The 288,358-nt window shown below is 43.3% G+C and overlaps 2 protein-coding genes across 4 annotated transcripts in view; both read right to left on the bottom strand.

The window, feature by feature from the left end:
• The window catches only part of MLIP (muscular LMNA interacting protein), a 290,707-nt gene extending 269,663 nt beyond the window's left edge, over positions 1 to 21,044 (bottom strand). The window contains exon 1 of the mRNA XM_029242994.1: positions 20,875 to 21,044. Coding sequence (XP_029098827.1) covers positions 20,875 to 20,937 — 63 coding nt within the window. The 5' untranslated portion in view covers positions 20,938 to 21,044. The remainder of the gene's footprint in view (positions 1 to 20,874) is intronic.
• A 60,523-nt stretch (positions 21,045 to 81,567) lies between these two features.
• Positions 81,568 to 208,205, bottom strand: LRRC1 (leucine rich repeat containing 1). Of its 3 annotated transcripts, XM_029243428.1 has the most exons (14): positions 207,779 to 208,205; positions 163,211 to 163,328; positions 135,573 to 135,651; positions 132,423 to 132,512; positions 110,227 to 110,283; positions 109,868 to 109,931; positions 109,405 to 109,479; positions 106,601 to 106,745; positions 103,942 to 104,060; positions 102,143 to 102,226; positions 92,885 to 93,000; positions 85,713 to 85,885; positions 84,404 to 84,540; positions 81,568 to 82,797 (listed from the first exon to the last, which is right to left on the bottom strand). In XM_029243428.1, the coding sequence occupies exons 1-14, from the start codon at positions 207,935 to 207,937 to the stop codon at positions 82,639 to 82,641; spliced, it is 1,575 nt and encodes a 524-aa protein (XP_029099261.1). In that variant the 5' UTR covers positions 207,938 to 208,205; the 3' UTR covers positions 81,568 to 82,638. The 3 variants fall into 3 exon arrangements, with proteins under 3 accessions (XP_029099261.1, XP_029099264.1, XP_029099262.1); XM_029243431.1 differs by lacking the exons at positions 163,211 to 163,328; positions 207,779 to 208,205 and adding an exon at positions 145,891 to 145,946 and having other exon boundaries at positions 81,582 to 82,797; XM_029243429.1 differs by lacking the exons at positions 163,211 to 163,328; positions 207,779 to 208,205 and adding an exon at positions 140,378 to 140,487 and having other exon boundaries at positions 81,582 to 82,797.
• Between the last annotated feature and the right edge of the window lie 80,153 nt (positions 208,206 to 288,358).

Genomic DNA, 288,358 nt, shown 5'->3' with positions numbered 1-288,358 from the left:
GACAGAGAAAAATCACTCGGAGATTTGAGTGGGGAGAAATCATTTCCAGATAAGAATGGGGACAGGTCAAAGGTAGCCTGGATCTTAAAGGATTGGTAGGTTTTTTTAATTTTTTTACTTTTATAATTAATAGTATTAGTACTACAGGAGTAATATATGCCCAGGTAACACATTCCAACAATACAGATGGAAAACTAATTGGCAAAAGACACACACATACACACACACACACACACAATCACTACTAATCCCACACCCCAGGGTAACCACTGTTAACTTGGACACAGCTTGGTTTATATCCTCCCAAACATTTTTCTGTGCACGCACAAATGCTAAATATATACAATATATTGACCAGACTGAACTCAGTAGAGTTTTATTTTTCTCCAACGCCTGTAACTGTGCTATCAGATTTCTCTGTATCACCCCTTAAAAACAGCTTGGGAGGACTCCACAGTTTTGTGGTGCCTTTCAGACACTAACTCTAAGTTTAGTCAGAGCAGCAGTTTTGGGGGGGAGAAGTATTAGTCTATAATGATCTCAAACAATACCTAACATGTCAAGAATTTGAATAAAATTGCCAAAATGCAAGAGGAAAAAAAAATCTGTCTAGGTTAATATTATCGTACACTTCTGATGTTGAATATGCATGTTTAGCTACATTAATAATTTATGAGTAGACTTTTGATTATTTCATCTATATCCCCAAAGATTTACATATTCAAGCTTGCCCAAAAAAACTTGAGAGCATCCCTATCAGAAAAATGGAGAATCACCTCCCATTCAAGGTCACTCTATATCAAACATATTTACAAATGGATGATTTGGTTTTCTTTTTTAATAATAATAATAATGTCTTTTTTCCTTACTTAACAATATATCACCTATGAGTCGTCAGTGTAATTATATCTATCTTTTTTTTTAATGACATAACTCAGCTAACCAGTCACACTTTGACAAGCATTTAGATTGTTTCCAGTTTTTGCCATTACAAAATATTGTCACATGAAAGGTGGATATACCTTGTGCATTCATTTCCTAGGGCTGCTGGAACAAATTACCACAAACAACAGGAATATATTCTCTCACAGTTCTGAAGGCCAGAAGCCCAGAAGCGAGTAGTTGGCAGGACCACACTCCCTTGGAAGGATACAGAAGAATCCTTGCCTCTTCCGGCTTCCAGCGGTCCAGGTATTCCTTGATTTCTAGCAGCTCACGCCAAGCTGCCCCCATGTGTCTGTCTTCTCCACTTCTCTTAGGACACTTGTCTTTGGATTAAGAGTCCATCCTGACCCAGGATGATCTCATCTTGAGGTCCTTAATTACACCCTCGAAGACTCTTTCTTCAAAGAAGGTCACATTCACAGATTCTGTCTGGTCACACCTTTTGAGAGCATGAAACTCACTACATCTTATAACATGTGAACACGGAGCCTGTAAGATTGGTTAAATGTGCCCAAACTAGACTATAAAATATTCACACCCAAATTGTGATAGACACCTCACCAACCCTGGATATTCTTGGCCTCTTTCATATTTGCTAATAGAAAAGGATAAAGTGGTGCCTTGTTTTCATTTGTAATTCTTTGGTAACTAACGAGAATAAACATCTTTTTGCATCCTCATTAGCATTTTCTATTTCTTCATCTGGTTTATGTCCTTTGTTTATTTATTTATGGTGACTTTTTAAAATTTTACTCATTGATTTGCAATTGCTCTTGATTGATAGGATTTGGGTAAAGAAGTGGATATTTTTAAACCTGGTCTCTCCTTCCTTCTGGAGGCTCTGAGTGTGAATAACTCAGGTCTGGGATTTGGGTGAGGCGTGATGGCTCCCACTGTGGAAGCCCAGGTCAGGCCTCTGGTCACCAGACCTAAGATGGGTCAGTCGGTTGGTTTGTCTGTCTGTTCTGTTGTACAGATCAAGCAGGGCTCAATCAGCAGTCCATCTCCACTAAGCAGTAGAACACAGTAGCTGAAAACATAGGCTCTGAGTCAAACATCCTTCAAGGAAAGAACACACCAGTTCCTCACTGTGCTTCTTTGGACAGTCAGCCTTGCACAGTTGCAAAATGAGAAATATGTACAAATAAGATGCTGAGAACCCTTTGCACCTGTTTTTCTGTGGGGAATGCTCCCCCCCCAACCCCATCTCCTCCTCATGGAGTGTCAGTTCCTGAGAGAGGCTTTCCTGAAGGTTCCTGAGTTGCTCCCACTCACTCTCTCGCTTCCATCTATCTCTATTCCTTCTTCCTGTTTTATTTTCTTTTTCCATTATTGTTACCTGAAATTACTTTGTTTATTCATTTGTTTGATGGACAACTGTCAGCTCTCTCACCGTCCTCCCCTATAACGCTGGTCCCATGAAGGCTGTGGTCCAGTTGGTTGTATCCACTCCTGTATCCTCAGTACCTAGAGCGATGCCTGACCCAGAGCAGATGCTCAAAGGACATTCAAGTAGTTAAAGTAGATGAATGAATGACTGAGGAATCAGAGTAAGTAGGCTTGCACACAGTAAGTGTTCAAAAATGATAATGAGAGGCAATATCTAAACCTCTACGATTCTGCTTGTTAAATCAACGAAACAAAGAGGCCATTAGACTGAGTGGCTTCAACACTTTAGCTGCCCCCATAAGCAAACCAAAACCTAAGCCTGAAACACCTCAAGGTTAAGAAATCGAAACTCAGGACAACCAGTCACGAGCAGCCAACTAGACTTTCCCAAATAAGGCGGCCACTTAAGCTACAGCCCATCAGATCATTTCCTTGCTTTGCTTCCCCTTCTTCTCTGTACAAGTCTCTCCCAGCTTCTGTCAGTGGAGTTCTCCTAATTACTTCCGGTTTGATGCTGCCCAATTCAATTGATTTTTGCTCAAATAAAACTCTTAACATTTTTAATATGCCTCAGTTTATCTTTTAACATACTATACTCAGCACAAAAATAGAACTTGCTAACAAGTGCCTGTGCTGTCAAATCCTCTTTTTGGGTCAAATGTACTGTGTTTATATTGTCATTGTCACTGTCTTATTTTTAAATGTTGTAGCATTTAAAAGGGGAGAACTCTGTAGCTATTATTTGGTTTTGCTCTAAAGATGGTTAACATTTTAGCATGGCTGACCAGTTCATCTACAACTCACTATAACACAGAACACACACTGCATTTATTACATTACCTCTATTCTTTTCACCTTCATTTTATAGTTCATTTTACAGGGTGTGGGCTGCGGGAAATGAGTAAAGGTGGTCAAAAGGTACAAACTTCCATTTATAAGATTAATAAATTCTGGGGATGTAATGCACAGCATGGTGACTATTTTTTAAAAAATCAGAAGAGACTGGGGGAGTTAAGGACAATTTAAATACAGGGCTCTTCATTGTCGTATCTTTCCTGTTTAGATCACTGCGTAAACCTGCATCACGCAGTTTCACACATGGACCCACCACCCATCTGCTTCTTTGAAATCACGGTCAACAGGTCAGTACCACGCCAAAGAGAATTTTCTTTTTTTTTAACTTTTTAAAAAAAATTTATTTTATATTGGAGTATAGTTGATTCACAGTGTTGTGTTAGTTTCGGGTGTACAGCAGAGTGATTCAATGATACATATACATATGTCCATTATTTTTCGGATTCTTTTCCCATTTAGGTTATTATAGAATATTGAGTAGAGTTCCCTGTGCTATACAGTAGGTCCTTGTTGATGATCTATTTTATATATAGTAGTGTGTGTATGTTCAATTCTCTTGTCAAAGAGAATTTTCTAATTTGTGTTTTCATCACTGACAGTCACTTCTTTAAACCTGAGAGACACAACAGTCTACACTGCAGCCAAGCCCAAGGACATTCCCTTTTGAAGGACAAGTGGACTCTGGCTTTAAGATCAGTCTCGGCCATTAACACACTTCAGTAACATTCACCCATTTAAAATCCAACCTATTTATTCCTCTTGAGTTATTTTATCTGTGCTTGTTTATTTTTAAATGGCAGCTCCCAGAATGGTTTTCAGAGGAAAATGATTTATTAAGGTTCATAAAATGTCATCACACGGTACCACTTTCTCTAACAAATTACCCAGAAAACTAAGATGAAAGCCAAACTTAAACAACTTAAACTTTTTCCAGAACATGGTCAAAAATGACAGAAACACCAACTTCCAAAGATCTCCTACAATTTTGCTCATCCCCTTTATTAGTGAAACTTTTATTGTTCAAAGACCTAAAACATGTCAATCTTTAAAAATTATTTAAATTGGTTTTATAGATTTTTATGGTTATTATGCCTCTTCTACTCCAACTAGAGATAAATTTTCCAGTAGTAACTCTATTTCTATTAAGTTCTATGATGGGATTGTGGTCTTTTTGAGATTTCTCTCTGAGTAGGGTTTTGATAAAACACCCATCTTAACTTTAATCATGGGCTTCATTAATAAAAAATTCCTCCAAAAGAACATTCTGAACACCTGATATATTACAAGTTCTCAGTTACTACCCACAACACATCCAGTTCCATAAGAGAAAAAGAAATCTCAAATTCCTAGGGAACATAAAGCAAGGCTGTGGTGATGTCAAAATGAAACAATGCATATAAAATCCCAAGGACCATGTCTATCTCATGATATGTGCTCAAAATCTTTGTGGGTTTTGATTCTAATTTCCTAACGTGAAAAGTAAATGTACCTTCTTCCATATGTGACAAGAATTATAAAAAATGAAAAAACGAGTGTTTATACATAACAAAAACTCATTGGTATGCTAAGTAAGAAAATTAGGATTCTAAAAGATACAAAAGAAAATGTGATATAGTACATGTTAAGAAGTCACAATTTGGCAATGCCAAAAACAAAAACAAAACAAAATCCAGTAGACCTTTCTAAGGACATCTGAATGCAGAGACCAAAATGTCAGAAAGAGTGGTTTTCCACTGGGACTTCATGGATCAGTCACTGACTTTTAAAGATTCATCATCACACATGTTCGTGCCCCGGTCTGGGAGGATCCCACATGCCGCGGAGCGGCTAGGCCCGTGAGCCATGGCCACTGAGCCTGCGCGTCTGGGGCCTGTTGCTCTGCAACGGGAGAGGGCACAACAGTGAGAGGCCCGCGTACCGCAAAAAAAAAAAAAAAAAAAAAAGATTCATCATCATTTTATAAGTAGAAAGAAAACTTTAAAACCAAAAAAATGAGAAAAGATGTACTCTCCCCATAAAAAGAACAATCTATTAAATAAATTGAATAAACTTAAATTGTTTTATGAAGGAGACTGCATTGTTCTTATTTTTCTCATTTACTCTGGAGTGAGTAAAACCTTGTCGCAGACAAGCAGTCATCAACAAATCAGTTTTGGCAGCCAGTCTTCTAGAAAACACCATGAATGAATGAGAGCCTTCTGAGATCTTCATTTCTATCTCAAGGAGCTTCAATTCTTCCAACCATACGTAAGAGAAAACCTCTCTATGAAACCAGTAACCTTAACTTAGACTGGAGTCAGATCAGAGAACAAGTCTACTGATGACACATCCGAGGGCGTATCCAACAGTCTAGTATGTATTTGATGGGTACTCAGGCCACATGTCAGGACCAGAGCTGACCCTCGGCAGAACTCTAAGGGACCAGGGGTGTCAGGGGAGGTGTAAACAAGAATTTTCTGAACACCATACACCTTGATCTAGGTGGTATCTTTATTTAATCTCCCATTAAATCATAAAAATATCATCAGTAGATATTAGCAACAATACTTAAAAAGAGAAAATTAAGGTTCACTGAAGAAAAGTGACCAAAGACGACACCATAGCTGGAAGGCACCAGAACTGTGATTCCATCTCTGAATCCAACGTGATATTTTAAGCCCTCAGCACTTGCAACTTGGTTGGGACCTTTACCCACAATCTTCCTTGCGATAACCATCCATCTCTTTATCAGAATGATCTTTCCCCTTTCAAAAGGCACCCCCAAGCCCGCTGACATTTTGCTTTCTCAACAAACCTGATAAACTTCTACAAATCCCCCCAAGGATGCACATATCACCCCTGCCCTTGTAATAGACATTGTCACTTCACAACAATGCTTCCTTAACCCAAAATCATGATGGGCTAAAAAGGTTATTGTTTGGAGGTATCTATCAAGACCTCTCTCACGGCACTTTAAATCTCTCTCTCTCTCTCTCTCCCCTCTTTCACTCACACACACACACACACACACCTACGTATACACAAAAGCATACACTCAATTTTAGTGACTTACAGATGTCCTTTGAGAGGAAATTCCCTATATGGATCCACTTAATTGTGTTGGGTTACGGAGCTAATCCAGGGAAGCAATGGAAGGTTGGCAAGATTCCAGATGCCAAGCATGTGGAATTCATATATGTGCAGCTGGAGCAGTACAACATGTCCTCAGGATCATAGAAACACAGTGAACTTTACTACCTGTCCTTTGCAGAGCACACACAGAATTATGATCAAGTAAGAACAAAAGCAGAACATGAAATGGGAAAAAGTAATGCAGCCTATTAGAGACCTCCTCCCAACTCCCAAACTTTGTTTTTAATTTTATTGAAGTATATTTGATTTACAAGGTTGTATTAATTTCTGATGTATACCACAGTGATCCAATTATACATATACGTAAATATTTCATATTCTTTTCCATTATGGTTTATCACAGGATATTGAATATAGTTTCCTGTGCTATACAGTAAGGCCTTGTTGTTTATCCATTCTATATATAAAAGTTTGCATCTGCTCATCCCAAACTCCCAATCCTTCCTTCCCCTCACCCCCTCCCCCGCTTGGCAACCACAAGTCTGTTCTCTATGTCTGTGAGTCTGTTTCTGTTCCATAGATAATTTCATTTGTGTCGTATTTTAGATTCCACATATAAGCGACTGCCCCAACTTTTTGATTACTCCTTGCCTTGTATGTCAACCAAGGACAAGATCAGTAAGAACAAATTTTTACTATGTCCCTGTGACTCTCAAAGGGTAACACTGAAGGAACATTTTTTCCAGCTCTACTGAGTTATAATTGACAAATAAAATTGTAGGATATTTAAAGTGTACACTGTGATGGTTTGATACACGTGTACATTGTGAAATGATTCTCCCCATTAACCTGATTAACACCTCCAGAACCTCAACTATTTATCTTTTTTTCCCTTTGGTGAGAATATTTAAGTTCTACTCTTTTAGCAAATTTTAACTATATGATACAGTGTTATCAACTATAACCACCATGTTATACACTAGATCCTCAGACCCTAGTCACCTTATAACTGAAAGTTTGTACCCCTTCACCAATATCTCCCAACTTCTCCCATGCTCCAGCCCCTAGCAACCACTTTCCTCCTCTCTAAAAACAACATTTGTAAGTCCTGGCATTATCCACACGTTCTCAAGAGGGTCTGTGTGTTTCTCCCCCATCTCTGATGCCCCGACAACAAAGTGTCTGTTTCTACTCTGTACTCACTGGGGACCATATTGGAAACCTCTCTTCCCACGTTCCTCCTTCCAGGACTGATGTGTGAGAGAAAAATTAATTTTCATAGAGTTAAGTCAATATATTTAGGTCTACTTATAACACCTATTTAGACTACCCTCCTAATACAAGTAAATTAGCCTAAGAATCTTCCCATTCAAACTTTAGCAACTGGCTGGAATTACAGGGAAATAGGTATCAAGATTTTTACATGTGTTATTTGTAACAATAACCCTTTGTTATGAGCGCTATTATTATCTTCCCTTCACAGACAAGGAGTCTGACATTTAAAGCAGTTAATAAACTTCATTACAAGTTAATACACTTGACAAGGTTAAATACCCCACATGACACAGTGAACCGTGGGAGTCAGGAATTACATCAGTGTGACTGTCAAGCCAGGGCTCTTCACCACCATGTATAGTATCCCTTTGTCCCTAAGAACACTGGGCTAAGCCAACTCAAATATTCTGAGAGAGAAACTGGCATTTTTTTTTTAAACCAATAAACTGTTCTTTTTTTGCAAATGTTTTCATCTTTGACCAATATTTCTACATTGCCCGTTCTTATTAACTGCAGCATGGGGACCTCATAACATGGCTCTCTTACTGTATACAGACCTATGCTTTTAAAAGTTCAACCTCACCAATTAAATATACTTGTACAAGTGTCATTCCCTGCGGTAAAAACCCCAGAAGGATTTGGATTTTCCCCTTTCGGTAGGTGAGGCATGAAATCTAGGCATGGTATGTCCATCAGAACTTTCAAGAATCTAAGCTCTACCCTCCCAGGAGGTCATAGAATCACATAAATTAAAACTGGGAGGAACCTCAAATGATCCAGTCTAATATTTTCTTTTTACCAATAAGGAAACTGAGACCCAGGGAAGTTAAGTGACTTGTCCCAACCATGCTTAAATTGATCGTCAAGCTTTCCTCATTCTTTCCACAATTCCACTTGGCTTCACTCAGAGAACAAGAGGCTAAGGAAAAGAGCAACATTTAATGTTCCCTAGTAACAGCATGACAAGATTTGTGATGCTGGGGGAAAAAAAGTATACCGTTTACACCTTTGAACAAAACGCTTCCACACCTTTGAATAAAGTGATATAATATTCTATCCACTGGGAAACTGATAAAACTGCAGCTATTTGTTTATGGCCCTTCTCTTCCTCTTGCTGGATTCTTCTCATTTCACAAGTGAAATTAACCAACATTTAGGAAAACTAGGCTGAGCTCTCCCTCTCTCTTCACGGTCAGGGGCAATGGCTGCACCACTAACTCTGTAGCCCTGAAGCAATGACATAAAAGACCATCTCTATCTCTGTCACACAAGATAACCTGATACACAAAAAGGAAAGCTAAGTTCAAGCTCTTAAAATGAATGTCAGTAAGTGGATTCAAATTGTCCTTTTCCTAAGAACAGAAGCAAACGACATTTATCTGTTAGAGAATGCTTTCAACTTTTCAAGAGTCTAGAAGCCATCCCTGACCCCTGGAATCATTGATTCCCTGGTCTCCATGCATGTGTAAGTTCAATATCGGCTGCCCATGTGCCCTGGCTTGTCTGGGACAGTCCTGGTTAGTGCCTGTGGTCATGAAGCAATTATTAATAGGGCCCCCTTTTACCCTCAAAAGGATCCCTGTTTGAATAGTAAATCACATGGTCACCTGATTAAATAAGAATAAAAAACTCTGTCCACCACATAAAGAACTCTGATACTTACAAATAAATACCAATAGTACCATAGAGGAAATTAAAATGGTTGGTCATAAAAATGAGAAAAGTTCCCCTGAAACTATCTTGTCATTCTTTAAAGTTATAAAGTTTCAGGTAGAAGGCTATCTCAAAGTAAGTTCTTATAAAGTTCAGACTTGCAAAATATTGCAAATGCCTCATTCAGAAAATATTTCCTATAATCTTTCTAAAACAGTAATCATGTCCGTCTGAGTCTTTAATTAAACTAATGTTTCAGTCCATCATTCTTAGTGTTCCTATAGGAGCATTATTTGTTATTTGGACCCAAACACTAATTAGAAAGCAAATAAGTTGTTACATACATTTATCCCAAAATGTATTCTTGTGCAAATTTAACCATAAAGAAAACTGAGTTTAAAGGCAACATGATATGGTGCTTAAGTGCATGGACTTGGAGATAGCCTGGGTCTGACATGAGCTCCACCATTTACTAACTGTGTAACTAATTTCTCTTACCTTGGTTTCCCCATACATAAAAGTAGAACAGAAATAATATCAACTTTGGGGGTTATTGTGTGGAGCTATACATCGTGTGTGTGTGTGTGTGTGTGTGTGCGTGTGTGTGTGTGTATAAACATATATATGCTTATAAACATATATATGTTTATAAACATATATATAATATATATTATATATATAAACATATATATAAACATAAACATATATATAGTTATATTTATAAATATATATTATATTTATAAATATAAATATAATATATATGTATATATAAACAGCGATGCCTAGGTCATAGCAAAAATATGTAAGTATTAGTAGTACGGGTGGCTGTTGTTGAGATGATGAAATGTTTCCCTGGTGATAAAGAGAATCTATAATATGTGGGATTCTTTCTATTGTGGATAATTAGAGTATATATGCCTTTCCAATAAATGGTGCTGGAACATTTGGACATCCAAAGACAAAGAAGAAGAAGGTAGAAAGGAGGAGGACGAGTAGAAGTAGGAGGACAGGATGAGGAGAACAATGACGAAGGGGAGGTGGAAGAGGGGGAGAGGCACGAAAGAAGAAGAAGGAGGAGGGGAGAAGGGAAAGGGGTAAGGGGGTGAAGGTGAGGGGTAAGTGTCATCCTAAAATTTTACCTAGGACTTTAAATACATGGGAAACCAAAAACGATCTGTTTTACATCTCAAGTATTACAAGAACAAACCAAAGCCAAATGCACAAGGATTCCAGATATCTCCAGAATAGATGCGCTATACTTCATCCAGAGTCTACAATTTATACTGCAGAGTAGGTTAGGGATAATCTACCTCGCAGCATTGGTATTTGGTAGAAAGAGAAAATGAATCTTAGCAAAATATAAACTCCTCAAAAATAAACATAGTAATCCTCAAAGGATAGCGCAGATTTTATTGACACCCTAAGCATCTCGTTAAACATAACTGCCCGTGGTAGAGGTTCCTGGTATCTGAAAATATCTAATTAATCGCCATTTTTCATAGTACTTAATTTTCACAAGGGACTTGTAAATCCAACCTGTTCTTGGAGCAAAAATGAAGTCCAATTAATTATTTTAAATGGTATTAAAAATCGTATCACTGTGGCTGTATTTCTACCCACTCTGAGAAAGTTCCATGCCTCTGTCATTCTTTCATTGCTCCAACAAACTAGTGCTTTAGCTCACATTTGGAGTCTGCCACTTTCCTCCTGTCACATGCTGGCCTATTGTCACACTCTGGCAATGCTGTCACCAGTGCCAAAATCTACAAGTCTGCCACCAATGCCATCACTGCCTGCCGACGGCCACACCAAGGTGTCCAGGGCTCTGCGTTGAGGATGCTGATGCCTTTGCCGAAGCTGCCAGCACCCAGCACACCGGCATTTAGTGCTTTCTACGCTGCTCAAAGACTTCATGGAAGACAACTCTGTCCATTTTTACTCACAAGCAAAACTGCTGAGGTCGAGTTGGAGGTCAACCAGAAGGGGAGGCTGCCTGCCATACTCAGGGTCCCTTATTTTCTATGAACGAAACCATAAGAATCTCATCTGTCTTTTCCCCGAGGACTTGGGGATAAGTCTTTCACTGGGAAGCTTTTCAGTGTCTCTTAAAAACAGTCCTTTGAAAGTGCCAAGCTACCAGCTCTCCAGACATGGCTGAATCTTAGGATGAACTCAGTGTAGGCTTCGTCTGTGATCCCTGCTACTTATGAAGTCAAAGTGCATTGCACACCCACACACAGACACACGTAAAAGTCAAACCTGGGCAGTTGAACTGAGATTTATTGTGTATACATCAGGCACAGCCCTTGGTGCCATGAAAATCAAGTTCCTGACCTTGAGGGGTTTGCAGTCTGCTGGTGGCCCAAGGCTGTTTGACCAAAAGATGAAAACTCACCAGATGTCTACAAGTCTGCTTTCAGGTGAAGAATAGTGCACCAAATATCAGTTTACCTTGCGTTCTTCTCTGATTCAATCTCATCAGTTCAGCAGGATCATTAAAATGTTGAGGTTATTATGAAAAAAATAATCACTCTGAGCTATTTGAAATTTCAGTAAAACTGAAAAATACAGTTCAATACACAGTACTGTTGTCTTTGTTTAGACTATTAAGAGATGTGCTACACAAATATATTCACTGATTGCCTGTTAATGTCCTGCCAATGTGGAGGGTCCGTAAAAGACTTGTTCATTCCACACTGTATAATATCTGAATTTTTGTAGGGAAGAGATGGAGTATATTGTCCACTATGCCACTGCCCTTAAATTTCCTCATATGATGTTATCATAGATTAGAAACTAATTTCCCTACTGCGTCCATTATTTTCACTTTTACAAAACAACATTGTAATAAACATTATTATAACTAACATTTGTATATTTCTTTGCTTCAAAGAATTCCTAGAGTAAAACTACCTGGTCAGTAGCTACATAAGCGCTTAAAGCCTTGATATGTTTTATGTTCCAGAAAAGTTGTGCCAGTACAAGTCCTACTTGTAGTATAGGAACTATATGTTTTATAGAAAAATTCTTAAATAAAAAAATAAATGAACCATTGGTTGTGTTGGTTTCCCAGGAAAATACATTATGTACAAGGAAGAAAAATGCCAGATGAAGGTGAGAGACATAAATTATGATATCCTGAACAGAATAGTTTCTGGATTTAAAACTTTTTTCAACCAAACAGCACTGCTAACCACATTTCTGTTCTTCTCTTAAACATTCTACACACACACGCACTACGATGCCTTCCTATTTACCTCTATTCTTCCCCTCCTACAAACATCCCACCTTGATAAGTCTAGCAGTCATTGGTATATTTTTTATTAATTGTATTAGGTATGTCCTAATTAGTTGTACCTCACAATTTAGCCATTTGTTCTATCCCTACATAGTACTTACATTAATGTAATGTAATTATCCTCTGCTGAGACAAAACCATAATGTCTTTCAGAATGGGCGCCAGGTTTTTTAAATGCTCTTACTTTTGAAACTTTGTCATCCTTCCAGGACAGACAAAATTAAAACTTAGAGTTTTGATGATGGCACACTTCCTCAGCATTGCCTCTGGTTTGAAATCACATTCCCTCTGCAGAGGACAAATCCCAAGTACAAATCCAGGGTTTCTTCACCAGATGCAAGAAGTAAGTTATACCCCACTGCGATTCTCATTTGTCTAACGGCTCCCGTGTATTGAAGTCTTCTTGTGTGCAAGTGCTTTTCCAAAATTTCCTTATTTCCAGTCCATATAACAGCCCTGGGAGGCAAGTCACATCCCATTTTACAGATAAGGAAGCTGAAGCTGACATAGGTTGACATAGGTTGAACACACAAGAGTCCTCACCACAGAGTCCCTGAATTTAACCATCACGATCACTATGGCACAAAGAAGAAGGGTCAAAACTATAACTTTCTTAATTTTCAATTTTCAAACTTTTAGAAACAGCATAATTCTTTTAGCTATACGCTCAGAATATTTCTTGGCATGCCATGTACCATAGCTTATACAACACTTCTACATAATGCCTCTCTCTCAGTGAAGAATCAGGATGTTTCCAACACTCCCTACCTATTGAAAAGATTTTCCAACACAAAGCATTGAGGAAGAGCTTTAAAAATAAGTCAAGGGTCTTCTGGTTCAAGATGGCTGATGGAACCCAGGAGTTTCCCTCACATCCTTCCCTGCACCTCATTAAAAGGAGAGGAAAGGAATTTAAAAGAATAAACCCACAACAATAAGAGATCTGGCATGGGAGGGGAATCAGCATGAAAAACCATATTGTAAATTTCTAGAAGATAAAAAGGAGATGGAGGTGTATTGCTCTATGAAGCAGAGCTGCAGCCGGGAAGGGACCCTTAAAAGATGCCTTTCCAAACCCTGGAGGCACAAGAGTCAAGGAAGGCAAATTCCACAGGGCATGACTGTAGTAGATTTGCAAAGGAGAGAATTCATTGGAGGTCTCTTAGACCCACCCCACCCCCTTCTCCTTCCACACCCCCTTCAAAGGAGTACGGGCAGCCACGAGGTCGGCAAGCTACATGCAGAGGACTCCCAGGCTGGACGAATGAATGAATGAATAAATAAGGAGAAGCAAATAGAACAAAAAAGCATACAGGAATTCCCAGATTGAAAGCTGAGCTCCACCGGAAAAACAAAACAGAAGTGGAAACACTTGATTTTCCATATTTCCTTCACGCTTTCTAAAGGAGTTCCCCACGCCCTGTGATAAGCTTATTAATTCATGCTGACTTTTTCTCATTCAGCTTCCCCGTGACGACGTGATATCCCAGGAAATTATACCAGGTTCAGGAAAGCAATCCTATGGGCTCTCTCATCTGCTCCAAAAATAAATGTCATCAAGTCAGTATTTAAGAGCATGAAATGGTCTCTGAATGGCTACATCCTGACATCCAGCTTGTTTCGGAGAACAATCTGGGGTGATGTCTTCCCCAGAAGCTACCCATGCAAGGTAACGCCCACTAACTGAAAAGGAAATTGATGAAAGGACCCTTGAGAAAAATAGGTTATAAATAAAAGAGAGACACCAGCAGTTAAACCACAGACATTCTCTTGCCATTTAAAAAAAAGCATCTCCTTATTTTTATGAAGATCAGATAGCAAAATAAAGCCCATGGCTCTCAAATATAATTCCATCACTAATACAGCAGCCTATTTGTCAGTTCCTGGGGGGAGCCATACTCAGAACAGAACTGGCTAGGTAAGTCACTGTAATTCCCACAGTGAGAACCTAGAAACTATCTCACCACACATACAGGGTATTATTAATGTCACTGTGAAATCACAGCTCGGTTAAAGCCTGTCATCCATCCCTCTTCTGTTACTCACCATCACACAGAGCTCTAGCAAAAGATCCATTCAAACAGTGCATCTCAGACTTACATTATCAGCAGACACTGCTTTAATTAGCAGTGGTTTTCAAAAGACTGGATGGCTTCGAGAACTTCATGTGAACCATAAGGTATAAATCTGGATCCTCATCAGTTTCACTTTACTCTTCACCTCCCCGCCCTGGGTTCTAACAGGCACAGCCCTCATTTTTTTCTTCAAGGGAAAAGAAAAATCATAAGGGTGACTAGGATTTTGCCATTCGTGTGCAATCTACTTTTTCCCCAACCTCAGTGATGCAAAAGGGACTAAAATTAGAGTTGCAAAAGAGACTAAAATTAGAGTTGCAAAGGGACCAAGTTATCTGTGTCAGGCACATTGCAGGGAGCAGCGAGAACTACAAAAGGGAATGAATACGCCCTAAACAAACCATCTTAGAAATAACATTTAAAACACAGAGCTCATATTTTCTAAACTGTTATTCCCGATGAAAATAAAGTGTCCCCTTTATTTTATGTTATATCGTAAGAAAATAGAACGCCTTATTTCGATAATATCTCAATATTAATATTGAGGCATTTACATGCTTCCTTCTCCATCTATTCCATAATTTTCCTCCATGATTGAGTCCTCAAATCTTCTCAAATCTTTGTCATTTCTCACTTCTCAGTGAAAACATCAAAAATATATGCAATTCAATGTGTGAGTACTGAACTGTGAACGTCCTACTGCAAGGAAGGCTTAATCTAATCACAAGGACTTCTATTTTACATTCGGTCAGTGATGACATAAAAATATAAATGATTTCAATGTTTGTATAAAGAGGCATTGTTTGGTATGGCAAGGATTTAATCAGCACACAGCCAAAGGGTATTTTTCTACAGACTCATAAAGTTTTAGACAGAGTAGCAATCTTGGAAAATCCAACCCAGCCTCTCATCTTGTAAATAAGGACACCAAAGGTTAAGTGATTTGTCAAAAGCCACACAAACAACTTTCCCACCAATACTGGTCCTAGACTCAAATACAACATGCTTTTCACCACACCAGATGGCACTTAGGAAGAGGGAAGAAGGCCTCTTCTTTGGAATAAGAAGTCTTCAGCACCATACAATCACACACACACACACACGAAAACACACACACACACACACACACACGAAAACACACAGAGTCATAGGTTCTCTGTTCTGATTTTCATAGATATGGTAGGATGGTCCTCAGAACACCTGCATGCCCTCTCCTACCCTAACTCATCATTTTCCCAGTCTCACCTCATTCTGCAATGATGCCCATTAAGACTCTATTCTCACTGCTTAGTGGATTTCCCATTGGTTCCTGTGATCCACCACCATCATGGCATCTCGTCTCTTCCCTCCTTTTATTGTTTCATGCTACATATTCTTCAGGAATTTTTAAACATTTGTTACTAACTCTATGGAGAGGAGGACAGAGAGAGGTTAGAGTGGGATTATTTCTTATGAAAGAGTGCTTTAAGAGCCATTATTTAGTTTTTCACTTTGATCTGCCAACTGATCAGGATTCATGGTTACTCTTTGCAACAATGCATCTTCAGCCAGGGTGAAACCAGGCTCTTCTTACTACTCATAATGCTTGAGGGCTGTTTCAGTGCTTTGGAGAGCATGTCTTAATCAATGAACTCCTGAATACCTGGTACAGACTGATCAAGCCTATATCCCCTTTACTGAGTTCTCAGAGAGTTCTTATCCCCATAAGTCATGGGAACAACGTAACTGATCTTACTAAAAATTCAGAAGTGACACTGAGCTCAGAAATTCAGAGAACGCTAGTTCTGAGTTTCCTGTTTGCCTTCCAGTCGAGGGATGCTTATTGAGGCATTTACTATAAAATCGTGTTCATTACCGCCCATCTGTTTTTTGAAAATAATTATTTCCACAGAGTATGCTGGGTGTCAACTTATTACAGAGCTCTGGCCCTCTCTGGAGAAAAGGGAATAGTGAATTCAAAATATACTGATGATAAATGGGCTACCTTGGCAGGGGTGCCAAATAGGGGTATAGAATGCATAGTAGGCACCACAGACATGCCCAAGAGACCAGCAGCATTTTTAGAGATGCCCAAATGCCTACCAAGCTCCATGATGGTGCCACCCATAAAAACAAATGAGCCAGCAGCATGGAGGAGTTAGGGTTTGGGAACAAATTAACTCACATCCTCTACCATCAAAATGATCAGACACAATGGACATCCAAGGCAACTTTCTCAGTAAAATCCAGAACATAGCAAGAGTCATTGATCCACTCTTACAAATGCAAAGAAATGGAAGAAAGTTTTCAAAATAAATAATCAAATGTCAAAGAAAAGGAGATGTCACATTGTTCATTCATTTGTTTTCATTTCCCTTCATTTTGGTCATCACCCAAATTAGTTTATTAAGGATTTAAGGCAATCAATTATGATATAAAGATAGAGAGATTCAGTACCTTACCTCCAGAGAACTACAACCCTAAATTTACCACTTATTGTATTATGTGATGCTATCTTGTCTGGAATTATGTATAGATCAGAAACAATACTCAAGCTATACTGAAAATAATCTCTAGATAACTCACCAAAAACATCAGCAGTATACACTTTTTTTTTTCAGGTATGTCAGCAACTACTGAGTACCTGTTACCAGGGACCCTAGTTAGATACAGTTAGAAAAATAGATATATAGATGTTGGTTTGAAGCCTTGAGAGCTTGCTGGGTGAAATTTGAAATTGGTCCCCATGCAGAGAGGGCAAGGAGAGACTGGAGAAGAGGCAGACACTCCAGATTGGCGGGTAGCAGGTTTAATAAGCAGGGAACTTATATACCAGGCTTGTCTCGGGCATCAGTAAGAGGAGTGGATCACCTGGATCGCTTGCCAGAACCTTAAGAGTTTATAGAGAGGTCGTAACTGCGTTCAGTCAGATGGTACCGCCCAGCTGGTCTCAGCATCACGTTCCTCTCAGGGCTGCGTCCTTGGAACAGCTCCCACGGTGGGAACTGTGGGCAGAATGCATATTCTAAGGACAGGGGAGGGGTGAGGAGACTTCCACTGCCCGGGTCCTGCTCTTGGGTCAACCAGAGGTCATGTCCTCCCCATGACCTCCTCCAACAGTAGACATTTATAATGAAATGAAATATGTTACTGCATAAAATGCTTTACAATTGTTCCCATTGCTAAGACAGTCTGATGGGTAATTATAATCTTGCTGTCCCTAGTCTATGTGAGAAAAAAATAATTTGGAATGTTTTTGTTTTGTACACTTAGAATACGTCTAAGCTACTAAAACTTACCATTATTCTTTTATAATCTACTAAAAAATAATCAAAACAATAATCTCCTTGATGGCGCAGACTTTCTTTATCATGCGTGTTCTGCGGCAGCCCTTAGTACCTGTCTTATTCCAACTAGGCATTCAGGAATGTGTATTGATCTGAAAGCCTCTTTTTTGTTTCTTTCTGAGGACAATCCTACCTAATAGACACTAGGTTGCATCTCTGAAGATGTTCCAAACAAAACTCAAACTTGTCATCAGTTAATAACAACAGGAATTGTAACCAAAACAGCAGTTCCGTGTTTTATTTGCTAACAGATTTCTTCTTAGAAAATAATTAATTTTTTTGTATTAATGAACCTATGAATTGATAACTAAAATAACCTTAAAGTGCTACCCTTCACTGAATTACCACAGAATTTTTAAATGTATACTTTGTGTTTTTATATTTTACCCATAGTTTTTTCTTCAGTGTCTTTTCTCTTTCATTGTATTTAAAAGTGGCAGGATTCTCTTTTCCTAAAATTGAGAAGAATGCTTTTTGTGAGATTCTAAGGAAATCTGCATGGCATCAGATAAGTCTTTCACCCTCAAATTTAAAATAAGTCAAAAAATTTTTAAATATTAAAGATAGAATTTTATTTAAAATACAGGTTTTTAGCTTCTTGTGTTAGATACATCCTGTTTAAAAAAACTGTCAGATGACAAATTTCTTTCTCAATCTCAGAGAGTTACTTTTACTCAAAAAAGCAATATTGATGATATTCAGCAACTGACTACTATGTTAATTTGCTTCTAACAAGCATCAATATAAAATGAGTTGGATGCAATACCCTTCTCATTATCATTATTTTTGTGATACTGAACATTTATTGCTTGGGAGATAGAATTGTCTCTTGAGATACATTATACTAATGTGATAGAAATTATTGGACTTACATGTGAGATCTATTTGTTATCATCTTTTAGAGAAAGAAACCATTATGATGTCAGAATGCCCTGAAGTGCATGACCATTTTTACTATGTTAATACATGAATTGTTCCTTTTCGTTAAGAAATTTCAGTTGAAGATCAATGTAAGTGAAATTCTTTGTTGACACATTTAATAATCTAAAAGAAAGAGTTCAGAGAGTAGTCAGAATTTCTGGCCTGAATTTTACTTATTTATCATTTACTTATTATTTATCTATTTATCTGTACAGGTAACTTCCCCAAGTACTGAACTTTATTTACTGTGTTCCCTCCCTCCCTGAGAACAGTTTCTGCTCAGTACAGATTGGATATTCTGCTGTCTTTTGATTGGCCCCAGATTTTCCTCCAGTCTTCTGGAAATTAATCAGAGGCCAGACCTAGGCTTCCCCTCCAGAGTAAAGTCCATGAACCCTGTGGCAGCTACTCCCTCTAAGGAGAGGATTTTTCTCACTTCTAGATTCATAGATGTGTTCCAGGTAGAGTCCGGCATGCAGAATGTGTGACCTCCCAGGCAGTGAAATTTTTATACACCGAGAGATCATTTTCACTTTTGTTCACGTGCCCCATATCCACTATGTTTATTTGCAAAACTTCCTGTAAGAGATTGCCAGGGAGCTCTGGGTCAAATTTCACGCTAATTCATAGCAACTCTTATTCGTGTTTTATTTACCCTCTATCTGGTTCCATCAAGGTTTTATAACCACTAAGCCATTATGGTTAACATATCTGAGTTTTCCCTTTACTTTGAAATGCATTTCAGCTTTCTCTTTCTATATAAACAAACCCTGGATATGTACTTGCTAAGTAAGTCAGGCCAGAAACAGTTTGAAAACATCAGTCTCAGCTGAGGGACTCCACATATATTATAGTTTTTAATGCTCATGACAGCCTTCAAATTAGGTATTACTGCTACCCATCAACAAGTAAGTTAACTGAGACTCAAATAGCTTAAACAAAATCCCAGTGTCCTACATTTAGAAGTTATGGAGTGAGAATTTGCACCAGATCTTTCTGACCCCAAACCCCTGGTTAGTTCTACAACAATACATGGCTTTTCAAAACAGTCAAAAAGCAAAGTAGTCTATGGCCATGACATGTTTAAACAACCACCTAGAATAGAGGTCCACAGTCGATATTCAAAATGACCCAAATCCTTTAAGAAAAGGTTGTATTTTATCCAATGTATTTCTTCAAGACCTTGAAATTCTAATACACCTTAAGAGTTTTCAACCCAGTATTGTTCTTCTTTCTATCTTTCAAGAATATCACTACTAGTGCATATATCTGAACGTCAGAAATCCAGAACGATGCAGTCTCACGAGTTTAAGAAGCCACGGTCTTAAACCCAATATGGTTTTACTTTTTGCTACTTGCACTGCTTTTAAAATTAGCTGGCCCTGTTCTAACATTAACTCTGAAGCCACAGTAACTTTACAAACATAATTAGCCTCCTATACTCATCAGGTGGACCGTGGACAATACATTCTACTCTAGGTTATAGTATATTTTATGTTTGAGCAAATAGAAGTGACCACTATGTTCATTGACACTGAATTTCTTAACATCAAGGTAAAGCTACTTTTACAACTTTTATAGCCAAAAACTAAAAACTTTTTGAAGAGTGAACTTCATCCTTACACCAGAAGATCATTAACTTATTCCATAAAACATTAAAACAGTCCATAATTCTTATATTTCCCCTGACACATATACCTGGTATCTCTGAGAGAAACTGGGCTTTGAACATTCGTTAAACCTCATATCAGTAAAAACAATAATCTCCCAGTATTGAGACAATCACAACAAGGGCTCAAAATAAGTGGATTCTGGTTTTAAAAATGGAGATAAACCACATCATTAACTAAATCAAATTTGCCCACATTCTGGTAATGACAATGCATTAATAATTTTATTACATTGTTTTCAGTAAAGCCCTTGAAATTCATTCATTTCAAGGTTGTTGACCAGAAAGACATGGAAACATAGGCTGCCTGGTACAACTTTTCCAAACTATGACAGCTGATTTTTACTCCGTCAGTCACATCATAAAGCTGTGTTTGCAAAATCTCACCAGTCTTACCGTCAGTTTCTCCTCTAAATTCTGGTTTAATAAGCTTCCTTTTTCATGCTTTTCAAATTCCATGTTGAAAGAGAATGAGAGAGAGAGACAGAAAAAGTGAGATTCCGATTCTGTCTAGAAAACGATGTGACGTGCTTACGTGTTAGATATTGCAGGACATTCCAACTTGTGAGAGCCCAGGACACTATCAGAAAGCCCTGGCGATAATTTCTGGTTAGCTAGTGTTTCCATTTATAGATGTTCAAACCCCATAAACAGAGCACTGAAGAGAAGTCAGGCAGCTGGCCTTAGATAATGATAAATGTCACTTGATGTAAAAGCAAACTCTCCAACAGGAGAATATCCCAACACGTTAGGTTACCTGAGTCAAGAAAGATGTCTGTGACAAAAAGCCACTATCAAAGAATTCATTAGTAGCCATTGCAGCACAATAAAATATACTCTAGAATATGGGCCTACAAAATCAATTTTAAAAGGGCAAATGTGACGGTCATATAGCAAATATGAATCAGCCAGTCCCATTCTTCCAAATTCCAATTTGGGTCCCGGTAGTCTAGACATTTATGCATTATTTTGTAGCTCAAAACTTTAAAAAGTCACTTAAAGGGAAGTTCAAAGGATAACTAATTAAAACTATTCAGACACAAAACACATATATTCAATGGGTGTCAGTTTTATTCCATGAAAAGTGGGCAAATGATATTAGAAACTTCAGGAAAGTGTTGTGAAAGGAAACTGATTTTTTCTTCATTATCCTGGCTTTCCTACTGGGAACAAAGTTATGACAGAGAAGATGAAATTCATTTTGCCAATGGAACAAATGTTCTCAGAATTCTTTAGAAAGTGTTACATGCTTGAAAGAAAATTAACTGTGTGGCATGATGGTAATTAGCTCTCCGGGGTTTTTTGTTCGTTTTTTTTTGTTTGTTTTTTTTTTTTTTTTGCAGCAAACTACATATGCAAATGGCAATAAAACATAAACATGGCTTTCAGAGTAAGCTAAGACTGATCTCTACAGTGGCCTAGTCTCTCAGCCTTTTCAAACATCATTTTCACAACTGTTTGTGATCGTATCTCAAATTACCTATCGGTTTTTCCTCCACTTTTAGGAAACATTTTAGGAAATGAGTTATGAGGCTCTGTCCTTTAGCGTGATTACAGCTGGTTCTCTATCGCCGGGCAGGGTTGCTCTAGTGCTTATTCTGCATCAGGATGGAAGGGCTGAGGATTCCAGAAGTGAAACATTTAGTAGAAATAAACCTAGCTAGCCCTGCTTCAGGATGAGAATTCAGAAATGGTCTATCAGACTCATGGGCCAAAGGGGCTTCCCTCTTTGACTCACCTCTGAGTTCCAGAAAGGGAATCACGCATGTTGTCCTAATACGTTTGCAATGAAGTCTTGTAGGCTGAATAGGAGGCAAGATTGGTATATGTCAAAATCAAGGCAAGAGTTGAAATTTTATGTGAAGGGAACTTCCAAAATCTCTCTAGGGAAAAAAAAGGCATGCTATGGCTGCAAAAGGAAACAGTTATTGCTAGTGTAATGCCGGAAGGTGAAATTCAGGATCCAGTTGGGAGTAGGGGGATGGTAGGATGCAGAGCCGGTTGGAGAAGGAGAAGATAACAGGTATAATGACAGGGACATGCCAGTGCCAGTGGAAGGGATGGAAAGTTTAATTCAACAAACATGTACTGAGTATACATAATGGGTGAAGATTACCCTAGATTCAGGCAGATTTTTAAAAAATAATGAATAAAAACAATAATAAAGTGAAAAGATACAATCTCTACTTTTCTTCCCCAACAAACTCACAATGTAAACGTGACTGTATATAAATAAGATATAATAGCACTCTTACATAGCACAGTCCCACAGCACTCACCATGTGCCAGGAGCGGCTTTAAGATTTTCCATATATTACCTCAATTAATTCTCCAAACCACTTCTAGAAGGTAGATACTATTCTGCCTACTTCTTTCTGGTGTTTGTTAAACACTTCTAGGTAGATACTACTATTTTCTCCGTTGTTATGAGATGAATTGTGTTCCCCCCAAAATTCATACATGGAAGTCCTAACCCCCAGTCTCTCAGAATAAGATTATATTTAGAGATAGGGTCTTTACAGAGGTAATTAATTTAAGATGAAGTCATAAGGGTGGGAGCCTAATCCAATATGACTGGTGTCCCTGTAAGAAGAGGAGATTAGGACAAACATACACACAAAGGGAAGACCATGTGAGGACACAGGGAGAAGATGGCCATCTCCAAGCCAAGGAGAGAGCCCCAGAAGAAACCAACCCTGCTGACACCTTGATCTTGGACTTCTAGCCTCCAGAACTGTGAGGAAATATATTTTTGTTCTTTAAGTCACCCAGTCTGTGACTTAACAGACTAGCAGCACTAGCAAATTAATGCACCCATTTTATAGTTGAAAAAATAAGACAGTTACACAGCCAATAGCTGGCACTCAAGCCCCCTGGCCCAAGCACCTACCCACTGGGCACTTCAGCACCTCTGAACAAGTAGTCTCATCCCAGGCACAACAGGGCAAGTGGGTCTGTAGCCCCAGCACTGTATGGTGAGGACCACTTACTCCATCCGTGTACAGAGATATGCTTAAATATATTTTACATATGTTTTAGGGACAGGGGCTTTCTTAGGTAAGATCATGCCCATGCAAAAGCCAGCCCTTGTCCACTTGCTGGTCCAACAGAAGAGATGAGCTACATGGGTCTCCTTCCTGTTCATCAATCACGACAAACACGTCTCCTTCCCCTGACCGGAGAGCCCTCTCTCCAGAGTCACGTGGCTCCATTCTCCCTTCATCCAGAGCTTCCCCAGTGACCATCTAAAATAGCAAACCCTCTGTCCACTCATTTGCTGTTTTCTCCTTCATAGCTCTTATCACCTCTGGCGGTCTATTATTTCACATGATATTCGAAGTTTATACATATCTAATATTTATTTGCAGTTCATCTCTCCTACTACTGTATAAGCACCAGAGGGTGCTTTATTCACCACTTTATCCAGGCACTTAGAACATAATAAGGACTAAATAAAGGATTTGTAAAAGAAAGAGGGCAGGAGAGAGAGGAAGGAATGGAAAAAGCTAAGAAGGAAAGAGGGAGGAAGGGAAGGAGGGGGAGACTAGGGAAATGTATCAAATGGATGTGACAAGACATTTAATGCACTATTATTTAAAAGACTTCTGGTGGGAAACACAGGAATAAAATGCATGTTTATCCAACGTAAATCACACTATAGATGAATACAATATGGATTGCTCACTTATCTTACTCAAAACACTAACCATTAGAGTAAAGGAGAAATAAGTAGACTCAGGAAGCAGGAAGAATTGAATTTATTTGCAGATTCTGCCACTTTCTATTTGGGTCACTTTGAGCAAATTAATTCTCAGAGTTTCAGTGCCCTCTCCCTTTAATAAAGGAGTGATATCAATCTCTTAATGTTATGACAAAATTAAAATATGGTAACAGGTGCAAAGAACTTCACACAGTGTCTGCCATCAAGCAGGTTCTGGGTGAAAGTGCGTGCCATTATTTCCCCGGGCTTCGTGAAGTTTATCTAGGAAAAAAAGTTCACTTCAAAGATAGTATCAAAGTCCTAACAAATGTGGCAAAAAAATTAACAGAGAGAATGGGAGAAAATATTTGCAAATCATTTATCTGATAAGAGACTTGTATCCAGAATACATAAAGAACTCTTACAACTCAACAATAAAAAAAGACAAATAAACCCAATTTTTGAAATGGGCAAAGGATTTGAATACACATTTCTCCAAAGAAGACAAACAAATGTCCAACAAGCACATGAAAAGCTGTTCAACAAAATTGTGATTAAGGAACCCAAATCAAAGCCACAATGAGACAGCATTTTGCACCCATTAGGATGGCTAAAATCAAAACAGACAGTAACAAGCATTGGCAAGGATGTGGGTAAAAGAAAGCCTTGTACATTGCTGGTGGTTACAAAGTGGAGCAATCACATTAGAAAACAGTGTGGGAGTCCCTCAAAACCTTATATACAGAGTTACAATATTATCCAGAAATTCTACGTCTAGGTATATACCTAAAAGTTTTGTATATGTTCATACAAAAACTTGTAAAAAAATGTCCATGATAGCATTATTCATAATAGTCAAAAAGTGAAAACATAAATGTCTATCAACACATGAAAGGGGATATATCATACAGAAGCATATTACTCAGCAATAAAAGGAATGAAGTATTGATACATGCAGCAATGTGGATGAACCTTGAAGTGAAAGAAGCTAGTCACAAAAAGTCACATATTACGACTCATTTATATGAAACGTCCAGAATAGGAAAATCCATAGAAATAGATAATGGTTGCCAGAGGTTGAGGGGAAAAAGCAAACTGTGGAGTGACTGCTGGTGGTTAGTGATGGGTTTTTTGAGGGTGATGAAAATATTCTGAAATTAGATAATGATGATGACTACATAACTCTGGATATGCTAAAAAGCACTTAATTGTATGTATACTTTGAAAGAATGAATGTTATGGTATGTGACTTATAGTTCAATGAAGGTATTATTTAAAAAAAAAAAAAAAGAGGAAGATCTATAATTCCTTTCTAAGATGGGAATTTATGATTTTTCCCCAGGAATATAATATGAGCAACGGGTCACTCCAAACAGGAAATTAAAATCTACTCTATGGTAGGCCAGCAAGAATTTCATTCAAAAGTGAAACAGACAACCCTCAGCAAATGATATTTGCTTCAAGGCACTGCCACCTCACTCCATTCCTTTGCATCATCACCATATGCCTTGTGGGGCTGGGGAAATCTCAGCTGCTCAGGTTTTGTGCTCATATCCAAAAACTGGGGGAAAGTAGAGTTTGCAGCCATTAAAATGACTTGTTCATCTACTGGATCCAAGAGTTAAATATAGTTTTGTTTTGTTTTGCTTAATAGTGGTAACTTCCCCCACACCTGCCACTTAATCTTTCATCTCCACAACAAAAGCACAGATAAGTGCTCTGCTGCTGAAACGTCACAAGGTAGGTAGACACCCACGAGACATGAAAAACAAATGCTGTCTTCTTTTTAAAATAATGACATGTCTGCAGAGCATGGTGTAGACAACTGAAGATCTTCCTCATTGTATGCGCCAAGGATAAATATCTTTTTATTAAGGCAGGATCCTCTTCTGAGACAAGGAACACCTTTTATATGGGTTTCTTATCATTCTACACAGCATTTCCCAGACATGGGTCCTACGTGCTCTCCACAGTCAAGTCAGAAGCCCATGTAACCCCACACCCATTTAGTAGTGATCCAGGACACTGCACTCAGCACATGCCTCCAGGTGCCATATCCTGTCCCAAGAACCACCCGCGTCCCACCCCAGGGCTGTGTTTCCTGTGGCACTCAAACACCAAATGCAATTCCAACTACACCCAGCGCTGAGAACTTATCTCACTCAAACAGCTAACTTTGGACCTGTTGGTGTTACTTTTGGTTCAAAATGTATGCCTATGTCTCTAGGAGGCTCTGTTTGATGGTCCAATGGGATGAGGGGGAGGAGTGACAGTGAAAAACAAAACACAGAGACCGGCCCCCAGAATTCCCTGGTTTTCCCAGCATCCCTGCCTGAGTCTGTTTATCAGCTTTGGCCACTGTGAACCTTCAGGCAGCAGTTGTGAACTCTTATACTAGAAAATCCTTCTGACTCTTATCTTCCGGTCTGTCTGTGCATCTGGCAAATAGGCAAAGACCCAAAGACTTTAACCTCCCACTGTCACCATTTGTAAGCCCCTTTATGGCTTCTGCAGGCCAGAGGTACATGCCCATAGCTTGTGAAAAGATAATGTCTACAGAGGAATTTCTTAAAGTTGAATTTGTCACTATGTAATAAACATTTTTTATAAGTAGAAGCTGCCAAGTGGACACAAAAGCAAACCCCAAAATATCATTATATGATAATTATGATAATGACAGCTTAACAAATTTGTACCAGTCTTCAATGAAACACAAACCTTTTCTACTGGAATATGATATTTTTGACTTCTGATACTATTTGATCCCTTATTTTGGTTCTGGGCCAATTTTTTAAATGATTCTAGGCAACACATTTTAGTCAACGGAAGGAAAAGAATATTTTCTTTACAAAATCACCTTTGATGATTTTGTAAAGAAAAATCCACCTTTGATACCACCTTTGATGGTAGAGCATTTGTTTGGAGCATTAGAAAATATTTCAATTAAGCGAGAGCTGTGAGAACTTTGAAAAGTGTTATCTTTTTTAATGTGTGCAACTGAAAAATGCAATTCTTTTATCAAAACTTATTGAAAAATAAAATGAGAGGTTTTTAAAACAAACACTAACACCAATCAACACTGACAAGAGCAATGATTCTGATATGAAACGAAATCCTTATCTCCAGAGCCTGTAACACATAAGCTGAAAAAAATCAGCCCGGGATCCAAGTCCAGCAAGTTTCGTTTTCTGAACTGTGCTATACTCAGCACCTACAATATACATTATTTATACAGTATATATATATATATACACACATATATATATATACATACACACACATATATAGTATATACACTATATTTACATATACACAAATATTTATATATACAAAAATATATACGCTATATGTGCAGGCTCTCTGAATAGTAAATACACTTCCCAGTACTCAGTGTCTCTCTTTCTCTCTCTCTCTCTCTCCCTCTCTCACACACACACACACACACACACACACACACACACACACACAGCATTGCTGTCTCAGGAGTGAAGACAACAGCCAGGTTAAATTAACAAGATTTCAGGAAAAAGGATTCAAAGATGAAAGCCTTTACTTTTTGACTATTAGAATTCCAGTGTGTGTTTCTCACGTCAGAAAGGAGTTCTGGATTTAAGTTTTCCTGTGTCTTTGCAGCTAAGCAAAGCAATGAGATTTTACACCATCACTCGCTTCTCCCCTAACCCCAGCAGCTTAGCTGTTGTTGTGTGGACATGACAAATCACTTTGCCCCCAAAGTCACGGCTCCGTGCCCTTTGACAGCGTGCATATACCCAGGATATACTTTCAGCTTTATCAGTGGAAACTGAAACACGTTCCAAGGCAGTGTGTCCTTATACAGAAAGAATGCTTACCTTTCAACTGACTTGGAAGCAGCCTGCAGGACGGCCATCCATCAGGGAGGTCACCGGTCACATTCCCCGAGCAGCTGACCCTGTCAGTCTTTGGAAAATACTGTTTACTCTGTAACTAATGCTGGATCCCAGGCACAAGATACAGAAACAAAATTTTAAAAGAGTTAGGCGTAAACCTCATCCCCACTAGAACCTCTTCATGAAAACAGGAGTTGCGAAGTTTCCCCAGATGATTTCTTAATACGAAAGTCTCAGCAGTTCTGGAGATTTGGAGTCGAGCATTGAAAAGTTTTGCAGCACAGCAAACTATCTACTTTTTAGTGTACTGATGAAAATTCTTTAAGCTTCCCTACGGACATAAGTGATAGACAAGTAAAAGGTTACTAGAAATGGAGTTTTCTCTTCTGTTTATTTTGATTAGATTTTTAGAAATAAGATTGAAAGTCCTCCTGAAATGAAATGCCAATTGTTCCAGAGAAAATAGGTCAGAATTATACAAAGCGGAGCCCGTGACAGGCTGAACAAACCCCACAGTCAGGCAGGGCACTTGCCTTGAGATCCAGCCACCAGGAAACACCCAGAGGGGCAGACTGTTGGTTTACCAACTGGCCTTGACACTCACGGCAAGGAGAAAGAGTCAGACACTCCAGACTGGCAGGTGGCAGATTCAATAAGCAAGGGAACTTCCATGTGAGGCTTGTCTTGGGTGACGACAAGACAAGCAGATCTCTATACCTGCCCACCGGAATTTTATTTTATTATTTTATGTTTATTTTTTGAACATCTTTATTAGAGTATAATTTCTTTACAACGGAGTGTCAGTTTCTGCTTTATAACAAAGTGAATCAGTTATACATATACATATGTTCCCATATCTCTTCCCTCTTGCATCTCCCTCCCTCCCACCCTCCCTATCCCACCCCTCTAGGTGGTCACAAAGCACCAAGCTGATCTCCCTGTGCTATGTGGCTACTTCCCACCAGCTATCTATTTTACGTTTGGTAGTATATATATGTCCATGCGACTCTCTCACTTTCTCCCAGCTTACAGTTCCCCCTCCCTGTATCCTCAAGCCCATTCTCTAGTAGGTCTGCATCTTTATTCCTGTCTTGTCCCTAAGGTCCTTCTCACCATTTTCTTTTTCTTTTTTTTTTTTTTTTAGATTCCATATATATGTGTTAGCATACAGTATTTGTTTTTCTCTTTCTGACTTACTTCTCTCTGTATGACAGTCTCTAGGTCCATCTACCTCACTACAAATAACTCAGTTTTGTTCCTTTTTATGGCTGAGTAATATTCCATTGTATATATGTGCCACATCTTCTTTATCCATTGATCTGTTGATGGACACTTAGGTTGCTTCCATGTCCTGGATACGGTAAATAGAGCTGCAATGAACATTGTGGTACATGACTCTTTTTGAATTATGGTTTTCTCAGGGTATATGCCCAGTAGTTGGATTGCTGGGTTGTATGGTAGTTCTATTTTTAGTTTTTTAAGGAACCTCCATACTGTTCTCCATAGTGGCTGTATCAATTTACATTCCCACCAACAGTGCTAGAGGGTTCCCTTTTCTCCACACCCTCTCCAGCATTTATTGTTTGTAGATTTTTTGATGATGGCCACTCTAACCGGTGTGAGATGATATCTCATTGTAGTTTTGATTTGCATTTCTCTAATGATTAATGATGTTGAGCATTCTTTCATGTGTCTGTTTGCAATCTGTATATCTTCTTTGGAGAAATGTCTATGTAACTATTCTGCCCATATTTGGATTGGGTTGTTTGTGTTTTTGATATTGAGCTGCATGAGTTGCTTATATATTTTGGAGATTAATCCTTTGTCAGTTGCTTCGTTTGCAAATATTTTCTCCCATTCTGAGGGTTGTCTTTTTGTCTTGTTTTATGGTTTCCTTTGCTGTGCAAAAGCTTTGAAGTTTCATTCGGTCCCATTTGTTTATCTTTGGTTTTATTTCCATTTCTCTAGGAGGTGGATAAAAAAGGACCTTGCTGATTTATGTCATAGAGTGTTCTGCCTATGTTTTCCTCTAAGAGTTTGATGGTGTCTGGCCTTACATTTAGGTCTTTAATTCATTTTGAGTTTATTTTTGTGTATGGTGTTAGGGAGTGTTCTAATTTCATTCTTTTACATGTAGCTGTCCAGTTTTCCCAGCACCACTTATTGAAGAGGCTGTCTTTTCTCCACTGTATATTCTTGCCTCCTTTATCAAAGATAAGGTGACCATATGTGCGTGGGTTTATCTCTGGGCTTTCTATCCTTTACCATTGATCTGTATTTCTGTTTTTGTGCCAGTACCATACTGTCTTGCTTACAGCAGCTTTGTAGTGCAGTCTGAAGTCAGGGAGCCTGATTCCTCCAGCTCCATTTTTCCTTCTCAAGATTGCTTTGGCTATTCGGGGTCTTTTGTGTTTCCATACAAATTGTGAAATTTTTGTTCTAGTTCTGTGAAAAATGCCAGTGGTAGTTGGGTAGGGATTGCATTGAATCTGTATATTGCTTTGGGTAGTAATTTTCACAATTTTCATTCTTCCAATCCAAGAACATGGTATATCTCTCCATCAATTTGTATCATCTTTAATTTCTTTCATCAGTGTCTTATACTTTTCTGCATATAGGTCTTTTGTATCCTTATGTAGGTTTATTCCTAGGTATTTTATTCTTTTTGTTGCAATGGTAAATGGGAGTATTTTCTTAATTGCACTTTCAGATTTTTCATCATTAGTGTATAGGAACACAAGAGATTTCTGTACATTAATTTTGTATCCTGCTACTTTACCAAATTCATTGATTAGCTCTAGTAGTTTTCTGGTAGAATCTTTAGGATTCTCTCTATATAGTATCATGTCATCTGCAAACAGTGACAGGTGTACTTCTTCTTTTCCAATTTGGATTCCTTTTATTTCCATTTCTTCTCTGATTGCTGTGGCTAAAACTTCCAAAACTATGTTGAATAGTAGTGGTGAGAGTGGGCAACCTTGCCTTGTTCCTGATCTTAGTGGAAATGGTTTCAGCTTTTCACCATTGAGGACAATGTTGGCTGTGGGTTTTTCATATATGGCCTTTATTATATTGAGGAAAGTTTCCTCTATGCCTACTTTCTGGAGGGTTTTTATCATAAATGAGTGTTGAATTTTGTTGAAAGCTTTCTCTGCATCCTTTGAGATAATCATATGGTTTTACTCCTTCAATTTGTTAATATGGTGTATCACGTTGATTGATTTGCATATATTGAAGAATTCTTCCATTCCTGGGATAAACCCCACTTGATCACAGTGTATGATTCTTTCAATGTGCTGTTGGATTCTGTTTGCTGGTATTTTGTTGAGGATTTTTGCATCTATGTTCATCAGTGATATTGGCCTGTAGTTTTCTTTCTTTGTGACACCTTTGTCTGGTTTTGATATCAGAGTGATGGTGGCCTCGTAGAATAACTTTGGGAGTGTTCCTCCCTCTGCTATATTTTGGAAGAGTTTGAGAAGGATAGGTGTTAGCTCTTCTCTAAACGTTTGATAGAATTCGCCTGTGAAGCCATCTGGTCTCTTGGGCTTTTGTTCATTGGAAGATTTTAATCAGTTTCAATTTCAGTGCTTGTGATTGGTCTGTTCATATTTTCTATTTCTTCCTGGTTCAGCCTTGGAAGTTTGTGCATTTCTAAGAATTTGTCCATTTCTTCCAGGTTGTCCATTTTATTGGCATATCTTTGCTTGTAGTAATCTCTCATGATCCTTTGTATTTCTGCAGTGTCAGTTGTTACTTCTCCTTTTTCATTACTAATTCTATTGACTTGAGTCTTCTCCCTTTTTTCTTGATAAGTCTGGCTAATGGTTTATCAATTTTGTTTATCTTCTGAAAGAACCAGCTTTTAGTTTTATTGATCTTTGCTATTGTTTCCTTCATTTCTTTTTCATTTATTTCTGATCTGATCTTTATGATTTCTTTCCTTCTGCTAACTTGGGGGTTTTTTGTTCTTCTTTCTCTAATTGCTTTAGGTGTAAGGTTAGGTTGTTTATTTGAGATGTTTCTTGTTTCTTAAGGTAGGCTTGTATAGCTATAAACTTCCCTCTTAGAACTGCTTTTGCTGCATCCCATAGGTTTTGGGGTCATTGTGTTTTCAATGCCATTTGTTTCTAGGTGTTTTTTGATTTCCTCTTTGATTTCTGCAGTGATCTCTTGGTTATTAAGTAATGTGTTGTTTAGCCTCCATGTGTTTATATTTCTCAAAGATTTTTTCCTGTAATTCATATCTAGTCTCATAGTGTTTTGGTCGGAAAAGATACTTGATACGATTTCAATTTTCTTAAATTTACCAAGGCTTGATTTGTGACCCAAGATATGATCTATCCTGGAGAATGTTCCATGAGCACTTGAGAGTAATGTGTATTCTGTTGTTTTTCAATGGAATGTCCAATAAATATCAATTAAGTCCATCTTGTTTAATGTATCATTTAAAGCTTGTGTTTCCTTATTTATTTTCATTTTGGATGATCTGTCCATTGGTGAAAGTGGGGTGTTATAGTCCCCTACTATTATTGTGTTACTGTCAATTTCCCCTTTTATGGCTGTTAGCATTTTCCTTATGTATTGAGGTGCTCCTATGTTGGGTGCATAAATATTTACAATTGTTATATCTTCTTCTTGGATTGATCCCTTGATCATTACGTGGTGTCCTTCTTTGTCTCTTGTAATAGTCTTTGTTTTAAAGTCTATTTTGTCTAATACGAAAATTGCTACTCCAGCTTTCTTTTGGTTTCCATTTGTGCTGACATCTCACACCAACTCCATAAGATAGCTGGGACCATCCTCTCCCTTTTACAAGTGAGGAAGCTGCACCCAGTAAATGTCGAATAATTTGCCCAAGGCCCCAGCTCAAAAGGGACAGAAGGAGACTCAGAATCGAGATGGGCTCTACCCTCCATCTTAGCCTCTGGTGTTAGCGTGACTGGTCAGACCAGAGGCCTCACACTCCCAAGGAGGTAGGTGTGGGGGGCAGGTAGGCCAGGGAGAAGGACTTCGGAATTCTGTACAGTGGGAGTTTTAAGAGCAAGATGATGATGGTCAAGCATTAATGGGGAAAGGAAGGGTCAGTTCAGATCATTTCCACTATAAGAATTTTGCTCTGGGAAAAGCAAGGGATGAGCCTGGGGTAGATCAGTCAAGCAAAGCCACCATGAGTGTTATGGCAACAAGGGATTTACTATAGGAATTAGAGTTTTCACAATTGTGGGAGGAGTAGAAAGGTCTAGAAGACTTAGAGGACAGAAGAGTCATTAGCCAACTTCCAGGGTACACTGACCCCACTGGACAAGACACAGAGCTTGAAGAAAGATCTGCGAAGCTGAGCACAGTTAGCCTCTGAAGTGGAGCTGTAAGAAGAGCTCGCGGTGGTTACAGGGGGGCTGTGGCCCCTAGCAGTCACTGCCTCTGTGGGTCTGAGGTCAAGCATCTGATGGTGGACCTGGGGCCATAGTTTGTTAGCAGATCCAGTGGTCTGGAAGATGAGAGGGCCACAAAGTGAAGGACAGCGAGGACAAGCTGGTACCCGTCAGGCACTTCTACATCTTTTCATCCCCAGATCTGGTGGACTTCCATTTCTATATTTCCACCCAAGTTCCTCTCTTGACCAAAACTAAGGGAAACTCACCAGGAAGGGGATTCAGGAGATATGATTCCAAGCTTAACCAGGTTATCAATAGGCACTATTCAATAGAAAGAGCTAATGCAGGAAAATCAGTTAGGAAGGTGTGTACGATATAATGTGGCTGGTGGAGAGGGGGAAATAAAAGATGGGAAAGACAAAAAACAAAATGAAAAGGACTTGGCAATCTACAAACAAATATAAATAATTCATCTTTGGGGTTAATATTAGCTAATGTTAAACATATAATCACTTAATAATATGTTGTAGTTTACAACAGTAATCTATAAAAGTATAATAATCCAGTTCTAGCATTATCAAAGGCCCTTTGCCTCTTATAGCAAAGCTTATTGTTTCTAATAAGAACGTTTTAAACTGGCAATGTCATTTCGAATTAGCATTGTTAAAATTTCAAAAATGAAAATATGCTTCAGATAAAATGCTACCAAAACTTCTTAGAAGGAGAACATTTCTTGGAGGTGATACGCAGTTTCACTCACCTCTAATAGGTTTTCTTGTCAGTGTGAAAAATCATGCCGGATTTTCAGTTGTGAAAATTCTTCTTGTATTTGGAGGATTGAAGACCTATGACTTCAACAACCAAAAGAGTAAGACATGCTTGGGAGTTCTGCTTCCCAGAATGTTTGAGGCTGTAGAGCAATCATTCTCCTGTTTCCTCCAACCACTGAAAAACCAAATCTCATCAGCAGTCCTATTGACCCCCTAACCCGTCCAAGATGATAACTTATTGAGGTTCCCCTATTTGACTTACAAGATAAATAAGCCTTAAAGGGCACAGAACCCATCCAAGATGATAACTTATTGAGGTTTCCCTGTTTGACTCACAAGGTAAATAAGCCTTAAAAGACACAGAAGAAAAGAGTCTCTACCTTCCTTTAAAAATAGCAAAATTAAACAGATTTCAGGTAAACCCATGTGGGTATCAAATACTGCCTTGTAAGTGATATCACAGGCACTGGATTGAGAGTTTAGGGGGCCAGGGGTCCAATAATTTCATCATTAAAATGAGTGAACTAGACAAGATAATCTCTATCTTTTCTTTTTGTTCTAGAAATCTAACACTGCCATAGTCATAGTTTCAATAAATTTCATCCACCATCTAAGCAAAACATAATGCAGAAAATCTTCAAACCTTAGTCAACGACCAGGTTTGAAGATTTAGAAGATAGTAGAAGACTCTGTCTACTGGTCACAGTCCCCAAAGCCTCCATACATATGGAGTCCCACTCTTTGGCATCCTTTTTTTTTATAAGATGTCACAGAGGTTTAAAGTTGGACAGTTTTTTTAGAACAATATCACTTTCTGGTAAAACTTTTTATCAAGACCCCAAGACGAGTAATGATAATAACAGCCCCTTTCATCTGAAGGGCCTCAGCAGCTACTCACAGTACTGTTGACATACACCGTCCCACTTGAATATCAGTGAAAACCTCATCATGTAGACAGAGCTGGGGACATTACAGCTATTTGCCAAAAGAAGATACTGCGGGTCAAGGAAACTAAATGGGTTAACAAAAGCCAAGTAGATATCACGTCTGAAGATTCATGATCTTATTTTGCTCTTTTTGTCATAACCTGCTGAGGGATTTTTTTAGACTGTAATGTCTACCAGATAGCAATCGTTTTGCAAGGCACAAAAATTGTATAGGATAATTAGAAGTAAGATTCATAATAAAGAGGTGCTTCCTGGTTGTTCACTCAAGCAGGCTGGTAGCCAGTGTAAACTCAATGATATGTGATAAGCTTGTGTCAGAAGAAACAAAATTATGTCACTGTACCTTGACAAGAATTGCTAGTGTGCAAGTTAACCCAGTAATGTTTCCTCAAGAAGATATATATGTATATATATATATACACACATACATATACACACACATAATATATATATACATACATTATATACACACATATATATAACACATATATGCATACCTACACACACATACATATATATTTACATATATATATACACATACATATGGAGAACACAAACCCTCTCTATATAAATAGTACATGTACTGTACTAGAGGTCGCAAATATAAATGCTTTCAGGAACAAGCCAACCTTAAATTAGTCAAGTGGGCACTTGTGAAACAACCAAAAATGAGGACCATGGTGAACTGGACACTGCCGGTCCTTATTCAGCTCCAGGCTATTGTTCCTATAGGAGAATACAGGCCTGGTATTTCCAGATCTTCGCATTTTTCTAGAGAAACTGGATTCTTCTATGAAATCTCCTGATTTTTAAATGTGGGAAACTAATTCAATTTTTTTATGCTGTACAAGAAAAGAAAAAAAAATACAAACACAGCACTAATCACATCCATAGATCCAATTAGGCCAGCAGACCACCAATATACAGCTTCTATTGAATTCTAGTGTTAATACAAGAAAGTATTTGGCTTGTTAGCCCAGGGGTCCCAGGATAGTGGAACCTGGACTAAGTTCTAAGGAATGAGAATCAGGTGAAACTAAAAGACAATAGTGTAATTACCAAGGAGAGGATGAAGACCAAAGTCCTGAAAAAAGTGAAGTGTTTGCCTAAATTTCCATCCCTCATGCCTGTGATCCAGACATGGAGAATTATTTGTGGTTCTTGAGTGAACTGTGAACCCCATCACCTCTGGGCCTTGGCACATGCTGTTCTGATGCCTGAACACCCTCTATTTCCTCCTCTCACTTTTACTGGTCACCCTATCTTCATACTCCAGATTCCGGGCCACATCTCACCTGTTCCAAGTATCACTTAGCAACTCCGCACACTAATCCTGTCCTTGGCAGTGCTACGCTGTATAGTTTATCACACAGAACTGTATTTGTCTGTTTTCTTGCACTTCTTCTGGATGACTCCAGAGGGTCCTTGAAGGCAAAATCTCTGCTTTATTAGAGTTTATAGTCTCAACTTTTAAAATACTGTCTGGCACATAGTTGGTGCACAGTATTTCTTAAATGAATATATGCTAAATAATAATGTAATAAAAATATTTTATAGCCTTTCAGATAAGTAATTTGAAAAGTAAAATATGACTCCAAGTAGAAAAGTTATGACATTTCTATTTTCAAGTTATAAATCCTCCTGTATCTATTTCTTATAAGCTAAAGGCAGGTCCTTTCCCTTTCTTTCTGCCTTGATAGTAGATAAGATGGCTAGATTGACGGCAGCCTTCTTGTGACTATAAGGAAAAGGCAAAGAGAATTGCAGAGGTGTTAGACTTGACGTCATTTATCGTTGAACCCACTCTGCCATCCAGTGCTGTCTGGGCCTTTTATTTGAGGAAAAGGCACTGTTTTCTAAAAATTCTAATTAAAGTATTATAAAGAATAGGAGCATTTACTCAAGGATAGAGCACTATTTTAGGAGGAGAGACTTGTTCTGTTGAAGGTTAATAAAAGATATGATTCCATGTATGAATTAACCTTAGAGGAAATTAACCTAAAGGAAAATGTCTTAAAAGAAAAAACTACACATAATGAATTAAATTATTATTACTTACTCTCTCCCCCCAAACAAATGCATGTTCATCCCAAGTTAATCACTAAATTGAAAAGGTATTTTATTCCAGCAGAAAATGAACAGTCTTTAGCAAGTAGGTCATTTGTACCTAAAGCAAATAATTAGTTACACAGGACACCAAAGAATAAGGTAAAAATCTATACAATTACTTTAACCACTTTTTTCCAGTAAAATATAAGGAACGAAAAATACATTCATGGTTACTTTCGAGTCACTGACTATGGAGTTTTTATAAAATACACTAAAATAAAATATACTTGAAAAGAAGGACACTTTTAATATACCAACAACTTCATTTTATGTAGACGGCTTCAAGTTATATGATTTTTAACTCAAATTCTAATATTTGCAAATGAAAGACAATCTATATGGAGTTGGATTTACTTTGTCCTGTTTAAAACAATTTCTAACAACTTGTTAAACTATGATTAAGGCAGCATGACTCAAGTACAATATTAGAAAAATATAAGTGGCAAAATATTCAATTGTTTTTCTAGGAGAGGAAGACAAGTAAAAAGCTTTATTCAAACATCTGAATAGGGGAAGACATATCCAGCGGCTCCATCCTCCATCCTGAAGTCACCTGGGTCTTGAGATCCCAGGTCAGGGTCCTCATCTGAAGTAGAAGGACACGTCAGAATAATTCCAGGTCCCTTGAGATAATTGAGATAATCAGTGGTTGCTGACAAAAGAGATGTAGGGATTTCAAAAGGAAGGAGGCTAAACAAAAAAAGATGAGCCAAATGCCAGGAATCACCATGGAAGATAGGTAATCAAATAAATGTAATTGCCGACAAAGATGTGACTAAAGCATGAATAAAACAACGAGGCAAACGTTTTAAGCAGTAGAACGGGAAAAAGGAGACAATGGATCCAATTAGGGATAGAAAAGCAAATAACAGTGTTACACACTTCAAGAATGTCAGTCTGACTTTGCTATTTTATTGACAATTTTGATGTGTGGGTTATTTCATGTTTCATATGGTAGTAAATGCTGGGATCACAAGGGTTCACCTGTACGTTGAAAGGCCACATTACAATTTGCATAGATTTTGATAAACTGAAGACAGCCTCAAAGTACTCCAATGCCAAAACATATTTTTCCTTTCAAAATATACTTTTAACTGCCACCAAAGTGAAATTACTTGCATAATGGGTGAAATTACTTGCAAAATGGTTTAATCAAAATCCAAATGCTAACTGATGAATGTATTATGTAAAAGCATCATTTACTAGGCAGATTTCACCAAAATGAATCCTTGTTAGTTTTTTGTTATGAAATACGGACAAGAAAAAGCCAGAGGGCAGATATTCAAATCCTTGTCAACAAGCCTCCCCCAGTTTAGCTATCCTATGGCTGTTATATATGCTATGACCCATCCAGAATGCCAGGTTCACATAAAAGTTTAAAACTGCAAAGAGTGGGAACCATAAAGTCACACTGGGATGAGGTCCCCCTACACTGAGATTTTACTATCTCGTAGTAAAATGTGTACATATACGCCTGTGTGCCTGGAATTTTATTCATAAAGAACATGCATAACAGAGATTAGAATCACAGTAGACCATATTCTGTGAAACAAAGGAACAGACAGATGGAAACTAATCTGGATGAGAAGATTCAGTTAATCAGTCACAGAAAATGGAAGCAAGTGTTTCTTATATACTGTGCACACTACAGACAAATACACAAAGGCAAAGCTTGGTAGAGAGATGCACCAATTATTGCTTCCACGCTCAGCCATTTAGACCCCTGGTTTTGAAAGAACATTTCAGAATTACTAATTTGCAGATGGTAGGAGGCCATGTATGAAGTAATGTTAATATTCCCAACGTAAAATACATAATATTAAACAAGTGTACTTATTTATTTAATCTCATTTCTAACCTCAGGAAATCAGAGCATCCTTCCTATCATTGTGGCCTAAATGAGGTTTTATCACAAAAATAGGTCGTTCAGAGTCCTCTCTTCCTGAACAATAATAAGACTATAAGGTCTGAGGATCTCATGTCCAAACAACTGTGAATAGCATCCAAAGGATAGAAAGATTACAAAAAGTGGATTTGCTTCCAACGAACTTGGTGGTAAACTTCTGGCTCTTTGAGTGACTCTCATGTTTTGTATGTAGTGGAAAGCCTGCGTTTCCTTTTGTCCTCATCAAAGTAATGTAACTATCACCTTGCACACGTCTCTGCCTCGAATACACATCCCATGTAGGCGTCCCATTCCTCTAAGCCTATGCTTTTCAAAAAGTGATCCCATGACCCCCTCCCCCATCCACTCCATCAAACCCACTTTTGTATGTTATGCTTGGGAATGCAATATGATACAAACCCCATGGAAGAGAATTTGGCCATAGCTAACAAAATTACATATTCATCTACCCTTGAACCCAGCAGTCCCACCTCTAGGAATTTATCTTGAAGCTAATCCTCCAAAAATATAAAAGTACATATGCACACGTTTATTCATTGCAGCATTATTTGTAACTGCAAAATATTGGAAACTGCTTAAATGTCCAAGCACGGGAAATTGTTGAATAAACTCTGGCACAGACACACAACAAACACTATCCCCTCCTAGAAACGAAAGAGGAAACTCTCTAGGAAGTGATGCGAGATGAGGTCCAAAAGCTCTGGTAAGTGAAAAATCGAAGCACAAAACATCATACCCCGTACCTTTGTTTAAGAAAGAAGAGGAGGGCTTCCCTGGTGGCGCAGTGGTTGGGAGTCCGCCTGCCGATGCAGGGGACACGGGTTCGTGCCCCGGTCCGGGAAGATCCCACAGGCCGCGGAGCGGCTGGGCCTGTGAGCCATGGCGGCTGAGCCTGCGTGTCCGGAGCCTGTGCTCTGCAACGGGAGAGGCCACAACAGTGAGAGGCCCACGTACCGCAAAAAAAAAAAGAAAGAAGAGGAAGGGAACTAAGAAAACATACATATATCTACTTCTCTTTACCAAAAAATTACAGGGGAAAAATAAAACAGAAATAATTAAGTTGGTTACCTAATCTATTAATTATTAATTACAATTGATAATATTTATAATTAATAATTATAAATAACTATAACCACAATGTAGGGGGAAACCTAATTTGAATAATTTATAACAGTTTTGACCACATGCCCTGCTTGTCCTCCATCTCGGGCAGGGCAGGGAGATGGGAGAACTGGAAAGATCCTGAACTCTTTTTAGCAGGTTTGTTTTTGTAGTACATGTGGGTGAAGGTATTCTGATACTATCTCAGATGTAACACGGGATTGAGCAGATGAGTCAGTGTGCTGATGTTTCGGGAAGCCAGGATTCTCACTGGAAAAGGAGGGACACGTAAATGTGGGATGGGAGAAGGCAAGAAAGGTAAACTGGAATTGGAGATACTGGCATAGGCCCATGATACCTAAAATACGTGTGTGTATGTATATGCATGTACATATATATGCATGTACATGTGCCCGTGTGTAGAACATATGCATGTGTGCATGCATAATTATGTGTGTGGGTGCATGTGTATACGTATGTGTCTGTGCAGGTACATGTGCCCATGTACATGTGTAGATCCCGTGCTTGTGTGCATGTGTACTTATACATGTGGGTGCACTTGTATATTTCTTGGCTCTTTCCAGGAACAACGAGGACAGGTGAGGTGCAGAACTTGATCTCTAATACCACTCCCCACAACAAGGAACCAGGGTCCTTGGAGAAGTGGCTGAAAGCCGGGCTGGGGAAGGGTGATCCTGGAGCTAAAAGATGAGCCTGGAACATTCTGTTACACCAGAAGGTAAAAATGTGCTCCAAAGAATCATGGAAATATGACCCAGGCACAAGGAGCCATCTTGAAGGGACTCTACTGGCCAAATCTGGAATAATATGAGCTTAAAACTATATGAGGGGACTTCCCTGTGGTCCAGTGGTAATGAATCCTCCTTGCAATGCAGGGGACATGGGTTTGACCCCTGGTCAGGGAACTAAGATCCCACATGCTGCAGAGAAATAGGCCCACATGCAACAACTACTGAGCTCGTGAGCCTCAACTAGGGAACCTGCGTGCCGCAAACTACAGAGCCCATGCACCACAACTAGAGAAGAGAAAAACCCGCATGCTACCACTAGACAGAAGTCCATGTGCTGCAACGAAGAGCCTGCATGCCTCAATGAAAGATCCTGTGTGTTGCAACTAAGACCCAACGCAGCCAAAAATAAATAAAATAAATAATAAAATAAATCTTAAAAAAAAAAAAAACTAAATGAGGACAATAATTAGAGGCCACTTGGGGTGGGGTGGGGAGGGGACACATGAAGCCATGTGTCCATACAGATAACACACATATGCATGCATACATACATGGGGGGGGGAAGGGAGAGTTCTTGGTTCCAGGACAATGTCACGCACTGACAGGTACCCATGGAGGGGGTGCTGAAGTGGGTCATGATGACCTTTCCAGGTGTTACATTCATACCCTGAGTTTTGTTCTTACAGTTCAAATAGTTGACAATTAATCCCAAGAGAATGTTGCTTCTTTGGGCTCTCAGGTGATATTCTCTTTCTTAACATCAATATTTTACTGCTAGGAAGAGAGTCACAACGTCTGATGAACGCTATCAAGGAGATGGCAAATACAGAGGACTGAGGTCTCTTTACAGTCTCTTTATGACTCCTCTGAACATTAGTGTGATATATCTAGAAAAATAAATTAAGAGGTTTAATTGAAGTTTTATGACAAAATGAGGACATTTTTTAATGGGAATTTAAAAGTTCTGAGCATTGCTACTCAAAGCATTAAACAAATGAAAAGCAATGAGAAGAAAAACTCCAAACTGTCCTAGACATCCCCAGGTGACCCAGCAAGAACATTTTCCTGTGATGTGATAGTTGCACAAACTTTTGTCATTTTTCTCTCTGCCCTACTATCTTTCAGAGAGCATAAAGCCGATCAATAACATTCATTTTAAGTCTAAAATACTGGCAGTTGAAATGTGGATTAAGTCCAATCAAGACCTCTGAAAAGTGCCACCAGCGCTTTTAAGTGACCATGATAAGAAGGCTTTCCAGTAGATTAAAAAAACAAAAGTAACATTCATACAGAAAGGCAAATAAAACCCCAGAAATGATGGAATGGAAGAACGCAAAGACCAGCAGAGAGGAACAGTGATGGCAGAGTAAAGAAGCCAGAAGGGTGCACCTCTGAAACACTTTAAAGGTCAGAGAGTGAAATGAGAAAGCGGTGGGAAAGTATTTGTTATAGACAGGCCAGCTGGGAGGAAATGTTTTCTGATTTCTATAGTATGGACCCAGCAAAGAAGCCAGCCAACCCATGGTGGGAGTCACTCATTTTGAAGCCAGTCTATTTTGTTTAAGAGATGCTTTAATAACCTAATGTCCAGCTAAGGAAATGTTGGCACTGCCAAGTTGAATAAACATGAAACAGCACCACTTGGGCTAAACATACCACCCCATTTGGGGTTAAACACACCAGAAATGTATCAGAATTTAAAATGTATATTTCTGAGACAATTCCATCAGTGGCTTTGTGAGAAAATATTTTTGAATATTTTAAATCGTCACTGAGAAAAAGGACATTTCCATTTTGTAGGAAGTTTGTCACTTTTTCTTCTTTTTATTTCGTTGAAATTTTTATGAGAAGCATATCAGAGCAAGTAAAATAGCTTTAACAACTTACTGAGAGAACCCTAAATCACATTTTCATGACAGAAATATATACATATATTATTAGAAAAAGTGCCTATTTCCAGAAACAAAAACTAACTCTTCCTGGTCATCTGTTTTCTTTTCTTTTCTTTTTAACTATATACTCTCACTAAATTTTCCAAGATACATATTTTGGGGTTTCATTATTCTTCAATACTGAAAATGGACTTATGTTTCAATCTTTTTTAATATAACTTGCTTTCTTCTAGGTTCTAATAAGAATGCTTCCTGAAATATAGATAAGAACACGATGGTATCTAAGTCCTAACACACAGGCACAATCCCGCCCCTGTGTGAACAAGGATATCACCCCACAGTATCATATTAAAACCAGTTCTAAATATGACTTGGGCAGAATTGTTGCTTTATAGCTCTGTACCTTTTAAATTAGAAATTTTTCAGATTTCACGTAACCCAATTTGTGATATATGCATATTACTTTTTAGACTATATCTAGCACATGATCAACTCAAAAATAAATTTCCCGATACCATGAACATGGCTCATGACCTCTACTTATAACCTGTGCAGCACCTTCAAGGTGAGGGAACTTACTCCTTCAGATTTTTTCTTTTCCTGATCAAAGCGGTTAGATTCCATACCACCCAATTAGTAATTAAAGGATCAAGTACAGATCCAGCAAACTCTGGAAACAAAGTTGCAAGGGCTGTAGAGTAGAGCCTGCTGCCTTAGAGACACCCTCCCGACCCAATTCATCCCTCCTCTCCTGCCCCCTTCCCCATCTGCCTGACCCCACCCCCAACAAGGTTGAGGCAATGCTGTGGTATTTTGAGACTAGCTCCAAAGGTGGATGAAGCCACAAAGCACAACTAGAAATATGTGAAGACATTTAGGGCAACTCATTAATCAAATTTTTAAAAACTGGGTGTGCAAACCTTCAGAGTATGTGGCATCTTATACATCAAGAATTCAGGAACCTTCTCCTCCCATGGTAAAAAGTGTTTAAGTGGGCTGTGTTGAGAGTCAATTTATAATAACTGACTATTTTTATGGTATTAGTACACAATAACTATGTTTTTTTTTCTTTCTGCGATTTTGTGCAAATAATCCTTTCCTTTCTTATGTAAATAGTATTAAAAATTAAATGATCACAAAAGACTTTTAGGCATTTACTTTATGGGGCCATAATATTTTCCAAGTCAGAGATAGGCTAACTGTTGCAGGTTGGGTTTCCCAAAAACAGACGCAAGATGGATTGGGGATCAACAGCTGCGAAGGATAAGGGACACAAAGCTGGATTGGGTGAAGGGAAAGGGGAACTTCAACTCCTAGCTAGGAGCTTCAGCGAGCGGGGCCCATTAGAGCTGGTTGGGAGGAGATGGCCAGCGAGGCTTTCATCCCTTTCGCCATGTCAGTCACTGGAAGGGGGCTGTTTGCACAGAGGGAGACAGGGCAAAGCATCTCTGCCGCCGAGGCAGACACACAAGGACACGTGACAACTGCGGACTGTCTGCTCACTGCACCCCCCACAGCTGGCCGGCAAGCTCTTCCTTGAAGAAAGATCCAGGCAGTACACTCCGTGTCCACCAAGCTGGTACTAACTGGCTAGACTAGGGCCCTACCTAGCAGCCTCTTTCAAAGTTATCTGTATCCTCTGCTCTGTAGAGCAGTTCCATTTAACAAACAAACATTTAAACAAAAAATATTTGACATTCATACATGACTTTGGAAAACACAGGGAGAGTCGCTCTTAGGGAGGCTGCCTTGAGCTGTTTCCCATGTCTGTTGAGCCAGTTACATCAGCAAGGCTGGCAAGCACTCTCCTTTGTAAAAGCCACCATTGGCGTCTGGCCCTGGGTCAGAGCTGGGCCCACAGCTCTGCGGTCCGCTCAGGTTCAGGGAACCCCCAGCAAATGGCAGAGTGTCCTTCACTTCAGACATCTTCAGAAACTAGAAGAAGTGAACCACGGTGATTTCTGGCTTGCTAGTCAGTTAAAACCACAGACCAACAAGAAGAAGTGCTTTCCAGGTGATGATGTAAACAGCAACCTCCCCAGGCCCCTCTCAAACAGCTGGGGTGCCTGAGGAGAAGCAACATTGGGAGCTGACTGCCTAATAGCCCCCCTCAAACAGGCAGGCCATCCCTAGACTTGCTTTCCTCCTCCAGCATAATCATGCTCATCCTCGTTGCTATGGGGATTACCCTGAGGGTAATCGCTTGTGAACAAGCGCAGGTTTGGGTAGCCCTCTCCAGTCTGATGTTTCTCTTGCCCCCTTGATCTGAACATGACGACACTGAGAACAGAGCCTGGAGTCCGGAGAACCCCCAAGGTCAATATCATGGTCCCGAGCTCTGGACTCCAATAATGCCTTATCATCATTCAAGCTTGTTGAAGACTCGCCTACTCTGACTCTTGATTTTCATCCTGACTGATGCTCTTCCTGTGAGTCTTTAAACAAATCTTTTCTAGATCTCTCTCTCCTCATCTGAAAATAGGGTGGGTGGGTGTGTGGTTGGCGTAGATGATGACTAACTCCAAAACTCCGGGGGCTAGGACACTGCTGTATGGAGCCAAAGGCACAGCTATGGGACCTCTCTCCTCTATCATGAATCAATCACCTGGCAAGTGAAAATAAAATGAATCACCTATTAAATGATAATCAGCATACCACTTTGGATATGTGGTGATACAGACTGGAAATGATCTCCTTTCTCTTTCAACCAACCCAGAGTTTGCTTTAAGACCAACAAGAGCCTAACTTTGGTCCTTCAAAAGTTCATTCAAAAAAAGCAAACTACCTTAAAAAAAAAACCACAAGAAAACATTCTCAGATCCTCTACTGGGTGAGCCTGACACCTGCTGGCCTCCGTCTCCCCTGCAGTCACATTTCAGAAGGAGCATGTTTTTGCAAGATTCTAATACTACCTATGCAAATGTATCTGATCTAGAATGGCAGAGTTTTCTGGAAAGGATCCCATCGCGGCACTTATGCAAGAGAGTGGCTGTGAGCAAGACTCCAGTGTATTTCAGTGATCCATTTAGGGATTAGGATTAAGAAAATAAAATGTCAATAAATAAACTAAATTTTAGTCACACATACACACACAGAGAATAATCTGAAAATTCTCAGAGAAAACTGTTCTAAATTTCCCCTCATCATTTATAAGAATCTGTAATCTGTTAGTGATACTTATGTGTTTATAGAAAATCAAAGTGACAGATAATATGAGAGAAAATGAGAAAGAAGCAAAGGGAAATATAAGGAGAGAGAAAGATAGTAAGACAGAAACCTGGGAGTAGATGGAGAAAAAGAGGCAGCTCCAGGTACAAAGAGGCAAACACCGAAGTAGCCAGAGCTGGAGGAATCTTGAGTTAGGAAGCAAGAGGGTAGACCGTTCACTTTCCCCAAACAAAAACTGAACAATAAAGTAGAGAAAAGTGATCCAAGAACTTTTAAGCTGTTTGGTGACTAACACACCTCACTTAGCTGGCTGCTGTCTTAAGCTGCCAGCTTTCTCTCTGTGACAGCCCATGGCGAGAATGTAAATTCTGGTCCCTCTACAAGGCAGTTAAATGTCCCCGGAAGTGAAGAACACATTTCCAAGGCGACACTGAATTCAAGAGTTTCATTTAAAAGGGGGCTTCTTATGCAAATCAAAACTGCAATGAGGTATCACCTCACACCAGTCAGAATGGCCATCATCAAAAAGTCTACAAAATACATTCAGTATCTTGTAATAAACTATAATGCAAAAGAATCTAGAAGAGAAAATATATATGTATAACTTAATCACGTCTCTGTATACCAAAAACTAACACAACATTGTAAATTAACTATAGTTCAATTTAAAAATGAACCATAAAATGCAAATATGATAGTATTATTTTTTTTAAGTCTACAAATAATAAATGCTGGAGAGGGTATGGAGAAAAGGAAACCCTCCGACACTGCTGGTAGGAATGTAAACTGACGCAGCCACTATGGAGAATAGTATGGAGGTTCCTTAAAAAACTAAAAACATAGTTACCATATGATCCAGCAATCCCACTCCTGAGCATATATCTGGAGAAAACTCTAATTCAAAAAGCTACATGATAAAGAAGATGTTGGTATAGAAATGAACTTATTTACAAAACAGAAGCAGACTCACAGACATAGAAAACAAACATATGGTTACCAAAAGGGAAAAGGGGGGAGGGATAAACTAGGAGCTTGGGATTAACATATACACTCTACTTTATATAAAATAAACAACAATGTCCTACTGTATAGCACAGGAAACTATACTCAATATCTTGTAATAACCTATAATGGAAATGAATCAGAAAAAGAATATATATATGTACATATATATATAAAGCTGTACACTTGAAATCAACTATACTTCAATCAATCAATGGGGCCTTCTTAAGATGTCACTGAACACTTCGTTTCCTTATAATCAATTTCTAGCACCAAGATAATTAGTTCTGCTGGGAGGAGGGAATACAGGTGCAGCCAAGGTATTTATATTGGGATATAATAAAATATACACTAGAATTCATTGGGATATGCTTAATGCAATAATAAAATACACTTCCTACGCTATAATTTTTCTTATCTTTTGTTTGGGGTAGAAGTCAGAAGACCAGCGTTCTCCTCCTAGCTCTGCCACTCACTAAAGGTCATTTAACCTCCCTGAGACTGTTTCTTTATCCATAAAATGGGGACACCAACAACCTAGTCTAGCCACCTTGGAGGATTATGAAGATCAAATGAAATGACATCTTTGAAAACACTGTGAAATTTTCTGAGCTGGACTTTAAAAATGTGGAATCAAGAAACATTCTCCCTGGATAAGTGAGACGTGAACAGCCTTGGAGAAGAGAAAGATGCCAAAGGAGGGCCATCCCAGCAGAGATGGCGTTCCAGAGGAACCCAACCCCATCCAAGCCTGGGTGAAAGCTCTCAGAAGCTATGGTAACGAGGCTTAGACGCACCACTAGCAAATGGAAATATTAGACACAGATGAGTTTCTTCTCTGGCTCTCAACATTGATTCAAATAAATGCCCTACCCTTTCTCATTTGAACAAGCTATTCTCTTCTTGGTTGCAAACTACCATGGAAGAAGAAAAATTGAATGTACCCTTCCATTCTGCAAACTACCATGGAAGAAGAAAAATTGAATGTACCTTCCATTCTGTCAGTTAGAAGTGGCCTTATAGGGGCTTCCAGAGATGAAACAAATGAAGTTACTCCCGTGAGTAGGTTCCGACCTTGGTATCACATGGGTCCTTAACCACCCCATGGTTTTGTGTGCCTGTGACTCAGGCCACAGAGCAGGGATTCTGGATGGAGATGTATTTTTCCCAGGTCCTGGGCACCACTGTCTCTCAAGTGAATTTCGATTCCATGGAGATCGAAGGACACACAGAGGAGGCATGAATCAGAGGGTGATGTCACCCACTGAGGTTTTTCCACTTATTTGGGATAACTCGACTCCTACACGACTGAGCTAGTTCCTTGAAAATTTAGAACTTTGAGAACTGTCGAATTAGTTTTCACCTTAGAAATAACCTCATAACTGTGCCTAAAAAACAAGCTGGACAAGCAGACTCTGAGAAGTTCCTTCCAGAATGATGATATCGGTTTTTTGTTTCTATTTACATAGCTATGCAAAAGGTGGATCTACTTGTAAGTCTGTGAACCTCTGCAAAGGAGTCCAAGTAGAGAGCATGTACCCCAGGATAGGCAAGAAGAAAAGATCAGAGCTTCAATTTATATTTGTTTACCTCATCCTTTTTAAAAATCATAAGTTTGATATGTTTTATGATACGCATTATCGAATAATATCACAGTGCATTTAAATAATTTACAGATGCACACAATATATAAATAAAATTGTTCATTAATATCAGTGCCTTATCCCCCAAAATTCTGCGGAACACAGAAATACAATAAAGAATATTTAAAGAATATATTCTGTTTAATTTTGTCATATAGAAGATTACATGCTGCCTAGTAGGTTGGCTGATCCTTAAAGCTCAGTTCTGTCCCCAGTTTACAAGTGTCATAGACTAACACTAAAATTCTAGAACTTTGATCCTGAGTCCAGTAAGACAGGGAAAATGCATTAATATCAATGGATCATGACTAGAAGCAGAGCTGGGTCTAGTGTCATTACAGACATCAACATGTAACGCACATGTAACCTACAAACAAAGCCATGAAAATACTAATGTCACACACATGGTGTGATGTTTATATTTTTCAATAGAAGTCGTGTCACAGCATTGGAACCCCCAAGGCTAACCTGAAATTGAATGTTTCTTTAATTCAAAGTCTGGGAAGTTCAAGAACTTGATCTTCAAAATGGCACAATCAAGGCAAAACAAGTTAACCTTGTGATCACATCCTCATCAGAAAGGCTCATTTCCCTACGCTGACCTAACTGTCATATCTGAGGAATCACAGACAGAAGGGGTGACAAAACATTGGCTTAAACACAGCACCAGGGAGCCCTCTCTCTCTGTTACATATATAACCTACCGTCATTACTTGATTCACTTTCCGGAATGAGGTGCCCTTCGGAGCTGAGTCATCAGCAGAATCAGGTCAGCCAAGATCTGAGACAGTTCCTTCCTGTGGGGCAAAAAGTAACTCATCACGTCCCTTTTATTACTTCTTGTTTTGAACTTTAAATTTTATCCACAGGACCCTCCATTCACCTCACTATGGCAGAATCTAATCCCCAGAGCCATGGAGATGGTGACTTTCTCCAGATTTAATGAAGACAACTGGCATGACCAACCCCCCCAAACCCCCACGCCACCCCCGCCCCACCAGGAATGACTCATTCGGTAAAGCACAGTGAGGAAGGTCATAAATTCAAGTCCTCTGCTACTTCCAAGGACCAAAGCAGACAGAAAATGCATTCCAAAGGTGAATTGCCAAAGGTTGTCAAAATTGTGCTTCAGTTACTAGACAAGTAATTAATACAAGGACTTTTTAAAAAGAAATTATTGTTACTTATCAACCTAACATTTTATTATTTATCCAGGTTTGTGACTGAGAGAAAATATAGACTTTGTCAGCCTTAGTAAGTCCTCAGCTTACTTTCTTCCCTAAATTCTGCTTCTTACTTTGATAAACTATGGCCACTCAAAATACCCCCACCATGACACTAGCAACTTACACAGCAATCTCACTCCTGGCCATATATCCAGAAAAGACGAAAACTCTAATTTGAAAAGATATATGCACCCCAATGTTCATAGCAGCACTATTCACAATAGCCAAGACAGGGAAGCAACCTAAATGGCCATCAACAGAGGAATGGATAAAGAAGATGTGGTACATACATACAATGGAATACTACTCAGACATAAACAAAAAGGAAATAATGCCATTTGCAGCAACATAGATGGACCTAGAGATTATCATACTAGGTGAAGTAAGTCAGACAGAGAAAGACACATATCATATGATATCACTTATATGTGGAATCTTAAAAAATGATACAAATGAACTTATTTACAAAACAGAAACAGACACACAGACATAGAAAACAAACTTACAGTTACCAAAGGGGAAAGAGGGTGGGGGAGGGATAAATTTGGGATTCACAAATACACACTACTATATATAAAGTAGATAACCAACAAGAACCTACTGTATAGCACAGGGAATTATATTCAATACCTTATAAGAACCTATAATGGAAAAGAGTCTGAAAAAGAACATATATATATATATATATATATATATATATATATATATATATATATATCTGAATCACTTTGTGGTACACCTGAAATTAACACAATATTATAAATCAACTACACTTCAATTTTTTTTAAATAATAATAAAATAAAAGGAGAAAACTATCAACTTAATCAATCCATCCATCAAAACTCTAGTGGCAGCATGGACGTTGAGGAAAGACAGGTGTCCCATGTGCTCGAGCAATCTTTTAAATTAGGGCTCTTTATATCATGTAGTCGTGGCTGATCTGCTTTAAAATATTACCACATGAAGAATTTTTTTAAAGACTCAAGGAAACAAGTGCCTTTAGGGATCCTATGGGCATCATCTTCCTCTTGTCTTGGAAGTAGAAAATATTCAAAGTTGAGTAGACTTCTCAAGAAAGCCACAAACACGCAGGGTACTGACTTCCTAGGACTTAGCAAGAGACAGTCACCTAGCTCTGTTACCTGCAGCCCAGGTCCAGCACCATATACACACCTTGGCCCTTACCCCTGCCACACACTTCTCAGAAAACTTCCTGCCCAAGATCCTGGGCTTCAAATCCAGACTGTCTTGTTCCAAATCCTAGTCTTCACACCTGCTAGCTGTGTGACCTTGACAAGGTCTTTCACCTCTTGGTGTCTCAGTTTCCTCACTTCCTAAGAAGTATCTTATTGTGTTGGTTTAAAGATTGAGTTAGTAAGTATAAAGGATGCTCTGTACTCAATGATAATGCCTGGGGGTTGGAGGGCGGGGCGGGGTGGGTGGGGTGGGTGGATGGAATTGCCCAGGATGGGAGGCCATGGCTCAGCACGCTAGGAGGAGGTGGAAGAAGGTGGCTTCTTCTCCTCTTGAATGAAAGCAAGCCAGGGAGGCTTCAAGAGAATCCTTGGATAGAAACTTGGGGCCTCAGGAAGGAGAGCTGGTGCCTCCCCCAGTTGGCTGTCTGCTTAGCTACCCTACTGCCCTAGACAGGAAAGAGTAACTTGGACAGAAATGGTAGATGGGGAGAGGCGAGTGGCCCATGTGTGGTTTGGCTAAACAGAGATGTTGGGTTTCCCGTGGGCCAAGTGCACACCATGGGAGGTAGCTGAACTTGAGCATCCTTGCTGTTTAGAGGGAGTATGCATGGAAGGCAACCTCCCTCTGTCTCTCTCTCTCTCTCTCTCTCTCTCTCTCTCTCTCTCTCTCTCACACACACACACACACACACACACACACACACACACACACACACACACACTGCTCCCAGACCCCAAAACACCAGCCTGGCCAGTGGGTGGAGGGAGGGGGATCTTTAGAATGGAAATGAGAATTTAAATTCTATTGAACTGAGGCTTTTAAACGCCCTAAAAATATCTGCAGAGTTAGGACAAGTGTCCGGAGAGTCATCACAAGGCAGCATATGAGATTTGAGAGACCGTGGTTGGAGTCCACACCAAGAGGAAAAGAACCCTGTTCCCTGTTTGAATTGCAGTGAGTTCAGACTGATGAACAAACTGGCGTCAGCTACAGATTGGCACTCGCCATTGGCACTCGCCACCCACCTCTACAAGGATGAAATCATGAGATGCTGCACCTGGTGACCCTCAACACCCCCTGAAAGGAGCTCAGGGTGGAGAGCAGAAAGGAGGCGCTCCGTGCTCCGGGAGAAACTGGCACAACAGGTCTTCAGATAGATATTTTCAGGAGCCGATTTTACGAGCCCAATTCTTGTATCTCCTCATATCTAGAAAAGCACTAAAATCCTTCATGGTGACGTCTGCTCCTCGTGACTGGCAGTAACCTGCACGAGACTAGCAGGAACCTTCTGTAAAAAAAAAGATGTGCTTGATAGCATGTACTCCTCCTTCACCAAAATCACATATACACTGACCTTCCCCCCTACCTCTTTTGGAGCATTCCTCAGAGCTATCTGAAATGCTGTCTCCCAGGCTGCAGTTCTCATTTTGCCCCAAATAAAACTTAACTCGCAACTCTCACGTTGTGCCTTTTTTTTAAGTCAACACTGGTTAGAAGAGCATCATGGTCATCATGGAGGTTACTAACTCCTAAATCCAGTTTCCGCATCAATACCACACTGCACATGTCTTACCAAAAGAAAAAATTAATCTTGTACAAATGTAATTACCTGGAATTATCCTTCTCTAAATAATACATATGGGGTTTTGCCTACTTCATAATCCTTATTCTCTGAAATCTGATGTCACCTCCAAATCACAGGAGTGGGTCTCAAGTTGATCTCTCTGCAATTCAGCCCCTGCCTCTGCCACAGCTGAATGGACCAGCAGGGATCACATGACCAGCGGGGTCACCTGACCAGTGAGGATCACATGCTCTCTGAAATCCAAAAGTCCATCATATTTTACAAAACAACGAAAACCTCCTTCTACAGAGTCAATTCTATGAAATCAGGGCAAGAATGAAATAGTATTGGTCTAAAAAGTCAGGAAAGTGTTCTAAAAATTCCATAGTACTTGGTCTGCTGTTTTAACTCATTCATGATTCTGATATGTTAGATCAAATCTGGCTTAAAATGGAAAACTATAAAGATCTCCAGGCAACCAAGTCTTGACCTTTTCTCATTTTAGTCTTTTAATTTTAGTACTTTAAGTGGATTGACATGTAACTACAATGCCTATTTTAATACCCATGTGTAGTAGAATGTTTTTTGTTTTCGATTTTTTTTTTCGGTGTTACTTTCATCTTCATAAAGATAAAAATCATGAAATAGACCTGTGTTCTTCAAAGTGGCGTGAACACACCCTGGGGAGATGCACGCAACCCAAAAACAATCCACCAGAGTGCAGGAAAGATATGTATGTCTAATGATGGACATAGTGTATTAGTGCAGTATTAGGTATATATATGTCTAAATAAATAGACACATATGTATCGGGTTCGCATGTTCAAAAATGATAGAAGTACTCTTGAAAAACTTAGGCCACTGAGACAGCCAAGAAATCTCCACTTTTCCTGACCTGCCGGCTTTTCAGTCCTAGAGCACAGTGCCATCTAGGGGTGCCTGAGGTAATACAGTCATGCTATTTGAGTGATTTTTCTAAGAAGAATAGTCCTGTCACTCAGATGGCAAGACAAACAAATAATAATGTTCTAAATAAGAGACACACAATTTTAACTATATCATGGGAAGCTTTGAAAACAGTATTTCTATAGTTTCCTGCTGCTGCCCCGAGGCTTTTTCCTCTGTCCCCCTAAAGGTAGATGCTTTCCTAAAGCTGCCACGCTTTCTTCCCTGCCTTATGCATTCTTCTCTCTCTCCCTGGCCTACGCTCCTTCCCCCCTTGAATCTGTTTCTGATCACACCAGCGAAAGGGCTGCACCTTCCTCTACGCTTCATACCTCTTTCCCTTAGCGCACTTGTCCTGGTGACTTCTAATGATTTGTTGCCTTGCCTGTCTCCCTAGTCTATTATCTTGTAAAGCAGCAGTGTCCAGCAGAAAGATAATAGAAGACACAAATGTAAGTCACACTTAATAACTGTAAATGTTCTAGGAACCACATTTTAAAAAGTAAAATGAAACAGGTAAAGTTTATCTTAATAGATTATATTTAATGTATTCAAAATATTATCATTTCAATATGTCATCAATATAAAAACTTACTAATGAGATATTTTCCACATATTAAGTCTTCAAAATCCAGGGTCTGTTTTACATTTATAGCACATGTCGATTTGAACTAGCTACATTTGAAGGACATAGTAGCTACATGTGTCTAGTGGGCTGTATTGAGCAGTGATTTCTAACGGCAGGGTCTGGTATCTCCTTACACTTCGTAAATGTTCAATAAATGCTTCGAAGATAAATAACTTTAAGCTGATAATGCTGCTAGATGTTCTCTGGGAAAATCTGTCCTTTTTGTATCATGCATTGGGTCTCTATAAATAGACACCACAAAAAATCTACAAACAAGCCTCTCTTACAGGAGAAAAGGAGTCTAGCAAATCTTATCAATCACTCATTTTGTTCTAAAAACTCCTTTTAGAGGTAAGTTATGCACATGGATTTCAATGTGTTTAATAATCGTAAAATTAGCAATTGTCAGACTCCTAATGATGCACCTAGGTTTCTCCTTATAATATGCAATATATTGTCAATCACTTTTTACAAGTCTTCTCACCCTGCCAGCACAGCACACCTTTTAAAGGCAGAGACTGCCCTGTTGTGTGCGTTGCTATACACTCAGGGCCTATTTATGGCTGGCACACGGTAAGCATTCTAAGAAGATACTTGTTGATTTGGAAAATTTGAGAGCTTGGATCCACGTGTGTTCCACTTTTCTCTGGATTTGTGAGTTTCATCTATTTTTTCCATTCATCTCGAAAACAAGGAGTTCCTCACTCTGTGCTAAGTGCTGGAGGCAGGGAGGGCTAGGAACACTGCTCCTTCCTTCAGTCTGAGCACAACCAATGCAAAATGTAACCCCTTCTCAGGACTCACCTTTGCAGACCACTCCCACATCCCTACTCACAGCGAGGACTGGGCTTTACCCGTGCATTTCTGTCTGCCACTGTCTCCCGCAGCTCTTGTGAGCTTCCTACAGCCCAGGGAAGCGGGTAAGCCCTTCTTAGAGGCTCCAAGAAGTTAAATAACACCCCCCACCAAGGGTCAACATGTTAATAAATTGAACCTGTAGTAGAAGCCAAATATTCTGACACTTAAACCATGTTTCCACTATAATGGCTCCACCTCTGAAGTGTGAGAATGCATCTTCCAAGTCATCTAATCTGTAGTTTATTGTTGTCCTGTATTTGAAATGAACTGCTTTTTCTTTTCTGTCATTTGTGTCTTACAGCATTAGTCCAGAACTCTGAGTACGAAACCAGTGATACCAACACAAAATAAATGAGATTGGCGATCTGCAAAAATCATCTAGACACAGTGTTCATGGCCATCATGTGCTGATGTGCAGGCTGGGCACTGCACAACTGTGCAAAGTGCCAGTCGGGTGCAAGGCTTGCAAAAGCACAACCGGCAGCCTTGCGGGTGGTTACCTCCCAGGTCCACGGGGAAAACAACCCCAGAAATCAAATCTAGGTCCGGCAGAGTGTAAACAAAGGTTGAATATTATCAAGGGTACTGAGACATCTGAGGAAGAGTGTGTGGCTGACAGGTGGGCCTCAGGCCTAGTCTGGCCTTCACACCCAGAGGGCAAATGCCTCCAGGGCAGGAACCAGGCCCAGGTTTGTTTAGGCCCAACTCTGTGCACAATAGGTCTAGTTCATGACCCAAAATAAACAATCATTTATTTCTTTCAAAGTGTACGTGTCTCTAAGGGCTTTGCAAAAGGCAAATTTTATGCAGGTTAATAATAATCACAAAGTAACTACAGGTCATTCTTTTCACTTATAAAGTCCTTGAAGAATACCAGAAAATGCTATTCAACACTAAGTTGGCACATAACTTGAGATCCATATCCACTTTTTAAAAGTGAATGGCTCCTACTGTACAGCACAGGGAACTATATTCAATATCCTGTGACAAGCCACAATGGAAAAGAATATGGAAAAGAATACGTATATGTATAACTGAGTCACTTTGCTGTACATAACGTAAATCAACTATACTTCAATAAAATGTTTTAAAAATTTTTTTTTAATGTTTTTAAGTGAATGGCTCTTAAGAAAGATGGTTTTGCCTAAACTTACAAATAATTTAAAGTAATCTAGGGCTTCCCTGGTGGCACAGTGGTTGAGAGCCCGCCTGCCGATGCAGGGGACACGGGTTCGTGCCCCGGTCCGGGAAGATCCCACGTGCCGCGGAGCGGCTGGGCCCGTGAGCCATGGCCGCTGAGCCTGCGCATCCAGAGCCTGTGCTCCACAACGCGAGAGGCCACAACAGTGAGAGGCCCGCGTGCCGAAAAGAAAAAAAAAAGTAATCTGAAAAGGCTTCTGAAGACGTTTCATTCTAGGAAGAGGAAACGATCAAAAACTACAATTTGTGATGCAGCTTTAAGTAAGCCTGTGACACAATTCAGTGGGTTAAGTCATATCTTCTCTATCATCCCTCCAGCTGTTTGCTTCTTCCTGGTACACCAGGCATTTTGGTGGAATTTTTATTGAGCAGTCTGTCAGCCAGGCCTCTGAGAACACAGAATTGTATCAAACCTTTCCACCCACAGCTCACACTTGGCTTCAAAAGAAGAAGAAGTAGAAAAAGAAGAAGAAGAAGAAAAAACAGTGGAAAAGAGTAATTGCATTTTCAATGATGGACATTCAGCTGCAAGTTCTAGAGTCAAGGTGAATTATTTGCTGACATGCAGGCCTTAGCCAAGTTCACTTTCCAGCCACTGCAAAGCACAGGGAGAGCTGTGCAGGCGGGTTAAGCCCTCATTACTCTTCAGACTTCAGGTGTCATTTGTGAATTGATCAGACTCCACTGAACCCAAGCCCTGAGGCCAGGACACTGGTTTACTCCTTGATTTTTTTACCTTTCCTTTGGTCATGACTTAGTCAGATCTGATTTTGAGACTACCTTTTCAATTCATGAAAACGAGCTAGATCATCTCAGGAATAAATAAAAGTCTCCACAAACCATTCAACGGAAACATTTAACGTTTATGGAAGCACACAGCTTCCTGCTGGGCCTTCTGGACCGTGCATGTGAGTTGTGGCCCCCGCCTTCAAGGGGCATACAATTTAAATGGGAAGGCAACACACATACAAATGTGCACAAACAAGCGGTGCGTAACAGCAGTGGAAGGCAGTGCATACAGGGAGGCAGTGATGGGTAGATAAGAGGGCAGATTCTAAGCCACCGTTTGGATTCAGATCCTGGTTCTACCGTCCTGTGCCCTTGGGTAAGTTACTTCACCTGTCCATGTCTGTTTCCTCACCTGTTAAATGGAGGTGGTAACTGGACTTACTCCACTCATTGTGTGATGAATAAATGAATTAAGAACAGCTTAGAACAGCGCTGGGTGCATAGTAGGGACTCAGCTCCATAGAAAGAAGCTATAATTTTATAACTGGGAACCAGATACATGGGATAGGAAGGGCTTTCAAAGTTCAAACAAGGGGAAAATTGCTGTGGGTTGGTTGGTTGATTAGAAAAGGTTTTACAAGGAAAATATTGCATCTGAAGTAAAACTGGAAGGGAAAATGTGAGCCAGAGGAAGAGGGGGATTCAGAGGAGTGGATGTAGGACATCCTAGTTAGAGGGATGCTCTTTCATTGGAAAATAGGGGAAGATGAGGTTGAAGGATGGCTGGCCCATTGTGGGAGGGCCAGGCACCAGGACGAGCATGGTGGATTTTATCCTTTGGACAATAGGAAGCCCCTGAAGTTTCCTGAACAAGAGAATGATGGATAAGAGTAATGTCTTTATGAAGGTTAATTCTGCAGCGCTTGGAAGTGAGGCTTGGAGGGGAAGCCATCCATGAGACAACTGCAATAATTTAAGCGCAAAAGGGTAAGAAACAAAAAGAGTTAAGAGTCTGCACAGGGGACTTCCCTGGCGGTTCAGTGGTTAGGACTCAGTACTTCCACTGCAGGGGGCCTGGGTTCGATCCCTGGTCAGGGAACTAAGATCCTACAAGCTGTGCAGCGCAGCCAAAAAAAAAGAGTCAGCACAGATGCTTTCATGAAAGAACTACCAACTGACGGAGGTTCCAGGACAGAGATGAGAGAAGGAGTTGATTGACAGCATTAGTGACAAAAAGAACGATGATGCCAGTGACATAAACAGGTAAATCCAGAGAGTTGACCTCATTTTTCTGTTTTTTTTTTTTTTTTTGAATTCAGAGGAGGAAACCAGAATTCCCTTCTAGACATAATGACTTGGAGGAAACAGAGCGCAAAGAAATCTCATAAAGGCAGATGGAGACGTGAAATTATTACAGAAAAGAGAGCTGAGATCAAAAAATCGGTAGGGGAGACTCAGATCATGGGAGCCAGAAGAATGGATGGATTCACAGAGCAGGATTCATGGATACTAAGAATTAATGGATAGTAAAGAAAAAGACACACTTGGAAGAAAGAGCACAGCTTCTTCAAGGAAGGAGTTTCGACCTTTTTTTCATCCGCAATGGCCATGATGGAGAAGTACTCAAAATGGTAAAGGATGACAATTGATACTGAAGCTTTGGTCTAAATCAATAAACAAGAGTGTGCAGGGCAAGACCCTGAGCTGGCAGTCAGGAGAGCAGGGGGTTCAGGGAAGTGGGGGGTGGTGCCAACCACAGGGACTCCCGGCCCTAAAACTCCACAGGATTCTGTTCACCTCAAGGTGTGGTGCTGTGGATAACTTCAGTCGTTCTTCTTTGCATTATTTTTATTTTCCAGTATTCCCTAATTAGAATGTTTAACTTTGTTAAAGTACGGGGGAAACTATTCTAGAAGCTTATAAGACATCTGTCTACATTTTAACAATTTTTAACAATTTTCAACAATTTTAACAATTTTCAAGGAAAATGTAGATGCTTTGGACTACTTCTATAGGTATTTATAGATATAGGTATATTCTATTTAAGAGGAATTTACATATCACCTTTATGGAGGAAAATCAAATGCATGCCAATTATCTTTTATTTCTATTTTTAACATAGAAGATGCCTACAGCAACAAATTACTTTAAATTTTTTTCTATCTATCCATCTACATATATATGCCTAGGTCCTTGCCATAAATTCTAAAAATACTCAGACACCTCATTTATTTAGTCAGTGGATACTGAATGCATTGGGGAACACATTGGTAAGGAAAAATAAAAAATACGTACCCTCTCTGTGGAGAAAAGGGAACCCTCCTACACTATTGGTGGGAATGTAACTTGGTGCAGCCACTATGGAAAACAGTATGGAGGTTCCTCAAAAAACTAAAAATAAACTTGCCATAAAATCCTGCAATCCCACTCCTGTGCGTATATCCAGACAAAACTACAATTCGAAAAGATACATGCACTCCTACATTCATAGCAGCACTGCTCACAGTAGCCAAGACATGGAAACAACCTAAATGTCCATCGACAGATGAACGGATAAAGAAGATGTGGCACATATATACAACGGAATATTACTCAGCCATAAAAGTGAGTGAAATAATGCCATTTGCAGCAACATGGATGGACCTAGAGACAAAACAGAAACAGACTCACAGACATAAAGAACAGACTTGTGGTTGCCAGGGGGTGGTAGAGGTAGGGGAGGGTTAGATTGGTAGTTTGGGGTTAGGAGATGCCAACTATTGTATAGAGGATGGATAAACAACAAGGTCCTACCGTATAGCACAGGGAATTATATTCAATATCCTGTGATAAATCATAATGGAAAAGAATACGAAAAAGAATGACTATATTATGTATAACTGAGTCACTTTGCTGTACACCTGAAACTAACACAACATTGCAAATCAGCTATACTTCAATAAAATAATTTTTTAATTACCCTCTTTACACAGAGTATGATGGATTTTTTTTTTCCCTTTGACGTCTTCCCCTTCCTTCCCCACTGCACCACACAAGTTGGTCATGTAAAACTGACGTCAACTTACAGCAGAGCATCACACATCACCACTCGTAAGAGTTCTTTGGCCATCCCTACCTGTTGGAAATTCTTAGCAACTCTCTTCCCCGCTCAGACCCTCACCTCTGCCACATGGCTGGGCTCCTCTCCTCTGTGCAAACACTTCCCCTCCTCCTGCCCTTCTCAGAGACCTGTTTTTTTTCCACCTTCCAGTGGAAATTTTTAAAGTCCTATTTCTTCATGATGCTGTGCCATTTAGTTCTCCGGCTGCTTCCCGGACTTGTCTTCACTTGTAAACTCTCCATCTGTGGCTCTCAGTTGGAGCGTGTGTTGGCCTCACCTGGAGGGCTTGTTAAAACAGAGGGTACAGGCCTCACCCACAGAGTTTCAGAGTCGGTAGGTCGGGGTGGTGCCTGGGAATTTGCATTTGTTAAGAGGAGCCGCTGCTGTTGCTGGTGACAGGCCACACTCTGCAAACCACTACTCTGAAGGCTTCTGAACAAGTTTTCCTAACAACAGAATCACCTCTGAGCTCCTGGCTCCCGTATCAGCCCCACAAAGGGAGAACTGGACTTTTAAATAAGTTGTTCTCTCTCTTGGGACTGAGCAGGACCATCTCCCCTAGGAACATTTTCTGTATCATCCTTAACACATTTGTTCTGCCCTCTGTTCAGAGCTGTAGGGAGGATTCTGACTCCATCATTGGACGTTAGACTGCTGGCAGCTCTCTGATGATGAAAATAATCAATAAGTAATCAATAATAAGAATAGTAAAATATATATGTATAACTGAATCACTTTTCTGTACACCTGAAACTAACACAACATTGTAAAGCAAACATACTTCAATAAAAAAAATGTTTTAAGAAAGAAAAGGATATATCCAAAGCAATCGATAGCATATCTAAAGTATCCCATCAATGCATTATCATTTTTTAATGAATGAACTTAACCTTTATTTATCAGCATATTTGAATCTTGAAAATATATTTACTGGGAAAAAACAAGTTGCAGTGAACAAGCACTATATGATGACATTAGTATGAATTTTAAACCACGATCCATACTATATACTAATGCATATTCGTTTTTGATGTCTATCAATATCAACAAAATCTCCTTTTCCTAGTAGAACTCTCTGCACCTGCAAATATGTAAAACATGCTATGAAAGAGTGGAGGTTGCTTTTTCCTGTGTTTATTTCAATAAAAGTTAATGAACTCTGAAAAAAAAGAAGAATAGAAGAGAGTTTTATTTGAGTCAAACTGAGGACTGTAGCCCGGAAGCCCGCTTCCCAGATTACTCTGAGAAACTGCTCTCGAGAAGCAGGGTTTTCAGCACAGTTTTACATCTTGTCAGATCAAAGAACATTAAACAAGTCAGGGAAACATTTCTCCAAGGTTTCAAAAAAAAACAGACCAGCACGTGGACATACAGCATGTCCAGCATGGCCTTGGTACCTGGGAAGGGAGTCTTATCATCCAAGGAGGACCAGCATTGGCGTCCCAGGAAGAGGGGCATCTAATCATTATTTTGAACATGGACTTTCTTTACTTTTCTTTAATAATTAAGGCAGATGTACAATGTATGTTTGATAGGCCACAAACAGGCTATTTTAGTTGGCATCAAATTCAAGTTAACTCATGTATAAGCCAGAATGACTTCCCTATAATCTCAATATGTGAAAATTTCTTTTATCATCTCAAACCTCACCCTTCCCTCTTCCCCTTGTGCCAGCATCTGAGGAAGCGGGTAAGAAAGCCAGGGTGCTCCCTGCTTTGGTGCGGGGGGAAGATTCAAACCACAGCATCCTCTCTGCACGTGAACCCTCACCCCAGCCCACCCCCCACCGACCACAAAAGAAAAGGTCAGGTTCCTTCGCTCCTTCCCTTCCTAGCTCAAGCCATTCTGAACCTGCATGAGAGGCCTGCCTGCTCACCCTCAGAAATCCCCATTATGTAACTGACAAACCATTTCACACCCCTTTGGTGTGTTTATGATGTCATCAGCCTCAACACCTGAACCAAACTCTGAGTGAGGGTCCCTCCTGCTTTTGTAGGATGACCATAAAAATTCCCCCAGGGCTTAGAGGCTTTTTCCTTTACTCTTTACATCTAAAGAACCCACAAAAAAATCATTCTGTGAAACCGTATAGGTAGAATTAAGCAAAAGTTAAGATGGAATTTGAGATACCTTCCTCCGCCTTCCCCACCAGCTACTGGAAACTGGGTACAGACATTTCAGGAAAAAAATTAGAGGAAACTACTCTGGTAATTCACACCAGCCCAGTAGAAAAGTTCTAAAGATACTGACATGACCAGACTGCCTTACAGGACAGACCATGGCAACCAGCCCCATTCACAGACACGGAGCTTCCAGCCAACTTAATGCCCCACTTAAGAATGAGCAGACCGAGGTTCAGTCCCTGATCAGGGAACTAAGATCCCCCAAGCCATGCAACGCGGCCAAAAAAGAAGAAAAGAAGCACCCAAATAAGGATCACCAGATATTTGAGGATAGTGTCTCATATGAAAGACAGAGACCAGAGAAAATAACAGGAAAAAAGTAACTGACAGGTACAATGCAGGAAGAAAAAATTTCTTCACAAAATATCATTAATATCCTCAAAAAGATAAGAGAACATATTGCAACCACGAAGACTAGGACACTGTTTTTTTAAGTGAGCAAAAACATACTTCAAAAAAAGGAGCTCCGAGAAATCAAAAATATAACAGCAGAAATAAAAAACTTAGAAGGAAGAAGAAATCTTCCAGAAAGTAAAACAAAAATATGGAAAATAGAAATTAAAAGATAGAGAATTAGAAAGTCCAGTCGCTCAAAGATCCAAATAATAGAAAATCCAGCGGGACTTCCCTGGTGGTCCAGTGATTAAAAATCTATCTGCCTTCCAATGCAGGGGATACAGATTCGATCCCTGGTCGGGGAACTAAGATCCCACATGCTGCGGGGCAACTAAGCCCACCCACTGCAACTACTGAGCCCTTGCGCCACAGCTACAGAGAAGCCCATGCACAGCAGCAGAGGATCCCGCATGCCACAACGAAGATCCCTCATGCCGCAACTAAGACCTGACGCAGCCAAAATTAAAATAAATAAATAAATAAATATTTAAAAAGAAAAAAGAAAATCCAGAAAGAGAGAAGAGAAAAAAAGAGAGTAAATAGTCAATTTTTTTCAATTCCCCATATTTGAAGAAAATTAATTTTCACCTTGAAAGGTACACAAAATTCTAATATAATAGATGAATATAGAACCTACATGAAGCAATAGCATTGTGACATTTCAGATCAACAGGAAGGTAGGGAAGATCCTGAAAGCTTCAATTTTTTTTTTTCTTGCAAAAGATCAAGAATCAGAACGGCATTGGAAAACCCAACAGAAACTGGAAACTAGAAGTAAAAATTACAAGGGAAAATGATTTCCAACCTAGAATTATATACCCAAACTATTGATTAAAAGTTACAGTGAAATAAAAAATATTTTCTGATAAGTCTGAAAAACCTTTTCTCAAATATACTTTTCTCAGAAAGCTACCAAAGATTATGTCACACTAAAACAAGGAAGTAAACCAAGAAACAGGAAGACAAAGAAAGCAAAAAACAGGTAATCCAACATAAGAGCAAAAAAAATCACCAGGAAGACGTGCAGGAAGCTCCCAAGTAGACGATTCTGAAGCAGGTCTTGAGAGAAACTAGGAGAGTTTAGAGCAAGTTAGGAAACACAATGGGGGATTTCTTCAAGAAGATGAATAGACAGGACTTAATGCAGCTGATAAAATCTGGACAACTGACAGAGTATGGGGTTGAATTGGTGACAAGCATATAAAATAATGAAGCAAACCATTATTAACTCCAAGGAAAATAAAGCATTTTACAAAAGAGAAAAAGTAACCATTGTACGTCACTTGCCTTATCTGTAAAATAGCATTTTTAATTTTTTTAATTTATTGTATTGAAGTATAGTTGATTTACAATGTTAATTTCTGCTGTACAGCAAAGTGACTCAGTTATACATATGTATACATTCTTTTTCATATTCTTTTCCATTATTGTTTATCACAAGATATTAAATAAAATTCCCCGTGCTATACAGTAGGACCTTGCTGTTTATCCATTCTATATATAATAGTTTGCATCTGCTAATCCCAAGCTCCCAGTACATCCCTCCCCTACTCCCAACTAGCATTTTTATAGCAAAAATAATAGCATTGAATATTCCTCTAACCAAAATTCTTGTATATCTGTATTAGGAGGGAGGGGAGAAGCAGAAAGTCGAATGTATGGTAGGTCAAAAGAGAAAGTATTAATAAGCAAGACTATCAATCAATACATGATGACTAAAACTACAAAACTTTAGTAACAATAAAGTTGCAGTAAAGAAGTAACAACAGAAATCTGCCATATAGGGATATGGAAATAAATCTCAATAAAACAGCTCACTTGGCTGGAAGCGGTTGTTGCCAAGGAGTGGAAATTTGGGAGATGCCCAGTGGCATGCTGCGTTTTTTATTGGAAGCCCTGTATACTTGTCTGACTTCTTAAGCTCTGTGCATGTGCAGTTTTAAATAGTTTAAATGTAAACTACTCCTAAGTTTACCAAATAACTTACCCTATAAAATCTTCCTAAATTAATTTTCTTTTTTAATACATATACTCTTCCCACAAAGAATCTGAGGTGGCATATCAAAATACATATGTAACTAAAAAGTCAATACGCATACAAAAGAAAATCGAGGGAAAGGAGAAAAAGGAATACGAGTTTCTTGAAGAATTACCAAATTCATAGTAACTTTTTTATTGCTTTATTTACTCAACTGAAAGAAGTGAAAATATAATGGCTACCAGCATTTTGTGTGGGGTTTCTTGTTTTATTTTGCTTTGTTTTGTGGGAAGGAGATGTCTGTCACTCTTTTTAGATGTGAAAAAGGTGTTCCCAACCCATGGTAAAACTGAGAGCCACTCAGCTAGGAAATTGTTTCTGACTCACAATTTGGAGCTGAGCTACTTTTCAAAAGTGAATCTATGCCATTAATGTTCACATATCAGCTCTGCTTCTCCCCCAAGGACAAGCACACAAAATAGGGGCAGTTATTTTTCCTGTAGGCCTCGGGGTGTTTTTAAAATATTTATATGTAAGTGGAATGTCTGAGCCAATACTTCTCATCCCAGGCAAATTTCTGCAAATGGGAATATCTGTGACTGCGTTCCTCTGCAAAATAACTGTGCTCACATCTGGGCTGCTTTCTGTTTGTCTACATTGGAGATGCAAAAGCCTAGGAAACTGTCCAGGAGTTGCTTTCGTTTCTTAAAAATAATATTCAAATTACCATTAGGGACACGATTAGCTCTTAATCAATAGTCTTCCGTGTTTTGTATTTTCTAACATTTGCATTTTAATAACTTCTAGTTTAATAACTAGAAGCTTAATAAACTCTGCAAACCACCCAGGTCGTGAGTTTAGATATAAGAAAGTTCTCGGGTTTTTTCAGTTCTAAGTTGTTATGTTTTATTTTCTAACACTTGTATTTTTCTTCACAAATAGCTATAATTTACCTAGAAGGAAATTCACCAAAATATTCAGAAAGTGTTCATTTTCTTTGTGTGGATCAGCATTTTCTAAAAGAAGAGAGGAAGGGACGGGGGTGCCAAGAGAGGAGGAAACACCCCTGATAGAAATGAATCAACCGTGTGTATCAGTCCAGGCGCGACTTTCTGAAAAGTTTTTATAAAACTCATTAAGATAGTGGCGTTCTCTGTTTCTCTATGCTACTCCTCTAAATGCCTGGCTTTTCAAGAGCTTGAAAAACCTAAGAGAAAGATCCTTGTTTCCCACAGGTTCTGTATGGGGGACTTGGACACCATACAGATTAAATCTCTTAAAGATTTAGAGACCTACTTCGGGACACACAGCCAGTCAGTAATAGATCACAGACTAAGACACAGCCACCATCTCCCGAGCCAGTTCTGCCCTTGTAACCCCACTTCAGATGTCAGAGTGCAAGGTAAACTTTTTTTATATTATACTATCAAACTAAGAAAATTTTATTTTATTTTTCAAGCCTGAAAATAACTTGTGGTTTCTAAATTTGTGGGTCCAGAGAAATCGACTGCAATGGATAAATACACTGTGTATTTCAACTCACACACCACAGCACATGCATGTGTGTGCATACACACATGTGTACACGCACACACATACACCAACACCCAACGAGGCCATCTGCCATCTAGCAGAATGCTTCCAAGTGGCAAGATGGCAACATATTCCTGCATGGATAGCTTTACCTTGAAGGATTGCCATATCTGCGTGTCATTCCTAGAATGTGAGTAACCTTGAGTGTCTCCAGAGACGTGGCTGAAAACTTGATGCAAACTGCTGAAAGCAGAATCAAAGAAATCACCCTCTTCTTCTTGGCCACAACCAAATCCTCACTGTGCATGTAGCTTCTTCGATTTCTCATGAAAACTTTCCAGGGATTTCTTTGGTCACTGCTTTTGACTCTAATAGTCAAGAGGTTGCCAAAGGACTGGCTCCTGCTTCGGATTTCAAGAAGAAAAATAAATGTTCTGCAGCCTCTAAAAAGGTGATAAAGCAGAGTGATAACATTCATCTAACAATATATTGCTCACTCTGTTGGTGAACAATATTCTAAGGCATAGAGAACATCTTTAATAGATTATTTTCACTCTTTGCCATATTTTATTCCTGCACTTTCTTCAGACATTCTAAAGATACCAGCACTTTAACCCTCCCAAATGGTCCTCCTTTCCACGTCTTCACCTTGTCTTAAGAGAGATGCCTGGGCAAAGCCACATCTTTAGTACATTCAAGTTTAAAGGCTTAACATTTTTTTAATATAAATACAGAGGCGGAAAAAAGTAAAGTGCTTAAAAATAGAATCAATTATTTCATTAAGCCATTCAAAGAGACAGTGATTTGGAGGGATTTTGCTGACTCTGTAAAATTTTTAAACCTGGAGTTACCGAAATGAGAGACAACCTACTAAAAGAACCCGTAAACAGCCTTCAAAGCTGTTTAAAAGCTTAAAAGCTGTAGGCAATGCTGCCAACAATGAATAATTATAGCAAAAAATCTTGTTTAGGATACACAGAAAAAATTTTAAATCACTATAGAGGAAGCACCTTCATTTGCAAAAGTGACGTCCTATAAGAAACAATACAATGTCAACTGACTGTTAAGATCTAATAAGAAGATAATCTTCTGACTAAGTCCTCTGAGGCAAACTCCAGTATTGGGTCAAGCATTGGAAAGTTCAAAGCAAACTAAAAAAAAAAAAAACATAATTTTTAAATGCACAATTGGAGCACACTGTGCATGAAGAGTATTTTGCTGAGGGATTATTTTTAACTCTTCTGCATACAGATACGTTCACCATTATTTCACTGACATTCATGAGATTTAGTCAATTAATTCGAGTCATTAAATGATATTCTTCTTCCTCCCCACTCCCTTCCTGATCCTGAGAATAGAAAAGTCCATTAACAGGTCATGGCAGGAAAGTGCTTCTTGATGGTACCATGGCAACATGCCACCAAACACAAAGGGGACCAGCGCTGAGAGGATGGGGAGAATCGAGGCAACCCACACTAGACAGGGGGAAAGCATCACCCAAAATGGCAATATTATCATCTCCATTCAGAGCACACTTTTTGGGGGACTATAAGTAGAAGCATATTTCTTTAGTTAATATTTCATTTTATAGCTGCAAAGAGAAAGGCCTAAAACTAATTTTTTAAAAACCTAGTATATTCTATTTCCAAGGACCTATTCTCTCACGTTCACGGGTGGAAGCTCTGTCTCCTCAGCTTCTTGCACTGGACTGACTCTTCCTTCCATTTTTCATTAGCTGAGCTGAGCATGTCCAGAAAACCACCTTTCCCTGTAATGAGCCCCAGTGGGAACCTGGCAAAGGAGCTCCTAGGAGGTTTCAGGAGCCTCTTACCACATCCTGGGAGGCAAGACGGGACCAGGTGATCGACTTCCCCACTAATTTTATCCTACATGGAGGGCATTGGCACCAGTCCAGCTAGGCTGGGGCCGGAAAGGTTTAGGATGCTTACCAAGAAGTGCCTATTAAAACAGAAATGCAGGTATCCATGCCCCTTACTCTGAGAAGGGGAAAAAGGAAAAGGACTCACTGATCACACACACACACACGCACGCACGCACGCACGCACGCACACATCATCCTGCCATTTTTCAGAAGCCATCTTTTAGAAAGTTTCCTTAGCGCATTGCTTTGCCCCTTGATTTTCTTTCCTTTAATTATGGCAGAAATCACGAGGAATAATAAACATTTCCCATCCTTTACAAGTTAAAAAATAGGCAGGAAAATTTGAATTATTAAACAAGTCTGACATGGGGAAATAGAAGCAGAAAATCATTTTCGTCCCCCAGCTTCTCCAGACCCTTTGAAAATCCGGGCTGTCTCTCTGATTTTTCTAGTCTCTTATAACTAAGGCAAACATCCTTGATCCAGAAGTGTGAAACCCAGGCCCCTGTCTGATGGGCGTGAGATGGGAACCTTCCTCGAGGGAGGCCATGCTCCGGGCAGGATGCCAGCCCCGCAGAACTGCCCCCTGTCGTGGTGAAGAAAGGTCTGTGAGAAGGAGAGGATGGGGTCAGGAGGAAGGAAAGTAATCCCCTGACCGGCACTGATGTCTGGCTTCATGCCCTCTGGGCCGGGCCATGGGGAAAGCTGACTGTCCCCCTCCCTGGTGCTTGTGTATGTGTTTTGGGAACGCCCATCGTCAATGTGGACCTTTCCCTGTAGTTCTCTCCACCCCAACACAAGTGTCTCCATCCTCAAGCTCCTAGGAGCCCTTCCCATCCTTAGCTTCTCTCTGCTGAGCCATGTCAGCCCCTCCAGGTGGCCCATTGGGTCCCTTCAGGGAACCTCAGGCTGTGTCTCACACTTGCACCCCCATCTCAGCAGGAGAAAACTAATGATAAGCTCTGGGAAGTCTGGTCCATCCCTACCCCGAAGCAGCTCTCCTTAACTCAGCTGTCCAGCTGGTTTCTGGACTGAGCTTTCTCAGGAGGGCCCCTCTTCCACCTACTTAGACTTTGAGACTAAGAGGCCCAGACCTAGATGTCTGGAGTGGGTCCCTTTGAAGACCCTCCTGCAGGCCTTGAGGAGGGGGCAGACACCTGGGTGGGGGCTACTGGGAGAGGCGAGAGCCCCAGGAAATTCCAACTCTTTCTAAGGATAACTGGGGCTCCCTGAGTCAGGGCTGTGTCTCCCCTCAGACGGCGGCTCCCTGAGGGCGGGGCTGTGTCTCCCCTCAGACTGGGGCTCCTTGAGACAATTTTTGTGTGTTTGCATAAAATGAGACAATTTTATATAGTATTTTTTGAAATGCACATAAAATATAACTGTATATTGGATAAAAATCAAAGTGGCCATTGGCCCTTTTAAATATTTTTAGCGGAGTAATAAGGAGCCTTTTGTTCTCCTGGCCAATCTCTCACTGGATGCTGACACCCACATTGACTTTGGATTTTTTCGGTTGATGATGGAGAAACGGAGACTTCAGCAAATCAAGGAAACAGGAGGTCATGGACTATTTGCCATTTTGTACAACTACTTTTTAAATATTCCCTAAAAAAAAAGTAAAAGAATCCAACCTCTCCAGCCCTTTGATTAGCTAAAACCATTACTGACAAATTGTATCCTGAGTGGTTTAGTCCTAATTCACGATGTAGAAGACAGTGAAGGCTCTCCTGGGATTAAGAACCAGAAAGAGGAGAAAAAATATAAACTATGTGCTTCAGGTTCAGAAGACAATTTTGGGCATTTGGAGTCAGGATACAGTGTTGTTTAAGAAGTCAATAATTTCCTAATCTCTTGCCACAAGATACAGTAAATACTATTTTTTTAAAAAATGAATCCCAGGAGAAAGCTTGACATTGAACAAATACCCAGACAATAACGAGATATTTAAGATTGCTGGTGTGGACACAACATCTACAGAGCGGGCAGCACAGATGCTCATTCAGAGGTGGGCTGCTGCCAGCCCAACTGTCCAGTGAGTTGGCCGCTGATGTCTGCCCGTGGGTCCCCACCCCAACCCAGGAGCCGACCTCCACTGAAGGCCACATTAATTACTGGTCATGGGTGCAAAGGCCACCTTCCTGCTTCACTTGGGCTCCCAAGCACCCATCAGACAGGCTGAAGCCTCTGCCCCAGTGGCCTTGCTGTTTGGCTTCCCCAGACGCCCAGTCCTGCTTTTCACACTCCCTTCAACGGTTGCCACAGAGAACATTTCCCAGCAAATCTCCTGCACGCAAATCTCCATCTCAGAGCCAGTGACCCGGGGAATCACAACAACAGTAAAGCAAGCCAGAAGTAAAGTGGTTTCTAGTTTGTCTTCACGCCGCCATCTAGTTTCCCTGTTTGCCATTCAAAGATGGTAAAGAAACGACTTCAGACAGTAAAAGTCAGAGTACCAGGCACCCACAGGAATAGAAACAGTGCCTCCACGCTGTGCAACTCTCAAAAGATGCGCTGTGTCTAGAAAGTGAACGGGGGAGTTTATCTCAGCCGTAGCTCTGGGAAATCCTCAATTTCTTAGGCTGAAGTACTGTCAGACTGAGAGGCAGGCAGAGGTTAACTCGATACGATGCATAAATTAACGGGGAAGCCTGGCCCAACAGAGCGTCCAGTGGTGGGGAAAATGGGGGTCGCCACTGAAAATGCCCATTTCGGGTAGGCTTTTTTTCCCTGGCATCTTTAATATGTGGGGAACACCCACCTGCGATTCTTATTCCATGATAACATTGTATCTCTCGTCCAAAAGTTCACTAGATACCATGAAACTACATTTCTGCTTCAGAAGTTTTCACAACAGGCCTGTCAAGTAGGCAAATGCCTTTCCTCTTCTTCTGGAACCAATCTCTTTACCTGCCCCATGTGTTCTGTTTCCAAGCCCAATCTCCTCTCATCACCGCCCCTTCCTCACCACACCCATGTCACAAACACCCACTACACCTCACCTTCCCCTTCTTTCCTCCCCCCGCTCCCTCCCACACAACTTCCTACCAGTTGAACCACAGATGCCATTTAAGTGTAAGAAGCTTCCTGGGGGTTCATCACCCTCCGCCATTTTTATTCAACTGGACTCCCCCCACACCCGCCCCCACACCCACCCCCACCCCCGCTGCAGTTGATTGGCCAGGAGCCTGACCTGGGGGACCAATCAAGAGGCCGTGCTGGAGTAGCTTGTATTTCTGTGTCTCTCTCTGACTTTCTGTCAGCACCAACCCCAATTTGGCTTTTGAGCTGAAGAGTTTTGCAAGCACTGGGGCTGGGACTGCCTTTGCAAGTGACCATTGGAGGAATCGAACAGGCCTGGTTCAGGCACAAGAGCTGCCACCGTGAGCAAGTCAGTTACCTGTTTATGCCTCAATGTCTTAGTCATTCAAATGTGGATAAGACCACCAAGCTCCGAGTGTTGTGGGAATTAAAACTGAATTGAACTAGTGTGTGTTCTGCAGCCTGGATAGTGCCTGAAACATAATGGCAGTCACTCAGTAAAGGAGAGCTATTATCTCTTCTTCTACTGATGATAAAGCCAGACGAGTCCCCTAGAGTGTGGGCTGGGCTTAGCGGCTTACTTCTAACAAAAGAGCAGGGAATGAGAAACATAGGGAAGAGAAACTGGGGAACTCTACAATGGAGAACGCTGGCTCTGTCTAAGGTCCACGCAGAAAAACCCAGATGGCTTTTTATTTTGGTTTTGCTGGTGGCTTTGTCCTAGATCAGCCCCAGGTTGTTTCAACCCGATGACCAGTCTCCCTTGACCTGACCCAGGGCAGGTCTCTGGGAATCGAATCTGGGGCCGACATCATTTCCTGCAGGAGTACAGTGTGCAGGTCTGGAGTGGAGATGGATTTTGCAGTCTGCAGCATGAAGAGGAAAGATGGGACCACCTAGGGAAAACGCATACGTAAGGAACAGAAAGCTGAAGGCAGAATGCTGAGACTATCAGAAAACACCAAGGAGGGACCAAGGGACCCCTCCAAGGGACCAAGGAGGATGGTGAGAGATGTGTGAGGAGAAGCAGAGAAAAGAGAGTCAGGGGAGGCAAAGGCATGGGCTTCAAGCTACAGAATTGGACCCATTACTGGGTTATGAAATCAATTACTTGGTTGTGACCAGCACTGAAGAAGAAGGAAACTGGAATTATTAGAGTTCTTGCATATAGTCAAGGATAAGGACTGTGTTGGGAAAGGTTAGTTTCAGCTGAGTAACCCATACTGGGTCACTACGTAGAAGTTTCCTTCATAAATTGATTTGCAATAAAAATAATTGGAAAAAGCATGGATGGGAGTTCCGAGGAGGCAGGGGCTGTCCGCAGAGCCAAAGCCAGCAGAGCCGACGGGTCTAGAAACACAAGAGATGAATCAAAATGTCCACCGGCGTGGGAGCTAATGCTACGGTGGTCACTATTTTGCAAATATAAATGTATCACGTCAACACATGCTACACCTTAAACTTACACAATATGTCAGTTATATCTCAATAAAGCTGGGGAAAATGTCCATTGAATATGGCAACACGGAGGTCTGGTGAGCTGATCAGAGCACTTTCCACAGCGTGTTGGAGGAAGTGCCCACGCAACTGGGTGGAAAGGGTGGGGGGGTTAGAAGGAGGGAGAGCAAGACTAGACCTCTTTTTCAAGAAACTTGGCAGAGAAAAGAGGAAACAGGTAGTTATGGAGGGGACTTAAGATAAAGGTTTATTGCTTACTTAGGATACGATTTAAATAAGTTTATAGAAGCAGCTGAAGTTAAGGGGCAAAGTGGGTCATTGATGGAGCAAAGTGAGGAGAGAGGCTAAGGAGAGCAGATTGTGACCAGGGAGTGGGGTCTGGGGAAAGGAGAGCCCAGCATGGATGCCCAGTGGGCACCCCTAGTGGGGAATGGGAAAGCCTGCCTTTTCCCCCATAAAATAAGGCAGGCATTCAGGTATCTAAATATGCTGCCTTTCCAATTTTTAAAATATTGTAACTCTTCCTGCAGGATGCTAAATAATTTCAATTATGGAGACAACAAGTCACAAAAAACGATATTGTTCAGCCAGGCCTAGGATGGTCATGGGGCCCAGGAAGGGCACCGAGGGTTTGTCCTAGCCCCTGAGCATTCTGAGAAGGGGTGGCCCTGGGACTCATGTCCCAGAGCATCCCACGTTGGCAGAGCAAGTGGCAGGAAGGCTGTACTGTCAGAGGCGGGGACCAAGGTGCAGGCTTTCTGAGTTCAGCCCCTGCAGGAAGCCAGTGTGTCCAGATGGGCCTCTGGCTGTGATAAGCAAACAGGACACTTAGCGCCCTCTGGTGGCAAAAGTACCATATGGGACCTATGACTAGAAGCAGAAACTCCTGTAAACTTTATCTGTAAAGGGCCAAATAATATTTTAAAAGGCTTTGAGGGCCAATCTCTGTACATAAACAAATACACACACAGCTGTGTGACAAAATTTTATTTATAAAAACAGGCAGTGAGCCATAGTTTAAGGACCCCCCACACTTAAATGTTTTGATAGGAATATTGTCCAAAAAAAGTTTGTTATTGTTCCCAAAGCAAATCATGGCTCAGAGAAACACATCACTCAGTGACCACTACATTAAACAAGTCTTAAAAATGCACAACTTATTTGGAAATTATATGATAAATGATTAGCACCACCAGTCAGATCTCTATGAAAGTATTGGCTTGGCCAGAAAGTTCGTTTGGGTTTTTCCACCAATAGTTTTAATGATATATATAATTTTGTTTTAGATAATAACGAGGCATATAATTTAACATTTATGTATTGATTTTTTTTTCCATACCAGATACTCATTTTGAAGATCATCTTTGCAATAACAAGGAGGAGGATAATGGATTGGGGGAGAAAAATGAAACCTTGGGACAGTTGACTTAAAGCAACGTGACTTTAGTTTCTTAAGACACTAAAATGAGCGCATGAAGAACACAGGTGAGGTTTAGGACCCTGAAATGTTTAGAGACATCGTGGTTGGGAGATTTCCTCCAACAGCCCAGGTGTAAGAGAGGTTATGGGTTTGGAGATTCGGGGCTGCAGTGTCAGGCACAGACACACAAATGAATAGGACACAGCTCCTGCCATCGGGCAAGTCAGGAAGTGTTGATCCCATCTGGCCATGAGCATTCCCAGGCTTCCTCTGGGGAGCTGCCCCACAGGGAAGCAGAGTGTCTAATTCTGGTGGCACCTCCTTGACTCCCATTAGCTTGGTTATGTTCACAGAAGCCTCAAGCCCAGCCCTTGGCTAAAGAGACCAGATGCCCTTCCGCCCACCTGTGGGACCACTGCACGCACACTTCAGGTCAGTCGAGGAGCAGGCAATTCCTGAAAGCCTACTCTGTGCCAGCTTTGTCCCCTAATTCTCTAAAAATATCTTCCACTAGGTATCATTCCCATCTTAAAACTGAGTCAACTAAGACTTGGGGAAATTAAGAGAAACCTCTCAAGGTCTCAAAATTAAGTAAGTGCTATAGCCTTTTTTTTTTTTTTTTTTTTTTTTTTTGCTGTACGCGGGCCTCTCACTGCTATGGCCCCTCCCGCTGCGGAGCACAGGCTCCGGACGCGAAAGCTCAGCGGCCATGGCTCACGGGCCCAGCCGCTTCGCGGCGTGTGGGATCTTCCCGGACCGGGGCATGAACCCGTGTCCCCTGCATCGGCAGGCGGGCTGTCAACCACTGCGTCACCAGGGAAGCCCCAGTGCTTGTAGCTTTTAAACCCAGCTCTGCTCAAATCTAAGGCTTCTGCTCCTCCCCATACACAGAGCAGTGATTCTCTTAGTGTGGGCGCTGGGCCAGCCATTACACTGGGAACTTGGGAATTTGGGAACTTGTCAGAAATGCAGATTTTTGGGCCCCAACCTAGCCCTCCCGAATCAGACTCTGGGAGTGGGACCCAGCAATCCAATTTAACATGGCCACCAAGTGGCTCTGGTGCACGTTGCCTCCAAGAAAGAATGTTGTAGTGGTCCCAGCAGGAATGGGCTCGGCCCTGCCCCCCGAGCACCGAGGGGGGAGACAGGGCAGCAGGCACTGATTTTTCTGGCCGCCCCATGCCAGCTCCTTAAAGAGTGATGCGATCCTATCACCAGCAGCTGTGATTAGAGGGAAAGAACCAGGCCAGAGCTTCAGCGTATTTTGTTGACATGTTTCTTCTAACAACCTATGTGCTACAGGGAATTGTACACCAAGATGCGGTAAAGGAGGTTGGGTGGCTAGCTTAGAGTCAATCACCACAGGTGACAAACGCTGGGTTTCCAAAGGTCTGCTTCCATCCAGGCCCTGGGCACACCACCTTCATCCGATGGCAACATCAACACGGGGTGACGGCTGGGGAGGGACGAAGATGCGGAGACAGGCAGCCGCTGATGGGAGGCAGTCACCATCAAGCAGGGACCCCATCCAACCGGTGATTTTTCAGGTGTCCAGGTGAGAATACAACCCAGATGAGGGTTCCCTCCCATCCTGCAGGGTTAGGGCTAGGCTTAGGGTAAATGCTTATACCAGCTGTGTCCACCCTCATGGGAGAAAGTGGCAGGGCCAGAACCTAACAACCCCGCAGTCATCTAAGGGGGATGCTCTCTGACCCTCAGACGTTCCAGAATGACGACACCAAGAGCAACCCCCACCTGACAGACCCAGCCCAGAGCCCATTCCTGAAACTCCCCAAACCAACCCCGAAACTCGCCCCACCCAGAGTGCCTCTGGGCCAGTGGGCAGGACAAGAATTCAGGAAGAATATTCTGTGCCCAGACAAGTGAGTGTGTTGTTTTGTTTTTCCAAGCAGTGCTCATCAAGGTTTAAACAAACAAGCCCTCACACCTACGGCAGGTAAGGACGGGAGGCCGCAGCCAGGTGTGTTAACACAGGATGCTGGGGTCCAGACAGCAGCAAACCTGTCTGCAAACAGCCAGACCTTAGCTCTAGAAAGCCCCTCTAGAGAAGCTTCTGTGGATTCTATTTACATGGTATCAGGTGTGCATCAGGCCCCGATGCTCCCGGTTTCCTGCCACGTGAAGACTGCCCAAGGCTGTCTCTTCCTACAACCAGGGTGATCGAGCCAGTTTCCAACAAAATTAAATGCTGCTCAGTCACACAAGGTTTCTATTCTTCTGCTTTGCTGCGTCTATGATTAAACGAAAATTCCTAAAGGGGAGTAATCACTATTTGTCAAATCTTTCACAACACTTTTTAAAGGGAGGATCTGAAATAATAAATCACGAGTCACCTTTCCTATTTCCCCTCAAACTGCATCGAGATCAAGCTGCAGCACTCTAGATCTCCAAGTCTTCCTTATCTGTCTTTTCTCCAAGGGGAGGCTGTGAAAGGCAGTGAGGATGAAGATCGTTCCTGATTAACTAGCTCACGCCAGGGCTAACTGCCAATTTTTGAAACATGTTAGAGCTCTCTCAAGAGCCAGTTCCCCAACTGTCACTTCAGTCAATATTAAAAATATATATATCAATTTTTTTCTGGTCACCCACTAACCAAATAGTTTTTCTCCCAAGCTTCTCGAGGATTGCACACAGTCTGAGATGGTAGAACAGAGATCCCATGAACATTTTCATAGCCCTGGCCATAGGACATGATGTGGGGTGGGCAGGGGGAGGGGTGGAGGGGAGTGGGGGGCATAGCATTTGCTACCCAAACTGGGCACAGAGGAAGATCCAGGTCTGCAGAGATGGTGCTAAATTTCACTGAGTTCTATGCCAGTCTTTGTCCATAACCCAGGCCTAAATGATCCCAAAAAATTAAAACAGAGCCATCGCGTCTACAATAAATACAACTCTGAATATAGTTGCAGCTTCACAGTGTTTTAGCTGAGGGAGGGATGGGGGGCAAAGGAAAATAAGGGAGTAATGGAGATCAGAGTCTAGTCAATGGAGATGTGAATCAAATTTCAACTTTGTCATTTACTGTTGGATCTTGGAAAAGTCGTGAAAACTATCTGAATCTTGCGGGGAGAGATTAAGATGATGGAATAGAAGGACATGGAGCTTCCCTCCTCCCACAAATACATCAAAACTAGCTGAATCCTAATTCTCTCCTTTGCAAAATGGAAATGCCACAACCTACCTCATGGGCTGTTCTGGAAAACTGAGACTGTGTTCAGTCAGCCTGGGGTGTGGCACATAGTAAGTGCTCAGTAAACAGCAGCCATCATAACTGCCATTTCACCAATACCAAGGGGCAGCTCATCATTTGCTTAGAAATTAAACTCCTGATGCCTTGCAAGTCCCTTGGAGGATCAACCCAATTAGATTCTCACCCCGTCAGAGCTCAGGGGTCTGTCACAGGGAGGGACTGCCCACTCGCACAGTTTACACTGTCCATCTGCCAGTTGTGAGACACAAAAGCTCGTCTCAAACCTTCCCCACAGCCTACTGAATGAAGGTAACCAGATCAGGTTCTTCTGGTCGGTCTCCCCTTCCCGCCAGCTGTCACCTTTTCAAAAAGAAAACAGTCCAGCAAGATGGGAGTGGACCGCACATGCACCAGCTCAGGCTGCATTGATTTCTTTTATCCAGTAGGTTTTTTTTCCCACTGATGCTCCATGTCTTAAGTCTACTTGCCCGTCCTGGTACAGAAAAGCCTCAGAGGTCTCCCTTGGAGAGAGAAGAGACAGAACACAGCAAGAGGGGAAAAAGGAGGGAGTTATGAAAATCAAAGGTGAAATAGAGTTAAGATACTAAATGGGCACAACAGACCAAAGCCTAGAACACTGAGGACTTGGCAGAGAGGGGACGTGGCCTGGAAACCCAGAGACCCTTTTCTCAATTAGGCGTTTAATGGCTTCTTGGTAGAAACTAGATTTCCCTTAAGGTCAGCTAGCTTAGTAAAGTCCAGTTACAATGAAGGGGTTACCAGGGGACCATTGCTAACCTTACCATTAAGTGAGCTGACCAGACAAAACTTCCCTCACCCATTACATAACTCACGGGTCTCTAGAGAATATCGTAGAAGAGAGAGTTTTCAGATGAAGTTTTCTTCACCAGAGAACTAGCATGTGTCCTCATTTCCGGGGAACAAGACACTGGTGATCACACACTGCTGAGTCCGTGGTAGGAAGTGCAGAGCCGCTAATAACACCATTGTAATAACGACAACAGCAAAGACCTGTAATAGTTGCAGCCACACACTCCCTGAGAGCTTGTGTCCTATGCAACCCATTTCATTCTCACTCTGAGCCTGTAAGAGGTATCACTGCCCCATTTTAGAGATGAAGGACCGGGGAGGTTAAGTCGCTTAGCCAAAGTCACATGGCAGGGCTGGGATTCAAACCCACGTCCATATGATTGCAACGGCTGCGCTGTGCTGACTCTCAAAATTTTAAACTCCAAAGTGCTACTTTAAAAGGTACACTTGCTCTCTGCTCCCCCCGAGTTTTTTAATTATTTCATTGTACAGTCTTCTCCTTATGGATGTATTTTAAAACATAATTTGGTTCCTTTAAAACCGCTTAGCATTTGCAGCAACATGGATGGACCTGGACATTATCATACTAAGTGAAGTAAGTCAGACAGAGAAAGACAAATACCATATGATATCGCTTGTATGTGGAATCCAAAATAAATAAATAAATAAATAATAAAGAACTTATTTACAAGGCAGAAATACACTCACAGACATAGAAAACAAACTTACGGTTACCAAAGGGGAAGGTGGGGGAGGGATAAATTGGGAGGTTGGGATTGATGCTACTGTATATAAAATAAACAAGGACCTACAATATAGCACAGGGAACTCAATTATCTTGTAAAATGGCTTAGCATTGGTCTCGTGTTGGTAACTGCTGACACTGGGGGACAGGTATATGGGGGTCCACTACATAATTCTACTTTTGTATGTTTTTGATTACCCATATTTTAAAGTTTTTTTAATTGGCTCTTTGGAAAGTTGGGTTAAGTCAACACTAAAGGCTGATGTGAGATTTTAACTCTCACCCAGCTGCAAGGTCCCTGCTTGCCTCCCATTAACAAGCAGCGCCAAGGCCGTCCCTGGTCAGACTGCGTGTGTCTGTGCAGCCTCGCCGCCCGCCAGCCAGCATGCCCGTAGCAGGGGTGTCAGTCATCTTATACGGTTAGAACTGGTTGCTCCGAGTAACTTTCCGACAAAGAAGGAATTTTCCCAGCCTCCACCCCATCCATTATGCGTGCCTTCTTGGGTGTGGTCCATTTCACAAGAGATGGCAGGATGGCTGTCAAAGGCTGGTGCAAATGACTTACCTGTGCTTCTTTACCCCAGGAAGTTTTTAGGTAGAAAGATTGGGTTGGTCAGGACCATTGCTCCAAACTTTCCAGAAAAAAACAGAAGATCCAGGCAAACTGTTCTATCAATAGTTTTCTCACCTGCTCCTCTTTTCATCATCAATGATTTCATGATTTTATCCCCTCTACATTTTGAAGGTTTTATCCACTTAGGTGTAATTTCCTTGCTAAAGAAGAGGAACTAGGGGCTACACAAACAAGTGGATGAACAGGTCATACTCGTCTTCCCTGCTTTTACCTGTCACTCCCCCCAAGACAAACAGTCAGGCCTTGCAGCTACTCCTCCCTTTCCTAAAGGAAGGGCCAGAGAGGGGCTGGAGGCTGACCGGGCTGTGGAGAAGGATTCCTCAGGAAAAGGTCAGAAACCTCTGGCACTGGCCTCACAAGGCAATCCTTTCACGTTTAAATTTTCCTTATAACGACAAGAAACTTTGCTCCCTCATCTGCGAGCACCCCTTTCCTTTTCTCCATTTTAAGATTCTGGCATACTCGGTTTTATTTTATAAATATGATGCTTATGCCTGTTGCCTGACACACCTGATGTCTTTAACACTTTGATGGCACTTGAAATTGCTTCGTAGAATCACTCTGTTCTTTACCAATAAAGGAAGAATTTTTTTAAATGAAAAAAAAAACAAAAACATGATGCTTAAGGCTCATGGGCTGACAGAGAAGCAGATTGGCTTTATTTAAGGAGAAATCTTCACCCTGAAGAACAGAGAGAACTTCCATGGTGGTTTTTGTTTGTTCTCATATAAAGCCTACCCTTTACTATTCAGTTCACCATGGCTTTGGTGGAACAGAGGTGGACAGAACAGTGTGTGTGTTTAAATTTTTCTAGGAATTTCTATGTACCTAATTATTTGTTTCCTTTTCCTTGGAAAAGGCCGGCATGTTCTTGGGTTGGGTCTGACTGGTGGGTGCTGTTTCCATCATGACGCCTACACCTGTCCCAGCATCCGGAGGGTAAGAGCATCGTAGTGTCACCCAGAGTAAACGACTAAGGTGAAGGTGACTTTTCCTGCTCAAGGAAGGGGGAGGAAACTAATCCCAAGACTGAAAACAAAAAGCAAAACAAAGCAAAAAACCCCAAGTGAATGTGAAGTAGAAGAGACAGGCCAAAGGAAACAAGTAATTAGGTACGTAGAATTTTCTAGAAAAATTCAAACACACACACTATTCTGTCCACCTCTATTCCACCAAAGCCATGGTGAACTGAGTAGTAAAGGGTGGGCTTTATATGAAGACAAACAAACAAAATACCAGGGAAGTTGTATCTGTTCTTCAGGGTCAAGAAAACTCTCCTTAAATAAAGCCGATCTGCTGCTCTTATCAGCCCATGAGTCTGTGGCATCATCTTTTGCAAAACAAAACCGAGTATGCCGGAATCTTAAAACGGAGAAAAGGAAAGGGGTGCCCACAGATGAGGGAACGAGAGATAAAACTGAGCAGCCGAAAACCACTTATGTGCCATGTGCTTTCAAGTCAGCAGTCTTAGAAACGTACACGCACATACAAACCACCGAAAAAGCAAAGTGAAACTCCTGGTAGTAAAAGAAGGTATCGCAGTTGGTTGGTTGAAAGCAGGTTTCTAAGGAGTCTGATTGGCCAGACAGCCCCAACCCAAGGTGAGGCGCCAGACTTGAAGGCGATGCTGGGCTCCGCCTCGGGTGGGAGGAAGGGGTACTCAGACCCACAGGACGTTAGCATAAAACCACCGGCGGCTCAGGTATTTGAGGAAAGGGAGGGCATTCTGAAAGAACTCGGCTGCCTTCTATCATTTGAACATACGAGGAGAAATCAACTTTAAAAAGCTGTAACGGCTCATGTCCAGGGTGACTTTATTTCATGGAAAGAATAAAAAGACAACACCAACAGCATGATTTTCCTAAACACCACACAGGGACAGGCTGTGTCCTCTTTTCATTCCTCTTTTATCACATCATACAAAATTGTAAAAAAAGAAACCAACAGAAACACACCAAAACATACCCCCAGACCCCTTAAATTAGCAGACTTAAAATTAAAACTTGAAGCAATATTTTGTTATACTTTGATCCAAACTCTATGTACAAATTAAATTGCACTTATAAAGACAGCAACATTTCTAACGGGGTTGTAGGTTATTCTGCTTTATTGTGGTTTTATATCTCGATATAAAACTTTTAAAGCTTTCTTCAGTAAAAACCATACTTTCTTTAATAGTACATAATGCATTTCCCCACTGAATTTCTGAACCAGTTTTTTCTTTTTGTGCTTTTCTGCTCTGTTTTATTTTACAAATGGCACATACCTTCTGAGTAGGTACAAGCAGACACAACACTTATCCTAAGAGACTCATTCATGAAAAAGTCAGACTGTAAAAGAAATGAAATATTAGCAGTCTAATCCTTTGGTTCATCTTTAAAAAAAAAAATCAACTGGTATAATTTACGAATTGGCGGTAACTCTTCTTTTTGGTTAAAAACAAATCCACCTGGTAGATTACTGATTAAAATCCAACATTGCTTTCAAAGTACCACCTTTCCAGCCTCCTCTCTGCTCAAAGATGCCATTGTGACAACTGGTTTGACAGGACACAGGCTACAGTAAGGCACAAGTGGATGGTACAAATAAAAACAAATACTTTAGGACTGGTGGTTGTTTTTTTTTCCTGCACGTACCGTTTCCAAGATAAAATCACAAAAAGAAATACATATTTTTTGTTATGAAATACCTACACAAAATGTTTAAATGTACACCATCTGAGCTGCCAAAAAGGGTTTAAAAAAGTATCAATTTTTCCCCCATACATAAAACTCTCTCTCATCAGTAGGTCCAAGAGAACTTGGGTTCACAATGTCCCAGCACTTTACGGGAGGGAGGAGGGTCAAAATTCCCCTTCCTGCTCTCCCTGACCCCAACACAAGACAAAAACAAAGGTCAGATGTTGTCAGTAGTGTATTCTACTTATTACAAACAACTGAAATTTAGGGGAAAAAAAAAAAAAAAATCAGGCCGGAGACCACGGGTGGGTGCAGTGACTGGCTGCCGGATCAGAGTAAGGCACTTCCCAGGGGCGCAGCATCCCGACGCGTGGGTGGGGACCGGTGCGGGGTCCGGTGGAGGCCAAGGCCTCTGGGGGCTCCACGCGGGGACAGGCTGGCTCCGCAGCAGGATGACTCGGGAGGTATGACGTGGACGCGCCATCTACACCGACGTGGTCACACGGTCAATGGTGTGGTTGACCTCGTTTTTGTTGGAATCCAGTCCTTTAGCAGCATTCCTGTCGTTCCGTAAATTTTCCACCGTCTTTTTCATGTTCTTGAGCTCCCCTGGGTGGGGCGTGGCTCGTCTCAGGAGTGTTCTCTGAAAAGCGAGGAGTGGGGTGAGTGTTTGGGTTTTACTCCATCACTCCTTCAAATGCGAAGCTTCCTGGGTAGCTTTCCAACACAGGTCTCCCCTTCCCAGAGGTTAAGAGGCAGAGTGGGCGAAAAGCTTGCTTTGGAGTACGTGCATATATCAACTGCTCCCTCGTGGTTAAGGGAAGATGAAAGTGCTGAGTAGAACTTACCTAGTCAAGATGGAAGGGCTCCTTTCAGAATAAAAGAATACTGTGCAAAATACGAGATGAGTGTTACGATAAGAACAAAGTTCCACGTGCAGTAAGAAAAAAATAAAAGATCTGTGAGATAGAATTGTGGGGGGAGGGGAGGAAGAAGAGAAAGGAGTCAAAAAAATTCTAAAATTAAAATCCCTAGAATGTTCTACTATTATCTGAAGCGGTTCTGGCTTTCTTCAACCCATGAGGCACAGGAGGTGAAGGAAAAGGGAAGTGAGAAAGGACTTCTTTTCTAATTTTGCTGCTGTGTTTTATTTAAGACCTACTGAAGAAAGTTCACATTTTTCTAATAAAGACCACAGGGTGGGAAGTGAAGTGACAGGGTATGGGCAATGTTTTTAAAATTATATTATTTAACATGTTATGTGCTCTTCTGCTCCTAAAACAGCATGTACATCTTATAAATGGCCAGTCCGGGAGTTTCAGGAGGAGCTACGATAGGTTAACAAAGGAGGAGCAGCACTAAGGCAACGCGTAACTGGTGAAATAATCACGCTCTAAGAAGTCATGAGATAAAGTCATTTACATTGGAGTCATTTTGTCATGCCTAATTCCTACTTTGCCCTCTGCCACTGTAAGTGAATGAAAGCCCACTTGGGGACAGCTGGAATAACAAAGACTCCAGGCAGTAATTTAAAAACTGCCGTTTGTCTTGGGGGCTGCAAGTACTCCCTCTGAGTTCTGCTTATGAAAATCTCAATTAGTGCAAGGAGTTTAAGAAGCCAAAGCCAAATTGCAGGAAGACTCCGAGAGTTGTCCCTGACTCAACTGGATGGCTGAGACACATATGGAGGATGGAGGCAAGTAGGGCTGAGTGGTCCTTTCAAACCTATTCCTGATTTCTGAATGAAAACCCATAAGGGAATCCTACTTCAGATCACAAGCTCTCTGCATGAAGGTGAAGGCTCCCGGTTATGTGAAGATAAGCAAGAAGTCCAGGAGGACAGCAGGCAAGCTAAGCCACGTGGTGAAACATGGATGAATCCCCACAGTACGGCTACAAATGGGTGTGGAGGGCAGGGAGAGACTCAGTTCACTGGGAACAAAAGAGAAGAAAAAATTCCCAACCAATTTTAAGAAAGCAGTGGGGGCAGGAGGGGTAACTATCACAAATAAAGAAAAAGAAGCACCCACAAACTATTCAAACAAACAAACAAAAAAAGTCTCATTTGGTGAATCAGAACCTTAGAAACTCCCAGTTTTGCCTTCTAAAAACAATTCTTAGATGCTGAAGGCAGAACAGAGAAAAGACTATTTGAAAATAAGAGAGATCTTTATCAGGTGTCACTTTCAATCTCGGAAGCCTTTTAAATTTTGAATGTCTGTGGAAGCCAAGAAGCTCGAATCCCATACCGTTTCATTATCGTCCTCATCCTTTTCATCTTCCAGAAATCGGATTGCGCTGACCCTGTTCACTGCACGCTCATTCCAGGCCTCATCGGACACATCGTTCACCAAGCTCTCCAGGGCACCACAGCGAGGCAGGTTCTCTGTTGGACAAAGACCACGTCAGCAGGGTTCCCGTGACTGGCAAGGTTGCCCTTTCTTTTCAAGGATGCGTAATTCTATTTAAGATCATAAGATATCTGCTAAATCAATATTTACTATTTCATTCCAGAATGTCATCATGATTCATAGAGTTCTTTTTCATGCTTCTTTTTTACACTCTCACTTCAGAAACTTCCTCTTGACCGTGATTTGGCCACACATGTTGGATCTAGTACTTTCCTTGGCAGCGCAACCTACCGCATTGTTCTCTTGGGGTCTTAAGTGCTCCTCTAACGAGGCTGGGATAGACAAGGTGGCTCCGCTCGCCCAGACCCTTCTCCCTTTTTTCTATCGAAACCAGCTCCCAGAAAAGGATTTATGACAGTCATGTGATATGAGTGTGAATGCTTTTTTTTTTTAAAGTAATCACTTTTTTTTTTTTTAGAAGATGTTGGGGGTAGGAGTTTATTAATTAATTTATTTATTTTTGCTGTGTTGGGTCTTCGTTTCTGTGCGAGGGCTTTCTCTGGTTGCGGCAAGCGGGGGCCACTCTTCATCGCGGTGCGCGGGCCTCTCATTGTCGCGGCCTCTCTTGTTGCGGAGCACAGGCTCCAGATGCGCAGGCTCAGTAATTGTGGCTCACGGGCCTAGTTGCTCCGTGGCATGTGGGATCCCCCCAGACCAGGGCTCGAACCGGTGTCCCCTGCATTAGCAGGCAGATTCTCAACCACTGCGCTCCCAGGGAAGCCCTGAATGCTTTTTTAAACCACACATAATTTACAAAACAAAGGTACAGTCACTCAAAGCAACTCCCTGTTTTAAAAAGAGTTTGCTGGAGATGTTCAATACTAATCCTCCAAACCGTCTGTTTGGATTTTAAGGGACTCTTACCTCTTTTAGGAGTCTGTATTTGCATTTTCAGCCTTAGCTAGAACTCAAAACCAGAAGGCTGTTTAAAGAATATCAAATGTGATACACGGGTATGAGCAGCACGTTTTTTCTGCAGAGATACAGGGGAAGCTTCCCAGAAAAGACCCACAATGACCTCACACCTAGGCTGGCTCTGCAGGCAGATAAGACACAACGCAGTCCCGCGTGCGAGTGAGAGGCCTTAAGGACAGGCATAAACTGCTGCTAATTCTCGGGGCCAAGTGAACCTGGTCCTTCCATTTACCTTGGCAGGCAGGTTCAGAAGGCAGCTGAGGAAGTAAGACACAGGTGAGAATCTTCTCCCCGGTGGTGTGGTCAGTGTCCGTCTGGAACGTGAGCAGGGGCTGGGACTGGTTGTCTGATAACCACAGAGCCTTCAACTTTAAAGCGGTCAGGGATAAAGGCAGGTGCGACAGCCTCGATGAAAACAAAAGGAGACATGGGGAGCTTACAATCTGTGATTAAATCAAGTCTTGTCCAAAACAAAACAGGAAAAAAAAATAAAAACCGTTTCCTGGGATTGGGTTCAATATGTGAAAAGGTATTATGTTTATAATAAGATACTCGATTTACCCTTTGCCAGTGGACGCTTCAGTGGGTGACTGTGCTTCCCTTTTCTGTCATCACCTCTCTCATTAGCACCTCCAGGCCATGGGGCAAAAAATGAGGAAATTACAGCGCGCGCTGTTTACTCTTGGGAAGTTTCCATTTAAAGGCCGGGGTGGGGCGGGGGAGTGGGGAAGCCAGTGTTAATTGTGGAAGAACCCGGAAGCCGAGTTCTTCCTAAGTCAATGGGGACAGCCTCACCCGCAGGGCTGGAATAAGACCATGGCGTTACCTGCCCCCGGTAGCACCTGGCAAATCGGGACGTGAGGAAGGTGAGGCCTTGGGCGCTGCAAAGTTTAAACTGCAGTTAAAATAAAGATTAAAAGTGTTTCTTTATGGACTCCACTTGCTCTCTCTGGGGAGATTATTTTAGGTATTCCATTTTAGACTTTTAAGTCTCTGAAAGCTCCCACTTCTCAGACACCTACGTGATAATTAATTTCCACCTCAGATTGCTTCAGTTTCGAAGGAGATAAAGCACTTTAAAAACTGTAATGTGATACCTAAAGATTAGTCTTCTATCTATGTTTGTACAAGTATTTGACCAGTTAAATCTATTTAGTGATGACCGTCACCAGAAATCATATGCACTTGGTACTTGGCGACGATTACTTGGAGCAGAGGATCTCAACTAGGGGCAATTTTGCCCCCGGGGACACCTGGCAATGTCTATAGACATTTTTGGGGGTGCTACTGACGTCTAGTGGGTCAAGGCCCGGATGTTGCTAAATTCCCTACAACGCATAGGACAGCCGCGCAGCAAACAACTATCCAGTCCCAAATGGAACACTGCCAAGGGTGAAATGCTGCTCTGGTAAAAACCAAGGCTTTACACAAGTTTAATTCACTCTGAAAACACCCGAACCTCTGCAGATACCAGGAATTTAAGGTTTAAAGGCTTAAGGTTATATTTGATCAAGTATTTTCACTCTAAGGACGGCTCCGTAGATTAAAGGAGAGCTCCATCTTAGAAATGACTTCATACGTTAGCTAAAAATAAGCTAATCACAGTCTGTTACCTACAATAGGAGGCAGGTTTTCTTAAAAGAAATCTCTGGCCCATTAATTCTATAAGAAATTATGTGACAGCGTGTATTCCTGGGGTTCTTTCTTCTATGAAATGGTACCTCTATCTCCATTTAACATATATGGGAGAGATGCCTAAATGTCTCACCAACAGACTAATGCAGACTTGTCAGACGTATTTTGAATTGACAGACTTACGGGAAATAAACTAGAAATAAACTAGAAAAAGCAGTTATACTCCAATATTATAAAACGAATCCAAGTAAAACGTAAGCACAGACCAACTAAGTTAATTTAACAGCTGAAGTTAGAAATGATCAAAGAATGCAGACAGCGTATTAACAAACTTTCTATAAGAATAATGAATACATTTCACAAAAGCCTTCCCATGTCCTAGTTATGGAGGTGAGAAAATATTTTCTTTTCCTAAAAGTTAGTCCAGTCAAGGCTGACCCATCCCATACACACTCAGTGGGTGCAGTATTGGTTAAATACAGGGAACTGTGCCCACGTGGGAGTGAGGTTCTCAAGTCGATGCCATGAGAATTGCCTATGTGAAAGGACCCTTGAAAAGACTCCGTGTGTTGTACACGCCACTATTTCACCAATGACGGCCAAATTGGGTGGGAAATATGTGTTTTTAAATCCCAGAATCCACCCAGTGCAGTGACATGCACATACCAGGAGGATGCCTGGAGGGGTCTGAGGGCACAGCAACTCACAGCCCCACTTCCCCTGATTCTGAGGTATTGGTTCTTTGAGGGGGCTAGAAAGTGAAATCTCTGTGCTTATTTGTATAAGCGTACAAATGATCTCTCCCTCTGCCCAAAGGCTGTCACACACATACTCAAATGCAAGGAAGTTAAAGACGCAAGGCAGGTATCTGCCAGACACTGTGACAGGACTTTTTAAAAAGAATATCCTAATACACTGGGGGGGTGCTTAAAAGACATCAAACCCTTTTTCATTTTATTGAACCAAAGGGTAATTTCTTTTGAAAGTTTGTCCCTATTTCTTTTTTAAAAAGGAATTAAGCTAATATCCTCCAGAATGTTTCAAGGTTCAACGTCTTGGGCAAGAAATCTATAGTCGGCGTCTCTACCTTCGAGAGAGTAAAGAAAAAAATAAATCAAGATTTGAAAGCTGGCATGACACACAGATACTAAAAACACGGTCGTCGTGCCTTCTCAGACTAATAACTGGCTTCCCAGATAAATGCTAAAGCAAAGGTATAAACAAAAGGCTAAACAGAGCATCAATAATAAATAACAGCTGCTAAGGATGCAAATCATGTCATAAAAGCTAAAATAAATTACTAGACTCCACAACAACAGGTCTTAAAATCACATGCCACCAGGCCAGGTAAGACAGATGCGTGGTCTAGAACACTGGTTTTCCCGCAAAGAATCAACGTGCCAGCTTGGATTCGGCTGCTGCCGGCCAAGCACACACCACACATGAGCTCGTTCACACGTGTCTTATGGACAGAGGTGTTCCCAGTGTCACAGAGGAAAAAAGCCCTGCTCCCTGCCCAGTCTGCAAACAGAGACTCTGCAGACTGGGCCGACCCTGTCGCTGACTCACTGCGGCCTTGGGGAGAAAGACACACACTCCTCTGTTTCTCTTGGGTGAGCATCCCAGATACAAGCCAGAAAACAGATTTTTTTAAAAATCTGCTTTCCAGGGGAGTTAGTAATACATTTTTGGTTTATTCTGGTACCTTCTGTCCACTACAGGATCAACACAAGAAGCCGCAGCCCCATTTGTACACACCTCTGTGCTACATTTAGGACCACAGAAATAAAAAGCCCGTGGTTACTACTTACATCAACAGTACAAGGAATAAAGCAAATGAACAACCAAACCGTGAGCTTCTCGTTTCCAGATACATCGGTGACCAGCCCACCGAAGTGACCTTCCCCACCTCTGGCTACGATGGCGGTTGCTTTATCAAATTTATTTAGCACCTAAACATGGCCTACTGATTAATGTAATACTAACTAGACCTATGGCTGAATGCTTCTTACAACCGAATATTTCATCTGTTTGTTACCTCCTAGTAGAATTGCTAGTTTTAAGCAACGTTTTCAAAAATGTTTAAAGAGATACACAGAGAGAACATAATCAGTGAAAAAATGTAAACAATCCCAAAATATCTAAAGTGTAAACAATCCCAAAATATCTAAAGTGAAAGCCCCCTGTAACCTCAAGTTTCCAGCCCTCCTCTAGGGGAACCACTTAATATTTTGGTGTTCTCTATAGGTAAGACTTTTTAAAAACAAAAACAAAAATGAGAGCACCAGGCACTGTCCACACTTGCTCTTTGCCCTGAGCATCGTGGGTCACAACGCAGAGAAACAGATCATTCTCTAGCTGCTCAGTATTCCACAGTCCGGCTACACTTGTGTTGTGTTTTGTCTTTTAATATTTTTTCCAGCTTTATTGAGATCTAATTGACATACACCACTGTGTAAATCTGAGGTGGACAATGTGATGATTTGATATATAACGTTGGTGTTCAGTGTCCGAGGATGCAGGACCTGCGGATGCGGAGGGCCAACTCTGCCGCGGCATCTTATATAAGGGGCTGGGGCGTCTGCCCATGTTGGTACCCTCGGGGGTGCTGGAACCAATCCCCCCAGGGATACAGAGGGATGACTGTTTCGGGAAATGATTACCTCAGTAGGCTTAGTATCTCCATCTCCTCACATAATCACCACAGTGTGTGTGTGTGTGTGTGTCTGTGTGTCTGTGTGTTGGAAACATTTAAGATCTACTCTCCTAGCACCTTTAGAGGATATAATACAGTGTTGTTAACTACAGTCATCATGCTGTATGTTAGATCCCCAGAACTTATTCGTCTGCTAACCGGAAATCTGTACCCTTTAACTGGCATCTCCTAATTTCCCCCACCCGCTGGCCCCTGGCAACCACCAGTCCACTCTCTGTTTCTATGAGTGCAGCTTGTTTAGACTTCCCATAAAAATGAGATCACACAGTATTTGTCTTTCTCTGTCTAACTTATTTCACTTAGCAAAATGCCCTCAAGCTCCATCCTTGTTGTCGTAAATGACAGGATTTCCGACTTTCTCATGGCTGAATAATATTCCATTTCATATATACGTATATATGTGTGTACACACTCACTCACTCTCTCTCTCTCTCACACACACACACACACACACACACACACATCTTTATTCATTCACCTGTTGGATGCTTAGGCTATTTCCATATCTCAGCTACTGTGAATAAAGCTGCAATGAACATGAGAGTACAGATACCGCTTGGATATCCTGTTTTCTTTTCCTTGGGGTATATACCCAGAAGCTGAACTGCTGGATCATATGGTGGTTCTATTTATAATTTCTTGAGGACACCCCATACTGTTTTCCACTGTGGATGCACCAACTTACATTCCCGCCAACACTGCACAAGGGTTCCCTTTTTGCTGTGTCATCATCAACACGTGTTACCCCTTGTCTTTCTGATAAAAAGCCATCCTAATAGGTATAAGGTGATACCTTTTAGGCTTTTTAGTTTATTTTTTGGATCATGAAATTCAAAGTTACAAACGATTTCTCCGTCGACAGCCATGGTTTGCAGTATTTGGTACTAGTAATATTGCGAGGAAGATGCTCCAATACCCGATTTTGTGTACTTGGTGGATAGTCATATGGGAAAGAACCTAAGAGTTAAGGACATCTGTATTCTGGGCCCAGAGGTGGTTGCTGATACAAGGCACCTCCTCTATTACTGTACCAGAAGGCTTGGTGCTTTAGTCTCCAAGTGGCATTTTAGCGTTATCCTTGCTATAATTTTCCTATCAAACGTGTCAAAAAACAATTTCTGGGAACCGACATGCAGCCTCCCTGTGCCGTTTGCTACTTTTATATGCTTGGGGAGAGAGGCAGAAACTTCTGTTGTATTTGGTAGGACTTCCCATGGTGTGACATTTCTGCAAGCTGAAAAGCTAACACGGTAGCCTCTTTTCACCTGGAGGGTATCAGTTTCTCTACTGATACTTTAAATAAGTAGTAATTAAATATTTTAATAAGCTTAAAATCTGGTTATGCATCTATATATACAATGGACTAAAGGACACACCTAACTGACTCAGATGACAGCTATGGCACTCGACTTTTTAATTGGTGTTGGTCCACCCTGGCCCAGGCATAATAAATATCGTTTCCCTTCTCCTGAGAACTTGAGAATGGGGTCTTCACTCGTGTGAAAAACAGTTTTTAGAGGTCAGAGCTATCTTTCTGCTCAAGAATTAGTGATGCAAATCCGTGCTCCCCAAAGTGGCAAGAACTGGGGCGGGTCTGGAATCACTGAGCTTCTACTGCTGTAGGGAGAGGTTAGGAGGGAAGGGCCCTTCTCAAGCTGCATGCCTCCTGTTGGGCTTAATCCAAGCAGAAATTCAACATCTAGCTCAAATTAATTCTGAGTTTCCAGTCACCAGTGAATGGCCTTAAGAATCTATCAAGATGTCCTGAAAGCATCAACTTTAAAACGGTGAGGGTTTCCTGAGGCCATAGCTCATCACCAGGTTCCCCCGTGTCCTGCTGTTTGTTTAGCACTGCTGTCCACGATCCATTAGCAGGAGTGAAAAATGGTGCCTCGTGCCTGACCTGTGAGCAGCGAATCACGTAGGCCACAATCCCCCAGACACTCTTTGGATCGCTGGCCTTTACCATTTTGAAGCATTGATCATCTTCCCCTGGTCCAGCACGTTCTCTCCCATCTAACTATATAACACCCAAAAGCATTTTTTAAATTCCTTTTGGCAACATAGCCTGTGATATCAGGCCCTTTGCAGTGGCCTGCCAGCCATTCTGCAAAATGAACGTTTTTAACATTTCCATTCAGTCGACAGATATCCACCAGGCATCTACTGAAGGGACAAATCACAATGACACACAAACCATCACATCTAACTTTAGGTAACTTTAATTTCAGGAGGGTCGCATGCAGGTAAACAAGCAATTATCATCAGGGTAATTCAGAAATGCAGACCCAGAGAGGAGGCTTCCTGGAGAAAAGAGGAACATGAGTGCCAAAGGATAAAAGTGGGGAAACAGAGAAGGTGTCAGAGGTGGAAAGAAGAGCCTGGGTAGGAGGGCTCAGGGGAAGGAAAGTGCGGTGACATCCGCAGTGATGAAATTGGTTCAGAATGGCTGAAATGACTCTAGTCCACATTCCAGAGTCTGGCAAGCAGCCCGCAGGCCTCTGACCCAGAACTCGAGAGATGGCGATGCTGTGACCTTGGGGACACCGACTGGTGGCCCATCAGGTTTTTTAGACTGTGAAACACCTGGCAATTCTGACATTAGCTGTGGATCTTCTCACCAGCAAAGTGTCCCTGAATACAATTTTGTTCACAATGTCAGGGGGTTGAGTCACGGGCAAGACACATCAAGACCCCTGGCTAAAATCTAGCTCAGACTCATGGGAGCTCTTTTTTCAGATGAGGAAACCAAGGTCCACAATGACATACGGAAGCCAGTTATAAAAGCCAAGACCTAGGTCTCCCTCCCCCTTCCATCGCGGTACCGTCATCTGGAAAGCATGTGTCCGGCCGTGCCCACCGTAACCTTAAAGGACTCCACGCTCTGGCTGCCCTTGACCTTGTCCACTCCATCGGGCTCCATCACTCCAGCTCCCACACTGGGAGCTTCCAGGCCTGGCTAATGTGACCAATCAGTATATATTTTACAAGGTGGAGCAAAGGCAAGACAGCCAAGGCTGGGGTGGATGACCGTTTGCTTGTCTCAGGCTTACCTGTTCCCTGCCACGTCCAGGACGTGCAGCTCAGCGGCCCGTGACACCTCCGCAGGGATCCGAGTCAGCCTGTTGTCGCGCACGCAGAACACGGTGAGGCTGCTGCACCCGCCGATCTATGATGGGAAAGAAAACATGACTGTTTTCCAGGTTTTTCTGGGAGATGGGGGTGGGACTGGAGGGTCTTGTTCATCAAATGGCATGAAAAGGATGCACAAAATAACATCACACGATTTTAAGTCTCACTGATGACCAGCTATGATTGATTTAAATCATATAAAACACTGAGTCGTCCAGTAAGCTTAAAAATCTCTGCAAAACATTAAACACGTATGTTCTAAATTAAGTCAAGAAAATAAACAATACAGTTCAAAAACTGCATTCTGAACAGAAAGTCATTTTCTACTGCTACCTAATGCAACTGCATCTTTTAAATATGTTAACCAGACAACACAGGTCCAGACATATAGTTTTTGGTAATATGGGAGTTTAAGAATTCTAGGTTGGAAAAAAATATGAAAAAGGATATATATATATCTGAATCACTTTGCTGCACTCCAGAAACTAACACAACATTGTAAATCAACTATACTTTAATAAAAAATTAAATTAAAAAAAAAAGAATTCTAGGTTTCAAAAGTCAGGCCAACGGTGATACACACACACGCACACACACACACACACCCCTTTGAAGACCTGCCCATTATGTTAACTTCAGTGTTCCAGCTTCTTTAAAAATAAAAGAAAACGAGGAACATCTGAGAGATGATACATTGATTTCTACCATACATCTTTTAATAGCCTTTGGTCATTCACAACTTAATTTGATAAATTCAGTGCCCTTTGACAAATGCAAAATGAACCATCTTTTAGCAAAAAGTGAATTTGGTCGGCTATGACCTACTGCTGAAAGCACACGTCAATATCTGTGTCCACACCAAATTTGATTCCCTTTTTATTTTAAGTAACCGATTCAAAGGTAACTGAGCTTAGTAAGAGTCTAGTCTTCGCAAAAGAATTCAAGGACTCTCTTGAATAAGCTGTCTGTGGTTTCTACAGTCAGGAAAGCTGAACGAAGGGGTTGCAAAACCTGCTGGGTCCCAGACACAACATCCCGCAGGCCCACGTCCACGCTACACTCTCCACACATGCGCTGTTCTGACTCAGGGCGGCTGGGGAAAAGGGCTGATGAAGGGACCTATTGATTCTGATACATGGAAAAATACCCCAGAGCCTCCACCAGAGGAGGAGCAAGACACCCAGCTCTTCGTCAGTATCTGAATATGCCTTCTGCCCTTTTCTATTTACTTCTGTGTTAAATATACGTGTGTATCTTAAAAAGCGGAATGCACATTTATGAAACTGCTACATAATTACCTTTGTGCACAATCTTTTTATGTCTTCCCTTAGGAGTTAATATAAGGATTTTGAAATAATATATTTAACCACAGCATGTAACCATAATGAATGTAAAAGAAAACTAAACACACAAGAAAACACAGACTAACATTCCTCTCTGGTCACCTGGAAACACCCAGAGACGTACTGTTCCCCTCGTTTCTCAGTATTCACATTTCCCACCCCAGAAAAACTGGTTTGCTCACTGTCCTCTAAAAGACATCTTGTATTTTTGGTCACACTGTTTCTTATAGATACACCCTTCTTCTTTCTGTCTTTTTTAAATCTTACCATCACCCCCAATTAGCTAAACATCCTCTACCCCGAAAAGCCTTCCCAGAACCCCTGGTCCACGTCAATCCGTTTCCTTTCTAATTATGGTCCATACAAACCCTCTGACAGATCGTTTGATGGGGCTGTTTAATTTGCACGCTTACATGTCATCAGGGTGTTTGGCATCCTCTCTGCCCAAAGGTGAAGCCCAGCTACCTACCAACATTCCTCATGAAGGTATGTCTACACACTTGTATTTGTTTACTTACTACTGAAAGGCTGCTACTTAAAGTTGTCATCTGCTTCTATGTGTAACAATGGAGACCGCAAAACTCTTTTCCCTGATAAGAACTACTAGGGCGGCCTCTCACGTTTTGTAAATATCATGTCCTAAAAGAGGCACATCTTCTGTGGGGCCTGGCATTCTTCCCTCCCTTGAGGAAGGGGCTCAGTCTAACCCAGGTGCCCAGGCACCTCCCAGAAGGAAAGGAATCAAAACCCTGGACACCCTGGATCGTGTAAGGACGGACACGATTAGATTCGCTCTGATGAATTTAGGTGACCCATGCGGAGGTCCCCGTGGGGACCGGCCCCGATCCATGTGGTCGGGGATCCGCACCGGGTCTGCGAGCCAGGAAGGGGCGCCTACTGGGTCAGCACGTGGCTGAGGCCGGTCACGCCTCATGCCGGCCTGGCTTTGAGGAGACAGGGCTTATCTGGACTCCGGGGAGGCAAAGCAGGTATCGGTTATTTACACACAGAGCCGAGGCTGCATCGCGACTTGGGGCTTCGCTTTGTCAGGAAGCCGCCCACTGCCCCCGCCACCGGTGGGGTCTTTGTTTGGGGGGCCTACAGTTGCATACACCATGTGAACATTTTCAGTTTGTACCGTGTGCCTATACCATCTACTCCTAAACATTAATTAACTAATGAAAGTGGGTCAGAGAGGTCTCTGAAAGTCGCCCGTGCAATAAAAGTTCCGGACAAGTTCACACCGCTTACGTACTTTGGGGGAAAGAACGGGAACTCCCGGTGGAGGGTGTGCACTGCCTATGTGCTTACAGCCTGTGATTTATTTTTTTCTCTTTCCTTCCCCGCTCTACTCTCACGCCATTTGAGAGGTCAAGAGGAGGAAGGCAGTGTATCCAAGAGCCTCAGGCGCTCTGGGTGGACAAGGCAGGTGAGTGGCCTCTGAGTGCCACTGGCCATGTTTTCAGGAAACGATGAGGACAGAGAGTCCATCTGGGCTGAATGTGTGAGGGCTGCCTAACAGGGCAAAAAGCAAAGGACACGCTCACACCAAGCCAGCTGGGAGGGCATGGCGCAAAGCTTTGGCTTTTGGAAAAGATGATAGAGCAGTCAAAGCCATGATTCAAAAGACAGAGTTCTTCACAGACGTCAGAGGGGGATGCGGGGTGACGTAGAGGGGGGGCTCTGGGGTCTCACAGACCAGGGGTGGAACTTAGGCTCCGTCCTAGGTCCTGTGGATTTGGATATGTTACTTTAGCAAAAGTAACAATAAGCATTAGATTGAACGAAACCACCTATCACAGCCCCTATCCTAGGACCTGGCCTATTGCTGCTGCCAAATAAACGTAGCTGTTGTTTTTCCAAGAAGTGCAAGTCCCAGGTCCCAGTGACAGGCTGTCCACACCTGAGCCCCTGCCATGCCGCTGGAACTGTGCTGAGGCTGCCCACCTCTGCCCTGGATGCCCCAGAACCTCCTAAAATACTGTCTCCCTGACGGTGCATCACAGTGACATTTTGTGTTCATAGGAGTGAAGAACTGGCCTGAGCTCAGTATTGCATTCTGCATCATTCGCATGTACTTGCGCTTTCTCTTCTGGGTTCAGGAGGCAGAGTTTACAGGCTCCTTAGGGGTCAACAGGATAAAATGTCTCCAGCACTTAGAAATTCCGGGAAGCAGAGTCACTGTTTAAATAACTTACTACCAGTTACGTAGGAAGCGGATATTTTCAAACTCCCTTTAACCACAAAATAGCACACAAGGATAGCAGCACCAGAGAAAAGAATACGAGGGCTTGGACTTGGATTCTCCGAGAATTACAGAACGTAGCTAAGGATCCTTGTTGAGCTGTTCTGTGTTCTCCTAATTCAAGACAATACTGTCCTTAACTCTTTGGCACTGATCTGATCCGTCTCAAGGATATGGGACCTGCAGATCACTGAGCAAACCTTCAGTAAGGTCAACTTTCCCTGAGTAGTAACAGCCTGCAGGTGACAGCTTAAAGGAGATAATCAGATTGTGCGACTCAAAGAGAAAGCCTGTACTGGTCACCTTTGCCTATAGCCTGCCTTGTGAATACCTGCCCCGAGTGGAAAGGAACTTTCATTTTCCTTCGGCATCTTCCTTTCAATATTATTTGTAACAGAACTGAACCCACATTTCACTGGCAAGAGGGAAAATGTACAATAAGCAAAATCTGGTCAAAATCCTATTTGAACAGAAATAACATGAGGTATAATTTTAGAAACCAAAGACTATTTTTTGCCTTTCCCATGATCATCTGTGGCATATTATTCAAATGTTCCCTGCTCCAGAAATATTTTGGAAACCATGTGGTTTTGGGACTCCCTGAATTGTTGGGCCACTGACATCAAAATATCCACTAACAGCGACAGCATTCTTCTAATTATAAGAAAGTAACTTAGTTGACTGGAAAATAAAAACCACATATACACACGCACGAAAGCACAATGAGAAAATAACTCAAACCAAATCCGGCCACGAAGGGATAATCAGTCTTAACATTCTGAGGTTCAAATGCCATGCATTTGTGATTATAAATATGCACTTCAACAGAATTAGAACCAGCCCTATGATCTTTAGCACCTTTGTTTGCATACAGAATCAAGAATGTCTTCCCAGGTCATTTTGCTTCCAACAGAATTTTTACTCACCACATAGTTATTTCCTTCTACATATGTATCACAGATTACTTAGCAGATCACCACTGTAGACACTGCTAATTAGTTCTACCATTTCTTTGCTGTGTGACCCTGGGCAAGTTACTTAACCTCTCTGAGTCTTAGTTTAGAAATCAATATCTGTTGGATGCTGATGATGATTTACCTATATCTCATTGAATTGTTGTGAAAATCAGACAAGAATTAGCCTGAAGGCACTTGGCACAGGGCCTGGCACATGTCAGCTGCCTCCGGACATGTTTGGCATGGTGCCTGGAACACGCTAGACGCTCCTGCATACACTGGGAGAAATAATCTCATGCATGATTCTCAGTGTATATCCATAATTGTTCTCCTAGGGTAAATTCCTAGAAGTGGAATGACAGAATCAAAGGGTATGCCTATTTTTCAAATTTTTAATACTACTACCAAATTCCCTTCCAGAGAAGCCATAATAATCTATATTTCCATGATAACAGGCACTTTCCTGTACTCTAACCAACATTTGGTATATTATTATATTTTTTAAATCTTGAAAATCTGATAGGTGAAAATGCTTCAATTAACATTTTGTGAATAATGATTTCGCATTAAAAGTCATTTCTATTTTTTTCTCCTGTGAATCACTGGTGTTTGTGGGGGGGTTCTTTGCTTTTCTTTCTGTCCACTTTTCTAGAGTGGGTACATCTCTTTTCTCAATGATGTGAAAGAATTTCTAACAGAGTAAGGAAAGACAGCCTTCACGTGTGATGCTGTAAACATCACCCTTCCCCCAGCCTGTCTTTATTTTCTTGAAGGTCACAAATCTCATTTTCACGTAGACAAATCCATCAACTGTTTCTTTTATGAGTTATTTCCTCTTTCAAGTTTAGGAATGCCTTCTCTATCCTGAAACCCAACGGTCAGCCTTTTTTTTTTTTTTTTTTTAATTCTAGCATTTTTAGGTTTGGTCATATCTCTTTTATCTATCAATAATTCACTTTAGAACATCATGGGAACTTACTCTAGAAGAATTTTAAATTGTACTAATAGGAAGGCAGAAAGCTGTCTACAAAATGAATACTCTATCACCATGGACATTTCTGAATAGCACAATATCTGTGGGTGATTCGTGTTTACAGATTGCCTGCTAAAGGAAAGCTCTGACGAATGATCTGCAAATCCTCCCTTGTCTCATCTGACTGGACAGGTATGATGTAGGTAGAGTCACTTCCATTTTGACCTAATGGAGACAAGAGACTAAGCCCTGAACTTGGATATATACTCCATTTCTTCCAGCCAGAAACTCTCTGTGGTCTAGGTCATTTAACGATAAGATGTGGCTGGAAATACTATAAAGTTTGTGTCTATCTTCATACCCATGATCACACATACACCGACGTCCTGTCTATCCACGAAGCAGAGCCTCTTCCCCTTAATTCTTCCCTCCACCAAAAACAGGGTTTTTTAGGGAACTTCCTTATCACAGAAACATACACACTTGAGCAACGGGATGAGAAATAAAAGACGCAAGTAAGTGGATTGAAAAATCAGAAGCATGCCACATGTAGCAAATAAAGCGAATCTAGCCTGTCCCTCAGAGACAGAATCGTGCCAACAAAGTAGAATTTGGTGAAGGCAGATGAGCCCCCAACGTATGCCTTTCAGAATTTCTGAATAACTTAAGATGTAATTCACAGAAAAGCATTCTTTTGAGAGAGAGTAATCGGAACAAATCTGACAAACACATAGCAAAACCAGGTTCCAGGCCATGCAGTCATTTAAAGAAACAAAAAAAAAAACTGAGTTTCGAGGAAAATGTCCAATGTTTTACAATGAAGAGCACACAAAGCTGTCAGCCGATCTGAATCTTCATGCATTTGAGAAGCAGAATGGAAGTCAGAGATGCAACTGTGGTCTGAACAATACTTACAAGATTGCAAGTTTACCTGACTTTTCTAAATTTCCAAGCAGCTAACAATTAAGAAAACAAGAGACATTCATTGATTTGCAAATGTTTACTACACATAACACCACACAACACAAACAGAATCTATTATTGTGACCCACACAGTGCAAACATTTTCCCCTCAACCATTTGGGGAAAAAATGCAAATAAATGCTGCTATAGACGAAGGAACTGTGCTGTAAAACTGACAATATGTGATACTATCAAATGGGGGGGAAAAAAGACAAAAAAGAGGAAGAACTACACAGCACACCAGACCAAAGGCCATTAATACAACTATGGATTTGGGGCATATAAATGGAATTGGTCAGCATTTCAGTTTAGATGTGTCATGCGTGAGACTTAATTGTTCAAGAGGAAGTAATCACGTTTGGAAAGAAAAGAATCCAATCAGGAGAGTGCAGGATTTGATGGGACGGTATCAAGCTTGGAGGCAGAGTGTATGCACACACGTGGCATTCCCCCTGCACACACACTCACACTCACACCAGACCAACAAACAAGACCCCGTTCAAGGTGAGGGGCCCATCGATGATTTGGCAGCTCAGCCCGAGGGTCAGAGGCCAGCACTGCCCGTTTCTGCAGGGTCACCAAGCTGGGACCCACAGCAGAATTGGGACACGTCGTAGCCTGGGAGCTCAGAGTATGTGAGTCGGAGTGAAATGGGCTAGAAAAGAGCCAGTCCCTGGGGTCCTAAACAGCTCTGCTTTCTTGGGCAGCTGAAGGAAAAGGCACAAACTTCATTCCTTGATGAAACTCCAAATGCCAGGGAAGCGATCATATCAATAATGTCATTCTCTCAGAGTGCCAACAGGGCTGATGCTAATATGATGGGGACAGTTTACAAGAAGAAACTCCTCACATTCTTGTCTAAAATGTGTTCCTTTGAAAGAGCAGATCCAAAGAGAGGGATGGGGACATGGCAGGTGGGTGGTGACCTTGCTGGGGATTAACATCATACTCAGAAGCCCTCTCTTTGGCATTTACTGAAACTATTCCTCAAATGTATTAATTTTCTAAAGTGTCCAAACTAAAGATGATTTGACCTTCCTTTACCCAATCAAGGTCCTGCCTTACGTCAAGGTCACAGCAACGAAAAGGTAGGTTCAATCTGCTTTTATGGGCTTGGCCATCTGGGGACACGTCTGGAACCCATTCTCCCAACTCCCAGCTGTGTGAGCCCCGGTGGGGAAAGCTTCTCACCAGCCTCAGTTTCCTCATCTGTAAAGTGAGGAAATCCTCATGGCCTCAAAAAGCTGCTGTGACGATTCAATGAACATACACAACAGCACCTAGTGTAGTGCAGGACATTGAGAAAGGAAGTCATGAATCTTTTCTACTTCTCTCTGCATGCGTTTATGCGTCCGATCTACACCCACCCACACGTGTTCTCCAGCAGGAGTACAATTAAATGCTCAGAGCACCAGCTCTGTGTTTCGGTTTATTGCTTTGAGACTGGAACCAAAACATTTTGATGAGCAGACTCTCTGGTGTCCCAGTTTAGCTGAGATGAAGAATTAGGTCTTTCTGCTGGGAACAGAACGTAGTCACATTTATAGCAAACATCCTTATGCTTCCACTCAGGAAGGCTGGCCGTTCTCACCCAGGGACAAGCCTGGGCTGCCGAGAGTAGAACACCCAGATGGGGAAGGGAAAGAAGAGACCAAGCCAAGTCGGACACCCAGAGAAGCGGCCCTGGGAGCATAAGAACCCCTCGAGCTCTGGCTGGTTGGAGGGCAGCTTTGAAACTATTCCAAAACAGATGTTAGAAAGGGTCAAACAGAGAAATAAGGAGGAAACGGTGCCTGGCCAGTGGTCATCACATCAGAGGACACAGCACCTTTTCATATGAGGCCTTGGCCAGGGCGAGGGGCTCACCAACGGCTCACTTGATGGGTGGAGGCAGGGTGTGGGGAGAGTGGAGAAATGGCATCTTAAACTTTATTTTAGGCTCTATTGCTAATAAAAAATCAAGCTCAGTACGACCCATTTCCAATCAGGTTCTTCTGGTTCCAAACAGAAAGTGAGTCTTCCTTTTAAACAATGGCCCAGATGCCTCCCTGTGTGATCTGTCTCAGGTTTCCTCCCCATTCTCAGTATTGGCACCTCCTTTGCCAGAACTGAAATGCCACTAAGCTGCACAGCTATGCCTGCAAACGATGGTGACTGTCTCTTTTCTCCTGCTTGGAGCACTGACCAAAAAATCCTAAGAACCTGGCCAGACCTTCCCGGGCATCCTCCTCTACTTAGAGGGCTCACTCCCTCTCTCCCGGAGGCAAGCCTCTGCCCAGGAAGACGCTCCATCAAGATCCATTTTTATGACTCCAACGGTTATGGGGCAGTTTAACTCCTCATTAAACCCAGTCAAACCCAAAGTCATCCCCTTCCTCTGCCCAACTCCCAGATCACCCCTTCCTGTCCGTGGTGTCACTGTTCTCCCAGGTCAACCCCAAAATGTCGTTCTCTCTGTCCCCCAACGAATTCACCTTTCCCAACTCTGCTCACAACCATCTGGACCCACCTACTCTCCTTAGTGTTACTGATGGTCATTCTTTCATACAATTCCTCCAACCATCCCTGAATCCACAGATGAGAGTTTACACCTTTAAAAAGCATCACATAAGTCTTTTAAAGTAGTTGACATCTTTGACCCCTTATGTGTTATTATTTCTTTATAATTATCATTATATTATTTTCTTAAAAGCACGTACCTCTTTTGGTAAAGACACTAATTTATTTCTGTCTGCATTCAAGTTGCTCAACTTCTTAAGTTTTCCAATGCTCTTAGGTAAAGTCTGTTAAAGTAACATTTTTGTTATTAACTTACTGCATACTTTTCACACAGCTCAGAGTAAAACAGATCTTTTCAAGAGCTGAGAGAATTTAATCTCATCCAGTAAGAGAAGTGACGGTTCTTCCTGAATATCAGGTGTTTGTAACACTCATTTGGGGGATGTGGCATCTAATATTTTGTATTTTTGTAGAAATGACAGTATGTTTCAATGAAATGAGGTCAAAGGCACAGGCCTGGGAACAGAGAAACACCAAGTAAAAGAGGTAATGAAGGCTCTTTAAGTCAACGAAGTGAAATCTGCAACCTCGAGATTCATCCCTCCCCCGCCTGCACCTCTGAGAACTCCAAGAGATGGTGGCTTAGATGCCTGTGGAGGCCAGAGAGCTCAGCAGGCAGTGAGAACCCGAGCGGGGGGGCCATGAGGCTGGGGGAAGGAGGGGGGCCACCCGGGCTGGTGTGGGAGCCCATGGGGATGCGGGGGTCTTCAACCCTGATGGAATCAGGGATGAATATTATTTTTCTGACTGTTATGACTACCATCTGTAATTCCTTTTTTCTTTTTTTTTTTTTTTGACGTGGACCATTTTTAAAGTCTTTATTGAATTTGTTACAATATTGCTTCTGTTCTATGTTTCGGTCTTTTGGCCGTGAGGCATGTGGGAAATCAGCTCCCCGACCAGGGATGGAACCCACACCCCCTGCATTGGGAGGCGAAGTCTTAACCACTGGATCGCCAGGGAAGTCTCTACCATCTGTAATTCTAAACCCAGAAACAAGGAAGGAGAGCCTAGTCCCTCCCACCCAACCTGCCCGAGGAGGCCGCTGTCCTGTCTGAGGGGAGATGCTCCCGGCACACCCCGCACTACCAACTCTACATCCTTCACTCACTCTTGCTGTCTTCTTCTGATCTTTTCACCTAAAGAGCATTACTTACTCTGTTTATAAAGAGAGGAGAAAAGGGAAGAAAAGAGGAAAAAGGAAAGTAGAGTAAAAACTAAAGTGACAAAATATAGAGAAAAGAGAATGGCAGGAAAATAAACTAAAGAAAACAGCGGCTACAAGACAACGACAAGAGGAGAAAGGGGAACAGATGGGGTGGGAGGTGAAGGACGATGGACGGAGAGGAAGCAGCAAGAGGCGAGAAGCAGCTGAGGTTTGCCGTCGCCCTGGGAACCCGCCCCAGCAGGTGCTGCCCCGGGAAGATGCGGAGGCCTCTCTCTGGTCCAAGCCCGGGGAACCTGAACTGCCTCACCCAGCTTCTCAGATGGGGCGAGATCAAGGTCAAGGCCGTGCTCTGGCTCCTCCAAAAGAGCATCCCCCCACCCCCAGTGCTCCCAAGGCTTCCCGAGACAACAACCATTCCCTCCCCCTCTGGCCCGTCCTCGGACTCCCCGATGGAGGCATCAGCACTTCCACTGACAGGGCCGGTCCCCACCGCCCCCCGCCCCCGCCTCCCTGGGCCCCCTAGTGTCCAGCTCAGTCCCTGTACCCTAAGCATCACAATGGGGACACACTCTCTGATGGGGGACCTGGACACGTCAAAACGGATCACCTTTATGTCACATGCTTGCTTCTCAGGTCCCTTTGTTAGTTACAATGTAAGGCAATTTCCATCTGGTCTACCCAAATTACAAATAAGTAGAATCGAACCTAAGGAGCCTTTGTGATACAGAACCCACAACATAAGTCTCCCTCTGACCCTGGAACCACACTCACCAGGAGCCGGTTTTCCGTAAGAACCAATTCCGTGAGGCTTTCACAGTCCCCAACCGCCTCGGGCAACTGGGTGAGTCTGTTCTGATCCACCTTCAAGATTGACAGTTTCTTTAGTTTTCCTGTAAAAGCGTTATTCAAACTCGTTAGTTATCACTGTCTTCCTGATCACCGCTTGGTATTTCCTATCGGCTGTCCTTGCTCATTTGATTTCCTCACCCAGCTTTTCAGATTATGAAACTGTACCATTCTCATTCCGAGCACGAACAGTTGAGAGTTAAAGTCATCTGTTCAGAATGTCAGAAACAGTCAGCAATTAGCGGCAAATCCTTTGGAAAGTCACTACCTAAAAATATGTCAAAGCCCAGAGATTTCAGGAAAAAAAAAAACAGCTGGCTCTTGATGGATCTTTAAGAACAAGAAATGTCTCGTGTACAGAGGAGAGCCTTTAATGTTACTCTAACAATCATCCTCACTAAAAACAAAAGACAGCACAGTGCAGTTTATTCTATCACCTGTGGACAATGACTCCGTGAAGATCCGTACAATGAAGTATTTCTGTCAATGCAGAGTCAGATGGTAATCTCTGGGCTTCCCTGGTGGCGCAGTGATTAAGAATCCGCCTGCCAATGCAGGGGACACGGGTTTGAGCCCTGGTCGGGGAAGATCCCACATGCCACAGAGCAACTAAGCCCGTGAGCCACAACTACTGAGCCTGTGCTCTAGAGCTCGCGTGCCACGACTACTGAGCCCGCACTCTACAGCCTGCGAGCCACAACTACTGAGCCCGCGCTCTACAGCCCGCGAGCCACAACTACTGAGCCCATGCACCACAACTACTGAAGCCCTCGCGCCTAGAGCCTGTGCTCTGCAGCAAGAGAAGCCACCGCAATGAGAAGCCCATGCACCGCAACGAAGAGAAATCCCCACTCGCCACAACTAGAGAAAGCCCGCGCACAGCAACGAAGACCCAACGCAGCCAGAAAGAAATAAATTTTTGAAAAAAAGATGGTAATCTTTGAAAAGCCACATTAAGGCTGATCTATTTCACTCTGGGTGGGGAAAACGGACTCACGGGCAATGCCCTCAGGCCACGGCAAAGGAACTGGTGTTTACTGCAGCCTCCTCAGCCCCCGCGGGATGGAGGAGATCCTGCATCACCAGATTCTCACTTTCAACTACTACTTCGTCAGGGGCTGAGCTTACAGAGCAGAGGTCCTTGTTATCCACAGAGAGTGGCCGGCATGATGACACTGTCCCCAGGAAAATCGGAGAACAGCCTCTATCATAAAAGAGACATAAAGCTGGAGATGTGGAGACGCTGAAGGGATGAACTCGCTTTGCGTGTGGTCCCGGGGCAAGGCAGAGGAACTCACCGATTGCTAGGCTCCTTGTTTAGCATCATCAGTACCAACTAACACTGTCCGCAGAGAGTCCCCCCCAGTCCTCAGGCCAGGAGACCCATATCCTTCTGCGAGGCATGGAACCCTACAGCTGACAGAGCTCACTCCAAGAATCTCCTCAACAACGTCACTGACAAGTGGTCCGACAGCCTCTCCTCGAATACTTCTAGTGATGGGAGGCTCATTTCTTCACTAAGCAGCCCAAACTGATTCATAACAGATGCATTTTAAGCTCTTTCTTAAATCAAACTGAGATTAGCAACCCTTTCCTTTCACCCACTTGAGCTAGAAGACGGAATAAATCTCCTTCTACCTGACAGCCTTTCAAAGGCTTGAAACCGTCTCATGACTCCTATTTCTCCCTTTTCCCAACGACAAAACATCCCCAGTCCCTACAACTGCTTTCCGATGCCATATATGATTCTCAGCAAATGTTTCTACCTGGAGTCAAAGTCCCCATCAATTTCCCAACCAGCCTCAACCAAAATGCAGAGCCTGTATTTCTGCCAGGTTGCTATTATCATCTGGACCAAATACCAGAAAGGAAGGGGTCCTCTGTCACACAGCTTCTCCAACTACTGAAAACCTTCCCCAAACTCCCTTTGATGTTCTGAATACAAGTTAAGTGAAGGTCAAAGACAGCTATCCTATGTCAACCACACAGTTAAATATAATTTCTTACAATTTCTAGGCAGCTTGGCTACAGTGGAGCTGACAGCGTATGTCTGTTTATATCTTCTCTGTTTGCATTTATTTTCTCACCCTGGGCTGTGTTCCTTTACGGTAAAGGAAATGTCTGGACGGTTTTTTAAAGGAAATGGCAAAGAATGGTTCAAGGAAAAGATGATTCTCGATAGGCCAGAAAAGGTTCCATACAACACCCACTCTCCCTGTAACAGCCCTTACCTGGGTCACACCATAAGGTCAAAGGTCGTTTCCCATAAACTATTTACGATGCTCAATTAGAAATGTCTTAGTGGTTGTTCATATGTCTGAAACACATTCTGTGATTTGGGCTGATCCCTACCGAAATCATGGAAATAAGATGCGGAGGAAGTAGACAGGGGCCAACACTTAAAAGTAACAACACGTATAACTGCTACCAGACCAGGGCGACAGAAACGCTTGCATATGGAGAAACTTTAATTGTATTAAATATTCCTTGCTTTCCTTCTTTAAAAACAAATGACTGAAGGAATCACGTCCCCAGCACCTGAGAAGAGCCAGCACCTTGGTAGTTAGTTATTTTCAATACTCACCAATGCCATCTGGGAGTGTTTCTAACAAGTTCTGGGAAATGACTAAATCCGTTAATGAAGTCAGGCCACTGATTTCTTCGGGAAGTCTTTCCAACCTGTTTTCAGAGACATCTAAGCAGAGCAGGTTCTTCAGATTTCCTATTTCCTACATCAACGACACAGGAAAAGAAAGTCATGCCTGAACCTGCCAATTTGTTGGAATTTGTTACAGCGATTTTTCAAAATCGAACCCCAGAGTGGTCCTAAGGATGTCTCCTTAGCGCCGGTGTGAGTGTGAAGGCAGGGGTAAGTTTCCAGACCCCCTTCCAATGAAAACCGAAAGCGGTGTGAATCACACACACGGAGCTGGGAGGGACGCCAAGCCCTCCGACGTCACGCAGGTGAGGAATCACTCCCTTAATAAGATGAGGAGGTTGGCACCAAGAGAAGATGAGTCTTTTTAAGGTCCCACAGATTAGGGGAGAAAAAAAAAAAGGAGGCTAGAATCCAGTTCTCCAAGTTTGGATTCAATCACTCAGAAGGCAGCTCGCACTTGAGAGTGAGCCTGAGATGTCCTGGAAGGAAACCATCTACCTTCTATCTCCCATGACAGACAGTGCTTGTTACGACATCGGTGCGTCTGCTCCCCAGCCAAACTGGAGCACACAGGCCCGCCGACACCGTTAACACCCGAGACAAGAAAGGCAGACTGCTTTGAAGCAGAAGAGCCAACCCATGAGTGAGGGAGGTGCCTCTATGAGTCTCACATTCCATTCAAGAGAGGTCGTGCCCTTCCGCTCTCCAAGGGCACAGTTTCTCTCTGATAACCGCCTCCACTGTTCCGTGCCATTGCCAGTCTGTTACGTTCCCACTCTCAGTACCCTCCCACCCGGACTTGTCTGGGCATCCTCTGCCCACGTCTGTTCACAAACCACGCCTCCACCTTTCCCTCCAGGAAACATCGCTCCAGTCACGGAATCAGACCCGTCCTCGAACTCTAGTGGCTCCCTGATGGCTACATAAGCACAAACTCCTCAACCGGCATTGAACTGGGCCTGGTCGATTCTTCCAAGTTTATCTCCCACCTAACATACATCCTGTGAGCCTCACCCCTGCATTTTCTGCCTGTAGGAAATCAGACTACACTTCTACTAATTTCATGCCAGGCCCCTGAGGTTCTTCCACTTTTTCATTCATTCCTTTTAACAATGGCTTTGTCTCCTTTACTTTCTGTCATCTGTGAAGACAGGAAAATAATTCTGATTATCTGGGACTGTCTGATATGTTTAGTCCTGGCTTAATAGAAGGTTATACAAGCGGGCAAATGAGATGTTGAAATAACCATTAATAACATGACCAGTGGCGTGTTCATTTCTTTGTGTTTGGGACATGGCATTTTGCACATAATTGTTTATGTACATCTGTCTACACATATACTCTCCCCCTGCGTGTCTAATAGCTGATATTTTCAAGTTTATTGAAGTATAGTTGATTTACAATGTTGTGTTTATTTCTGCTGTACAGCAAAGTGACGCAGTTATACATATATATATATATATATATATATATATTCTTTTTCATAGTCTTTTCCATTCTGGTTTATCACAGGGTATTGAATACAGTTCCCTGTGCTCTACAGTAGGACCTTGTTTATCCATCCTATACAGCTGATGTTTTATTACTTTCTTAATAACTTCCTGGCATCTTCCCCCCATCCTTCGACTCTTAAGTAACTAGAATCCTCTCAATCAAGATTTCTCATAATTTCCTAGAGAAATCTGAGTGTTAATCAAACCCTTGCCCACACCAGTTACTGTTCTGTCCTATCCTTTTCCCAAATGCAGCCAAGAGCTCAGAAATACACTCAAATTAGCTCCTTAGTTGCATTAGTCGTGGGTGATGTCAATGGTAATTCCAGCTATAACTACAACAATTAGAATTTTACTTAAGTGCTTTTTTCTAGTGTTAGGCTTCCCTGCACCGAAACACATTTCCCACCCGAAGTGCACGGTCCCATCACGACAGGTTCACACAGCCCAGCAGACAGCTTCTGAATTACTGTAAAATACACACACCTAGACCATCATGAAATATATTCTGACTTCAAACCCTGGCTGTAAGAGACAGCAAAGAGTAAAATTCAGTAATAGCTGGAGAAAAACAAAGTAAGGGGGAAAATGCCCTTGTGTTGTTGTTAGTTCAAGTTTCTCTTTCAACTGACCAGAAAGTGGGTCCTGCTTGCTGGGACCCACAGGTGACCACGACGTACTCAGAAGCCCACACGAGACTCCATTTCATTCCGAACATGGTTCTCACACTTGGTAACAGCAGGAAAAACATGAAGAGCGTGTGACATTCCAGCTAAACCATAGCAACACTTGGAAAAAATATGAAATAAAAGCTTTTTGCATTGCTTTTACATCAACTATTACGGGGCAAACTGGGGCCAACTTATCCCAAAGCACTTGGCACATCACAAACAGTGGCAGAAACTTCTACCATCTCAATCTGGCATCCTGGTAACTTCCAAATTTGCTGGGCTTCAAGCAGGCAAGCCAAGCATAAAGCAAGGATGAAATAAAATGTAGACTTCACACACTAAAGGATATATTTATTATCTTTAGAAACGGTGGGTTGAGGCTTTCAGTTTTTCTACAGCAATGCAGCACGATGAATGCTCAATATATTTTTCCAAATCTGCTTTTTCAACCAATGTTTTGGTTTTCAAGATCCCTCCTACAGAAAATCTTATGTAGAGGCAGGAGACACATGAAGGTGGTGGTGGTTTTACATTTTGGGGGAGACAGTGTGAAATTACCACTCACCTGAGGTAATTCTGACAGTTGATTTCCATCCAACCAGAGATCCTTTAGATGTAAGAGAGCGCCAATCGATTCTGGCTAAAACAAAAAGCAATGTTATGGTAACAAAGCTCCAATTTCAAGCCTTCCGTTAAGAAAGAACCCTAATTCAACAGTTAGTAATGGGGTACTGTAGAGGTCGTTTGTTGGTACTTCTCCAATATCAGCCCCCCTTCCTAAAAGTAGCCCCAATGCTCCCCAAGAATGCCAGCTGTTTCCACTGATACCCATCATCTCTAGCCGTGACCCTCCACCCCTGAATCATAATTCTTAACCTGTGTGAACTGAAGCACATTCTCTAATGCTGCCAAGCTGTATCCGTGGAAACACTGGCTTACAAGCATCCCTACAGATCTCCCCCAAAATACAGATCTCCCCCAAAATAAGGACAAGGTGAAATTCAAATCTCTCTTCAGTACAGACTTACCAAATTATATATTTCATTGTTTCCTAAATCAAGTTCTTCTAGTCTCCGTAGCTGGGTTAGAGAGCTATTAAAAAAAAAAACAAAAAAACAAAGGGAGGGAGCTCTTAGGACTTAGAAATGCTGAGCAGTATGGCATTCCTCACTTGGACTAGTTTCCCAAAATAAGATTCATCTGGATTTTATGGTCATAATTATTGCACAGGAAGGACTATTGAGAGAAGGCTGGCATCTCTCAAATTTTCCAAAAGACACAGAATTTCTTTTTGACAAGATACTGTAGTACTTTTTTTTTTTTTTTTTTAATGCTTCAAGAAGTTCATTCAGTACATAACCCCCTCTCCTTTTCCCCAGAGACTCACTCAGGGAGATACGTAAGAAGATTCTCTCTCAGTTCCAGTGAAGCCAGGTTATAAAGACTAGAAATGAACAGAAGGAAAAAGTATAAGGAAAGTTCCTGAGATTCTTCCTACTCCACCCCCCACAAAGTACACACTCCACAAGGAGCAACTCTTAATAAGACCCTGTACGTCACTTCCCAGGGGAAAACATCTCTGACCACCCCCACCCCCACTGAAAACAGCATCATCTCCACTTCCCAAGTTTTAATATTAAAATAAAAAGAGCAGGGTCATCACAGTAAGGCACCCTCATGCCTATACTTTGTACAGTTGATATGTGAAAATAACTCTCTGGCCCTTGAAAGACAACCACTCCCAGGACCGAGATAGCAGCCGAATATGTGCTTCTAGGCTTTAGAATGTCGAAAATGTGCTGTTGCCATAAAAACAGGAAAGCCTTTAATCTCACGGAGCTCTTCTTACAAAAATCAGTGAGAAACCATGCCCGTTTGAAAGCAGTGGGCATACCGGTCCAGAAAGTCCACATGCTTTACTTAAGACCACAAGTTTACAGGGCAAGGGAGCACTGAGATGCAGGAGGACTCAAGTAATAACATACTCCACGTTGTGCCCACGATGCGAGACCGTGGTCAATAAGCAGTGGCTGTGGTAATGTTGCTTTTATTCTTTTCTTTTTTTTTTTGCGGTACGCGGGCCTCTCACTCTTGTGGCCTGTCCCGTTGCGGAGCACAGGCTTCGGACACGCAGGCTCAGCGGCCATGGCTCACGGGCCCAGCCGCTCCACGGCATGTGGGATCCTCCAGGACCGGGGCACGAACCCGCGTCCCCTGCATCGGCAGGCGGACTCTCAACCACTGCGCCACCAGGGAAGCCCGCTTTTATTCTTAATAAACCCCGAATGGCACTCTTTTCAGCAGATTCTCCTGCCTCTCAGCTGTAATCCATGTCTACTAGGAACACGGTGCAAGGAGACAGATGTTCTCCCCAGATGCCGACGATCTGGGTGGCAGTGGCAATTCTGAATCAGCAGACACCACACGTCCAAGTACGTCAGCACTGGCACAACGTACTGATTCAGTAGATCATCGGTTGCTCTATTTCTCCAGCAGGCACTGTGCTAAGCTCTAACCAACAGAGAACTCCAGCTTTTGCTAATGTCACCAGAGTAACGACAAGATTTGGAAGGCATTTACGTGTGAGCGCACAGAACACGGGGAGTCAGACATCATCCCAACACTCTCATCTGTCTTAATCCTCTGTACTCCTTCCAACATCAAAGCCAGAATCGCGGGCACTGACAAAGCCGGTTTCATAATATCAGAAAATGTCAATTTGATTTTCAGGAACAATACATATACACACGTAAAGCCCAGGGGCTTGAAAGCGTATTTGAACTATACTAGGAAATGCACAGATACTGTATCTCCTCCTCTAATTTTAGAGAACTAAAACTAATTTTAGAAATTTAGAAACTGAGTAACGGTTTTCACAATTAAAGCAAGAGCAAACAAATACAACTCTTTATAACATACTTTTTTTAAAAGAAAAAGTCAATATCCCTGCTAATAAGTAATTGTGGATTTAATATCAATTTGTCTCTCCCCAAAATGCACCCAGGTGGGAGTCGCAGCTACCCAGTTCTACTGCCTCGGGGCCAAGCCTTTACGTAGAAGAAATAGAACATGGGAGGGAGAGGGTGCAGTGTCTGCCCCCAAAAGCAACCTGTAGATAAGGGGGAGACAGGGCGTTAACTCACTGTAAAAGTAAAAACTTAAAAACAAAGGGCTTTGTTTCCAATGTTAAATGCTCCTGGAACCGCTATAGCCAGTTTTATGGGGAAGGTGATCATCATTTGGCTGTTTTCACATTTCTATTTTCAAAACCACTGATAGAATTGTCATTTTATCTGTTTAATGGTCATTACTTTCATGCCTCTTTTGACCCGCTAAAGACATCCACTAATGAAAGGAGGGGAAACGTCCTTCTTTGCTTCAAAATCTTTACTCCCTGGGCAGCATCAAAAGCATCTTGCAAAGGAGCAGTGTCACCCAGGCCCTGCTACTGAGTGTTGCACCAAGGTCTGCAGCCCTGGTCTGAGGCCTCCTGCCAGAAACAGAACAGAGCTGGGACCCGCCCGCCACCTGGGACGCCACCTGGGGCAGGAGACGCTGGGTGAGGCGCCTTACCTGGGTCATCTCTGGACCAGGAACAACCAGCACATTGTCAATACCACTGGGATGACACCATTAGGAAAGTGAGGTCCATCAGACAGCGGCAAAGCCACAATTCAAATCTGGTGAAAGCCAAGACTCTGCCCTCGCCCTGGGGAACACCATTCTCTGGAACTCTCTCTTTATACTTTACATTTTAAAAACACCTGTCAGGGACTTCCCTGGTGGTCCAGTGGCTAAGACTCCACGCTCCCAATGCAGGGGGCCCGGGTTCGATCCCTGGTCAGGAAACTAGATCCCACATGCCGCAACTAAGAGTTCACATGCCGTAACTAAAGATCCCGCACACCACAACGAAGATCCTGCATGCTGATCACACGTGCCACAACTAGGACCTGGTGCAGCCGAATAAATAAATAAATAAATATTAAAAATAAAATAAAATAAAATAAAAACACTTGTCAATTTGGGGCAAATACAGAAATCTTACCTCCTCAACCACACCAAGGACATTGGGGTTTTTGTTGATTTATGTCACTTTAAAAATATGATAACACATTTTGAAATTATCTCTAAATTTTGTCTTAAGGGGAAAAGGCACAGGCCACAGTTACTGAAAGCAAATCATTCTTGAGTGAAAATGCTGCAAAAACACCAACAGGCTTGTGAATATACAGAACTTATAATAACAACATCACCTATCGTGCTAACACCCAAATATAACACCCTGTTACGTAAGAAGGTTCTGACTATAAAACCTCTTAGTTTCTATCATTTGGGGATAGTAGGGAAATGTGGATGCATGGGTGTTAGTTACAGTGACAACAAAAAATATCCTATTTTTGTAACCTTTCAAAACTCAAAAATTAATTTAAAATAAAGTGTATAAAATAATATCCTTTCTGGGGTGATGCTTCCCCGTTATCTTAAACTATTTAAACTGAAGAAACTGGGATATTATAATCAGACTCAAGGGACCCACTGATGAAAGGTCATCTAAAAAGAGTCTGAGAGGAACGAGGGCCATCCCTCACAACTACTTGGATTTGCTTGGCTGAAGTGCTTCACCACAGCACCTCAATTCCCCTAAAATGAATACAATCATATCTATTGCAGTAAATAGGGCATGATATATATTCCCTTCAAGTTAACAGAGCCAGTTTGGTACCTTGCTTCCTTGAGATAGCCCAGTGCCCAAGCTCAATCAGGGGCCTCACAAATACGTGTGCCCCAAGTCAGGGTATCTGAAAAGATTGCTACAAGATGCTATCAACCACAGGAGTCATCCTCTCTGCCCAAAACCTCCTCCAAGGACAGGCCTACAGATGGGGAGCGGCTGGCACTGGCCAATTTTTAAGGATACATCACCCATAATTGGTGACTCGAGGAACAACAATGAATAAAAAGCAAAGACAGTGGTTTGACTACAGACGCCCACCTCCCACGTAACCCCAAACCTCAGAGTGTAAGCTGGACTGTTCGTTCTCAGTTCGATCATTAACTGATTCTCGAATGAAACCATGGGTTTGGTTCTCATCAGTAACTTGCCCTGGACAGTCCCAGACCAAACACAGAATCCTACCAGCCCCTCCAGAGCGTGGTTCTCCAGGCCGTTCTAGGAAGAACCGACATAAAACATGGTCTGCTTGAACGCACGTTTAGACCAGAGACATTAAGACTAAAATGAATGGACGAATGATCTCCCCTCCTGGCTTTTCCAAACACGGCATCTTCAATCAAGACTTCAGGATGGGAAGACGCTGGGGAGGTCGTGAAGGAAGAGCTGGCTGCTGCCAAGAAGGTCCTGCTACAGCTACTGAGTTTACCGCTACCTAACCTGAAGTTGGGACTGGTCTGAAGGTGGCAGGTGCCATCTGTGCCTTTTCAGCGGTTCCCTTATGAGACTGGAGACCTCAGCCGGCCCTGAACACGGGTCCACAGCTTCCACTACTCAGGCCTCCGATAGTGTATGGAATATAAAGATGGAACTCCCATTGTAATCTGTAGCACTTAAAAAATGGATACTGGCCTATTCTACTAAGAAGATGTCTTATGGAATTTAAAAAAGTGATTTAAGTGCATGACTAGAAGACTTTCTCCTGAAGATCTTCTTCCAGAAGATATTTTTTGAGACAGGCAATATACCTGCAACTTCCATGTGGAAGACAGGCTCTTGGTGCTCCAGCCAGGCGTCAGGGCTGAGCCTCTGTAGTGGGAGAGCCAAGTTCAGGACACTGGCCCACAAGAGACCTCCCAGCTCCACGTAATATCAAACAGCAAAAATCTCCCAGAGATCTCCATCTCAACGCCAAGACCCAGCTCCAATCAAAGACCAGCAAGCTCCAGTGCTGGACACCCTATGCCAAACAACTAGCAACACAGGAACACAACCCCACCCATTAGCAGAGAGGCTGCCTAAAATCATAATAAGGCCACAGACACCCCAAAACACACCACCAGACGTGGACCTGCCCACCAGAAAGACAAGATCCAGCCTCATCCACCAGAACACAGGCACTAGTCCCCTCCACCAGGAAGCCTACACAATCCACTGCACCAGCCTTAGCCACTGGGGGCAGACACCAAAAACAACGGGAACTACGAACCTGCAGCCGGCGAAAAGGAGACCCCAAAAACAGTAGGTTAAGCAAAATGAGAAGACAGAGAAACACACAGCAGATGAAGGAGCAAGGTAAAAACTGACCAGACCAAACAAATGAAGAGGAAATAGGCAGTCTACCTGAAAAAGAATTCAGAATAATGATAGGAGAGAAGATCCAAAATCTTGGAAATAGAATGGAGAAAATATAAGAAACTTTAACAAGGACCTAGAAGAACTAAAGAGCAAACAAACAGTGAGGAACAACACAATAAATGAAATTAAAAATTCTCTAGAAGGGATCAATAGCAGAATAACTGAGGAAGAATAACAGATAAGTGACCTGGAAGATAAAATAGTGGAAATAACTACTGCAGAGCCGAATAAAGAAAAAAAAAAAAATGAAAAGAATTGAGGACAGTCTCAGAGACCTCTGAGACAACATTAAACACACCAATATTCGAATTATAGGTGTCCCAGAAGAAGAACAGAAAAAGAAAGGAACTGAGAAAATACCTGAAGAGATTATAGTTGCAAACTTCCCTAATACGGGAAAGGAAATAGTTAATCAAGTCCAGGAAGCACAGAGAGTCCCATACAGGATAAATCCAAGGAGAAACACATATTCATCAAGACACATATTAATCAAACTATCAAAAATTAAATACAAAGACCAAATATTAAAAGCAGCAAGGGAAAAACAACAAATAACATACAAGGGAATCCCCATAAGGTTAACAGCTGCTCTTTCAGCAGACATTCTCCAAGCCAGAAGGGACTGGCAGGACATATTTAAAGTGATGAAGGGGAAAAACCTACAACCAAGATTACTCTACCCAGCAGGATCTCATTCAGATTTGACAGAGAAATTAAAACCTTTACAGACACGCAAGAGCTAAGACAACTCAGCACTACCACACCAGCTTTACAACAAATGTTAAAGGAACTTCTCTAGGCAGGAAACACAAGAGAAGGAAAAGACCTACAATAACAAACCCAAAACAATTAAGAAAATGGTAATAGGAACATACATATCGATAATTACCTTAAATGTAAATGGACTAAATGCTCCAACCAAAAGACATAGGCTGAATGGATACAAAAAAAAAGACTGGGGGCTTCCCTGGTGGCACAGTGGTTGAGAGTCTGCCTGCCGATGCAGGGGACACGGGTTCGAGCCCTGGTCCAGGAAGATCCCACATGCCGCAGAGCGGCTGGGTCCGTGAGCCATGGCCGCTGAGCCTGTGTGTCCGGAGCCTGTGCTCCGCGACGGGAGAGGCCACAACAGCAAGAGGCCCGCGTATCGCAAAAAAAAAAAAAAAAAAAAGACCAGTATATATGCTGTCTACAAGAGACCCACTTCAGACCAAGGGACACATACACACTGAAAGTGAGGGGATGGAAAAAGATATTCCATACAAATGGAAATCAAAAGAAAGCTGGAGTAGCAATTTTCGTATCAGAAAAAATAGACTTTAAAACAAAGACTATTACAAGAGACAAAGAAGGACACCACGTAATGATCAAGGGATCAATCCAAGAAGAAGATATAACAATTGTAAATATTTATGCACCCCACATAGGAGCACCTCAATACATAAGGAAAATACTAACAGCCATAAAAGGGGAAATGGACAGTAACACAATCATAGTAGGGGACTTTAACACCCCACTTTCACCAATGGACAGATCATCCAAAATGAAAATAAATAAGGAAACACAAGCTTTAAATGATACATTAAACAAGATGGACTTAATTGATATTTATTGGACATTCCATTGAAAAACAACAGAATACACATTACTCTCAAGGGCTCATGGAACATTCTCCAGGATAGACCATGATGTGGTCTTGATGTGGGTCACACATCAAGCCTTTGTAAATTTAAGAAAATTGAAATCGTATCAAGTATCTTTCCCGACCACAACGCTATGAGACTAGATATCAATAATAGGAAAAAACCTGTAAAAAATACAAACACATGGAGGCTAAACAATACGCTACTCAATAACCAAGAGATCACTGAAGAAATCAAAGTGGAAATCAAAAAATACCTACAAACAAATGACAATGAAAACATGACGACCCAAAACCTATGGGATGCAGCAAAAGCAGTTCTAAGAGGGAAGTTTATAGCAATACAATCCTACCTTAAGAAACAAGAAACATCTCAAATAAACAACCTATCCTTACACCTAAAGCAATTACAGAAAGTAGAACAAAAAAATCCCAAAGTCAGCAGAAGGAAAGAAATCATAAAGATCAGATCCGAAATAAATGAAAAAGAAATGAAGGAAACTACAGCAAAGATCAATAAAAGTAAAAGCTGGTTCTTTGAGAAGATAAACAAAATTGATAAACCATTAGCCAGACTCATCAAGAAAAAAAGGGAGAAGACTCAAGTCAATCGAATTAGAAATGAAAAAGGAGAAGTAACAACTGACACTGCAGAAATACAAAGGATCATGAGAGATTACTACAAGCAACTCTATGCCAATAAAATGGACAACCTGGAAGAAATGGAAAACTTCTTAGAAATGCACAACCTCCCAAGACTGAACCAGAAAGAAACAGAAAATATGAACAGACAAATCACAAGCACTGATTGAAACTGTGATTAAAGATCTTCCAACAAACAAAAGCCCAGGACCAGACGGCTTCACAGGCAAATTCTATCAAACATTTAGAGAAGAGCTAACACCCATCCTTCTCAAACTCTTCCAAAACATGGCAGAGGGAGGAACACTCCCAAACTCATTCTATGAGGCCACCATCACCCTGATACCAAAACCAGACAAAGATGTCACTAAGAAAGAAAACTACAGGCCAATACCACTGATGAATATATGAATATAGACGCAAAAATTCTCAACAAAATACTGGCAAACAGAATCCAACAGCACATTAAAAGGATCATACACAATGATCAAGTGGGGTTTATCCCAGGAATGCAAGGATTCTTCAATATATGCATATCAATCAATGTGATATACCATATTAACAAACTGAAGGAGAAAAACCATAGGATCATCTCAATAGATGCAGAAAAAGCTATCGACAAAATTCAACACCCATTTATGATAAAAAAGACTCTCCAGAATGTAGGCATAGAGGGAACTTACCTCAATATAATAAAGGCCATATATGACAAATCCACAGCCAACATCATCATCAATGGTGAAAAGCTGAAACCATTTCCACTAAGATCAGGAACAACATAAGGGTGCCCACTTTCACCACTATTATTCAACATAGTTCTGGAATTTTTAGCCACAGCAATCAGAGAAGAAAAAGAAATAAAAGGAATTCAAATTGGAAAAGAAGAAGTAAAGCTGTCCCTGTTTGCAGATGACATGATACTGTACATAGAGAATCCTAAAGATGATACCAGGAAACTACTAGAGCTAATCAATGAATTTGGTAAAGTAGCAGGATACAAAATTAAGGCACAGAAATCTCTTGCATTCCTATACATTAATGATGAAAAATCTGAAAGTGAAATTAAGAAAACACTCCCATTTACCACTGCTACAAAAAGAATAAAATATCTAGGAATAAACCTACCTAAGGAGACAAAAGGCCTGTATGCAGAAAATTATAAGACACTGATGAAAGAAATTAAAGATGATACAAACAGATGGAGAGATATACCATGTTCTTGGATTGAAAGAATCAACATTGTGAAAATGACTCTACTACCCAAAGCAATCTACAGATTCAATGCAATCCCTACCCAACTACCACTGGCATTTTTCACAGAACTAGGACAAAAAAATCTCACAATTTGTATGGAAACACAAAAGACCCCGAATAGCAAAAGCAATCTGGAGAAGGAAAATCAGAGCTGGAGGAATAAAGCTCCCTGACTTCAGACTATACAACAAAGCTGCCGTAATCAAGACAGTACGGTACTGGCACAAAGAAAACGAAATATAGATCAATGGAACAGGATAGAAAGCCCAGAGATAAACCCACGCACATATGGTCACCTTATCTTTGATAAAGGAGGCAAGAATATACAATGGAGAAAAGACAGCCTCTTCAATAAGTGGTGCTGGGAAAACTGGACAGCTACACGTAAAAGAATGAAATTAGAACACTCCCTAACAACATACACAAAAATAAACTCAAAATGGATTAAAGACCTAAATGTAAGGCCAGACACTATCAAACTCTTAGAGGAAAACATAGGCAGAACATTCTATGACATAAATCACAGCAAGATCCTTTTTTTTTTTTTTTTTTTTTGCAGTACGCGGGCCTCTCACTGCTGTGGCCTCTCCCGTTGCAGAGCACAGCTCCGGACGCGCAGGCTCAGCGGCCATGGCTCATGGGCCCAGCTGCTCCGCGGCACATGGGATCATCCCGGACCGGGGCACGAACCCGCGTCCCCTGCATTGGCAGGCGGACTCCCAACCACTGCACCTCCAGGGAAGCCCCAGCAAGATCCTTTTTGACCCACCTCCTAGAAAAATCGAAATAAAAACAAAAATAAACAAGTGGGACCTAATGAAACTTAAAAGCTTTTGCACAGCAAAGGAAACCATAAACAAGACCAAAAGACAACCCTCAGAATGGGATAAAATATTTGCAAATGAAGCAACTGACAAAGGATTAATCTCCAAAATTTACAAGCAGCTCATGCAGCTCAATATCAAAAAAACAAACAACCCAATCCAAAAAATGGGCTGAAGACCTAAATAGACATTTCTCCAAAGAAGAGATTGCCAACAGACACATGAAAGAATGTTCAACATCATTAATCATTAGAGAAATGCAAATCAAAACTACAATGAGATATCATCTCACACCAGTCAGAATGGCCATCATCAAAAAATCTACAAACAATAAATGCTGGAGAGGGTGTGGAGAAAAGGGAACCCTCTTGCACTGTTGGTGGGAATGTAAATTGATACAGCCACTATGGAGAACAGTATGGAGGTTCCTTAGTAAACTAAAAATAGAACTACCATACGACCCAGCAATCCCACTACTGGGCATATACCCCTGAGAAAACCATAATTCAAAAAGAGTCATGCACCACAATGTTCATTGCAGCTCTGTTTACAATAGCCGGGACATGGAAGCAATCTAAGTGTCCATCAACAGATGAATGTATAAAGAAGATGTGGCACATATATACAATGGAATATTACTCAGCCATAAAAGGAAACGAAATTGAGTTATTTGTAGTGAGGTGGATGGACCTAGAGTCTGTCATACAGAGTGAAGTCAGTCAGAAAGAGAAAAACAAATACTGTATGCTAACACATATATACGGAATCTAAGAAAAAAAAATGGTCATGAAGAACCTAGGGGCAAGACAGGAATAAAGATGCAGAACTACTAAAGAATGGACTTGAGTATATGGGGAAGGGGAAGGGGAAGCTGGGACAAAGTGAGAGAGTGGCATGGACATATATACACTACCAAATGTAAAATAGATAGCTAGTGGGAAGCAGCCACATAGCACAGGGAGATGAGCTCGGTGCTTTGTGACCTCCTGGAGGGGTGGGATAGGGAGGGTGGGAGGGAGGGAGACGCAAGAGGGACGAGATATGGGGATATATGTATATGTATAACTGATTCACTTCCTTATATAGCAGAAAGTAACACACCATTGTAAAGCAATTATACTCCAATAAAGATGTTAGGAAAAAAAGATTTCAGGATGGAGCCGTCCCCATCAAGGCAACCTGGTCAATTCCACTCCAGCATCTCTGCATATCTTTCAGCAGTACCGAGTAAAGGACACGCCGCTGAGAAGTGATGCATTTGGGGGACCTGAATGCAATTCTGTCTACTTCAGAGGCCAGGCTCTTAACCACAGGCCAAGAGAAACTCCGCGTGCATTTACCAGCTGCCTCAGTCAACACGTGGTGTTACAGAGATGAAAGAAAGCGTCCGGTACTTCTAATACTTTTACATATGTGACCAAAGATTAGACACTGAGATGCAAATTGAGAATGACTGGTCTTTAATCCTCCGACTTCTAATAATGATATCAGCAGATTACTATACAACAGATACTGGTGCAAGCGCTTTCCAAGAATTAACTTTTATGGATGAGAAAATGGAGGCACAGAGAGGGGACCCGAACAAGGTCTTCCACAGCTGGGAAGGGGCAGAGCCAAGATTCACCAGGGAATCTGCGTTTTTAATCACCATCTTAACCCTTGAGTTTGTGAAGTCAACTTTGTGAATAGGTAATACATGAGCCTACATGTATGTAAAATAAAGTACTCAGTAATAAGTTTCCCCCTACTTCTGTCTTTCACCTATCTGGTTTCCTACCACCTAGACCCTCTCACTAGAGATAACCCTTTTTGTTAGATATTTATGTGTTCACCCAGAGTTGCCTTTTATGCAGAGACAAACAGGTATGAATATACAGGCTTAACTCCTTTCTTTCACACGAAAGGTAGCATCCTATACAGAGCAGATATTTGTCTCCTTTCTTATCTGTACACCCCAGTATTTTTTTAATTGCATAGTATCTCTCTATCTATGTAGACCTTAATTTTTTTAACCACTCCCCCAGTAACAGATATTTTACCCTTCAATTTTAATTTCTGGCAAATTAAATTTCTACGTGATACCATCAGGAGGACCTCATCCTCCTCCTACAGAAACCACTATCTTCTATCCTCCCTTCACTCCCGCCGTTTTTACCACCAAATGGGGCTTAAAAAAAGAAAAGAAAGACAAACACCTAACCTAAGCTCCTGCAGAAAGAGTGTGCACAGAAGGCTTTCTTTCCAGAACACTGATCTTAATGTTCTACACGGTCCCTGAGAGCAGGCACAAGAGTTATACTCTTCTGTAAGCCAGAATGTAGGCCAACTATATTTTTAGGATTCTATTTCAGGGACTGGATGAGGGGTTACTTTAAAAAAATTTACATCTGTTCTCCACTATATTTCAAAAATTCCTTTCTAAACCACTTGGATTTTTTTTTCCATTTCGGTGGCCAACATCATTAAGAAAGTAAAGAATAAAATAAATTAAGGTGCCCCGAGCAAACAAATGGCAGTACAGTATTAAACCATTAAAATATAAAATCTGTAAACATTTACGGCAATAACATTTGACTGGAATGGGGGAGAAGCACACATTCACAGTGTTTCTGCTTTTTTAATACCAGATTCGTATTTAAGAAATCTCTAGTTACAAACTTCCTTATGGTGGCTTTGCTCTAGAAATTTTTCTAAAAATTGTTCATTTTGTCTTTGGAACAACAAATATTTTACAGAAATTTCTGGGCCTCAAAAAAAAAAAAAAAAAACAAGACCATTAAATACAGTAACAGTTTTCAAAAAGATTGGTTCCTCTCAGGCAGCACGTGCTAACAGGTCACCATTCCCAAGGGCAGCAGACACAAAATCACAACCACACACTTGACTTCAATCTGCCAGAGAACCCAGGGCTTATCTGCTTCTTCCACTTCTATTAGCATATGGTGACAATCAAATCTTTATTGATAATAACCATTTAGTGACTGACCACTGGGTTTTGGGCACCATGCCAGTCCATTGCTTATATTTCTTCTTCTTAAAGAATGCTCTTTTTCCAGGAGAAAATTTAATTAAACAGAGTAGAGATGTCTAGACATATTGAGGTTAACTTAACTTTTTTTGTTTTTTCCTGATGGCACCAGTTTCTTTAATGGCAAAGGATATGGAATCTCATGGAGCCAGATACACAAAGTCAAGACACAGCAGCTCCCGATGGAGGCAGAGCCTCCCCAGATTCTCAAAATCCTCCACAAGTTCCCGATGGGGCTTCTATATCCTCCCTACCCCGCCCCCACCCCTCCACAACACCTGGACCTTTTGGAGGCTCTGGCTGTGCAGACCTGCTGATCAACAGGTGCCAGTAACTGAGACAAAACGACTTCAGCACATTGCCTGTAAGCCTACCTCAGGGAGGAGTGTCTGTAAGAATAAACCTAGGTCCATTTCCCAGGTATAGCATCATCCCTCGGCAGCACCAGGCTCAAGTTTGCCTAACATCCATTCTTTTTATTTTTTTCACTGAGATACATTTCACATACTACAATATCCACCTTTACAATGTGTATTATTCAGTGGTTTTCAGTATATTCATAAGGCTGTACAAACATCACCACTACCTAATTCCAGAAAATTTCCATCATCCAAAAAGAAACTTCAGACCCATCAGAAGCCATTCCTTATCCGCACCCTGTTCCCCTCACCCTGGCCCACCCCACCCCTGCCCCTGGCAACCACTAATTTAATTTCTGTCTCTACGGATTTACCTATACTGGACATTTCATATAAATGGAATCGTACAACGTGTGGCCTTTTCTGTCTGACTTCCTTACTTAACGTGTTTTCTAGGTTTATCCACATTGTAGCATGTGTCAGTACCTCACTACTTTTTTTTTTGTTTTTTTTTTGCGGTATGCGGGCCTCTCACTGCTGTGGCCTCTCCTGCTGCGGAGCACAGGCTCCGGACATGCAGGCCCAGTGGCCATGGCTCACGGGCCCAGCCACTCGGCGGCATGTGGGATCTTCCCAGACCAGGGCACGAACCCGTGTTCCCCGCATTGGCAGGCAGACTCTCAACCACTGCGCCACCAGGGAAGCCCCCTCACTACTTTTTATGGCTGAATAATATTTCATTACATAGACAGAAGAACATTTTGTTTATCAGTTCATCACTGATGAAAATTTGAGTTGTTTCTGCCTTTTGGCTATTATGAATGATGCTGCTATGAACATCTACGCACACGTTTTTTATAGACATATGTTTTCTTTTTTTTTAATATAAATTAATTTATTTATTTTTGGCTGCACTGGGTCTTTGTTGCTGCACTCGGGCTTTCTTTAGTTGCGTCGAGTGGGGTCTACTCTTTGTTGCGGTGTGCGGGCTTCTCAATGCAGTAGCTTCTCTTGCTGTGGAGCACGGGCTCTAGGCGTGCGGGTTTCAGTAGTTGTGGCACATGGGCTCCAGTAGTTGTGGCACACAGGCTCAGTAGTTGTGGCACACGGGCTTAGTTGCTCTGCGGCATGTGGGATCTTCCCGGACCAGGGCTCGAACCCGTGTCCACTGCGTTGGGGACATATGTTTTCCCCATATGAAAACATATGTTTCATATGTTTTCAATTATCTTGGGTAAACATAACAAGGAGTGGAACTGCTGGGTCATATAGTAACTATGTTGAACTTTCTGAGGAAGGACCTGCTCCCTCAGATGAGGGGCTGCATCTTTTTTATTGAAGTATAGTTGATTTATAAGATTGTGTTAGTTTCAGGTGTACAGCAAAATGATTCAGTTATATATATATATACACTTTTTTCAGATTCTTTTCTATTATAAGTTATTACAAGATACTGAATATAGTTCCCTGGGCTATACAGTAGGTCCTTGTTGTTTATCTATTTTATATATAGTAGTGCGTGTCTGTTAATCCCAATCCCCTAATTTATCCCTCACCACCTTTCCCCTTTGGTAACCATAAGTTTGTTTTCTATGCCTGCAAGAGTGTTTCTGTTTTCTAAATAAGTTCATTCGTATTATTTTTTAGATTCCACATATAAGTGATATCATATATTTGTCTTTCTCTGTCTAGCTTACTTCACTTAGTATGATAATCTCTAGGTCCATCCATGTTGCTATAAATGGCATTATTTCATTCTTTTTTATGGCTGAGTAATATCCCATTGTATATATATACCCCATCTTCTTTATCCATTTATGTGTCGATGGACATTTAGGTTACTTCCATGTCTTGGCTATTGTATTAAATAGTGCTGCTATGAACACTGGGGTGCATGTATCTTTTCGAATTAAGAGTTTTCTCCAGATTCATACCCAGGAGTGGGACAGCTGGATCATACAGTAAACCTTTTTTTAGTTTTTTAAGGAGCCTCCATACTGTTTTCCATAGTAGTGGCTCCACCAATTTACATTCCCTAAGCTGCATCATTTAAAATTCCCACCAATAATGTATGAGGGTTTCAATTTTTCCACCAACATTCATTCATCTTTTTGATGACAGTCATCTAATGGGTGTGAAGTGGTGTATCATTGTGGTTTTGATTTGCATCTATCTGATGACTAATGATGTTGACCATCTTTACATGTGCTTATTGGCCATCTGTATATCTTCTTTGGACAAATTATTCAAATTCTTTGCCTCTTTTTAACTGGGTTATTTATCTTTTTAGTGTTGAGTGGTAAGAGTTCTTTATGTATTCTAGATATATGATTTGCAAATATTTTCTCCCACTTGTAAGTTGTCTTTTCACTTTGTTGATAGTATTCTTTGATGCAAGAAAGCCTTTGATTTTGATGAAATCCAATTTACCCATGTTTTCTTTTGTTGTTCAGACTTTTCATGTCATATCTAAGAAGCCACTGACTAATCCAATGTCACAAAGATTTACCCCTATGTTTTCCTCTCAAAGATTTAACTCTTACATTTAGGTCTCTGCTCTATTTAGAGTTAATTTTTGTATGTGGTGTGAGGTAGGGGTGTGACTTCATTCTTTTGCATGCTGATGGATATTTAGTTGTCCCAACAGCATGTGTTGAAAAGACTATTTGTCCTCAGGCTTCCCTGGTGGCGCAAGTGGTTGAGAGTCCACCTGCCGATGCAGGGGACACAGGTTCGTGCCCCGGCCCGGGAAGATCCCACATGCCGTGGAGTGGCTGGGCGCGTAAGCCATGGCCGCTGAGCCTGCGCGTCCGGAGCCTGTGCTCTGCGACGGGTGAGGCCACAACAGTGAGAGGCCCGCGTACCACACACACACACACAAAAAAACTATTTGTCCTCATTGAATTGTTTTGGCACTCTTGTCAAAATTGGTTAACCATAAATGCAAGGGTTTATTTCTGAATTTCCAATTCTATTCCATTGATCTGTATGTCTGTTCTTATGCCAGTACCACATAGTCTTGATTGCTGTAGCTTTGCAGTTAAGTTTTGAAATCTGGAAGCATGACTCCTCCAACTTTGCTCTTCTTCTTTAAGGCTGCTTTGGCTATCCTGAGTCTCTCATATTTCCATATGAATTTTAGGATCAACTCATCAATTCCTACAGAAAAGCCAGCTAGGATTTTGATGGGGATTGAGTTGATCTGTAGATTAATTTGGGGAGTACTGTTATCTTAACAATATTAAGTCTTCTAATCCATAAACACAGGATGTCTTCCCATTTATTTAGGTCATTTTTAACTTCTTTGAACAATGTTTTGTAGTTTGCAGTGCACATGTCTTACATTTCTTCTGTTAAATTTATTCCTAAGTATTCTATTCATTTTGGTGCTTTATAAGTGGAATTGTTTTCTTAATTTCATCCTGGATTGTTCAGTGCTATTATATAGAAATACAACTGATTTTTGTACATTCATCTTGTATCCTATAACCTTGCTGAACTCATTTATTAGCTCTAATAGTTTCCTGTGGATTCCTTAGGATTCTCTATATACAGTATCATGTCTGTCTGCAGGCTACCTCACTTTTGATAAGCAAAAAAATGCAGTTTGTGATTTACTTGAGTAGAAATTGATACAACTGGTCTCAAGAAAACTATTTTCACTATCAACAAGCTCTTTTGAGAGAAAAATTCATTCACACTTCGTACCAACGTTTGAAAACTCTTTAAAGCAAAATTATCCTTTCGGGCTTGACCGGTAGAATCTTCCAGGTGTGTTTAGCGATAGTAAAAAGTCATTGTCACTTGGCACTGTTTTCAAGGGCCTATCTGAAAAATCCGTTCTATTCGGACAGTTTTCTTAAAGCCCATCCCGGACTTGGAACTCTACTCTCGAAGGTCCTATGAAGGTCTCCCTCCTCCTCCACCGCTGCCCTTCTGTGCTAAGTGTCACCTTCGATGATAAAGTCCTTTACTTAACTTTACCCCAACTTTTTCTAAGAGGGATTTAAAGAGGTCTTTAAAAAGTGCAAATATGTAAAAAGTTTCATGAATGAGAAAATGAGGGCCGGGCAAGGGAGGAGGAAACTAGTGTGCTCAGTGGGCACCTGCAGCAAAGGAAATGCAGCTTTTTCCAGGGAGAAACCAAGTTCAAACCCCCGCTCTACCACCCACCAGCGACACACACACACACACACACACACCCACACACACACACGGGCAGATTACTTACCCCCATTTTACAGACAAAGCTAATGAAACTAGGGATGGTTCATGCTAACCTGTGAGTAGGGTGCTGTAACAGGACAGGTGTGCCCATCAGAGCACCGCCCCGCCTCCCCCCACCCACTGTGCATGCCACGCAGCACCTCTGCTCCCAGGTCTCCAGGTCCTTTCATCCCATGGAAACTAACACAGCTGCTCTCGCTGATCGTGGGAACCAGCTCTGAGCTTTCTGGCAACAAAAGCAGAAAGGGAAATGTGATAAATGTCAGAACTGTTATTAAAAGGAAGACGCTTACAGTTCTCCCGGTGAGGCATTTTTCCCCCTAAAAATAAATATTTTAAAAATCTCTCCCTAGTGGCTCCTTATATGGGGGAAATTAAGCAATATTAATGGATAATAATTATTCTTCAGTAGAAGATTTCAGGGCAATGGAAGCAGGTTCTTTTCATAGTTGTTTCTTTATGTCAATCTTTTATAGAACCTATGTAGCACTTAGCCCAAAAAGTGACCGTGGAGGAACAGGTTAACGAGGTCCCAACACAAAGCGTCTGGAACCTAACTGGATCATCTACGATGTCAGCTTGGAAACCAGCAGCATGCAGGAGGTAACACTGTGCACCTCGTCCCACGAACTTGTTCAGTGTGTCAGAGCCATGGCAGGGTCAGTAGAGACACAAAGAGCGTCTCAGACCCAGAGCCCCATGGCTACAGGAGACAAGGTGGCCTGGGTGCACACGCTAACAGACACACACACACACACACACACACACACACACAATCAAACACTGAACTAGCCTTCTGTGCGCAGACAAAGCACTCAAGGGCTGATTGTGTGCGTGATGTGGGGGGAGGGGAGGGGCGGTCGGGGAATCTGAGTCTGGGATCTATTTCACCTCTTCCAATCACTGGAGAAGGTTTCATGAAAGAGGCAGAATTTCAACCATTAGGTGGGGAAAAACCTCAGCCAGTTTGTAAAGAGAGGAGGCAGGTAAAGAATTTTGAAGTTCACTTTCATAAAAGGCTTTGAAGCTCTCTGCTTGGTTTGAGCAGAGCTCAGCGGGATCTATAACCCAGTGAAAACTCCCCAATGCAGGCTGCTACAATAAACAAGCACCACCAAGCATCTGAAACAGGGGTCTCCAAACTTCAAGTGAAACACATATACAGCAGACTTTTTAAATGAAAATATTATATGTAACACCGATACAAAAAAAACAAAAAAAAACTTTAAAGCTAATAGCAGAGCTGTGCTGGTGCAAACAGGGACCAGCAGAGACCACGAACCAGGGCACTGGTCCACACTCTCCACAACTCCCGGCAGACGCTTCCCAGGAACACCTAGGGGCCCAACAAGGCAGAGTTTGAGAACCACTGGTCTCTGGCTTAAGGGACTCCCAAACAGTCTGCTCTAGAGTGGTGGTCCCCACACGTTTAAGAGTAAACCTTCATAATCCTTCTATTTATTTAAAAAAATATATATAGACGCACTATGTGCCATTATATTGTACACATTATAAAATATCTAAAATCAAAAAAATTTAAGTAGAAGATAAAACAAAAGAAAAAATATTTTTAAATATTTTACTAAAGATACAAAAATCTTTCTGGCTCTCATTAGTGAAAGCAATGAGACTGAAAATACTGTATTATGTAGTAAATCTTTTGTTTTACATTTGGGAACAAAACTGATTCTAAGTGATTTGTTTTGATACTTGTTTAATGGCTGTAACAGGTGAAAAAGACACCTCGCAAAGTTACACTGATCCAAGAACTGCGTTATCAGCTGCTCTTATTAAACCACCCTAGGAGCAATTTTTTCAAATTTCTTCTGATTATGGAAAGGTCTTTGCTGAAATTCAGCTGATAAATTCCCATCTTCCCCAGCATCAAACACTTGCTCACAAAGACTAAATCAGAAGGTGTATTTTTCTATTGTTAACAAAGGGGTTTTAAAACACCCATTGAAGGTGAGTTCGTTTCCCGCTCTTTGTTAGGTATCACCTTTCCTTTGAAGGACCAAGGAATGTACTCACGGGCCATCACAGAAAAGAGTCAGCAAATTTGAGACACTTTTATTCTAGTGAAAGAAAAATGTGTGCTTTTGCACGAAGTAGCCCGTATAACTCTCTGTGGTTCAAAAGATTTTCCTGATCATTTCTCATCTTGCCACAAGTATTATAAAGATTCTACTACCTGAGAGACTTGCTTTATCGAGGTAACTGCACTGACGGTTACCTGGCACGTAGCCGCGCCCTGTAGGACATGAACCACCTGGGCGATGCTGGCTGCTGCTCATCACCAACAGCTGATGCTGCAGACTCCCAAGCACCCAAACATTGCACTCAGCAATTCCGACGGCAGCAAGCTACTGCTCACTGAGGCAAACTCACGGGACCTCTGCACGCCCGTCGAGGACAGTGCATCTTTGCAAAGCGGTGACAAATGCCCAGGACGTTGAAAAGGAAATGCCGTGGTATTTTGAGAAGCTGGGCAGGTGCCCATCGGGTAACCCACCTCCCAGAGCACAGATCTGGGGATGTTTAAGAAGGAAATACAAATATTCAGTCTTTCAATGTGTACTATTACTTTTTCGAACAGCTGCTAGGTTGTTAGGACAAAAATGCTTATCAAGTTGTTTGGACCTGACTACTTAAAAAATGGACTGTTAGGTGTCACTAGGGGAATGAGGAGAAAGTCGCTGAGCCCCTCAGGGCCGCGGGAGGTGGCTGTCCTACGGTGATGGGGGTGGAGTGGGGGAAAAGCAGGCCTGGGGCCAGGAGCGCCGGACTCCAGCTCCAACTCTGCCATCAACGCCCGAATGCTCTTCAAACTGCCGTCAGCGAATCACACGGGATGGAAGAGGGTACCCTCAGCTCCGAGGCCCTGCAAGGCTGCCTGTCCTAAAGGCTGGGCTCTCTCCTCCAGGCGGGACACGCCCACCCGATCCTGGAGAAACCCACAGTTCTCCCAGTTAAGGCCACGTGCCGTGCCAGGTGCCGAAAGGAGACACCGAGATCCCATCGTCAACTGAGGCTCAAAAGGCCAATGCTGAGGTAGCTGCCCCATCTGACCAAACAGGCAGGGTTAATTTATGCCCAAACCTCCACTTCAGAATCCACAGAGACAGCAGTGAGTATCCGTCATGCAAGTGGCCATTCGATGTCATTTTCGTATTTTTTGTAATACCCGATCTTTGTGCCTTGTTTACGATACCATACTGTCTCTGAGAAGTATTCTGGTTACTAAATATTTGGTTAAATGCTCCAGAGCAACCATGTGGGAATCTTCGGGAAACTGAAGAGTCCCTCCCAAGAGGAAAGTTGGTAAGTGTCAAATAACGATTTGTTTAAAGTACAGTATGCTTATGCAAACAGGAGATCTCCTGGACAGTCACCAACTCAGCCGTTTCAAGTGCCTTTTCAGCACCGTCCAGGGCACAAGAGGGGTCCAGTCTTCCCCAGGGAGGAGTCTGCTCTCCGTTTCTTTCTACTAAGTGAGAACGGACACATAAACCCTAAGTCCAACAGGAAGAAACCATGGAGTCTCTTGCTACGGTAACAAAACCAGGAATAGGAAACTTCCCGTTTCCCATTAATTTTCACCAGCTGACCTAATAAAAATCAGTTGATTCACTCCTCTAACCAATATTCTTACTTTCTGGGTGATTATTCACCACACGGTTCAAGTTCAAAGTGGCATTTTATTTTGGAAACAAGCGGTATATATGAGGCTGTAATAATAACACAAGCTGATTAAATCTAAACTTGAAACAAAACAAAAAACTGCCCTTATTACTGATCAAAAAAGCAGATACACAAGAAACGCTGAACGTTGACAAAAACAAACATAGATATTAACAGAAAAGTGGCATAAAGGCTATCGTAAATTATCCTGAAAGGATTGTTAAGTAACATTTTCCATAAAAACAATGCAGTAGGGAGTGAGAGGGAACTCTGGTTTAATAAGAACATATTTTCTCTCAGCATGAAACCTGTTTAAAAAGACATGAATGAGGGGATGGAAGGGGCAGCCATCAGGCCAGTGGGAGGCCGGGGAGAGTGGAGGAGGGTCTCAAGGGAATTAGATTCCAGAGACCCCCCCGAGGGGCAGGAGGAGGGCAGCAGCAGTATTTCAGTGGCTATTATATTAATTAGAAACGTATGAAACTTGACACAGCAAGAGTGCAGTGCATGAAATCCATGGCAAAACACTGTTAATTTCCTCCACAACGGGTACCATGAACTCAGGGACCCTCTTGTCTCTGTCCCTTCCTGAGAGCTAAGGGGCACAGTTCTTAATCAGCACATGTGCTGGCCCAGTGTCCAAGCATCAGCGTGAACCTCAGAGGAACAGAGACCTGCAGACGGAAACAGGGCAGCCAGCCGTCCTCCTCCTGCAAGGAGGGGACGCAGGGGGCTTCAGACGTCTGGCAAGAGAACCTTTGCAGAACAGACCCAGATACACTGCAGTTCCCCAAAAGGCGAGCTTCTGTTTTATCTTAGAACTTAGGCAGGACGGGTAAGGACGAGAGAAATCCTTTATTGACGGCAGGACACACCGGTCCACCAGTGTCGGCTGGCCACGGTGGGCTTTTAAGTGGTCAAGCATGAGCCACCAGACTGCTTTAAGCCAATGTCTGTCCTGAAGGGATGGAGAAGACGAGCAGACCTACTAAGATAATTCCATCAATCAGTTCATCTGTGGGAATGTGCAAAAGAACACTGATTCACCAGCATACAGTTTCTCCACAGGATTTTATTTCTCGACATGGCTGTCCTCCCCGACCTCCGAGCCAGCATCGTGGACACGTGCCCGTCCCAGCCCACCTCCCCCCACCACGCACACACACACACCACGCCTGCTCTCCAGACACACCACCCTAACTCCCCGTTCCCAGGTCCACGGCACACAAACGCTGTCAGAGCTGCTGTTTAGGGCACACGCCCTATGTTTTCAATGAAATTACTAGGAGTAGTCGTTTCTGACAGTATTTAATAACCACCTATATAACACATGCTACTTCGCTTCAATTAACTACTCTGGAATCCATCGGTTTAGAGAAAACTTCAAAACAGATTAGGTTTTTCACTAGTAACAAGTAGCAGCATCCTTTTTAACCATTAAAATTTAGGGGCAACTGGATGCAAAAACGCAGAGGCTTTCTTGAGGGAGATATTGAAGACTGGCTAAACGGCTTTCTGAGGAGAAAAACAAGACCTGTAAAAGCGAAGGAAGTGGAGTTGATGATATAAACGCCCTTTCACCCTGTATACGCAAACTTCACGTAAAAACTTACTTGCCAATATTTTCAGGCAGAGACTGCAGTGAGATGTCATTTACAGAAAGACATGTCAAATTCTGCAATTCGGGAAAGCTTTCTGGCAATCTAAAACAAAAAAAAAATGTTGTTATAGTTGAAAAAGAGAAGTGCATATATGGTGCATACTAAAATAAATATAAAGACTTCTTCTGTATGCTGACTGAAATAACCTCCTAAAATTACTTTATGTATGGCACATTTGTCTTGTCTTTCTATTTATAAGGAAAAAAGTAAGGACTTGGTCTACCTAGCAGTACAGGGGTATGATAAATACTTGCTGACAGGGTGATCCAGAAATAATTAGAGACGAAAGATATTCAAGCTGTAAGAATAAAGGAGAAACAATGTTGTGAGCCTACCGAGTGTATGGCTATGAAAGAAAATGATACATAGTTCCTGAAGCTGAAAGTGCCTAAGAGTGAAAATACTTTATTGATTAACAGAAAATAGAAATTTTAGTCCACAATATTATAATAAAACACAAGGCAGTTGCTTGATTTTTTTTTCTTCCTGTAGCTTATAATACCCAGAGCAAAGCTATGGATTACTTACAATTGATCAGCTGACAGCCAATTGCTACTTTCTTAATATTTTTCTTCTGATTTGATTTAATATGCCAATCATGTGAGATGATTATATGTTTCACAACGTTCTACACAAAGAGAAATTCTGTATACTTCCCTTAGACTACTGAAGAGCAAGGATTCAAAATAAAAGTATTATTTAAATACCTGCAAAGAAAGTTTACTTTCAATATTTCTATGGTTACTAGTATTTGGAGAGGAAAAATCACAAACTGCAAAAAAAATCTCATTGCATCTAAAATGCTTATACATAAATCTGCTAAGATGGAGAAAAGAACACATAACTATTTTTTTGCAGGGGGTGGTGAGGACTTCTTGCCTTAGTGATAGTCTCTAGATTAGAATCTTTCATTTCTTTCCTCTTTCTAGGTTCCTTTTTTTTTTTTTTTTTTTTTTTTTTTTGCGGTACGCGGGCCTCTCACTGTTGTGGCCTCTCCCGTTGCGGAGCACAGGCTCCGGACGCGCAGGCTCAGCGGCCATGGCTCACGGCCCAGCCGCTCCGCGGCATGTGGGATCTTCCCGGACCGGGGCACGAACCCGTGTCCCCTGCATCGGCAGGTGGACTCCCAACCACTGCACCACCAGGGAAGCCCCTCTAGGTTCCTTTTTTAAAAAACAATTCCTATGCTGTTTGACATCTAATACAGGTAATTCCAAACTTCAAAACCAAATGCAGGCCCCGAAAGATGAGAGTATTAACTAGGATTTTCATAATCGCTGAAATACATTCTCAGGAATGGTTTGTACGAAGTTGCAACCTCTTCCATAGTGTAATAGGGCTAAGATTTTTTAAATTTATATTTCAAAAGATGCAACTTAACGGTTCTGAGTTTTTACCAGAAACTATATATAATTTTAAAGCTAGCTAAAATGATTGTAAATATAAGGAAATTGTATCTTTAAATGGCTGATTTGCTTTTTTCACTGGCTCTTAACATTAAGAGCCAAACCAGTGATGTGACCAGAAGAGGAAGGCCAGACTTAAGGTCGGGAGAGAGGAAAGCAAGTCTGAGCTGCTGCTCAGAGGCTGCATGATCTTAAAAGGTCATTTCACCTCTTGGAGCCTCAGTTTCTTCAGCCATAAAATCACTAGGCCACGCTGAATAATTTTTAAGGTCCCTTCAACTCACAGACATCGTCTTAATTCTTAAAAGAGCACACCTCCCAAATTAAAACGGCTTTCCTTTAAGAAACCTGCCAAAAACAAGTCCAGGGTGAAAACTGAGTAAGGCCTCACACGATGCAGTGTGTTCTGGTCAAGAGAGTTTTGAAATGATGATAAAGTCACATATCAGCAAGACATTAGGGGAAAAACACTAAAGAAGTAGACAAGGGGATTAAGCAACTGAAGAGTTAACAAAAAAACTCCAGAGAAGCATAATATTTCCCAGCTGCCCAACCCTACGAGCTGCCTTGAGCACAAATAGCTCAGTTCAGTTCAACAAACACTGAGGGCTCACTCCATTCCAGAAAGTACAGTAGGGCTGCAGATAGAACCGTAAATGACAGAGGAATACATCTTGTTGGGGGGCCTTGGTCAAAGTGATCATTTACATGTAGGTTTCGAGTGTTATGAGAAAAGTATGCAGAGAGGGGTTACAGGGCCCAGAGGAGGGGCCTCGGTGAGTCGTCAGGAAAGGCCTCCTGAAGAAATGTGATGCTCAGGCTGCATCTTAAAGGAGAGCGAAAGAGTTGGCACAGTCAAAACGAGGGGGAGTGAAATCAGACACCTGGAGCCCTTTATTACAGAGGCCACAACATCAGACAAGGCAATTGAGGGCCACGCAGGTGGAAAGGCCGGCCAAGGTCAGACAGAGGGCGGGGGGGAGGCTGCACAGCACACCGGGAGCTCCCACTTGATCTTACAGGGACGGGGAGCTACAGAAAGGTTTGAGAAAGAGGGACAACCGTACGGATGATGGTTAAGAAAGAGGACGAGACGTGACAACGGTGGTGAGTTAGAAAGCTATCAGGCTAGAGCCTACTACAGTACTATTTTTCATAAAAATAAACATTACTAGTAACATAATAACTAAAATTCAAAAGAGAAAAACCAGAATTGTTTTTAAGACATATTTATACTTCTTAAAAATAAGCAGATACAGGAAAAACAAAACGAAATAGGGCATTCCCCAGCACTCCATACCCAAGGAGATCCAAGCAATTTTGAGACAGATGAGATGAATCCCAAATTTTAACTCAATCTCAATTTTTCTAGACACTTTAAAAAAAAAACAAAAAAAAGGGAATGAAAAGGAAAGGAAGAGTACTTTCCTTTCTTCAAGGTTGCTTAAAGAGTCTTGAGAAATTTTATAAATGGGCCCACCTGGCCCAGAGAGACATCTAGAATGGACTCTGGAGGGCTGGTCCCTGCATTGCTGTTTGGGCATCAACCCAGTTACCCTGGCAACACAGGCGCCTGGAATCCACTGGTCAGTGGGCTCACGACTGAGCCAGGAGCCACAGGAGGGGCTCCTGACGTCCCCGTGTTCAAAAAGGGTACCCTTAGTACTATGGACAGAAAAGCAAGCAGAAAGGTTACCTAGTCAGTGGGTTTCCGCTGAAGTCAGCGATCTGTAGTGCTTTACAGAATGAGATGCTCTCTGGAATTTCAGGAATATCTGCAGAAGGAAAGAAAATGTCTATCACTGACCACCACTGTTAACAGTTTTCATCATCCTCAAGATGGACCACAGTCGCAAGGGAATATCTACAAAGTACTAACTCTGCTCAAACATGGCATGGATTCCTAAAGTACTTTTCTACATTTATTTTACATTTGCTTTCCTAATATAAGATATATTCTAAACAGAAGCACGTTCAAGAAAAACATAAAAAACAACCACCCCACCAAGTCCCATCACCTCATCAAAACTCACTGAGGGCATTCGGTTGGTAATTCCCTGTAGGCTTTATTTCCCCTATGTTTTCATATGGTTATATCAGTACAAAGTATTCTAAAGTATGCATTTTAAAATTATGGAATTTCTTCTGATTATAGGCATATTTGGAAAATACAGAAAACTCCAGTGAAGAATAAAAAACCACCAACATTCCCATCACCCAGAGACAATATTTTATTCTGATGTATGTTTTTAATTGTCAGACACACATACAGAGTGTGTGTATAAATAGATCATATTTCAAAATACTAGGTTCATGCTTCACTTTATGTTATTTTACAAACTTTTTCCCCTGTCATTATTTTTCCAAATAGTTTCCCATTCTTAGTGGCACAAAAGCCCACTGCACACATTTTCATATTTCATGTAACCAATCCCCAGTCGTTGGACATTTAGGTTGTTTCCAAGTTCCTAACGTTATAATTATATTTATGTCCATTTCTGCTTATTTCCTTAGGCTAAGCTCCCAGAGTGTAATCACTGTGTCAGAGGCACTAACACCTCTGCAGCACTTGACAAATACTGCTAAATTGCCTTCGAGGGGGCAAGGTACACCTTTATACTTCCACCACCCAATTCAACATCTTTCCCTTCTTCCTTTCTTTCTCTTACATTTGAAAAACTGCCCACGTTATTGGTAAAATAGTCTGGCAACATTTTCTTTTATATTCCTTTGATTACTAATGAGGCTGAATATTTTTCCCCACGTTTACCTGCCACTAAACATTGCGATTCTTGAAATGACCAAAAATGCTATTTTAAATTCCTCTTTCTCTTGGTTTAAACCCTGAGGTTACAGCTTTCAGGGCTGGAAAAGGTTAGTTCATAGCATTTAATTTCAAGGATACATTTATTTTGGACGTACTAATGTTAAGAAGGGCTAAAATAGAAAAGGCTCTCTTGATCCCATGCCATTTCTTCCACCAGCTCGACAAAGGCAAGCAGAGCCAAAACATACCAAATATTTCTAAATTGGGGGTGAAAAGGAGACGGGAGAAATAAAGGGGAAAATGGATGCCCTGCTCCAACACCACAAAGTAATCAGAAGCTACATAAAAGCTCCAAGTACAAATTTAAAAGCTGCAAGTATTTAAATTTGTGGTAACATTTGCCTCACACAATTCTCTGCCTTGCATGGTCGTATAAGGTAGTGAAGAATACATACTATTAATGATCCTAGTTTCATAAATATGATAGCAGTATATACATATATATATATACACACACACACATATACACACAAACATACGTACATATATACATACATGTGTACACATACATGCATGCGTGTATGCATGTATACATACATGTTGCGTGCATATGTACACATACATACACACTATATATGTGTGTGTGTGTGTATATATATGGCTTATCCACATTAAGAATGAACTAGTGAATATAACAAAAAAGAGGCGGACTCACAGCTATAGAGAACAAGCTAGTGGTCACCAGTTGGGTGGGGGGCGGTATAGAGGGAGGGGAGCAGGAGGTACAAACTATTAGGTATAAAATAAGCTACAAGGATATATTGTACAACCCAGGGAATATAGCCAATATTTTATAATAAGTGGAGCATAAGCTTTAAAAACTGTGAATAACTATATTGTACACCTATAACTTATACAATATTGTACATCAACTAGACTTCAATTTTTAAAAAAAAGAAAAGACCAAAAAAAAAAAAAAAAAGAAGGAACGAACAAAGGTACATCCACCCATCATTACAGGACCAGCACAGCTATCCAGGGTGTGAGGCCTGCCCAGGTAAAAGGTGCTGGTCAGCCCTGCACTCCTGACTGTCCCTCCTCGGCCACCATTTCAGGTCCTAGTGAGCAGTTTTTATAAGGCTGAAAAAAGAGGTGCAAGGGCTGCACCCGTCACCTCACAAGTGCTAGGGAAGATCAAGCTGACACACACACACACACACACTGTACAGCAGCTTTCTGCTTGATCTGAGGAAAAGATCAAGGAAACAGAGAAAGAGGAAAAGCACATCAATTTGGTAGAAGTCTTTAATATTTCTCAGACCATCAGAAACATCCGTGAAGCTCAGGAAGATGGGCCTACCAAGGAACACATGAACTCTGGTCGGGGCTGGTCTGGAGTCAGGGTATCTGAGGGTAACAACAGCAACTTCCAGAGAACACAGCTGGACCCAGTCCAGACAGAGCTGCCTTGTAGGAAGACATTCCATTCCTAGGCAAACCTGCTTGTACACAAGATCGGCAAACAGAACATAGGTCTCAACTCCAAAGACCATTTCTTTCTACCATATGCACGTTGCTAATTTAACTGAAAAGAAGGTATTTGCCTGTAAAAATAAGAGCTTTAGACAAGGAAGGCAACAGTGTGGCTAGAAGAGTCCTGCTTACTGGTTTGCTTTAAATTACTAAAAATATCAGAGCAGAAAACTAAGGAAGGGAACGTCTGTTCCTTCTTAAATACTTAGCTAAAATATCACACCCTCAGGGACACCTCCTTTGGACCCCAAGATTCGGTTGGATCCCCCTGCTCTCAGGTTCCTGAAATCTGTTACAGTTTTAATTAAATAATTGTTTGGTGATGGTCAATCTCCCTTATTGAACTCTAGGCTCACTGGGAAGAAAGACCATGTGGGCCTTGTCTGTTGCTGTTTCCCCAAAGCTGACATAGTACAGTCGGCCTACAGGTTCCACATCTGGGAATTCAACCAACTGTGGATCAAAATATTAAAAAAATATTCCAGGGGCTTCCCTGGTGGCGCAGTGGTTGAGAGTCCACCTGCCAATGCAGGGGACACGGGTTCGTGCCCCGGTCCGGGAAGATTCCACATGCTGCGGAGCAGCTAGGCCCATGTGCCATGGCCACTGAGCCTGCACGTCTGGAGCCTGTGCTCCGCAACGCGAGAAGCCACAACAGTGAGAGGCCCGCGTACCTCAAAAAAAAAAAAAAAAAATATTCCAGAAAGGTCCAAAGAAAGCAAAACTTCAATTTGCCTCATTGGGCAACTATTTACATAGTATTTAAATTGTATTTACAACTGTTTGCATTGTAATAGGTATTATAAGTAATCCAGAGGTGATTTAAAGGATATGGGAAGATATGCAAAGTTATATGCAAATACTATGCCATTTTACATAAGGGATTTGAGCATCCTCGGATTTTGGTATTTTGTCCTCCACGGAGGCCGAGGGGGTGACCGTACTAAGCTTAAACAGCCCACGGGTACTGAATGAATAAATGAGAAACTCACATTGTTAAATCTCTGCAAAGACAGCTGCTCTCTAATCTGAGTCATGAAATATCCCCTGTAGGGTGGGTATTATCTCTGTTTTACTAGTAAGAAAACTGCTTGGTCCCAGATCTCTTACAAGAGATAGTATAAAGCTTGCAGGTTATTCCCAGCTGCGATCCCCTTTAACTGTCTTCCAAGTGTTTTGCTCTGGACAAATGTGAGGTTTAAGACTAAACATATGAAAAACTATAGACAAAAACCACTTCTCAATGAGGCCAAGGCTGACCACCAACCTCTTCTGCATTTATGAGGTCTGCACCCTCGGATAAACTATTTAACCTACCTGTGCCTAATTTCCTTACCTGTAAAATGGGTCATCAACAGATATTTTCAAATAATGCCAGTATATCATACCTTAAGTGCTGCAGAAGTTCAGAGAAGGGAGAAAATGGAACAAAGAAGGACACTTATGCTTTGAACCAAATAAATAAGAGTAGAGGAGCAGCATAGGCAGGAATGTGACACTGGATGCAAAGTGGGGAGAGGGTAGGCCCTGGGCACAGTTTGCCTGAACTTCAGGATATCAGTTTGCGGGTGTCTGGAGAGGAGGCCGGAGAAATCTCTTGACAGAAGACTACCAATGCCAGGCTGAGCTGTTTACAATTAATTTGCCAGACAAGGAGTTTCCTCTTCTCTAAAAGAGGGATAATCACAGCTCCAGCTTACGGTTGCACAAGAATAAAGGAGAGTCACACAAATAAAAGCACATGGTACACTCTACTGGACCTCTTTTTTATACTGGGTGGGGGATCAGTAGAGAGGACCACTATTTTCCATTCAAAGCCAAATAATTTTTTTATTGAAATATAACTGACTTACAATGTTGTATTAATTACTGCTGTACAGCAAAGTGATTCAGCTATACATATATATATTCTTTTTTTATATTCTTTTCCATTATGGTTTATCACAGGATATTGAATATAGTTCCCTGTGCTATACAGTAGGATCTGGTTGTTTATCCATCCTATGTATAATAGCTTACATCTGCTAACCCCAGCCTCCCTCTCCATCCCTCCCCCAACCCCATCCCCCTTGGCAACCACCAGTCTGTTCTCTATGTCCGTGATTCTGTTTCTGTTTCATAGATAGGTTCATTTGTGTCGTATTTTAGATTCCACGTATAAGTGATATCACACGGTATTTGTCTTTCTCTGTCTGACTTACTGCACTCTAGTATGATAATCTCTAGGTCCATCCATGTTGCTGCAAATGAAGGCCGAATAATTTGAAGAAGAGTGGCGTTATTAATAGAGATGAGAGGCCTGAGAGGGCTTTTGCTTCTATCTGAGAAGGAATAAAACCCTGAATGAACATCTATTTACATACAAATATTAGCAATAACTCATGAGGTTTTTCCTCTCATTAAAGAAGGCACCCCCAAACTTATAGCTGCCAACATTCAGCTTAGTTCAAGCTTCTATATAAGGTGAAACAAAAAAAAATCTTTACTCATATTTTTCATGTACTTAAACTGGCTTTGTCTTATATACGTCCAAGAATAAAAGCATAAAATTTGATATTTACGAAATGTCTGAAAATGATTGTAAAATTAAGTAATCTCTTCCCTACAATTTTCTTAAGATAACCTTCAATTCAGACCCGCTCTAAACTACCATCATTTCTGAATCAGAATTGCTTTGAGTTAGTGAGATGTGGCTGCACTTCAAAAATGAAAATACTGAATCTGTTGTTTACCAATATAACCATTACTACCACCTGTATACGGGCGACTGATAATCAGTTCTAAACTCTGCAGTGCCAAAAATCTTCACCACCACCAAGCAGACAGCCATCCTGGCACCATGAGCCCAAGGGCTTCGGAGAGAGAATACACTTTTCACCGCAGATACTGTCATTTAGAAAGTGATTTAGAAGGACAGTGCTTGCCCTTCCTGGCACTCCTGCTATCTTCTCAGCATCCATTTTTAACATATCAGGCTGGGGTTCCACCTTCCCCAGCCCCCTAACCCACAGAAGTAATACAGAGCCTTAGCCTGCAATCCTCTATAAGGAATCCGATGCCCAGAAGCCTCAAGGTGGACCACGCCCTTTCCTGAAAAGCTATCACCATCTCAGGGCCCCCCTTGGGATAGACACAGGCTGGACTGTGTGACCTTCCTTCTAACTCCTTCTAAGGAGTTTAGAACCTTCCAGGGCATTTCCTGTCACAGAGAATGGTGCACAAACAGCCTGTCCAGTCTATGATCGCAGCCCCTGTGCGCAGCAGAATAAGTTCTTTCTGAATAAGTGAGTTACTCACTGGCATTTCTTCTGGTTCTATATAAACAGCATCTCTTCTCCTGGGTTCAAGACCTGTCTGAGGTCCGCAGTTACAGTACGAGGCTCTCTCCACCAAGAGATCATGAAACGTGAAGCAGAACAAAAGTCTGCAGGCCCGCAGCAGGCGTGCAACACTACTGAATTACCTACCAACTGCCCTGGGCCTGGGATCCAGAGGCAGACTCCAGGCCCTGCGCACAGGGATGCCTTCACTGCCGGGCGCCCCTGCTCCTCACAAAGGGCTGCTGGCCTTCTCTGCCTCATCCACCATCCCGGGCCGCTGAGAGGTACGATGAGATGATGTACAGGGTAACGTGGTAAAGTACACAAATGTAAAGGACTAGGTGGGGGGAGGTGTTCTCCCCCGAGGGGCACAGGCTGGCTTTGTCACTTTTTCTATCAACGTGTGGGGTCTGGGGCACATGGTCCCCCCCTCCTCTCACCCCGACACACTCCGACCAGAGGGGAAACTGTCCTCAAGACCTCTGTCAGCACAGAGGGAACTGAGTCTTTACCTGAGCATTTTGTTATCAGTATCCCATCTCAGAGAAATGTGCAGCTGCACGAACCGTCAGGCATTGAGGGCAGTACCTCAACGCATCACTGATACTAAACCACATCAGAAACAAACAGAAAATAAGACAGCACAAGCAAACGGCGCCATGGCAACGACAGCCACCCCTGAACTGCCCTCAGGGATCCAGGGGCAGAGGTGACCCAACAGCCACCTGGCCGTCCCAGAGGCACCCGGGTACCAGACTCTAACCTCCCCTCGCCTCTGCGGTGACCTTCCACAAGCCACCTCGAGACTTGTCCTGGGAATAAATGTGCACCAGGGCCCACCAGCCAGTGCTGGTCGCCATGGAGACATGCGCACACACACCTCCCTTCAACCACATATACACCTATACTTTTTAGCACAGTACTTCTACTTTAGAGGAAGATTTGAAATTGCTCCCCACTGCCTGGAGCTCTGAGAAGCCCCCTTTGCAATCAGTCACCTGACAGTTGTCACCGCCACCTTGGACACAAGTAGCAGGTCTCAGGCACTGAGAGAACAGCAGGGGACAGACTCAAGGTCAGGAAGTGACAGGTACAGGTCTGAAAGAGGAACTCCTCCGAACCCTGTTACACCACTTGACCGTGTGGCCCCAGGTAAGAAGAGATGCCTTTCTGAGGGTCTTCATGCCTCATCTAATCCCAAAAACAAGAGTGGGAAGGATGGTGGTGGTCCCGCAGGCAGATGCAGAAGCAGGCCTGGAAACATTAACTAAACAGCCCAAGGTCACTGTGCTCACGTGTGGAGGAGCAGAGCTTTGAAATTCGGGTCCATCTGCTTCACGGCGAGGAAGAGGACAGTCAGATTCCATCGGTTCCAAACGTGCTGGAGAAAGAGATGCTGGAGGAAATGCACCTGGGGAGACAGACGAGGTGGGAATACAGGCCCGCAGTTCCGAGAGAGGCCTGGGCAGTCATCTCACCCAGAGACGGGGTGGGTGAACTCTGTTGTGAGAGCCCCCAACAGGCAGCTGGGGGCAGAGCCAAGAGGTCGAGGGAGCAAAGGGGTCCCCGAGGGGGTGGGTCTATGGTGCGGCCAGCAGGTAGGGGACACGGGCTGGGCCGCAGGGATCCGCTGCCACCGTCCACAGGTGCCAACAGAGAGAGTGGTTTGAGGGAAATCAAACCGCAAAGGTGGAGAAGCCAGGTCACCTGCCGGTTCCTGTGGACAGAGAGGGACGGAGGGCATACAGCAGCTGCCCGACTCCAGTCTCAGACACGGGGCTCCTGGCCAGCAACATGGGGAAACGGGGAGACAGTGGCACGACTTTCCGACCATGAAGCCAGATGTGTGTATTTACAAGGGCCACTGTCCTCTGGGCTCTGTTTAATCAGAGATTATAGCCTGACTGGGGCCTCGAAATCTCCTGGCTTTTTACTCAATGACAATGAGTTCTTCTTATCAAAATAAAGACTTAGCAATCCTGTGTCACAATCCCTCTAAAATAAATCCTGCTGTTCCATTAAATCTGAAAGTCTGCGAGCCTAGAGACTTTGGAGTGTGCCGTCAAAAAGCTTGGCAATTCAGGGGAAAGAGGAGGGAGGGGTTTATGGCTTGAGGAGAAAACCAAGGTCAAGGGGAAAGTTCACTGTAGCGTGCTTGGGTCTGATCTTTTTGTTTGGGACATCTGCGGGGTGGGCGGAGAGGCAGACAGAAGTAGGATGAAGGAGCGTGGATGCTCATGCCCATCTTTGCTCAGAAGGCAGCATGGAGGGGACGCAGGGTCGAGGGGAGGCTGAGGGTGGAGGCTTCAGAACCCCGTCCCTGTCCACATCCACAGGGAAAGACAGAAGGGGCACCTGGAGGCGCGGGTGCAGACGAGGGAGAAGCCCAAGGGCTGGGAGATGCCCCTTCCCACAGCAGAGGCAAGTGACAAAACCCCCAGCATGAAACATCCTCAGCAAACAGTGAACCCCGCATCCACGAGGCGATGCTGCATGCAGTGGGCAGGGAAGACGGGAGGCTCCCTCTGGCATGGAGAGGGGGATTCCCGTCACGCATAAACACCATGAATGCAGGCCTGGCCAAAGACAGGATTCAAACACAGCAAGGACTAAACAACCAGCCGTGAACAGAATGAGCGCGTGAAAAGAGATGCTGCCGGGCCGAATGCTATGACTTCAGGCTCGCTCTGTACCATCGTGCTGCTTCACTGAGGACTATTCACTGCTCAGGTAAAACAGGGCCCTGTGTGCCAAATGGGCTGGCTGACTGCTGGCTGCCTGATACCATCCTGCTTAAAAATACCTGGGATTGTCAAGAAAGGCTCAGTATGAACGCGTGATCCCAGTCTGTATTTGCTGCCCCGGCTGTTCCTCAGGGTGTGCAGGGAAAAAAATAATAATGTGAAGTGGACATTTTTTGTTTTCAAAGGCACCATCTCAGTTATCACATTATTCCAACACCCAGGGACTCGCCCAGGAGACAGCCAGCCTTTGTAGACAAAAGACGTGATTCCTGCCCCGGCAGCCTTTCCAGCATCTGGAAGGAAAAATGGGAACAGACAGTGCAGGGCAGAAAGGCTGGCATGGCCTCTGCGTGGTGCATGGGGAAGGTGGGACACGGGCCCTTTGTCAAAGTTTTATTTTGAGTCTTGGTAACTTGTGCTGGGAACAAATTTTCCCAGCCCAGACGGTTTTTACCTAATTCCAGCCACAATTACAAAAATAACCTTTACTCCTCAGCTTTTCCTCGCCAGCAGAGTTGGCTCAATAAACACAAATATGTCCCGAGATACAAGATCTCCTGTTTTGGAAAAAAAAAAAAAAAAATCACCAGAAAGAAAGAATTACAGAAAAGTAAATGTTAGGTTTCATACCGAATGAGAAGGGGGGTTGGGGGGAATGTGGACAGTTTGGCATTCTTTCTATTTGCCCTCCTCCCCAAATAAAATATATAGGATTTTGAAATAATGTCTACTTAAACCTCAAGATAACAGCAACTAAATATCGAAACCAAAAAACAATATTTGCATTCATCAGCTATTTTAACAGTCACTCAAAATTACCGCTCATTTTAATTACTCCCATTTAATGTGGACAAAATCACAACTCCTGGTATCTATGCACCAAAATTCTCTAGGGAAATGAGGTCTTCCAATGGATCCAGGATGCTATGATCCAGAAATGAAGGCTTCTGCTCTCTCCCAAGCTCCTCCATCTTCTGAGACCACACACCCTTTCCCTCCCCTGAACTGCAGATAAGCACCTGGGGTCAGGGTCCCCCCTGCACGTGGATTCTGTGGGTCTGGCCCCGTGCTGCTCGTGACACCTTTATAAGTGTGCTTCACCTTTCCAATTAGCATCTGTGACCATCAGCTGAGATAAACATCCTCTCACACCACCACACCACACACGGTGTTTGCCAACTGACAGACCACAGGCTGGGGTGAGTCATTCAGACTCCTAAAGCCACGCTCTGTGGAACACAGAGAACAGAGGACAGGGCGCAGGGCTGGGGGCGACAATGTGTTCTCCACAAGTGCAGGGAGAAGCCTCCTGGCCCAGAGGAACTCGCCAGAACGCTGAGGGTCAAGAGTTCCCACCAGCCCCTCCCAGGGCACATCCCTAACCCGGGGCCAAAAAAAAACACTGAGGATCCCAGAGGCTGGGGATTACCAAATTTCACAGAACAGAAGAATCACTCGGAGCGCTTACTAGATGAAAGGGCTGGGCCCACTCCGAGCCAACGGATTCACAGGGTCTAGGGTCTGGAGAAGGAATCTGCATTTTAATCCAGCTCTCCTGGAGATGCAGAGTAAAAGGGTCTTCAAGCCCCAGAGAAACCCTGAGGCATTTAACCTAATTGGTTCTCAGCCCTGAATGCACATCAGAATCACCTGGTGCCATCATCGCCCGAGATTCCAGTAAGTCAGCCTGCGTGGGATCCAGGAAGAAAGACAAATATCATATGATATCACTTCTATGTAGAATCTAAAAAAAATGATACAGATGAACTTATTTACAAAACAGAAGCAGACTCACAGGCATAGAAAGCAAAGTTACGGTTAGCAAAGGGGAAAGGGGGTGGAGAGGGAGAAACTAGGAGCTTGGGATTAATAGATACACACTACTATATATAAAATAAATAAACAACAAGGTCCTACTGTATAGCACAGGGAACTATATTCAATACCTTGTAATAACCTATAATGGAAAAGAATCTGAAAAAGAATATATTTTGAATATATTTATTTACATATATATTTTTATAACTGAATATATATTTATATAACTGAACCACTTTGCTGTACACCAGAAACCAACACAACATTGTAAATCAACTATATGGCAATAAAAAAAAAAAAAAAAAACCCTACCTCAGGTGAATCTAAGATGCAGCCAGGTCAGGGCCCACTGATGATGAGGCCCTGGCTGTGTTGGTGTGGTACCCAACTTACCCGACAATTACTCACAGCTCCTGTCCACCATCCACCTCCAGAGTAAAGCTATTTCTGCTCTTAGACGGAAGCCCAGTGTACAACACGTAAGGCTACATGCGCTGAGCGCCTGCTTGATCAGACTGCTTCAAAGGGAGCCAGAACCGTGATGGGAGGTAAAGTAAAGCTGTCTTGTTGTTTGGAAGAAGATGGGGACAAGAGTAGGGGGAAGAGGTGGGGTAAAGATGCAAAGGGGGTCTGTTTGAATCTAATTAACGGCCTCCTTCCCATTTTTAGAGAAAATCAAATTTTAAGAACTCCCTCTACCTGTAATACAAGCACACTTTTTCAACACTAACCCTAAAAAGAAAAGAGGTTAAACTAGAAAACGGAGTGCAAAAGTATTCTAAAAAGGGCTCAAAAACATGTTTATGCTATTCCAAAAAATACTGTAGAAAAAGAGCTTAAGGGCTTAAATATATAAGCTGTCAACTCACAGATGAAAAGGTATGATATTAGTAACAATTGCAGGTGTACAGCAAAGTGATTCAGACATATAGATATATACAGACAGATTCTTTTTCAGATTCTTTTCTCTTATAGGTTATTACAGAATATTAAGTAGAGTTCCCTGTACTATACAGTAGGTCCTTGTTTGTTATCTATTTTATATATGGTAGTGTGCACCTGTTAATCCCAAACTCCTAATTTATCCCTCCCCCCCATTTCCCTTTGGTAACCATAAGTTTGTTTTCTGTGTCCGTGGGTCTATTTCTGTTTTCTGTATAAGGTCATTTGTATCTTTTGTTTTTCAGATTCCACATATAAGTGATATCATATATTTGTCTTTCTCTGTCTAACTTACTTCACTTAGTATGATAATCTCTAAGTCCATCCATGTTGCTGCAAATGGCATTATTTCATTCTTTTTATGGCTGAGTAGTATTCCATTGTATATATGTGTACGTGTGCATGGGGGTATATATATATATACATCTGTGTATCTGTGAGATAGATAGATATATCAATCACATCTTCTTTATCCATTCGTCTGTCAATGGACATTTAAGTCACTTCCATGTCTTGGCTATTGTAAATAGTGCTGCTATGAACACTGGGGTGCATGTATCTTTTCAAATTATGGTTACGGTTAGGTTCTTAAATGAGTGGCTCCTGGCTCCAATTTAATTTACATGAGTTTCCCTGGAGATTAAAATGCAGACTCCGGGGATCCTGCTCTGGGAATTCTGAATGTGTAGTCCTTGGGGAAGGTGGGAAATATGCAATTTTAACAAAGATTCTGACGTAGGCGGTCCCAGAGCCCACCTGGAGAAACACTGCTCCAAGTGAAGGAAGGAAGACCAAAATCCAAAGTCTAACTTTCCAGGTAGAAAGAATTCTTGCTCCCATCATATCTGAAATCCCCTTTCTCTGTGGTCTGATGGTCAGCAGGACATTCTGATTTGCTGGACTTTGTCATCTTTTTCTCCATCCTCCCTTTTAAACCTACAAGCATGGTTTTGCCCACATGGTCTGTAGGCCTCTGCGGAGAGGCTGTAGCTTGTCGTTTCTTGGACAGGATTCTTCCTTCTGCTCTATCTGTGATAACATCCCAGTTCCTGACGTGCAGAGAAAGCACAATAAAATTTTCTCGAAGTTCCTATGTGCTTCTTTTCAAGAACTTAAAATCCGTTATAAAGATCACACCTTATAATGCCATGGAAGTGCTAAACCTCACATTTCATTGATTCTCTGCCAGCCATCTACCAGTTTCTGAACTAATTCACATAATTCAAGAAATCTGCACCTAAAGCTGGATAGAGGGGCTGCAGACCCTGCACCTTGTCACAAAGCACCATTCAGAGAATAAGCGCTCCTACAAATCAAAAAGTGACAAAAACAGGGGCTCTCCTCTTGTATCCAGTTTCTCTCTGAAGTTAAAACGGAAGCAAGGGCAAAGCCTAAGAGAGCACCCTATTCATTCACGTGTCCATATATCAGACTATTTACGCAGCTAATACTTGGTGAACCCTGGTGACTTATGTCAGGCTATGTGGCAGAAGCTAAGGAGGCAAAGGTGAGGCACGGCCTTTGCCCACAATGATCTTAAAATGCAGTGGGGAAGAGAGGTGTCATAAAAATAAGCCCAGTGTAGTGTGACACCCAACACGGGCAACCTCACCAGGGCGGGGAGAGTCTGTGAGCGGGAAGGGCAGGTTGATGACTTAAACTTTGCCTCCATTGACTTTTTATAATGAACCATATACTGCTTTCCTAATTATAAAAAAAAAAAAAAAAAATCCCAAGGTGAAATAAACTTGGAAATACAATGGGTAAATGCAACCATTAAAAGATCTTAGAAGGAGAAACACTGTCTGTGGTCCTCAACACTTAACATGGAATAACCGGGCTTAAAATGCCAGAGTCCACTCTCGTCCCAACCATCGCTGACGGCCAGACTCCAGAAAAAAGAATATTGGTGACTGGTTTCCCCCACCTTTTGCCTTCTGGGTGTGCCTGAGACGGCTCATTCCCATGCCAGACACCCATCAAACCCATACACATTATGATCCAACTTATGAAACTCCTCCATTAATTATATCACGGTCAGCCGTCCAAGACACACATCACGTCAGGGTCGCTCCCATGCCTTAGAACTGGCAGATCCAGCAGGAAACCGTGATGGCTGTTGTTTCCTCCCGGAAATGGGGGCTGCAGGTGTTTTTCAAGCACTTCTCTGATCTCGCAAAGAGAGTCCGGAGAAGGGCATAAAACAACAAGCAATGAATGCCATAAACCGCTCGGGCGTTGCTTCTCCGGTCACAGATGACCTCCCAGATGCCAAATCAGCCCACGTTTACTCCCATCCAGCCCCTTTTTCCAGGCAGCCTTCCCGGATGTGCTTCCCGCATCTGGCTCCCAGGCAAGGTCTTGGGATGCTCCTGTTTCTCCACCTGCTCCTTCCCAGCCTCTGTCTCAGGCTCCTTTTCATCGGTCCCTTCACGACGGTGCTCCCCAAGGTCCTGCCTTCGCGCAGCCGTGCCTGGACCGTCTCATCTGTGGCAACAACTCCATCCATTGATCTGCAAGCATTAGCTCCACCCGTGAGGTCAGTCCTCCGGGGAGTCTGACGTGGTGGCAGTCAGCCACGCTCTCGCTCGGCTTGTCTACGACACCAGCCAGCACTGCTGAGCAGACCAACCACCGCTCCTTCTTGGATCTTCCTCTGCTCTGCCTTAAACGGTGACATCCTGCACGCCCCTGCCCTTCATTCCCGCAGCCCCAAATATCCCCTGCACAAGGATGCCTCCCAAACCTTCACCTCCCCTGAGCCTCAGACCCTGATACTCAGCTGCCCACCGAACACCTCCACTGGGATCTTCCAAAGGCATCTCCCCCTCATCTTTGCTCTCAGTCCTGTCCTGTCTTGCGTCTCCCGTCTCCCCACGGTGGGAAGTGGGAGTTTATCCCAGTCGCAGACCTCTCACTCGCCCTTCCCTCCACATCCAACACATCCCCTCCCCATCTGTCACCCACACGCCTGGTCCAGTATCTCCCTTTTTCCTGCCCCCCCTCCAGTCTCTCCATTACCCACATGGATGCCTAGCCCCCTGCCTCCAGGCTGCCCCCATTCAACCCCATGCTCCCTGCTGGTGCCAGGAGACCTGGGAGTCACTCCCCGGCTGGACACCCTTGCACAGCGCCAACCCTACCCCCACCCCCCGGGTTTCAAGAAAACACTCCCTAGCCGAGCCCACAGGCCCCCGTGATCCCGCCGCCATCCACCCCTCTCCGGCCTCGCCTCTTGCCACGCGCTACAGTAATATCTTGCGTTTCCCAAATTTCAGAACTTCAGACCCACACACACATGCTATATCATCTGCCCAGGAACATCCTTCTTGTCCTTCTTGTCATTTCTTCGTCTCTACCTTCAACTTGTTCCTCAGAGCTTGAGTTAATGTCATCTTTCCCAGGAAGCCTTCTTAATACTCTTCCCTTCCCCAGGAATGATGGAGACCCCACCCCACCCTGGGCTCCTTCAGGCACACCTCTGACACCATCCTGTCATCGCAGATGGACCTGGTCCTTTCATTCCTGTCCCCTAAATCCCTTGAGAGCCATCACTAATCCACCACTAGCCAGCTACCACTGGCTCCTAGCACAGAACTCGAATACCTGGTGCTAGTTTAAAAATTCAGGAAATGAATACACCTCATTCTAAAACTCTGTTCCTGCTCCCTTGTCCCTTATCTCAGTGAAGTGTGCGTTCCAGCCGAGACTTCACCAGTGCTTTGCTGGGCCTTTGGAAATGCTCTGCCGTTATTTAGAACGCTTATCTGAGTTTCTCTCTTCCCATCTGGATCCCTGAGGAAGGTCAGAACGGTTGCCAGCACAGTCAAGAGGCATTTTAGAAATAAGAATAACTTCAGCTGGCTGCAGGGAAGGTCTCCAGAAGACCAGAGCATCTGCTTAGGAAATGCCAACGAGCTACAGGGAGGCCTCCTTGCCATGGTCCAGTGGGTCACATAGAAAGGCTGACTGGTCCAGGACAAAAGCCCAAGGCAGGGACCTTGATAAGAAGGTCTGACTTATGGATGAAAAAGATGTGGTACATACATATAATGGAATATTAGCCATTAAAAAGAATGAAAGAATGCCATTAGCAGCAACATGGATGGACCTAGAGATTATCATACTAAGTGAAGTAAGTCAGGTGGAGAAAGACTAATAACATACGATATCGCTTACATGTGGAATCTAAAAAAAAAAAAAAAGATACAAATGAACTTACAAAACAGAATCAGACTCACAGACATAGAAAACAAATGTATGGCTACCAAAGGAGAAACGTGGCAGGAGGAGGGATACATTAGGAGCTTGGGATTAACATATGCACACTACTATATATAAAAATAGACAACAAACAAGGACCTGGTGTAAAGCACAAGGAACTCTACTCAGTGTTCTGTAATAACTTATATGGGTAAAGACTCTGTAAAAGAATGGATGGATGTATACGTGTAACTGAATCACTTAACTGTACACCTAAAACGAATACAACATTGTAAATCAACTGTAGTCCAATACAAGATAAAAATTAAATTTAAAAAAAAGGTATGAAGGCCCGAGTTAGGTGAGGGAGGGAGGAACACCCGTGACCCACTCAGTTCCCGGGGTGCCTGCTGCCGCCCCGACTTAGTTGAGGCCTCTGTGGTGTTACTTGGGGCTCCCCCACCCCACTCTCCAGCTCCAGGCCGCCTTTTGCTGGGGATGCGTGTGGAGTCATTGGCACCTGGCCCTCCCATGTTTGTCTACCTTGCTCAGGCCCCCTTGTTCCTCTTGGTCTACCACTCATCCACCCCACTGAATGGAGGAAGCCTATGCTTTCACATCCTGCAACGCCATCAAACAAAGGGTGAAGAGCAAAGTTAAACACTGCAGGGCATCAACCCTTAACGTGCAATGGCACTTCCACTGAGCACCTTCACAAACAAAACATATGTTAGGTAAACATGGAGCTGATTGCTTCACAGAACCTTAAAAGCAGCGGAGCGCTAGTGCCGGGTCTGCTTCTGCCCACGTTCTTTCCCGTGTACCTCTCTCTGCAGCCGCATGGCCCTGGGGGTGGCTGTGTCTCCCTGACTGATTTCAGCACGAGAAAGTCAGGTAGAGACTTCTAAACTGCTTACTCACCTCTTACCTCATTCTGTCTGGCTGCCTTTGACTTATCACATCCTCTGGAAATGTCTCCATCTTGTTGGTTATCTACACCAATCCTATCTTTGAAACCTATAGCTTCCTGTTGGTATTAAAGTTACAGATCAGTCCGTGTTTACTCCAGAAAGACGAAAAGGCAAGAGTTACTGATGAATCTGCCTTGTTAAAACAGTTAAATATTTAACAATAAAGGTTTGGGAAATGTTCGCAAACCTATGTGAAGTGAACGAAAGCAAGACAGAAATATCTATGTGGTGCATAACCCCAATTTTTGTGAAGCAGGTTATGAAAAGGAAAAAGATAAAGAGAATACATAAAAACATTAATGATGACTATTTCTGGGTAGTAAGATAGAACATTTTTCTACTGGGGAGACAGAATTGTGATTTGGAATCTAACAAACCTGGATCCACTGCTCACTCACCCTGCCACCAAAGACAAGGTTTTTAAATCTGAGACTCGGTTTTCTCACCTGTTAAAAAGGGGGGATGCAAACTTCCTTCTTGGAGGTGGTTTGAGGATTAAAGGCGATAACACACGACGCGCTTGCTTGGCCTCACAGCTCGTACACAGTAAGCCCTCAGTAAGTATTCTGAGGATAAAGATTCACACAGTTCTCTTGGTTTTTCAACAGTGTTTCTTTACGTTTCCTTATTATTAATTCTCAACAAGCAACATGTGCTTTAAAAAACATAAGCTGGAAAAGCAATGATCCTGATAAGTCCTTGCTCTACCCTTCCCCAGTTTTCTCAAGGACAGGTCAAATGGAATTCACTTTAAGTACAGGGAGAAAAAAGAAAAAAAAAGGACACCAGCTAAACTGGGGCTACTCTATGTTGCAAAGAAGAATTTCCCAGAGGGAAACCCGCTGGCTAGCCCAGGCAGAGCCTCAGGTGTACTCCATGGGCGAGATGAATGTCCGTGGGTTAAGCAGGTGAGTCACCCAGTCGCCAGGTCAGTGACAGTGTGCTCAGAGAAGATAAGGCTATGAAAATGTGTGCCACGCTAAGTAAATTCACGTGGGACCAGTGATCAATCTGTATGCCGATGGAGCCAGGTACTGATGTCAACATGTCAGCGTTATCACCTGTCTTCAGCATCCTTTTCAAGAATTAAACGCCCCATCACAGTGCTTGCAGAATATTCACACTCTGAGAAAAGAACATGATATGATCTTAGCCACTGGCAGTTAGAGACAAAGTCCTATCCATAGGAGAGGGCCACACCTACTTCCAAGGGACCTGGGACGTTCACATTGTCTAATCTCTTTACTTTTCTTTCAAAGGTAAAGCCCCATACAGTCTTCATTTTTGGCTTTCCTTGTTCTACGCTTCTGGCAACATACCGGTCTTCTGCCAAGACAGCACAACGATGACCTTAGAAGGGTCACATCAGAGCATCCCAAGAAAGCCCTACTTTCTTTCATTAGGTGATATTTCCTTTTTGGCCATAAAAGGTGGACAAATCACCTCATAGGGTGGACCAGTTCTACTGGTGGTTGAATTCATTCACTAGGTAGAATTTCATGAGTTTAAATGTCTTAGGATGACTTTTTCCTATTTTCCTCTCCAAAAGCAAAGAGTACTTAGTCATAAATATTGCCTATATTCTTTCTCTCAGAATAGACTAGAACTATCAGCTCTATCTACCTTTATCATGCTCAATGTTCCCCAAATAATGAAAAGTGCCACCCCTCTGGGTTTCTTATTTCAGCTCCATCACTAACTAGAAATACAACTTGGAGGCATACCACAACTTCTTCAAGCCCCAGCTCCTTCATCCACATCAGTGATCCTGAGATGCTTCTACCCGGCTCCCAAGATCGGTGTGTTGATTAGATAAAATACACATGTGATGAAACAGCACGATGCCTAGCGTAAGGCACACAGTATCTAGACATCACTTCAGGTAGAAACCTCCCTGTGTCACTCTAGCCTTCAGACGTGCTCGTGTCCTCACCCCTGCCCTGCATACTTATTCTCGCAGTCCTAGTGCAGATCCTCATGACCCAAAACAAAGGACAATAATAGGGTTAATTCCAGCAGCCAACACTGAGTGTTCATTACATGCAAGGCATGTTTTTAAGCCCTTTACACACACAGCCTCTTTTAAGAGTCACAATACATTTCCCAGATGAAGAAACTGAGACACAGAGAACTGAAATAACTTATCCAAGATGGTGACCCCTGTCCTGAAAATCTTTCAGGACCCCATGTTCACCAGAGCAAGCGCCTCAAACATCCCTCATACATAAAACTCTCGTTTTCAAAATATACTTTAAACCAGTTTCTAAAAATTCAAATTAAAAAAAAAAATCATGCATACTTGCACAGGTTTTATGCAGTTAGCAAATGGGTGGCCACCCATCATGTCGATCCGTGTTTGGGTTTACACATTTCCGTGCAGATGTGGAAAGGAGGCTACCCTTCCTCTTTGGGGGCACACATCTCAATTTCCTGCACATGGGTCACTCACTGGAAGGTTGTGACAGTGCAACAGAATCGTGTGTGTGTCTGTGTCTGTGTGTGTGTGTTTACTAGGCCTGTATGTGATCAGTGACATAAAACCGTACAATTCCACGATTCAATCAAATGCCAGTTGGGGCAGCTGCTGCTCACGCCTTACCAACAGCTGGCTTTCTCTTTTTCTTGTGTAAATACCTAACTGCACTTCCCACCTCCTTTCAGTTAAGTTGGGGACATGAAACTGGCCAGCAGACCATGGATGGGGATAATGTAGGCCGCTTCTCAACACAGCCCATAAAAATCACCCAGGCACAAACCCCGTTTTCCCCTCCCACAAGGACCCTGGTGGCCGCTAGTTGAAGCAACATGTGCATCCAAGGAGGAAGATATATATATCCCTGAATATATAGAACAGAGCCTCTCACAACCGCCTCCCCATTCCACACACCCCCACCAAACACACACACACACACACACACACACACACACACACACACACACACGGGAAGGGACTGTAAATTGATCAGCAATAAAATTTCTCATTCTGTTGAGCCCTTGAGAATTCTTTAGCCGCGCAGCACGGCTTGTGGGATCTTAGTTCCCCAACCAGGGATTGAACCCAGGGCCAAGGCAGTGAAAGCGCCGAGTCCTAACCACTGGACCACAAAGGAATTCCCTCTTCTCTGATTTTGGATGAACCTTAACATTTTCAGTGAGTAACCAACAGACAAGCACTGAGATATTTGCATTTTAATGATATCATTGACTCCATAAATGTATAACAAACATTTGAAAAATTTTTCCAACAAACAAAACTCAGCTGAGGAATCCACTCTTTAACTCCCTCCAAATTTGCAACTCAAGTATAAGAATTGTTAAAGACTGCATGATTTCAACTTCAAACCAAAAATCCCCATTATTCTCTCAAGTCTCTTTCAAATCAGTTACACTGTAACTGACACCTCTCTGTGTGCCCTGAGCACTTTATTTGTATAACTGTATAAGCCATCAATGTTAAATTACTTACATATGTCTGTTGTGCCTGTAGAATTACCTCCTTAAGGGATAGAAGAATTCAGCAAAGAGCCTTACACAAACACAGTAAGTACTCAATAAATGTTGCTTGAATTTAAAAAAATAATAATTATGAGCTATAGTTGATAACCACAAACAGTAAAAAAAAAAAAAAAAAAAATGGCCTGGATCCAAGGCTTTTTCAAACTGAAAAGATGTAAGAATCAAAATTTATTATTAGCTTGGAGCAGGTGTGTTAGACTGAGGATATATTCAATACTTAGAAAGTCAATTTAAAAACCAAATCATTTCTGGGCTTCCCTGGTGGCACAGTGGTTAAGAATCCACCTGCCAATGCAGGGGACACGAGCCAGGGTTCGAGCCCTGGTCCAGGAAGATCCCACGTGCTGTGGAGCAACTAAGCCCGTGCGCCACAGCTACTGAGCCTGCACTCTAGAGCCTGCAAGCCACAACTACTGAGCCCACGTGCCACAACTACTGAAGCCCCTGCGCCTAGAGCCCGTGCTCCGCAACAAGAGAAGCCACCGCAAAGAGAAGTCCACACACTGCAAGGAAAAGTAGCCCCCGTTCGCCGCAACTAAAGAAAGCCCGCACACAGCAAAGAAGACCCAACGCAGCCAGTTAAATAATTAATTAATTTAAAAATAAATAAATAAATAATATAATAAAATAAAATAAAAACCAAATCATTTCTATATATAACCCTCTAGTTTCAGTTCTCAGTCCTGCTCCTCAGTCCCCCTTTCCTCCTCGGCTTCTTCATCCTTTTCTAAGACGTGTCTTTTCTAGCTTAATAAGCTCAGAGCATTGTTTCTGGTCATGGCAGCCTATTGCTGTCACCATTCTTACGGGGAGATGCCACCCAGCCCTCAGCTACCTGGAGGCTTAGCATCTCTTGGCTCCAGCCCAAGTCACGTGACAAAACAGGTGACCTCAAAATCAAAAATGAAGCGCCATGGCCACCCACCCTCAACCACTTTTACAGCTGGGAACTGTCAACCTGATACCAAGGAAAATTGCCTAATTAGAAAGTGAGCAGAGACTGGCATTCCACATGTTGGGTTTTTTTTTTATCACTGAAGTATAGTTGATTTACAATGTGTTAATTTCTGCTGTACAGCAACGTGATTCTGTTATGCATATCTATACATTCTTTTTCATATTCTTTGCCATTATGGTTTATCAGAGTATACTGACTATAGTTCCCTGTGCTATACAGTAGGACCTTGTTGTTTATCCATCCTATATATAATAGTTTGAATCTGCTCATCCCAAACTCCCAATCCATCCCTCCTCCACCCCTATCCCCCTTGGTAACCACAGCTCTGTTCTCTATGTCTGTGAGTCTGTTTCTATTTCATAGATAAGTTCATTTGTGTCATATTTTACATTCCACATATAAGTGATATCATACGGTATTTGTCTTTCTCTGTCTGGCTTACTTCACTTAGTATGATAATCTCTAGGTCCATTCATGTTGCTGCTAATGGCATTATTTCAATTCCTTTTATGGCTGAGTAATAATTCCCTGTGTGTGTGTGTGTGTATATATATATGTATATATATATATATATATATATATATATATATATATACACACACACATACCACATCTTCTTTATCCATTCATCCGTCGATGGACACTTATGCTGCTTCTATGTCTTGGCTATTGTGAATAGTGCTGCTATGAACATAGGGGTGCATGTATCTTTTCCAGTTAGAGTTTCCTCTGGATATATGCCCAGGGTTTTGTTTTACTTCAGGAGAAAACACTACAATTATGTGCCTTCGTCTTAGCCCATTCTGTGTAAATCCAACACTGTTTTGGAAAATTCATCACCCAGCCACAGAGCAGTGCAGGACTGAGTGAATGACTGAATGGGGGAGGGGTGGAGGAGGGATGAGGAGCTACTGACAATCTCTAAACATTTAGAGAACCCAGGACTGACTGACCTAAAAAATATATTCAGAGGTGTTGACCTCAAACTCAGGGCACCATCTCTATTACAACCTGCTAATTAAAGAGAAAACAAGAAAGAGAAAGTTATATAAACCTACAACTTATTCAGCACAGCCACAATTTTTCTGGTAAGTGGGAGAGAATCATATGAATTAATAAAGAGTAACAATAGTTTACTCTTTTATACTTTTTTGAAATTGCCATCTGAGGCAGATTTTGAGTACTATAAAATTATCAGTGTCCTGGTTTATTTACCTAAGTCGGCCTTAAGTAATGCATGGTTGTTTTTGAAAACTGATTCACTAGAAAACGTGAAACCACTGGTCTGAGGATACGCAAAATGACAAATTCTGAAAGAGTTCCAAAATCATTTTGAGCAGAGGCATTGTTGTCAAAATTTCCCTACAGATTTAACAATTTGCATCACTAATTTGTGATAGGTTTTCAGGTTTATCTGATAAAATATCATGGATGTTTCTTTATGGCACAAAAAAAAAGGAAGGAAGGATCTGTTTGCATAGTTTATTCCAACTCTTTCAGTGTTTAAAATGGAAAGGTGATTAGAAAACGTCACAGACGCCAAATTTCTTTCCACCTCCACTTTGAAAATAATTATTATTATCTGGAATTAAAATGTGAGTGGAAGGCAATTATATGTTTTCTATTATTAACCCCTCTCCCTAACAAAAGAACAGGTAAAAAGTTTAAGACAGAGAAAGGGCCTGTGATAGGAACGTGGCAGTACTTGTAAAGACAACCAAGCCAGGTCTGGGGTAGAAACTGTCAGCTCTCCACCCACAGGGCAGAGTGGCACTGTGGGGCTTCTCTTTGAGGGGTGTCTCCTGTACCATTTTCACAGTGACTGTGACAAAGAAACTCACCGACTGATAACACAGATTACGTCTGTGTTAATCCAGCATACCGGAGCGGTGTGCTAGGCAGAGCACTAAGCCTGGCCCTGAATTAGGCAGAGACAGAGAAGGGAACAATGGCCTGATTGTGGAAAGTCTTAAGTCTGCGTGGGCGAGAACTGGCCTCTGTCACACTTCTGTTGTGGGTGTATGTAGTTATTACCCCCGAAAAACACTAACTGTTCACAACCAAGAAGGAGGACTTCTAGGCACACTGGATGCCTGGCTTGCCAGAAAGAGCTTTTTTTCAGGGCACACTCAGAAGCACCAAGACTTGCTGTTATACAAGGGCATTTCAGCAGGCTTCAAAATTGATCTTAGATTTCATTAAACAAACCCACTGCCACAGAGCACAGACACTGATCCCCATCTTGCAGCTGTACAGAGGGAGACTAACCCAAACATTTAATCCAAGTCTAGCCTCTCGACTTTGTGGGACGATGATCCTGCTGACGGATTGGATAAGCTGTCCATCTGCTAACTCTGAAGCTCTGTCCCAGTGCCAGTGAGGGTTTTGTACTAAAACTGTCTTTTAGTTTCTTGTTCACTCATGTTTGCAAAGTAATTCTCCAGAATGTGCAGTCTCTGGCCATGTTTGTTCCGCATGCAGTATTATTTGCCCCATAAGAGAAATAAACTCATGACTTCTTTGGCTGTGCTAATACTAATAGCATTTCCTTAACTTCATCCACCCCTGTTCTACCTTCACAATTTTTGTCATCCTGGTAGAGCACCTGCGTTCTTTATTATTTACCTCACTCTTTTAAATCAACTTTGTTGAGTAAGATTTATTTTTAAATCACTAACACGAATAGAAAGCCATTATCATCACCAGATATAAAAGATAAATGTAACAATCAATACAATATAGTGCTATTAAGTTTTACAGAAAGCAACCTAAAGGGAGTAAAACATTTTTTAAATAAAAAGGAAAGAGGATAACTACCTCGCTCTGATTCAATATTAAAAACTGCTGTTTTGCAGTACCACTTAAAATCTTCTCTAGCAGTGCTGGTGGCGTATGCCCTACACTTTGGGGGAAAAAGTACTGAACTAAACAGATAACGATACAGTACTGTGATGTAAGTCAAATTACAGCATAGGCTATAAAATTCAAGTTACGAACCCTCTGGGCAGGACTCATGATGCACTAAGAAAGTCCACCCTACACTTGTGGACAGCGAGATAGTACTCTGGGGTAGTACCTCTTCTCACGTATCCAGAAAGCATTTGTCTCCAAGAGCTAAGAATCGGTGAGCAGAGGAAACACAAAAAGTCCGGGCATGAAAGCGGATGCGCTTCACCACAGAAAACTGCGTCAGACCTTAACTTGAAGCCTATAGTATTATCTCCCTCCCTTGAGCAGGGAACATTAGGAAACGTCTAATTTTGCTCCTGGAATCAAAGCTGACTTGAACTTCAGTCAGCTCTAGCCTCTTATCCTTTAGCCAGGAATATCCTGGAGGTTTCCCACCTTCCACATGGGCAGGTGCGGGACCAAGAGAAACAGCGAATCTGGGCTCAAAGCCACAGGAAGCTGCTGAGGGGCTGTTAGGAGCGGGCTTGGGGGTGGGGACGGCTAAGATCTCCTCATCAGTGTGTTTGGCATCCCTGGGGAGCTTCCTAGCAATGCAGCATCTCCAGACCCACCCCAGACCTACTGCATCAAAATCTACATTTTAACAAAATCCAATGGTAATTCATGGCACGGTCAAGTTTGACAAGCACTGATCCAAAAGGGCTTGAGTGGTCTGACACCAACATCTCGTTGGCCTCCCTCCTCTATGGGCAAGCGACACTTTCTGGAAAATCAGGAACTGAGGAAGGCAACAAAGGTCCTACCACGACAGTGGCCAGTGCTGGCCGTGGCCCTGCTACAACCCAGGGACTGGGCAGCAAAAGCCTCTGATCACGGAGAGGGCCTTCTCCGCTGGGGCTACAGAAGACACACGGGGCTCCAGACATGAGCCCCAAACCCTTACAAACACCTGCATCCACGCAAAGTGCGGGTCCTCCCACTGCCTCTCAGGCTGCAGACTCTGTAACCTGGATTCACCTACTCAGCTGCCTAGGAAACTCACATTAATGGGATTTTATGGGCCAGAAGAATGAGAGAGGAGACATAGGGAGATTTGCCTGACCTGGAAACAGCTCCAGACCCACGTTCCTGTTGGTTATAGCAAAACCATGACCTTGTTCTGCTCTGTCATCTGTGCAGTTTTTTCACAACCACAAAGAAAGGCCCCTCCACCACCACCAGCCCATTCCCACCACACACACGAGCCAGAGGAAGGCTTTGCCAATAGGCGAAGGGGGAGTTTAACTCCCCCAGCATTTCTACAAGAGCCTGATTAAAAGGGAGCAGATCTGCGGGATCCATCACGAAAGTCCAACACCTGCAGAAGGAGAGGCTGAAAATGAGGCGGGGAGAAAAGGAGGGTAGGCATCCCAGGGAGATAAAACACTGTGTGACCTGACACGACTACAGTGAAAGCTCACCTCCTCTTATCAACATGCTGGAAGGTATAAATGGACATGTGGAAAGAGGCATGTAGCCCTTCTTTCTTCCTCTGAATATTTGAAAAGACACAGCTGATGTGGAATCTGGTAAAACTGGCCGCTGACAATGCTGGATTCCCACAGAGCATCTCTTCCCATCAGAGTCAATAATAGGACTGCAACCTTCAAGCTTTATGCGTTCTCTGCTCCCAGATAATTAAAGCCAATACTTCTCCTCTTTCTCAAATATTTCTGGACCCCTGCTTCTCTTCCTTCCTAATGCCAATTTCAAAATGACTATTTGATTTCTTGGGACTGTGTGATTTCAGCGACCATTTTTCAAAGTCACTGCTTCCTTGCAGAGTTCACAGCCAGCCAGTCTTTACAACTGAGATCATCGCTAAGACAAGAGAGAGCAGTTTCAATCACATACGCCTTTGGTAAGGGAGACACAGGACAGCCTTAGAGGCAAGGCTGGCCTCAGAGGTCCGCCCCCTGCCAACCTGCAGTGTGAGGGGACGCTGCCCATCAACAACTTCTGCAATGAGGGCAGGGCCGCGCTCTGTACTGCTTGCCACCCCTGTACCAGGGTAGCCAATACCTAGAGTGCCCAGTGACCGGCAGCTATGGCTTACGGTTGGCTTAAAAAGATGAGTTGCGTCAACCAGGCCTCATTTAGAAATGGCAGCCAGATGCCACAGCAAGGGCAGAGGCCCAGAAGTGCATGGTGAGAAACCACAACAAACCAGGTCTGCAGAGGCCAGTTCCAAAGAACAGAGCACCCATAAACAGAAGAGAGAGGCCAAGAAACCACTAAAATGGTGTCAGATGTGGACCCCGGGGCAATGCTTTTAGCAAGTCAGCTCCACCCCACACCCCATCCTTACCATCAAATCCCTTTTACTTTAGCAGAGCTGACCCCCCCTGCAACCAAGTAAGCCATTGTAAACAAGCCTCCCAAACTAATTTTTTTCACTCTTTCTAGTACCTGCAAGGGAAGAAATAATTCTCATGACAAATAAGGGTAGACGCTATATCAAGAGCATATGGCTTGGCCTAAAGACAGTTTCCAATGGATGGGATCTGAGAGGTGGTAGCAATTTAAAAAGTGGAGGGTAAAATCATTCTTTCTTCACCATGTTTTCAATCAAGTACTGATTATTATTGCTGCCTTATAACAATGACCCACAGGAAAATACTATTATCCGGGCCTTGGGGTTTCTGCAGAGGACATCAGATTGAAAGAGCCAGACCTGAGGGTCACTGAGAAGGAACCTACAGATTTTTGTAGGAAAGCAAAACAAAACACAATGCTGGTGTGTAATACGAGAGACAGAAAAGGATTATCATTTTTATAAACAATAGATTACATATGGGCTTATCCTCAGGACATTAAACCAGAGTTCTTGCAAGGACTGAATTCCATCACTAAAGACAGGACCCCTGGGAGCTGCCACTTTAACTTGAAGTAATTAATCAAACATGCTCCAACAAGCCATGGGACCAGTCTGCCCGGGGAATGCTCTAAGGGCTATAAAACCCAAGGTAAAACCAGGGTACCCATTTAAAAGTGAAAGGTTAAACAGGATATAAACATCCTACTAGGGCGTTCACTTAAAAGGAAGCAACATTACAGTGAAATCTGAAAATCAAAATAAACTCACAAATATGCCACACAAATTAGGCAGACCTACCCGGGGCCTAATCAGAACTGAATGAAACTGACAGAAATATCTGGACGGCAAGCAGGTCTGTTCACTGCAGCAGGGAGACAGATTCTCAGGGGAGCAGCCCAGGCAACCAGGCCATAGCCAGGAGAAACCAACCCTTCCCTAGGGCGCTTTCCCCGCCACAGCAGTCCCCCGAGATCTGGACAAATGACCATACTAGTAGCCCTCAATGTCACCTCCAATCAAACGTGGGGGCAAGCTGCGGATTTGCCAGTCCGCAGCTCCACCGCTGTGAATCAGACTGAACCAACTTTGAGAAAGTTATCGCCTAAAAACTGTCATGACATTTTGGGTAAATACATATGAGGTGACTAAAGTATTCAATAACGGCATTAATTTCATCCCAAAACATATACATAGCTTTCCTCCAAGAACATTTATCCAGCCATATTTACTAAAAATTGTAAGCACAAGCATCAGAAGAGACAAATGAACAATTCAAGTGGAATCATTTTTTCTTACCATTTCGGGACACATCAAGTTCCACCAGCTGCATGAAGTTTGCTATTTCTGGAGGGAGCCGCTGAATTTCGTTATCGCTAAGTCCAAGCTTTCGTAACTTGACTAGCTGGAAAAATTGCTGAAAGACAAAATAGTTTCACGTAGGTCTCACATCTATTTGCAGTGTAAACTTTCTGCCCAATATGAAATTTAAAAACAATATGTCTTTTAAAAATTAGTGACGATTGCACCAATGTCAATTTCCTGATTTTGATATTGTACCAAAGTCATGTGGCGATGTCACCAACAGGGTAAACTGGGTACACAGGCCATCTCTGTGTACCATCTACAATTATTTCAAACTTAAAATTTTTTAACAATGAATAAGTAACTCAATGAGAATAGTAATGACTCCTTTATATTATCCAGTAGGTGGTCACATTTTCTACTTATGGAACCTGATATGAAATCTGCAATGTTAAATATATTTGAAAATTAGAGTAAAATATTTCTTAAACATTTTTAAAAGAAATTACTGTGCATTAGAAAATACATAAATATCCCACAAATGTGTGGAGGAGAAAAAAATTATTTTTGGCCAATCTAAAAAAGAGCCTGCACTGGATCCTTCCATTAACCACGGCACACAGAGGTGCCTTTTGCGCCACACCCTTTCAAAACTGTACTAAAATAGCATTAAAGGAATTTATAGGGAGATGGATATAGATATAAAAATATGAAATAAAGGCATGAAGACAATTCAAGATGAGAGGGAACGAGAAGCAAACTAGACATGCAACAAAATCCTTGAAGCTAGAAAACAGATAAATTAAAGACAGCTAACGAAAGAATTGATACAAAGCTGAAACTTAAGCCTATGGAGTGAGTAGCCAATAGCAGATTAGGTCCAGGTACCTCTGAAGGAAGGAGAACTGTCTGAAAATGGATATAAAGACAGGCCCCCATAAGCCCTCCTCTCCCCTGCACAACCAGGCAGGGGACTGGAAATTTCCCCCAGAAGAGCTGACTGTAAGCACAGCTAAGGGCAGGGGTGAGGCACCCAACTGGAAACAGGGGGAGGGGGTCAGAGCCTGCTCACTGAGATCCACCCCCTTCTCCCTGCAGCCAGGCTCCCAGCGGGGGAAACAGACAGACTTACAGACACAGATTATACAATAGGGAAGCCCCAGGTTACAAGCCCCACCCATGCACTCAGAGCTTCAGTTCTCTCCTTTTTTACTTCAAGTGCCTGGATCTCATTTAAACAGAGCCAAGGTTCTCCAGACACTTGAGGAAAGCCCTTTACATGCAAGAGAGTGGGCACCCACACACATCTCAGAAGAAACAAATGTGATGTAGGGAGCAGGAAAAAATTCACCAACCAAAAAAAATATAATTAATACCCACAGAGAAATAAGAGGAAGTGAAGCAGCATGATGCCATAAAAGGCAAGCTTCAAAGAATAAACTCTCAGAAATTAAAAACTAGTGCAGCATCAATATAAGAATCCAATAAAAGAGATGAAAAATAAAGTTAACAGAAATCCCTCAGAAAGTAGAAAAGAAAGACAATGAGGTGGAGAAACGGGACAGAAAAAAATAGGAAAATTAGAGGATCAGTCCTCAAGGTACTATATCCAATGAATGGGTATTCCAAAGAGAAAGAAAACACAGGGACTACAGAGCATGAGTTTCTAGTCTGAAAGGGCCCAACACGTGGACAATAAAATGAATGACACAAAACACATAGGGATACCAAGGAATATTATAAAAGTTCACAACTCCAGAAATAAGACGATTCTAAAAGCTTCCAGAGACCAAGGGGTTGGGGGGGTAAGGGAGGTCATAACAAAGGACTGGGAGTCAGAATGGTGCTGGACTCAACAGCAACCTTGAAAGTAAGAAGGCAATGGAGCAATGCCTTCAAAACTCCAAGAAAACATTATTCCCAGCCTGAAATCACATACCCAGCCAAACCATCAGTCAGGTATGTGACAGAACAAAGACATTCTCAGACACGCATGGTCTCAAAAAATTTATCTTCCTTGGACCTTTCTCAAGAATCCATCGAGGGACTTCCCTGGTGGCACAGTGGTTAAGAATCTGCCTGCCAGCGCAGGGGACACGGGTTCGAGCCCTGGTCCGGGAAGATCCCACATGCCGCGGGGCAACTAAGCCCGTGTGCCACAACTACTGAGCCTGCGCTCTAGAGCCCGCAAGCCACAACTACTGAGCCCACGCACCACAACTACTGAAGCCTGTGCGCCTAGAGCCCATGCCCTGCAGCAAGAGAAGCCGCCACAATGAGAAGCCCGCACACCACAGCAAAGAGTAGCCCTCACTCGCTGCAACTAGAGAAAGCCCACGCGCAGCAATGAAGACCCAATGCAGCCAAAAATAAATAAATAAAATAAACAAATTCATTAAAAAAAAAAAAAACCAGAATCCATCGAAATGTGGAAGTATTGGGTTGGCCAAAAAGTTCATTTGGTTAGTGACTATGCTGTTCAATAAAATTCTTGGTGAAAATGAAAAACGTGTCTCTTATTTTCACTTAAAACCGAATGAATTTTTTGGTCAACCCAATAAATCTAAAAGGAGGAAGATCTGAGATCCAGAAATCAGAGAATCAACAAAACAGAGACAAAGGACAAAACAGTGAAGGAATTCCAAGATGGCAACCGAGGAGCAGGTCCCAAGAGCAACCTGTCTACACTGAAGAAAATATGAGGGCTCCCATAAAAAAAATTAAAAATAAAAACACATGTGAGGAGTTATCTGACATGTTTTGGAAGTATCAGGAAGGTTTATTTGGTGAGAAATTAGAAACTGAAACAGAGAAAACAAAGCAAGCAAAAAAGGAGGGAGTTATTAATTCCAGAAAAAATACAGAGTAAAAGAAGATATAGTCATAATATAAATATAAAATTTGGTTATGAACAATACTTATACAGTCATAATATTTTAATATTTATATACTGTCAAAAACAAAATTTATATTATGTCAATACTGAGAGGATGGGAAAGAAACTGCAAGTGCTAAAGACTCATCTTCCATAGAAGGAAATCAATAAATAACTAAAAAGTGTGTGTTGGGGGGGGGGGGGGGAATCAAACAGTAAAATCAAGCCATTTAGCAACGTGGAAGCTAATGTCAATAGAAATATCCCAGAGCTGGGGGTTCGCAAAAGCCAGAAATTGGAGTGGGAGAGGGGGAGGGCAAAAGGCTTATTGGATTTTTAAAACATTATTTGCATATATTACCTTGCTAAAAATAGAAATTGAATTTACAAAGGAAAAAGTCTCTACTAAGATGACAGGGTGCTCCAAACGATAGTTGCAAAGGATGGTAACATTTAATAAGCTTCATCATTTCTTTTCCTTTGGTAAAAGGGATTGTAACTTATACAATCAAAAAGAAGGCATCATCTTTGACAACCAGTTGGGCAATACACAAAACGTAAAAAGTTTTCAAGTCCACTGACATCATAACAATACTTTTGGGCATCTATTCTCCTAACATAATTGAAAATAAGAAAAACCAGCTACGGTGCACAATATGTCTTTGCATTCTTATCACTACAAATGAAAAGCATGTCAAATAAGGGAAATGATTAGCATGTTATTAATAACTCAATACCAAGCAAACAACAAAAACGATTACTGTAAAGACCAGAGAACTTGAAAAAGACTGACGACGCCAATATAATTTTAAAAGAAGACAAAATGGCAGGTACTCTATGGAAAAAAGCACGTGTGCTTGTTGAAAAGGGAACAGGGGGAAAAAATGTTATGCTAGGCAACAAGGGAAATGCATGAACAACTTTATTTTTTTAACAAAAAAGAAAGATGTTTTAAAATAAAACGAACTATGAATCTCAGCAAATGAATGCTACCAATTAGCTATATATGACAATGAGCGTGCTCAACAAAAGGACTAATCCTCTGGAGTTCTTTAATCATAGGGCTGAAATTTAATTTCTTAAGGAAAGGTATTGAAATTTCTTTATGTGGGTTATACTAAAGCATTAGCTGACACAAAAGCCATTCAAAAGAGTCACATTTGAATAACTGAGCTTATGCCAGTTGTTCAAAGAGTCTGACAGTTTAATAATGCATCGATGTGTTTACTCAGGCATGAAAAGCTCACTTTGTTTTCCAGGAAAGGCATAACAGCAACAGCACAAAAACCATCACCAAATCCATACATTCAAGGACCGTTCAGAAATAATACAAGAAACCAAGTCAACCAAGGACTTAGATCTACAGTGAATAATAAGCTAGTTGTATGTCTGTGGAAATGACAACCCGCAAATCCCAACGTCCAACAGAAATCCTAATTTAATCCTAATCCTAATTTTAAATCCTAATTTAAAGCAAAGCAAATTTAAGTTTTGTTCTGCATAGTAAAAGCATCCTCAAAAAGAACCTATCACAAATACTACTTTATTCAACTGGGGAGGCACACACCAGATGGAAAAACAACCCTATCTGACAGCATCCCACAACGAAAACAGTGATTCCTCAATCCTTCCCTCATTATCCTGATGGGATCTTAGTTTGGTGTCCAAATGCTTTAAATTAACTACATTCTATAAGATAGACACAATGCCTCTAAGACTGATTAAATCTTCAAGTTTTCAACTTCCGCAGATCGTCATGGAAGAAAACTCCCCAAGCTTATAAACCCTTCTGCCTTCTCTCTGAGATGAGCCAGGGCACATGAGGAACAATTCCTGTAGCCCTCTTGGCAGGATGCCTCAGCAGGGTGATCATGTGACGGGGTACACAGACACCATTCTTCAACCACACCATGTTGATTACAGCGCACTGGCCCACTTAGAGCACATTTTGTACAGTGACATGGAAAGAAACCCAAATTGCCTTGGCTTGCTTTGCTACACCACAGTCTTCTTATAGCCACCATTGTTTTTAGTAGATACAGAGTCTTTAATCTGGTTGAACAGAATGTTTCTTTTTCCCATTCTCCATTTCTGGCAAGATTCTTTTTCCTTCTCTTGATAGTGTGAGTTCCTCTCCCTTCTTCTTAGGAATTCTCAGTCCTAAGAGAGCTGTGTCCTTTGCTATCACTATATGGCCAATGATCAATTGTCCCCCACTGCCCAAATGTCCCCATAAGGTGGAGAAAACATGAACCACTGTTACAGATTCACCTGGGGGATGACAATATAAAGAATGTTATTAAACTCCTGAAAAAACTGTTTGAGCTGTCATGACACCAAATTTACTCACAGACTTCCTTCTGGGGGTCTTCTAACCCTTCAACTAAATTTGACCCCTTTCCATCCTACATAACTCTCATCACATCCCTACTCCTGTCCCCAAAGACATGAACTGCCTTTGTGGTCAACCTCCTTGGTAAAGATGCTGTAAACCAATGGTTCTAATCTCCAGGTGAGAATAACACTTGTTACAGTATTTATCATTTTTATCATCTGGCAACGTTCTTTTCTACGAGACTTACAAAAAGTAACTGTGACTTTATTACCCAGAAATTCTACTCCTAGGTATATACCTTATAATTTTTTTTAAAACTCTCACATATTCTATTCCAGAATATATACAAGAACGTGGTTGACAGAATTGTTCGTAATTGCCCAAAACTGTAAATAACCCATCTGACAGAGGTATATTCTTGTAATAAAATTTTTCACAGCAATGAAAATGGAAGCTTACACTTAGTCATAGTATGGAGAAATCTAGAAATAACATTCAGCAAATGAAGCCAGACACAAAAGAGGGCATACTGTATTAATCCATTTATATAATGTTGAAAAATCACCAAAACTAAACTGCTTTGTTAGAGATGCATACAGAGGCGGTAAAAAATATTTTTTAAAAAGGCAAAGATGTGATTACTATTAAATCAAGTTAGTGGCTACCTCTAGGTGTGAGGGAAACATTATGATCAGGAAGGTCATGCAATGGGCATTAGGAGGCCTGCCAATGTTAAACCTTCTAAGCTGAGTGGCAGTTACGAGTATTCATTTTATAATTTGTTATACACTGTAAGCTGTACATTTATGCCTTATGCACTTTTCAGTATATGTGAAATATTTTTATTTCACAGCAAGAAAAGTCTTTTTAAAGCTTTAAACTACTTACTAATCAGGAAGAAAAAATACCAGACAATTAGCACCATGACATCAAAGTCTTTAACTCATCAGAGTTAATGATAATAAAAAGCAATGGCATTATGTCTGGAGGAGGAGGAGAAATAAAACGACCAATAGTAACCAAAACAACAACGTTAGAATGATCATTCTGTAGCCGTTATTATATAGCTGTCAACCTTTACTGAGGGATTCTCTGTGCTCAGCAGTGAGCTAACGACTTTACCTGGATCACATACTCTAGTCGTCTCAACGTCACCACAGTGCTAACACCTACATGTATCAGTCAGCCACTGCTGCATAACAGACCATCCCGAACTTAGTGACTCGAAAGCAACATGATTTTTTGAAATTTCTCACATTTCTGTGGATTAGCTGGGCAGTTCCTCTGCTGTTTTCACCTGAGCTCACTCATGCAATTACAAGCAGCTGGAGGGTTGGAAGGGCTGGAAGACCACCCTGGCCTCATGCTTATGGTCTGGCAACTAGTGCCAGCACCCAGCTGGAGCACCTCTGTTCTCCACAGGTCTCTTTCCTCTCCCTTACGATTGAGTGGCTTCTTACATGAAGGTCTCTGAGTAACATTCAAAAGGGACAAAGAGTCTGGGAGGACTCTTGGGGACAAGACCTTAAAATTTGCACCATGTCATTTCAGTCCATAGTCAGGGGAGTGGAGAAATAGTCTCCACTGGCAGATGGAAAGAGCAGCAAAAATCACACTGAAAAGAGGCATGGGAGGGGAGAAATCTGGTAGGTTAAATGGTCCACCGCAAAATGAGGTAGGGGCCTCAGGGGTGCCACAGAAGAACACATATAAAAACTGCACAGATTATCCTAGAAAATTCTATGGTTGATCACACAGTAATGATTTTTCCCAAGGAAATTTAAACAGAAAATATGATAATATACTGAATAAACTTTGGTTAAGACATGACTTTTGATACACGAGAAAGTTAGGGATAAAAGGAAAAGCCCAAGAAATATTCACAGAATAGCTAAAAGATCCATTGGCTAAAGCAGAGAATTCAAATAATCATATCCCATGTCCAGAATTTGAATTTGAAAGGGTTTCAGCAAACACTCAAAAATAAGAACTATTGATGAAATAAGCATCAATAAGATACTTTTTCTAATATGTTTTAGTACAGAGGGATGAAATGGTAATGTCCCCAGGTGAATCACTTGACTTCCCTGGTCCTCTGTGTCCCTGTGTAAAAAATAAGCATTAAATGATCGAAGGGCTGTTTTTAGTTCTAAAAATATTAGGACTGCATTTCAAAATACCTTCAATGTACCATAAGAAACATGAAAATCCTATTAACGTGCAATACAATAAGCATGCAGTTAAAAATGCATAAAATTACAGAAAGTAGATTAGTGGTTGCCTAGGAAACGGGAAATGACTGCTAATGGGTATGGGGTTCCTTCTGGGGCGATGAAAACATTCTAAAATTAATTGTGGTAATGGCCGCACAACCCTGCGAATATACTAAAACCATGAATCATTCACTTTAAATGGGGGAATTGTATAGCCTGTGAATTAATCTTAATAAAGATGTCAAATCACGCACAGAACTGGTAGACAATAAAGAAGGAATCCCCTTTGGTAATGAAAGACTAAGCTAGGAACACACAGACGTTTTATTTTAAATTGAATTATAGTTGATTTACAACGTTGTGTTAGTTTCAGGTGTACAGCAAGTGATTCAGTTATATTTACATATATATACACATATATACATATGTTCTTTCTCAGATTCTTTTCCATTATAGGGTATTACAAGATATTGAATATAGTTCCTTGTGCTATACGGTAGGTCCTTGTTGGTTATCTATTTTATATATAGTACTGTGCATCTATTAATCCCAAACTCCTAATTTATCCCTCCCCTCCACCCCACTTTCCCCTTTGGTAACCATAGGTTTGTTTTCTATGTCTGTGGGTCTATTTCTGTTTTGTAAATAAGTACAATTGTCTCACTTTTTTAGATTCCACATATAAGTGATATCACATGGTATTTGTCTTTCTCTGTCTGACTGACTTCACTTAGTATGATCATCTCTAGGTCCACCCACATTGCTGCAAATGGCACTATTTCATGCTTTTTTATGGCTGAGTAATATTCCATTATATATACGTACCACATCTTCTTTATCCATTCATCTGTCAGTGGACATTTATAATAGGTTGCTTCCATGTCTTGGCTATTGTGAATAGTGCTGCAATGAACATTGTGCATACATCTTTTCATATTAGAGTTTTCCTAGACACTTTTATTTAATCAAATCCCTATATGCGCCAGTGAGGTAAAGTTTTTTATGTTCAGTTCACAGATGAGGAAAGTGAGGTTTCAGCAACGTTTCACGGCTCCCTGATACCGCTGCTAGTTAATAACATTCTTCTAGGCATAACAGCATTGGAGGACCACAGAATAATAAATTTTCAAGTAACTGGCAAACAAAAAACATTTGTGAAACTATATTCTAAAGAGCTAAGTGAAACAAAGTCATGGGAAGGGGAAATTGGGGCTAGGATAGGTATTACACTAAAATGTTGCCAGCGCTGTAGGAAAGAAAAGAACATGCTAACAAGCCCTCGTGGCAGGGGCGCTGTGGCCAATTCAATCCAGGCAGAGAGAGCAGACGTGAAAGAGAAGAAATCTAGATAGATAAGAAAGTGAGTAACTTCTAGAGGATCTTGGGCCTGGAGAGGTAACTCCAGATAAAGCCTAAGGCCAGGGGAAAGGCTGAAAGAGACAGGAAACCAGGAGACAGAATGTGATACAAGTTTATAATATGACAGAGCAAAAGGGGCTCATCAAGAAGAAAGGCTTGGTCTACTTTGGGAGGCAAAGGAGGAAACATCACCCAGCAGCAGGGCAGCCCTGGTGGAATTCAAAAAAAGACTGACTACACTGTCTACTCAACTGGCAATTCGAATTTTCTGAACGATTTTCAGATAGATATAGAATGGAATTCAAAAGAGAGTCACAGATACTAAAGAATTTGAAACGCTGATTCACAAAATGGGAAGCTTATATCCACACACTACTGCGTGGGCCAGGGTACAGATAATAAACATGAAATGAGATAAAAGGTTCAATCCCCTCAGTAAAACTAATCGCTTCCTCTATAATACAAAGCAGGGAGAAATATATTTCCTTGCCTACTGATTTGCCCATAAGACAAATAAATGAGATAGACCACAGGGAAAAAATCTCCTGTTCTAAAATACAATGTTTAATCAGTTCCTGATTGAGCAGCACAGGTACCTTTTCTTTTGGCAACAAAAGGAGTGCGGATTCTTTTCCTTGCGTGGCCCTAGAAAGTCACAGGCAAATCAAAGTTCAGAGAAGCAAATGAGTTTCCCACTGAGTGCTGACATGTATACTTGAGCATTTATAATAAGGATGTTTACTTTGCTTGGAATATTTCTCTTCCCAATTTTTCTGTCTCTGGTCTCCACTAATCATTTTACCCTCTCTCATTTGCTAATATATCACACTTTCACAGTGTTTTCATTACATTATCAAGCTGGCATCATGAATGAACACTAACGAGGATATGAATGCCTCAAGGGTGCACCCCCGGTAATTAAAACAGCTCAGGTGTGAATCAATTTGAAAAATCATAAAACCAGGAATGCATCATTTATGGTGCTATGATCAGAAGCCTGGATGAGGCTGGGACTGGTATTGCAATGGCTTGGAGAAGAGAAACCTTCATTGAAAGTACGATGGATTAGGACAGCGTTCCTTTACTGAGAACCTGAATGAGGGGAAAGCCAGGGTCACTGGAGGGCAGGCTGATGGCATAGAGAGAGAAGGGACAGACTCGGACTGAGCAGGAGTGGTCCAGCATGGGAAGGGTCAAACATGTCATGGTGAGAACAAGATATCAACCTGAAACACTAACAAAAGGAAAGGATTAAACACAGGCTGGTAAAGTCAAACAATGAACTATTGTATGGCCATTAAAAATGTTTCTGGAGAGGGCTTCCCTGGTGGCGCAGTGGTTGAGAGTCCGCCTGCCGATGCAGGGCACATGGGTTCGTGCCCCGGTCCGGGAAGATCCCACATGCTGCGGAGCGGCTGGGCCCATGAGCCATGGCCGCTGAGCCTGCGCGTGCGGAGCCTGTGCTCCGCAACGGGAGAGGCCACAACAGTGAGAGGCCCGCGTACCGCAAAAAAAAAAAAATGTTTCTGGAGAATGTTTAACACTACAATAAATCCAAGTGTTCTAGGGCTAGTTAAAAACAATGTAAATGTGTATAAACTAGGGCTTCCCTGGTGGCGCAGGGGTTGAGAGTCCGCCTGCCGATGCAGGGGATACGGGTTCGTGTCCCAGTCCGGGAAGATCCCACATGCCACGGAGTGGCTGGGCCCGTGAGCCATTGTCGCTGAGCCTGCGCATCCAGAGCCTGTGCTCTGCAACGGGAGAGGCCACAACAGTGAGAGGCCCGCATACAGAAAAAAAAAAAAAAAAGAAGTGTATAAACTATACAATCCCTATTATGTTAAAAATATATATATAATATAGTTTTAGGGAAAAAACTAAGGGCTTCCCTGGTGGCTCAGTGGTTGAGAATCCACCTGCCAATGCAGGAGACATGGGTTTGATCCCTAATTTTTTTAAAAAACAACTTTAAAATGGTAAATCTGCTGAGAAAAAAAGAACTTAAATTCAATGATTAAGGATCACTCAACTTTGGGGTATTGATATTTTGTACCACAGAAAACCAAAGACTATTTATCTGAAGAAAGAGTTGTTTTTCCTTCAGACTTGAACCAACTTCAAGCAAAACTTGAAAGGAAGGAGCTAAAACCAGCTTACATACAAAAAAACAGCTCTTCCAGCAAGAAGACAAACAGGTATTCAATTCAGGTTATTAAAGTGGTTTTCTATTATATTTTGACACAGGATTTTGAATAAGATTGAATTTTTCACACATTGTACTCACCAAGGCATTACATGACTCAAATGGAATAAACTGTGTTTGGGGGATGTTTTGGCTTAGATTCAATACAATTTATGCAAGCTAACAAGCAGTAGCAAGGACTACACAGAAAATGTGCCTACCACGTGCAGGGTTTTGAAGTGGAGGAAAAGGTGATCAAACAGGTGTAGTCCTTAATCTCAAGGGACACCCAGGGGCTGATACAAACAGGTAGATCAAGTAGTTAAAATACAAGGGAGAAAGTGCAAATCATCACAAGTGAGGCTCAAAATACTAAGTAAGGATAATAAACGTCTTGTCAGAAACTACATCTATTATGCTCCTTCAGGTTTAAAAAAAAAAAAAAGGTCCATTAGGCTATTTTATGGTCAATCACACCACACCAATAAGATCAAAGACTCCTATGAGACATCACTTAAGAATGGATTATTCAGAGAAACTGTTAAGAAGGTCGTTTCTGAATTTTCTCAGGAAATTCACCAACATTTAGATCAATGCTCTGAGTTCTTCCAGGCTCAGCTAAGAAAAAAGATATGGGCAACACTAATGAACGCATATCTTGGATGAAGAGAATACGGCCAACTGCCTATTCGTTAATGTTTTCCATCTTCTATAGTAATAAATCAATAGCACCCCTAGCCAAGGATTGATCTTTCTTGAGAAAGAGCAAGAAATGGAGCAACTCAGTCACTGACACAGCATTTAAAAAAGTAATCTGAGGGGCTTCCCTGGTGGCGCAGTGGTTGAGAGTCCGCCTGCCGATGCTGGGGAAACGGGTTCGTGCCCCGGTCCGGGAAGATCCCACATGCCGTGGAGTGGCTGGGCCCGTGAGCCATGGCCGCTAAGCCTGCGCGTCCGGAGCCTGTGCTCCGCAGCGGGAGAGGCCACAACAGTGAGAGGCCCGCGTACCGCAAAAAAAAAAAAAAAAAAAGTAATCTGAGTTACCAGATCACAATCACCCAAGAAACTGGTATAACCAGAAAGCTCATCAATACCTCTTTGGCTTTACAATTTTAGAGTAATGACAGGCCTAATTTGTGAGTCTTTTTCTATATAATCTGAACAAATCACATTATACTGTGTCATTTCCCCCTGAATATTCTGCACCGTCCCCAGTCAAACCACACTACCAACTCCACGATGCCCCAAATCAGCCTGATTCCTAAGATGGAGGAAGTGTCCATTAGGGAAACGTCACAAAGACTCCAAGCCCTTCCACAAGGGAATATTTTGTTTGGAGATACCACATTGTGAAAACAGTCATTGTGTGACTTTTTGTTGTAACATACGCAGAATATCTTAGAATTGTTCATATGAATGTCAATATAAAACCATGTCAGGGTCTGCCGTGGATTTGAAGCCTGAAGAAGTGTGAAGGTCAACACAGCACATCCTGGGCTATCGTACACTACTTGCCCAGTGCCCTTCATGCCACACTTACCTTTAAGAGCGCTGGCTTTTCTCTCTGGTTGGCATGAGAGCCCGTGTTTGATCTGATGCTGACAGAGGATGTAAGGTGCTGGGGCAAGATTCAAGGCCCTTAATAGAGAAGGGGTTGGGATACCCAAAGGAGGAGATGCACTGAAAACAATGCACAGGACTTTTGATTTTAAGGGAGGAATTTTATTTTTTATCCTTTTTTTGTTTTAATCTATTTTTGGCTGCATTGGGTCTTCGTTGCTGCACACGGTCTTTCTCTAGTTGCGGCGAGCAGGGGCTACTCTTTGTTGCGGTGCACGGGCTTCTCATTGCGGTGGCTTCTCCTGCTGCAGAGCATGGGCTCTAGGCGCACGGGCTTCAGTAGTTGTGGCATGTGGGCTCAGCAGTTGTGGCTCCCAGGCTCTAGAGCAGTAGCGGCTCCCAGGCTCTAGAGCAGTAGCAAGCACTACATAGAAAATGTGCCTACCACGGCTCAGCAGTTGCGGCGCACGGGCTTAGTTGCTCCACGGCATGTGGGATCTTCCCGGACCAGGGCCCGAACCCATGTCCCCGGCATTGGCAGGCAGATTCTTAACCGCTGCACCACCAGGGAAGTCCCAGGGAGGAATTTTAAAACGCCCATCAATGTGATTTGAAATAAATTAAATCAAAACAAGACCAAAAAATGGCTCCTAATCTTCTAAGGTGACATATAATGGCACTTTTGGTGCATACTCATTATAAGTAAAGGGAAAGAAAAGGACTTTATCTCTTATCCTCAATAACACTTAAGATGACCAAACTGTCATAAACCACTATCGAGAGATTTTTGAAGGGTGGGCGAGGGACCTGAGTCACCAGTGAATCTGATGTATTTCCACCCAGCATCTGTGTCCCACAAACTGCTGCAGGGGCTGAGCCCTGCAGTGCTACTCATGTACCATATTTATTTCGGAGAGTTTGTGTCGAGGAATTGCCAAAGGACTTTTCCACAAGAGGAGGGGCGCGCATCATCGAGTACCAGAGTAAACTCAAGAGAAGAAATAACCCAAGCACGGGACGCACATCTGCTGAGGCCCCACAAGACTCCAGACAATTTAAATATTGCAGCTCGGTCTTTGCATAGATGAAGAAGTCACTGTTAGGCCCCAGCCAGATTTCAGGCATTTAGAAATATAGTGATCGCTGTCAAATTTAATAGTGCAGAAGGGCTTACCTTGCCGCCAAACATTTTCTAATATATTCTAAATATGCATGAGCTACAACATGTACTTTGGCATCTGTAATCGCAATTTAAGATTAAAATGGCATAATTCAGGAACTTTAGGACGAGCGTGTCTCTCCACCTAGATAGGCTTGGGTTCCAAAGTGTTTCTAGCTCCTATGAGAGTGGCCTTGCATCTTCAAAAGAGATCATCTCTCGTGTTCAAGCTTCTCACACACGCTCAATGCATACTTTTTCCTTCCGGCCGCCCCAAACAGCTAAGTGCAAAGCAAGATGGTAAGACCCGAGAGTAGATTCCCTGGCAACTCCCACACAGTTATGCAAAAACATAACGGAGCACCTGCCGATCCCTGCATTTTAGCTCCACGAGCTGAACGAGATATTAAATTCTAATATTAATCCAGACGAAGAAACACAAGGCCTAATTCTGAAAACTGTCTGAACTGCCTACCGTGTAAGGAACAAGAGAAACCATCAGTGTCTCCCAGAACATGCTGCACCCCCATGGTCTCCATCTGAGTAAATGCTTTGTGTGTGGAGAGGACAGGCAAAGCTCTCCCCCAGCCACTTCGTTAAGCTGCTCTTTTGGACATTCTTTAGATTTTATTGCTACTGTTTGCCAACAACCTTGGTCAGAGGCCACACACACATTCCTGGTGTTCGTTCAACATTGCAAAGTACAGCGGTGCTGGGTGGGGACCCGAGGCTGCCCCATCAGCCACTCCACTTGTTCAGCTCAGCAGCTAAGGACTCAGCTCTTCCATCGTCACCAAGCCCTACAGAGAGGTCCCCGCAGTGTGCTCGAGCCGCTGACCAGCCGCCTCCTTGGGAGAAGTGCTTACTCAGTTCATCACCTCAAGAGTTCTGGATCGGAAACCTCTCTTTTCGGCACGTGACCAAAAAGGACATTTGAGAAAAAGGGAACTCCTGGATGAATCCCAAAGCGAAGTAGAAGAGACAGCCACCTTCCTTCAGCTCCTGGACCCCAGGAAACAAGCAAGACCTACTAGGTGTCTGGACACAATGGCATGGACCATCCCCCGTAAGTTCTTGGCGTAATTTTCTGAAGTAGCTCCAGGGTCCCAGTAGCTTCCATGCTACCACTTCCCCAGCCCCCCAGCCTCCAACTCCCAGCCCTGAGTCCAGCTTTTTAGCCAGATGCGTCTAATAAAAGGACATCAGGTCATCCCTTCATCCCTGTCATGGAATCCCATCAGCACCTCCCACCCACCCCATCAGTACCAACAGGGGCTGACCCCGACCCAGCACCACTTTCTCTCTGGAAAGCATCTTCGACAGCCTGGCACTGCGGCTGACTACGCATCAAAGACTTGGGAAGAGCATCAAGTATGCATAGGTCCAAGCAATTTAAAATTAAAATGCAACATGACCAGAGTAGACTTTGAAAGTCTAATTTCAACAAGTTTCAGCACTTCACTTTTCACCAAAGAAGCTCTAAACTAAATAAGAGATGCCTCTAAGGTGCCAGGTACTAGGCTAGGGGCTCTGTAAACATCACCTCACTTAATCTTAAAAACCACCCTGAGCCTGACAGCTACCAGGATTTCACAAATAATGAAAGTGCAGCACAGGGAGGGTACACACCTGGGTCCCATTTACACAGGTGTGTCAGTGCCAGGATTCAAACTCAGGTTCAAAGTCCCTACCTGTCCACTATAAACAGCAAGGCCAAGAAGCATTGTGGAGTCCAAAGTCTGTAGACCTGGCTCCCCAAGTTACTGGCTGGCTGTGTGACCTCATGCAAGCTGCTTAACTGCTCTATGCCTCAGTTTCTCCATCTGTAAAAGGGGGTCATAATAGTACCCATCCCTCACAGAAGTGCAGTGACAATTATATGAGTGAATCGAGGTCAAATACGTAGAACACTGCCTGGCATATAAGAAATGGTTAATAAATGTTAGCTATAATTATTACTATTATCTCACCATAAAGCACTCCCTCCTATATATCCAAGCTACTTAAACTTTTCAAGTGTAAGAAATGAAGATCCAGTTATAACATCTTGCTGCCCTTGGATTATACTGTTAGGATGAAGCTAAGTGCTAAACGAGAACCATGCCCATACATTTCAAGACTTCTGTTATTTTCAAAAGCAGAGAAAGACCACAAACAAAAAGACATTATTACACATAAATCAACAGACTGCTGAGACCAAATGCTTACAGGACCTGGAGAGGTCCTTACGTGTTAGTTAACGTTACATGTTAGTTAACAAGTCCAGTCACCCCAGTCTACCCAGTACTCAAGCTACTATCCAAACACAGCAAGTAAATTCGAAAGCAGTATTTCCTACTCATCAGATCATCGAAAACAAAATAAAGCAAGAGTGAACTAAAACATACATGAAAGGGCTGGAAGGATTTCAGGGAAGCTCAGTGACCTGGCAAGGGCAAAGTCAGTCAAGACTTCAGGGTGGGCCGAGCCTGGTCCTGAGAGGCACACAAGTGGGAGGGGAGGCCAGGAGGCCCGCCCAGGAGGAGGGCTGAGCCCACGCAGGCAGAGACCGGTTCTGGGAAGCGGCCCCTCAAGGGCTGCCTGGCTCAGGCCCGCGGGTGCTGCCCTGGGGCCCGGCTCCTCCAGGCCTGGCACTGTGATGACCAGCAGCAGAGGCCTGGGCACTCCAGATGCCAAAGGGACTCAATTAGGGCTCCGGGCTCTCTTCCAGGGCCCACAGCCTGGGAGTCTAATTATGAGAAAGAAAGGCGAGCGGGTGATGCAACTGCCCACGTCTCTCCCCCTTGGCCTTGAACCGAGAGCCTCCACCTCTCAAACGGGTCAGCTTCCAAACATGTACTTGCAGGTCAGCGGTGGAAGCTCAGAGCGCATCACTGCACACACGGGGGCAACACTGCGCATGTGGCCGAGTCTCCGGGTCACCCCACGAGTCTGCTCGACCCCCAGCAGCCTGGATGTGTCTTCCTGAAGCCTCCAGCAGCTGGCCACTGCTTACAGAACGAGGCACAGGCCCCGGAGGGGCACAACTGGGGCTCTCCTAACCTGGGCATCCTCTACTAACAGCATCAACATTTTCTATAGGTTTTGGCAGCTTGCAAAGTGCTGCCTCGTATCTCACGCCACCCACAGAACCGCCCAGGGAGCAATCAGTCATTCGAGCTGAATTTGAGAAGGACAATATGGTACGTAAGGCATCCGAGCCACAGCTCACATCCAGCCTCCCTGGCTGCAAGTCTGGTGTCTGGTCTAACCTCTGCCCTCCACTGCCCAGTGGCCTTTCTGACCTCAGTCCCCACACGCACAGCCCCAGGGAACCATCTGCTCCGCACCAGGCACTGACTGTCTCCAGCACCTCTCTCCGGCTAGCAACAGCTCACTCAGCCCAAATGTCACAACCTCTCGAAAGCCTTTTTACCCAATCAATATCCTATAATGAACCTTAATGGAAAAGAATATGAAAAAGAATATGCATTTACGCATATGTACGTATAACTGAACCACTTCGCTGTACACCAGAAACTAACACAACGTTGTAAATCAATGACACTTCAATTTAAAAAGAACAAAGTGCACTCCTCTCCCACCACATATACAAGATTTGGCACTGATTGCCATTACGAAGCATCAATACATCTAAGAACCACACAGACCAAAGGTCTAAGGACAATGTCACACTCTTTCCCAGGCATGCTTGCCAGGCAAAAACGAGAACTGCACAGGATACTGGAACAAGCTCAGTACAGAGCAACCAGAGCAGCAAGGCTGGTGATGAGCCTGATCACACCCCAGGAAGAACCGAAAGGGAGTTAGATTTGCAGGGATTGTCAAACAGCTTACGAGTATCTGAAGACCTATCACGTGGTTAAAGAATCAGACTTGAAAGTCTGCTTAGTGCGGTTTCCTGACGGGAACTGATGGATTAGATGGGAAGTGGATCTAGAGAGTGCCTGTCTGACCCCGAGATTCTGCAAGTTCAATTTCCCTCGGCATGCTCTTTCTCCCACTCAAAATCTACCCAGGTTCTTAGATAACAGCCTGTGACACGCGCTTTGGCCTGTAATTAGCTAGCACCAAGTACAGTGTCTGCAAGAGGCAGCAAAGCAATGTCTCGTTATCTGGGGTCAGAATTCAGCATCCAAAATTCAAGTCAGAATGTGATGTCACAGCCCCTGGTGAATGAGAAGAAAACTAAGGAAGCACTGACCAAGTCAGGTGGCAAAAACATAGCACGACTTTTCACAGGTATCGGAAGGAAGGAGAAAAGAAAGAGTTTGGCAAGACAGAATCACCAACTTGGCTTCTTCACAAGGACGCGGGCGTCAATATACTAAGTTCTTCAAGAAAGGATCGTGTCCTCCCTCAGGAGTTACAAAGAACTTTTAAAATACGGAATTTTAATTGATTCCTATCAATACTTTCCATGCTAATAGGAGGTTTCTGTTCTGTTTTGAAATCCAAAGATCTGACCTCATAGATGAAAATAGCATTATGAGTGGGAATTGCTACTGAGTCCAAGCTCGCACTGCTTGCCACAAAACAGGCCAATAAATCGAGAGATGAGGTGTTGGGGCAAGGAATGGTGACTTTATTCGGAAAGCCAGCAGACCGAGAAGATGGTGGACTCGTGTCCCAAAGAACCATCTTGCCTGAGTCAGAATTCAGGCTTCTTTTATACTTAAAAGGGAGGGGGTCAAGTCAAGCATTTCCTGGTTCTGGTCAGTCTCCAGAGGGGATGTGTTAATTCCTCCCTTCCTGCAGTCCTTCATTCACAGGTGGGCCTGGTCAGGACGTTTCCTGTGAGCTAAACAAAGGTATTTTAGCTTGACGCTCATTACCTGGGAGGCAGGGTTCCCAGACATGGGCCATTATGTAGAATTTAAGTTTATAGGCAACATCCCTTTAGTGATTAATGTGTAATGGAATACTACGGTCCTTCCCTAGTACAGAATAGCAGGTCCAGGTGAGGTGGGCCACAGCCTTAAGGCTGGCGTGATAACCCCAAGGGTCACAGGCACGGAGAATTCGGAATCTGACCTTGGGAGATGCATCCTGGCATCCAGTCACCATCCTTATACTGGTGATGGTTGAGCTGGAGAAGCCAGAAAGTACCTCACACAACCGCACCTGCTCAAGCCCTTTCCAGTGCCCAGAGGCTCCCACCTAAACTGGGCTCAACCTTCCCCACTGCCGAGAACACACTCATGTCTCCCGAGAATACCCACATGGATTACACGTCTGCAAGGACAAGAACAAGAACAAGAAGAAGAGAGAATGAATTCCTTGTGTAGCCATTCTTCCCGCCCATTATAAAGAAGCACATTCCACTAGGACCTAGGATGCAAACAAGAAGCGAAAGGGCATTTAGTTCTAGTCAATGAGATTTTGGTACTTGGCCAGGTGGCCATTTGTCTACTAATCCTGAGTGAACCACAGAAAACTGAACCAACCGCTCCTCCGTCCACAAGCCCGGCAGGACCTGGATGCTGCCCAGCAACCACCCGAGCGCTGGCCGGCCGCTCGCCCTCCCCAGCGCCTTCAGGAGGACACGCTTTCACTGCTCCAGGTCGCTTACCTGAGAGCACAATGGAGATGCCAACAGTGTTTCTGGCTCTCAAAATGCCAAAGCCACCTTCCTGATTAGGCCACAGCAAGACACAGAACAAGCCTCGTCCTATTTCTCCCTGACCTTGTCCAGTCCGAGGGTGGACTTCATTCAAGGGTACTGGCTCTAGCTTTTTGCAGGCCTTTATTTTAGTGTCGCCCATTTGTTTGGACACTCAACAAGCAAGTTTAAACCACATTCCCTGCTCTCTCACTGGTGTCTGAGTCTTTGCTGCTGCTGTGTCTTTCCCAACTCCTCTGCAATTTTCCTCCCTCAATTGCTATGTTCTTCTTGTCAAGGAGCCGTACCCCTCACCAGCCATCTGACACTTGAACGGTGGATGCACTGTTCCTAACAGGACCTAGAAATATACAGCTGGGTTAAGAACCAAGAGCAAACGGTCTCTCAATCCATGACAAGTGCAGTGATTATATTTTCTTTCACGAGTTTTAGTTCAAAATAATTATTGACAAAAACCTAAATATGTTTGACACGCTCCACTCAAAAAGGAAAAGAACAGAATGGTCTCACAACATTGAAAAGAAATTTTTTTTAAGGTTTTAAAAGCCTAGCATTAGAAGGCAAAGCATTAACCTTAGAGTCTTCCCAAAGTCAGCCTCTCAATGGGCCAGAACAGCTACTGAAAAAAATGTCCCCTTTACAGCCGTCTTTAATAGCACAGAGGTCTGCACAAAATCTGAGAAAGGCAGCCAGGGCCCGACAACCTAGAAAAGAGCAGAGAGAGAAAATGAAGATGGGAAACGCAAGTGGTGACTTCTCAGATGGTCATCGGGACCGCCCAGTATTCTCAGAGTAAATGAGGATACGAAATGGACAGGCACAGCCACCAGAAACCGCGTGGCACTCAGGGTGGAGGGGGCACTCCTGAGCCTTTCAACCTAGGAGGCCCGGTGCCGAGGGCCCAGGATACTCTGAGGGGCTCAAAAATATATTCATTTAAGATCAAAAGAAAGAAAATGAATATAAGATTATATATCACACTCATAAAGTATAGCTGGTAATATTTTTATGAAGGAAGGGGCCCATGAAGGAAAAGTGCCTGCAGCGGGCCCCAGAACAGTCATGCCCAGCTCCTTCCGCAGAGGAAAAGCAGATGCCAGTGAGGCTGGTTACCCAGGGCCCGCGGCAGACACACGGGGACCCAGGGGACGGTGACACAAATGACCTTCTGCAGTGAGGGCTCCACTCTGCAGGTTACAACAGGCACAGAGGAAGGAAAAAAATCATTTTTCTTTCAGTTGTTCAAAGAAAGCTTGGTGCTGGTGACAGATGCCCAAGTGCTCCCTGAACAGCAGAGAGAAAACAAGTTCTGGCACCTGAAGAAAGAGCAAAGGAGCCAACAAGCCCTTTAAGGAGCTGCTCTGTGTGGCCGCCACCCTGGATATGGAAACACAGCCGACGTGCCCGTAACATCAGTGTGATGTTGAGTGTGTTGCCTCATGCTTCTCTCCCCTGGTCATACCTATTCCACTTTGAAATTTTTTGTTTCATCAAACTGTGATTTGTACACTCCAACATCTTGCCTTTTTCCTGTAATACTGCATCCTGAATCATCTCCTATGTCTCTAAATAGAGCATCTGGAATTCACCAAGGTATGTGGGAACACCTCTTAGGGTGCCCTGGACCAATGGAGGGATGAGCTGAAGAGAAAACGGGGGGGATTGGAAACTGGTGGAACAATCTAGGTCAACTCAGAGATCGCTGGCCGGTGGGCATGTCATCCAACTGCAGGAGTGACCACGGGGCACCAGTCAGGCTTCACACCGCTCAGTGCTGTAACGAATGAGTATAAGACACTGATGCTCCTCCACAGGGAGCCTACGATGTGCAAAGCTCCATTTTAGATGCTTGCCGTGCGTGGACTCACCACACCCTTATTTATAACAAGCCTGGGAGAGACAGAGGTTTCCATTTCACACCAAGGGTAGCGTACAGGATGGAAGTTCACAGGCCTGAGTAATCTGCCGAAGGTCAGACAACCAGCAAACAGCTGAAATCTAAGTTCAGCCCCCAGCTCCACCTTCTTTCCATTTGATGACACATTTTTCTTTCATTTTCAGGGTCCCTGAAACTAGCTGGTAAGTTGTTAGAAAATCCGGTGGAAAAAAGATCTCTCGAAAGGCAGCTACAGTAGAGCTAATGTGCTAATCTAATGAGATTAAATTTAGCCCCAAGAAATGTGAAGTCTTGCATTCGGATCCATAAAAACTAAAATCCTATACAGAATTATGGAGACTCAGCCTGAAAGAAGCAACATGCATGAGCAAGACTTGGGGATGGTGTTAACCAAGCATTTTATAACCCAAACTGTACATATTAACTAAGCCATAAACACAATACTAGGGACTTCCCTCGTGGTCCAGTGAGTAAGACTCCGCGCTCCCAGTGCAGGGGGCTCGGGTTCTACCCCTGGTCGGGGAACTAGATATCGCATGCATCCGCAACTAAAAAGATCCCGCATGCCGCAATGAAGATCCTGCGTGCCGCAACTAAGACCCAACGCAGCCAGAATAAATAAAATTTAAAAATAAATATTTTTTAAAAAACGTTTAAAAAAATAAACACAATACGAATTCAATAGTTAGGAATGCACTGATATGCTCTCAGACTGCATTTATGAGCATGTTATGCTCAGAACGAAGAAAGCAGCCCTTCTCTGCGCTGGCTGGTAAATCTCACTTGGGGCACCGTGTTTTAAAAAGAGTCTCTGGTGAAATGTAATATCTCCTCTAGGAGCATAACGAGGCAAAATAAAGGAACTAGAAAGTTTAAATCGAAGACCAGATTCTATAGAAGGGGGATAGGGGAGAATCACGGCAGAGAGGATGCTGGTATACATCCCTTCACACACAGGCAGAGCCCCCGCTGCCTGCATCCCTTCCATCTGACATTTACACTGCTTTGGTCCAGAGTGGAGGTTCTAGACTCCTTTACAGATGTCTGAGCAGATAAGGTACCTCCTCAACGAAAGACTCAATAATTTAGGGTCCCGCTAATAGCAATTTAGACTTTTTCCCAGGACTTAATACACAGTCATTCAGGAAGCATGTAGGCACTTCTGTGAGGGCGGGGGAGGGACACGACGTCTTCAAGCACTTTCCAAGGCTCCCCTGAACGACACCTACACCTCCCACTCTTCCCAGCTCTACCTGCCCCAAGCATAAATCCAGGCAAGGCTAACAAGATAAATGTGAAAGGCCACAAAGGGATGTGTTGAGATACAAACCCAGCGGAGACCCCCAAACCCCCTTTTTCTCCCCGACGCCTTTCCATCTGTTGCCTTCACCATCGGGTCACTATGCCACTTAACTCACCTTTCTGGCAAGACCCTCCAGTGACCATCGGACCCTCAATTATCTCTGGCTCTTCCACAGCCTCAGCAATTCTTTTTTCTGGTCCCACAGAGCTTTCATGCAGGCTCTGAGCATCTCCAGCACAGGGCAGGACCCGCCACCTGCGGTGCCAGGGCAGTTAGCACTCCATGGGTGTCCCTGGGCTCTGCTCCCTGGGCTCCCTGGTGACTCGGACCCCAAACGATAAAAGCACTCGTGAAATGAGATTACGTGAGGATTTAAGTACCCAAGGCCATTTCCTAGAAGTGAAAGGAAGGAGATTTGGCAGATCACTTCAATGACCAGGACGCCTTCTATTCCAGGAAAGATTCAGGGCATATTTTAAGAAAACGAAGAAAAAGAAATTTAATTTAGAAAGCGTTTTTTGACTTGACTCGCCCCTCCCCCATCTTTCTTCACGCTCGTAACATCACACGTAAACATACAAACACACAGCCACATGCAGAGTTTCTCATTATTTTGTAAAAAGGAGATATTGTACGATCTTCTCTGCATCTTTCTTTTCTTAGATAAAACTATATCAAGAAAGTCCCTCCATAACAACTACTTAATAAAGCGCTGCCTCATCTTTGCAAGGACGGCAGCGTAGCCATGCTGTGTGTGCATCACAATTCGTTCACAATCATTTCCTTGACAAGCATTCACTTTATTTCCTTTTCCTTTTCCCTTTTTTTGGCCACCACAGAAATGCATTAATAAAAATTCTTCAATCTCCATCTTGACACGCTGGTATTTCTATTTTTCAAACAGAATGTCAGAGCTGGAATTGTTGGGCTGGGCTTCCAATTTTCATCGATAGTGCAGGAACAGCTTCCAGAAGGGCCCTATCACTCACATGTCCACCCCTGCCCTGCATCCCAAAGGCAGGTTGCTTAGAAGGTAATTGGCATTGGCGTTTGTATATGCACAGACTACCTCTAGAAAGATACAAGGTAATAAAAGAGTGGCTTTCTCCTCTGAAGGGAAGTGCAGGCCTGGGACTCAGGAAGGGGCACTGCTTTTTGCTTTTCGCTATACACATTTTTGGTGCTGTCTTAATGTTTTACCACGTCCATACACTACATATTCAAAATGTAAAATGCTCTCTAAAATATCTCTAGACATTCCAAAAAGAGCACTGGCCGTGTGTAATTCAATGGTGTGAGCTTAAAATGCATGGAATTTCATTTCAACTTTACCATTTTTGAGTGCCTCCATTACTCTAGATTCTAGGGATACAAAAACTAAGGCATGGGCTTCCCTGGTGGCGCAGTGGTTGAGAGTCCGTCTGCCGATGCAGGGGACACGGGTTCATGCCCCGGTCCGGGAGGATCCCACAAGCCGAGGAGCGGCTGGGCCCGTGAGCCATGGCCGCTGAGCCTGCGCGTCCGGAGCCTGTGCTCCGCAAGGGGAGAGGCCACAACAGTGAGAGGCCCGCGTACCGCAAAAAAAAAAAAAAAAAAAAAAAAAAAAACTAAGGCAGCCCTTCCCTCAAGGAGCTCCGAGTCCAGTAGAGAGAAAGACATCCACAATGCCGGGTGGCAGCCAGGATGCTGGAGGGTGAAGGATGCGCCCCTGGGCTCCTTGGGGAGCTGGCTGGATGCCCTGCAGTGGAGCTCTAGACAATCACCACCTCTCACTGAAGTCAGGGACTCGAATCTTAGGTGCGATTATGGGGGACTTTCTTCCGCCTCGTTAAACATTTCTGCGTTTGTCAAGGTTCCCAAAATGGGCATTAGTATCACTTCTGCAATCAGAGGCAGGGAAGAAAATACTACCCCCCAAAATCAATTGGCAGCATCAAAACTATCAACCCAGCTGAACTTTTTTTAGCTTAAAAGTTGAAGCACTAATTAAAATTCTGGCTATCTTCTCTGTCTTACCATGAAACTAATGTGACGAAATGTTTGTAAAGAGGAAGAGAGCTGGGTTTTTCGGGAGCCCTCACACTGTTTCAGATTGTTTGGCACCTAGGAAAGCATTCACAAGATGCGTGAATCAGAAAGAACAGCAAAGAAGGGCTGGTACACATCCATCGCCCTTCCCTTTAGTCCCCATGAGCTGACTTTCAAAGAAATACTTAGTTTACAAAGAACACTAGAAAATTATTAAAATCTTGAATAAGGAGCTTTAACATACTATTTAAATATTCTGTGGAAATAAGCTATATTCAAAACCATTGACTACAAATTTAGCTCTATTTTGATTCTGGTAACTCAAAATGAACACAAAAAAAGGCTTCTGACTGACTTCTCTAGGCGCCAGGCACTTAGAATTTCCACCTCCATGATTTCTCTCTCCCCACGTGTTTCTTTTGCTTAAGATTCAAGAGCCTGTTGGGAGACAGACGAAGGGGTTCAATTCCTAAAATACATTTGGAGAGTCCATCAGGTAATGAACGCAGAAGTATTAGTATATAACAATCAGAGAGCACAGACCCAACATCTATTTTGTAGTCCAAGCCTAAATTATACCGAATATAATTAGCAAGCCAAGAATAAGGAAATATACCAAACGAGAAACCAAAATGTGCCTTTGGTGCTGTGCTCACCGTAATTTATACCTTCAAAATATCTAGTGAAGAGCCCAGTGACAAAGGCACTGAAGATTAAAGCCTCTTTTCCTTAAAAACTGCTTCTGAGACTGGAATTACATCAGACACACCTTCATGCATTTGCCAAAACTGCTCACGTTAGGAAAGCCAAACTTTCAGTTAAGATTTTAAATGATTAGCGAGAAAAGAATGCGGAGTTATTCAAAAGTCACAAAGGGGAGATGGAAACTCAACAGCAACGTGCTCGGGTCCTCGGCAAACCTGCTTCTATCCTGGATATGGGAAGGGTTTTGTTTTGACAGAACCCTGAGGCAAAACCAAGGCATTCTTTTTTGGAGCTAGCATTAAAAACCAATAAAAACAAAACATTTTGTAAAAGCTGGCCTGTCTTCCAGGAAGATCAAGGTCACGTTGGCTGAGACGAAGTTTCACGGAGACAGCTGTCTGTGCGTTGAGCCTGCTTCACTAGCCTGTGGACGCAGGGGAGGGAGAAGAGAACCCAGGTCTGTCCCTGAAAACTGGAGCCTGAGTTCCCTGCAGGCCCAGCAGGCAGAAGCCAGCTCTGACAGGCTGCAGAGTCCCCCTGGCAGGCCAGGCCCACAGACAACTGTCACCATGTTTCAGGGACCTGGGGGGGAGAGGACTGGGCCTGAGCCAGGCCTCAAATACAGCTCCTTGGGACCAGCTCAGCTGTGCGTGCATGTGTGTGTGTACACGCGTGTGTGCACATGTGCAAGCACGCGAGAGGAAGGGCCCAGTGGGAGAGCAGAATAGAAAACGAGAGAAGGGCACATCTCAAGTTGTGGCCACTAAGGGCCCCATGGCACACCTGGACCTATAGGCTGAGCCACAAACACCAGGGACAACAGGACAGGGGGCCCATCATCCATGGGCCCCACAGAGGAAGGGACTCTAGGCCAGAGGAGAAAGCAGCTAACCACTCCCGCTGACAAATACACCAGAAGTTCAGAGTATGATGAAGACCCTTGACTTCCAACCCTAGGTGATGAGCACCATAGCACATGCCAAGCAGAGCAGGTGCCCTGTGTATACGGACTGCGCTCCTCACAACGCCCTCCCCGGATGGCATCACCAGCCTCACTTAAAGGATGAGAGAGAGTGGCATGGACATATATACACTACCAAATGTAAAACATAGCTAGTGGGAAGCAGCTGCATAGCACAGGGAGATCAGCTCGGTGCTTCGTGACCACCTAGAGGGGTGGGATAGGGAGGGTGGGAGGGAGACGCAAGAGGGAGGAGATGTGGGGATGTATGTATATGTATAGCTGATTCACTTTATTATAAAGCAGAAACTAACACACCATTGTAAAGCAATTATATTCCAATAAAGATGTTTAAAAAAAGTTAAACAAAACAAAAACAAACAATAAGGACGAGAGAACGAGGCTCAAAGATGGTGAAGTAACTCGGCCAGACCACGGAATCAGTACAGAGGAGGCAGAGCAGGAACCTGACCCATTCGAACCAAAGCCCACCAAGCCCATGGTTCTCAGGGTGTGGCTGCGGGACCCCCAGCACCACTCACCTGGGGCGCACCCTCCCCGGGGCACATAATGCATCAGAATCTCTGGAAATGCAGCTCCGGAATCCATAGGTTTCCAAAGAACTCCGCAGGTGCTTCTGATAAAGAACCAAGTCTGAACCCCTGTGGTGCCTGCCCACCAGCAGCCAGAGGAGGCAGCGCAGCCGGAAACCTGCTTCGTGCGCATGCTGGTCACCAACCAGCCGCGCCGGCGTGTGGCCACATGCACGTCATTCTTTACAGTCCCCACTGAGGGAGCCCAGACCCCAGGGGCTCCCAACCTAGAGCCTAGAGCCCAAAAGGCCCACGAAGACAGTAACACAGGTCTCGGAGTCCACTGCAGTATTTCAAAGGCCAAGAGAAATCATACCTTCGTTACCTAACTCCAGGTCTAAGTGAAATGTCTTTGGAAGATGGAAAATTTAACGGTTCATCACTTCACAAATACAGTGTGTCTGGACTCAAAGCCTTTACAGCCAGGCTGAAAACGGGATAGAGAAGTGGCACAGACCCCAGGCAGGCGCCGCTGCTCCAACATCTGGGCACTTCCCCACTGGAGCCACCTTGGGGCCCCTCCCTCCACCCAGCAAGACAGAAAACCCGGGTCAGTGCTTCAGGGAACTACGGTATTTCCCGGACAGATCCATAACCTTATTCTCTAGACTTAGCCCCAGCCTGTCCCAAACATCAAATGTCCCTTCAAAGGAACAAAGACCTGCAAACTCCAGGGATGGTCAAAGGTATGTGTGGGTGGCCTGAGGATAAAGAGTGTTTTTGAAATTTGAGTAAAACCCGGCAGGGTGATTAATCTGAAGGGCAAACCATGCCTTCGGATGCACGTGTGCCTACGTTACAGCTCATTCGCCAAGTTTGAGAACTAAGAAAATAGAACATAAAAGCTTACTGAATCAACACCCCCAAAAATTGATCTACACATTGCTTTAGCCAACTAACTTGAGCCGAACTCTGTGAGAAAATGAACTGGGGAGAAAGTAAATATGGAAAGAAGAGATGGGCAAAAGGGTAAGGAAAGAAAATGCTGTAAGGAAGCAAAAGAGGAAGGACAAGTCAAGAAGCAAACTAGAAAAAAGGAAAAAGAAACAGGATTGCCAAAGAGGGACACTCTGTCCAGAGGAAAGGAGCGGGACTGCTCACACATTTTTATCAGGATCTGCGGTTCACTTGAGCCAAAGGCTTCAGATTACTATCACCCCCCTATTAGCTCCCACTGGGAAACTAATTAGCTAGTTAGGTCTTTATCTTTAAAACCTCCATCCTCCAAACAGAAGGCATGCCCAGGAAGGCGTGGAGCTACCGAGACAGTGGGCTCCAGTTCCCAGTCACCCCCCCCCGAACCCCTGCAAAGTCCTAGGGTCTGTAGAGCAGAGGGGACGACAGGAGCCCAGCCAAACCCAACCCGTGCACTTGATACATGGTGTGGTTTTTAAATTGTTTAATAAGATGTCAACAATTAGAAATCAGGGGACTTCACATAGAAAATCTTGTTTTCCAGCAAAAGAAAAACAAAGCACTGAGTTATGCAGTAGCAGGAGGCCCTCATCCCCACCTTGGGTTGGTCAGGTGGGAGCACCCCCTCCAGATGGGGCGTGGGCGCCTCCTGCCCACGGGCCTGTCTCAGGCTGGACCTCCCCATCCCACGCCCCCCACCTGTCACTGCACAGCTGATCCTGAGACAGGCGAGCCTCGCAGCCCCCGGCTTCCTTGAGGCTAGTGACCGCCACACCCTGGGCGTCACTATCCTCACCTGGTCACACCCTGGAACGCTGACCCCACTCCAGCTGCTTCCTGTCACTCACCTCGACTCCAATATTCCAGACCTGCCACGACCTCTCCCACGACCTCCACCTCTGCTTCTCCTCGACCCTCTCCCCTTGCGGGAACCTCCCCCTCTCCCCAACGAAACAGCATCCCAAACCTTACGCGTCAGAAACCTCAGGAGCCTCACACCCTCTCATCCTGCCGGCCGCCCCCGCAGGCAGACTGGGCACCTACACCCCATCCTCCTCTATCCCAGGCCAGTAGAGCTGAGCCTTCCGGAGGAAAACAGAACAACGCACGAAGGCCAAAGGCACCCCCGGGAATTCACACCCACCCAGGAATGCCCTGAGCCCCCCCCGCCCCCTCCTGCCTCACCTTGCAGGTGCCCCACCCCGTCCTCCACTGAGAATACTGAAGCCCCCAGCCCTGATCTTTTATTAACCACACGCACCCTTCCCCTCGGTCCTCCAATTCTGAGGGTGGTACCCAGTTCCTCAAGCTGAAAACTCAGCCATTATCCTTGAGCCCAGACCCTCCAAGCCAGTCAGTCACCAAACCCTGCCCCTGTCCCGCTCCCCTGAAAATCCGCGCACAAGCTGCCAACAGGCTGAGCTGTCTCCACACAAGTCTGATCAGAGCCCCGGGGCTTACTGAAATTCCACTGACGACACGCGTCCACGACAAAATAAGGACCAGCCTCCTGAACCTGGCTTTCACAGCCACTCACAACGGAGCTCCGGCTGTCCTGACCCCTCTCCTTTAAAATGTGGCTGGGCTGTACACCCCTCCCTCCACCCCTAGGAAGCCTGTGCCACCAGCTCCACGGGCTCGGCACAACGTGCCCGGGTGTCGGATGCCCCTGCTCACTTTTGCATGCCCAGTACCTAATAAATGCACTGGCCTTTCAACGCACGTGAGCTGCGTGTTGATCTCAGGGCCCCCAGCCTGGCTCTGCCAAATGAGAACATGGCATGAAAAAGCTGGGCCTCTGGAGCCCCCGGACCTGAACTTCCCACCAGGTTGTTTACCACGCGGGTGACCTCAGGCGAGGGCTCAGCTTCTGTGTTCTCATCTGTGAAATGGGGCCTTTAAAAACCCTCCCACATAAGGCTGACCTGAGGACCAGGCAAATCCTGTGTACGTGCCTAGCTGTGCGTCTGAAACCCGGTAGGCGGTCAGCAAAGAGCTCCACTGGGTGGTTTCAAAACCGTAGCTGAGGTTTCCCTCCGCTCTTGCAAGGCGAGGGCAGGCGGTCCAGTGCGTGGGCAGACCTTCTGCACCGCCTGGCCATCTCACTCCTCATGCACGCCTCTGCAAAGACACAGGCCTGAGCAGGACCAATGCTGTGTTCTCCCTGGACCCTGCGCCGGCAGGATGCACTGCCTCAGCCCCAGCCTCCCACCCGAGTGCAGAGCAAAGCCACACCACACGCCCCGCTGGCTGTCGGCGGGTCCCTCCAGGGACACCGGACGCAGGCTGAACTTGACTGAGGCTGGACTGCAGCACCACCGGCCCCTTGGAGTAACTCACCACACTGTGGCACCAAAGGGAAATGTCCGAGGGTTTATGTATCTCAGCTACCCCATAAAAAAATTTCTTTCAATGCAACAGACATTTTTTGAACATTTCCTGTGAATAAAGCACTGAGTTCCCCACTGCCTGAGACAGAGATGCATAAAACAAGTCCCTGATGACAAACCGAGAGAAACAAACAGATGTACAGCTAAGTCTAACTCTGAGGAACAGCAGGAGAGAGGTGAGTCAAGAGGGACTGTGGCGGGGGGCTGGGGCGGGGGGGGGGGGGGGGGGGAGGTTGCAGGGACATGGGGTCATGGGTATGGCTGCAGAGCTGGGAGGGCTTCTCAGAGGAGGCAATATCTGCCCTAGAGAAGAGGCTTCTGAGCAGAGCGCACAGCAACCGACAGGCACGGAGGTCTGGAAGACGCGAGACCACTGAGTCACAGAAATTTAACCATCAAAGACCACGGTCAGAAAGTACTAAAATGTACTTAGCATGTTAGAATTTAACAACTTAGAAAATAAGTATATCTGGAAATTCAATCTTTATAATATCTTCTTGACTTATTTTTTCTTCTCTCACAAATTTTCTCTCACACATAGTGAGAAGGAAACCTAGGGAAAACATCAACATGTCCAAGCTTTTCTTTTTCTTAAGAATACCTTGGAACAGAAATCAATCCTGCCAGAGACTTTCCCTCAGCAGACAGTCCCTGTGTTTCTGGCAGAAGACACAGGGTTAAACGAGAGAGACGTCACAAAAGGAGGGCATCTGCAAGGGCCAGCAGGTGGCACCGTCTCTGCGCCTCCACCTTTCAGGAGCACTGCAGCCACACCCATCCCCACCCCGTATTCCTACCCCTCACCTTCCCTGCCTCCCTGCCTCCCACTAGAGGCCAGAAAAAGAGTCCAGGGTCCACCCGTGACTCTGCATATGCCCATCCCCGGGTGCCACCATACGAGGAACTGCAGGTCACTCAGGAGTCCCCTCAGTGCCTGGCACTGCCAACCTGCTAAACCAACCCTAACTTTCCTTTGGGCCTCCTGACACGTGAGGGCCCTAAGTGCCTCTGTCACTTAAGGCATCTTAGGTTGAGATGTTTGTCACTCGCAGACACGAATATTCCAAAGGCGCTCCTGTTTCTTCAAGGCTGAAACCCTCTATGAGGGGAAATGACCAGTGAGCTGAAACCATAGAAGTTACCTTACTTTGGACCTAAACCCGAATGTCGAAATCAAACATTTTAGAATACAGAAATTTTTAAAGACTACAGGAACTACACCTCACAAGCAATTACCCCCTGCTCTACTTGCCTGACAAAGACATCTTGAGAGATATTTTCTTTTCGAACAGTAATTTCTAAAGAGGGGTGGGCATGGGTGAGGTTGAAGAGTGGGGGTAGGGCTTGCTTTCTCTTGGCCTCTGTGTAACTTCAGTGAATCACCACCATTATCAGAGAGAACGTGACACTTTCCTCTACCGCCTCTTGCCATTTTAGAACCAAGTTATCGCAAATCAAGGTAGGTGAATTACTGTCACATGCCACTAGGTAAGGTGCATCTCCTATAAGACGCATAGCTTCTATTAACCTAATCTTATTAGCGTCCATGTGTAGCAGTATTGGAATGTGTATACTTCCAGAAAGTACATTAGAACCTCTTTATGAGTCTGACCTTTACAGTCAAGACTCGTAACTGCCTCATGAGCCAATCACTTGATATCATGCTTTGACAACAGAGATCAACAGTATAATAGCTGAATTACTGGCAGCAGAATTATAATGGAGACACTCCTAGGATAAAACCAGCGCTCATTTTCTCTCCTGAAGGTAAAAAAAAATCCAGCCCCCCAAAATGGGTGCCACTAATCTTCTTTGAAAGATTAAGCGTGAATAAGCACATTAATATTTGGTGACCTAATTTTTAAAATATTTCAGCTCAGTGCTCTTTTTCTTAACGATTCAAAAATAACCCAGGGGGCACAGGTGTCTCTGTCCCCTTTCCCAGAGTGGACGCAACTCCTGGCCCATCAGGTGGCTTTTGGTGCCAAAGACGTGGTCTCTGTGCATGTGACCTTGAGGAAACACGATCCAGTGGTTAGGAATACTGGCTCTTGAACCAGACAGCCCCACTGTGACCCCCAGCTCTGCTCGTACTAGCTGTGTGACTTCAGCAAGTTAAGTCATCTCTCCGCGTCTGGTGTCCTCAAGAGGATAATAAAGCTATTTATGTTTGTTGTGAGGATTGAATGAGTTCATCATGGGAAGTGTTTAGGCAAAGCACAGCTCGGGGCACATTGCTCAAAAAATGTCTGCTGTCTTTATTATAATTACTGATACCCAGGCTTCCACCCCTAAGTTCTGGGTCTCATAAACACTTCACCACACCCCAACTCAAGGACTTACCAGGTCCTAGGCCACTATACTCCCTTTCCTGGTCCTCCCAAACCCCGTAAAGGCTCTGCCAGCACCCCAGTTGATAAACCCAAAAACGTACATCCAATACATCAGCAGGTTCTGTTGACTGTACCCCCAAGATAAATCTCATCACTCACTGCTACCACCCCGGTCCAAGAGCCCATCAGCTCTCCAGGTCTCTCTGCTCTGTGAACCCTTCCTCCCTCGAGACTAAACTCTCACCTGCCAGCAGAGTGAGCTTTCTAAAACACAAATCAGATATCTATAGGCTTATGATCTGCCATACTTCCAACTGGTGAAAAGAAATACAAACTCCTCACCGGGGTCTCTGAGCTCCGACATACATTAACCCCACCAACATCTTCACCTTGATTTTCCACCCCCCACCCTGTCATACCAGCCACACTGACCTTCGTTCTGCCCACAAACACCCCAAACTCATCCCGAGCCTTTGCAAGGAGCTCTGCACTGTTCACACAGCTGCCTCACCGCATCAGGGCAAGGGTCACCTCCTGGGAGAGGTATTCGCGGAAAACAGAAACCTCTCCATGGCTCTCAACCTCATTTCCCCATTTGGTTTGCTTTATAGCTCTGATCGCTATCTGAAATTCTTATTTGCTTACCCATTTACCAGCAGTCTCCCTTACTTGGAATGGAAGCTCCGTTAGGACAAGGCAAGATACCCACCTTGCCAGACAGAAGGATGCCTGTAGCACAGCCGGCACTCAATAAAGATGCAGGGGGCTTCCCTGGTGGCGCAGTGGTTGAGAGTCCGCCTGCCGATGCAGGGGGCACGGGTTCGTGCCCCAGTCCGGGAAGATCCCACATGCAGTGGAGCAGCTGGGCCCGTGAGCCATGGCCGCTGAGCCTGTGCTCCGCAACGGGAGAGGCCACAACAATGAGAGGCCCGCGTACCGCAATAAATAAATAAATAAATAATAAAGATGCAGGGTGCATAGGGGAAGGGGGAGGGAGGATCCGCCAGGACCCAGCAGAGATCGACCCCCCAAACCCCCACTCCTGAATCACACTGCCTGGGAAGCCTGACACCAACATCTAGTCAGGAAAGCAAATTTCAGCAGAAGAGTAGAAGGCTGTAGCTTTTGATCCTAACATACTCCTCGAAAAGCCACCTCAGTCTGATTTTAACTCATAGATATTCCTTAATCATCAGTCCCCAAATTAGGTTTCCCAAAATACAGTCTCCCGGGTGCTCAGATCCACCCAGAGTGAACCTTCAAACAAGCGCCTCTGACTCTGCTTGAGTTCATTTAAAAACGAGACCAAAAGCCCCAGCCAAGGCGCCTATTCTACCTCACTCCTAAAAGCTGGGAGAACGCAACTGACACAGGGGAAAAAATTCAGTGTTCAGAGGTTGTTGGGGTGTGTGTCTGTGTCTGTGTGTGTCTGTGTGTGTGTGTCTGTGTGTGTGCCTGTGTGTATCTGTGTGTGTGTCTGTGTCTGTGTGTGTCTGTGTCTGTGTGTGTCTGTATGTGTGTGTGTCTGTGTGTGTGCCTGTGTGTGTGTCTGTGTCTGTCTGTGTGTGTCTGTGTGTGTGTGTCTGTGTGTGTGTCTGTGTGTGTGTGTATGTGTGTTTTAACCAAAGAAAATCTGCTGATCTTTTTCCCTTAATTGGTTCTGGGAATCAACAACTGACCACAGGAGGGTAAGCGTTTGGAACAGCTTCTCCTTATTATCGAATCCTTGATTATAATGATTAAGCCTGGACTTGTGGTTCTACTAAACCTCACTGAGCAACCTCACGGGTCACGTGCACAAGTGGGGACCACTCCCCTCAGGTTAGCGCTGTGGCATCGAGTCATAAAATGTCATAAAATTAGCATCCAGGGAGGTCAGAACTCAAAGAGACCTTGAACATCACTAACACCACCTCTTCAAGACAAATAAGGAAACTGAGGCTCGAGAGATTATGTGAATTGCCCAAGGTCAGTGCTAGTGTCAGTCAGAGCACGGACACAAGCCCAGGGCTATCCAACTGCAAGACCAGTGCTACCACCACCATGACGCCATCCATACAAGCAAGGATGGCAGAGAGCCCGGCTCTTCATGGAGTAATCGGTAAGCTCAACTTACAGTCTGCCCCCAACCCATTTCTAAATCCACTTGCCAAAAGGGCTGAAAACGTCCCCAAGAATGCTGCTCGAATATGTCTTCAATGTCTGCTCTGTGACGCAGCAGGAAAGCAAAGAAGAAAAGGTGTGTTGTGGCTTCGATGGGGGACAGAGATCATTTCAAAGAGGTAACGGTAAGGACACAGGTGTCCCCAGAAACCAGAGAAGAGGGAAGGGAAGTGTTCTCAGAGGAAAGTGATCGCCTGAGCTGTGTCCCACGGGATGACCAGCAGGGAGGCAGACAAAGAAGTCAACAAAGAGGAACTCCCAGGAGACACGAGCACAAAATTGAAGACTCTGAGGCATGAAAAGACTGGTAACCAAGGGCAGCTAAGTGCTGCTGAAACGCAAGGTTCAAGCAGGGAAGAGATGCGAGATAAGGTAGAAGAGCCAGGCTGTATCCTGCAGGCCAGGAGCCACTGCAGCAGGAAGTCACCCATCACATCTGTGTTTTAGAAAGATCTCTCCCGCCAAGAATTGAGACAGGATTTGAAGAAGACAGGACGAAGGGCTTTGAAGCCTCTCTCACAAAACAGCCAAGAACGATGACAACAGCCAGCAGATTTGATTGGGTGCTGTCTATGTAACAGACACTGTTTCCAGCACACATAGTAACCCATTTACTCTTCACACACATGAGGTGGGGTCTATTAGTACCTTTGTACAGATGAGCAAACTGAGGCCCAGTGAGGCTGAGTTACTTGTCCCAGATGTCACAGCTAAGGGGTCGATCTCCTAACCAACGCTACACACTTTCCTGACAAGCAAGAGATCCAGTCCAGAAGCAACACATCAGTAGAAGGGATGGAGGGAGGGGCTGACCGGCCCCCCACAGCCTGCACGCTGCCCTGCCCTCCCGCTCCAGAAACCAAATCAACCCACATTAGGAATTCCGTGACGCCAACCTCTCTGCCCGACTAAACAGCATAAGCCACCTGAATGCAAGCATTAGATGTCAGTCTTCCAAAGACCCGGAACAAATATCGGATTGACGGAAGCCCACCCAAGGGTCTTCCCAGGTCTCTGGGAAACAGCCCCAGTCGAGGAGAGAGGGGGCAGAGATGACAGAACCCATCTCCCCACCTATTTCTCCAGCCCCCCGAAAGAGCACAGGACCTGGAGCCAGGAGTGGGAGAGGACCGCCCACATGTTCATTTTGCTCTGATCCATCACTTTACCTCACTCGTCTTGCACTTCTTTAGCTGTAAGGTGGGTAGATGTCTCCTATCACTAGGCCTCCACCCAACTCAGATTTAAAAAATAATCATCTTGGGCTTCCCTGGTGGCGCAGTGGTTGAGAGTCTGCCTGCCAATGCAGGGGACACGGGTTCGTGCCCCGGTCCGGGAGGATCCCGCATGCCGCGGAGCGGCTGTGCCCGTGAGCCGTGGCCGCTGAGCCTGCGCATCCGGAGCCTGTTGCTCGGCAACGGGACAGGCCACAACAGTGAGAGGCCCGCGTACTGCAAAAAAAAAAAATAATCATCTTTGACAAGCTAGCAACATCTACTGAAATTTGTAAAGTATGTACCCTTTCATCCTGGGATTATGCACCTTGAACCCATGCAAAGAAACGTTTGCATGTGTGTACAAAGTAATATGAACAAGAACATTTAATCTAGTGTAGTTCATCGCTGCAAAAATTTGGAACAATTTAGATGTCCAGCGATAGGAGAATGGTGAAATAAATAAATCATGGCATATCCTATATAAGGGAACCTACAGCACCAGCACTGATGTTAACATACATCTATACATACTGACACAGAAGACATCCAGGATACGGAGTTAAGTACAAAACAGCAAGTGGTGACGCGACTTATATAGTAACTTATATAGAAGTAATTTATATAGGACTCCTCTTTCCCTTTTAACAATGATAAATATATGGTGGTATGTGAAGAGGAAAAGTCTATAAGGATACGTTCTAAAACTGTTCATGTCTGATATCACTTGGAGGGAATCAAGGAAAATGTCACATTTTTTATTCTTTGAATTCTTCTATGCAACCAACACATAATAACAAGACAAAACAAGGCCACATCATAGTCAAATTCAGGCAGCTTGCACTAACAGCATGAGCCTCAGAGGCCTCAGCATCTTCCACATCAGGTCAGGCAGTCAGAGCCCAGGTCACCTCCTCAGAGGTTTGGCAGCTCCTTTCCGGGCTTCACAGCTGCTCACCTGACAAGCTCCCCACGTCCACCACAAGCCAGCTGATAGTCCCTCTGACTATCTCTCCCCCAGAAGTGGGTGTGGACTGTGGAAAGAAAGGTGACCAGAGCGGTCAGGATGGGAGGCCACGCTATCCAGGAATCAGTCTGGAACACACTGCAATTAGGTGTAACACCTTCCACCCACCACACGACAAATCCATGCCTTGCGGTTCTCGGAAACAGAAATGCCAAATGTCTCCCAACTGAGTCAAATTCTCTGGAATCTAGAAGTTACAGCCTGGATAAGGAAATTCTTCCAAACAGTGATAAGCAAAAAAAAAAAAAAAAAAAAAAGTTAGTATTCCATCTTACTTCTAGAAATTCAAAGTATTTTACACTACAGGCACATACACATACACACACACACACACACACACACACACTCGATTAGATCTTCTAAAATACCACATGCAATAGTAAATTACCATCCCTGTCCACTAAATAATACCCAAGAGAAAGTAAATGGACATCCAGCAGTTTCTCCTGTGCATTTACTAAGATCTGGCCCATGATCTCATCGCCCCTCATAACTATTCCATGAAGTGGAGGACAAACATCTAGCCCCGTGTTCCGGGGAAAATCCTAAAATAGGCAAACTTCCTTTAGACTTCTGTGAGCAGAGAGAAGCCTGCAGCCTCACTGGATCCACACCCAGAAGAGCCCAACGCTTCCGTTCATGGCTCGGCGAGACCATGGTCGGGATCTTTGTCATCACTGCTGAGAAATGTTTACGCTGCTATTTCTGACCCTCTTATGTAAATATCAGCTATGCTTTACCCCCCAGATTTCAAGCCTGCGTAAAGGGTCCTTTTTAAGGAAATCCCAAGTATCAGAGTTACAGAAGCTGCAATTTTTGGCAGAGAGGATAACGCTCCAGAAGCTGTGAGAGGGGCCGAAGCGGACCCTTCTCTCTGGAAGCCCCTGGGAAGAGGGGAGGGGGACTGGGGAAATGGGTTCATTTTGCCGTTACCAGCATGACTCAACTTTCTCAACTCTAGGAAAGGTTTATTAAGTGAATAGTTTTACTTTTTCTCAAAGAATTGAGCAATATTTTTTGCAACATTTCAGCAACGAGTTGACTTCAAGTGACTCTGGAAATCAAAAGGCTCCAAGCATCAGTGTTTTAAAGCATCAGCAGAGGACAGAGGAAACTGAGGTCCGTGGTCCAGTACACACATAGCACATACTCATGTTACTTGGGAAAAAAGAACCCACAGGATCTCCAGTGTTACTATGGCTGCAATTTTATCAACTTGATGACCCAATTCAACTGAAACCAAAAAAAAACCAAACAAACTCTTCCCACCCCCAGCACCTCTGGCTGTCCATCTCTCCCCTAAGCCAATGCCTACATACACAGCTTAGTGAGCAATTTACAAGTTCAATGCTGACACGCCCCATAATCAAGGAAAATCTGTTCACAACAAGGAGGTAAATGCTTTGTGCTTGGTGTCCCCCGAGCCCTGATGAAGGGCCTCAGGCGGTCAGCACAACACGGCAAGGGGAAGAGGAGAAACGGTGCTGGACCAGAGGGCAGGAAACCCCCGGCCTGAACGTCCTTGATGACATGATCCATCCCACCTTGCCCACCCCACAGGTGCCAGGTGGTTTCCTCCCACCCAGACCACCACAGCAGCTCTTGACAGCATCCTCTGCTCCTCCCAGGACCACCTTCCCAGAAGACAGGTCCACCTGTGCGGCGCCTCTCCTGACACACCGTCCAGATCCCGCCTGGCCCCTCTCCAGTCCCACGACCACTTGGGCAGCCTCGCTCGAGCCACCTGGGAAGGATGGGCTTTGACGACCACGACAGGTTTTTTCTTCCTTCTAACGTGAATGTCACCCCCTCTGAAGTCTTCCCTCAGCTCCCCAAAGAGGGAGATGCCTCAGAGCTGTCACAGGGCCAGGCCCCATCCCCAGGGGCAAGTGACACGGAGCTGGAGGCACGCCCTGGCTCCACAGCTGACCTTGGCCCAGTTCCTTACACGAGCCTCCGAAACAACTCCCTAAGTAAGTCTTGGTGCCCACACAGGCAAAACTGGAAATATAAGGGCTAAAGTGAGTGGTGATTCCATTTAAGGGAAATAATTTCTAGAGAGAACTTAATGCAATGTTTGGAGCTCAGTAAAATCTCAGAAAGTGGCGTCTAGTAGAATATTATTAATAAGTAGCAGATACTCAAAGTTAATCAAAGACACTCCAACGTCCACCAACCTGGGGCAAATGACATCTTCCCCAGGCCTCAGTTTCCTCACCTGTAAAGCGGGGGTGGGGGGGGAGAGGGAACAGGAGATGAGGGAGGGGCACTGGACTAACACGGAACAGAACAGGAAAACAACCAAGAGCTAAACTGTGTAACAGCAGCAGGCTCTCTGAGAAAGCAGAACTTAAGTTTCCCTAACTTGAGAAATGTGCAGGTCACGGCTCTCAGGGGCAAGTGCTCTCTTGGATGCCCTTCCTCCTGGGCTTTGCCTTAAATTATTTTCATTATAATGCTACTTAAGTCTGTCCAAATCTAAAGCTTCATACGCTTTAGCCCTTATAAAACTGTAAGGTGAGACAATGTAAAAATTGGATAAAAACCAATAAAAGAGAGCTCAGCTTTCGTTGAACATGACGTATAACAATGATGCAATTTTGTTCCGTGTGCTCGACTGCTCACACAGTGTGTTAAGTACAAGAATACCTGGAGCGAGTTCCTGGCAACTCTGTGGGGCTCTACCACCACGGGGCTGGAATCCCCTCAGCCAGCCAGCCACCGCTCTTCTCTAACGGACTGTCGTGAACCCTTTGTTCATCAACTTCCAGCCCTCGTCTGACTCCAAAACACAATTTCTGCGATAAGCCCACATCTGTCCTTTCCCCTTCGCTACAGACAACCAAAGGGGTGCGCAGCCTAACGCTGGCAGGAAATCTTTATGACATGCCTCATTTGGAAGGTCATCTGGATGTTACAGAATCTATGATTTTTTTAATTATTATTTAAAAGAATATTAAAAATTTACTTTTGGCTTTAAAAATTAACTTGCAAATTCCCAGGAAGATCTTTAAACTCTAGTTTAAAACACATTGTTTCCTCAAAAATCAAGAAAATATTATATTCTGTTGAAAGAATTGAGTAACTGTATAAATATTATAAATTTGTTATATGGGAAAAAAACATGGTTTCCTAATAAAAGCATCTTGCCATAGTATCCAGAAAGATCTTAGACATCACAGACCTAACTGTAAGTGTTCTGGGTGCATTCTCTCTTCAATCCCAAGAGCCACCCTATAAAGTAGGGGCTACTGTGACACGTGAGGAAACCGAGGCTTGAAGAAAGAATGAAAGTGATGGAGCAGCACCTAAACTGATTCCAGCAGCCGTGCCCCCTGCTCCTTCCAGACCAGCCCCGAGAGCCTCTGCAGAGGACAGCCAGCCACGCACAGCAGGGATCCAGGGGAAACCAGCTCGGGGGGAGAGAGAGACGCAGAGGAAAGGTGGCATTCTCAAGGAAGAAATGACAGGACCTAGTGATAGCATGGATGGAGACAAGAGAGTAAGTCCCTGAACCTGTGAGCCAGGAAGAATGGCTGGCCCGGCCTCCAGAAATGGAACTGCTGGGGAGAGAAGCCAGTGCAGGGGGCCAGACCTAAACTGAAACACGGTGGGTTTAAGACAAAAGGGACTTATTCCAAGTGGGGATGGATATCCTCTCAACAGATCACAGGTGAAGAGGTTGAAGTCTCGTTACACAGGAATTATGTTTACAAGGCATGAAGATTATTTCAAACAGACAAGGTGGTCAAAAGTGTCCAGCACAAGGGAATTCCCTGGTGGTCCAGAGGTTAGGATTTGGTGCTTTCACTGCCGGGGGCCCAGGTTCAAACCCTGGTTGGGGAACTAAGATCCCACAAGCCTCACGCACAGCCAAAATACAAAAGCGTCCAGCATAGAAGAGATGGAGAACAAAGATAGGCAGGACAGGACCACTGAATTCTGAACATCTGTGTCTTTACTAATTCCAATAGACCAGTGCACAGTACAAGTCAGGTCTGGGACAGGCAATCACGATGGCGAAGAAACAGGGCTATCTCCCCGTGACAGCACGTAAGGACTCATCCAGGCAACAGGCATGCCCACTGTGTCCCAGATACTGTCCTAGGTTCAGCCACAAACAAACCCCCCCCTGCTGGCACGGAGCTTAAGTTCTGGCTGAGGAGACAAAGAACAAGCAAGCAAGAACACAGTCTGGAATCAGGGGGTGATGAATGTTCTAAGGGCTAGGGAAAAAAATAAAGCAGGATACGAGAAAGAAGGAAGGGCAGGGGCAGGTATCTGAGATAATGTCATCTGGCGATCACGGAAGGACTGACTGAACTCTAAGAGGAGGTGACAGGATGAAACTCAACTTTTTAACCTAGAGAGGCTTGAGAGCATTCACTCCCAAGTGTCTGCTGCCTAGTAGACCAGGCCCTGCAGTGGGCTAGAGAGACCACAGTAAACACGTTTGAAGGTATCTGAGCATCGTGCACAGATTGAGGGGAAAACTGATGTCATCAGGAACACAGAGAGGAAGAACAAACAACCGCACCACGTGGATGACCTTCACTTCTGAAGACCTGGATATTCTCTGACTCCATTAGAGAAGGACAGACGCTGGAGCAGTGATGAGCTTCAGGGGACAAGAAAGCAGCAGAGGAGAAAGATCCGCATCAGACCCAGCAGCCTTCATTCAACAGATAAACAGGGGTTTACCCAGCAGGACCCACTGGACGCCAAGCTCGTGCTCCCAAGGGGGCACCTCGAGGTGTCTCTGTTAACACACACCCCAAAGGGATGGGGCTGGGGGAGGGGACCAGCTGGAGGATGGGAAGGGGTAGTGAGGCCAAAGGTGAGGGCTCTAGTCCCCTGCAGCCGTGAGAGGCTCACAGGGTGGAGACACTGCTGAGGACGGTGATGCGGGTTCAGCAAAAGGTCGCCAGATTAGGTCAGTAACCACTGATAACTGCAGTGCCCGCTCCAACCACACCCACCACACCTGTACTAAAGTCACTGTCTCCCCACAAAGCTGCTGATTAAACCCTCTTTAATCTCTGTATCCCCCACAACTAGCAAATCCTGGAGGGTCAATAAAGGCTCTACTGAGGTCAAGCTTTCATGACAGGAGTAAACCAGGAGGGGCTAAATAACTGAGGTTCTTCTGATGGAGGTGAGAAGCCCAATAGTCCAGATTCCTGCTCAGTTGGCAGATACATGAAAGGGGAGAGCTGGGGGGGGGGGGGGGGGGGGGGGGGAGCTGGCCATAGCGACTGTATCACACCAGCTGTACAGCCCTGAAAGTCCCTTCAATCCTGAGTCTCAATTTGGAAAACAAGGGGATTGGAGCAAATCAGACGCTGCAGACTTTCAGGGAGAGGAGACGCTTTTCTCAGTGCTGAAGGCTGCGGAGCATGTGTACTTTTGCTATTGGGGTTGGGGGATGCAGCCTTCCCCTTTGGCTGCAAATGAATCGCGGAGACGAGAACATAATACAGGTATGGCCACCACCATGAGGACCTTGGAGGTTTGTCTGCAGAAGAGGCCCACTGGTGACGTGGCAGGTAAGAAGACAGGGGCTGGGGGAGGGGGCCAGGACTGCAGTGAGCAGCGGTAATGAGTTATGCAGACCTCAGACGGGAGACAACGGATGCCCAAGCAAAGACTGTGAATGAAACATCCGTGTTTTGAAGGCGGTTGCTGGAGTCTGGCTTGTACACACCCAGGCACACGAAAAGTCAGGGAGAAACAGATTTTACACAACTTGAAAACTATGAAACTACTTTAAGAGCTGTAAGAGCAATTACCCATATGCCAGACCACTTCTAGCCTTTGAAAAGCTTGTTTATTACCATATTTACTGAGGGCTATCAGACTGTATTTTGAGCTTCTGAGAAGTTTCCATTTAGAATCAGTAGAAATACCTAACACATCCAAACCCCATAATTTCCCATACCAAGCTGAATCCCCCAACATTACAGAAAAACCCACAAACTTTGCAGAAGGGAGTGAAAAGCCAATCCAGTCACAGGAAACCTTCCAGCTCTACAAAAGAAAACAAACAAACAAAAACACCACAAAGAGCACTGAAACATTTCTAGTCCAACAGCTTTTCACTCAAGCTTTAACAACGTTATTCTGAAGCCCTTGAAAAGTATTAAATTACATACAGTATTCTATATTCCTGGCAGTAGCAATGCCTAAAACTTATTATAACTTAAGGCAGTAAGTGAACTCATGACTTTTAAGTCAAATTTAAGGAAGCTAAAGGCCAGACAAAACCATGTGTTTGAAAATGCCCGCAAAATAATAAATGCCGGAGGGAACTAGATGGCTTTTCTGCTTCTAGGCTAAATAAAGCCTGGGGGGCTTTGCAAAGATCCTAGTGAGGATAATCACACACACACCCCCGTTGCACACAGCAAACCATCCAATCAATTCTACGCAGACCAAGGAAAGTTAATCCAAGAAGAATAACAACACTTGAAATGTTGAGAAAAACACAGTTCTGCTGTTTAAAACACTCTATCGGGCTGGAGGACAAATCGGGTCATTCTAACATGCCAGAACATTTGACTGGTGTTTCTGTGACCATGTCTTGGCTTTGTGTTAACAAAGGGTCCTGCAAGACATCTGAGTTCCAACGCTCGGGCCTTCAGGTCCTCTCTCGCCTGCCAGCAGCACTTCCTGCACACCTTCGGATTAACTGCCCCAACTTCCTGCACAGCCCTGGATTTGGGCTACCTTCCTCCTTCAGGCTTACTCAAGCTAAGTTTTCCGGGCAAGCTCGAAGGGTAAAAGTTCGCAGTCCCTGACCCTCCATTAAAGCACAATCAGCATGTGTCGCTTGACTAGCCTGGCCGCGGCAGGGTGATTAATTTACATAAACAACTCTGAAGAGGTAACTTATCACTGCAAGGGCAGAAGTCAGCAGGCTGAACCTGGCCTCTCCGGGAGCGGCGGCTGCAAGGCTGGCCCACCCGGCAGAGCCTCTGCTGACGTTCACCGCGGCTCCTTCCACGCAACAGGTCCACGCAGGCAGGGCACCAGGGCACTTGCCCACAGCTCCGCGCGCGCAGCCCCCCTCCTGCCCCGCCCCCCACGGCCGGTCCCGGAGCCCGGGCAGCTACGGCTCTTCCCGGCACGGCCCACCCGCGATAAGGCCCGGAGCACATTCTTCGGAAGATGCCGAGATAGCGCGGCTCTCTCGCGCGCTGCCCACCTCCTCCCGGCCCAGTCCAGGCCGAAGGGAAAAGGCGCCCCGTCCAGCGATCGGGGAATGCGAGACAAGGAGACCGCCCCGGGAGCCGGATGCCGCGCTCGGTCCTTCCAGCCGGGAACGGCCCCGGCCACCTGGCTCCTCACCTGCCCAGTCACAAGTGCCGGGCACTAGTACCTAGATATGTATATAAACTACTTATCGGCACAGAACGTTTTCCCAACTGCACAAGCTACAACGACTACTCAGAAAACAGCAAGTCGCTTTGTATAGAAAGAAAAGGAACTTTTCGGGAGGGGGAGGGGGAGGGGAGGGGAGGAGGAGGAGTGTGGGAGGAAGAAGCAGGTGAATGAACGTAGACGTGGTTTCCGCGGGACCTGCCTGCGGGGTCCCGAGGTGGAAGAGGGGGCGAGAGGGGAGGGGAGGGGAGAGGAGGGGACGGGGTCGGGGGAAGAGGAGGGCGCGAGGCTGGCGGGGCCCGGCTGCGCTCCCCCAGGGCGGCGCGCAGGTGAGGCTGGACACTCACCTCCGGCAGCTCGCGGAGCTGGTTGGCGTCCAGCAGCAGCTCCTCCAGGCTGCGGGCGTAGCGGTAGATCTCCTCGGGGACGTAGACCAGCGAGCAGTGACGCTTGTCGATGGTCTCCACATGACGGTTGCACCGCCACAGGGGGATGCAGTGGAACATCGCCGCCCGCCGCCGGGTCCCGAGCCGCGGAGACCTAGGCTCCCCGCCCGCTCCGCCCGCCCGGCGGCTGCGCTCCGCCCGCCGCCCACCCCGCGCTCGTTGGCCCCCGTGCTCGCTCGCACCTCGCGCCGGGCTCCACGCTCCCAAAAGCGCCCAGGAACCTCGGGCGAGAGCCCCCCCACCCCGGCCCCGCGCCCCCGCCCCCGCCCGCCCGCCGCTGCGCCCCTCCCACCCTCCGGCCGCACCGCAGCCGCCACCGCCGCGCTGAGCTTCCTACTCGCGACTGAGCATGCGCGCCAGTGGGCTCGCGCCCAGGGCGGCTCCCGCCCGAGAGATGCTCCGCTCCGGGTTTTCGCGGCGACCTGGATCCGGAGGGTCGGGGTAGCAGCGGTCAGACGCTAGCGGTCCCCCTACTCAGGCTGGGACCCAGGGAGTGTCGCGGCATCGGAGGGAGCCCCTCTGAAGGAGCCCGGGGCAAAGAAGAGGCAGGGGCGAGGCAGCCCGGGGGGAGCAGAATGACTTTGTTTTCTACTTTTACTTAACTCGCTCTCCTCGCTCCCCTTCCCCAAAACCACTTTCCCTTCCGGGGTCAGGCGGGACCGCCCCGAAGCGTACCTTGCGCGCCGTGGGCGGCCGGAGCCCCAAGGTTCCGTGTGGTTTTGAGGTGTCTCCGCCGCCCTGGCTGCGGCTTTCTTGGCCACTTGCGTGCGCGCTGCTCCAACACCCCCGAAGTGAGCGGGCCACCCCCGGCCCCGCACGGCACCCCGGCCCCTGCCCTGCCCCTGGTCCTCGGGCACCGCCTGCAGGCTGTGTAGCATTCTCAGTAATCATCGTCTCTGAACACAGTAATAGGAGATCCCTCTCCGCAAACCACCAACATAGGCGTCAGAGAGTCTACGAGATTCTCACAGATGTGGATGCACCCCATCAGAAGCCCACATACAAAAACGAGCTGGCAAAGATTAGTTTCTGAGCCCGTTCCAGCCTGGCCAGATGTTGGTCCCTGGCGACTAGCCTGGACAGGTGAGGAAGGAGGAGCGGGAGAGGTGGGGCAGGCCTCGTGGGGGCTGCCGGCTGAGCATCCTCCATCTGGCTCCTGCGTTTATGCACCAACACCCAGTCTCTTGCAAACAGTAGATTGCAGCCCAAGGAGTAGCTGGGGAGGACCCAGGAGGCTCACCACTGGGTGATAATGACCATTCCCTTGCCCCTGATTCGTATCAAGGGACTAGGACCAGAACCCTGAACTGACCCTCTTCCTATCTCCAAATAACCAAACTGGCTCCTTCGCAAAGGGTTGCTGACCAGGTGAAAACCAATCACATTTATGGATTGTTTTTTCGGGGTCTACTCTGACTCCTCACCTGGCCCCCTCCCTAGTCCTCACACCTTCTGCTTCAAGTGAACTGGGCCTGTGACCTCTGCGTAGACACCACCCAGGCTTTTCCACCCCCACTACTGCCCCCAAACTGCTAAAATCTGGAGCCACGGAATCCGCATTTCTGCAGAAGACTGAAAGCTGAGTGCGCTCCATGGCCAAAGCAAATCTGGGTCCAAAACTAGTTTTTGCAAGGCATATGTGGTCTCAGTTCCAACCGTGCACCAGACAGTTTTCCTGGGGTGAGTGGGGAGGGGAACATTTCATCATTTCAACTCTACTAGGACAGCTTTTCACTTCCCAGTCAGTGAGGATGGGTCCAAGTACCATTGCCTTGTCTGTTTCTACCCTGGCATTATCACCTTAACTCTAATTCAAATCAATCCCTAAACTCCACTGCCCTACCCACTCCACCTTGTCTTTTGTTTGTCCTGGCTTGATTCCTACATTCTCAAGGGAGGTTACCCGGACTTTGAACATTAGTCACTCTTCCTTCATTCTTGCATTCCAGAAACCCACTTTGTGCCACCTTAGTGGGAGACTGTGGTTCCTGCCTGAGAGCCTGGGTCTGGAATGGTAAGCAAGTCACTGGCCTTGTAAGTTTTCCAACTGCTTAAAAATAATAAGAAAAATAAAGAAGGCCTGGCCCCCCCATCTTAATCTTCTATTGACTTCCAGAGATTATCACACTAGATTATTATAATAAACACCAAATGTGTCTTTAAAATGTGGCTGATCTTTTTAAAAATTCAAACCTCAAGAAGCATTCCCTGTGTGCCTCTCCATGGCACTTATACTTCCCTGTGTTAGATTATTTTTGTATCACCTTAATCCCCAAAAGACTGTGAACTTTTGGACATCAGGTACTCTCTCACTTGCTCTGTAGACCCCTGCAACTACCATAGTTCCATATGTACACTGAATGACCGGCTTGTCTTGGCTCTTTGGAAAGTCAGTGGCAGAATTCTTGACTTTCCTCATTTCCAAAGATTTGTCGAGAATCTGAAACATTAGTCTGGTAAGAGAGAAGAAATGAAAACACTTTGCCAAGTGGAGAATTAGGGAAGCAATTCTTTATCCTCCTGAAGAGTTTGAGGGTTTCCCTATTCATATAATTTCTAGTTTCTTTCCCCATATGTATATGATTTGGACTCAAACAAAATTTAAACAACCATAGAAATCTAATTTTTTTGGAATAATGCAATTCATTTTCAATGTGAACCATTTTTCACATCCATTGGGGCTAGAGAGGTCTAACTTTCAACTCTGGCTCTGCCACCTAATAGCTTTGTTGAACAGGTTGCTTCACTTTTATAAGCCTCAGTTTTATCAGCACAAATGAGGACAATGGTCCACGGGCTGTTATCAGGATTAAATAAGATGGTGTTAGTAAAACGCTTAGCATAGTGTCAGGCACACATCTGTTCGATCAATAAATATTCACTATGTACTGGTTTGTCTGTGTAATCAACGTCTATCTTTGTTTTGGGGGTCACTCACTTTGGAGAAACCAGCTGCCGTGTTGAGCAACCCAATAGAGAGACCCACACGACAGTCTTCCCCATAGCTATGTGAGTGAGTAATCTTGGAAGCCAACCCTCCAGCCTCAGTCACGCCTTCAAATGACTGTAGAACCAGCCAATCTCCTAAGTGCAACCTCCTGATAGACCAGGAACTAGGACCACTCAACTAAGCTGCTCCTGGATTCCGAACTCTCAGAAACCGTGTGAAACAAATGTTTGTTATTTTAAGCTGCTTGGATTTGGTATAATTTGTTACACAGCAACAGATAACTAGTAAATGTACTTACCATGCTCCACACATGGTGCTGCAGATAGGTCTTGCCCTCATGAAGCTTACACTCTAAGGTTAAGAAGGATATATTCTCCATTAATAGGGGACTTCCCAGGTGGTGCAGTGGTTGAGAGTCCGCTTGCTGATGCGGGGGTCACGGGTTCGTACCCCAATCCGCGAAGATCCCACGTGCCACAGGAGCGGCTGGTCCCATGAGTCATGGCCGCTGAGCCTGCGCATCCGGAGCCTGTGCTCCACAGCGGGAGAGGCCACAACAGTGAGAAGCTCGCATACCGCAAAAAAAAAAAAAAAAAAGTTCTCCATTTATGGTGGTGTTGTTGTACTATTATTAATTTTTTGACTATGATGGTTGTCATTAATTTCTTTTAAAGTGAAAGTCCAAAGTGATAGCTGGTAAGATGGGGTAAAATGGGGATTCAGAGGTTTGAGCATGTGAATTTTAAAGGGAGACACCACCCGCATCCACTAGAATGACTAAAAAGAAAAAGATTGATAGTCTCAAATGTTACTGATATGGAGCAACTGGAACTCAGGCTTTGCTGGTGGGGGTGTAAAATGATAAAACCACTTTTGGAAAACAATTTTTAAGTTTTTTTATAAGTATATACCTACCTTAATGATCCAGCCATTCTACCCCTGGGTATTTCCATACAAAAGCTTGTTTACAAATGTTGATAGCAATTTTGTTAAAGATAGCCAAATACTGGAAACCATCCAAATAGTCATCAACAGATAAATGAATACTACACTGAAACAATGGAATAACAGCAATAAAAAGACGTTTGTTCCTCTTCTACTACTTTTCTAATGTTACTAATACTTGTAACAATGTGGATGAATTTCAAAAATAGCATGCTTAGCAAAAAAAGCCAGACACAAAAAGTATATACTGTATGATTCCTTTTATATACACATATAAATTCTAGAAAATGCAAACTAGTATAAGTGGTACAACGTAGATCACTGGGTACCAGCAGCCAGGGATTCAGGAAGAGATGTGGATAGAAAGATTGATGGCAAAAGGCATGAGGGAACTTTTTGGGATGATGGAAATATTCTACATCTTGATTGTGGTTGTTACGTGGGTGTGTACATTTATTAAACACATCAAACTGTGTACTTAAAATGGGAACCTTTTATTGTCTAAAATGTATACATCAATAAAATTAATTTAAAAAGTTAACAAATAGTATACAGGTAAATGTACCCAACAGACAGTTGTAAATTACATCCAGCGCCAAGTCATGTTGTGTTATTTATTTATTGAGTGGCCGCTATGTGCCAGTCACTGATCAATTTACTGAGTTCTGGAGGCTGTGCAGGCCAAGATCAAGGCACCAGTAGATATGATGTCAGGTGAGGACCTGCGTCCTGGTTCACAAATGATCGTCTTTTCACTGTGTCCTCACACAGTACAAGGGAACGGGGGAACTCTCTGGGGTCTCTACTGTAAGGGCACTAATCCTGTTCATGAGGGTGCCACCCTCATGATCTAATCACCATCCAAAGTCTCTGCCTCCAGATACATTGGGGATTACATTTCAAAATATAAACTTAGAGGGACACATATTCAGTCTATAGCATTTTATCTTCTCTGCTGGATGGCAGCTGAAATTTTGTGTTGAGTTATTTTATGCTTAACTGAGATGCTTGAAAACTGAACTAACTACACATGCATAATTAAAGGTCAGTCAGAGATATAGGCAGAGTTTATGCAGAATTTGGAGCATCCACTGTCACTCAATCCTTTCTGAGGTTTCCCCCTCTCACTTCCTTCCCAACTGCTGTGGTCACCCCAGCACTGTCAGACTGCTCTAAAATTAGTTGTTTTCATTTATACGAGAAATATTACCTGTTCTGTGCAGTAGAGAATAGTGGCTACGCTTGTTAAAACCATGAAAACAGAACCTCACCTAGTGTTATTTCCTTTTTCCAGTGTAGACTCCCCTTCAGTTTCCACTTGCTTTTGGTCACTCTCCAGGATCTTCAGATAGTTTTTTCTTAATATTTTGTCCAACATTATAATTGTTATCTGTGGGAAGGTTGGTCTGATAACCTTCCCACTCAGTCATTACTAAAGATAAAACACTATTCCCTGCTTTTTATTAATCAGAATCATTTATTTATTCAGCTTTACAGGTTGTAATAGTATGTAAACAGTCTAAAATTTCACATTACGAAGACTTAAACTGCTCCTCCATTCAGAGAAGTTACAGATGAGCAGTTTGTGTTTATCTACTCTTCTGTTTTTCTCAATCTGATAAATGTGCTCATGATGAGACAAATATTGAACAACATTTTGCCTTGATGGAGATGAGCAAACACTGTCTGTCATGTAGTCTGGTGGAAAAAACTCATAATTTTGCACTGAATTTTTGCATCTGCTGCTAACTAGGGATGAGATCTTGGGTGATTCATATTAACTCCAGTATTCATTTCCTTTATTTCTGCAAAAGAGATGAAAAATGCCAGCCTCAAAAAGCTGACAAGAAAACTGTGGATTAATGTAGTCAAAAGAGCTTTCCGTGCCCCAGAAAACTATACATTAGACATTAGTCACTGTCAGTACTCTTTTCTCAGTTACCAGCCAAAAGAAAGCCTATCCTGTGAGTACTCCATTTGGGTAAACAATATGTAAATTATTGGATTGGGAGAAGTTAGACTGTAAAGTTTTCAACATGAAAGAGACTATACCAGAGGAGCCCAGTACAAACTATAGCACCCACCACTGAATCCATCTTTTTCTCTGCCTCTGTTTCACACCTTCCTTCTCCAGTAAACAGAAACATGTGGGGCAAAGCCTAAAGGAGGCTCATGAGCACGCTTCCTCGGGTTGGAGCGATGATTTCCATTTGTATAACGCTTTTTAGTTTAAAGAGCCATAACATACACCATCTCACTTGATCAAAATGTATTTTTTAGTCATTTGGATAAACACAGAGGCTTCATTTATTGCTTCATTTGTTTTCCACCTTGATCCACAAAGGATTTAAGAAGAGCATAAAGATTATCCTTTTCTCATATCACTCTTATTTTATAGTTATGGTGCCTACAATATAAATTAAAGTATTATGGACACTAAGTCTTCACTGAAGGCCAAGACCTACTGCATAAAAAATAAGAGAAAAAGATATCAATGAGCAGAACTGTGTTCCTTCTAACAACCAGAGTCATTCAGACAATTCAAATACCACTGCTAATAAAAGTGTGTTGATCAGTTCACTAGAATAAACCTAGAAAAGGTCATGTTTCTCCAGTGAATTTTGCACCATCCATAACATTTATGTAAACTTGATTGGAGAAATAACACCTTTTAAGCCCTGTCAAAATAAAATGTTGTGAGGTTACTGATAAGGATTATTTTTAATTTTAGTTTTATTAAGGTATAATGGACATACAAAATTGTAAGATATTTAAAGTGTATATCATGGTGATTTGTATACATTGTGAAAGGATTCCTTCATATGGTTAATTAACACATCCATTACCTTACACACTTAGCTCTTTCTTTCTTTTCTTTTTTTTTTTTTTTTTGGTAAGAGCATTTATGTTCTAATTTCTTAGCAAATTTTAATTATACAATACAATGTTATCAACTATAGATACCATGTTTTACATTAGCTCATAAAACATTATTCATCTTATAACTGAAAGTTTGTGCCCTTTTACCAAATTCACTCTTTTCCCTCTGCCCCCTGGCAACCACCTTTCTACTCTCTGTTTCTATGAGTTTGACTCTTTTTTTCAGATTCCACATGTAAGTGATACTACGTAGTATTTACCTTTCTCTGTTTGATTTTTGTGTATGGTATAAGAAAGGGGTCCAGTTTCATTCTTTTCCATGTGGCTCTCCAGTTTTCCCAGTACCGTTTATTGAAGAGTCTATTGTTTCCCCATTTTATATTCTAGGATCCATTGTAGTAAATCAGTTGACCAAATATCCATGGATTTATTTCTGGGCTCTGTATTCTGTTCCTTTGATCTATGTGTCTGTTTTTATACCAATACCATACTGTTTTGATAACTATAGCTTTGTAATATAGTTTGAAATTAGGACACTTGATGCCTTCAGCCTCATTCTTCTTTCTCAAGATTGCTTTGACTTTTCAGCGTTTTTTGCAGTTGCATGCACGTTTTAAGATTGTTTGCTCTATTTCTGTGAGAAATTCCATTGGAATTTTGATATTGATTGCATTGACTCTGTAGATTGCTTTGAGTAGTATAGACATTTTAACAATATAATTTTTCGAATCCATGAACATGAAATATCTTTCCATTTATTTGTGTTTCATTCAGTTTCTTTAATCAATGTTTTTTCAGTGTACAGATTTTTCACTACTTTGTTCCTAGGTATTTCATTCTTTCTGATGCAATTGTAAATGGGATTGCTTTCTTAATTTCTCTTTCTGATAGTTCATTATCAATGAATAGAGACACAACTGATTTTAGTCTATTGATTTTGTATCCTGAAAATGTACCAAATTTGTTATTAGTTCTAACAGTTTTTGGTGGAATTTTTAGAGTTTTCTATCTATATAATATCATGTCACCTGCAAATAGAGATGGTTTTTTGTTGTATTTTTTTTGCGGTACGCAGGTCTCTCACTGCTGTGGCCTCTCCCGTTGTGGAGCACAGGCTCCAGACGCGCAGGCTCAGCGACCATGGCTCACGGGCCCAGCCGCTCCGTGGCATGTGGGGTCTTCCAGGACTGGGGCACGAACCCGTGTCCCCTGCATTGGCAGGCGGACTCTCAACCATTGCACCACCAGGGAAGCCCTAGAGATAGTTTTACATCTTTCTTTCTGATGTGGATGCCGTTTATTATTTTTTTCTTGCCTGCTTGCTCTGGCTAGATCTTCTAATACTCTATTGAATGAAAGTGACAACAGTGGGCATCTGGTCTTGTTCTGGATCTTAGGGAAAATCAGCTTTTCACCATTGAATACTATGTTAGCTGTGGGTTTATAATATATCGACTTTATTATGTTGAGCTATGTGCCCTATATACCCAGTTCTTTGAGAGCTTTTATTATAAATGAATGTTGAATTTTGTCACATTCTTTTTCTGCATCTATTGAGATAATCATATGATTTTTATACCTTAGTTTGTTAATGTGAATGTCTATTTCCTTCCCCAGGTTAGGGAAGTTTTCAGCTGTTGTTTCTTCAAATAAGTTTTCTGACCATTTCTCTCTCTGTCTTCTCTTCCTGGACCCCTATAATATGAATATTGGTCCACTTGCTGTTTTCCCATAAGTCCCTCAAGCTGTCTTCATTCTTTTTTTTCTTTTTGCCCTTCTGATTGGATGAGTTTCTCTGCCCTTTCTTTGAATTCTCTAATTTTTTTCTTCTTCTTTATCTAGTCTGCTATTGAACTCCTCTATTGAATGTTTCAGTTCGATTATTGTTTTCTTCAGCTCTATTTTTTCTTTTTGGTACTTTGCTATATTCTCTCTTTTTTGAAATTTTCACTTTGTTCATGCATTGCTTTCTTGACTTCAGTAAGCATACTTCTGACCATTATTTTGAATTCTTTATCAGGTAAATCACTTACATTTCATTAAGGTCTGTTTCTGGAGTTTTATCATATCTTTGTTTGGAACATACTCTTCTTTTTTCTTCATTTTCTTTGACTCTCTGTGCTGAATTCTGCACATTGGGTAAAACAACCATCTCTCCCAGTCTGGACAGAGTGGTCTTGTGTGAGAGATTAACCTTATTGCTCAGCCTGACCTGAGCTATTTGTTGTCTCTGAAACCTTTGTGATTGTCCAAGCTGCCTTCTTTGTTCTTACTTGCTCCCAGTAATTGAGGGTGTGCCAAGGCCCATTTCAATATGGGCATTTTCTCATTTGCCCAATGTACAGATATCACTCAACTAGTTTCTGGATTTCTTTTAGAGGAAATTGCTCTGTGAGTAACCATAGATTTAGTGTATCCAGAAAAGGAGGTGAGTTTAGGAGACTCCTATGTTGCTGTCTTAGACTGGGACTCTAATGAAGCTTTCTTAAAGAAAAGAAAGATAGCTGTGAACTTCCAGGCTGACATTTACCAAAGGAAAAAAAAAAAAAACTTTTTAACTGTTTAAGAGTAGCACGTAGCAGGGTTTCCCTGGTGGCGCAGTGGTTGAGAGTCTGCCTGCCGATGCAAGAAACACGGGTTCGTGCCGCGGTTCGGGAAGATCTCACATGCCACGGAGCGGCTGGGCCCGTGAGCCATGGCCGCTAAGCCTGCGCGTCTGGAGCCTGTGCTCCACAATGGGAGAGACCACAGCAGTGAGGGGCCCGCGTACCGCAAAAAAAAAAAGAATACCAGGTAGCTTGTTTTTCATCTTCCAATTATATTACTAATCAAACAATAAAGAAATATGTCTTATTTATTTATTTACTTATTTATTTAAAAGTACAGTATTTATATTTTATCCAATCATATTTCTTTACTTCAGAAACCATCTAGAGGCCTCCTCAATTCTAATTTATTCTTAGTATTTTCCATTAGTGGATCAACCATCAAATCTTTTTTTTTTTTCCATTTTCCCCCACAAAACACAAGGAAGAAATCTTTCTAAAGAGCGTTATCTTGCTGTAAAAAATTTCATTTTCTTAATATGTTGAGTAATTTGTAAACAAATGCATTTCTTTTTATTAATTCTACTGGCACCTTAAAAGAGGTAAAAAATTAAAATGTTAGTGTGAAAATATCAGTAAGTAATATTATTATAAATCTATCATTTGGATAAGCTGAATCAATTTGTAGGAAGACAACACTACAAGTATATCTGCTATAAGAAAATCAAGCATGAACATACCTAATCTTATAGCAAATTTCAATGGGGAGATGCTTTCTCTCAATTTTGTTGCTTTGCCAAAAAGGATTTACTGCAGGATTTAAATGGATCATTATTTTAATACATTGAAATTGAATTTTACTTACCAAAAAAATTGTTTCATACAATTTTGTAGGTAGACATCTAATGCACAAAGCTAAGTATAACTGTATTAGTCTTGAATATGATTATTATTCAAGACCTGTGCTTAACAGTGAAGACATTACTCTGTGAAAGTCCGGAGCCAATCAGAACATGAACATTCACCAGACAGTTTGAATCTCTCTTAGACCTGCTGTGTAAGAAGAATTGAGGAAAATTCACATTAAAAGCACGACTTGCTAAAATCTACATACATGTATAAGGAGAGTTCACTTGATAGGCTTGTTTCATATTTTTTTTTAATTTATTTTATTGAAGTATAGTTGACTTACAATGTTGTGTTAATTTCTGCTGTACAGCAAAATGATTCAGTTATACATATATAGACATTCTTTTTCCTATTCTTTTCCATTATGGTTCCATTATCACAAGACATTGAATATAGTTCCCTGTGCTATACAGTAGGCTTGTTTCATATTTTTAAACGTCTTAAGTGATATAGAAAATAACAAACTTCACATTTATAAGAAAAACTTAAACTAATTCTCTTCTAGACCATAAAGTAAAATTATTAATAAAACCCACTGAACTAGGAATTCAGTGAGTCTCAGTCCTGGCTTTTCAACAAAATAACACTGGACATCAAAAGATTCATCTCTCCTGTGCCTGTTTCTCAGCTCTAACCAGAGCAGATGGGATGACAAAGCACTATGTATAAGGTCTCTGACGACTCCTTTTAAAAGGACTATGATTCCTCTTCTGCACAGTGTTCTGCTCAGTATACCTTCTAGCAAAGAGTCAATGGCACAAAATCCATCATAAGGAAATGATCCTTCACGTTTTCATTTTTGTAAACATTTCTCTTTCCGGGTTCACAAGCCAGTGCATCTCCATTTTTCCATTATCACTTTTCCTCTTCCCGATGTAACTGTCATCATCAAATCGCTTTGCCTCAGAATATTCACCTGTTCATAGTCCCTTACATTCTTTTCTTTGTCTGTTCATCTGGCTCGTCATTTCTCTCTAGTGAGAAAGAATACTTCAAAAACAGAAATTGTTAAGTTTAATAGAGTGATTGGCTGTCACAGACAGCCCAATAATTAAATATTGTCCCCGATAAAATAGACTCTCAGTAATTATTAGAAACAGAAGAACACAAAGTGTCAAATTGTTGGATTGACCTTCTTAATCTCCAAGCAAGTCGTATTTATATAAAAGATAGGTTTTTCTACTTGTACAATAAAATACAGTAAAATGTTAATATTTATAATACTAATTTAGTATTTGTGATATGTTTGTCTAGTTACATCATGCATAGTTTAGTATTTACATAATCTGTCTCTGAAACCTGAAAGGATGCAACTGTCAAACTTGATCTACATGGTTCCCTCTTGGGAGGCTAACGCAGCTAGGCAGGGCCATGGCTAAGGGGCAGCCAGCAGGAGAAAGAGGAAAGAAGAGCCGAGAGATCATCCAGAGGCAGAACACTTCACCCTGGGGAGGTGGCTGGAGCACACAGTGGCTTAGTTGGGAATAATAAACAAGTTGCCTTCTCAGTGTGGGCTGGGAGTGGTATTTACATGTCACCATGACTACCTTCCTGACCTTTAGGGCTCCCTGAGGAAGGAAGCTGGAGTGTGTGTGTGTGTGTGTGTGTGTGTGTGTGTGTGTGTGTGTGTAGACCAAAGAGGAGGACGTGGAAAATGTACCAGGGAGATAGCCAAAGGGGAAAAGGTTCTTAAGAAACAAACCAGATCAGAGGAAATGTATAATTAGGCTTAGAGTGGGAATTGAAAGTAGCCATGGTGTGATAAGTTGTAACACTGTTGCATTGTAATACTATGCAAAAGAAGTCATGATTGTTATTATTTCGTGGGGTATGTTGAAGCTCTTCTGATACAGCCGGTTAAGCTGCTTGGCAGTGTTTTTGTTCCCAAAGGGTGTGAGTCTCTTACAGAAAGACAGGACTAACTTTCCTACGAAAGTGATGAAATACAACTGGACACATCACAATCCCCAGGCTAGCTCTGTAAGACTAAACCACATTGTAAGCAGACTCTCATATGGCCCCAATGATCTCCACATCTCTGTATACAATAGAGGTTCTTGTATTATTCCCTCCTCTTGAGTGTTGGCTGCATTTATTGACTTGCTTCTAAGGAATAAAAAGGCAGCAAAAGTCATGGGATGTCACCTCTGAGATTCAGTTATAAAAAGACCATGGCTTCCATCTTAGGTGTCTTGTCCCCTTCTGTCTTAGGTGGCTTGCTCTGGGGGAAGCCAGTGCCATGGCGTGAGACAGCCCTGCAGAGACACCCACTTGAAAAGCTTGGAAGCAGATCTCTTGAAACACGTCAGCAGCCACGTGAGTGAGCTCGGAAGCAGATTCTCCCCCAGTTGAGCCTTGAGTTGACTGCAGGTCAGCTGACATCTTGACTGCAATCTCAACAGGAGGCTGAGCCAGAACCAACCCAGGAAGCTGTGCCCAGATCCCTGACCCACAGAAACCTGGAGATAATAGATGTTTATTGCTTTAGGCTGCTAAGTTTGGAGTAGTTTGTTGCACAGCCATAGACGACTAATTCAAACCATGACAGGTAACACATAACATAGCTGAAATGCTATATAAGGTGCAGCGGAAGAGTTAGAATCAAGGCAGGCAGGGGATGGGACAGGAGAGATGTGGACGGTGACACAGCTCACGGAGCAGCTGTGTTGTCCTGTGTGCCAGGCACCTTACAGACACATCTGTGGTTATTCTCATTACTCTGGAACACTGGAACCGTTCTCCCCACATCACACGTGCATAACCTAAGGTTCAGAAGGGTTAAATAATTTGCCCGACTCTAGGGAATTCCCTGGCGGTCCGGTGATTAAGACTCTGCGCTTTCACTGCTGAGGACACGGGTTTAGTCCCTAGTCAGGGAACTAAGATCCCACAAGCCCCACGGCACAGTCAATAATAATAATAACAATAATAATAATTTGCCCAACTCTATAGCGCTAGTAAGTAGCAGGCGCTGGTTTTGAACTCTGGTTTGTGAGAAGATATGATAATAATACTTCTATTACACTAATTGCAATGAATGACACTGGTAATGAGTGGAAAATCACACCCGATTGCACCTTCCAGACACATGCCTCACATTTCACGTGATAAGAGCTGAAGTCGGGTGTGAGCAGCTCTCTGCAGGAACATGAATGGTGGTGGTGTGGGGAGGGGATGGAGGAAAGCCCCATGTGGGTTACATCAGACACAACAGCACAGCCTCTGTTACCCCCCGGGACGGCTCTGGCTCTGGTATCAGAGTGACATGGGTTCAGACCAATTATTAGTTCTATGACCAGGACAGGTTACTTCTTGCTGGCATAGTTTCCTTATTGGTACTGATTCAACGAGGCCACGCATAGAAACTGCTTGGCAGAGAGTCAGGCATATGGCAGACACTTAATAGATGTTCACAACTGATAATACTATTATTATGGTTTTCTCTTCAAATTTGCCTTTCTGTTAATAAATATGTAATTACTAGTACTGTCTTTTATGCTCATTAGTCAGAGTGATTGTTCTTTTAAGGGAGGGAAAACTATTTCCCTACAATAATTGGGTGAGAGAGTTGAGGCAGAAAAAAAAAACAACAACACTAGAATATGAGAAAAGGGAAAGGGGAATAAAAACAAAAGGTCTGTGTTTGTGAGATATGATTGTGAGAACAGTGCTGGGAGCAGAGGCAGGGAGGCATGTGGACCCTGTCTGCAAGGAGCAAAGGCTGCATTTTATCCATCTTCCTATTGTCCTAACACCATCAGGCCCACGGTCCTTCCATGAATGCATAATGAGCTCTTTCATTCAGCAAACACTACGCAAACTTATGGCGCACCATCACGCTTCCACGAGGGTAGCATCGCAGAGCTTCCGTTCTAATAAGGCAAGAGAGGCGATCAACACGTAATATACAGAGTAAATCTACATACACAAAGCATGAGCACATTTGGAAAGTAATAACCGTGAGAGAGATTTTAAAGCAGGAAAAAGGGCTGGAAAGACCAAAGAAGGGGTCATGCTGCCTAAACCAGGGTGCCTTCTGAGCATGGTGGGAGTGGGGAGCCTCTTTGGAGGGGTGCAGCCTGGGCGAGTCTACAGGGGAATGCTGGGGCGCGCAGTGCTGGCAAGGCAGCTGGCCAAAGCCAGAAGTGGCACCGCACCAGCTAGGTAGAGGGGGAACCCACCAGTGATTCGGTCCCTAGCAAAAGTTCCACCAGATCCTTGACCCCTTGGCACTCACCCTAAAAGTAGTCAACGAATCTTTTTCACACATGGACAGGCACTTTTCAACCCGCTGCCTCTGCACTGGGACTTGGCTGTGAAACCTTCAAGAGTGGAGTCTCCACAGACACAGAGAACACACTTGTGGTTGCCGAGGGGGAGGGGGCAGAGGAGGGATGGAGTGGGAGTTTGAGATGAGCAGATGCAAGCTATTATCTATAGGATGGATAAACAACAAGGTCCTACTGTAGAGCACAGGGAACTATATTCAATATCTTGGGATAAACCATACTGGAAAAGAATATAAAAAAGAATGTATATATATGTATAACTGAGTCACTTTGCTATATAGCAGAGATTAACACAACATTATAAAACAATTATACTTCAATTAAAGAAAGATTAAAAAAAAGAGTGCAGTCTAGTTTCCCACAGCTCCGCGGGCCTCCCATATGTAAGCACCCCTAGTTTTCAAAGCCACGCATTATGCAGGCTCGTCTTCCCTGTGTAGGTCTCCAGGGCCAGGGGACCCAATGTGGGGCTTGAACACCTTTCTCCTAAGGAAGGACCTCGCCTTTGTGATTTCCCCTCCTGCTGTGGGTCCCCTCACCGGGGGTGTGGGTCCAATTAGACCACATCTCTGCCCCTCCTACCCGTCTCCATGTGATTTTTGTCTTTATATCCTTAGCTGCAGAAGAGCTGTCCTCCTAGACTTCAGAGAGAGCTGCTCTCTATGGAGTCGTGGTTTTGGTTGTGTCCATGGGAGGAGGTGAGCTCAGGGTCTTCCTACTCTGCCATCTTGATCCTGCCTCGTACCTTTTTCTGTTTATTCTAACTCACTCTTTTAGATGTATTGTGTGTGTGTGTTTTAGAAATACATTAGCACAATGGTAAATGAATACAGTGTACAAATAAGTAAAAATATATTGGGGGAGTTAAATGAAAAAAGAAAAAGACGGGCTTCCCTGGTGGCGCAGTGCTTGAGAGTCCGCCTGCCATTGCAGGGGACACGGGTTCGTGCCCCGGTCCGCGAGGATCCCACATGCCGCGGAGCGGCTGGGCCCATGAGCCATGGCCGCTGAGCCTGCGCATCCGGAGCCTATGCTCTGCAGCGGGAGAGGCCACAACAGTGAGGCCCGCGTACCGCAAAAAAAAGAAAAAAAAAGAAAAGAAAAAGACATGTTTGGTTCTTTAAAACAAAAAAACAAGTAATTTCTAGGGTGATACTTAGGCACCATGGAAATATTATTCTTCAATGACCTTTCACCTAGTAGTTTTAGCATTCATTGATGATCTTTGGCTACATCAATTATTCAAATGGGAGCTGCAAAAATGACGCGTTTTCTAGTTCCACCCTTTCTCCTAAATCTGTTCTCTGGCTTTGTTCTGGGAAGAAAGAGCTTTCTCTTGTTAACTGGGGACGAACTAGGACCACTGAATTTCAAAATTTCAGGCTTTAATGACCATTGTTATTTTCACCAAAGCTGCTTCTTTATGATTTTGTAGATTGTGCTTTGTACAACTCGAGTGGTGGGGAGCTGACATAGTAGCCATTGTAGATTGTGTAATTATTATGACAATTTTCTGGAAGACAGCAGAAAAGCTTCTTGAGGAAGGGTCCTCTTTTCTAATTTAGCCCGAGCTGCACTCGGGCTGGCGGCTGGGACATATGTACCCCCATCCCTGGCCACTCGCCTTCAGACCTTGGAAATCAGCCTCTGGAAACCATTCTGGGATGTTCCCCAGCAGTGTGCTTCTCCCCAGAACTCTGTCCCACCAGACACGTTTCTCCCATTCCCGGTTTCTTTCCTACCATCCTTTATCATCTACTGGAAGAGCACTGAGGCAACTCTGAGTTGGGGATGTTTTCAGTGTAGAGGAAGAAAGGGAAGGTACCTGCCATTCACTGATGTTTTGTGAATGATTCCGGATGTTTTGTGCACTCACCAGTTTTCAGAATCTTCTCTCTTCTGTCCTGTGCAGGAGTAAACAGTACCCACCATTCGTTTCTTTACCTCCTTCTATTTCTAGCAGACTAGAATTTTACAAAGGGGTACATTTTCCAATGTATTTATAGGCAACCAAGAGAAATGGCAAGACATTTTACTCAGAAACATTTGCACACCTAGTCAGTGATGCTTAGTGAAAATCGTCTGCATCTAGTGGGATGGAGCAAAGTGTCTTCTTATGGACTCATTAAACATCTACGGGGGGCTTTCCTGGTGGTGCAGTGGTTAAGAATCCGCCTGCCAATGCAGGGGACATAGGTTCAAGCCCTGGTCCAGGAAGATCCCATATGCCACGGAGCAACTAAGCCCGTGCGCCACAACTACTGAGCCTGTGCTCTAGAGCCCACAAGCCACAACCACTGAACCCACGTGCCACAACTACTGAAGCCTGTGCGCCTAGAGCCTGTTCTCCGCAACAAAAGAAGCCACCGCAATGAGAAGCCCGCGCACCTCAACAAAGAGTAGCCCCCGCTCGCCGCAACTAGAGAAAGCCCGCGCACAGCAAGGAAGACCCAACGCAGCCAAAAATAAATAAATTAAATTAATAATTAAAAACAAACAAACAAACATCTGCAGGGTCGCTCTATTCCCAGCTCACCTAGAGCAGCTGTTTGCTTAAAAGCTGTCAAGTCCACCTCCCCTTTGTGCTCTGTGTTTCAGCAATTCACAGAATGATGGAAATTTTCAGCTCTTTCTCTCGCCCTCTTCCCAGGGAACCTGTTGGCAATCACAGCCTTTCCTTGACAAGGTCCTTTTGACACAGCACGCTGATGGCAGTTGCCTCCAGGAGGGTTCAGCTGTTTCAGGAACAGGGTGACTGTCAATTGCCTCGATTTCCACTGGCTACCACTTTTGTCGTTAAAACTTTTCCAGGACTTTTCAAGGTGGTCTTCTTGTACCACCATGACAATTTTCTTTTCTCACCATGGGTGCTGTCATGTATAATTAAGCTCTGTGCTCCAAAATGAAGCCGGAAGTGGTGATTACATTACCATCAGCTGAATGCCACCAACTCTATCCCTATGAAATTTAGAGAAGCTTCATGCAGTGACTTTAATTTTTGCCCTCTTTTAACAAGAACTCAGTTCTACACCTATGAAACATTTCACTTTAGAAACTAGAAGACAGGTTTGAGCCACCCTGTCTGTATCTGGAAATCAGAGTTTTTTCACCTTGGCACTATTAACATAGAATGTTTACCAACATCCCTGCCTCTACCTGCTAGATGCCAGTAGCACCCCTCTCCCAAGCTGTTACATCTAAAAATGTCTCCAGTTATTACTAAATGTCCCCTGGGGGGCAAAATTGTCTCCAGTTGAGAATCATTGTTCTAAATGATGAAGTATTGATATAACTGTGTTCAGTTTGGTAACATACATTTCTTTCTTGACATTTTTTTTTCTTTTCCATTATGGCTTATTACAGGATATTGAATATAGTTCCCAGTGCTATACAGTAAGACCTTGTTGTTTATTCATTCTATATATAATAGTTTGCATCTGCTAATCCCAAACTCCCACTCTATTCCTCCCCTTCCCCCTTGTCAACCACAACTCTGTTCTGTATGTCTGTGAGTCTGTTTCTGTTTCATGGATACGTTCATTTGTGTCGTATTTTAGGTTCCACATATAAGTGGTACCATATAGTATTTGTCTTTCTCTGGCAGTCTTACCTCACTTAATATGATAATCTCTAGGTCCATCCATGTTGCTGCAAATGGCATTATTTCACTCACTTTTATGGCTGAGTAATATTCCGTTGTATATATGTACCACATCTTCTTTATCCATTCATCTGTCAATGGACATTTAGGTTGTTTCCCTGTCTTGGCTATTGTAAATAGTGCTGCTATGAATATAGGGGTGCGTATATCTTTTCAAATTATAGTTTTGTCTGGATATATGTCCAGGAGTGGGATTGTTAGATCATATGGCAACTCTATTTTTAGTTTTTTTAGGAACCTCCATACTGTTCTCCATAGTGGCTGCACCAACTTACATTCCCACCAACAGTGCAGAAGGGTTCCCTTTTCTCCACACCCTCTGGTAACATACATTTCATTGTTTTATTCTTACCTTTAAAAGCCTCACAAAATCTCTGCCTTGCCTAGAGGTATAATGGAAATAAAGTTCTTAATCTTACTTATTTTTCTACGGAGTTATCCAAAGTGATTGCTAATGAGTGTAGCCAATTAAAGGGGTAATAGGGAGGGGAATACTTCTCTGTATAACAGACTAAGCAATGCCAGTTTATTCACTGTAGGTAACTTTAAAAATACCAGAAGAAATGGGTAAAAAATAAGAACTTGTGCCATTTTGTCACACGATCAACCTGTTGATTTGTTTTTAAGAGTAAGATATTTTGGAAACCTAAGTTTAATAGCAATTCTACCACCATTAATACTAGGTTCCCTCTAAGATGATTATTCCAGGACCTAAGATGATACAATGACACAGGCTGATGGGATCTTCCAGGCAACCTCAACACAACTCTTCACTGGCAGCCAGGCCAGGACACTGAAACCCCTTGTGGTACAGTAGTGTATGTGTGCCTGTGTATGTACGTGTGTGTATGTGTCTGTGTACGTGTATGTGTGTATATGCATGTGTGTCTGTGTATATGTGTATGTATGTGTATGTGCCTGTGTCTGTATGTGTATGTGTGTGCATATGTGTGTGCCCATGTGTCTGTATGTGTATGTGTGTGCCTGTGTTCATGTGTGTGTACATGCATGTGTGTTTATGTCTGTGTATATGTGTGTGTGTGTGTGCACGTATTGTGCGTGTGTGTGTGTGTTCCTTGCTGTCATGGTTCTCGAGCATTCTCTTCCCTCCCTGGCTCTGCTCATCTGACTGTTGCTGATCTCGGGAGGCTGAGCTGCTTTTCCTTTGCTTCCCTGAAATGCTTCCCTAGAACAGTGATTCCAGCCCAGGTTGATTTCTTCCATCCTTAAATCCTCAGTGTGTATCCTCTACAACAGCATCTCCCCATTTTCTTGGAACGTTTCATTGGTTTTATACAAAAATGTGCTCCATGTTCCAATAAATGGGGAGCTTGGCATTAACAAAAGGTCTGCAGATTACATCGCAGCAGACACCCCCCAGCCTTCACAGGCTAATATGCACAGAGAGTCTCCAAGGAAGGGGCCCCTGTGAATGCTTCCCCAGCTTAATGTACTCTGGGACAGTTCACAAAGCATCTAATGGGACTAGAGTTTCTCAGAAGACTTTTCTGCACCACTCATGTGACACTTAGCATATGCTATGTTATATTTTTATCTCTTCATTTCATTTCACCTTCCATACATCATATGGGAAACTCCAGGGCAAGAATAAAATTCTAGCCATATACACAGGAGATGCTCTGTAACTGTGTTGATATAAAAATGCAAATCCACTTAATAGCTGACCTTTGATTTAGGGCCCCCAAAGATGGCTGTGCAGGTTGAGAACATGACACTTTTGGGGGCGACATTCACCTCCAACATGAGGAGGGCTTCTGCAGGCAGCGCACGACCTGGGCAAACACACCCGGGGGCCCCCATCTTCCAGCCCTTCTGCCCGGGAGTGCTGTGTTTTCTTCACATCCACCAGAACCTGAATGCAGCAAATCTTCACATGCTCTTAACATATTTCATTCACACAAAACCGTCAGTCAGAACCATATCCTTTACTGAAGATTTTATGCGACAAACAGCAGAGGGGATTTGCATTGCCCGCGGTCAGCAAACATTAAAAATTACCTGTTCGTTAGACCTTTCTATTCTCCTGAAGACACTCTTCAGCTCTGCCACTAGGGTGGGCCTTGTTTTCTCTGTCCTTCCTTCTAGAAGCACGCTGACTTTCCCCCTTGTTTTAATTTGCTTTCTCTGAACCACTGTGGCAAGGCACAGAAAAAGGAAGCAAACAGCCTCAAGCCACCACAGAAAGTCTTTATGACATCAAGGAGGGGCAGCTGGTGTTTGAAGGTTTGGGGCAGGGATGAAGTGGGAATGCCAGCAAAACAAACCAACTTGCAAAACAATTGCTATGGCTTAGATAGAAATATCTATACATGTCAATGGGCTCAAATTACACAATGGGATAATGTCTGCAACGTGCATACGGTTCCTGCGCTGAATTGGGAAATGCGGTGTGGTCCTCGCCATTGCCTGTCTGAGACCTTCAGCAGCTCATAAGATGCTACTGGCAGCTCTGTGTGCTCTGAGCGCCCCCAGCAGGAAAACTGGGGTTGGACTGGTAGAACACTTTTTTTTTTCTTTTTTTTTTTTTTGCGGTACGCGGGCCCCTCACTGTTGCGGCCTCTCCCGTTGCAGAGCACAGGCTCCGGACGCGAAGGCTCAGCGGCCATGGCTCACAGGCCCAGCCGCTCCGCAGCATGTGGAATCTTCCCGGACCGGGGCACGAACCCGCGTCCCCTGCATCGGCACTGCGCCACCGGGGAAGCCCTGGTAGAACCTTTCAAAGGGCAGCATGGAGGGTGGTCCTTCCCACTAAAATATGAGTGGGGAACTTTAGGGTCAATCTTCAGGCAAGTGCAGTTTTACATGACATCTACTGGAGGGTGGGAGATGGGGATTCACAGGAGGCAGGGTCAACTGATTTCCAGGCCCCCTGAGTTCAGAAAACAATGCTCTCATGCAGCTGCTGTTAAAGGCTAGTGACCAGTGGGGAGGGCAAGGCCCCAGGCTCAGGAAAGCCCTTTCTTTTGTAGAAACAGAGTCAGAAGCCTAACAAAAGTGGAACCACCCTTCAGCTCTGAAGTGCTGAGAGGTCTGCGAGTCTTTGGACCATTTTATGAAGCAGTTTTCAGTCAAATCCTGGAGCTTTCCACAGAAGGGGAGTTACACCCTATTATATTATGTTAGGCACTTGTTCCTCTGACAAAGTTACTGACTGCAAAATAGAAAAGGCTGGTAGAACATGCCATCTTGTGCCAGTGAAGTCCTGAGCCAGTAATTAGCACAAATCTGCAGAATAATCTTCTTAGGCCTTTTAGTTACCCACAGGCCGATTCTAGCTGCTGTGGACATGCTCAGATAAGCTTCTCTTGCATTTTAACTGTGTTCACATGACAAGGGACTGTGCATGGCAGGCAGTGGAATTTTTGCAAGCTTGTCTAAAGACAGAAGCCACTGCAGAGTGACAAAACTCTCCTGCTCTCTTCCAAAATAAGCCCTCAGAGCTGCAGCGTGAGGTCGGACCCCCTGACACACAAGAACATCAAAAACCTCCTCAGGCCAGGAGAGCAGGGCTCATCAAGTTTGGATGCCATTTGCTGGACCCTCTGGAATCCTGCAATTCCTTCCAAAGACGCTGGCTGTGTCCTTAGGATGTGTCATTTAGTGCCTTGGGTTCTAGTTCCTGCCTTTCAAATCTGTATTTTCCTCTCCAGTTCTGTGGGTTTCTGAAGGGCTTAAGTTTGGCCAGCATTGCACATAAGACAGCAAAGGGATAATGTGGTTCTTTCCAAACAGGAGAAAATAATTTTTTTCTGATTATGCAAGTTATGCTAGCTCATGAAAGAACATTTAGAAGGTATGAAAGATGAAAGAATATTTAGAAAGATGAAAGAGTATTAGAAAGGATGAAAGAATATTTTTTAAAGTACCTATATTTCCACCACCTTGAGATGAATCAATTCGATCTTTTCTTTTGCGGAAATTTGTAATTAGTTGTAATTAAGATACAAGCAGTTGGAAGGGGAACAGAAGCTACAGATACGTGGAGAGACACAGAAACAGAGAAAGAACCAGGATGTCGGTCAAGCACCAAAACAGGGAATTGAGTAGCTCTCGTACTAAGGAAATTTAGATCCTCTCTAAGTGTGGTCTGTACACCAGCAGTGGCATCACCAGGAGTTTGTTGGAAATGCAGAATCTCAGGCCAAATCCCAGACTTGCTATATCAGAATCTGCATTCTGACCCCACCCTTCCCCCCACCCCCGACACCCCGGTGATTCCCACACTAGACTTGGGGAAGTTCTGCCCCAGGTCACCCAGAGGCCGCAGCTGTGGTGGGTCCTGACAGCCTTTATCCTGAGGTTGAGGCCTGATCGTACCCACCTTCCATGTCCCGTGAATCCTGGTCCCAGGTCATAAGGTTATAAATGGAAAAACTGGGACCCAAACAGGAGTCTGCCTCTCTAGTCCAGCTAGTTCACTGTTATGTTCTATTTCTAGTTCTTTTATCCAGAAACACTATATGGTTGCCAGGAAGACAAATCACGTGATTAGAGGGTTGGACCTTTCAGTCTCATCCCTGACCTCCAGGGAGAGGAGAGGGGCTAGAGGTTGAATCAATCAGCAATTGATTCGATCAGTCGTGCCTGTGTAACACAGCCTCCATAAAAACCCAAAAGGACTGGCTTCTGAGAGCCTCCAGTTGGTGAATACACGGAGATGGGGGCGGGGGTCCTTCTCAGAGAGCACGGAAGCCCCACACCCTTTCCCACATACCTTACCCTATGCATTGCTGTCATCTGGCTGCTGTTCCCAAGTAACATTCTTTTTTTTTTTTTTTTTTTTGGCGGTATGTGGGCCTCTCACTGTGTGGCCTCTCCCGTTGCGGAGCACAGGCTCCAGACGCGCAGGCTCAACGGCCACGGTTCACGGGCCCAGCCGCTCCGCGGCATGTGGGATCTTCCCGGACCGGGGCACGAACCCGTGTTCCCTGCATTGGCAGGCGGACTCTCAACCACGGCGCCACCAGGGAAGCCCCCAAGTAACATTCTTTTATGATAAACTGGTGGTCTAGTAAGTAAAATGTTTCTCTGAGCTCTGTGAGCAAATTAAAAGAACCCATGGCTGGGATCATTGGAACCTCTGACCTCTAGTGGGCCAGGCAGAAGCCTGGGCATTTGACTGGCATCAGAAGTGAGGGGGGAGGGCCCCTAACCTGTGGGTGTCTAGAGAACTGCTTGTTGGTGTGGAGAGAAACACCTCAGCCACATGTTGGAAATTGGGTCCAGAACCCACTTTTAGGATCTTACATATTTTTACAGGAAACTTTCATTACCTGTTTACGAAGCAGTTGTTAATACTGCTTTGAACTATTCTTTGTTCTTTGCACCACTCAGGATTCTACTTAGCAATACAGATTTTATGTCACCCTGCACAACTAATTTCTTCTGGCTTTGCTTCAGTATCAAGATTGGCCTTTACCATAATAGGAAAATGTAAGAGTTAAGTCCTAGAAAACGCTTCAGAGAAATTCACAAAAAATGGGTATGAAGTGTTTGAGTTGAAAGCTCAGAAGTTCTCTTTTGGTAGGAGGAGGCTCAGGGCTCAGGCAGATCGAGGTTTCTATCTTGACTTTGCTAATCACTTTCAGAAGTTACGAGATGCAGAGACAATGATGGTGGCTATTAGATCAGTGGTTCCTAAGCTTTGCTGTGCTCTAGAATTTCCTGGGGAGCTTGTCAATTCCTATGGCCCCCTGACCAATTAAATCAGTGTGTCTGGGGGTGGGAGCCAGGCAGGAGGAGATTTTTAAAGATTCCCAGGTGATTGCAGTGTGAGCAAAGCAGGGGACCCGATGTACTAAACGGTGCCTTCCTTACAATAGCAAATGATCGGCTCCTGGTTACCTGTTTAATAAATCCAGGTTTGCCATCATTGAGTTTGCTTGCTTCAAGTAAGGCACATGTGTAAAGTATCTGATATGACTAATAATTACTCTTTCTGAGTAGAAGAAAATGGCCCCACCCCACAAATATGAGATCAGAATCTGCACTGGAACAGGATCCCTAGCTGATTCTCTTGCACATGAATGTTTGATCAGACTGTGACTCCTGGAAGGCCTGGATGAGACCAGAACTATCCTTGTTTCCCTCATGGCCTCCCGATCCTTGCAGACAAGAGCATTTAAGAACTGATGGCTGATCAACAGATGAATGGGTAAAGAAGTTGTGATACACACACACACACACACATACACACACACACACACACACACACACACTGGAATATTACTCAGCTATAAAAAAGCACGAAATAATGCCATTTACAGCAACATGGATGGACCTAGAGATTATCATAGTAAGTGAAGTAAGACAGATAGAGAAAGACAAATACCATATGATATCAATTATATGTGGAATCTAAAATATGACACAAATGAACTTATCTATGAAACAGAAACAGACTCACAGACATAGAGAACAGACTTGTGGTTGTCAAGGGGGAGGTGAGTGGGCAGGGGGATGGATTGGGAATTTGGGATTAGCAGATGCAAACTATTACATAAGGATAAATAAACAACAAGGTCCTACTGTATAGCACAGGGAACTATATTCAACATCCCGTAATAAACCATAATTAAAAAGAATGTATATATATAACTGAGTCACTTTGCTGTACAGCAGAAATTAACACAACATTGTAAATCAACTACACTTAAATAAATTTTTTTTAATTCTGCATACAAGTTTGTAGACCCCCGGAAGCCCACACGTGAGCTCCCTGTGTCCCCGGCAGATAAAACTTGAGTCTCCAGTGATCCCTGAGATCTTGAGGTGTGTATGCAACTTCCTCCCATCTTCAGAATCAACAGAGGGTAGAGCGGGATTCTAAAAAAGGTCCTGATGACAGGTTAATTAAAAGGCTAAACCAAAAATAGTTTGACAAGGGCAAGGCAAAGATGTTTATTTAGGCCTTTACACACAAGCCTCAGGAAAGTGTTTTGACTAGCACTTTGGTTTTCCTACTTCTTTCTTCATGCTGTGAATTTCTTCAGCTTTTTTTTAGAGGTTTAAATAGATCTATGATCAGAATGACCATGAACTGTAACAGAACAAGAGGATGGTGCCTATTACCACAAATACCCAGACCCTGTCTAAAATAGATTGGACAGTCTTTATAGGAAAAAAAAAAAAAAGGCTTGCTTGCATGGGCTCCACACCCAGGCAATTAGCTCTGTTATTGGGACATAAAGCACCAGGGGAGAAGCAGGCTGTCAAATGTACCATGAATACGTATGTCTGGGAGTAGGATTGGAAACGATGCATACATTAGGTTTGACTCACATAGCCAAATTAATGGTGATTGACAGTAAAAAAACCACTTTCTACGGTTTCTGTGCCTTTAGCAATTTGAGTCATAATCTATTTAATGCTTGGGGAATAATAATTCTCCTTATTTACCTTCTGGTTTATTCCATGTAAGACATAAAATGGATTATACGGATATATGTGCCATGGAAGAAAACACAATCTTGAATAAAAGAATGAATAATATAAGCCAAATGAAAAATAAGTGGGAAAATTATGATACAGCAGTCAAAAAACTGCCTTCTCTAGGTCCTGTGTATGTGAGACATGAGAGCCGCTGATGGCTAAGACAGAGGGTTTCATTGGGCTCTGAGTTTTATTGTATGAAAACAAGGAGTATTTTCACAATCTGCTAAAATAAAAAGATCTATTTCTGTAACTGAGACTAGAGGAAATAAGGCCTCCTGCATTGTCAAAAAGAGGACCTAGTAAAAAATTGAAAAACTTCTTTCAACTTCTGTACAGCCAAGAGTTTTGTAAGATTACAGCATCAATCAAGTCGTTGAAGGGTAAGTTTCAAGGAGGGGCAGACAAAACACGTTTTGTTTAAAATACATGTGTATTTTATCCACTGCAAAGGGCTACCGGCGCTGCCAAGACACACTGTCCATCCCGACCTTGACCCCTCTGGGGGAGATTCTGGTACAGCTCAGTGACAGGGGGTCTGTATGCCTCTCATGTAACCAACCCACGGCCGAAGCACTGGTCATAAAAACTGCACACAATCTTGCATCAATATTATTTCTAACATATTTCTCGGCAAGTGGATAAAAATATAGTAAAGATTAGCTATGCAGTAACTGTCAGCTCCCTGCCTGCCCCTTGGGTAGAACCTCAGAAACCCACACTGACAACTTTTCAAGGCAGAAAATATCTTAAAAACTAACAGGATTATAATTTATGGGAGAGTAAAGAGTGTTACTTTTTTAAATTAATTTATTTTTTATTGAAGTATAGTTGATTTACAATATTATGTTAATTTCAGGTGTACGGCAAAGCAATTAAGTCATATATATATATACATACACACACATACACACACGTATATATATCGTCTTTTTCAGATTCTTTTCCCATATAGGTTATTACAGAATATTGAGTAGAGTTCGCTGTGCTATACATTAGGTCTGAGCCCACCACCTTTGAACCTTCGAACCACTCTCTGCTGGTGGAAAATCTCCCCCAGGTGCATCATTGTGTTGGAGGTGGGGACTTGGTTTTGATTTTCAAATTAAGTGTTTCCCAGATTTCACTAGCATGTCACTTTTATTATCTCTGCAAACTTTTCATACTATTTGTACTGTTATTAATATTTTTCTTGGAGCTGACTTTTAAACTTTATTCATCCTATGTGAAAACATTTGTGACATTACACTTGTGCAAGAATTTTTTTTCTAACAGACATGAAAGACATGGTATTTTTTAAAATTTCTCCAAGAACCACCTAAAATTGTCTCACATCCAACACTGTGGAAATCATAGCTTAAAGCCTGTGAAAGCCCTTTAGAGGCAGCATGGCACAGGGGTTTGAAACTACAGGTTCTAGAAATAGACAGCCAGGGTTCAAATCCCAGCTGTGTTTCCTGTTAGCTTCACAACACTGAGCAAGTTACTTAATCTTTCTGTGCCTCAGTGTCCTCATCTGTAAAATGGGAGTGATAGCATCATAAATTTAATATATATAAGGTACTTTTTTTTTTGGGGGGGGGGTGGGCCACATGGCTTGCAGGATCTTAGTTCCCCAACCAGGGTTCGAACCCTGGCCCCGGCACTGAAAGCACTGAGTCCTAACCACTGGACCACCAGGGAATTCCCAGTATATATAAAGCACTTCTAACAGGGTTTGGTGCATAGTAAATGCTGTGTGCTGTGTACCATTATTATTAGGACGCAGTAAGCAAGATAGCCTTTGCTCTAGAAAAGTCCAGATTGCCAACTCTGTAAAGCTGGGGAAAGTGAGCTTTTTGGGTAACCCTGGAACTAACTCTTTCCTGGTTCTCACCCAATTCATTCCTCAGATGACATGTGCTAGTTGTTACCTTTCATATCAGATTTGTTGGGCAAATTCACATCTTCACCTCTGGATCTGTCCCACCTAAATTTTCTGAGTTAATACAATATTCATAGTGACATTTACAATTTTAATTTGGGGGAGCGGTTTGTTATTTAGTGCTAAGTGGCAGATGTAAAGGAAATGGGGGAGGGGAGAGGCGAGAAGCAGGGCAGAAGGATGGAGGTGGAGGAGAAGGCCAGGCCTGAGGTCTTCAGAAAGTCCAGTTAGTGAGCTTCAAAAAGTTGTCACAGGGGTCAAATAAAATGTGAAAGTGGGTACTTCCCTGGCAGTCCAGTGGTTAGGACTCTGCGCTTCCACTTCAGGGGGCATGGGTTTGATCCCTGGTCGGGGAACTAAGATCCCGCCTGCCTCGAGGCTCAGCCAAAAAAAAAAAAGTGAAAGTGGCTGCCCCCGAGTGGTAGGATAATAAATGCATTCTATTTCCTTCTTCCTCCTTTTCTGTATTTACTGAGTCTTGTAGAGTGAACAAGTATTGCTTTTATAATGAGAAAAAAATTAAAAGTGTTTTCTAAATTAATAAAATGTGTCCTTGGCAAACTCCAAACAGAAAGCTGTTCAGGGAGAAAGGAATTCAAATTAATAGCAACTGAATACAGAGAAGAAGAGAAAGACTCTGACAGGGTAAAATTTTACACTTACTCCCTTGCTTATTCACTCGTGTAAAAGACCACCAAGAATCTCAAATGCATAACTCGGTAGAGGTATTAACATCACAACAACTTTCTCACAGTTCTCTGGAAGTGCTCAGAGTTAACTCTGCTTGGAAAGGAGGGACTCACCACATGGATAGAGTTAAAGTAGGAGGCTGGGGGCAAAAACCACAAAACTTCCAAGGCCTACCTTCTACTGACGTACAGAACAGTCCCTCCAGGGGTGGGGTAGGGGTGTGGACCGGGCTCCCCATACTTATAAAGTTGTAATGTCCTAAAAATTTTTTTGAACTCTCAAAACCTATATGTCCATAGAAACTATGTTATAACTGCTGAATAGAATTCCAGTCTCCTTTGAGTTTTCAAAGATATGTTGCATTTTTTTCCCACTTAAATCTGGCATAGACTTACTGTTTGTTTTTTTCCTGATCTCTCAGCTTCAAAGGGAGAAGTATTGAAATCTTTCTATCAGCCTCTGAGGTGCATTAAAACCTCCCACTATGGGGCTTCCCTGGTGGCGCAGTGGTTGAGAGTCCGCCTGCCGATGCAGGGGACACGGGTTCGTGCCATGCCGCGGAGCGGCTGGGCCCATGAGCCATGGCCGCTGAGCCTGCGCGTCCGGAGCCTGTGCTCCACAACGGGAGAGGCCACAACAGTGAGAGGCCCGCGTACCGCAAAAAAAAATAAATAGAAATTAAAAAAATAAAAACCTCCCACTATGATTTAGAGTTTGCCCATCTCTCCCTGCGGCATCGATTTTTTTTCTTTATATTTCAAGTCTCTGTTGCTAGGTACATATAAGTAAATGTTTGTTAGAGTTTCTTGGATTATTCCTATTACGACATATAATGTCTCTCTTTATTCCTTGTCTTGGTGCTGTCATTTTCCTTGGGAGGTGAAAGCCCAGGGCAGTGCAGGTGAGGAAAAAGGAAGTGAGGTAAGGAAAAATGCAAGGCCGGGTGAGGCAATGAGTTACCCTGCTGGCCACCACTTTCCAACCAACTCAGAAAGCACAGCTCTGTGCTGAACATGTTCTGTTCTCCAGTATCAGGGACTTTCTCCACAGGGTTCAAGAAAAGAAAGGACAAGATTTATCCGCCTGGCTCCCTCTTCTCTCCACCTACCATTGGTTGAGTTTCATCCCACTGGAACCTAATTCCCCCACATTTCAGTCTTGTGTCATCTGGCCATTCAGCCAGCTCCAATGTCCTGAATGTGACCTTTAATCCAAATTCGGAGTGGAGGGAGTGGAGTGGGGGAGGGGAGGGGAGGCAGCTGAGAGAATCTGAGAAGAGACAAGAATTGCATCGGGTACATCCCTGATAGCATACGTTCTCAGTGACCCTGAGGTCAATTCAACAAAAATCGACACCACCAAAGAAAGATTGACCAACTCAAAATCAATTCAGTAAATGTGAGTTGAGCGTTTACCACATGCAGGTTACCATGCTGGGTACTCTGAGTGGAAAACAAGATGCTAGACACGATCCTGGGCCTCGTGAGACACAGGCAGTGTCTGGAGGACAGATTTGGGATTTAGAGAGACCTGGATCTGAATTTCTTCTCTGCTCCTTGGTGCTTTGTGAATCTGAACAAAATGTTTATCTTTCTAAGCCTTGGTTTCCTGGAGATGGTGGTAGTTCTTGCCCTAAGGATTGTTATAAGAATGAGATGAAATAATTTTAAAAGTAGCCAGTATGTCTGATTAACGTTAAGTGTTATTTCCCTTCGTGGGCTTAAATCAAGGGGTCAATTCAGAAAACTACAAAAACAGCTGTTATAGGTAGAGGATGAGCAAGGAACACTGAAGGGCAGAGGAGGGAAAGGAAGGACCCAGGAATGTCCGTAAGGCTTCCAGGTCTGCGGTAAGAGAAAGAGAATTCTTTCCCCTTTCCTGGGGCACAGTAGGCCGTTAGCAAATTTTCTGTAATGGCACAATTGGCACCCTTCTGACCTCTGTACCCCTCTCCTGCCTCAGGTCACCTCTGTCCTTCACTTCCTCCAGGGTGTTAAGCCCGCCCCAAATCAACCCCCTTACCTGAGGAGGCACTATTATTTGTTACACAGTGAACTGATCATACTAATTCCGATGAAGTTTGAGTGACTGCTGGCCCTTTACCCTACTGATTTGTGCCTCTTCCTAACTGTCTTATTTCACAAAGCAAGTCTCCAATTGGCATCCCCTCCATGAGAACCTACAGGCTCAGACAAACTCCCTCAAGCCTGCCTGGCTTCTCAGGGTCTTCCTGTCTCCACTCGGACCCACAGGCTCTGGAAGCTGCTGGCTTCCTCGGGGAGCTCTGGCCAGTGGAGAATCCAAGTTCTCCGACAGGTATTAGATGTTTCCACCTCAGAGGAGCCTGCTGCCCCCTCTACATTTTTCAATCACAAAATTTCCATTCTAGCCCCCTCCTCCTTTCTCAGCACTTTTCCCTTTTTCCTTTGTGTATATTTTCTATATTAAATCCAGCATCCACCTATCAATTTTTTGGTTAATGAGAGTCTTTTTTTTTAACAACCATTTATCAACTTTATTTTCTTCTTCTTTTTTTTTTGTTCAATAGTTTTTTTAATTGAAGTATAGTTGATTTACAATGTTGTGTTAATTTCTGCTGTACAGCAAAGTGATTCAGTTACACTCATATACATTCTTTTTCATATTCTTTTCCATTATGGTTTATCACAGTTGAATTGAGTATAGTTGAATATAGTTCCCTGTGCTATACAGTAAGACCTTGTTGTTATTCCATCCTATATGTAATAGTTTGCATCTGCTCACCCCAAACTCCCACTCCATCCCTTCCCCACTCCCTCCCCCTTGGCAACCACAAGTATGTTCTCTGTGTTTGTGAGTCTGTTTCTGTTTCATAGATAAGTTCATTTGTGTCATACTTTAGATTCCACATATAATTGATATCATATGGTGTTTGTCTTTCTCTTTCTGACTGACTTCACTTAGTATGATCATCTCCAGGTCCACCCATGTTGCTTCAAATCTCCCATCCCACCTTTTGATGGTGGTGGCAGGTCAGGAATGAGCAGAGGCCGTGTGCTACAGGGGAGAGCCCTGCACTGACGTTGGGGCAGAAGATTTGCTGAGTCACTTATTAGCTGTGTGACATGACCAGGTTACTTCATCTTGTGGGGCCTCCTTTCCTCACATCTAAAATGTCAGTGACAAACCACACCTCATGAAGTCAACAGTAAGTGAGATCATGTGACTCATAAAACACTTGAAAACCTGCATGCCAGATCCTATGCTAAGTACTAGGGATGTACTTTGAACAAGACAAAGTTCCGGCTCTCCAACAGGGCAGAATCTAGCAGGAAAGTCAAATCTGTGAATGGGTGTATCCTGGGTTCTAGAAGCGGATTCCACAGAGGCTCACAAGAGATGATATCAGACACACACAGGGAGCCACCCCTGGGGGAGGCTTCTATGCTCTCAATAAGTCTCAATAAAGCTGCTACTGCCCATATGGAACATGTATCTAACGTGTTCTTTAGTTCGACTAAACCTGAACATTCTCAGATGGGGAAATTCCCATGTAACCTCTTCCCACCCCAGACCCCCAGAACCTCTGCTCTATACAGTATTCGGGCAAAGTCAGTCATCACCTTATCTTCAACTTCCACTTGCTAATGACTCTGAGATCTGCCTCTTCAGTCCAGATCGCCCTGCTGAGCTCCAAAACCACCATCTGCGGGTGGTACCTATCTTCTCGTTGATCCACAGGTTCCTCATTTGCAATAAAAGCAGCACTGAACTCAGGGCCCTTCTCCCTCTGCTGGTGGACCTCTTCCTCCCCTATTCCCCCCCTGTGTTGAAGGACACACAATCTGCCTGAGCTAATGACGTTGGAGTCATCCTAGATTTCCTCCATCCTTTGCACCATTATTAGTCATCCACCAAATCCTGTGAGTGCCATCTCTGAAATATATAATATACATCCCAAGTCTCTATTCCCACTGCTCTGAACCTAGTTAAAATCTGTAGGGCTTCCGTGGTGGTGCAGTGGTTGAGAGTCCACCTGCCGATGCAGGGGACACGGGTTCGTGCCCCGGTCTGGGAAGATCCCACATGCCGCAGAGCGGCTGAGCCCGTGAGCCATGGCCACTGAGCGTGCGCGTCCGAAGCCTGTGCTCCGCGACGGGAGAGGCCGCGGCAGTGAGAGGCCCACGTACCGCAAAAAAAAAAAAAAAATCTGTAATAATCTGCAATCATTTTTTTCTGGACTGTCCCCATGACCTTCTTGTCTACTTCTAAATGCTGTTCTCTCTAAACTATAATGTTTCTTTCCCACAGGTGATGTGATGACGTCAGTCCCAACTAAAATCCTTCCAATGGATTAACCCATTGGAAGCACCCAACACCCAGAATTGTGTCTTCCCCCTCTCCTTGCTTGATCAATTTTGGGGCAGAGTGAGGGACTGCCATGCACGAGAAATGGAAGACACATAAGTAAAGAATTTTAGAGGAGATCATCCTGCATTGAAGTAATTTATAGGCACTGGAGGAGTCAAATAGCATAAAGGTTATTCCGTGATCACTTATTGAATACCTGTGACGTGTCTGGCACCAAGCCAGTTGCTTAGGACAAATGATTAAAATACGTGGTTCCTGCACTTAAGTTGGGGAACAACTGTTGCGTCATGATATCGGTATGAAGTACTGCCCCAGCCTGGAGCCTGGAGCTGTGACTTGAAGGTTGAGTAGGGACTGGCAAGGTGATGATGGACTGCATGGGGCAGATAAGGAAGCCAGAAGTTACAGCAAGAGGAAGCATGATGTTTGGGAAATCGCATGCAGTTTGTTGCTGCAGGATTACAGGGACGATGACCAGGGGAGCACGAGAGTGAAGGGTTAGTCTGAGGCACGCATTCATTTATTCACTTACTCATCCACATGTTCATTAGCAAATATTTATCTAATATCCTTTCCCGTATCTCCTATTAGTTCCATCAGCCCCAGAGAGCTATGGCTGTGTCATGGCTTAGTTAAGACCTTGAAAGTCACCGGTGAGTAGATAAAGATTCTAAGGGAAGTCACCATTGGTCTATTGCTTCCCCCTCCCCAACCTCCACTCTCAGTCCCCATAAAATGCCCTTGAACCCTTCAATAATTTTTTTTTGGCTGCGCCACGTGGCATGCGGTATCTTAGTTCCCCGACCAGGGATCGAACCCGTGCCCCATGCAGTGGAAGCGCCAAGTCCTAACCTCTGGACTTCCAGGGAATTCCCTCAATATTTCAATCTTGTGTTCCAGCCACAGATTTGAGATGTCATCCTTTAAATGAATTAGAATGAAAGAAAATAAACACATTTAAAGAGAAAGAAAGTGCTTCAACAGTTGCACAGAAACCTCTTTGCTGCTATAAACATTTAGGACAGGAAGACACACGGCTGAAGTCAACTCCCAGCCACGTTTGGTGTATAGTTTTCATGTTTTAAACGATCAGCGTTCAGTCGTTACTCCTGTACTGGCAGTCTTTTCCTTTGTGTATGTGAGTTTCTTCCTATTAATAAGCCTCTCTTTTGGAAGCATTCTTATGGCAACAACTGTAATTACAAACCCAAGACTGAGCTGCAAAATGCGGTGATGTGACAGCTTTTGTGAAAGGAAGAGTGGAGAAAGAATGAAAGCTTATAATTTTCTTTGAGGAGTCTTGAAAGCTGACAGTAGTTCTGCCCTGATGATGTAAACGTGCAGTGACCTGGAGATTCAGGGTGAGAATAAGCCAGACAGACACGCTATGTCCCTGCTCCATGGGCCGTAAGTCAACAAGCAAGAGCTGGGTTCTTGATGGGGTCTTTTAGAGGATTCATCTAGAACAATAGTTCTCAATATTTTGGAATAGGAAGGCTGCTTTTTCATGTCAAAACTTTTCATTCCTCCTATGAGTTGAGTTGTTCTTTTTGAATACATCTTTTGAGGAAACATATAAATGATCACTAGCAGTTGCACCTTTGCTGTGACTTTGAAATAAATTTGTTTGCCTCATGAATCACAATAGCATTTATGCTACTGGAAAATTTCATTGTAAAATATGATTTCTTCGGTCGACCAACAAAGCTTGGCCCCTGATGAATTGGATGCAATTTGCAGCAGCCCAGAAACCTATGATTTCCTCCTCCCCTCACTGTCCCTACTTCAAGGTCACAGACTTGGAAAAGCATGTTCCTTATATCCATTCATTCAATTGTTTCTTTTCATAAAAAAAAAGGAATCAGGAGGCTATTATATTTTGAGCATCATGATTGGGGTCATACATACAAAGTCAATACCTGGCACCTGCCCTCAAGGAACTTAAGTCCAGTTGGGGAGACGGATTTGAGAACAGTAAGACAGGATGATGAGCACAAAGGAGGCATGGTCAGTTCTACCAGGTGGGAGGAGTTAGAAAAGCTTTCCTGTAGGAGGAGTATCAGCCAGCTATGGCCATGGTAATGCCGGGCAGCTCATGGCTCAAAGATGTGGTGACTGAAAACAATAATCCTTAGGCTCATGGTCTACAAGACAATGGCCAAACCATTGGGCTGAGCTTGACTCCAGGCTTTGGGTTCCAGCTCTAGGCTGCTGACTGTGTTGGGGTCTTCTCCTCGACTCCACATGGCTCTCCTCCTCCTTAGATCACAGTCTGTTCTCAGAGTGCATCTCTAAAGAGCAGGAGAGTTCAACTGTTCCAAAAGAGTTCAAGTCTCAACTCTCACCGCGGTCACTAAAATTCCACTGGCTGAAGCAAGTAGCATGGCCACACCCAAAGTCAAGGGACCGGGCAGCATACTCCGCTTTTCCATGACGTCGGTGTGGATGCCCTACAGGGAAGTGAAGAAGTGGGGCCCGAAACTCAATTACCAAAGGAGAGGCCCTTGGCTCTACATCCTGAGGGATGATTACAGCTGACGTCAGGATCAAGAGAAATCAAGAAACATTCGTGCACAGTATTTGGCCTCCAAGAAATGTTCTGAGGGATACGAGTCAGGGATGCTCTGGGAGATCCATGCTGAGCGCCTGTCATGGAATATTCCAGAGCCACTAGTACATAATGATGAGCACTGCCTTGTGGCTGCCAGAGCTGCCCTGAGCTAGAGGAAATTTAATGAAAGGCCTCCTCCTGCTGAAACTAGGCCCAGATCAACCTGGGGCCATTTGAAGCCCGTGTCTTTGGTTTGATGGACAGTGACATTTAAAAGAAGAAAAGTAGGACACACATTCTGTGCTACCTTCCACACTAATCCATTCTTCATGCTGCTGTCTTCAGAGGATTGTATTCATTTCATATTTCCACTGTTGGGGAGGAGGACAATCTCCCCCCACCCTTCTTGAATTCTCTTGGCTGGTCTAAGTAGTAAACAGACACAGGACAGATTAACAGGAGAAAAAACAACCTTAATTCGTATCTATGAAGGTCTCATAGAAACAGACCTAATTAGTGACCAAGGCAGGCAGCTTTTCTACTCTTTAGACAAAGAAACAATAAGTTTAAGAGGAATGGAGAGGACAAAGAAATTTAGACTTGGGTGCTTAATTAGCGAAGAATCGAAATGGAATTGGGCTTGGATGGTAAATTAGTAAAGAAGTAACAAGGTTTGTTTCTAGAGCCTTTTTGGCCCTGAATTCCCAATCTCTGGCGATAAGGATGCCAGAAGCAGGGAGGGCACCTTTCACATGGGAAATTTATTTCCTGTTTTCAGGGAGACAGGAAGGAGGGTCAGAGCGTCCTTCTTACATTGGCTGTTTCTTAAGTAACTTTCATTCAAAATAATCAATGTACCACTTTGGCATATTTGGGGGCAGCCTGCCCTGGGCCCCAACACAACTGTAACCCAATTACCACAGACTTAATGGCTTAAAACAGCACACATTTATGATCTTACAGCTCAGGAGGTGAGAAGTCTGAAATGGTCCAACGGGCTAACGTCGAGCTGCTGTCAGGGCCGCGTTCCTTCTGGAGCCTCCAGGAGAGAATATGTTCTCGCCTTTGCTGGCTTCTGGAGGCCACCAGCATTCCTGTGGCTTGTGGCTCCTCCATCTTCAAAGCTAGCAGTGAAGCATCTTCAAAACTTTCTCTGACTCTTCTCTTGTGATGATATTGAACTGACCAGAGAATCCAGGATGAGATCCTTATTTTAAGAACAGCTGGTTAGCATCTTTTAGTCCACCTTGTTAGGTAACATGGGGACATGGACATCTTTGACAGGCCATTATTCTGCCTAGCGAACAGGTGAGGGAATGGGGGGGGGGCGGTGAGGCATGAACATTGCCTCCTACTGGTGTTATGCTTTATGACATATCAAGACTTTCATTTTTTATGCTCTCACTTTTCAATCAATAGTAAGCAGAGAGCCATTTTATAAGTGAATAAATTGAAACCCAGATAGTTAAATGGCAACACAGTATAGCATAATAGTTACTTGCTGCTGTTTCAACTACCTCAGAGTACTACCAATGTATCTAGTTGGCCCTTATCTGACTCAGTTGCTATCTTTTGTTACTTGTCTGTCTCATCACCTCTAGGCAGGCATGGAGTGTCTTTACGCTCTGCGCCTTAGCTTAAGCAGGGTGAAAGAAAATAACACTTATTAGACACTCATTGTAAACATCATTTGTCAGGGAGGCTATATGTGATTTGTACTTAAAGATGAGTAACCATGGGTCCAACAGAACAAGGCTGGAACTCACACCAAGATCTGCCTGACTTCAAAGCCAGTGATTTTTCTTCTTCCTGTGGGTACAGGAAGACCTGGGATTGGGACATAGATTTTGTGTTCAAAAGGGGGCAGCTTTTTCTATCATCCCTACTAAGTTTATGGAGTATTCCAGTTTTAAGACAGAACTTTGAAACAAAAAGTACACGATGAATATATTTGTCCAAACCCATACTATGTACAACACCAAGAGTAAACTATGAACTTTGGGTGATATTTATAAATATTTAGAATATTGAATATTTGTATAATATTCTAAATCCTTTGTTGTCATTTCAATAATCTTCACAGCATCTTCCCCAGGAGTAGATTCCATGTCAAAAAACCACTTTATTTGCTGATTCATAAGAAACAACTCTTCATCTGTTCAAGTTTTATCCTGAGATTGCAGTAATTCAGTCACATCTTCAAGTTCCACTTCTAATTCTAGTTTTCCTACTTTTCCCACCACATTTGCGGTTACTTCCTCCACTGAAGTCTTGAATCCCTCAAAGTCATCCATGAGGAATCAACTTCTTCCAAACTCCTGGTAACACTGATATTTTGACCTCCTCCCATGAATCAGAAGTGTTCTTCATGGCATCCAGAATGCTGAATCCTTTCCAGAAGATTTTCAATTGATTTTGCCCAGATCGATCAGAGGAATCACTATCTATGGAAGCTACAGCCTTATGAAGTGTGTTTCTTAAATCATAAGACTGGAAAGTTGAAATTACTCCTTGATCCATGGGCTGCAGAATGAATGTTGTGTTAGCAGTCATGAAAATAACATGAATCTCCTTGGCTTTTTTTCGGAGCAGCAGTTCTCAATAGTGGGCTTAAAATATTCAGTAAACCATATTGTAAAGAGATGTACTATCATCTCAGCTTTGCTGTTGCATTTATAGAGCACAGGCAGATTAGATTTAGCATAATTCTTAAGGGCCCTAGGATTTTTGGAATGGTAAGTGAACATTGGCTTCAACTTCAAGTCATTAGCTGCATTAGCCCCTAGCACGAGAGTCAGCCTGTCCTTTGAAGGCAAACATTGACTTCTCCTCTCTAGCTATGGAATGAAAGTCCTAGATGGCATTTTCTTCCAGTAAAAGGCTGTTTTGTCCATATTGAAAATCTGCTTAGTGTAGCCACCTTCATGAATTACCTTAACTAGATCTTCTGGACAACTTGCTGCAGCTTCTACATCAGCACTTGCTGCTTCACTTGCACTTTTATGTTATGGAGAGGGCGTCTTTCCTTAAAGTCCATGAACCAACCTCTGCTAGCTTCAAACTTTTCTTCTGCAGTTTCCTCACCTCCCTCAGGCTTCACAGAATTGAAGAGGGTTAGGGCCTTGCTCTGACTGGGCTTAAAGGAATGTTGTGCCTGGTTTGACCTTCTACCCAGAGATTAATACTTTCTCCATATTGGCAGTAAGGCTGTTTCACTTTCTTATCATTCTTATCATTTCTTATTATTCACTGGAATAGCACTTTTGATTTCCTTCAAGAACTTTTCCTTTGCATTCGTGACTTGGCTAACAGTTTGGCACAAGATGTCTAGCTTTCTGCCTATCTTGGTTTCCAACATGCCTTCCTCACTAAGCTTAATCATTTCTAACTTTTGATTTAAAGTGAGAGACATGCACCTCTTCCTTTCACTCAAACACTTGGAGGCTACTGTAGAGTTATTAATTGGCCTAATTTTAATATTGTTGTATCTCAGGGAGCAGGGAGGCCCAGGGAGAGGAGAGACATAGGGGAATGGCCTGTTGGTGGAGCAGTCAGAACACACACATTTATCAGTTAAGTTTGCCATTTTGTATGGGCCTGGTTCATGGAGCCCCCAAAAAATTACAATGGTAACATCAAAGATCATCGGTCACAGATCACCATAACACATATAATAATAACAAAAATGTCTGAAACATTTGAGAATTACTGAAATGTGACAGAGACACAAAGTTAACAAATGCTGTTGCAAAGACGACTCCAATAGACTTGCTTGACACAGGGTTGCCACGAACCTTCAATCTGTAAAAAATGCAATATATGCAAAGCACAATAAAATGCATTAAAATGAGGTCTGCCTATAAATGACGTCATACAAGAAAGATTCTATTGACATTTTCTTTTTTCACTCAGTGTTTTTGTTTCAAGATTTATCCATGTTAGAGACTTCCCTGGTGGTCCAGTGGTTAAGACTGTGCACTCCCAATGCAGGGGGCCTGGATTCAATCCCTGGTTGGGGAAGTAACATCCCCCATACCGCAACTAAGCCCACGCACCACAAGCACTGAGCCCACGCGCTCTAGAGCCCGCACACCGCAACTAGAGAAGCCTGCACGCCACAACAAAGACTCAGCGCAGCCATAATTAATTAATTAATTAAAAGATCTATCCATGTTAATATGTGTAGATAGATATAGTGTATTTTAATGGCTGTACTGTATTTCATTGTGTGACTATAATGTTTATTTTCCCCTATGATAGTAAATTTAAATTTTTTTCTATACTCAAAACAGTACAGCAATGAACATTCTTCTTTGAATGAATCTCCTGTTGCCATGGGCTGGAGTTACTGATAGCACTGTTCCTCAAACTGGGGACTGCAGACTGTTAGCAGTTCATGGCTAGAAACTGCAGAATTGTAGAATAAACATTTAGAAACTTTAAAAGTAATTCAACTGAGACTTTTACATCTTTCAAATCTAATAATAAAAAATTAGGGGCTTCCCTGGTGGTGCAGTGGTTGAGTCCACCTGCCAATGCAAGGGACACGGGTTCGAGCCCTGGTCCGGGAAGGTCCCACATGCTGCGGAGCAACTAAGCTCGTGTGCCACAATTACTGAGCCTGCGCTCTAGAGCCCGTGAGCCACAACTACTGAAGCCCACACTCCTACAGCCCGTGCTCCACAACAAGAGAAGCCACCGCAGTGAGAAGCCCGCGAGCTGCAATGAAGAGTAGCACCCGCTCATGGCAACTAGAGAAAGCCCACGCGCAGCAACGAAGACCCAACACAGCCAAAAATAAATAAATAAAATAAATAAATTTTAAAAACTTAGTCAGGCTTGTATTTTGTAGGTCTGTTGTTAAATTTCGTTTGTTTTATGAATTGCTTTTTCTTTTCTTTTATAAATATATTGATCCTCAATAGGTTGGAAATTCAAAAGGAAAGTACTGGGTTTTCATGATAGTGTTTGAGAATCTCTGCACAGTTTCTACCCAGAAGAGGCATTTCTGGGCAATGAGTAAGTGCATCTTTCACTCTTTAGGGTGCTTACACTCCAAGATGGTCAAACCATTTTCCAATCTCACATGCAGTGTATGAGTTTCCTTTTTCCCACAGTTGCATTATCAGGCTTTAAAATCTTTGCCAATATGATTGATACCTGCGAAATAATATTGCATCTTAATTAACACTTCTCTGATCAATGAGCTTGAAATCTGTATGTTTGTTAGGTTCCTATTTGTGTGACCTGAACAAGGTAGATTTTTTTCAGTTTGCCATTGGGGGGGGCGGGAATATTTCCTTAACAATCAAGCTCTAGGAGGTAAAGTATTATAACAGGTAGAACTGGTTTGGATGAGGAAAAGCCTAAGAATAATAGCTGGTTCGGACTTGATGAAAAACAGGAAATGCTACTTGTAGCAAATGAATGCTCAGGCAGGGACTTTCCTGTATATGCATCTTCCCTGGTATTTTGGGTTTGGGACACTCATTCAGTTGTCACCACTAATACACTTCAAAGGAGCAGTTTTCACTAAGAATTCTGTACCTAACACCCAGTTCTGATCATCCTGTGTTTTTCTGGCGCTAATGAGGCAGGAGATAGATGGGCCCCAGGCCGAGCAGCTGTAGTTCATCCCCTGTGGACAGATACTCCAAAATAGCTGGAGGTAAGAAAAGCTGAGTCCTGCTCAAACAAGAGACAAAAGACCACATATTCCTCATTCTCGAAGTCAAGGAGACCTTCCTGATTACACACGAGCAGAGAGACTCCTTGAAGGTCAAAAAGGGAGCGGGTGCCACCCCGTAGTAAGTGATGTCAACCTACCCATAGGCCTCTTCGCTAGAATCCATCTTGGCTAAGAGATGCACGTGAACACATGGGAGGACCCTTAGATAAACCAAATACAGACTCAGAACCAGGCAAGATGATTGGCCAAAGGAAACCCAGAAGAAATGCCGCATATAAGTGATTCAAACTACCACGAGGGTGCTACTCTGTCTCTGAGCCCACCCGTGTATCTATCCACACGTACTCTTTTTCCTCCTAGTAAACACTTTACTTGTTTCACTACTTTCCGTTTCTTAGTGGAAATTTATTTCCTGCAAAGCCGTATGGAACCAGGGCCTTGTCACTGGCCACTGCCGCAGCCTGACTTCAGTCTCTGGCTGAGAACGAAATCCTGCTTCAAGCCGCTGCAGGCTGAGGCCACATGGGATCACTAATAAGACAGAGGACACAAATGGGACCCAGAGGGTCTGAGATGGAGACACAGTGGAGAATGAGGGGACCACCTGGCCAAGAAATAGGATGTTACCGGTCTTTCTCCCCACTAACTGGTACTTTATACTAGTTAGTCAATGTATCATCTGATACATCAGAAACCCACAGGATTTTTTAAGAACTGTGTTAGCTCAAGCAGAGACGTGCCAAAATGAAAAGAGCTTCCGGGTCCTCAAACTTCTATGGGGAGAAAGCAGGGTAAGCGTTTCTCAGCTGCAAACACAGGTCATTTTAATGAAAAAGGTAGTATGTCTCAGAGGCTTCCCCGAGGCTGGCCTGGAGAACGCTGGAGAACTAACTATTCCAAGAAGCCGAGCTAGCAGCACGTGCCCAGTGGATTCTGGAATTGCTGTGGATCACCGATTGCTCTGTACCTTCTAGTCACTCGCCGCTTTTGAATGCAAGTGTCTACCTCTAGCTTACAGATGTATGTTGAGTGTGTGTATGTGGGGGGGGAGGGGGAGGGGGAGGAAGGAGATAGAATAACTTCTCTTTCTGATTCACAATCTACACAATCAAAACCAATCTCACATACCTGAAATAAACCCAGCTTATCTTTTTAAATCTATCACTGGACTTGATTTGTTATTATTTTTTAGCATTTTTGCATGTATGTTATAAGAGAGAGTGACCTGTAAATTCTTTCCTTGTATGTCATTGTCTGGTTTAGGTATCAAGCTTATGTGGGTCTCATAAAAAGTATTTCTTGTTGCTATTTTCTGGAAAAGTTTATGTAAGATTGATTTTATTATCTCTTTAAATATTTGGTAGAACTCACTAGTAAATCATCTAAGTTGGCAAAGATTTTCATTGTAGGTTCAGTTCCTTTAACAGATGTAGATTTATTATTTTTCTTTTTTTTAATTGAAGTATAGTTGATTTACAGTGTTGTGTTAGTTTCAGGTGTACAGCAAAGTGATTCAGTTATACTTATACAGATGTAGATTTAAATCCTATTTCTTACTGGGTTTTCTAGGAATTTGTCCATATCTAAATTTTCAAAATTATTGGCATAAAATTATTCACATCTTATGATCTTTTCAATGACTTCATTCCTGAAATTGTTTATTTGCACGTTCTCTCCCTCTCTCTCTCTCTTCTTGACTAGACTGGCCAGGTGTTTGTCAACTTAATAGTCTTTTTTTTTAAATGATAGAACTTTTAGATCAGACAAACTTCATTGGGTGTTTGTTTTGTTTTCTACTTTGTTCTTTATTATTTACCTTCTCTACTTTCTTTGAGTTTTCTGTTGTTTCTAACTTCTTGAAATGGAGACTTAGATCATTCATTTTCAGTTTTTCTGCTTTTCTAGTAGATGCAATTAAACCTATAAACCTCCCTTGAAGCATAGCTTTGGATGCAGCCTACAAGGTTTTTTTGTTTGTTTGTTTTTAATTTATTTAATTAATTAATTTATTATCTTTGGCTGCGTTGGGTCTTTGTTGCTGCGCATGGGGTTTCTCTAGTTGCGGCGAGCAGGGGCTACTCTTCGTTGCGGTGCACGGACCTCTCATTGTGGTGGCCTCTCTCGTTGTGGAGCACGGGCTCTAGGTGCGTGGGCTTCATTAGCTGCAGCACATGGGCTCAGTAATTGTGGCTTACGGGCTCCAGAGCACAGGCTCAGTAGCTGTGGTGCACGGGCCCAGTTGCTCCGCAGCATGTGGGATCTTCCTGGACCAGGGCTCGAACCCATGTCCCCTGCATTGGCAGGCAGATTCTTAACCACTGCACCACCAGGGAAGCCCCAGCCTACAAGTTTTGATGTCTCATATTTTCAATACACTCAATTAAAAATATATTCAAATACCTACTGTGATTTTTGATTTGATCCACTGGGTTATTTAGTAATGTAGCATTAATTGTTAAAATTGTGGGATTTTCATATTGGTGTATTTTCATATTGGTATGTTTATTAGCAGCTTAATTACATTGTGGTCTGAGAACATTCTCTGCACTATTTGTTTCTGATGTTTGTTAAGACTTCCTTGATGGCCAAGTATATGGTCAAATTTTTTATAATGTTCTTTATGTACTTGGAAAAAGATGTGTAGTCTGCAGTTGTTGGGTGCATTTTCCAATATGTATATGTCAATTATGTCAAACTTGTTGATCATGTTGCTTAAATCCTCACATTCTTACTATTTTTTGTCTGCTCATTCTATTTATATCCTTTAGTGAAGGACAGTCTCTACAGTACTCTACAGTACAGTACTATACAGACTTATCTAGTATCCATAAGTGAAGATCCTAGATAAGTCTTATTTTTCCTCCCAAAGCTTAGCTATTCAAGACATGGCTAGAAATCAGGTGCGCGTGATTCCATACAATTTATTGTCCTGACTGGCACGTTTTATAGGCATCAGGGGATGGAGTACCTCTCCATCAGCTGAAGACACTTAACTAGAGCAAGTAAAACAAAACCAGAAACGCAGCATAGCTTCATCAGAAAGCTTTTCAGTTCCTGGTTTGTGTTCTAACTTGTCCTGAAGTACATAATGAAGAGAGTGTGACAGGATGGTCAGGATGGGGACACTGAGACAACACTGTCACTGAGAAAAGTCACATGACAAGTGCTAACAGTACAAATCCTAATATTCCATTTGCGGCGCTGACACTAAGATTAAATTAAGACTGCACCTGCAGAAAACACGGCTGTGCTGGGATGGTCCTCCTACGGGATGTTTGTGTGTCTAAGCTGAATGTTTTCAACATCTCTTTCCAGTTGCTCAACAAAGGATTAATGAACATAACTCCATTTAATGTGATGAATGTCTCAGAAATATATCTTATTCTAGAATTCATAAAAGACCCTGACTTCCTATCGAAAGGCCTTCAAAAAACAAGGTAAAGAACATAAAATCATATCTAAGTATAAAAATTGAAATTTAAATTTAGATATTAGATTCAATAACGAATCTTGGTCAATGAATGTTTATTTTAAAAGAAAATCCATGCACCGCAGCCTTCCTACTAATGATAGGAGACCACATAGCTATTTAAAATATTGAATTAATGTAAATTAAGTTGTAAATGTGGATGCCCTTCACTTAGTACAAATATTTTACCCTTCCTCTATACTCAGAAATATTTTGTGTTAGTCCATCATGGACAAATCTGTTCCCTTTATGGACTCACTTTTCAAATCATTGTAAAAGAAGGGAAATAAACTACTTAGCTTATATGATTATTATGAAAATAAGGTGAAATCAAGTAAACAATATTTTAAAAGAATAAAGAATCTGCAGTTATTAATCACTAATATTATAAGGAAAAGAAGACTCAATAAAATTCCAAAGAGTTCTTTTTCTTTTGAGACTATCATATAAATACATATACACCTGGATGTGTATATGCATTCTTGTTAACTTGAATCCGCCGTATAGATCTATACGTAAAAAAAGTGGATGGGAATTTTACAATTAAAGCTAGAGATTTTTCTATTAACATATCTTTCTTTGTTTCTAAAACCATAACAGCAAATTTTATATTTATTATACCAGAACATAATTAGTGGTTATTCAAGTGAACACACACGGAATCATGTAGAAATAACAGGTGCGAGAACTCATAGAGTCATTAATTGCAGAGGCTCTGAGGATTTGGAACAAGAGGCACAAAATAACCGAGAAGCAGGCATTCCAGGTATCTGTGTGGCTCGTGTGGGTGCTTTGAATTATTTGATGTGGGAGATGACAGCTTGTCTAAAGACAGGGCCAAGCAGGACAGCTGGCTTGAAGATTAGCCACGTGTGAGAGGCTGGGGATTGGAGAAGAGAAGAGGTAGGATCAGAGCACCGGGTAGGGCCAACTCTGGCACAGCTGGACTCTGGGTTCTGAAACCATGTGTCTGCCCTTGTTTCTCACTTGGGTTCCCGCCGCCAGTTGAACTGCAGACTGTCTTCCTGCCCCGGCTCTTCTTGTAACTGATTTCTTCTCATGGTTTAGGGTCAGCTCATTGTTGCTTCTTCATAGAAGCTGATGCCTCCCCAGCGCTCGCTATTTCTCTGCAGCCTTTATCACCATCTGCAGCTAGGTTACTCAACCACTTGTCTACTGTTCACTGTGTGCTGCTGCCTATCAGAAGATAAGCTGTATAAGAGGAGGAACTGCATCCCCAGCGGTTTCTGGGTCATTTTAGTAAACATGAATCGAATAACTGATGGATGGATGGATGGATGGATGGACAAAGAAAAACATTCATCTCCAAGGTCCCCTTCAGCTGTACGATTTTCCTACTACGCGTGTGTGTGTATATCACTGAATCACTTTGCTGTACGCCTGAAACTAACACAACATTGTAAATCAACTATTCTTCAATAAAGAACAGAAATCTTGATCAAGATAAATAAAAGTAAATCATAAACACACTGTAGTGAGCAGCAGAATAGCAAAGACAAAGATCTTACCAGGCAAAAGTCAGAGGGAAAAGTCAGATTACGCAAAATGTACAATGAAAAGATTCATATAAGAATTCTCAACAGCAACACTGTACATCAGAAGACAGTGTACTCCTATCTTCAAAGGGCTGAGACAATAGAGTCACCAGCCTAAAACTCTGTGCCGGACTGAGCTATCATTTTTTTTTTTTTTTTTTTTTTTTTTTTCAGTAAGCGGGCCTCTCACTGTTGTGGCCTCTCCCGTTGCGGAGCACAGGCTCTGGACGCGCAGGCCCAGCAGCTACAGCTCACGGGCCCAGCCGCTCCACGGCATGTGGGATCTTCCCGGACCGGGGCACGAACCCGCGTCCCCTGCATCGGCAGGCGGACTCTCAACCACTGCGCCACCAGGAAAGCCCTGAACTATCATTAGAATAATAATAATAATAATAGAGAGTGTACCCCTAACAGACCTTCTTATTCCAGGAAGAAAAAAATTGAACTCAGAAGGAAGGACTGAGATACAAAAATGCATAGTAAGCAAAGAAATCACTAACTATTTAGATCATTCTTTTAGATAGGCCTTGATGGCATAAAGCAGCATAATAAGTATATTGACTCGTGGTTATAAAAAAGGATGGAGTTATGACAAGACAGAGGAGAGTGTTGGCTGAGAATGTTCTAAAGTCTATTAGGAGGTAGAGGTATTTGTTAACCTCGGACTTTGAAAGTCACATATGTGTGATCAGACTGTAACCATCACCACCAAGAGAAATGAAATATATAGTTGTCAAATCAACAGGTGCTCTCAAAAAGCTTGTGGTTGAGTGCCGCTAACAAGGTATTTCACGGCACTAGAGCTGATAGTCTACCTTTTTTGTGAAAGGCCCCCCCCTCCAACAGACCCAGGAGTTCTTTCCTCTCTGTTCTTTGGTGTCGTGTCCTTTCCCTTTAGCGCAAATTGTCATGACCTGTGCCATGGGGCCATGTCCTGTGTCTTCCTCACTATTGCATCCCAGAACTTGGTACCCACAGGCACTCATGTTCGTAGAATGAATGGATGCAGCTTGCTCAAGGCCACACAGTGCCAAGTGGCAGACGAAGATGAGGACCCAGATCCTTGCAGGCTCAGGCTTGTTTCGAAAAAATGGCCGCATCTGAAAAACGCTGTGTCCCATGAAAACAGTAGCTGTTGGATTAAAGCAAGAAGAAATCCCTCTAAGATCAAAAATCAACTTTGATCAGAGAAATTCACGTGGGTAACTGTCGTCAATCTTCTGTTGGTAACTTTGCAGGTGATGCTGGCAATAGAGCAGAGTCCTAGAATAGGCTGTCAGAGCAACCGAGTCGTCCAGGAAGAGCTTGACCATATTCATCCCAGGGCAGCCTCCACAGGGGCACGATCCCAGGGGATGGAGAGGGTCGCTGCCCACCAGCTTGTCACCACTAGGGATGAAGACCCCTTGTTAAATGCAGTGCACCTCCCGGCCTGCCAGTGATCAGCTGAAGAGGGGGCAGGTGGGAGGGCTGCAAATTTGCTCCTGGAAGGTTCTGCACTGAATGAGCCAGGAAGGAAAGGAATTGAGGGAAGGGGAGAAGAGGGGGTGAGAAACTAGAAGGTGTTGGAAGACACCAAATACTTGTTCCACAATTCTGCCTGGGGCCACCTCTTGCAGATCTTCAGCCTCAACGCCCCCATTTTAAACTGAGAAACACCACACAACAAGATTAAAGGCTGGGCAAGAAGTGGGGGATCTTTCGAGATTCTCTGAAGGGCAGCAGACAACTGAGTTAGAAGGAATCACTCAGACTCACGGCGCTGCTGTCCGCGTGGTATTTTCTCCCGCCCTTTCCTATCAGTCAAGCACCAAGGAAAGCAGATAGAGAAGGAAACTGACCCCAAAGTCAGCTTCCTGCAAGAGGAGGAGGGCAGTCAGGGGAAGGAAGGAGCGGGGCAGCTCCAGACAGGAGGGGAGGGAGGCGCTGAGGATGAGAATTTTTGTTTGGGTTCACGGCTAAACTGAGTTACCATCGAGGTGGGAGTCATACTACATCCAGGTACCTAGGCCTTGGGGTACAAGATTCAAGTTCTTAAACAGAGCTCATGCCTCCACTTAAACAAGAGTTTCTCTCCTTAACCTGCCTCCCACATAGAGGGCCACCAGCAAGGAAACACACTCTGCTAGAAAGACTAAAGGAGGTTAGGGTGTGTGTGTGTGTGTGTGTGTGTGTGTGTGTGTGTGTGTTATCAAGAATGGTCTGGGGACTTGAGGCAGCAGGAATATGTAGCATTTCTGTCACACTGGAGTGACTAAAGTTAATGTTCTACTCCATCCTTCAACTCTGAGGTACAAGGTGAAGTCCTGCTTTTGCATTAATTAATCCTTGACATTTTTCACAGGATTGTGGAGTTTTACCAGAAAGGGACTTCATAACTGTCATAACATTTTAATCTCCCTGGGCCTGGGACCCAGTGGAGCCCTACTGGGTCCCAAGGAGACTTTTTTCTACAATTAGCATTTCAGTCAAAGCCTTAATTCTGCAAAAAGAAAGCAGAACGTGAACAAAGACTTCCCAAGACACCAGTTCTGACTCTAGCATCCTGGGGTGCTGAAGTCGGTTGTGATCTAGCCCTGAAATCAGAGCTTTGTCTCTTAAGCCTTGCTGTCTCTACTTGTTCAAAATGCATGGACTAATACTTTCATCTGTGGATACGTGCATTTTTCCAGGGGCCTTACTGTACACATTTTCTGAGGGGGAGTCTGTTTTCTCCCACATAGGTTTGAAGTGAGAAGAATCCAGTTCATTGTTACACATTTCCTTAGACTGGATCAGGGTACGGAGCCACCAGCATTTGCCTGTGAGCTACTGCTATAAAGAAGCCCCTTGCAAACGTTACCTGTCAGAGTGCTGTCACGTCTTCATTGATAGCAGATACTTGGCGTTAGCGAATCAACCACTGGGTTAATGAGAACTCAGACTCGCAGCCTCCCCTCCGCTCATAGAATAAACACTGTTTTCCTTTGGCCTAATTACTAGATGTTCTTAAACATCATCATTTTGTAAAAGAAACCAGGACTACAAATTACTTCATGAACCGCACTGTGGGAACTCAAAAATGTGCCTGCAGTTTGGAGAGTGTTTGTAACAGTCCGTAGGACACAGCGCTGGTCGCGGGCAGCAGGCAGTCTCTGCAGATACCGTGTTATTTCCTGCACTGTCCCTTACTGTCCACACAGCCCCTACCTAAAAAAGGTCAGATGGGAATCAGAATGTCTTTTTCCTTTCTCAACAGATTTTGTGTGGTCGGGTCCATAAAGCTGCTGGCCTCGGGGATAATCTAGATTTCTTCCCCAAAGCCCCACAGCCAATATCTCTTGCCATGATTAAATGAAAAAATTCAACAAAAAAAAGTCATCACACCACCACCACCATGAACAACAACAAAACTCAGAGACTTACTTTTGTAAATTTCTTAAACAACAAGGTCCTACTGTATAGCACAGGAAACTATATTCAATATCTTGTAATAAACTGTAATGGAAATGGAAAAAAAGAATATAGATATATACATATGTGTGTATAACTGAATTGTTTGCTGTACCCCTGAAACTAACACAATATTGCAAATGAACTATACTTCAATTTAAAAAAACAAAAGTAATTTTCTTTAACTCAGTGAAGCCTGATGAAATACCTCAGGGTTCATAGTGGGTCAGTTATGTTGAATTACTATTATAGAATTTTATTTGAATATTTAGCCTAAAGGAGCCTTGCCTAGTCAGATCTGCACAGGTGCCCATATACCAATGGCAAAATATCTGGAATTGGGAAGAAAGAAGCGGCCTATGGGTTGCTGCTGGGACCCCCAACATGTAGAGTGGTGAGGACTGTTCTTAAACACAAAATCTCCTGCTGAGTATGTCTACAGACCCTGACCAAAGGATCCCTCACCTCTTCTTGAAAACAGCAAAAGAACGCTGAGAGAACAGCCAGATATGTCATACACAGGTTGTTACACAGGCTGGCATTCCAATACAACCGTGGAGAGCTTATTATTATTATTATTATTCTACTACTATTATTATTATTATTATCACTACCACTACAGAGTAATAATTCCTGAAGGTATTCTTTGGAGGGGTCATGCGGCGCGTCCACCACTAGAGGGCGCCGAAGACCCTTCCGTGTTAAGCGCTGTCCCCGGAGCAGAAGTGGGAACCAAGGGCTAAGGGCGGGGCGGACCTCACTTCCACTCAGGACTCTCTCCATCCCTTAACTCGCATCCCACTGTGGGAGTCACCTCTGAAGGCGAGGGGCGGTGGGGTGGCCAGGCAAGCACCACTTGAATTGCTTTGAAATTCAATATTTCTTTGGAAGAAAAGATTCTTGCCTTTGATAAATTTTATTCATTAAAATATTTCAGCCCTTTGCATGAGCCGAGGCTGTGCTGGCCTCGGACCCCAGCGCCTCTTGGACACTGCCCGCCGCAGGTGTATTATGGCGAGGCCGACAAGCGAGTTCATCAGCAGACTGCACCGTCCTAAAGGCAACATGAGGGAGCTCGGGGGAAGGGGGTGTAAGTCAGATGGGGGGTGAGCCAGCAGGCAGTGCGTCCCCAAGGCCTCAGTGTGCTGAGGCCCAGAGACCGGATCAGAAATCACCGGGTAAAGGAGAAAAACCAGGCAGGAACAGAGATGGCTTTTTGACAAAGTGCTTTCCGTATAACAGAATACATGACAGAAAACCAAAATCCAAATGCAAAATAAGAGAAAAAGCCAATAGCTAGTAGCCCGCAAAAAACCCACCAAAAGGAAAAAAAAACAACCCTGTTCTTTTAACCAGAAACTTTTCTAGTTTTCAGGTTTGGGATTGAAAAACAATCTAGGAAGAAAACAACAGCATAACCACACTGGCCTGAGATAAGGCACTGGAATATCATCTTTAGAGTGTGTGCCGTCCCCAGGGGGTGACAGGGCTGCTGGCTGGTAGTGGGGACGTTTCCTCAGAGGGGTCATGTGAGAATATGTCCCCACTTCTCCAAAATGTCCACCTAATCCCCCCGAAGTGCAGGAGTGCTAAGTGCTCAGGTTCTCAATCCTGGCCACTGACAGCTTCAGATCACTCGGGGAACTTCTGAAAAACACAAATGTCCTACCTGCTGCCCCTCCCCCGGTCCAATATAATTTCTGAAGATTCTCTGGATTATTCTAACGTGAAGTCAGGGTGGAGACCTCTTAAGTTATATGCAGATGACATTTCGTAGGGAAAACACAAAATTCCAGTTCAGGATACCCACCACCTCCTTTTCTTCTCTAGAGCACCAGGAACGGATTAAAACCTCTATCTAACTTTTACTTGCACCTTCAACACCTGAAATGGTATGTAGGTAAAATCTGTTTTCACAAAGAAAGTAGTATTAAAATTAAAATGAATACATAAAGGGTAGGAAGGGTGCCAAAATATTTATTTTTATTGTTCTTATGAGTCACTTTTTAATTTCTAGAGTCCCCCTCAGATGGGCATCTGACAACTCCTCCCTTCGGTCCTTCTTTTGCGCTTTCTTCAGGATGCTCTGAGGACCTCCCTGCCCTTTCCTGGGGGTCCCAGCCTCATCTCTGAACAGTAGACTGAGATGCCCCCATCTCTGAAGCTCCCTCTTGGCTGCATCTGGGACTTTGGGTGGCAGCCTCTACTGAGCTGGTATGTGTGCTGACCGTGAGCAACTTAGAATTTTTCATCTCAGAGCATCTTCAAGACTGACAAGCCTTCCTTTTGCCGCCATTCATCTCCTCTCATTATTATGCTAACACATTCCTTAATTTTTTCCTGTTATGTTGCCATTGAAATGATTTTTCCCTGTGATGATTCATTTTACTTAGCAGCTTGACTGGGCTGTGAGATGCCCAGATAATTGGGTTAAACGTTATTTCCAGGTGTCTGTGAGGGTGTTTCCAGGAGAGAGAAGCATTTCAGTTGGTGGGCTGAGTAAAGCAAACTGTCCTCCCCAATGTGGATGGGGCCCACTGGGGCCTGTTGAAGACCTAAACAGGGTAGAAGGCAGAGGAAGGTTGAATTCTACCTCTGTGCCTGACTGCTTGAGCTGAGATCTGGGTCTTCTCCTACCCTTGGATTGGTACTTACACCATCGGCCCTCCTGGCTCTCAGACCTTCAGATGCTGACTGGAATTACGCCACCGGCTTTCCTGGGCTTCCAGAAGGCAGATCCGGGGACTTCTCAGCTTCCATAACTGCATGAGCCAACTCCATATAATAAATCTCTCTCTATCTCTAATATATATAGTATAATTAATCTATATTTATATTTATGCATAAAATCTCTTATTTCTTCTCTGGCTGACTAATGCACTCCCCATCAGGAGATAGTGTGAGAAAGATACAGGCAGTGGTGAAGAGGGGGACCCAGGCCCTGCCACAGCTCCCTGACAGCTTGCAATCAGCCACCACTGTGCTGAATTGGAGGCTCCAAGGGGCTGGATCCCATCATGGTTACTGCAAAGTGGCATGTTCTTTGCAGCTGGATGTCCTACATTTTTTAAGCACTTTAACTCAAACTAGGGGCCAAGACGGCTGCTGCCCATTAAAGTTCATCTTCGTCTGGCAAGAAACAAGAATTCGAGCAAGAACTCTCAGGACTGGAAGGGAAAGTTTGAGAAACAAAGAGGGCTGAAGGATTCATCCCTGGCAGCCCGGCGCAGCTGGAAGGCAGAGCAGCGCTGCACCTACACCTTTGTGCCACTAGAGGGCGGGGTTATTTCGGCTGCAGCAGCTGTGTTGGCCCAGGGTTTGCACCAACACTTGATAAATGTATATAATCCTAAAAATAAACACCTCACATTCTGTGATATCTTACATTAAAAGCAACATGGCTCGTGGAGGAAAAAAAGAGAGAGGCAGGCAACTCAATCAGTGCGACTCTGGGAACAAACAAAATACTGATTCTCATAAAAATATAAACGGTTGGAGCCACATATTACATGCCAAACAAATAAGAAATACAATGGTCAATAGAGATCTTTAGCAGAAAAGGTGAAAGTAGCCTGACTGAGGAGGATGAGGAAGGGGTGTAGAACAAGGATCCCGAATATTCGCAGACTGCTGGTGGAGATGCAGCCACAGACGAGGCTGTGTGTGAAATACAGTGGGGCCGGAAGTGATGCTCTGGTCCTTTGTGCTTTGTTTTGCACGAAGATGGAGGAGACTCGTGCAGTTAGCACTTCTAAGACAGAACAAATGACCAAACTGGGTAAGAATTCGGGGTGAATACATTTCCCCTCATTATGGAATTTCTCCACCACAGTGTCAGGGGAAGCTGACAAAGCATTCACATCCTGGGGGCGGAAATCTTGTCTGAGCCAAAGAGACTACCACATTTCCAATTTACTGACATTTCTCAATTTACAGCCATGGTCAGCAATGACTCGTGTGTAGAAAGCAGGCACAACAGATCGGCTTTGCCTGGGCTCCCAGGACAGAGCACAGGCTCCAGATGCGCAGGCTCAGCGGCCATGGCTCACGGGCCCAGCCGCTCCACGGCATGTGGGATCTTCCTGGACCGGGGCACGAACCCATGTCCCCTGCATCGGCAGGCGGACTCTCAACCACTGCGCCACCAGGGAGGCCCTATTTTTAAGTTTTTTGCCTTTAGGGATTGGCTTAATAGCTTGGAAGTTCAGCAACACATGGAAAGGTATGTTTGCTGGAATTTATCCCCCTTGTGAATGGTTTTAGTAGGGTGGCCTTTCCAAACGCCTGGCCCTCTCATCCTCACTCTTCCAGCTTGTCCAGCCCTCTCTTCACCCCCCTGTGCCCTGGGAGACGCTGAGTTAGTTCACTGAGAAGTTCGGTCACAACAGTGGCCTTAAAATAACCACAGAGCTAAAGCCGAGGTGATACAGAGTACCGAAAAACAAGGAGATAAAAAAGGGCAAGAAATCCCTAGCATAAAGGGCCAACGCTCCTTCCCCAAAAAAGGTAAGAATGAAACCCTTGAAGGGTTTCAAAAATAATCTCATATATTACACATATATTACATATATTTTACAGTGTCATGTTACCCACAAAATCATGGAGTATCACACTAGACGCCTTATTCTGGATTTCTCACTGTATCAAGCAGAAGCTAAGATCAGAATCAGATGAGACATCCCTTACATAGATCAGTTGATGTAATAGCAGAAAGTGCTAGAAGGCTTCAGTAGAGCCCCAAAACTCTGACACCACTGCTGGAATCAAGATGAAGCCTATCCCACATGTAAACTGGTGCAGCCACTATGGAGATTCCTTTAAAAACTAAAAATAGAGTTACTATATGATCCAGCAATCCCACTCCTGGGCATATATCTGAAGAAAACTCAAATTCGAAAAGATACGTGTGAGGCAACCTTCAAGATGGTGGAGGAGTAAGCTGTGGAGATCTCCACAAATACAACAAAACTACATCTACATGTGGAACAACTCCTACAGAACACCTACTGAACGCTGGCAGAAGACCTCAGACTTCCCAAAAGGCAAGAAAATCCCCACGAGCCTGGGTAGGGCAAAAGAAAAAAGAAATAACAGAGACAGAAGAATAGGGACGGGACCTGCACCACTGGGAGGCAGCTGTGAAGGAGGAAAGGTTTCCACACACTAGGAAGACCCTTCGCGGGCGGAGACTGCGGGTGGTGGAGGGGGGGGAGCTTTGTAGCCGCGGAGGAGAGCGCGGCAATAGGGGTGCGGGGGGAAAAGCGGAGAGATTCCCGCACAGAGGATCAGTGCCGACCGGCACTCACCAGCCCGAGAGGCTTGTCTGCTCACACGCTGGGGTGGGCGGGGGCTGGGAGCTGAGGCTCGGGCTTCAGAGGTCAGATCCCAGGGAGAGGACTGCGGTTGGCTGCGTGAACACAGCCCGAAGAGGGCTAGTGCGCCACAGCTAGATGGGAGGGTGTCCGGGAAAAAGTCTGGACCTGCCGGAGAGGGAAGAGACCATCGTTATGGAGTGCGCAAAGAGAGGAAATTCCTGCTCTGTGTATCCACAGATGGCAGAGCGCTGCCTAAAGTGAGCTCCAGAGATGGGTGCAAGCCGTGGCTATCATCTCAGATCCCAGAGGCAGGCATGGACTGCTACCGCTGTCACGGCTGCCACCAAGGATCCTGTGTGCAAGCGCAGGTCACTACCCACACCTTCCTGGGAGCCTGTGCAGCCCGCCACTGCCAGGGTCCTGTTATCCAGGGACAACTTCCCCAGGAGAACACACGGCGCGCCTCAGGCTGTTGCAACTTCACGCCAGCCTCTGCCGCTGCAGACACTCCCGGCAACCCAATTATGACTACTGTACCTCCCCCTCTCCCCAGCCTGAGTGAGCAAGAGGGCCCTAATCAGCCACTGCTTTAACCCCCTCCTGTCCGGGCAGGGAACAGATGCCTGAGAGCAGCCTACACGCAAAGGCAGGGCCAAAATCAAAGCTGAACCCCAGGAGTTGTGCGAACAAAGAAGAGAAAGGGAAATCTCTCCTAGCAGCCTCAGAAGCAGTGGATTAAATCCCTGCAACCAGCGCAGTAAACCCTGCATCTGTGGAATACCTGAATAGACAACGAGTATTCCCACAATTGAGGTGGTGGACTTTGGGGGCAGCTGTGGACTTGGGGTTTGCTTTCTGTGTCTGATTTGTTTTTGGTTTTATGTTTATCTTATTTTAGTTTTAGTGTTTGTTTTCATTTGTGGGTTTGTTTATTGGTTTTGTTGCTCCCCTCCTTTTTTTTTTTTTTTCTCTTTTTGTGAGTGTGTGTGGGTATGTTTATTTTTGTGTAATTTTGTCTGTTTAGTTTTGCTTTTACCATTTCTCTTGGGGCTCTGTCTGTTCGTTGTTTGTTTGTTTTCTTCCTTTTCTTCTGTGCCATGTGGCTGGCAGAGCCTTGGTGCTCCAGCAGGGTATCGGGCCTGAGCCTCCGAGGTGGGAGAGCCAAGTCCAGGACTTTGGACCACCAGAGACCTCCCGGCCCCATGTAATATTAGTCAGCAAGAGCTGTCCCAGAGATCTCCATCTCAACACTAATACGCATACACAGCTCCACCCAACGGCCAGGAGGCTCCAGTGCTGGATGCCCCATGTCAAACAACCAGCAAGACAGGAACACAACCCCACCCATTAGCAGACAGGCTGCCTAAACTCATACTAAGTTCACAGACACGCCAAAACACACCACTGGACGTGGCCCTGCCCACCAGAGGGAGAAGATCCAGCCCCACCGACCAGAACACAGGCACCAGTGCTACCCACCAGGAAGCCGACACAAGCCACTGAACCAACCTCACTCACTGGGGGCAGACACCACAAGTAAGAGGAACTATGAACCTGCAGCCTGCAAAAAGGAGACCCCATACACAGTAAGTTAAACAAAATGGGAAGACAGAGAAATATGCACCAGATGAAGGAGCAAGGTAAAAACCCACTAGACCAAACAAATGAAGAGGAAATAGGCAGTCTACCTGAAAAAGAATTCAAAGTAATGATAGTAAGGATGATCCAAAATCTCGGAAATAGAATGGAGAAAATACAAGAAATGTTTAATGAAGACCTAGGTGAATTAAAGAGCAAACAAACAATAATGGACAACACAATAAATGAAATTAAAAATACTCAAGATGGAAGCAATAGCAGAATAAGTGAGGCAGAAGAATGGTTAAGTGACCTGGAAGATAGAATAGTGGAAATAACTGCTGCAGAGCAGGAAAAAGAAAAAAGAATGAAAAGAATTGAGGACAGTCTCGAAGACCTCTGGGACATTAAATGCACCAACATTCGAATTATAGGTGGCCTAGAAGCAGCAGAGTAAAAGAAAGGGTCTGAGAAAATATTTGAAGAGATTATGAAAAAGGAAATAGTCACCCAAGTCCAGGAAGCACAGAGAGTCCCATACAGGATAAATCCAAGGAGAAACATGCTAAGACACATATTAATCAAACTATTAAAAATTAAATACAAAGAAAAATGTTAAAAGCAGCAAGGGAAAACAACAAATAACATACAAGAGAATCACCATAAGGTTAACAGCTGATCTTTCAGCAGAAACTCTACAAGCCAAAAGGCAGTGGCAGGACATATTTAAAGTGATGAAAGGGAAAAACCTACAACCAAGATTACTCTACCCAGCAAGGATCTCATTCAGATTCAATGGAGAAATTAAAATCTTTACAGACAAGCAAAATTAAGAGAATTCAGCACCACCAAACCAGCTTTACAACAAATGCTAAAGGAATTTCTCTAGGCAGGAAAGACAAGAGAAGGAAAAGACCTACAAAAACAAACACAAAACAATTAAGAAAATGGTAATGCGAACATATGTATCGATAATTACCTTAAATGTAAATGGATTAAATGTTCCAACCAAAAGACACAGACTGGCTGAATGGATACAAAACCAAGATCCATATATATGCTGTCTACAAGAGACCCACTTCAGACCTAGGAACACATACAGACTGAAAATGAGGGAATGGAAAAAGATATTCCATGCAAATGGAAATCAAAAGAAAGCTGGAGTAGAAATACTCATATCAGACAAAATAGACTTTAAAATAAAGTCTGACTATTACAAGAGACAAAGAAGGACACTACATAATGATCAAGGGATCAATCCAAGAAGAAGATATAACAATTGTAAATATTTATGCACCCCACATAGGAGCACCTCAATACATAAGGAAAATGCTAACAGCCATAAAAGGGGAAATCGACAGTAACACAATAATAGTAGGGAACTTTAACATCCCACTTACACCAATGGACAGATCAGCCAAAATGAAAATAAACAAGCTTTAAATGACACATTAGACCAGATGGAATTAATTGATATTTATAGGACGTTCCATCCAAAAAAATAACAGAATACACTTTCTTCTCAAGTGCACATGGAACATTCTCCAGGATAGATCATATCTTGGGTCACACATCAAGCCTTGGTAAATTTAAGAAAATTGAGATCATATCAAGTATCTTTTCTGACCACAACACTATGAGACTAGGTATCAATTAACAGGGAAAAAAACTGTAAAAAATACAAACACATGGAGGCTAAACAGTACACTACTTAATAACCAAGAGATCACTGAAGAAATCAAAGAGGAAATCAAAGAATACCTAGAAAAAAATGACAATGAAAACATGATGACCTAAAACTTATGGGATGCAGCAAAAGCAGTTATAAGAGGGAAGTTTAAACCAATGCAATCCTACCTCAAGAAACAAGAAAAATCGCAAATAAGCAACTTAACATTACACCTAAAGCAATTAGAGAAAGAAGAACAAAAAAATCCTAAAGTTGGGACATCCCTCGTGGCACAGTGGTTTAGAATCTACCTGCCAATGCAGGGGACACGGGTTCAAGCCCTGGTCAGGAAGATCCCACATGCCGTGGAGCAACTAAGCCCGTGCACCACAACTACTGAAGGCCGCATGCCTAGAGCCCATGCAACGCAACAAGAGAAGCCAGCGCAATGAGAAGCCCACGCACCACAATGAAGAGTAGCCCCCATTTGCCGCAACTAGAAAAAGCCTGCATGCAGCAACGAAGACCCAACATGGCCAAAACTAAATAAATAAATAATTTATATTAAAAAAAAAAACAGAGTTAACAGAAGGAAAGAAATCATAAAGATTGGTCAGAATTAAATCAAAAAGAAATGAAGGAAACAAGAGCAAAGATCAATAAAGCTAAAAGCTGGTTCTTTGAGAAGATAAACAAAATGGATAAACCACTAGCCAGACTCATCAGGAAAAAAAAGAAGACTCAAATCAAGAGAATTATAAATGAAAAAGGAGAAGTAACAACTGACACTGCAGAAATACAAAGGATCATGAGAGATTACTACAAGTAACTATATGCCAATAAAGGGGACAACCTGGAAGAAATGGACAAATTCTTAGAAAAGTACAACATTCCAAGACTGAGCCAGGAAAAAGTAGAAAATATGAACCGACCAATCACAAGCACTGAAATTGAAACTGTGATTAAAAATCTTCCATCAAACTAAAGTCCAGGACCAGATGGCTTCAGAGGTGAATTCTATCAAACATTTAGAGAAGAGCTAATACCCATCCTTCTCAAACTCTTCCAAAAACTTGCAGAGGAAGGAACACTCCCAAACTAACTCTATGAGACCACCATCACCCTGATACCAAAACCAGAAAAAGATACTACAAAAAAAGAAAATTATAGACTGATATCACTGATGAATATAGATGCAAAAATCCTCAACAAAATACTAGCAAACAGAATCCAACAACACATTAAAAGGATCATACACCATGATCAAGTGGGGTTTATCCCAGGAAGGCAAGGATTCTTCAGTTGACACAAAACAATCAATGTAATACACCATATTAACAAATCGCAGGACATAAACCATATGATCATCTCAATAGATGCAGAAAAAGCTTTTGACAAAATTCAACACCAATTTATGATAAAAACTCTCCAGAAAGAGGGCATAGAGGGAATCTACCTCAACATAATAAAGGCCATATATGACAAAACCACGGTCAACCTCATTCTCAATGGTGAAAAGCTGAAATCATTTCCTCTAAGATCAGGAACAACATAAGGGTGCCCACTCTCACCACTATTATTCAACATAGTTTTGTAAGTTTTAGCCACAGCAATCAGAGAAGAAAAAGAACTAAAAGGAATACAAATCAGAAAAGAAGTAAAACTGTCACTGTTTGCAGATGACATGATTCTATACATAGAGAATCCTAAAGATGCTACCAGAAAACTACTAGAGCTAATCAATGAATTTGGTAAAGTAGCAGGATACAAAATTAATGCACAGAAATCTCTTGCATTCCTATACACTAACAATGAAAAATCAGAAAGAGAAATTAAGGAAACAATCCCATTTACCATCTCAACAAAAAGAATAAAATACCTAGGAATAAGCTTACCTAAGGATGCAAAAGACCTGTACTCAGAATACTATAAAACTCTGATGAAAGAAATCAAAGATGACAGAAACAGATGGAGAGATATACCATGTTCTTGGATGGGAAGAATCAATATTGTGAAAATGACCATACAACCCAAAGCGATCTACAGATTCAATGCAATCCCTATGAAATTACCAATGGCATTTTTCACAGAACTAGGACAAAAGATTTTACAATTTTTAAGGAAACACAAAAGACCCTGAATACTCAAAGCAATCTTGAGAAAGTAAAATGGAGCTGGAGGAATCAGAATCCCCAACTTCAAACTATACTAGAAAGCCACAGTAACCAAGAGAGTAAGGTACTGACTCAAAAACAGAAATATAGATCAATGGAACAGGATAGGAAGCCCAGAGATAAACCCATGCACATATCGTCACTATCTTTGACAAAGGAGGCAAGAATAAACAATGGAGAAAAGACAGTCTCTTCAATCAGTGGTGCTGGGAAAACTAGACAGCTACATGTAAAAGAATGAAATTAGAACACTTCCTAATACCATACACAAAAATAAACTCCAAATGGATTAAAGACCTAAATGTAAGGCCAGACACTATAAAACTCTTAGAGGAAAACATAGGCAGAACACTCTATGACATAAATCGCAGCAAGATCCTTTTGGACCCATCTCCTAGAGTAAGGGAAATAAAAACAAAAATAAACAAATGGGACCTAATGAAACTTGAAAGCTTTTGCACAGCAAAGGAAACCATAAACAAGACCAAAAGACAACCCTCAGAATGGGAGGAAATATTTGCAAATGAAACAACTGACAAAAGATTAATCTCCAAAATATACAAGCAGCTCATGCAGCTCAATATCAAAAAACCAAACAACCCGATCCAAAAATGGGCAGAAGACCTAAATAGACATTTCTCCAAAGAAGACATACAGATGGCCAACAAACGCATGAAAGAATGCTCAACATCACTAATCATTAGAGAAATGTAAATCAAAACCACAATGAGGTATCACCTCCCACCAGTCAGAATGGCCATCATCAAAAAATGTAAAAACAATAAATGCTGGAGAGGGTGGAGAAAGGGAACTCTCTTGCACTGTTGTTGGGAATGTAAATTGATACAGCCACTATGGAGAACAGTATGGTGGTTCCTTAAAAAACTAAAAATAGAACTACCATACGACCCAGCAATCCCACTATTGGGCATATACCCTGAGAAAACCATAATTCAAAAAGAGTCATGTACCACAATGTTCATTGCAGCACTATTTACAATAGCCAGGACATGGAGGTAACCTAAATGTCCAACGACAGATGAATGAATAAAGAAGACATAGGTCATATATACAATGGAATATTACTCAGCCATAGAATGAAATGAAACTGAGTTATTTATAGTGAGGTGGATGGACCTAGAGTCTATCATACAGAGTGAAGTAAGTCAGAAAGAGAAAAACAAATACCATATGCTAACACATATGTATGGAATCTAAAAAAAAAATGGTTCTGATGAACCTAGTGGCAGGACAGGAATAAAGATGCAGATGTAGGGGGCTTCCCTGGTGGTGCAGTGGTTAAGTATCCGCCTGCCAATGCAGGGGACATGGGCTCGAGCCCTGGTCTGGGAAGATCCCAGGTGCTGCAGAGCAACTAATCCCGTGCACCACAACTACTGAGCCTGCACTCTACAGCCCACGAGCCACAACTACTGAAGCCTACAAGCCTAGAGCCCGTGCTCCACAACAAGACAAGCCACCGCAATGAGAAGCCCATGCACCGCAACGTAGAGTAGCCCCCACTCACCACAACTAGAGAATGCCTGCACACAGCAAAAAAGACCAAACGCACCCAAAAATAAAAATAAATTAATTAAAAAAAAAACCTAAAGAGAAATATTAAAAAAAAAAAAAAAGGCGCAGATGTAGAGAATGGACTTGAGGACACAGCAGGGGTGGGAAGCGTAAGCTGGGACGAAGTGAGAGAGTGGCACAGACATATATACACCACCAAATGTAAAATAAATAGCTAGTGGGAAGCAGCTGCATAGAGCAGGGAGATCAGCTCGGTGCTTTGTGACCACCTAGTGGGGTGGGATAGGGAGGGTGGGAGGGAGGCTCAATAGGGAGGGGATATGGGGATATATGTATACATATAGCTGATTCACTTTGTTATACAGCAGAAACTAACACAATTATTGTAAAGCAATTATACTCCAATAAAGATGTAAAGAAAAATTATAAAAATAAAAATGAAATGAAATCTCAAAGAAAAAAAGATACATGCATCCCAGTGTTCATAGCAGCACGGTTTACAATAGCCAAGACATGGAAGCAACCTAAGTGTCCACCAACAGATGAATGGATAAAGAAGATGTGGTACATATATACAATGGAATACTACTCAGCCACAGAAAAGAATGAAATTTTGTTATTTGCAGCAACATGGATGGACCTAGAGATGATCATACTAAGTGAAGTGAGCCAGGCAGAGAAAGACAAATATAATATGGTATCACTTAAATACGGAATCTAAAATATTATACAAGTTGAACTTATTTATAAAAACACTCACAGACATAGAAAACAAACATGGTTACCAAAGGGGAAAGGAGGTGGGAGGGATAAATTAGGAGTTTGGGATTAGCAGATATACACTGTTATAAATAAAATAGATAAACAACAAGGACCTACTGTATAGCACAGGGAATTATATTCAATATCTTGTAATAACCTATAATGCAAAAGAAAAAAAAGAGGAAGCGCACCCCACAAAATCCATATCAACACATCACCCTCATTTCTCCATCCTCAAGGAGATAATCACCTCTGCTGCCTCCAATGACTGGCTGGCCAACACATATCTGACATTTTCTGATAAAATAAATGCTTGTGGATGAATTGCTGTGGCTTTAACAAGAGTTTGCTTCCTAAAAACTGTTAACTCTTTCCCTGTTCCACCTTTCAGGTTTACAGGGTAGAGGTAAAACCACCCAATGGCAGTCACATTTTATTGTGATCAGTATAATACTGACCCTATTCCAAGAAGATGCAATTCTGATTTCAAAAGATATTGCAGTTCAAACAATTAGATCTCGTGGGGCTCTCAGGATAATAAATGAAAGCCTATGCAGGAGAAATTTATTCTGAGATAAAATCCCCCCCAAAAGATCTCTTTATCTTAAGATTAGTAAAATGTAAAAGCAACCACTGTTTCCAATGAAGATTTCACCTAAAATAAGCAAATGAGAATTATGTGTCACTTATGTGGTATGTTAAGACTACAAACAACATTATAAAATTTTTTAAAAACAATGAATCACAAAGTAATGTCCTTCACATGAGCTGGACAGTGTCTGGGGAACACAGGGATAGTCTGTGAATCCCTCACCATCAGCACCACCAGCATCTGAGTGGAGGGAGTCCCTCTGACAGTGCCTGGTCCAGAGGTGGTGAGACACCAGACAGGTGAGCCACTGGCCTTGGGAAGCCTGATGGTCCAGGCCAAGCCCTGGGTTCGGCATTCTGACTTGGGCAGGACAGGTGGTGTCCTCTCCTGGGGAGGCCAAGTACATCCCTTCAGAGAACTCATTCTCCCTGGAATATACCTGGCCTTTCAGGGAAATCTAGGAATCTCTGAAACTCAACCTAGACAGAGACTGTACCCAAACCCAAATACAAACTACTATCTTTCTACACACACGCACGCGCACGCACACACACACACACACGTTCATTGTGGAAATGTCAGAAGACAAATATGACCCAGGTATCAGTTGGGGTCCCCCACTTGAGAGGACATGGGGAAATTGTCCAGAACCTCCAATTCCAGAGCCTGTGGAAGTCCTGATTCCAGTGCTAGTTATTTCTGTCTGCTTCCCCTGCCCCATCCCTCCTTGCCTGCTCTGTGTCCCAGGGGGCTGAACTTTGCAGGTGGCACCTGCACGGTCCCTGGCCTCCTGGCTTCTCGGTAGGGTTTGGCCAATTGAAACACATGCAGAAAATCAGTGAGTGGAAAGAGCAAAAGGAAGAGACACGGATTCCCTCTGCTTCTGTCCTCTGTTGCCTACATTCTGTAGTCTTAGCTCCAGGTGAACAGTCTGTCTTCCAAGGTTCCAAGCTCTCTGTGGACTTGGATAATGCAGTTCCCTCCCTCTGCCCCCTAAGGACTGCACGTGTACCAAACCAAACTTGGGTCTGCTCACCCGACGTGCAACAAAGCCCAATCTACAGACACTGGGTTATGGTGAAGGAAAGTACAGAGTTTAATGCAAGGTGCCAAGCAAGGAGAAAGGCAGCTAGCTGGTGCTCAAAAGAGCCAAATTCCCCAATGGTTTTCAGGGAAAGGTTTTTAAAGACAGCGTGAGGGAGAGGGTCGTGGGGTGTGTGATCAGCTCTTGCAGAATTCTCTGATTGGTTGATGGTGAGGTAACAGGTTCTGTTTTGGGAATCTCAGTCATCAACCTACTGGTTCTAACTGGTCTGGGGTCTACATGCTGGTGGCCAGCAGTCAACTTCCTCCACCTGGTGGGGGTTTTAATATCTGCAAAACAAGTTAAATATATGACTCAGGATATCATTTGTAACCTGAGGGGGAACTAAAGGCCCTTGACTTTGTTTTATGGCTAAACTATTATTATGTTGTCTTGCTTGACTCTTTTCCTTTGTTTCTGCATCTTCTCATGTCTCTGATTAAATTTGCTCTTTGGAACTTAGGGAAGGCCTAGGTGGCTAAAGGTTTTTTACAAACAAGGGGTGGGGATGTGGAGGTCTGTCCAGAGAAGGCCCCACAGGGTCCTGCTCAATTTCAGGAGTGTGAAGGCTCCTTTGGGTTGCTAGTCCTGTGTGTCACCTGTGCTTGCTGGTTCCTCTAACACTGTGCCCCTCTTTTTTTCATTAAACTCTTCTCAGTTAAACCCCCTGAAGGTGTGGTCTTTCCCTCTAGGTGTACTGACATATGTACACTCCTTCCCAGTGATTCCTTTGGACTCCAGAAGGTCTTATGGTCACATGTGCACTGCTGTCCAGGCAACCCTGCTTCTTCACTTTATGGATCTAAACAAGAAGCAACTATTTTAATGGTTCCTTAACACAGTAAGATTTTTAAAGTCAGTCATTCATGAGTATGGGGGGAAAGTTGGGGGTAACAGAAATGATCATAACTCACACCATGCAGTCAACAACTTAAAAATCCATGTTAGACACATGTGGCCAATTGTTTCAGACCATAGCCTCTGGAGTCAACTCTAGGAACCAAACCCTGGCTCTGCCACCTCCTAGCTGCTGTGTGATCTTGGATAAGTTACCTAATTTCTCTGGGCTCCAATTTCTTTCTTTCCTCCCTTTCTCTTTCCTTCCTTCCTTCCTTCCTTCCTTCCTCTCTCCCTTTCTCCCTGCACTCTCTCTTGTAAATTGGGGTGGCCATAGCCCCTACCTCCTAGGGTTGTTGTGAGGATGGAACAAGTTAGTATCTGTAAAGTTCTTAGACACCTGGCTACGATAAGGATCCTGTGTGGGAATTAGCTATCATCTATTATATATTATTATTATTACTGGACATTCTCCAAAATCCTTCTCAGCTGGGTTTCTTGGCCTCTCTCAGCCCCTTTGGCAACTTGGCACCCTCTTTTTGTCCAGCTTCCCCATTCCTTTCTCCTTCCTCTCCCTTGCTTTCTCCGGGACTGCCCCTAGGGTGCTGGGTGGGAGAGGACAAATATTTTTTGCCCCCTTGTCTGTACAAACCATTTGAGTCACTCAAAATTAGCATGTCAGCCCCATACCGGCTGTCCAACCTTATGCATTTCATGAAGGAAATACGGTGCTGGGCAGTGGAGGTGACCCGCCTGCCAAGCCTCTGGAACTGGGGCCCAGCCCCAGGGCTCCCAGAAAACTCCACAGGCACAAAGTCGCCGAGATCCTCAGGACATCTGGTCAACCTCACATGTGGGAAGTGGGGGTGGAGGATCAGAGGGTGCCGCAAAAGGAAGAAAGAGGGGCCAGGGCCCTCAGGGAACCTGGGACTCTATACAAACCCTGGTCTGGGCTCAGGGTCCCCCACCTGGAATGTTCTGCTGACCCCATCTGTCCCAGGCACTAAAGGACGATGGACGATTTTGAGGACCCTATGAGGGGCTGGACTGGTCTTCTCCTCACCTACTTCCTTCTGCATTTCTCCTTCATACAAAGCAGAGTAAAGAAAGTTCCACATTCTCCCTCCCAGGCTTCCATGGCCCCACCAATCAAGGTCCTCTATAGACACAGAGGCCTTCCTTTGGCAGGACCTACCCTCCTTATAAGGCGCTTACAGTGATAGACTTCTGATAATGACAAAGGAGGAAAAATAAGAAGATAAATATTACCCTTAGCTCTACTACCAGGAGATATTGCCTGGCCACAATTAGGCATGTGGAAAAGTATGGCAGCTCTAAACAAAGAGGTGGATCTAAATGTGTGGATACAGAAACAAGTTTGTAGTACACAATACAGGATGCCCCATTAGATTTGAATGTCATATAAACAATGAATCTTTTTTAGCATAAGTATATCTCATGCAATATTTGAGACATATTTACACTAAAAAAATTTTTTTTTTTTTTGGCTGTGTTGGGTCTTCGTTGCTGCATGCAGGCTTTCCCTAGTTGCGGCGAGCAGGGGCTACTCTTCGTTGCAGTGCACGAGCTTCTCATTGCAGTGGCTTCTCTTGTTTTGGAGCACGGGCTCTAGGCTTGCAGGCTTCAGTAGTTGTGGCACACGGGCTCAGTAGTTGTGGCTCGCAGGCTGTAGATCTCAGCCTCAGTCGCTGTGGCGCACGGGGTTAGTTGCTCCGTGGCATGTGGGATCTTCCCTGACCAGGGTTCCCTGACCAGGGACCAGAAGACCAGGATTCTTAACCACTGCGCCACCGGGGAAGTCCTACACTAAAAATTTTTGTTGTTTATCTTAAATTCAGATTTAACCAGGCATCCTGTATTTTTATTTACTAAATCTGACAACACAAAGTACATTGTTAAGTGAAAAAAGCAAGTTGCCAAACTTTTGTTTATACTGATCCCATAAGTGTAAATAAAAATTATTCTATACATAAACATGCTTATATAGACACACACACTCATAGATAAAAGTCTCTAGAAAAATATACACAGGACTAGTACCTCTTGGGTATAGGATACGGGAGGAAGCTTTAACTTTTTACCTTACACATCTGTATGTTATTTACATTTTTAAACATTTGACAAAGTCATTTGAAAGATGTAATGAATGTATTATGGGTGAAAAGACTTTTAAAATAGGTGGAAAGGTAAAAAATATAACTGTATAAATAGTATAATTACATCTATAATTATTTAAAACGCTGTGTCAGAACATGCACTAAGAACTTAACAATGGTTCTGGACACAGTACTTGGGGTTCCCATGTATGACATCAGTCCACGCAAATGGATTTTGTGCTGCTGCTTGATTTGCTGACCCCTCATTTAGATCACCCCCAATTTACTGAGAGGGAAAGGAAAATTGGAAGCCCACGGGGATGAGGGGAATGCCCGGGCCAGACTTCAGGCTGTGAGCTCATGGATGGAGTCCCGGGTGGCTGTATGCATCATGCTGGAGCTTGGTTTATTTCAAGGTGATACCAGGCATCCTGGGAGTGTAGAAGGTAAATGTTCTCTGAAGTGGACACCTACAGGCCCCTGACACAATTGTTAAGGCCTGAGTTTTACTCTGAAAACTTGAAATTGTGTCCTGAAGGTACAGAGGACTTTGCTGTATATAGGAAGCATCATGTAAAACTTTAAACATTGGGTTGTATCCAATATTGACAATTTTACACATTTAGTCTCTTAGAGGCTGCACAGAGCCGTGAACTTGGCCAACTGAAACTTTTTGTAAAAATCACGTCCCCAAACTCTACATGCTTCTCTTCCTACTTGAGGACATTCTTTCAATTTTGGATCCTCCGCCCTCCTGTACCTCAAAATAGTCTATTAGGCAGACCATTTGTTCCCTTTGATTCTATTTTGAGAGTGGCTTTCCTTTGAACAGAGCCATTAGAGCAGCTGCGAGAGTTGATGTCTGTCCATCTGTGACCAAAAAAAAAAAAAACTTACACAAGTGCAGTAACACCAAGGCTGTCCCCAAGCTGCTCTGAATACTGCTCTGAGCAAGGGAGCCCCGCCGGCCCAAAGGTGGAGGGTCCCCTCTCCCGATCCACGTAGCGCTGGATTGAGGGATATCTGCAATAAACACGTGGGATGAGGACTCATTTGTAGCAGTTACTATTAAAAATCACTTTTTTAGGATCCATCATCAGATAGTATTAATGACTTAGTACAAGTGAGGAATGTATTTATGCCACGTGCTAGGTTGTAATCAGGAAAGATTCAATTATAGTTTCTGCTCTCAAGGAGTTAATAGGCTGAGACACAGAATAGTAAGTGATGAACCTTATACATAACCCCTAATAGTTTTGCATGCTGCTCTGTGCTTTCACTCTGCCAAGCCTTTTAACCAATTTGAGCTCATCTTCCCAGCCACCCTAAGAATCGGGCTGCTGGGAAAACGGACAAAAGAAGCAAGTATCATTAAAAAACGTGAAATTTCATTTCTTCATTTCCATGTAATGGAAATGAACTTTGTAAACGGACTTTGTAAACGAATCTGAAATAGTACCAGTTAAATAGAAGCTTAGGGGAAAGGAGTCCCTGGGCTCCACCGGCTGGGTGTTGGGTCACCCAACCTGCTCCCTGCTCCTGCCAGCAGCCCAGCCCACCCCCAGGACCCGAGGCCAGTCTGCGCACTTCCCTTCCAATGGCCACAACCAGCAGTGTCAGTTTGAGCTTCTGAGATGAGGGACAGAAGTTATGGGCGGGTCTGGAGTCCAAAAGGCAAGGAGCCACTGAAGCTTGCTTCCTAAGAGGGAAACTCAAAGTTCATGGCAAGCTATTTTTACCCCTGCTTGCCTTAAAGGAAACTTACTTCTTCCCAGAGAGTAACGTAGGCATGGGGAATCTGGCCCATGTAATGTGATCTCAATTTATATTAAAATACTTTCAACTCATGAATGGCTTTGGGGCAGAAAGTTGTCAAATCATGAACAAATCCATGTGCCTCCTTGCTGTGGATGGTATAGTTTTGATCTTGCTTCCCACAGAAATTTGAGCAATACACACTGAGACCCTGCCTCCAGTCCTTGGGATCCTCCAAAGCATGGGGCTGTGCCAGGACACCCAGTGCAAGTTCATACATCTTGGCTGAATTTATCACTGAGTCATAAACATAATTCATCCTGTGTCCTAATGTGAGAGGGGAATCAAAGATGGCAGCGTAGAGGATGTGTCTTCTTTTTCCGGGTTGGCAGGCAGAGAGTGAGAATATTGCCTTGCCCTCTCCCTTCTTACCTTCCCCTCCCAGGGGCCCACCATCTGTTCTGGAATATCACCATCCATGCAGGGTTACCCCGAGCAGGCCTTTTTAGACAGGGTTTTGTCATGAACTAAAAGTAGCGGTGATCCAAAAGAGAGATTAGAGATGAATTTACTCTTCATCCCTCCCCCCAGCCCAAGCAGTGCTTTACAGAAACACAATGCCTACTCAGATAGCTGAACATCCCCCAAAGTGCTGGTTACAAGCAAATCCATAACACTAGTCTGTATCACCCTTTCAACCGGCGCGTGGACGTCACCCACCCACGAACACAACACGCCTCATTCGTGAAGTGTTTGTTGAGCTGCCTCCGTGGGCAGGTAATTGTTGGGGCACCGGATGAGTCAAATACAGACATTTCCCCACGAAACTTCCAAAACAACATGGGAAATAAAAGGTGCAATTATAATCCAGGCAAGAAGTGATGAAGTGCCAAAAGAAAGATACACACACAGGAATGGGGGTTCTTGCAAGAGAACAGTTCCTGTGTTTGGGAGGAGAGGGGGGTGCCTTTGAAGGCATTTGAGCCAGGCCGCGAGCAAGGGCAAGGTTTAGTCCTGCACAGTCAGGACCCGGCAGGGATTGGCAGAGGCATAAAGGCAGGGAATTGCGTGCACGCCCCGCGGAGATGGTGACAAGAGGGATCTGGATTCATCAGCATGAGGCGGAGTAAGAAGAGATCAGAGTTAGATTCCTGCCACGTCAGGAACTATGTAAAATTACAGGCGACAATTGTAGACTCACTCCACGGGCAAGGCTTTTTGTGCCCAGCAGCAACGTTAGAGCTGCGTTTGCCGAAGTCTGAACCGACGTGTGCCCTCCTGGGAGGGGGCTGTGCGAACCGACCTCTGGGTGCTTCCCACGTGGAGCGGGGCTGCCTATTGCCTCCGGAGCACAGAGCAGGGCTGGAGGGGGAAGGGCGCCACCTGGCGAAGCACTGGATAAGCTCCAATCGCAACCGGTGCTGTAGCCCCGTTTGACAGGTGAGCAAACTGAGGCGTAGAGGGACTCCTTTGCCTAAGGCCATGTAGACGGTCAGAGATCAGAATCCGGACTGGAACCCGGATCCATCTGACTCCAAAGTTGCTATTCTCAAATAGTAGCAGCCTTGACATCCTGCAGAAATGCAGCTGAGCTCTCCTGCCCCCTCTCCATTCAGCAACCTACCTTAGGTCCTAGTGGCAGAGAATCCAGCGTAGTGGAGGATGTTACTGTAAAATGACAGGCTGGAGCCCAGGCTTCGTAAGGAAAAAAAGAGAGAGAGAGAGGGAGAACCCAGAAAGGTGCTGAGCATCTATTAAAAATAACCAGGGCTCCAGGGACTGGAAGATGAAAAAAGACATAACAGTACATATAATAATAGCATTTTGGTAAGTGCTAGTCAGTACCGAAACACTTTATGTATAAACAGATTATCACAATTTTCACAGCAGCTCATTGAAGGGGATGTAGTTAATATCATCCATGGCCCAGAGAGATTGATTAACATGCCTAAGGTCACACAGCTAAGAGAGTGGCAAAGGCAGGATACAAATCCAGACCTTTCTGACTTCAGGGTCTGTGCACTGAACCTCCACAAACTGTCCCTTTGAAAGGTGTCAAGCAACCATAAGGAAAAGACATAGACCCTCTAATAGAAAAGAAGACTCTAGGATTTTGGAGGTTTGTGCTTACCACAAAGTCATGTAGCCCGTGACTATCTAGAGATTATTTCTTCCAAGGTAACCATTCATTCTCTATGTCCAGTCAGTTTGCTTCCTTTAAATTTGCCTCCACCAACTTACCCCCAGCCTCCCCACCAGGACAGTATTGTAGGTTCTGGTCACTTCTTCTTCCCCCAGATCTCCCACATCTGTCTGCCCCCTTCCTCTCACACCCGGAAACTAGCAGTTCTGCTTCTGTCACTTTTTGGCTGGCAACAAAGGGATTGGGTTTCTTGAAGCAGGAATTTTAAGGCTACCCTCAGATGTGTCTCCCTTTTCTTCAATAACAGCATTTTTCTCCCAGTGGATTCAAAACTACTTTTAACTTGGAAAATTTCATCTCTCACGGCATCTCTCTATCGTGGATCAGGATGGTTGACATTGTTTGGGGATTATGGTGAGCCAGGCGTAGCTCTTAGTTCTTTACCTGTATTAGCTCATTTAATCCACATGCATTACCTGATGGGATGATACTACTGTTAGTTCCAATTGTAGATAAGGAAAGTGGTTCAGAGAAGTTAACATATCTCTTGTTTCCTGGTTAGGTAACTGTTGGAAGCAGCAGAATCCGTGTTCTTGGATCCTAGAGTTGAGTTCCGGTTCATTTATGGTTTACTAGTGTCCTGGTGAGACCAACGATGCTGAATATTAACGTGGTTCTAGGAACTCTAAGGTGATCGTTGGTAGCCCTAGTTCTTGAGGACATTCCAAAATGCGTGGAACCGCATTTAAATCACTGTAAAATCACATGTGTAGACCTGAAGGCATATAATCCACCTGCCAGGGCCACCATATTATATAGTGGAGGCAGGAAAACCGACCCATATCACTTGCAGGCGTAAGCAGGCCAGCGTCCAAGCTGCCATGTTGCAAAAATTACATTACTTACAACAGTTGCCATGGACAGGCAGGGATTTGTGACTCCCAAACAGCACCTAAAATAGCAAGATCCACCAAGACACATGGTTCGGATTCTTTTTTTAAAAGAAAAAAAAAAATCTCTACATTCTTAACAAATGGCCTTATCATATTTGGAATCAACTAAGATATTGACTAAACTAATAATGTTTTATTTTTACTTTGTTATGGACATAGGCAGAAAAAAATATCCATTCAGATAAATAAGTTGATTTGCATACTCAAAAAGAACAATTAAGAGGAATTCCTTCAGGAATACCGAAAAAAGTTAACAGTCTCCCATGTGTGAAATCCTCTTTTATGCAAAGTCTAAATAATACTCTCCTAGTGCCCTCATCTGATTATTTCTTTACAGTAAGTTCCTAGAGGTAGAACTATTGTGTCAAATGATATTAAGGGGCTTATCATACACTTGACCAAACTGTCATCCAGAAAGGTGTCCCCAGCTTCCTACAAGAGCCCTGATTTCCCACACTCTCACCCTGGCTGATATTATCCAGGTGGTTTTGAATTTTACCATCAGAAAGTATGTTCAGATTCTGCTGAATCTATTTTTCCTTACTTCTTGGGTTTGTGTTGCACAAAACCCAACCCCACCTATCCTCTGGTCTTGTTTCACCCTCTAGGTCCTCATGCCCTGACCTCCAGCTTCACAGGCCTCCCTACAATCTCTGCACACGCTCTTCCCTCTTCCTGAAACCTCTCTCCCTGAGCTCTGCCTGGGGGACTCCTACTCGGCCTTCAGCTCTCTGCTTAACCATCTCTTTCTCAGGAATGCCATCTCTGTTTCCCTAACTAGATCAGACCCCCATGAAGCTCCCTTCAAAGCACCCCTCTCTGTTGAAACATAATCTACTATGTGATTCACTTATTAAGGGTCTATCTCCATGACTAAATCGTAGTTCCATGAATGCAGGTATTTTTTAATGTTACCCATTGGATTCTTAGCCGAAGAGTGCCTAGGACATCCTAGACACCTAACAAGAATATTTGAACAAATAAATCAATGAATATTAAGAAATCAATAGAACTTGCCTTCAAGTTGCTATTGACTCAAAAAGAGAAGTAAATGCAAAAAACATTTTTATAATACGATGGAATAAATATGCTACTATAGAAATATACAAAGTTCAGTTCAGAAGAGAGAAGGGGCAAGTGTCTAACTCTGGAGCAAACTGAGAAGGCATTATTGGTAAGGTCACCTGAGCTGAGACACAGAGGGTGAGCTCCTAAGAGAGAATGAGGGTGGGGTGAACATCAGGGACCAAGGAGGAGGCCCTGCAGAGACCCAGCCAGGGAGCCCTGGGAACTCACAGGCACTGAGGGAGGTTTTCGGAGTGAAGCGGAAGGGAATACTGGAAAATGACAGGGCGGGAGAGGTGACTGGAATTTTATTATGCAGTTTGCACAGGCAGAGAAGACACCACTAGAATCTGCATTTTAAAATCTTGCTTTTGCAAACTGGAGAAAGCATTGGGGTGGAACGGCGTCAGGCAGGACTCAGAGAGACAGGGAAGAGGCTGTTGAAACTGTCCGGGAGATAGATTAGGGCCGGAGCCAAGGAAGTAGCCGCGGGTTGAAGATGAAGAGGTTGAGACGGGGGTGAGGGGGGGTGGTGAGGGGGGTTGGGGGGGCCGGCAGAATTTGCAGGGCTCCGTCTCAAACCGAAAGACCCGGCTCCTTGTTCAAGGGACAGTGCCAAGAAGTGCCGTGAAAAGTACAAGTGTTTTCCTTTCTTCCATAGCCCCCCACCTCCACCCCAAACCTCTCTCAACTTAGGGTATTTTTATTTGCTATTTAATGCTTTTCCCAGTAAAGAAAAATTAAATTCTACATTACTACAATGAATTTTACCCCTCATCTTTATATTGTGCGACGCCAATGTTAAGTACAAATATCAGAGTTTTTAACTGCGGAATTACACACTTTGAATTTCGTGGCTTATTCCGGAGGGTTCCTCCAGCAAGGCTGGAAGGAGGAAAGAGATTCCCGAGGCACGAATTGCCCTCGGGCGCTGCGGGGCTGAGACACGGGGTGCTTTTGATCCCGTCTGAGGGCCCCCGGGTTCCCAAGGTGCTGCTCCCGTCCAGGTGGGATCTGGGGGAATCAAACCAGGCGTTTCCCTTCCCACCGCCTCCAGCCCCAAGCCCTGCGGGACAGGATCTCCCAAGGATCTTAAACCCGTGCCCGGAGGCGCTCCTCCGCTTGGGGAGGGGAGCGGGGGCGGGAGCGGGGAGATTGCTGCACAGAGAGCGTCCTCCTTTAGCCCCCCGCCCGCCGCACATGGCCCCAGCCCGGGATGGGAACCGCAGCCGCCTCGCCAACCTCCACCCGCACCCCCGCTCCAGACGGCACAGGGCCCACGTGTCTGATTCCGACGCTCCCGGAGAGCGTGGGAAATGCTGGGGGCCCCGGGGAGCAGGCGGAGAGCTCCCGGCGGGGAGGCGGGACCGCGGTGAACCCAGGCTCCGAGGCCCCTGGAGCCTGCTCCATCCCCCCGTTAGACTTCATCACAAAACACAGATTCAGACAAACTGGTTAAGACTTGCGAGACAACAGCTGCAGAGCGCTGAGCCCCAAGTACACGCTCCCCTGACAGCCCGGCCCTGTCGGGTTGCAAAGCCGTGAAGCTGGCCCCAGGCAGAGACAAGAGATATTTAAGAGGTTAGAATAAGATGATGGGTTTCATTGTGCGTATGTTTTCTGGGAGGCATAAAGGAGAGGGGACCTTTCACAACCAATAGTTTTATGTCTAAGGTGACAGATACGGGGGTGCCATTAGCCCAGAGAGGGAATGTAGAAAAGAGCAGGTGTGTTTCCACCTGTGGCTCCTTCACCGTGTAGCATTCTCCGCTTAACCTGTTCTCCCAGTAGATTTGCCTTGTCAGGGGGCAGTTGCCTTTAAAAGAAAAAAAGTTTCCCATACAATATGCAAGACTTGAGCATGTGAAAAATTCCATGGAAATCTCTTGGCCCAGAGAGTAAAAGAAAAATTAAACTATTCTTTAACTTTCCACTAAAATTTGGAGAATTTTCTAATGCTTTTATAAAGAAAGGAAAAAAATCTTGACTTCTATAATTTCCCTCTTCCCTCAAAATATTCAATAAGTGTGTGTTCCCATTTGATGCCTGGGTCATACTCTTAAGTAATGAATTGGCTGAAAGTAACATTCCCGTTAAAATATTTAGCATAACTGTTTACAATAGCCAAGACATGGAAGCAACCTAAATGTTCATCAACAGATGAATGGATAAAGAATATATATATAGTGGAATTATTACTCAGCCATATAAAAGAATGAAATAATACCATTTGCAGCAACATGAATGGACCTAGAGATTATACTAGGTGAAGTCAGTCAAAGACACATATCATATGATATCACTTATATGTGGAATCTACAAAATGATACAAATGAACTTATTTAGAAAACAGAAACAGACTCAGACATAGAAAACAAACTTATGGTTACCAATGGTGAGAGGAGGGGGATAAATTAGGAGTTTGGGATTAGCAGATACAAACTACTACATATAAAATAGGTAAACAACAAGGTCCTGCTGTATAGCACAGGGAACTGTATTCACTATATTGTAATAACCTATAAGGGAAAAGAATCTGAAGAAGAATCACTTTGCTGTACACCAGAAGCTAACCCAACATTGTAAATCAACTATTTTTCAATAAAATAAGTAAATAAATAAAATATTTAGCATAGAAGTGTTGAGTTAAAACTTAAGGGAGAAGTTTTTTGAAGTTTTCTGTGTTTTCAAAAGCTTTCTGTGTCCAAAAGAAAGTGAAAGTGTCACTTATTCATTCAGCAAATATTTATACTGAGAACCTATAGTGTGCTAGGCTGGAGGTGCAGAGGAGAACAAATAACACACAGGCTGTTGTAGAACAAGATCATCCTAGTGGTAGAAGACCTCCAAAAACAGGTGAATACAAAAGCACGGTCATTTCTAGATGTATTTTCCTTGCCCTTGCCCTGGAATCAGCCGAATTCTTCAATGACCCCCGGTTCCTTTTCGTAGAAAATGGTATTTAGAATTCAGAGTCCTATCGCGAAGGTAATGGAGCATCCCTGCTCCCAGGGTCTCAGCAAACAGAACTCTAGCCGGTTATCTCCACACACGCATGCACACACACCCACGAATGCACAGCATCAGTGCCAATTCTAATCACACACCACAGGGTTCCTTCTGCTTTCCCCCCTTTTCATATTTATATCTCCCTTCACTGACAGTGAGAGGCCTGGCACCCACCATTCTTGATACATTTACTTATCAAAACGATCCCCTCCTTATAACCACGTTCTTACTGCCGCTGCCACCCCTTTCCCCGATGTTTGCTCCTTTCCTCCCACCCTGTTTCCACTCCCATGTCAGTCCCACTGGAGGGTGGGAGCTCCCCTCCCTCCACCTGTGCTCTGACAGTCTGCCCTGTGTGGACACCTCCCTCACTCTGCTTGGATGCGATACCCTGAGCCACGCTCTTCTACATCGTATGCCCTCTTCCCTCCACTTGAGCCCTGATCCCCAGACTTTACTGCCCCTGCATAGACAGGCCTCCTGACCCCCACAGGCTGCCCCTCCATGTGGACACCTCCTCACCGGGTTCCGGAGCCTGTGCTCTCATCTGTGTGGTCAAACAGGCCACAGAAGTCAGGAAGAAAGACCTCCAAGCTAGCGTGTGCCTTATTTAAGGGCCTGGGGCAGGAGAGGATGGATTCGTGGCAGCAGTCCTCCTGCCCTAAAGCTATCGTTACTCTCACTTTCCTCCTGCCCAGTTTATTGAAGACATTCACCTGTGAATTGAACTGGAATGTAATGTGCAGCAGGCATCATCGTCAGCCAGTGCAATGCGTTAGATGAAGTTCTATTGTCCTCGGAACATTTTTCCACCAAAATAAGCCAAGTCTTAGGATCTTGTATTGCTATTTTTCAGAAAGCTTCTCTGGGGTCAGGTTAACCCACAAAGAAATCAGGTACTACTTCAGTGGGTCCCTTGAAAGGGTTTTTCGTTGGTCTGTTTTTATTTATTTTTATCCAAATCCCACCCCCCCACACACACAGCTTATTAGGTATGACAAATAAGTTAAAGAATAAGTCACTAAAGTAGACTGATGGATGCAACCCTGAGTAGTCTTCCTACGTTTCAAAGATCCTTTCATTTAAAGAGTTCTCCTTGGGCTTCCCTGGTGGTGCAGTGGTTGGGAGTCCGCCTGCCGATGCAGGGGACATGGGTTCGGGCCCCGGTCCGGGAAGATCCCACATGCCACGGAGCGGCTGGGCCCGTGAGCCATGGCCGCTGAGCCTGCGCGTCCGGAGCCTGTGCTCCGCAATGAGAGAGGCCACAATAGTGAGAGGCCTGCATACCGCAAAAAAAAAAAAAAAAAAAAGAGTTCTCCTTTTAATTACTTGCTACCCTCTGATTCCTCTCACTATATCCATCCTTGATATTAATGCCCTAACTTTTCCCATCAGCCTTGCTTTCCAACCCAATCCTGAATTTCCTTCCTAACTCAATAGCAAATTCTGGGATCCCGCCCAGGGACGAGAGTACTTGACCATCTTTAAGTCCCAGACACAATCCGTCACAGCCTGGAGTCCATGTAAAGAAGAAGAATGGCATGTGTGTGCACAGGTATGCACACAGGTATGTGCACAGGTGTGCGTGCAGAGCGCACAGCACAAGCCAACAAGCCAGCTCCCTCTTCTCGCCACGTCCTGGTCACTTTTCCGCCTGCACAGTCAAACCCTAAGCATGGCTTTCGGAGAAAGAGAAGATGACACAGATCTAGAAGCAACCCTATGGCTTTTTCTGCCACTTCTCCCATCAGAGATATTCTGCTCGGCACTGACCACAATTCAAGTTCACTATGTATTTGGTACCACCCAAGACCCAATCAGATTCTGAGGGTTTGTGTCAGGGGATTCAAACTGACTGCCCCTGGGCTGAATCCAGCCCCATAAAAAGTTTACATTTGCCCAGAAGAGCATTTAAGAAGTGCCTGTGAATGTCTGCAGGTGGGGTCTGCCCTCCCTACCTGGCTCGATGCTCATCACGCTGTCTTACAAGGCAGCCTCCACACCCTTTCCACATCCTTTGCCTGCCATAGAGGCCCTGGCATAAACCCTGTACTCATGACTTCCACTGCCCATAATAATGACTGCTTTTCCCCACGCACGTATTTTCCTTTACTTGTTATTCCGGGATCTTGTTCCCTATCCCCGTTAAGAGGTCTTATAATATTTTCTTCCCAGGCTCTCCTTCCACCTTTCATCACACATTCCTTTTTACTGTTCACTCAGCCACAAAATTCAATTGTTTTGGAGCCTGGCTCCGTCCACAGGTTTTGTAGGGAGGGAGCCAGATAGTCATGAGACCTGGCTTTATTCTGGTCTCTGCCCCTGGTGAGCTGTGTGCTGTTGGGCAAATTGCCTTGGAAACTGCAACCCCCAGTCCCCCATCCCAACGTGAGGGGCGGGGAGGGCGTGGTCTCATTTTCCTGTCAACTTTCCCATGTTACATTTCTGTGATTTGCGGCGGGGCGCGAGGGGTGCAGTGCAGAGAGGTCACAGTCCAAATAGAAAGAAATGGCAAGGAAAAGTAGCATCTGTTTCATTGACTCAACCATTATTAGTTGAGAATGAGTAGGCACTGGGCACACGGCAGTGAATAAGACAGACAAAGTCACTGCCTCAATTAGAGGGAGACGGTAAGCAAACGAAGAATGTTAGGTTGCAACAAAGCTATAAGGGAATAAAGCGAGGTCGCTCAGTAGAGTGACTGAGCAGTGACTTAGGCAGCGAGGGAGGGCATCTCTAAGGAGATGATGTTCAAGCTGTGAGCTGAGTGAGGAACCACGCGAGGAACAGTCAAGGCAGAGGGAACGGCAGTGTGAAGGCTACGAGGCACGTTTGAGAATCTAAAGCATGCAGTGTGTCTGACATGTACTGCGCTGGGGGTAGAAGGTACAAGCAGAGGGGAGGGAGGGAGGCAGAGGTCAGATTGTGAAGGGCCCTGTGGGCTCTGATGAACTGGAGGGTGGTAAGCAGAGAAGTGGCCTGGGCTGCTGGTATGGCTATAAGTGGGGTGGAGAGGAAGCCAGGGAGGACTCCTGGTGATGGAGAAAGCAGGCGAATCTGGTTGTATTTTGGAGGTGGACCTGGCAGGACTTGCTGAGAGATTGTGAAGATGGAGGTGGGGAGTAGGAACCCAGGACCACCCTTGGTGGTGTGGTGACACTCTGGTGTCAGCAGACCCTCCAGTCACATGCATGAAATCCAGCAGCCCTTCCAATGCTCCTTACGTCTCCCTGTTCACCTGTAAACAGCAGTTCAGACAGCTCTGTGCTTCCATTCAGCATATATTTATTGATTGCCTATGACATGTTTCTTTTAAAGTAATGTGGCTACTTGGTTAATTTCAGCGCGGCTGTTTTAAACCGCTCCAGTCAGAGCCGACTTAATCAGCAATCTAAGCTGTGGATGAGATGAGTTCCTTTTTCAGCATTGGCAGGCTGTTTGCAGCAAGTGAAGACACCTCAGCTTCATGCCAACTGTGGGCAAATACTTCGGGTTCTCAATCCATAATGTTCGAGAAATTCAGAGGAGATAGCCAGGTTGAGGCTCGGGGATGATCTGTGCTTGCCAAACTCTGTCCTGCTGCGTGTCTCAGCTCTCTCTCCATCACAGATATCATTTGCTGGAGAGGAAAGGCCTCGTGTGGGGTCTGTCATGGTGTCTGTTAGTAGGGGCCCTGTTCAGTCTGATCTGCTCCTTTGAACCGAGCGCCCTCCTTGCTGCTCTTGTGGGTACAGACCTGGGTCTGCTCCACGCAGGGTTTTTAGATACTCAAAGCTGCCACTGAGATCACCACTTAGTAAAGCTCCAATCTATGGAATTATGCTAAAGTGGGCCCCTTCGTAACTCAGGCAAAAGAAAAGTGAAGCCTGTTAACAGGCTTGAAGGAAAAAAATATGAAATCTTCACCAACTCCTCAAAACCTAAAAAAATGTGGTTGTTTTATTCCACCCAGGAAACCGGACTTAGTCAAGTGTAGGACTAGTTCTGCTCCCTTGGGATTATCATTTTAAGATTCTTCAGCTGGACAGGTGCAAAGTCATTCATCCAGCTTGGCTCGCTTCCAAATGGCAAAAGCCTCGTCTAGACTTTGAACATCTTCAGCGGCCATTTGCTGACATTTCTGCTCATTTCCACACAAGCAAGGATGGAATTCCAAGCCCACGTCCCAAGTTCATTCTTCACGTCGGTCACGTGAGTGATTGCAGCTATACTGGAAAGTCATCAACTTGTCATGGCTTGAGTGGCTCACAGAAACTCCTGACACCCCAGATGTCACCCTCCAATACTCCCAAGACAATAGCTAGACTAGCAGAGTAATAGGGTATCAGGTAAATGCTTTCTTTCCTGTTGCAGGGAAGTATGCTAAAGCCCAGAGAAGGGGGGAAAGGCACCATCACATCCAGCAGCGGGAGCCAGCCACGTCCCCGTAGGGTTGATGGAGAAGCACCAATTCCAGAACCAGCAACTCTGCCCCCCAATCCACCCATGGAAGAGCCACATGAGAAAAGGTTTTTGAAAGTGTTGTTTGGAAGTCTCTATCATGTCACAGTCTGGTCAGCCTTTTAAATGGAATCATAAAGCCCTAGCCACCTCCACGTC

The sequence above is a fragment of the Monodon monoceros genome, unplaced genomic scaffold, assembly GCF_005190385.1.
Source record: "Monodon monoceros isolate NGI ecotype Baffin Bay Population unplaced genomic scaffold, NGI_Narwhal_1 Super_Scaffold_3, whole genome shotgun sequence".
NCBI lineage: Eukaryota > Metazoa > Chordata > Mammalia > Artiodactyla > Monodontidae > Monodon > Monodon monoceros.
The sequence above is the reverse complement of the archived record's forward strand: the minus strand, read 5'-3'. Positions and strand labels throughout refer to the sequence as shown.

Excerpts from the sequence above, each read along its gene's own strand:
- LRRC1 (XM_029243428.1), bottom strand. The coding sequence starts at position 207,937 with ATGTTCCACTGCATCCCCCTGTGGCGGTGCAACCGTCATGTGGAGACC. Across the intron at positions 163,329-207,778 it reads AGCTCCGCGAGCTGCCGGAG|CAATTTTTCCAGCTAGTCAA; the intron begins GTGAGTGTCCAG and ends TTTGTCTTTCAG. Across the intron at positions 102,227-103,941 it reads TTACGGAAAACCGGCTCCTG|ACTTTACCTAAGAGCATTGG; the intron begins GTGAGTGTGGTT and ends TTACTTTAACAG.